Source organism: Rhinolophus sinicus, chromosome 17, assembly GCF_057876585.1.
Source record: "Rhinolophus sinicus isolate RSI-liver-muscle chromosome 17, RSI-T2T, whole genome shotgun sequence".
In the NCBI taxonomy this organism is placed as follows: domain Eukaryota; kingdom Metazoa; phylum Chordata; class Mammalia; order Chiroptera; family Rhinolophidae; genus Rhinolophus; species Rhinolophus sinicus.
In genome coordinates this window covers 63563751-63807543 of record NC_142517.1, presented here as the reverse complement: position 1 = coordinate 63807543, position 243793 = coordinate 63563751, and the positions used below count along the sequence as shown (strand labels likewise).

At 41.1% G+C, this 243793-nt stretch overlaps 4 protein-coding genes and 1 pseudogene across 7 annotated transcripts; 1 reads left to right on the top strand and 4 right to left on the bottom strand.

The window, feature by feature from the left end:
* Window positions 1-356: 356 nt before the first annotated feature.
* GPR156 (G protein-coupled receptor 156) lies at window positions 357-87505 on the bottom strand. 4 transcript variants are annotated; one of them, XM_074331477.2, is made up of 11 exons: window positions 83183-83513; window positions 80001-80169; window positions 58376-58812; window positions 58073-58209; window positions 24867-25002; window positions 24506-24616; window positions 21328-21453; window positions 20249-20344; window positions 17673-17909; window positions 7644-7802; window positions 357-3468 (listed from the first exon to the last, which is right to left on the bottom strand). In XM_074331477.2, the coding sequence occupies exons 3-11, from the start codon at window positions 58469-58471 to the stop codon at window positions 2140-2142; spliced, it is 2427 nt and encodes an 808-aa protein (XP_074187578.2). In that variant the 5' UTR covers window positions 58472-58812; window positions 80001-80169; window positions 83183-83513; the 3' UTR covers window positions 357-2139. The 4 variants fall into 4 exon arrangements, with proteins under 4 accessions (XP_074187578.2, XP_074187570.2, XP_074187560.2 ...); XM_074331469.2 differs by lacking the exons at window positions 80001-80169; window positions 83183-83513 and adding an exon at window positions 87368-87505; XM_074331459.2 differs by lacking the exon at window positions 80001-80169.
* Window positions 83414-89683, top strand: LOC109446331 (uncharacterized). The gene is made up of 3 exons (XM_088794249.1): window positions 83414-83601; window positions 87319-87598; window positions 89485-89683. Exons 2-3 carry the CDS (start codon window positions 87336-87338, stop codon window positions 89681-89683), a joined length of 462 nt encoding a protein of 153 aa, XP_088650375.1. The 5' UTR covers window positions 83414-83601; window positions 87319-87335.
* A 12504-nt stretch (window positions 89684-102187) lies between these two features.
* Window positions 102188-123809, bottom strand: LRRC58 (leucine rich repeat containing 58). The gene is made up of 4 exons (XM_019729649.3): window positions 123013-123809; window positions 114987-115115; window positions 114080-114357; window positions 102188-111245 (listed from the first exon to the last, which is right to left on the bottom strand). The coding sequence occupies exons 1-4, from the start codon at window positions 123510-123512 to the stop codon at window positions 111037-111039; spliced, it is 1116 nt and encodes a 371-aa protein (XP_019585208.2). The 5' UTR covers window positions 123513-123809; the 3' UTR covers window positions 102188-111036.
* A 16480-nt stretch (window positions 123810-140289) lies between these two features.
* On the bottom strand, window positions 140290-197133 carry FSTL1 (follistatin like 1). Its single transcript, XM_019729648.2, has 11 exons — window positions 196994-197133; window positions 196777-196833; window positions 159395-159499; window positions 157057-157186; window positions 156153-156185; window positions 154699-154829; window positions 150427-150545; window positions 149002-149114; window positions 148581-148691; window positions 146115-146191; window positions 140290-142970 (listed from the first exon to the last, which is right to left on the bottom strand). Exons 1-11 carry the CDS (start codon window positions 196994-196996, stop codon window positions 142926-142928), a joined length of 924 nt encoding a protein of 307 aa, XP_019585207.2. The 5' UTR covers window positions 196997-197133; the 3' UTR covers window positions 140290-142925.
* A 36093-nt stretch (window positions 197134-233226) lies between these two features.
* On the bottom strand, window positions 233227-235643 carry LOC109446362 (putative RNA polymerase II subunit B1 CTD phosphatase RPAP2 pseudogene; annotated as a pseudogene).
* Window positions 235644-243793: the final 8150 nt, after the last annotated feature.

Sequence of the window (243793 nt, the reverse complement as noted above, 5' to 3'; positions counted from 1 at the left end):
GAAGATGGCCAGGGTTAGAGCCTGCACATTGCACATTAACAAACAGCAGGCTGCTCGTGGTGACATCCTGGAAGGAAAGGAGCTGAAGGAGGTGAAGCCCAACTACCGGACCCCACGTGAGTGGGAAAAGACCAGGGTCCCCCGAGTTTCCTGTATCCACTGGGACAGGTATTTCTGGGATAGGAGACCACAGCAGAGTCTGTTACAAATGGAAGTTTGGTAGAAGATATTCTTGGAACCCAGGGTAACCCAGCAGCAACACTGATGGCTGCTGTGTGTCCACTCCTCTGGGCGGTTCAGTCTTCTCTACGCTCTTGCTCCCCAGCCTGAGGCCACACTTTTGGAAGAGACTTGCCTTGGGAGCCATTTCTCTTTTATTAAGGTATCACTTGGACAGCAAACAAACAGCACAAGCAGAAACTACAAACCCACACGCAGAATAAATTATGACATTTGTAAGTAAAAGGAGATGATGGAAGAAGCTGTGCTACCAGGACGGCCTTCCAGTCCAGTGTCTGGAGATTCACAAGATGTTGGCAGCCCCCGAGAGTCTGTGATAAATCTTCTGTGAGACATTTAGAGCCAAATTTCACCCCCTCCCCCAGGCATATCTAATGAGGCTCAAACTCCTTCACATGAACATGTACACACACAGGTGCATACACAGGAATGGGGGCAGGGGGTGGCCTCCAAACCAGCAGCTCAGCAATAAGCAAGAGTGAACACAGCTGTGCTTTCCCTGTGGCTCTGGCAGCAGGTGAGTTCCTGGCACTCACCCTTCACCAGCTCCCTGGCTCACTTGGGAGGTGCAGGTGGGCCCCTGAGGCAGTGAGGGCTGCATCCCAAGGCAAGGAACCCAGTTTTGTTATCCTGGGGAAGGTGTCCTGGACTCCAGGGCGAGCACGTGTCAGCTTTCCTACCTTGCCCTTGGTTTATTGCCTGGCCTGCGAAGCCCTGCTTGCCAGTCTCAGAAGAATGAGTGAAGACGTGTCCGCAGGAAAATCTACCAACTGGGAGTCCCATGAGCTGCGGGCAAACCCCACATCAGCCACTCTCCAGCCGTGTGACGTTGGGGAAGTTACTCAAGTTCTCAAAGGCTCATAGTCCCCATATTCCTCATGTTCCCCACCTATAATAGTGGAAGTGACACTGTCTACTTCACAGGGTTACCATACGGAATTACTGACAGTTGACACTGCCAAGTACCAGGTTCAAAACCTGTTTTCTTTCCTGCCTTCTCCCCGATTTCTTCCTTTCTACTTCCCCATTTTCTGTTTCCAGGTTTATGTATCCCTTGGTGGTCATGTAACTACAGTGACGCAAAAAGCACCTCTTGACCAACAGGGCAACACTGACGCCAACAGAGACGGCCAGTGTGTACTTCCCTCGTGCCAAACCGCACCGCTGGCAGAGTCCAAGGGTGGACTACAGGACCAGTAAACAGTCTGGCCTCAGGTGCCACTCACGCCTAGGAGGGAGGTCTGGGTAGACTGCGGCCACGTGGAGACCTGGCTGTGTCAGGGATGATGGTGAGATACCATCATAGTAGAAAAACATGAACCCCAAATTCTGCTGAAGAAGGTGGCTCTGAGCTGAGTCTGGCTGGAAGCTGGAACCCAAGGTTGGTGCTGTTTACAGCCTTCAGCAGAAACAAAACCACCCCCTGCCAAGAGTGGGACACCCAAGGATATAGGAAACTCGTCTTTATAGCAGGTCTGCCACCAAAAGGCAAGTTTGATGGGTCCCAGTCCTCAACTCTGGTTCTGTAGAAATTTTCCTTCCATGTCTCCATCTGTCTGCCCACCAGCCAGCCATCAGGTATGTAGTAAGAGTTTTATAGAATATAAGCTGACCAGGATAGAAAATCCTCCGTGCTCATTGAGCACCTTTTGTCCAAGGAGTATCTGTTATGATCACTCAACTGGAGTCTTTTACAGGAATGCTGTGAGGTAGTAACAAGACAGGCAATACCCCTCTTTTTATAGATCAAGAAGTGCTCAAGGTAACACAGTGCTCACGTGAGCTGCTCAAACCCAGGCCAGGGGTGTTCCCCGAAGGCCAGAACTGGTCTTCCTCCTCTCGGCGCTGTTATGGCGGGTCCTGGCCTGACCGCTACAGCCATTCTTCCTCTGCTGCTTTTCACACCAGCGTGGGTTTCAAGTCATCTTTGAAGTTCACGATGGGCTTGGAACGGGCCCACAGCTTTTCCCAGGAAGCCAGCCCCCGAGCCTCCTCGAGGTCAGTGTCCGATGAGCCACTGTCACTGGAATCAGAGGAACTCTGGAAGCAGATTTCACAGTAGGGCCGGTGACAGCGGCAGAAGAACTCGTCTGAGCTGCTGGACTCAGTGTCAAGGTAGTTGCATGAAGAAAGGGAGGGACAGCCTGCAGATCGTGGGAACTGCCGCTGCTCAGGCAGATCTGGCGAGGCTGGGGCGAGATGTGGGGCAGGGGGACATGGGGCCTGCCCAGCAGCAGAGGGCTGGTGAGGAAAAGCTTCACGGCTCCTCCTGGCGCCCTGGGGCTCTGTCTGGCATCGTTTGCTGTCCTCCAGGGTGCCTGGCTTGCCTTGGGAGTCTGGGAGTAGTGAAGGCTTCTTGGGAAAGGGTACCCTGGAGTCAGCCGTTTGGGGGACCAGGCAGAGGCTGTCTCTGTTCTGCACATTGAGCCCACTCTGTGCCCCCCAAACAGTCCTATTTGCCCGATACCCCACGTAGGAGGGGACAGAGCCCGGAAAGTGTGAGCGAGTCCGCTGCACTGCCCGCCTTCTCCTCACCATGTATGGGCTGAAGCCCAGCTCCCTGGAAAGGGGCGTCCTCTGGGGGCTTTGGGCAGCACTGCTCTTCCAGGGCTGCTGGGGACAAGCTGGGGAAGAGGGGCGGGGCACCTCAGGGCCTAGGCCCAGGTCTTGTAGGACTTCCTGAAGCTTCTCTCTGATCACTGAGTTGACCCTTGATCGCTGCTTTTGGGGCTCCCCTGAGTTCTCCAGCTGCCCCTGTCTCTGGGGAACACAGCCTTCCTCGCCTGGTATGAGACTCCAGTGGGGGGTCGTAGGTACCTGGTCTCTTCTTTCTGCACCCTGGCTTTGCTCAGCCTGAGGCTTCCGGCTACAGCCCAGATCTAAGTGATCGTGAAAGTCTTTCAAGTCAGACATCTCCTGCCCTGGGGAGGGGCCAGTGCCCTTCCCAGACCCCTCGAGGCTTTGTGCACTTGAGGAGGGCACTGAGGTACTTTGTGAGTCCTGGGCAGCTGCACTCGGCTCATTCTGAGAGTCAGAGAGGAATCCTGAATGCCTTTCAGATGCCAGGCCGTGCCCAGGGGCTGCAGCCTGGCCGTCTTTGCTGTGGGAAGAGACAGGCAGGACAGCCCACTCTGGGGGGTCACAGGCGCACTCAGCTGACATCAGCCTCACTAGCTTCTCTTTGGCGTTGTTTACTTGTTCCTGCAGGCTTTCAATCACAGCATTTTTCTGTAAGATAAAAGCAAAACCATCAACAAAAGATGCCACCGAGGGTTTTTACAGTTTCCCACAGTGGAGAAAGTGTGGCGCCAGAAGACATTGGTTGAAGTCCCAGTTCCTCTGTGTATCAGCTGCAGATCTTAGGCTCTGAGGCGCTACCTCCACCAGGTGAAATAAGTTGATGACACAAAGTGCTTAGTACAATAACTGACACTTGGAGCTCAACAAAGGTGAATGCATGATTTATTGTTGTACGACCTTAACCCCCACCTCCCCGCACACTGGGGCATGTCAGCCAGACACCATGTGGGAGGAGGCTCAGCATAGCAGCCGGCTGGCTGCTGCACACCCTCTCGTCTCCTCAGAACGGAGAGGGTCGGGTCGCTCTGCAGGACACCGGTCTGAATAATGTTTGGGATGGCCCAACTCTGGGTTTATCACACTTTTGCAAGCACATCTCAAGGGGACCATCGAAGGGGAAATAAGTATTTTGCCTCTTGCTCAACAGACTAGAAAATGGAAAAACAGAGAGAAAGGTGGTAATTCCTGGGCCAAAGAGGTAAGACTGGAGCCAGGAGGGGCCAATGAGAATCTCAGGTTGGTGTTATCACCTCCCCTGGCTGGACTTCAGGGGTGGGGGTGTGTGTGTGAAAACTACCATGTGGCACTATCAGTTATTATCTCCTAACAAGTGCAGGCACTGGAATTATTGGAGACTTTTTTTTTTTTAAATAAGATTGTTGGGTCTTAGTCTCTGATAGCTTGATTCAGTAGGTCTAGAATGGCGACCAGAGGATGAATGAGGGTGGGTCAGTTCTGCCACTGAGCTGTCTTATCTGCTGCACGGCTATTAGTTTTTAAACAGTCTGTGCCCAGAAGGGCTGGCAGGTACAAGCTGCAGAGGTGTGCCCATTCTAACTCTGACATCATGGGCATGAAGTAGGAGGAAGAGTACTGGTGGGCATGTCCCGAGCGTCCTGCAGGGGTACAGCAGCAGCTTCTGTAACTCTGACCTTGTGTCCACCTTCTGAAAATTCTGCTGCTCAAAGGCAGCAGAGCACGGACGAGATCGTCATGGGAACCTGCTGGGCTTGGGGCAGACCACCAGGGTCGAGGGTTTGGGGAAGGTAATAACAGGCACTGTGATCTAGGCACTGCTGTCGGGATATCCCGATGCTGCCTCTTTGCTGCCATCCTCTTCAGAAGCTGAGGATGGGCATTTGGACATCCATTTATTCTGCCCTACGCGTGAAAGGGTGTTTCCCTTCTTTAGGATCCCTGATACTAGTTGCCTATGGAGCAAACCTGTGGTGTCTTCTCAAGTTGATATGGGAGAGTTGCCCCGAAAGGACCCTTTTGGAAAGTGGTACTTTAAGTAAACTCGTCTTCTGGCAGCAAGGCCAAGGTAAATCTACGGCTCCTATTTATAACAGGAAGGTGAGTTCTCTGTTCATTGACACTCCCAGCTACATCCTGGTGTAGTCTACTTCTTTCATCATCAGGAGAGTCCCAGGCCAGTGAGTAACTGGTGAATAAGCAGAAGGGACTTGCAGAGGAGCCCCTGCCTCTGTTCTCCCTTTTCTTCACCCACAGGGTAAGGTCTGGGTGTCGGTGGGGAAGGGTCGATGACTCAAGGACTCACCAGGAGCAGAGTGGGTGAGTAACTGGGAGCCATTCATTCAGGCTCTTCATGGTACCTGGCTGGTGCCAGATATCTGTCTGAGGATCTCATGACTGTGCTGCTTGCTCAGGAGGGACCCCCATCCTCCTCCTCCTCAGCAGCCCCTCCTCAGGAAGCCTACCCTGTCCATTGTCAGGCTGGATTCAAGAGGCCAGAAGTTTCTGCCTCAGAATTAGGAGGAAGCCACCACTGATGAGAACTACCTCAGCAAGTAAAGTCTGAGTGCCGTCTTTTGGTGCCTAATCCACACATTTCCTTGAGTGTAGGAAAATAGGATAAATACTCTGTTGGAAAGAATACTCTTCTCCCAGCAGAAAAAACATCTGAAGTTGTCTGGTGATGGATTCAGAAAGGTCAGCCTAAACAGTAAATTTCTCTTCTTTCAGAGAAAGAAGTGAGGTTCTGTTTTCACTATGGCTGAACACTAGTTAGAGGCGTGGTGTGAGCCACTGCCATTGTGAGACCAAAATCTGACCTACCATGGCAGCTGCATTTAAATGAGCTTATTAACTATTACTTTTGGCACATCTGGGAAAGCAAACATGCACAGGTGTGTTTTATAAGGTGCAGGTCATAGGATAAATTGAATCACCCTCTTGCTCCTCTGGTTCAAGGAAGAAAAGTCACAGGTGGGTTTGCTCTGCTGCAGAGTGTAGAAGGGAGGTTCTTCTACCTCTGGGAAGGTTCTATCTGCTGGCCTTCACACAGCCTGGGAAGTCAGTGATGGGTGCTGCCCCAACTAGCCTCTGGGGGACCTCTAGCCATTGGGGCAAAGGAGGCAAGAATGAGAAGATGGCCTGCCCAGATCATGGAAAAGTAAGAGGAGGACACCATGGTGGGAGAGGGGACTGCACAGGAGGGAGCTGCAACCAAGGAGCTGGAGTCTGGAGGCCGGAGAGATACTTTGTCCACCAGGCAGGGCCGGAGCTGGGGGTTTAGAACTGCAACCTCTGAGGCCTGCTGCGGCGCTCTAGGATGGCTGCTGGTTCTCAGGCCTCTTCTGGGAAAGATACTCCAGGTGTAGGGTGCTGGGGGGAGGCCAGCCTTTTACTGCACATGCATCTGCTTCCTATTAGAGCCCTTCGTCTGCAAACTCAAGGCATCTTTTTGGATAGAGCAGATTCAGTCACTGCGTGGGAAACAGGGTAGCATGGCAGAAGTACAAAAAGCACGTCACGAATTACCATAAGGCTAAAGAGTCAGGCCACTTGGCTGTTCCAACATTAGCTGATTGTGAATGAAAATCATCCTGGCTGTTCTCGCCAATTTTCTGGCCTTCTGTTGAGCTGGGGAAAAAAGCTCCTTTGAAGACTTCCCAGAGTATCAAAGGCAAGCTACTCCCTTGCCAGGTGGGGAGAAATCTGGCTTTGAAATAAGGTCCTGAATGCTTCATAAATAGTAAAGTAATGGAGAAGTAGTACTCTGATGGATGAAAAAGGTCCAGAACTGAGGCTGTGGTGTGGGAGACTAGAGCGTGAACAGTGGGTGTCTGGGGGAGGTTAATCCCTCCACTGGTTGTATTTCTTAGGTCCCCATCACACCATCCTCTCACACAGGGACTGCTGACACCCAGGTGTCAGTCCAATTACAGAAAAACATAGTTTCCCAAACAGCACCTACTCAGGTAGGGCCTGTACTGAAAAGAACATGGAATATAATTTAGTTAGTGTGAAAATACTGACTAAGTCTTCTGGGCCCCATGCCTCCTTTCTGAGGAAGTGCAGCCTTCAGCTTTTCCATGTGCTTTCTTCAAGCCCACACCACATTGCCCAATTCTGGGAGACGTGCCAACTCTGGCTCAAGTACAGAAGAAGGTTGGGGGCTGCCTTGTTCCTCCCCTGGTGCTACTATGATATTTAGAGGCTCTATTCAGCACTCCTCCCCGTCTTTAGCCACTTCTTGACTCTCTGGGTTGGTGCGATGACTGAGATCCTGGAAAAGACAGTAAGGGGCCCCATATGATCTTATAAATGAGGGCACTACTCTATGTAAAAAAGGAATGTATCACACAGAAGAAGTTAGCATCCACTACAAGTTAGGGCCTTCACAGTGCTGTTCCCCGGCTTGGAATGCTTTTCCTTGCACTCTTTGCCAGGCCAGTTTGTACTTACCCTTCAGCTCTCAGCTCAGAGAGTCTTTTCTGCTGCTTTAAATTAGGTTCCCATTATTCTGTCTTACCACCTTGATTTTTTCCTTCATCATTCTCTTGATCAATATCTATTTCCTCCATTAGACTGAGCTCCATGAGGGTAGGGACTGTATTTGTTTTATTCAGTAGCACTTAGCACAATGCCTGGCACACATCTGTTCAATGAATGAAGGAAGTGAGTGAGGGTCAGCAATGGGGAAATGTCGCGGTGTTGCCTGCTACTAAGGGAGTGGGAATGGCTAGGACGTAGAGGAATGGGAGAAGAAAATGTTAGCAATGTGGCATCTAGGGCCCACCAGTGCATGATTGAAGTTCTTCTTTACAGAGAACCCACCAGGCAGGGGTCTAGCTTACTTCCGTGAGGAGCCTTTCCATGGTGTTTTTGTCTCCTCTAGTGTGGCAATTCTGTTCCTCACCATACTGGGTATGGCAGCTTTTGCTGGGAGTGCTGAAATATTTGGCCATGCATCTGATTGTTTGGTTTTCCTCTTCAAATGCCTTCCATTGCTTCAGCTGTTAGATAAAAGAACACATGTTATTTATTTAATTACTCACGCAGAAACACATTCTCTCATTCTTTCTAGAAAACACCAAGGAATGATAGTGATACACAAATGTGCAAACTATTCTCTCCTCAAAATGTACTTTACTGTGGAAAGCTCATAGGTAGTAGTGACAGAAGGTATAGCAAATCTTAAGGTTATATAGTTTTAAAGATGCCGAAGGGAAAGGAAAATGACAGGTAGATGCAATAAAACAATCTTAGCTTGACCCACCCATTGTCGAACTGGTCAAAGAAAACCAGAGCTGAGGAATACTTCTAGGGACACATTCAAAAATCAGCATTTAGGAGCGATAACAGGGTTAAACAATCTAAACACTGTATGTTTCATATGAAACTGTTTCTGGTTATATGTAGCTGTTCTTAATTATCCTCATTTGTTGAGTAATGGTGTGCTTACTGCGATTGAAAACCCGGTTCCTTGCTGGAGGACTTCTAACCCAACTCAACAGTCAAGGCTCAGATAGAAAAACCACAACTGGTAATAAAAAAATCAATAAAAATGGTAGAACATTAGGTCTGCGATCTGACCATCTTTTTCCCTTAACAAATGAGGAAAGCCTCAGAAGGAACAGGACTGGTCTAGGCCCACGCAGCTAGTTGGCAGCTGTGCTGGGGCACCGTGCCACACCGCATGACCTCACCACAGCTGATGACGAGACAGACTGTTAACGGTGGGGGTCCTGGGGAAAGTTTTTCAGGAGAAACCCGTTATGAGAAACCATCTGTGGGAGCTGGTTTGGAGTAACAGGATGGAACTGAACATAGAGCACTCACACATGGGGGCCTGTTCCTGCGTCGCTGTCTACCTGGTGAATGCGTGACGTGGATGCCAGGGGAGGCCAGAGCTCTGGAGGCTTCTCTTTTCCTCCTAGGAATCCTCATAACTAAATCACTGAGAGTCCCAGTGACGTACACTGGGTGCTCTGGCTCCTTAGCTCCAGAAATGATGCTGAGGGGTGTGTGAGGAGCCAGCCCCACAGGTATCCTGGGGCTTTTTGGCTCACTCATTAAACATATACTCACCCAAACGTGGTACATGTCACTTAAGAGTCTAAGTCTCTCCATCAATTTCAATACCACATTCTCACCCACGTCCTCTTGGGTTCTCTGTTGACTTAGTACGATAGCAAGAGAACCCTCATGCTATAGGGAGCCTGTGTGACCCCTGCTGGGTCAGGCCAGGAACCTCCCCCTCAGAGGCCCTTCTCGAAGGCCCCATCCCTAGGGTGCCATCAGCTTATCACCCTGCTGAGGAGTTAGTTACTAGAGCCTGGTACTGCAGGAGCATGCTGTGGTCTGGAGTGGATGGAGCAGACCGCCAGTGCTGTTCTCCTGGCACTGCCCCTAGCAGTGTCACAGGATCTCTGCTCCCTCTTGGGGTCTCCTCATTTGCTCAGCAGCACAGCTTTTCCTCTTTCTTCCCCATCACCCTCAGCCTGAGCCCTCTCTGCTGGGCTGCTGGAGGAACTGCCCACATTTGTGTAAGGGCTTCCGGTCTGTCTCACCCTAAGCTGGCCAGGTGAAGCCAGGGTGCCCCTTGAGTAAAGCTTACTCCGCCTTAATTCCCCATTTGTTAAGATCCTGGTCCTTAAGGCTTGACCCTTCAGGGTTTTAGAATATGGCAATAAATGACCCTCAGGTCACAATTTCAGGACCTCTCCATTATCCTTCTTTCAGAAGGACAGGCATATTCTCGTTTTCTTAGCCTCCGGGTTATGTGGGTGTGATAGGCTAAATAATGCCCCCCACCCCCCAAAAAAATGTTCCCCTCTTAATTCCTGGAACTTGTGAATATGTTACCTTACACGGCAAAAGGGATTTTACTTCAGTTAAGGATTTTGAGATGGGGAGATTATTCTAGATTATCCAAGTGGGCCCAATGTAATCATGAGTCTTTATAAGAGGGAGGCAGGAGGGTCAGAGTCAGAAAAAGAGATGTGATGATGGAAACAGGCCAGAAAAAGAGAGATTTGAAGATGCTACACGGCTGGCTCTGAAGATAGAGGAAGAAGCCATGAGTCAAAGAATGTAGGTGGCCTCTAGAAGCTGAGAAAGGCGTGGAAATGGATTCTCCCCTAGAGCCTCCAGAAAGAACACAGACTTACTGACACCTTGATTTTAGTCAAATAAGACCCATTTCAGATTTCTGAACTCCAGAACTATAAGATAATACACTGGTATTGTTTTAAGCCATGAAATTTGAGGTAATTTGTTACAGCAGCAATAGGAAACTAATACAGTGGGATTAAATCTCAAGTCTTTAACAGGATACACTAGGGCCTTGAGAAATTCATCTCACATGCCTTTCTTATCTCTTGTCACTCTCCCCTCGTTTCAATTTGTGCTTCAAAAAGTGCAAAGACTTGTGGTGCTCCAAACATACCTTGTTTTCTTTCACACCTCTGCCTCTGGTCATGGTGTTCCCACATGTGAAATGCCACTCACTGCCCTTCCCCGACCTGCTCAGTGAACTCTTACTCCTCCTTTATGAGTGGGCCCAAACACACCATTGTCTGAGAAGGTGTCACCGAGTTCCCAGACAGGCTGGGGCACCCCTCCCTCAGCATCGTGTAACGTGACTTCCTCAAACACTTAACACACGTATTATAATTCCTTTCATGTCTGCCCCAAACTAGACCTAGAGATGGGGCTGTGTGTTGAACTGCATGTTCCTAGCACTTAGTAAGTGGATGGATGAATACATGAAAAAAACGAAGGAACTTTAAAAAGCTCACCTATCTAGTAGGGGCACTGAGACATATACAGATAACTCCAATGCAGAGTAGAAAATCCTAGGTACTTACCTGGAGAAGCAGATGAAACACTTTGGGGGTTTAGAGGAGAAAATAATGTCCTACCTCAGGACCCACCTGCCTCTCAGGCGTGGAGGGAGGGAAGCGGGAGGTGTGTATGGGGATGGCTCACATTCAGGTCACAAAAGCAGAAGATGACCTCAGTGTTAGGCATAAGCACTCAGGCATTTCCGGAGGGCATCTATATAGAATGCTACTTGGTCCACTTGCTTCTTCATCTATTTCACTCAGCTCTCTAGCGCCACCTAGCTGCCCTTGAGGTATCTGCGCCTTTGTTTTCATAAACCCCTCCCACTACAATCCAGTCTGAAGATTCAGCTGCAAGAAGGAAGCCTCACCACCCTCTGCTCCCTCGTGTACCCATGATACTCAGATACTTTCCCAAAGTTGCTCAGCTGTCCGATTCTCCTGGGAATATACAGTGCAGATCTCACAGGGAGAATCTTCTACCAAAGTCCACTGGGCCAGAGGGGAAAATCAATTCAAGGGCACAGAAAAAAACAGACAAACCTTATATGTTACTTTATATGTTGGGAAAAATATTACTTCCTAAACCTAAAATACAATGAACTATAAAATATATATTTTTAAGTTTTAGGTCGTGGTCAGCTCAAGAGGAGAAAAAGCATGAGAGAGAAAACAGAAGAGGAAAGAAAGTAAGAAAAATAAAGCTCGACAGATAGGTTAAGAGGAAAAATGGAAGTCGGAGAAGGAAAGAAAAAGACCAGCACTGTCCATCCATCCAGTTCCTGTATCCCATAATAATTCCGCTTCCACTCTCACTTCAACAAATCAGGTGCCTGTTGCTTAGTTCAAACCTGGAAGTTTTGAAATTCATCCTGCATTTTTATGTCTGTGTATAGATGGGAGTGCACCTAGATATCACTACTGTCCTAGGTGCTGAGGATTCAAACACCAAGGAGAGTGGAAGTGTCGTGTCTGAGGCTTAGGATGCAAGAGGGGCAGAGGCAAGGGTTGAGAGAGGAGACAGAAGTAGGGCCATCTCATGGAGGTTGTGGATTCACTCAATTTTCAGATGGAGATCTAGTTTTAGATCCTCTATTAGTTCCTTGGTGATTACTTCTGCCCCAAATTATTTCGTTATCTTTCAGAGACTCCTATTAGCTCTAAATTGTATCCCTAGATCAGTTCTCTGTATTTTTTAAATGATTTTCTAATTTTTCCATTACATTTGACATACAATATTATATTAGTTTTAGGTGTACAATATAGTGATTAGACATCTATATAACTTACAAGGTGATCACCCTGATAAATCTCGTACCCATCTGACACCCTACATAGTTATTACAATATTATTGACTATATTTCCAATGCTGTACTTTACATCCCCATGACTATTTTGTAACTACCAATTTGTACTATTTAATCCCTTCACCTTTTTCATTCACCCCCCAAAACCCCTCCTCTCTGGCAACCACCAGTTTGCTCTCCGTATCAATGAGTTTGTTTCTATTTTGTTTGTTCATTTATCTTGTTCTTTAGATTCCACACGGAAGTGAAATCATATGGCATTTGTCTTTCTCTGCATGACTTACTTCACTCAGCGTATTACCCTCTAGGTCCATCCATATTGTTGCAGATGGCAAGATTTCATTCTTTTTTATGGCTGAGTAATACCCCACTGTATATATGTACCACTTACTCTTTATCCGTTCATCCATTGATGGACATCCAGATTGCCTCCATGTCTTGGCTATTGTAAATAATGTTGTAATGAACACATGGATACCCATGTTCCTTTGAAGTGGTGTTTTGTGTTTCTTTAGATAAATACTCAGAAGTAGGATTACTGGATCCTTCTTTGTCCCTTGTTAAAGCCTTTGTTTTAAAATTTATTTTGTCTGGTATAAGTATTGTTAATCCAGCTTTTTTCTGTTTTTCATTTCCATTTTCATGAAATGTCTTTTTCCATCCCTTTACTTTCAGTCGGTGTGTCTTTCAATCTGAAGTGATTCTCTTATAGGCAGCATATGTAAGGGTCTTATTTTCTTATCCATTCAGCCCTCCTATGTCTTTTGATTGGAGCATTTAGTCCATTTACATTTAAAGTAATGGTTGACAGATATGTAGTTATTGCCATTTTATTATTCATACTTTTTCTTTTTAAAGAAGTCCCTCTAATATTCCTTGTAATACTGGTTTGGTGGTGATGAACTCCTTTAGCTTTTCCTTGTCTGGGAAGCTCTTTATCTGTCCTTCAATTTTAAATGATAGCTTTGCTGGGTAGAGTAATCTTGGTTGTAGGTCCTTGCTTTTCATCACTCCGAATATTTCATGCCAATCTCTTGTGGCCTGCATAGTTTCTGTTGAGAAATCAGCTTATAGTCTTACAGTTCACTTGTAGGTAACAAACTGCTTTTCTTTTGCTGTTTTTAAGAATCTTTCCTTCTCTTTAACCTTTGGAATTTTAATTACCATGTGTCTTGGTGTTGGCCTCTTTAAGTTCATATTGTTTGGGACTCTGCACTTCCAGGGCTTGTATGTCTACTTCCTTCGCTAGGTTAGGGAAGTTTTCCATCATTATTTCTTAAGTAATTTCTTGCTCGCTCTCTCTTCTCTTGCTCTCTCTCTCTTCTCTTTCTGGTACCCCTATGATGTGAATGTATGATGCGAATGTTGGTATGCTTGATGTTGTCTCATAAGCCCTTTAAACTATGCTCATTTTTTTGGATTCTTTTTTTCTGTTTTGATTATGTGTTTTCTGCTACCTTATCTTCTAAATTGCTCCTTCAATATTCTGCTTCATCTAAGCTACTGTTGATTCTCTTTAAGGTATTCTTCATTTCAGTTATTGTATTCTTCATTTCTGAATGGTTCTTTTTTTTTTTTAATTGGGGAATATTGGGGAACAGTGTTTCTCCAGGGCCCATAAGCTCCAAGTCGTTGTCCTTCAATCTAGTTGTGGAGGGTGCAGCTCAGCTCCAAGTCCAGTTTCTGTTTTCAATCTTTAGTTGCAGGGGGCACAGCTCACCATCCCATGTGGGAATTGAACCGGCAACCTTGTTGTTGAGAGCTCGTTCTCTAACCAACTGAACCATCCGACCACCCCTCTGGAAGCTCAGCGGCAGCTCGTTGTCTTCAATCTAGTTGTGGAGGACGCAGCTCAGTGGCCCATGTGGGAATAGAACCAGCAACCCTGTTGTTCAGAGCTTGCGCCCTAACCAACTGAGCCATCCGGCTGCCCAAGAGTGGTTCTTTTTTATGTTTTCTACCTCTATTTTTGTTTCCTATCTCTTTGTTGAAGTCTCACTGAGATCATTTAGCATCCTTATAACAAGTGTTTGAACTCTGCATCTGGTTTGCAGAGTTCAAACACTTGTTATAAGGATGCTAAATGATCTCAGTGGTCATTGTCTCCAACTTGTTTAGTTCTTTTTCTGGGGCTTTGTTCTGTTTTTTCATTTGGGACATGTTTCTTTGTATCCCCATTTTGTGTGCCTTCCTGTGTTTCTATGTATTAGGTAGGGCTGCTGTGTCTCCTAGTCTTAGTAGAGTGGTCTTATATAGTAGGTGTCCTGTGGGGCCTAGTGGCCCCTGCTCACCTGAGCCAGGTCTTCCATGTGTGTCCCTTGTGTGGGTTGTGTGTGCCCTCCTGTTGTAGTTGAGCCTAGGTTGCTGTTTGCACATCAGTTGGAGGGACTGACCCTTGGGCTGATTGTAAGGACTGGCTGTGATTACAGTGGAGGAAGTGTCGTGCAGGGGCTGACCCTACAAAGCAGGATTTGCTTTATCAGGGCTCTGATGCCTGTCCAGTCTGCCCTTTGGGTATGTCATCCAAGGAAGCTGGCTGGTATTCTGACTCAGTCTGAAGCCTGCCACTGGGTGTGCCAGCCCCGGGCCTCCTGGGAAGGGCCCAGCTGTAGGCCAAGTTCAGCAATAGCTTGTGTCCTGCCTGGGGCCACCTGGAAGGAGCCACAAAGTAACCTGCAGATGGCCACCACCCACACTGGGTTTGGAGGTGACTGGAATAAGCTAAGCTGTGAACCGAGCCTGGTTCCCACTAGTGAAAGGTTTGGGTATGCTTAGGAAGAGGTATGGGGCATGCCAAGGCCAGATGGTGCTTGTTTGAGGTTTGCGAACCTTAGAGAAATTTTAGGGAAGTCTATCTTGGCTTGACCATTTGTACCGGAAAGTCACTGAAAGTGGCTTAGGTGGGCCCACAAGTTGGGTGGGGCAGGAGCTCAAGTAATCACCAGGGCAGGACAAATGATGTCAACCAGGTTGATGGAGACTCAGATATTGTGCCCACCTAAATCTGCATGCTGGGAGGAGGGGGTGCTCAACAAAGGAACAATGCCTTCAGTCACCACTTCTGTCTGGAAGAAAGCTGCCCCTTTAGCCCTTGCCCTGAAGCCAAACAACTTAGTTCCTCCCCATATATACCTGAAGCCTTTCCAGCTACTGCCCCAGTGCTGGAGTTCAGAACAAGTGAGTCTGTCAGCAAGTAAGTCAGTGCATGGGCCCTTTAAGAGGAATTCCTGGGCCTCCAGCAGCCCTCTATCTCACTCAGCTACAATCTATGCTGGTTTTCACAGCTAGAAGTTGTGGGGACTTCTCTTCCTGGCACTGGAACCCTTGGCTAGGGAGCCTGATGTGAGGCTGAGACCCCTCACTCCTCAGGAGAGACCTCCACAGCTGAGATATCCCTCCTGATTTATAACTGCCACATGCGAGTGTGGGACCAGCCTGTCTGGGATCTACACCCCTCCTACCAGTCTTGATGTGGCTTCTTCTGTATATCCTTAGTTGTAGGACTTCTGTTCAGCTGGACTTCAGGCAATTCTCAATGATGGTTGCTCTGTAGTTTAGTTGTAATTTTGATGTGGTTGTGATAGGAGGCAAGCACAATGTTTACTTATTCTGCCATCTTGACTGGAAATTTCATATTTTCTTATCTAGTCTCTCACTTTTTAATCTGTCTCCTTGTGTTCTGTTTCCTTAAATTAATTAACTAATTCAATATTTTGCCATGTCCAATTGCTTATTCAATGCTTTTACTGGGGTTTTAAATTTAACACAATATTTTCATCCTTATTTAATATTTCATGATCTAAGATTATGTTCTCAAGATGGTTTGCTTTAGTTGAAGAGAGGCAATATCCTTTGAATCCTATTGACAAAACAAATCCGATGTCTTCTAAAAACTCTTTATTTTACTTCAGAGGAAGGCAACTTCCCCAAACCTTCAGAAATCTGTGGTCCTCTTCTTATGAACTGCATAATCTCTTCATAGGTCCTTTCCCCCTGAATTTATAGTTTTACATGGGAAGAGGTAGTTTCTTGGTACAGTAAATACATTCTCTTGGCTTTTCCTTTATCATCACAAGATGGCTGCCATAGCTCCAGGCATCACAAATATTCAAGGTAAAAAGATGGCAGAAGTGATGCCAGCCACGCTCATAGCTCTTTCAAGAAAGCAAAAGCTTTTCCAGAAACCTGCCAAAAAACCTTAAGTGTTCAAAACTGTGTCACGTGAGAATCCCTAGCTATAAGAGAGGCTGGGAAAGCAAGTGGTTTAGCTCTTTCAGCCTATATAGTGGAGGTGAGCAAAGAAGAAAGAGTTTGGCAATGGGTGGACGGGTTACCATTCAACAATGTTGCTGTAGGGTTTAAAGGGTGGGCTTCCCAAAAGGTCCGTCCACACTCCGCATTCCCCATCTCCCAAAGAGGAAGAGCCCTTGCTTTTCATAGTCCTTTTCTGTTACATTCCAGACAAATAAGACTCAGCTCTCAATGGCTTCCTTCAATCCACTTCTTACAATATTAAGATTCAGGTTGCACATATCTGTTAACATACTGAAAAACACTGAATTGTACATTTTAAATGGGTAAATTGTATGGTATGTGAATTATATTTCAATAAATCTGTTAAAATTTTTAAAAAGATTCAGCAAAAATTCCTCTCGTTTCTCACATAGAGGCAATACCCATCCTTGGTTTTTAGTGTTGCTGTTACAGATTTTTCCATATTTGTTGATTCTTTTGATTATTTTAATGAGAATTTATGAAAGGGAAAAAGAGTAAAGGGTCTATGCCTGTGCCACACCATCATATCCCAAAGTACATTCTTCACTTTTATAAATACACTATAACCCTTCATCAGCCAATGCTTTATTAGTTAGTGTCCTCATGGAGAAGTCATTCACAGTCAATTAGAAGCTGCAGTGAGAAGCAGGATGGAGTCTTGAGGACGTAGTGGGATGAGGAAAACTTGGGGTTAGAAAAAGAGGACTAGAAGGGAAACAGGAAAAGTACCTAATGCCAAGTTCATTAACTCAGATGTGTGTGGCTCAGTGGTACCCTCAGGTATATCATGAATAATTTCACATCACTTTCCTTTCAGAGCCTATGAATTCCTTCACCTTTCCCTCCAATTCTCTTTTTTCCTCTTTGCTGTCTGGACACTTCTGCTTCTATCTGCCTCCCTCATTTGACTTTCCCCCCTTAATCCCCATAATATAAAACACATTTTAATTTCTCCATATTGTAAAAAGAAGAGGAATGCTCTAGATTTTCCTCTAATAAAAAAGAAAAAACATTTATAATCGCATAAAATTCCAAATGAGTTTTTCCCTGTAAATCTGCAATCACAAATGGGAAGAAAGAAAGGTTCCTCACTCCCAGTCTAGTGAAAGAATGACATTATTAAGAAGAAGAAGGGATTGGGGAAGAGTGAAGCAGAGTGGAGGGTGCGTGGAAAAGCCCGTTTGCAAGGCAGCTCTGCTAGGAGTGGAAACAGGCTGCCGCTATGGCTCAGCCACTCTGGCCTGTCCTCTTGCTGACCGGGAGCTGAGTTATCTTCATTCAGAAAAGCGAGGAGGGAAGAACAGAGGGAGCCAGCTCACTAAGACCCCACCTTCCTTCTGACCCTCCAATAAATAGTACCCAAAAGTCTTAATAGAAAGCACAGTTTATCATGCCCAGCAAAGCCTCTGGAGTGACTAGGAGGGCTGGCCTTGCCAAACTCTCCTGAGAGCATACCTGGGGAATGAAGATGAAGCAGTTGATTGTGGTTGTGCAAACAAAGATTCCTCCAGATGTGAGGCCAAAGACCAGGTTGGGCCAGGAGTGCAAGTATCTGGTGACCACGAAAAGAAGCCCAGCAGCCAGCACCACAAGATTGACGCCAACCATGATGGTTAAAGATTGATTCACAGGAGGAGAGCTGACATGGTCGGTCAGGCCAGCCAGGTAGGCACCATACAGCAGCAGTAGGCCCTGGAGGCAGAGGGGAGAACCAGAGACTCAGGGATGTGGAATAACAGGCTCGGGGTCAAAGAGCAAGAGGGTTGGAACCAATGTCCTTGTTTGTAAAAAAAGGATAATAATATCTACCTTACAGGGTTGCTATGAGCACCGAGGAGGTGCTGACTAAATGCTACCTTTCTCTCTTGCACTGAGAATTCGTTTATCAGAGGCCAGCAAGTCAGCCATCAGACAGGAGTCTGCCAGGACAAGGCACAGGGCAGGATGGTGCAGGTGGGTAGGAACTCTACAGAAAAGGCTGCGGGCACTAGCAGGGTAGTGGGTACATCGTGCTGCTGGGGCTGAGGGCTGCCACGTCCATGGTGTGGTTTTGCGCTGCATGGCCCTGAGGGCCATGTGGAAGCTGAAACAGCCCTGTGGTCTGCTTGTCGAGTCATGTGCCTTAGGAGGGGCAGTGTCCCGAGGAACGGGCTCTTTTTTCTAATTTTCCTAAAGGCACCATCTGCTTGCCGAGCCTTGCACCAGCAAGATTGCATCTGCCTCGAAGGGGTGCCTTTTTCTGATTTACACAAAGGATCTCTATAGGCTAGCAGTGGCTCTGTGCCAGTGGGTGTTTATGGGAGATGGAAAATGGAAACAGGGGAGAACAAAGGTAGGCTGGAACCTAGACTAGACGGTGTGGCAGGCACAGGCAGCAAGGCTCCACCTATACCCCTCACCTTCTTTATGATACTCTCTGCCCCCACCACTGGGAACCCAGGGCCCTATTCTTTCCTCTTTCCCATGAATATAAACTTGCTCTCAGATTTCTCATTTGTACTAAGGAGAAAATGACTCACAGCACCTTTAACTGCTGTCTTTCTTGGAAAGAGCTGCATTTAAACTGAAATCAAAACTTTAATCAACAATACAGAATATATAGATTCAACACATATCCCCCTGACTACATGCAGTGTCATGCTAGGTGGAGGGCAGGAAACGATGCTACAAAGAGAAAGAAGTCATGGTCCTGCCTTTTCAAGGAGCTCAGTCTGGTAGGGAGATGTAAGGCAAGCATACAAATGTTCGTGTTTTATAGCACAGAATGTGAAGACGCCATGGGGGGTGAGGTGGGGTGGGAGCTACGCGGATTCAGAGGGAGAACTAATAATGAAAGTAAGGTCAGTTATCAGCAGGGCATCTGCCAGGGATCCTGAAATCCCACAACGTGACCAACTCGACCTGCAGGGACGGCCCTAAAGATGATTTTGGGAAAGCCTGGTTGTGCCTACAGTGAAGGAGTCAGTGTGGCAGAAATGCCTTCTGGGTGCCCCCAATGCCCACTGTCCCAAATAAGGCCTGAGGACCAAACGTGGCCACCCTGATATCATCAATGACTAGAAGATAAACACACCAGGAGCCCAGTGGGGCCTGACTTTTGGGTAACTGATGCCATCAGGTGGCATTTGGCAGAGTTGGATTAGTAATTTAATCAAATGTGAATGCAATGCTTATCATTTTGAAATGTTCAAATCTGATTCTATTAAAATGTTTTAATTCCATTAAAATTCTTGCCAAAAGGAAATGAGGCCTCTATCCATCCATGACTTGTGTTTGAGTGAATCATATATACTTGGATGTCATTCGCTTTCACTGCTTATAAGTATGGAGTAGGGGCAGTTGACAGGTTCAGGTTGGGGGCTCCTGAACTTAATGCCCTGTTCATTGAAACAGGCCTGCCCTGTGCTCCCCAGAGCCAGGTTTTCTGTCCTTCCAAGCTGAAAACCAGCTAATAGGTAGTTGGTTCTAAGGACCTCCCTTAGTGCACTGTATAGGTATCCTGTACCTCTGGAAATAATATCTTACTTTTGTCTCTAACAGAGACAAATGAGTCTAATGATGGGAGATTCAGGGCAGTATGGGACACACTTTGAGGAAGCCGGAATCACTCAAAGGACACCATGGATGTTGTCACTAGTCTTAGGGCCAACTCTGCTTCCAACCACAGTGAGAAAGGTAGGTGGGTGAATGACAAAAGGATACCTTGATCCAAATCTTCCTTGTAGGGAGCTGGGGAGAAAACTGGTATTGCCAAATCAATGTTAAAAACCAGATCAAGAAATGGGAGAAACAGTAGGTGAATTCCACATGATATGGGGAGGACAAAATGAAGAAGTTCAAAGAGTTGAAAAAGTGACCCGCCCCCCAAAAAAGTAGAGAAATAATAAGGGTCATGACTTTGAGATTGATGTGTCAACAGTGGTCTCCCCTGCTTCCATGAGTCTTTGCAGAAATCACCTCATTAATTCCCTCTTGATATCCGTTTTGTTGGTGACAGACCAGCTGTATCCCCAAGAGGTGTGGTTACCAACCTTGCATCCCACAACAAGAGCAATCCAGACATCGGAGTACCGGGAAGCACAGAAGTGCGTGCTGGTCAGTGAGCAGGACACGTCTCTCCCTGTCACCTAAGAGGGACAGAGAGTCCGGGCTGAGGGCGCCCACAATGACCAGGAACACACAGCAGATCCCTGTGAACATCCTGGCGCATGTAATTACCCCCTTAGAATAGAAAAGCTGTAATATTTAGGTGACTTCGTTGGAATCTTAATGAATGACTATTAATTGGAGGAATAGACAATAAAGTTGGCTGACATGTGGACGCTTGGTGGCAGCATGGCTTACCCCCCGTTATGTGCTTTGCTACCACAATGATTCAAATTACTGCCTCAGCAAAATGACAAATTATAATATTTCACATCATATTCTTGCTATTTGTTAACAGTTGAAACCTTAAATATTAACTGTGCAATGTCAAGACTCCACTGTCTTCGCCAGCTCAGTGTGAGGCTGGAGACATATAATTCCTATCCATTGAACACTATGTACCGGGCACAGTCGAGTTCTTTACCTGCATCGCTTCACTTATTTTTCACCAGAGCCCTAAGAAAAAGGTAGTATTATCATCCCCATTTTACCTATGAGGAAATAGAGACTTAGAGAGGTTAAATGACTTTCCCAAGGTCACATGGGTAGAACGTGGTAGAGCTGGGATTTGAAGCCGGGGTGACTAACTCCAAAGGCCACCTCAAAATTCTACCTTTACCTCTCAACAATTAAGGGAAGGCAACTTCCTGTAGCTACAAGTTCTCATTATTGATACTATGGAAGCAGAGGCCCATTCCAGCATGCAGTCATCTCGGTGGCAGCCTCTGGAAGACAGCTGGGGCCGGAGGCGCAGTGGGAGTGGTCGCATACCTTGCAGACAAGGGGCAAGGCATTCATGGCAGCCACAGCTCCTGACCTGCCCTCCTCTTTGGACCATCTATCTTCTTGTTGGGAGGATGACCCCACAGCGCAAGTAACTAGGAGAATGACCTCCATGTACCCTCAAAGCCCGCCCCCCACCCCAGCTCAGGAATTAAATTCTCCAGGAATTTGGAATCCTCACCGTCATACTGACACTGAGAATCTGGAGGCACTGGATGGGATCAGTCAGCACCCACGTCGTGAGCAGGATCACGTCAGCTATAACCAGGGCTGCCACCAACCCTAGGAGTTGCAGGTCTTTGATTATCTGCAAAAGAGTCAAGGTCATAATTTTCCTTAGCTCACTGGCTCTTTGACAAAGGGGCTAGAGTGTCCTTTGTGTTCTGACTACAGGCTCCAGGGTTAGCCCTCACCCAAAGCTTCAAATCCAATCATTAAAGGTGAAACAGATACTAAATATTTACAAGGAGTTCTTTCTCATTTTTTCTTTTGATTATGGTACGAATTGCCTTTATTGATTGCAACCAGAAGTAAAACAGAAGGAAATACAACAGCTCCAGCTCTTGAGGTGGCTTCATAGACCCTGGCACCACCCTCCAAAAGGTACAAGGATTTCTATGTCCCTATCCTCATTATCACCATTAAATATTTCCATTTGTTTATCTTTTCCATATCCTACCTTTTTCCACAGAAGATTCAAAGGTCTTACAAAATAAATACTCTATTGTTTCTAGATACGTTTATATGAGCACATAGACAGATATGGAAGCTTTCACATAAAACTATTAACCATTAACCTGAAGGGTGGGATTGAGAGCTGAGGGTGGTGGACGAGCATTACTATATATACTGATAGGAATCACTTGACCTAATACAAAGAAGATGTGTTACTTTCGTGACTACAAAAATAAAACTAAGAAAATATATATCCTGCAACAGGATAAAGAATGAAAAATACTAAGGAAAAGAGAAGATAAAGAGAATTACGATGACGGTTCAGGTCAGGAGAGTATATAATATTCATGAATTGGGATAGAAATGTGGATCTGAGTTTTTGTCAACCAGTGAAAAGAAGGAAGTACAACCAGTTACATGATTCATGGTGCTTGTAAGATAAAGATAAATTGGTTGCTTAATCAAACTGCTCAAACCCAGTGATAAAAAGTAAATCTTTAAAGCAATCAGCAAAAAGGATACATTATGTATAGAGAAACAAAGATAAGGAAGACATCAGATTTCTCATCAGATACAGGGCCAGGTGAAAATACAGTGGAGAAAAATCTTCAAAGTACTGAAAGGAAAAAAAGAAAACCTCAACCTAGGATTCTACATCCAGCAAAAAATATCTTTTGAAAACCAAGGTGGAATATAGACTTTTTCAGATAAACAAAAGCTGAAAAATTCAAGGCTAGCACGCCCACATGAGAATGTTAGATATCTTTCAAGCAAAAGGAAAATAATATCAAATTAATACCTATACAAGGAGATTAAGAGCTCTGGAAGTGTTAACTTTATAGGAAAATATGTGATTTATTTTTATATTTTTAAATGTCTTTAAAAGATAACTAATTTTTAAACAAAAATAATTGTGCGGGGTTTATACCATATAAAAGTAAAAAGAATAACACAAAGATTGAGAAGGGAAGAAAAAGAAGGATACTATTTTAAAGTACTTATACTAGGTGAATACCAATTATACACAAACTCTTCCAGAAATTGAAGAGGAGGGAATACTTCCCAATTCATTCTATAAGGCAGGTATTACCCTGATACCAAAGCCAGAAGAAGATTTTACAAGAAAAGAGAATTACAGAGCAATATTCTTCATGAACATTAATACACAAATTATAAACAAAATAAATTCAACAATATAAGAGGATAATACATCATGACCAAGTGGAGTCTGTCTCAGGAACTCAAGGTTGGTTTGAGATCCTAAAATCACTTAATATAATCCAACATATGAACAAACTGAAAAAGAAAAACCATAGGATCAATTCAATAGACACAGAAAAAGTATTTTATAAAATACAACATCAATTCTTTATACAAACTCTCAGCAAAATAGGAATAGAAGGGAACTTCCCTAACTAAATAAAGGAAATCTACAATGAAATTATGGGTAACATCATACTTAGTTTAAAAGACCGAATGCTTCATAAGATCAAGAACAACTCGAGCATGTCTACTCTCAGCATTTCTACCAAACATCTGTACTGTTGTTTCCATTATACAAGAGATGGGACAGGATCTGTCTTTACTTACAGATGTTATGATAATTCATGTAGAAAATCTGATGGAATCTACAAAAAAGCTACTAGAATTAATAAATAGCTTAGCAGAGTTGCAGCAAACAAGATCAGCATACAAAAATCAATCGTGTTTCTATGTACTAGCAACAAAAATTGAAAGTGAAATAGAAAACAATAACATGTGCAGTAGCATAAAAATATAAAATACTTAGGAATAAATCTAATAACAGATGTGAAGGACTTCCACTGAAAACTACAAAAAAAATTGCTGAGAGAAATGAAAGAAGATCTAAAAAATGGATGAACTTCTTGTCCTTTAGGCAATCTTTTTCATATGTATGTGAGTACAACGGAGCTTTTGATAAATATTCACCACGATTCAACAAAATTCTTTAAAAAACAAAAACCACCATTCCAGAGATGTAAACTCCAACTGAGATATATTGGGTCTGGGCAGGGCCCAGAGACAAAGAGTTTGATGATAAGCTTTGAAGTTTGGGCAGCTGTACCAGGGAACGTGATAAAATGGGGGAATGTGGTTAGGATGACAGCTGATATCAGGGACATGTAGGTGATCTGCTGCCACATAGCTTCTAGGGTTGATTCTCTATGCTGAATGGGTGTCCTCTTCCTTGCTCACTGCTCCAGGCCCATCATCCTTCTAATGCCGAGAGTGGCCTTCTACATGGAAAAGAATTGGGCTCCAGTGAGGAAAATAACTACTTATCTGCCAGAGTTTCTTTGTACTCAGTCTCCCTCCTTCCACTGTCAGTTCACAGCTGTGCTAAGCAACAGTCTCTCTGGGCATCTTGCTTTCTCATGCTGGTGCCACCTATGGGTCCGCTCACATACCCGGAGCAGTACCAGGACCTGAGGTACATATGAAGCAGAAGCTATGTTCAAAGGCCTATCTCCCAATAGCACTGACACACATCTTTCCAGTCGTGGGGGCTCATGAGGCCACATGACTCCAAGGTTTGAAATGAGGAGCAGGAACTTCTGTCGTAAAAGGGCCAGACCAGTAATCTGGCACAAGCTTCTCCAGTTTTTCATCAAGAGTGAAGCTGCTGTCTGCAGTTGAGCAATGTGTATTTGCTGCCTACTCACCACTCTCTTGTCCGGGACCCTCTGCGTAAACACCTTGTAGAGTCGCCAGCTCTTCCCCAGAATGGGTCCAAACACGAGAGAGGTCCCGATGCACAGCATAGACAGTCTTACCTACAGGTGGAAAGGGACAGAAACAACAGGCATGAGAGGAACCTTTGTTCTTCTCCACACATTCTGACCTGCAAAGCCTCAGTCCACAGAGGGTGTGGGGCAGAAAGTGGACCCCATGGACTGAGAGTTTCAGGGATCACCTCTGAAAGTACCCACAGCGAGGATAACCACCACCCGCAGAAGCCACTGATTAAAACAATTTTCAAACGTTGGCATTACATTCGAAACAAAAATGTAAGACTTCACCTACCTGAATGAGAGTTTCCATTGAGCCTCCCACTGAAGCATCTCGATCTTGAATCCCAAAGAGGTAAGCGCTACTATAAGTCAGACAACTGCCCAGTAAGGTCACAATGTTCAGATTAGGACTGGACATCTTCACAATCCTAGAGGAGTCGGGAAGAAACACACGTACAGTGGACAGAGCTTCCCCACCAGCACTGCAGCCTCAGAGGGAAGGGCCACTGGGAAGAAACCACCTATCGCCCCATAGAATATTATGATTTATTTAAATTTATTTTCAAAAAGAACTGAATTCTGGCACGTCTTGCTTGTATAACTCCAAGTCTTTTAAAATGAGGCCAGCTTCTAAACACAGATGGTATCAAAGAATTGTTAGTTTTCCATGAAGTTTATGGTTGCTAAGAGACTGCTGTATGCAGCCTAGTGAATAAATAAGTAGCAGGTAGATACCTAAAGAGATACAGTTTGGAGCCCTTGGAAATGAGCTGTAGAGTAAACCCGTTTGGAAAAAGGTTTGGGATTTTTTTTTTCCCCACACGTTATTTGCTTTATTTGAGACATAAATTGTTTTCCTGTCTCTATTTGACCAAGAGAGAAAGAGGAAGCAGGTATTAAAAGCAGGAAATCTGGGAAGGGTCTTTTCTTGAGGAGTTTTAAATAAGGTTACAGAACAATTCAAAGATTAGAGGGAGGTATGGACAGTCAGGGTCTCAGACAAACTCTAGGCGGCGCCAACAGAGGCTCAGGACAAGGTAGAAATGTGTGAATTGGTCAAATTTAGGATAAAACCAGGCTTAAGCTTTGTTGTTATTATGGATAACAATAAGAAGTAAAAGTCACTGGTAACAATTAAGAAGGAATGCAATCGTATTTAAGAGTTTTAATCCAAATAGTGTATTTTACATAAATGCAGTATTTACACTGAGTCATATGATAATTACACTTAGTTATATATTTATTTTGAATAATATCAGAGGAGGAAAGCATTGTTAGCTATGTACCTGGATTACCTGGCTGACCACCTTAAAGTGCAGAGCTAGGGAAAAACCGTCTGCTTGGTGCAGCCTATTTTCATAGCAGGCAAAGCATCTAGGAGGCATTAAAAACTTTGCCAGTGCTGGATTTGCAAGCATCATAACTATCATTGGCCCAGCTTGATGACTGCATGGCTGGCAGCATAACTGCACCCATACACATGAGAACACCAAACCACTGCCCCAGGACTCAGGCTCCAAGCATGGTCAACACAGGCCAAAGAGTCCAGCTGAGATTTCCCTTGTCTTGGAGCAAAAATACTTCCTTTCATTTTCCCCTCTAAAAGTGAAAACAACTTTCATGTATTCCCCTTATAAAATGGGGATACTAATACCCCTGACCCTCAGAGCTGTGAGGATTCAATGAGGCAGTATAGCCAAGCGTGGCACAGGACCTGCCACAGAGTAAGCATGTTTGCCAACAGCAGCTGATGACATTGTTAATCTCACCAGCTCCCAGACTTTAGAAACCTAGGAATTAGCTTTCCTTCCCCTGTTTCTTTATCACCCATACCCAATCAACTGCCAACTTCTTTCATTTGTTCTTTCAAAATCTCTCTTGAGTTGTCCCTCACTCTCCATTCCTGCTACCACATTTATCCAAGACAGTCACATTAGGAGCAATGATACTGGAGTCAGGTGTGAAAAATGGGAATCCTGGCTCTGCCACTCACAGCTGTGTGACTCTGGGCAAGTCTTTTAACTATCCTAGACTCCTGTTTCCTCATGTGTGAACTGAAGATAGTAGCTTTCATATCCACCCCAGAGGTTACTGCAAAGACCAAATGAGGTGTGTGCCTAAACTCTTTGAAAACTCTAAGGTGATGCTAAAACATTAATTTTTGGAGTTTTAGTGTAATACCCATTTTCCCCTGTCCTAAGACAACCTGTACATTACTGTCAGACTTATTTTCTTAAAATACCACCTTCATCACTTAGCAAGAGAGCTACATGTGTAAAGAACATTTTCCTACTGTTTACCTTAAGTCTCCTGTATTCAAATTTAAGATCTAGTTCTATCCTCCTCAGTCACCACGTCTTCAAATTGTGGACTTCTGGAGAGTAATCTTCCCTAGTTTCTTTGTCTCCTTCCATAAGAATGGGGATATGTGGTGAATGTTGACTACTGACATGAGAGCAACGCTAAGCAGCAGCTTCACAAAGCATGTGTTATGAGGAATACGCTTGAGAGACCAGTGCTGCCCTGATTCAGAAAGGAGCACACCGTTGACCTGGGACTGGCCACTTGGTGCAGTCAGAAGGTTGGGCAGAGGTACTGCCAATGACTGGACTCCTGCAAGACCAATAACAGGCCACTTTCCCCCATGGCCACTCACAAGCTCCTGGGCATGAGCCATAAGTATCTGATGGTGACCTACTCACCAAGCAACAGCCCCTGTTTCACAGCCACACATTTGTGTTGTCTAGATCACTGATGGGTAGGTTTCTTTCTTCATTCTTCTCTGGACCCATTTTATTGGAACACCACTGTACAATCAGCTCTCCTTTCATATAATCCAGTACTGGCAGGAAATCCTGATTTAGAATTCCTCCCTCTTCTAATTTAGTTAGGAGGAACTCAATTTAGTTATCTCTGACAAAATATATACTACATAGTCTTCACATCTCAGAAGTTGATGCAAATTCATTTTTCAAACAGACATGTTATGGACTCATATATGTATATTTCCTAGAAAAGCAATTTTACTGAAAACTTGCCTCAGAAAAAAAATGAATGGAAAATGATTTACCTATTTTGTTATGCCAAGTGAACACCTGTGAAGTCACTGAAAGTGAATCACATCCAGTTCAGCTGGATAATTATGCATGTCTGGGGAATATCTGCTACTTTGATAGGAATCCAACCTCTGTCATTTATATTTTTCTATTGAACTAAAAGATGAAACTTACATATGCTGAGTTTTAATCAACCACAAATACATAATTTCCACAAAGCAAGAAGATTTAAATACTATATACTTAATTATAAAGAGCCAGTCATATCTAGATTACTTGTGCTGCATTTATGAAGAGAGAAAAGCTTGGAATAGGTTATTGACAGTCAAAAACAAGGAGGGATTTTTTAAAAAAGAGGATCATGGTCTGGCCCGGTGGCTCAGGCGGTTAGAGCTCCGTGCTCCTAACTCCGAAGGCTGCCGGTTCGATTCCCACATGGGCCAGTGGGCTCTCAACCACAAGGTTGCCAGTTCAATTCCTTGAGTCCCGTAAGGGATGGTGGGCAGTGCCCCCTGCAAGTGAGATTGAACGCGGCACCTTGATCTGAGCTGCCTCCCAAATGGCTCAGTTGGTTGGAGCGCGTCATCTCAACCACAAGGTTGCCAGTTCGACTCCCACAAGGGATGGTGGGCTGCACCCCCTGCAACTAGCAACGGCAACTGGACCTGGAGCTGAGCTGCGCCCTCCACAACTAAGACTGAAAGGACAACAACTTGACTTGGAAAGAAAAAAGGCCTGGAAGTACATACACACTGTTCCCCAATAAAGTCCTGTTCCCCTTCCCCAATTAAAAAAAAGAAATCTAAAAAAAAAAGAAAAAAGCATCACATGACTATTTCATTATCATTTTTTCTGCATTTATTGGTTGGCAATATAAGGCAAGTGCTTTCTTGATTTTTCTATTCTTAAGTAAGGTCTCAATACATATAGAGAAATATATCCATTTACATCTATAGAACCTATATTCTCATCTCAATAGTTTTTATTTTATTGTATTTTATTTGGGAAGGGGAACAGGACTTTATTGGGGAATAGTGTGTACTTCCAGGACTTTTTTTCAAAGTCAAGTTGTTGTCCTTTCAATCTTAGTTGTGGAGGGTGCAGCTCAGCTCCAGTTGCCGTTGCTAGTTGCAGGGGGCACAGCCCACCATCCCTTGTGGGATTCGAGGAATTGAACTGGCAACCTTGTGGTTGAGAGCCCACTGGCCCATGTGGGAATCGAACTGGCAGCCTTCGGAGTTAGGAGCATGGAGCTCTAACCGCCTGAGCCACCGGGCCTGCCCCTCAATAGTTTTTCATGAATTCAGATGCATATGTGACATCTACCAGTTCACAAATATGATGTTTTAAAAATCTTTATCAAATATTGGTTTCTGAACTTGGATGTTTACCATACTTGGAGTTATGGAGGACTGACCGGTTATGTTATTGTTTCTTTTTAATGACGGTTAAGGACTGAGTTAGGAAACATGGACTGCAAACGGGGCTGAGGGTACTTCTTGGCTTGCCATGACTATTAGAAAACTTTCCTAAGATGTCAAAGGGCCATGCTTTCTAAAATGCTACATGAGTTGATATAAATGGTATCATTGAGTTTTAAACATATGAGATGTGATCAATAAATATGGTGAATGCTATTGCTGGGTGCCATCCAATGGAAAGGCAATGATCTCCATTACAGGAAGCAGCACATCGAACCTTAGTAATAGTGTGTGAAAAGTTTCAACCTGTTTGGTGCAGTCAGTAGGGTGTGAGCTACGGTTAAGAGGTGTGTTTTAAAGTGTGCCATAAATCATGTATCACAAACAACGCATTAATATGAAATGGACAAACGGTTTCATCCTCCATCATGACAACATTCCATGTCACAGATCGCTTCTGGTACGGCAATTTCTGTCAAATAAAAACATTATGATGTGTCCTCATCCACCTTATTCGCTGGATCTGGAACCGGGCGACTTCTGGCTTTTCCCTAAAGTCAAAATGATCATGAAAAGTAAACGTTTTGAATCGATTCAGGACATTGAGGCAGCCACAACCATGCAACTAAAGACACTCACGAAAGAGGACTCCCAGAACTGCTTCAGAAAGTGGCAAGAACAATGGGATAAGTGTATTTGAAGGAGAGTATTTTGAGGGGTATTAATGGCAATGTGTCTTACTGTAATAAATTTTTTTATTTAAACCTTCACTGTTGTCTTTGATCACACCTCATAACTAAAATCAAATACGAATGTCTTTTCAAAAGCTTTATAATAAAACAATTAAGATTAAATTGTGAGAATTTGCTGAATTTCTTTTTGAATCCACTGTTTTTGATTCATGCTACAATAAGATTATAAATCTTTCTCATCTGGATATGTTACAAACAGCTTTATTATAATGTTGTCTGGTTTGTTTCAGCGAATGTGATCATTTTTCTATCTTCCTTATTTCTAATGTATTGGGTTCAAAATCTGAATCTAGTTCAAATTCTACATACTTCAAACTCCTATTTCTGTGACCTCCAACCATTTATATTCAAACTTTGTATCATAAGGGCAAGAGGAGCCTGACCCTGCTCCTTCCTCTCCTGACTGGGCCACCATGCTAGTAGACCATCCTAGGAGATTTCATTAACCTTTCAACCTCCAGAGTTCCATATTCTTTAAACGTAATATCTTCACTTTATTCCACTTTCAGATACCCATCCCCAGGGTCATACCCTGGGTCTTATAACCATTCAGAATGGTACCACTTCAGAAGTTTTAAACACTAGTAACTCACTCTCTGATCACAATCCTTCCAAAATTTAATTCCTAATCTTCTCCCTCCTGTTCCTCTCAAATTCTTCCCTAGTTTAGATAATAGCAGCTCCATCTTTCTATTTCCTTGGACCGAAAATCTTGGGGTCATCCTTTACTCTTGCTCATCACCCACCTCCATTCTGTCCTGAAATCCTGTTGGCTCTATCTTTGAAATACATCCAGAATCCAACTTCTTCTCATCACCTCTGCTGCCACCACCGAGATCAAAGTCTTACTTTGCATTTCTGATTTGGATTATTGCAATAGCCTCCTAACAGATCTCCCTGCTTCTACACCGGATCCTCCCTATATCTATTTTCAACATAGCAGTCAGAGTGATCCATTAAAGGTAAATCAGATCATATCACTTCTCTGTTCAAAACCCTGCGATGGTTCTCCATCTTACTCAGAGGAAAAGCCTGTGTCTGCCAGCGTCAACAAGGCTTACACATTTGGTCCCCATTATCTCTCCACCTCATTTGTCTCCTGCCCACTCCACTCCACACAGGCATCCTTGCTGTTTCTGGAAATACCAGGCACTCACACACTTCAAGGTTTTGAAATGGCTATTCTCCCTGCCTGGAATATTTAATTCACACGCCTGCTTGATTTATTCCCTCTCTCCCTTCTTGTCTTTGTTCAAATGTTACCTTCTCAACTAGGGCCATAATCACACCCCATTTAAATCACTCCCCTCCCCCAGAATTCCAAATCCTTCTTGTCTTGCCCTATTATCTCCACCCCCATCCCACCATAGTACTTATTACCTTCTAATGTATTACAGAATTTACATATTTAGTATTATTGTTGTTTATTGTTTTCTCCTTCCAATTAGAATTGTTCATGATGTACTCCCAGCACCAGAGCACTACCTCACATATGGAAGGCACTCAATAAATACTTGAATGAATGAATGAACCTCCAATCTTGCAGCCCCCTCATACGCTTCCCTCTAACACACTTGCTCACTGACAGCATACACACCTCCAGTTCCTCGGTTGTTCGCTTCCTCAGAGTCTACCAGCCTCTCTTCCTTTCTTTACCCAATTTCAAACCTCTGGTTGGTCATCTGGACTGTTTTCTTAGCAACACTCATTCCAAATAAGCCCCTTTGCTGTATCTGCTCCACAAAACTCTCGTAAAATTATAATCCATTGTCCGCTTTTACATCCAGACAGCTGAATGCTTGGGGAAACACTATACAATCTTGGAGATTATTGCCACCAAAATCGATGGTCTCCAATATCAATCAGCCAAGCTCACTGTGTTACCAGTCAATCTTTTTATTTGTTCTATGAGTAATGAACATTTTCTTTGTGAGTGACTCACCTCATTTAATTCAAAGAAATAAGAGCACATATGTGTCTGGATGATGCCCTCTTTTTAGTTTTGGTGTCCTCCTCTATGTCCTTATAACAACCCCAAGGTATATGAGCATCAATAAAATTGTCATGTTATATTACCAGATTTTTATGTTTGTCCCACTACAGTTTCTACTCCTAAAAAGCCCGGCTGTTTCTTATTCATCTGTATCTCAGCCCCTAGCAGTTTTGGAAAATGGCAAGTGTTCCATAACCATAAGTTAGTGAATGAATACATTAGTTAATGGGTATGGAAGACCCATCTTTTCTTCCTTTCTTTGTCCTCTTCCCTAATCTCATTTCCCTTGGAAATACTCTCTGTTAGGTGGCTAATGGCTGTAAAGCAGCAGAGATCGGTGACAGTCAGAGGGAGAGTCAAGAGCTGGTTCAATGCCTGTATATTAAGATAAGAGGGGTACTGGTAGGAGTTTCAGGGGAATCCGTTTGGTTCCTCCTGGAATGGCTGAGAACTCCCTGGCATTACTGAACACAAAAGGGCCAGAGATATATTTGGGGGCTTTGAGTTCCATGGATTTCCACAGACACTGGGTTTTGACCACTTGACAAGTCCTCATACCCTAAACCCTCACTGAAAAGTCTCTTCTTCTGGATGAGCCTCTCTTTTGCCTCCCCTGTCAGCATGGTGCTAAAGGGAGTCTAAAAATAAATGCAAGAAAGGATCATTGTGCTTGTGAAGCTTCTGCTCTCCCATTCTCTTTGTTTCTAGGAAAGTGCAGCCTCTTGGGGGGTGGGTGTAGTCACATATGCACATGCACATATGTATTTACTTGTCTCCAGTGAAATCAGGCCACTTGAAAGATGCCTTTCTATTGGCTGAATTCTTCCTGGAGAATTCCCCCAGGCAATGCTTTTGTCCAATATGTCTCTTACATCATGTGTTGAGGGCCATGCAGGCCCAGTGATATGAGGACAGCTCCTGTCAAGCAGTTGATGGATGAGACCTCATCTTCACGACCACACAGATTAGACTCTCAGCTTACATCTGCTCAGAGGTTAACAACACGCATCCCATTCACTGGCTTCAGAAAATCTGCTGATCGTGGACTGATTTGCTGCATTCAGCCAGGCTAGGATGCATGCTTTCTCTTTATATCCTTGCAGCCAGTAAATGTTGTTTTGTCATGAACTAAAACACTCAGCCCTGCCTCTTGTCCTGGCTGGGCCTGCACTCTCTAAATTTGCCTGCTTTCCCACAGTCATAAGTACTGGCATAGATTTGTTTGAGAGCTAGCTCCCTACCTAGTCTTCTGTCAGTTCAGGCCTACAGCTGCTGAAGCTGGAGAGGAAATGAAAGAACAAAGACATTCTGCCTGCACAATAGCTACTGTGGTTAGCAGTGGCTAGACCTGATGAAATCTAAGGTCCCTTCCAGTTCTTCCTTTAATTTATTCCAGAGACAAGATTCTTTACCCCTGCCACTGGGAAAATAAGCCAGTCATACTGTGCATTTCTGCTTTTCTACCTTGAGCAGGAACAACAGGCTGAGCTGGTTAGCACAGATGCACTAGGATTTAGGTTCCAATCAATCAGTTATCAATCAATCAAAATATTTAGCTATTAAGTGCAAAAGACAACTTGCTAAATATCCTGCCATCAAAATCTTTTAGCAGATGACCTCAGTGTTTCCATGTTTTATAAGTTATTATCTTTTTAATGATCTTCCTGTGTCAAACATTAATTCAACAATTCCTAAATACCTACTTGTTAAGCAAGGTATTAAGAAAAACTGTAAACAGAAAAGCAAATGAGATATAATTTCTGTCCTTAGCCATTAGGATACCACTTTCCTGGTTTCTAACTTTTTCACTGCAAAGACAATTGTCTTACTCTGTGTTTTCATGTTTTAAAATAGAATAAAATTTTAATTTAATATTATCAGTTGTTTTTTCAGTTTTCTCACTGGGCCATGCAACAAAATCTATGTATATGAATGTATGTTTATTATAGATGTTTATATGTGACCATGCATATAAATTTCCAGTGTACAAATTTCAGAATGCATAGCTCTCCTGGATTATGAATAGGCCCAAGGATCTATCTAAAAATGCACCCTTGCAAATATTTTTAAAGCTAAAATGTGGAAATTTAGTTATAACACCAAACTCCATTACTTCATTATACCAGCTCAAGTTTAGGACAGTAGTGAAAAAGCATACTGACAGATTCAAGATAAGCTGGAGATGAGAGGGGAAAAAAACCCCAAAGAATACCCTTAGTAGAAAGGAGCTTGCATGGCTTTAACTAGGACTATTATGGCCACACTCAACATCACTGAAAAAAAATTAGTTTCCAAATGTATTTTTGCCATGTCTCATACAAGTGTAATATATTTTAAATGTGTTTTTAAATGCCAGGGGGGAAACACTAGAAACACAAAAAATCCTCTTCCCTTATATAGACTCCGACCCTAGAGTGTAGGCATGTGTTGTAATTTATAAAGCAGTGATTTCATCTTCCTTTCTCCCTTAGCTACGGGAGAAGGCCTTGGGCAATTCCTAGCAGGAGATTTGTAGCATTTCCCAAAGGGCAGAGCAGATGCCCTGATTTTAAGTAGAGCACAGAACACAAGCACAATTGGCCGCATGAAACACCCAATCACAGGGAGTCTGCTGTGAGCCGGGTTACTGTCTACCAGGCTATGCGTAAATTCCTCTCTTTGAGACATGAAAGATTCGCCTGCCATATTGGGGAGGTTTCCTTTTCCTCTTCTTTTCTTTTTTGTCCTCATATTTGCGGCAGGAGAACTTTGGGCCTTGGTGAATCTGAGAAGAGTCTTGAACAACTATTGCCGCTGGACTTATTCCCCACTGGGCCAGAACCTGGGAATTCATGATGTGGGGACTGAGTTGTGCTCAGCTGTGTCCCTGTCAGCACCTTCTACAGGGCCTTGACCCTGGTGGGAATTTACTAAATGTTTGTTATCCTGGATAAATCAGGAGACTTAGAAGGGCCCTTATAGGTCCAGTTCTTAGAACAGATAGGAGACTGCTAGAAAGGCACAGCCTGCTTGTTCCCCACCCTATGCCCCCACGAATTGCCTACGGCAGGATTTGAGTCAGGGTTCTAAGGAACACGCTTAAACCAGTAATCAGGCCTGACCCTCTCATTTTAAGATGAAAGGACCTGCATCCAGTTTTCCAGCCAGATAGTGACCACATTGGGACAGCTAATTCAGGTGTCCTGACTCCTGGCTCCCTCCAGTGTTCTTTCACTTCCCCCCTCGTTTCCCCAACCACCTGGTCACCCCGCTTCTGATCACCCCGCTTCTGCTAGGGGCCTTTTTCAGCCTGGTTCTAACATCCAGCAGTAGCCCTGGCCAAGGGTTTTCACCAGCCTCTTCAACTGAGGCTCCTCAAAGGCCCCATTTAGCTGGCATTTATCATCAAGAGGAGACAGTCTTGAGTGCCCAGGAGTGCCTTCTGCTGGGCTTTGCCTGTCCTTTGAGTTTGATTGCTGGCCTGGACCTCAACCCTTGTCAGGATTCCCTTTATAACTCCTGACTATACCTACTGGCTAGAACCCCAGACTGAGTACTTGCTACAATCGGCTTTGGGCTCTTGGTTTCCATCATTGTCTAGTGTCTCCAAATCCTGGCCCCAGCAATGGCCTGGACTGTCTGGCCTGGGCTGTGACAGGAGTTGTATATTCTGTCCTGCGATTTGATGTGAAAGGAACAGCTGTTAGATAATCCGTGCACGTGTTTAAGCAGCTTTCATGGATTATACTGAGGTTAATACTAAGGTAACATGATGTAGTGGGAATAGCATGGGCTTTGAAATCAGATTGACTAAATATACTAGCTGTGTATGGCAAGTGACTTGCTTACCCACACTGAGCTGGTTTTTCTCATCAGAAAATGTGGAAAATAATATTTATCCTCTTGAGTGTTGTAACAGTTAGAGATATGTATCTAAAGTGAAAAGCACATAAGAAGCCTGGTATAGAAAGTAACAACTATTAATTTTATGTCAAATTGTCTGTATTTACACATACATATAGGGACTAAGTGCTGATTTTATGAAGAATTCAAAGTACTGAAGGATCCTGAAGTATTTCTGAATCATCAAAAATTACATATTACAGATGATTCTGACTATATGTGTTTTCTACCCTGTTTCCCCGAAAATAAAACCAAGCTGGATAATCAGCTTTAATGAGTCTTTTGGAGCAAAAATTAATATAAGACCTGCTCTTATTTTACTGTAATATAAGACTGGGTCTTATAATATAATTAATATAATATAATATAATATAATATAATATAATATAATATAATACCGGGTCTTATATTAATTTTTGCTCCAAGAGACACATTAGAGCTGATTGTCTGGCTAGGTCTTATTTTCAGGGAAACACGGTATTTCTTAGAATACTGGTAATGATATGGAATAATATTAAAAGCAGCAGCTAACATTGATTATATATGTAACATGTGCTAGGCAGTTGCTAAATGCCTATCTAATGTAGTCTTCACAGCATCCTGAGACAAGTAGTATCATGACCTCCATTTTTAAATAGGGAAATGGGATTCAGTTAAGTTCAATATAGCGGTGAAGTCACATGACTAGTAAGTGCCATGGAGCTGGGATTTGAGGTGGACTTGATTCCAGAGCCTGAGTGCTTATGCCATTTAATATTTCACTGCTCCCATACTTAACCTGCTTGTGAACATTGCTAAGGAGAAGCCTTATCCCCTCTCTCCATTCCCCCCAATTCCGGACCTATTGAGGAAAGGCTTTCACCTCCCTTTTCACTCCAGTATTCACTCCTCCCCATGCAAGCAGGAGTGAACAGTTGAATTGGAGAGAGGCTAACAGGCCTGGGCAAAGTTCTACCAGATGGTCTCCAAGGTAGGAATCTCTACCCCTCTTTCCTCCTTTCCCACCCCCACTGGGCAGTGAGCTCTCCACCATTTCCTGGGCCCTATTTTAGCATAATGGCAAGTAGTGCTTTCTAATTTATTATAGCTCTTACCAGAAATCCCTGTGTTTTCTTTTTCTCAAAACCTTTTTTATTTTGAAATTAATTAAGGCTCACAAGAAGTTGCAAACAGAACAGAGAGTTTCTGGGTACCCTTCACCCAGCTTCCTTTAAAGATAACATCTTACATAACTAGAGTACATGATCAAAAACAGGAAATTGACACTGGCACAAAACTATTAACTAAACTATAGACTCTATTCAAATTTCACCAATTTTTACATTCTCTCTCTCTCTCTCTCTCTCTCTCTCTCTCGTTCTATGAAATTTATCACATGTATAGATTAATGTAACTACCACCATAATAGGGATACTGAACTGTTCCATCATGCAAACAAGACCTCCCTCAAACTACCTCTGTATAGTCACACCCTTCCTCCAATCATAAACCCTGGCAACCTCCGATCTGTTCTTCATCACTATAAATTCGTCTCTTGAGAATGCAATATAAATAGAATCATACAGTGTGTAACCTCTTGAGATTGGCTTTTTTTTCACTCAGCATAATGCCCTTGAGATTAACCCAAGTTGTTGCATGTATTAACAGCTGTTTCTTTTTATTGTTCGGTAGTGTTCCAGTGTATGGGTGCACCATAGTTTGTTATCCATTTACCTGCTGAAGTGTGCTTCAGTTGTTTCCAGTTTTTTTATTATTACAAATAAAGCTGCTGTAAAATTTGTGTATGGTTGTTTTTTTTTCCCCCTAAATGAATGTAAGTGTTCATTTCTCTAGGGTAAATGCCCAGGAGTGCAATTGCTGAATTACACAATGAGTATATTTTTGATTTTGTACTATCTGCCAAACTGTTCTCCATGACAGCAGTAACATTTTACAGACCTAACAGAAATATGTGAAAGATCCAGTTTCTCTGCATCCTTGCTGACTCTTGGTGTTGTATGTGTTCTTTTGGCTTGTGTGGCACATGTCAGCCTCTAGGAGTAGAAACCTTTTGATTAATAGCCCTGTGTGTTTGTATGCACTCTGGACTGAATCCTGGAGTGGTGTGGAGTACATTTTAGGATCTGAATTCTTATCAAGCTTCTCCTATATGTCAGACATTGTAACAGGTGCTAGGAAACACACAAAAATGTTGTGTTTGACTTTGAGGACTCAATATGTAGTTGAGGAGAATAATAAGTGAATACGTAAATATGATTACAAAAGAATGAATAGGTAAATATGTACAAAGTAATATAGGCATATGCAAAGTGCTATGGGCATTGATAAAGGAACTGGGCCTTAGAACAGTGGTTCTTAAATTTCAGAATTGGTAAGAATCATCTGAAGAGCTTGTTCAGCTACGGATCTCCCAAGTTTCGGATTTAGTAGGGTCTAGGGTAGGGCTCCAAGGATTTGTATTTCTAACAAGTTTCCAGACTACACTGACGCTGCTGGTCTAGGGACCATATTTTTGATGAATCAGAGTTTGTCTTAAAGGATGAATGGGTGAAAAACGAGAAAGCTCATTAAACATGGGAGATTGTAAACCAAGGCATGGTGATGACAGCGCATGGTAAGACAAGAGCACAACTTAAAGGGAATAAGCAGAAATTGTTCATTAAGGCCATACTACAAAAGATCTTGTATAGCAATAGACATCTATGTTTGAAAGCCAGGTCTGCATTTGAAAAAAAATGCTGGCAAGAGGACAGTAGCTAAATTGGAAATGGAAAAGACCAGTTAGGGGGCTACTGCAATAATTCAGATAAAAAGTAAATCAGGGGTAAACTTGGGCAATGGAGATGGACAATAGGAGACAGATTTGAGAGATATTTCAGAGGTTTAATATCTAAGACTTGGAGCTAACTGGATGTGTAGGGAGACCAAGGAATCCAGCATGAGGACTGGCTGGATGGAAGTGCTATTAACTGAGATAGGAAAGACATGAAGTAGAGAAAGATTAGGGTAAATTATGGTCACAGAGCCGTATTGACTGAGGAACATCCATCTGACAATATCAATGATGAAGTTAGAAAATGGGCTTTGAAAAGAGGCAGGGCTTGGGGATGTGGTGCAGGAGGGATTCCCTGTGAGGGGAGCAGTGTAAGAAGTGAATCAAGACTGGGGCCCAGGGTGATAGCAGCATTAAATAGGTAGGTGGAGTTCAGCAGCCAGGGAAAGCAGCTGGTAAGAAGCAGAGAGGTAAAATCGGGGCATTCACGTAGGGGAAAGTAAAGAAAAGAGAAGGTTTAAGAAAAGAGGAACATCACCTGAAATCTATGTAATTTTACTAACAATTGTCACCCCAATAAATTTAATAAAATAAAATTAAAAAAAAAAAGAAAAAAAAAAGAGGAACAGAGGAAATGGTTAAGTGTTACATGGCTTGAGACTAAACAAAGGGAATCTAAAAAGATCAGTTGGTTTAATGACCCTGGCAAGGGTCAATTCGGTGGAATCAGGGCATAAGGTGAAGAATGAACTGGAGATGAGGAAGTGGAGGTGACTAGTGCAGGCCACTCTTTTAAGAGGGTTGGTGGTAACGGGAGGCGGAGGGCTGGGGCAATAGGGAGAGGCAAGACCAAGAGAAACATTTCTTTTAGAGGCCAACAGGTTCCAGTGATTCATCAGTATTTATTTGTCTACCTGACTTGAAATATGCAGAGCACAAAAATACTATTTAATTAACTACTACTGATCCATCGATGGGGGCACTTTGAGTGTGGTAATCATTCTGGTATCTTCGTAAATTCCAAGGCACCCAATTTCTTTGGTCTTGTCTGTTGGTCTGTGAACACTCCCTATGCCCCATTATTGGCAGCAAAAGTTCCCACTTATTCTAGCTTCTTCCTTTGAATAGATTTAAACAATCCCTTAATGTGTTTAGAACTCTCTTCAAAGGTGCTTCTCAAAGTCTTTTTTTCATATTTTGTACCTAACCTGACAAACTCTGGGGGCCCCCTGCTCTCCTCTGGGGAGCTTTTTACATTCTTTGAGAGATGTTCTTTTCCCTCCACTGTGTCTCCAATCTTCTAATGACTTTCAAAAGCCTACATTTCATTTTTTTCCTAGTTAATACTCACATGTGGTCATAGTTTCCTTTTGAACATGGAATAATTGAGATCAATTTTCTGGGCTTCTGGATTTAATTGTGTCATGATTACTCACATTTATTGGCTTACCTATGGTTAACTCCTAAGACCAACTCCCAGTCACTAAGTAAGAACCACCTCCAGTCATTTTCTCTAATAGGTGGTTGGAAACTTCCTGTTATAGGAAAGTCCATCCTATCAAAAAAATCCTTATTAAAATGCTCGCCTCTTCTTCTTGACCTGATTAGGCTTTTTATAATTCATATTTAATTCAATTTTTAATACCTGCATAATTTTTAAGTTTCTAAATTTTTAACATTTCTATATTGGTATCATCAGCTTGGTTATCTAGTCTATAGCACTGGTCCTCAAACATTGGAATTACCTGGAGAGTTTTTTTTCATTTCTGCTGGTGTTCTACCCCCAGAGATTCTGATTTAACTGGTGTAGGGGGAATCCTAGGTGTCTGGATTTTTAAAAGCTCCATAGGAAATTCTATGTGAACCAATTTTGAGAAATCACTGGTTTTTAGTATATTCCTGACAAATAATCTACTTTAAAATATTGTCAAAGGATTTGAATAGACATTTCTCCAAAGAAGATATACAAATGGCCAATAAGCATATGAAAATATGCTCAACATTATTAGCTACCAGGGAAATGCAAATCAAAATCACAATGATTTCAGTAAAATCAAAACCACAAAACCACTTTACACCTACTAGGTTGGCTAAAATAAAAAAGAAAGATAGTAACAAGTGTTAGCAATGATGTGGAGAAATTGAAACCCTCATATATTGCTGGTGAGATTATAAAAAGGTACAGTCACTTTGGAAAACAGCTCAGTACTTATGTAAATACAGAGCCACCATATGACCCAACAATTCCACTCTTAGGTATACGAGCTTATGAGTAGGTCAGTGGTGTTAATTATATTCACATTGTTTTCCAACCAATCTCTAGAACTTTTTCTTCTTGCAAAACTGAAACTCTATACCCATTAAACAATAATTAAATGAAGATTCACTGAAACTCTATACTCATTAAACAACAATTCCCCATTTCTCCCTCCCCCCAGTCCCTGGCAACCACCATCCTAGTTTCTATTTCCACAATTGACCATGATAGATACTTCATACAAGTGGATTCATACAGTACTTATCTTTTTGTGACTGGCTTATTTCAGTTAACAAGATGTCCTCAAGGTTCATTTATGTTGTAGGATGTGTCAGAATTTCCTTTCTTTTTAAGGCAGAATAATATTCAATTGTATGTATAGACCACATTTCATTTATCTGTTCTCTTGTCAAGACACTTGGTTTGCTTGTTTCTCTTTTTTGTGGAGATGGGCCCAACCACTAAGGTGACATCCAAAGGATTAACCTGTATTCTCCTAATAAGGTGCTTGGTAAAACTATCACAAAGAGAAAGACTGTCAGAATTGGGGCTCAAATGGTGGCTGAAGAGGTTAGATCAAAAGAGTTTGAATTCAGGAGTCTAGGCAGACTCAAAAAATTAAGACACATAAGGCAGATGCCGGGAGCATTCAAATAAGGACAAGTAGTAGTAATTTAGGGATTGAACATGCAAGGGTGTTTAAAACCAGGAGATCATTCTGAGGGAGAGAAATACAGAAAGAATCAACAAAGGAGTAAACTATGAGTGAGAATCAAGCAGGGTGAGGGAGTGCAGGAAATTAGCCGCGGTCCCAGTGAATGAGAGGTGGTGCCCGAAAGGCCCAGGCTAGCACAGGTTTCTAATGCTGAGCTCTAGGATTGTGGTAGGCAGTGGGCCACCGGAAAAGAATGAACAGATTCCGAATACACTTTAGCCTCTGCCCCAGGACATGCTGACCTGATGAGAGGGTGGTGGTGGGGGGAGGGGGATAAAAAAAGATAAACCAAGTCTGGGAAATTTATACTGGATTTTGGAGCTGACTCCCAACATCCAAAGGGGTATGGCTACTTTGATTTCTACCCAGGCTGGTATCAGTATCTCCAGGGGTTGGATTTGGTGAGGCTGCAGGGACATCTATGTAAGCGGATGCTTGGGGTCCAAAAAGTGTTAGTTATCGTCTGAAGGTTGTAGTGGGGCCTACTATAAAATGAATTTTGTACTAATTAAGAACACTTATTTTCTTGAGTCGAAAACCAAAGTATGCCCAGATTCTGGGGATGGGGACTAAACTGAAAGTTGGGAGTTAATGGGGGCTGGTTGCAAAAAGAAGAAGGGTATAGAGGATAGAAGACAGTTCTTTGCAACCCTAGAACACTGGTTCAATGTGAAATTTCCCAGGATGGGAAATAATTGTTTAGATGTTACATAAACAATTATTACCAGTTTGTTTCTCTTCTCTTTTTCTTCTTCTTTTAAAGAGTTCAGAGTGAATAGGTACAGATGTATAGAACAAAACGACATGTTTCTAGAAAATTATATTCACAAATAGGCTTCTCTAATTTGCCCGTTCCTCAGTGCTGAGGCATGTTTTCTAGCAAACAAAATGCACGAAGAAATCTATCGGGCAGAAAGGCAGTGGGAGACAGCTGCAGCCACAGCATCCAGGAGTGACAATGATTAATTCCTACATCTGCTCAGTCAGATAGAAACAAAGGTCACTGTGCATAGATTAGCATCCTGATCACCACCTCCTCCCAACACACACACACACACACACACACACACACACACACACACACACGAATAGTATCTTTCACCATTGATAATGGCAAAATTCAAAATGCCTGAGAACTGTTTATTATCTGACGCCACCCTCCCAAAAAAGCAAGCTCTTCAGTGGGATGGAGACGGAAGAAGGCATAGAGTAGGATCAAAAACTGATTAATGTAGGATTATTGTCTGATTTTGTTAGCATCCAAATTAAGTGAAATTTGGATGCTCAGTTACATTTATAAAAACAAAGGGAACAGAAAATTTAAGAATAAATCTTGATGCAGTAATTTGATCAAAGAAAGCCTATTGTGGTGAAGCAGTTGAGCACATGTGGACTTTTGATATTATGTAAAGAAGGTATTTGAAAGTTGACTCTGTCCTCATGTTCAATAGTCCCCTGGAGACATTGCCACTTCCTTTTCATGACTTCTGTAATTGTCGATCCCCGACAGGATGACTTTTTTTTTTTTTTTTTTTTTTTTTTTTTAATAATCTTGGGCTAGGAAAGGTATTTTAAAGTACACAAACTATAAATACTTAGCTCAGTGAATTATCACAAAAAAGATATCTATGTAACTGTCAACTGAATCAAGAAAGAACATTGAAAAAAAAGAGAACATGACAGAACCTCAAAATCTCTACTCATAATTATTATCCTTATCTTCCTCCCTAAAGGTAAACCACTATCGTGACTTTTAACACAATACTTTAGTTATGTTTGGTTTTGAATTTTATAGGAGAGGAGGTCATATAGTACATGCTCTTTGGTGGCTGGCTTTTTAAGTTTGACTTTTGTGAGATTCTCCCACGTTGCTGGATGTAGCTGTAACTTCTTCATTTTCGTTGCTGTATAGTATTCCATTGTAAGACTACACCCTGCCTTATTTATTCCTTCTACTACTGGAGGGCATTTGAGGTGATTACAAATAAGGCTATTGTGAATATTCTTTACTCATGGTATAAATGCACATACATTTCTCCCGGGTATAATTTAGAAATGGATTTGCTGGCTCACAAGGTATAGGTGTTATTTTAGAAGATTTGCCAAATTATTTTCCAAAGTGGTTGTGCCAATTTGCTCTCTCACTGTGAGTAGATGAGAATTTCATAACTTTACATCTTTATCTTAAAATTATCTGTAAAAATTTAAGCCATTTGGTATATATCTCTAACAAGAGAAAATGTCTGAGATGCCCTAAATTAAATCACAGCAGGCCAGAGGATGGGAGGAAGAGACAAGGGAAGTTAATCAGTTAATTAGCCATGTGCTGAAACCAACAAGACTGCTGGCATTCCTGAATGTATGTTGAAACTTTGAATAAACTTCCAGGCAGCTATTTCAGTGATTATCTAGAAAGAATAGCACACCACCCGACGCTACCACATCTGTTTATGCATGAACTTTCGAGACTGTTGCCCACACCAATCCAAAGGTACTTCTTCCTTATGGACTATTCACCTAACACATAACTTTTCCCTCTTCACCTTCTGGCCAATGTAAATTATTTCAAAACAAGTCATCTTTCTTCTCCAAACTTATTGTATAAAAGAGCCCGATCAACCCTAGGGCAGGAGACCGTGTTTGTCTTCTCTGTCTAGCCCTGCCCGTGGTTTAGACTGTATGCCCCAGGACATGGTCCTTTTTCTGGCTACCATATGACTCAATAAACCCTGTTTTTCAGGACTTTTCAGCCTCAAAGGTTTTTATTTAACATCTAATAGTTTCATTTGCCTTTCCTGGCCACAGGTAACTGCTAATCTACATTCTGTCTGTATAGACTTGTCTATTCTGGACATTTCATATAATGGAATCATTTTGTGCCTGGCTTCTTTTACTTAAAATAATGTCTTGAAGGTTCATCCACATTGTAGCATGATTCAGGACATCACTCTTTTTTATTGCCGGATACTGTTTCATTGTATGGAAATGGCATTTCATTTATCCATTCATCAGTTGAAGCACATTTGGGTTGTTTCTGCTTTGGGGCTATTATGAACTATGCTGCTATGAACATTCATGTACAAATTTTTGTGTGGGCATGATTTCATTTTCTTGAGTATATACTTAGGCATTTAATTGCTGGGTAATATGGTAACTCTACATTTAACATTTGGAGGAACTGCCAAATTGTTTTCCACAGCAGGTGCACTATTTTACATTCCCACCATCAGTGTACGCAGTTCCAATTTTTCCATATCAGAAAATAACACTTGTGATTTTCTGTCTTTTTTATTCTGGCCATCCTAGGGGATATAAAGTGGTATCTCATTGTGCTTTTGATTTGTATTTCCCTCATGGCTAATGACGTCAAACATCTTTTCATGTGCTTATTGGCCATCTGTGCATCTTCTTTGGAGACATGTCTATTCAGATTCTTTGCTCATTTTAAAATCGGGTTGTTCATCTTTTTGTTATTGAATTGTAAACATTCTTTTTATATTTTAGATACAAGTCCCTTATCAGATGTATGATTTGGAAATATTTTCTCCCATTCTCTGGTTCTTTTAACTTTATTGATGGTGTACTTTGAAGCACAAAAGTTTTTCATTTTGATGACACTGAATAATGTATTTAGTGTGTTTTTTCTGTCATTGCTTGTACTTTTGGTGTCATTTACTGGTGTCCTCTTGATAAACAGAAATTCTTAATTTTTTTACTATTATCAATGGTGTCATAAAAAGTGTTATGCAATTCAGCTTTGCATCAATAGTAAAACTATCCATCCTGTCTTTCGATGCCCATACTATGTTTCCCCAAAAATAAGGCATAGCCGGACAATCAGCTCTAACGCGTCTTTTGGAGCAAAAATTAATATAAGACCCAGTTTTATTGTACTAGAATATAAGACCAGGTCTTTAATATAATGGAATGGAATGGAATGGAATGGAATGGAATGGAATGGAATGGAATGGAATGGAATGGAATGGAATGGAATGGAATGGAATGGAATGGAATGGAATGGAATGGAATGGAATGGAATGGAATGGAATGGAATGGAATGGAATGGAATGGAATATAATATAATATAATATAATATAATATAATATAATATAATATAATATAATATAATATAATATAATACCGGGTCTTATTTTACTACAATATAAGACCAGGTATAATAGAATATAGTATAATATAATATAATATTAATACTGGCTCTTATTTTACTATAAGACTGGTTATAATATAACATAATATAATACCGAGCCTTATATTAATTTTTGCTTCAAAAGACGCATTAGAGCTGATTGTCCGGCTAGGTCTTATTTTTGGGGAAATGCAGTAATATAAAACCTTAAGTGAGAATTTTTTTCAAAAAGTATTTTAAAATGGTTTGGTCTCTACTGAAAAACTGACATGTATCCTCTTTTCAATGTTTCTTTTTTGTTTTTTTAAGAAACTCAAAGGTCATTTTTAAAACTTTTATTGAAGAAAAATGTGCATAAAGTATATTATAAGCACACAACTCAGTGAATTTTTGAAAACTGACACACCTGTGCAACTAGCAAGCAGGTCAAGGACTGAACATCACCACCATTCCAGAGCCTTCCTTTTGATCCCTCTGTCATTAAGCTCCCCTACCTCCCCCCTCAATCTCCAGAGTAACTATTATCCTGACTTATAACATTATAGATTAGATGTACCTGGTTTTGTACTTCATATACGTGCAATCATATGGAGTAAATCTTTGCACCTGGTTTCTTTTGCTCATCATTACTTTTGTGAGACTCATCCATAATGTCGCATGTAGACTGTTTAGTCTCATGATTGTGTAGTAGCCAATCACTGAATGCACTGGGATGTAGTAAGAGATTAAACTGTTGAGGGACAGTTGAGGCGTTTCCAATTTGGGTCTATTATGAATAGTGCTGTTAAGAACATTCTAGTACATCTATTTTGGTGAATACATGTATGCAAGTTTTGCTGGAATTTCTGTGACATAGAGTATGAGTATGTTCAGATTTAGTAGGTCCTGTTGAACAGTTTTCCAAACGGATTGTGACAATGTGTACTCCCACAACAATGCGTAAGAACTCCAGACGCTCCCCATCCTTTCCAACACTTGGTTTTGTCAGTCTTTTTTAATTGCAGACATTCAAGTGAGTATGTAGTGTTATTTCATTGTGGCTTTACTTTGCATTTACCTGGTAACTAATGATGAGCACTTTTTCATTTATTGACTTCCTGGATATGTCCTTCTGTTCATATCTTTGTCCATTAAAAAACTGTGTTCTCTGTGTTATTCTTATCAATTCATAGCCCTTTATTCTGTGTAAATATCTTTTAATGATACAGGCATTATGAATATATTCTCCCATTCTATGGCTTTCTTTTTTCCTTTCTTAGTGGTCTCTTTTAGCGAACGGAAGATGTTCTCAGTATTTACATAGAACAATTTAACAATCTTTTCTTGTATGAATAGTACTTTCTGTCCTATTTAGGACATGTTTTCCTGCCACAAGTTCATGAAGATAAATGATCTTCTTAAAGCTTTGTTGTTTGTCTTTTGCTTTTAGATTTATAGTACAAATGCAAATGATTCTGTTAGGTAGGAGTCAAGTTGCCTTTTTTCCCCATGTGGATAACCAACTGACCCAACACCATTTATTAAAACGTGCCCATACATATTTAGCACTGTTTCTGGATTCTCTATATCTGTTCCTTTGGTCTAGTTATCTATCCTTGTCCCTACAGCATACTTAGCATGTCTTAATTACGAGCTTTATAAGAAGCCTGAATATCCAAAAGAGGAAAGCTTCTCACCTTGTCCATTTTTCCCAGGGTGTTTTTGGCCCTTTGAATTTCCCCATAAATTTGAGAATCAGTTTGATGAGTTCACCAGAAAAAAACTTGTTGGAATTTTTATTGTAATTACACTGAATCCATATATCGATCTGGGGAGAAATTATATCTTTACAATATTGAGTCTTCTAATATATAAATATATAATTTATTTATTTAGAACTTCTTTAACTTCTGTCAAAAATGTTTTATGATTTTCTAGGTAGAGATACTGCATCTCTTTTCCTAGTGTATTAGTCAGGGTTCAATCCGAGAAACAGAACCAATAGGAGATAAATAGATTTGTCACAGGCAATTGGCCTATGCAATTTTGGGGGCTGGTTAAGTAGTCTTAAATTTTACTTTTAGCCATTTCTGTTCTTGAACTAAGGTACCCCAAGGAGCATGACTTTATTTAAGGGAGTGCTATAGGTACCTCTTTTAAACGTTAAAGGTCTATTCTCTATAAAACAACCAGTTTCCCTGTTAAGTGTAAGTCAGGTCATGTCATTCCTCAGTTCCAAACCCTATAATGATTCTTCATGACACTTGCAGTAAATGTCAAAGTCATTACACTGACTTATAAGATCTTACATGATCTGGCCCCCATTACTGACCTACTTCATCTTCTCTTACTCTCTGCCTCATTTGCTCTGCTCCAGCCACACTAGCTACCTTGCTTTTCTTTGAACAGTAGATATGTTCACAGCCTTTGCACATTCTGTTCCCTCTTCCTGGAATGGTTTCCACCTCATGACTTGTTTCTTATACTTTTCAAGTCTATACTCAAATGTTACTTTGTCAGTGAGTCTTTCCCAGGCCAAACTCTAAAACAGCAGCTACCACCCTGATATCCCCCATTCACATTCCCTGTTTTACTTTCTTTTTCTGCACTTATCATTAACATTCCATGTATTTGACAACTTCTTTTATTTATTGTCTGCTCACCCCTCCAGAACAGCAAAATCCACAGGGGAAGGGATTTTTTGGCCTACTTTGTTCTTTGATGTAATCCCAACACTCAGAACAGTATCTGATACATTGCTGACTAAATATTTTTTAAAACAGTAGATAGGCACAGTTGTAAGAAACTCGTAATTTGTAATTACGAGAAAGCCTTTTAAAAAGTACAGAACTCTGTGGTCAAAAGGGTATCAAGAACAGACAGATTTAAATGGAATGAAAAAACTGAAAGGATAGCTTAGAACGAAGGGCCACCAGGAGGACTGAGAATCTGAGACTCTGGACGTCACTCCTGGGGCTCCTGGAGGGAGCAACCACCAGGGGGAGGAGAGAATAGGAAACAATTGCTTACCTTTGGCACAATTTCATGCAGAATTGATACTGTATTAAAGTAAAAGAATGAAAATACCCATCTCCTAAGAACTTAACTTTATCATCATCAGTCTATATTCTAGGCCATTTAATTTGTTCATTCAGGAAACATAGTCCAGGCACGATGGAGATACAAAGGCGAATAAGATGTGGTCCTAAACCCAAGGAGCTCATTATCTGGTAAGGGAGACAGCGCTCCCCCTGCTCCCAATTCAGTAAGCTGTGATGGGGCAATGATATGCCTATAACAACAGGTGCACAAAGAAGGGTGCGTCCACTCCATCTAGGGGTGATACTGGTGTAGGCCTGACTGTAGGATGGACAAACAGCCTCAGAGGGCTGTGTAGAAACTACTCCTATGTATTAATCCTGATCCTGCGTCATTAACTTTCACTGACTCACCCATATTCCACCCTACAGCCATTATCCAAGAAAGACCTCATCTCTGTTCACAATCCTAGACCTTTTCACCTCATTCCTGCTTTTCACCTCTTTTCTGGCACCATTCCTGTGTGCCAAAGGCTTTTGACCTCATGATACACCACCTATTTTTGGCTCTATGCTCAATCCTTTTCAAATGATGATTGATACAGTGTTTTCCAGCTGTGAACCTTAGCTTTCTTTTTGGATAAGACCTTACAGGATCTGCTCCTGGCCACTCTGCCTCATTTAATCCTGGGCCCTGCAACACTATCCCCAAATTGAGCTGTGCGGGTGGTATTTATCCTAGTCCTGACTAGTTCCCTTTCTTCCTTCTTGGCAATCACCATCATACCAGAATTCATAGAGAAGATCCCAGAAATCTTTGTAGGGCACAATATGAGTGCACACTTTCCTGTAGCCAACAAGACCAGTCCTGCTTTCCTTTCTTCTCAGTTACCTTCCCTTCAGCTCCAATTACTCAAACCACAAAGAGGACAGACCTGAAACAATCAATATGAAAGGACAGCTCCCATCCCTGCAGCAAAGCATTACTTTTTGAAAAGCTATTTTTAAAAAACAGAATGTACTTTTTGGACTTGCTCATGTTTTTCCATGCAGGTGATGTGTTTGAAGCTCCCAGGGACCCTTAAATCACATCTTACAGTCTCCTGAACACAGTATGTATTTAGCTGCGTGTGTACTGACTACTGATATTGATCAGCCTCACTCAGGTGGTAATATAAGGCTTTCAGGAACAGAAAGAAAACAGAACAGATGAGGATGCGTCTAATCCTTCTCAAAAGGGTGGCGATCTTGAGGCCTTTCATTATAATGGAAAATAATGTGAAGGCTGGGGAATCAGAGAGAGTCTCAGAAGATACAACAAGAACATGCTTGAGAACCAGGACTCATACAGTGTGTTGGATGTTCAGAGGAGGAGAGAAGTAAGTAACTCAGCTCTGCTGGATGCTGCCAGGAGGCCTACACAAGGACCTGTCCGGGAAGGAAGCTGTGGTGGAGAAAGGAGGCCACAGGAATGCACACATTTCAGCTATTTACCAGGATCTGGGTCTCCAGCTGCCACTCCAGCCCAAGATGCAGGCAGAGTGGCAGGTGCCTCCGTGCACAGTTCCCCGCGTTGGGAGAGGCAATCTGCCACACACCCCGAGCAGCTCTGCACCTTCTTGCTGGCATACCAAGAGGCAAAGCCCTGCCTTCTCTTGACCCAGGCCATTTCTCAGGGTTGTGTTTGCAGTGAGCAACCCTGAGGGATGAGATAATATCTTCCCCCAAACAAAGAACAGGCTTGTTACAACTCACTACAGAAGTGGTGAATTCCCCAGGCTCAAGTTCCTCTCCTTTCATGGCAGCCCACTGTATGGGCAAGCATCACCCATCATGGGCTGCATCTATCCTAATAGGACCTGGGGTCATGGGAGCCAGCATGAAGCCAACACGAAGCTCTGACTACAGCTTTTGCCATGAGTAATGAAGTACTCTGTCTCTAACCTAAGAGTCTCTTGTCTCTTGCTGGCATCCCTAAAACAGTAACAGGTTAATCTGTTAACTTACAAGTAAGGCAAAAGCTCATACCCTACACAATTCTTATTACTCAAACTTCTGGATTTCCCAGATAGTAAAATCCCAGATACTGGGAATTACTGTGGGAATGCCACTTTCAATTCTGAGAAATAACGATATGTAAATAACAACTACGATATACAATCATTATCACAAGTGATAGTGAGTAAGCTCTCAGAATAAAAGCTAGTCCTTAAATTGAACGAGTTGGCTTCACGCAAAAGCATGAAGCTGCCCGTCTGACACTGCCTTTATTTTATATCTTTCAGAGGAAGCACCAGGAAAGATACCTCTTGGTCCTAAAATATCTGCTTTGCTCCAAGAGTTAAGTTATTATGGTCCTTATTACACTACATGAAGAATCTAGAAAAAAAGAACACATTCACCCAAATCTGATATTAATATCTAGCAAAGTTATCAGATGGTTTTAGGTCACCTAGCAGGGCCCTTTGGAAAAGGATAACAGATGTGATACACATTTTTCCCTTATGAGGACCTTTTCAGAAAAATAAGAATGTTTGTAGACTACATTTCCAAATAGCTTTATTGCATATAACTGACATAAAATAAACTGTACATATTTAAAGTCATGATTTGATAAGTTTTAATAAATGTATACACTTGTGAAATACCACAATCAAGGTAATGAATATATCCACCATCCCCAAAGTTTTCACATCCTTTGTAAACCCTCCTTCCTCTCCGGTGCCAGCCCCTCCTATCTGCAGGCAACCGCTGATCTGATTTCTATCACCACAGATTGGTTAACAATAGACTTAAATTTTCTAGAATTTTGTATAATTGGCATGATATAGTATGTCATATTTTTTTCATGGCTTCTTTCACTCAGCGTAATTATTCTGAGATTCATCCATGTTGTTCCAAGTATCAATAATTTATTCTTTTTAATGATGAGTAGTATTCTAGTATATGGATATACTACAATTTGTTTATCCATTCACCTGTTAATGGATATGTGTGCTATTTCCAGTTTAGGGCTATTCAAATAAAGCTGTTATGAACACTGGGTATAAGCCTTTGTATAGACATATAGTTTCATTTTCCTTGGATAAAATCCCAAGAGTAGAATGGTTAGATCATATGGTAGGTGTTTACCAAATTTTTAAAGAAATGGCCAGGCTATTTTCCAAAGAGGTTGGACCATACTACATTCCCACCACCAAACACTTAATTTTGTCAGTCTTTTTAAATTTCAGCCATTCTAATAACTGTGTAGTGTATTTAATTGTTTTTAATTTGCATTCCCTAGTGACTCATGGTGTTGAACCTCTTTTCACATGCTTATTTGCCATCCATATTTCTTCTTTGGTAAAATGTCCAAATCTTGCACTCTTTTTCTTTTTGTTTGTTTTCTTATTATTGAGCTTTTAGTGTTCTTCATGTATTCTGGATATAAGTTCTTTTTTTTTTTAATTTATTTTTTAAATTTATTGGGGTGACAATTGTTAGTAAAATTACATAGATTTCAGGTGTACAATTCTGTATTACATCAATAAATTCTTTATCAGATAGATGATTTGCAAACATTTTCTTCTAGGCTGTGGTTTTCTTTTTATTTTCTTAAGATTCTCTTTGGAAGAGAAGATGTTTTTAATTTTAAGTTCAATTTATCAATACTTTCTTTTATGGTTTGTGCTTTTAGTGTTGTATCTAAGAAATGTTTGCTTATTCCAAGGTTACAAAATTTTTCTCTTATGTTTTCTTTGGGAAATTTTAGTTTTAGGTTTTTACAGTTAGGTCTATGATCCATTTTGAGTTAATAGTGCAAGATGTAGATCAACGTTCATTTTTTCCACGTTAATATCAATGTTCATGTGGATATCCAATTGTGCCAACACCATTTGTTGAAAAGAGTACTGTCCCTTCTCTGCTGAATGTCCTTTGCATCTTTGTTGAAAAGTAGTTTCCCATATATACATAGGTTTATTTCTGTCTTCTATTACGTTTTGTTGATGTATGTGTCTATCGCTACCCAATACCAAACTATCTTCATTACTATAGATTTGTAATAAGTCTTGAAATCAGGTGGTCTTAGTCCTTCAAATTTATTTCTTTTTAAAGTTCTTTTAGCTATTTAGGTCCTTCATATTTCCATATGAATTTTAGAAACAGCTTGTCAATTTATTTCAAAAAAATGCCAGCTGGGCTTATGACTGTGATTAGTCTATATAATTAAGGGAGAATTAACAATACTGAATCTTCCAAACCATGAACACAGTATCTCTCATTTATTTAGAATTTAATTTATCTCAGTAATGTTTTATAGCTTTCAGCATGTAGTTATTTCAAAGTTTGCTAGATTAACAATGTTTTGTACTTTTCAGTGTATAAGTATTTTACATTGTTAGATTTATCCCTAAATATTTCATATTTTTGATGCTATTGTAAATGATATTGTCTTTAATTTTACTTTTCAATTGTCTGTTTTTAGTCTATACTCGTAGAAATGCAGTTGAGTTCTGTACATTTATCTTGTATCATGCAACTTTGCTAAACTCATTTATTAATTCTAGAAGTTTTAAAAGAAATAGATTATTGCATTTTCTACATAGATGATCAGGTCACCTGTGGATAAAGCCATTTCAGTTCTTCCTTTCTAAACTAGGTGCCTTCTACTTCTTTCTTATCTTATTGCACTGGCTAAAATCTCCAGTGTTGAATAAGTGTAGTGAAAGCAGACATCTCATCTTTCTAATCTTAATGGGAAAGCAATCAGTCTTTTACCATTAAAAATGATGTTAGCTATAGGTTTTCCATAGATGTTAGGTTGAGGTAGTTCTCTTCTATTCCTAGTTTGTTGACTTTGTCAGAAATGGATATTGAATCTTGTCAAATGCTTTTTCTCTATTAAGATGATCACATGTTTTTGTCAAGTTGGTAAATACGCTGAATTATACTGATTAATCTTTGGATGTTAAAACCAACCTTGCATTCCTGGAATATACCTCACTCTGTCATGATGCATTATCTTTTTGATATTTGGTTGGACTCAATTTGTTAAAATTTTGTTTAGAATCTTGGAGCTATGCTCATGAGGGATACCATGAGCATAACTTATAGGGTTTTTTGTTAGTTTGTTTTCTTGGAGTTAGGTTTTGATATCAGGGTATTGCTGACCACATAGAATGAGCTAGAAAATGTTCCATTATTTTCAGTGTTTTAGGAGAGTTTGAGTAAAAGAGCAGCAATATAGGCACAGATTAGCTGGGTACCCCTGACTGAGGGTCTCTCACAAGAATGCAGTTAATGGGTCAGCCATGGCTGCAGTCCTCCAAGGCCTGACTGGGGGTTAAATCTGCTTCCAAGCTCATTCACATTGCTGTTAGCAGACCTCAGAAGATCTCTTTTCAGTCTTATTACACGGCCATTAGTTAGCTTCAGATCCTTGCTGGAAACATAACTTCCTTGTCATATGGGCCTCTCCAAAGAGGAGCTCACAACATAGCAGGTGGCTTCCCTCAGAGTGAATGAGTGAAAGAATGAGACAGATCTAAGATGGAAGTCCTAGTGTTTTTGTAATCTTGTCCCAAAAGTGACATCTCCCTTATAAGCAAGTCAGTAAGTCCAGCACATACTCAAGGAGAGGGGATTTCACAGAAGGGTAACTATCAGGAGGCTGGAATCATTGAAGAACATCTTAGAGACTGCCTACCATGGTTGTTCTTAATAGTACCTTATTATCCTTCTAATATCTGAGGAATCTTAGGTGATGCTACCTCTCCTTTCCTTACTTGGATAATTATATCTTCTCTCTTTTTTCATGATCACTTCAGCTAGAGGTTGGTCAATTTTATCATTCTTCATAAAGAGCTTTGGTTTCACTGTTTTACCCTGTGTTTTTTTGTTTTCTATTTTATCAATTTCTACTCTGATCTTTATTATTTCCTTTCTTGCACTTACTTTGGGGACTCATTTGCCCTTTTTTTTTTTTTTTTTTTCCTGTTTTGTAAAGCAGATATTTCTTCTTTTCTAACATGGAGTTCAGTGCTATAATCACCGCCCCCCTCCCACCACCACCAAAGTACTGCTTTAATAGCAGCCAACATTATTTTGATACGCTGTGTTTTCATTTTCATTCCATTGAAAATACTTTGTACTTTTTCTTTTGATTTCTTCCTTGACCATGAGTTATTTTAAAATGTTCTATTTAGTTTCCAAATCTTTCAGGTTTTTCCATAGATCTTTCAGTTACGGATTTCTAATTTAATTCCACTGTGGTCAGAGAACATACTCTGTATCACTTGAATCCTTTTAAATTTAATGATACTTTTCCCATGTCCCAGAATATGTTCTATCTTGGTAAACGTTCCATGTATATTTGAGAAGAATGTGCATTCTACTGGTGTTGGATTATATAAATGTCAATTAGGTCAAGTCGGTTCATGGTCTTATTCAAGTTTTCTATATCTTTACTGATTTTCTCTTGTAGACTACATTGTAAAATTTTACAAAAAAAATGCAGTATCTGCAACTGAACTTGAACATTACTATATTATTTTCTTTCATTAAAATATTTTTCTTTCCTATGGCACACGCATGAGTGTGCATGTGTGCACACACACATAACCACAAGTTTAGAGACCACAGAACTGGAACAAAATGAAGCATCTAATTGTGATGCTTTGCCTTTGAACAAATTTTGTTATTTAAGAAAGCACTTTTGAAACTGGGTTATCTTCTCTTTCCTTGTTTGACCTTGTAAGCTACTTAATTGCAAAATGTGTTTTTTTCACAGTGCCTCTTAATATTTTATTCTTCATGCCTAGTCATGCTGCCACTGCAAGCAAGACAGGCAGCAAATACAGTTGTTCCCACTATAAGACTGTATACAAGTGTTCCTATTTTAACAGGATATATAAATGCTTTCAAAATCTGGCATTCTACAAAACTGTATAAAGAGAATATATTATGGGAAAGACAGTATGAGACCATAACATTTGAAACATATTTAACTTCATAACCAGAATACCAATAAAAATAATAATTAACCCTATTAAAATACTAGCACTCAGTAAATGTCCACTACCATTTATTTGTTCCCAGGATCATACCATGTTTCCCCGAAAATAAGACCTAGCCAGACAATCAGCTCTAACATGTCTTTTGGAGCAAAAATTAATATAAGACCCAGTCTTATTTTACTATAAGACCAGGAATATAATAATATAATATAATATAATATAATATAATATAATATAATATAATATAATATAATATAATATAATACCAGGTCTTATTTTACTACAATATAAGACCAGATATAATGTAATGTAATGTAATGTAATGTAATATAATATTATATTATATTATATTATATTATATTATATTATATTATATTATATTATATTATATTATATTATATTATATTATAATACTGGGTCTTATTTTACTACAAGACTGGGTATAATATAATATAATACCGAGTCTTATATTAATTTTTGCTTCAAAAGATGCATTAGAGCTGATTATCCGGCTAGGTCTTCTTTTCAGGGAAACATGGTAGATGATGGTTGTAGACTTAAATCTGCAGGATGTAGGTCCTCAAGGGTATTCACCTCCAATAAATAACATTGTTATCAAAATCTGCTCTGGGTTTGTGCTTTTTTTAATAATCAATTGTTTTTAAACACAGGAATGTTCTCTGTTTCTTCATTTATTCCTACAGCTTCACCAGATAGCTTCATGTTGTAGGAAGGATACGAGTTCTTGAACGCCATTAAACCAGCCACTACTCGTTGTAAGACAAGGCAGTGCCACAGTATTCTTAGCTTAAGGCTTCCTTCTTTAACTGTAAGAAAGCTTGTCTTTGAATTCTTTAAATCATTGATTTTTCTAGGAAAACATTATACATGAACCAATGATATCGTTTTCTTATTTGCTGATCAGTTATTAGTTTGCATTATAGAAATGTGTTGCAGGTGAAAAGACTGTACTCCATAGTTCTCTAACTTTAATACGTGTGGTTTTCCTAGTCATTTTCTTGGCAGCATCCACCGTTGGGATTAAAATCTCCTTCCTCCCAGGATCACTGAAAAGGTATTTACTAAGCACCTATTATGTTCCTGAGTCTGCTCTAAATGTTGAAGACAATGGTGAGCACGACAGACAAGGTCCCTGTGTTCATAGTCTTTATATTCTGGTGGGGGATACAGATGATCAAAAGGTAAATCAATAAATATGGTAATACCAGAGAGTTATCCTTGCTATGAAGAAAATAAAACAGTGATGGGATATAGAATGAGATGTAGGGGCTGGGTGACCATCGGGTAGAGAGGCTACTTTAGATAAGATGACCAGGGAAGGCTTCTCTGAAGAGGTGACATTTGAGCCAAGACCTATACAATGATAAGGAATTAGGCATGGGAAGATCTGGAGAAGACCATTAGGCGGTGGGAACAGAGGGAGACAATAAGCCAAAGGCCTTGAGATAGGAGTAGGCTTGGTGTATTTGAGGAACAGAACGAAAAGTGGCTGAAGCAGCTTCAGGGGTATACTCAGGACTGAGTGCCACACAGCATCACTGTCCCGTTGCGGCTGACCCAGCAGATCAAGTCACTGCTGCTTACCAATTCCATGTCCTCCGTGACTCAAACGGCCAATAGCACCCCAAAATGCCTGCTAGAGAAATTCAACTGACTGACCCTCATCCTGAGTGACAAACTCAGGTAATGGAGCAAAACACACTTGACCACCACAAAGTGTAAGGCTGGAGTGGGGCCAGAGGAGTGTGGCCTCTCTGCTGGAGCTGTTGAAATCTGCTATAGGCTCTATCCAGAAATACAGCTGTGGGCTAGGGAGCGAGGCCTGGGACTGCTGGAGCAGAGGGAGGGTACAGAGTATTGGAGTGGAAAAGACGGGGTGGTCCGTGAGGGCAGGATCGAATAGCAGTGAAGGCAAGATTCTGCAAGTCCCTTCAGGAAAACGTTATCATTTTGTTTCTTTTGTCATCCCTGGGAGCTGTAGATTCTTACCCTAATGAGCCAGCGGCTTTCCAACCAGGCACGATTGTCCAGCAGAACAGCCAGGTAGTAGGGCTTCACTATTTTTGCAAAAACTTTATCCCACCCAGACTGGTTCCAACTGTGCGGCTATAAACTCTAGTGTTGCTTTGGAATATTTCCCTACATGTTCTCTGTTTTTAATACAAGTACCTCATCTTCTTAGAAGGATCGTACTGTCCTTTTGAGGAGAGATTCTTCACTCTCTGTTTTTTTGGGATCCTTGTAATATTAAATAGTTAGCACAATAGGCTAGATCGTTCTCCTTCTCAAGAGGAAACGATACTGCAAGGCCAGGACCATTTGGGCGGAGGCAGGGAGGGAACTTCTTACATAGCTTAATGCCACAGTAGCAGACAAGCTAGCAGCTCATGGTGCCAAAATGATACTAACACTCAGGGTTTCATGATTCAGGCGATGGGAGATGAAACTCGGCATGGGGCTGCTTACCTGTTCTTCCTGCAGCGAATTGTGAAGCCAAGAAAGAAGACTATCAGAAGAAGTCCACAGCTGAGAAAAGTCCAAACAATACCCAAGAGGACAGGAGATAATGAAGAAATGGTCTTACCGCTGGGATGGGAAGAGGTCTGAGAACAGAATAAAGAGAAGCTGTTAGGAATGAAGGCTCTTCTATAGATCAAACACGAACTGCCCCATCATCACCAAAGCATTTCCTCCTCCCCCTCCCCCCACCTCCTCCACCAACGACATGTATGTCTGAGCAGCCCTGACATCCCATGGCTGCTTACTTACAATTGTTGTCTTGCAGAGATCATGAATTGGTCTCGGATCCAGCTCCTGGCCAGGAAAACTGTCACATAATTCAGAGCAGTTTATTTCAGACTCCATGTCATCACATGTCCCTCTTGGTGAGTGCTTTTGCAGTATCGGTTACCCGCTGGTAGTTAACCAGCAGATCTTTGACTGAAACACAAGAGCAACTCAAATCTTTTCTTCAGAGGCACCATGGCTCTTGGCTCAGAATCTGGGATGAACAACCCATGCAGATGGAAGTGAAGGGTTATTTCACTAAGCTCCTTCATCGGCCACCCTCCAGGCTGTCCTGCTCCCCTGTTGTCAGTCCACACCATGTGAGCCAGGAGTGGGCATCTTAGTAACAGGTTACACAAAGTGATGAATCTGGCTTGCCACCAGATGGCAGTCACTGCTCCAAGTACTCAACACAGGTCCTGAAGGAAAGGAAAGCAATTAATCCTGTTAACAAACAAATTATACATATACAGAAACATATACATATATGTGCAAATGGCTTAGGAGAGGTTTAAAATATTTTCTATATTTTAATTATATAGTTATATTTTTATTATATATAGTTATATACTTTATTATATATAACAAAGGTTTAAAATAGAATATACGAGTATATTTAAATAAATACATTTTAAACCTCTTTAATAAGCAGTACTTTAAAAACAAAGACAAAGCACATCTGAAGCTTTATGTAGATATAAAGCTCTACAGTGTCTCTTCAGATCCTTTTTATGGCCCAGCACTGTAAAAACTTGAGTTTAGACATGTGAGGTACATTGTCCTTTTTTGCCTACTGGGAAATCCCCTGCCTTGCCAAGACCTTTCCATGCAACACATGGCTTAAGCTCCGCCTGACCCTGGTGGTGGCGGGCTCTGGTGCTGCATGAGTCTGCACGTAATATCTACCGGTCTCTCCAGTTCTCGGTCTCTCAGAGAGCGGAGAAACGCTCTATGTCCAGTCAGCTGGGAGCACAGAAAGACAAGCAAGCCCTTTGGCAAGAGGTTTTTGTTTGCTTGTTTTAAAATTCTTAGAAGTGGGATAGGCTACTCAGGTAATAGGGAGAGAAACTGAGGTCTCTAGGAATGAGTGAGTGTCCTGATGATAGCATTATTTCTCTGAGGAGATGCTTGCAATATGAATATCGTGATGTAAAAAAGAAGCTCTACCTTGCAGAACAAAAGTTGAAATGCAAAAAAGCTCCAGTTAGCCCCGGCAGACAAGGTAGATATGTCCCTAACTCTTTAAAGCAATCTATCCCTTAATACAGAAAACAGATTTGAAATTTTGCTGGTGGGAATTTAAAAGAGGCTGCCACTTCTGCTTTGTGTTTTTGAAACAGCTTAGCACAGCTTTCTTTCATTGTGGAGAAAAATTGGAAGAGGAAAAAAAATATCAATGATTATTTCAGTAGCCACAGAATATGGGACTTGTGTTTAAGCCAGAACAATAGTGACAGGTGTAGTATGCCATCTTTGGATTCTGCGTGTTTAGGCACGAACAATATAGCACCAGGTGCTGCCCATTGATTGGACTCTCATATGGTCCTGAATTATTTACTAGATTCATTACAATGAAATCCCAAGAGACCTAAGAGCCACTATACTATCTCTTGTCAAGACATTTAAATTCTTGTGCAGTCTAGTCAGATTACTCAATGAAAAATTAAGAAGGAAATATATTATGAAGTCATAACGATAAACACCATTTATTTTAGCATTTTAAGAAAAGTAAACATAAACACATGACTATTTGCATCCTGATTTAATTGAAATTGCTGAAAATACCTTTTTTTCCTTTCCTTCTACTTAAAATTAGACACCCCCGATTGTGCCTTCTAGAACAGAGCCACATTGTAAGACACAGGGAGGCCTATACTACAGAGTGGATTGGAAGGTATATTTTTCCTCTATATTTCCCTTTTAATCATACTGGCAAATGAATACAGTTATACGAGTATTTGAGTCATTATCAAGTCCATGTTTTTATATCCTTAAATCACATTGAAGTTTACACCAGTGTGTGTGTGTTTGTGTGTGCGCGCACACATACGTGTGTGTAAACACCTCATTTTCTCACTACAACAGCATCATGTGAGGTAAACAATACCAATTCTCATAACATACAAGACGTTGGACAGAATTCTCAGGAAAGTCATATCTTAGTAGGGGAACTAAATTAACCCTAGACTAGAAGCTACTCTGGACCTGTCCTAATAATGCTTAAAAGAAAGCCTCAAAAGGATCAAGTTGATCCACAAAGAAACTCAACTGCATTCTAGAACACAACCCAATGCTCTTTAAAGGACTACGACAAGATCCAGCACTCAACAACATAAAATTCAAAAATGTCCATCATCTAATAAAAAATTACCAGGTATGCAAAGAAACAAAAACATAACCTATAACCATACATTTTTAAAATCAATAAAAAATAAAGAGAAATAACAGAAATGATACAACAAACACATAAGGACATTAAAACAACTATTATAAACATGCTCAAAGATATAAAACACAACATAAACAAAAAGAGAAAAATGAATGATATAAAAAAGACCCAAATAAAATTCTAGAGATAAAATATAATTATGAAATTAAAAATACACTAAATTAGACACTGTAAAAATAAAATATTGGTTACCTTAAAGACAAAACAATAGAAATTATCCATAATGAAGCATAGAGAGAAAAATGATTGATAAAAGTGGACATAGCCTCAGTTACTTATGGAACAAATAGCATGTGGTCTAACATATATGTAACTAGAGTTCTGGGTGTTAAGGGGGGGAATAGAAAAAATATTTGAAAGAAATAATGACCAAAAAAATTTACATTTGATGAAAAGTATAAACCTGTAGATCTAAGAAGCTCAACCAACCCCAAGAAAATTAAGTATTAAAATGCGCACACACACACACACACACACACCAAGTCATATCCTAATGAAATTACTGAACACCAGTAATAAAGATAAAATCTTAGATGCAGCCAAATTATGTACAGAGGAACAACAGTAAGACTTAAAACAGACTTCACATTTGAAATTATATAAGCCAGAGGAGAATGGAATGACACCTTTAAAGTGCTGAAAGAAAAAAAAAAGTCACCCCAGAATACAATACCCAGTGCAAATGTCTTTTAGAAATGAAGGTAAAATAATTTTTAGACAAAGAAAATCTGAGAAATATGCACTGTAAGAAATGTTAGAGGAAGTTCTTCAGGCAGAAGGAAAAGGACACCAGATGCAATCTGTATCTATACAAAGGAATGAGGGGTGCAGTACATGTTAATGTGTGGGTAAATGTAAAAAGATCGTGTTTTTTTATTTTTTTTATTTTTAAAGCTATGCTCATAAGCATATACCTACTGGAAAAATACACATACACTGAATGCTCCTTTAACCCACTTCACCTGTGTCATTTCATTTTTCACACACAGCTGCCTTGGTTCACATTCGCACTGCTCGCTGTGTTGGTGTCTGCATTACCAATAATAAAGATGAATCATACAAGGCTTCCAAAGCCATGATGTGATAAGATGAATGTGTAAGGGGATGATGTATACACATGAATGCAGAACTCCTTGGCCACACATTCCCTTTCCCCCGCAAAACACTGTGGCTGCCAATATTCATTCCGTTTAGTAAATATTTCTTTGAGCTCCAACAGTAGGACAGGCACTGTTCTAGGCACCTGAAATATATTATCTTGAAATAATTTGTATTACATTGAGGGGAGTCAAACAATAATCAGTGGACATAATACCTAAATAAATTAATATTTTGAAGGTGCTGAGGACAATGGAGAAAAAGGTAGATTAGGGCAAGAGCATCTGGGAAGGACCGAGGGGCAGTGAAGCAATTTTAAATCAGGTTTCCAGGTTTGGCCACATAAGCCTAAAAAATTAAAGGCTGATTCTGTAGTGAAAATTATGACAGCTTTCCAAATTAATCTTTCTCCTGTTATTGCAGAAAATGAGAAGTAGTGATGATAAAAAAAAAATGACTATTGCAAACTAAATTCGGGGAGGATCTGCGTCTTCCCTTTTCTTCAGCAATTTCTCACACTTCAGGTGATAAATTCTCATACTTCAGGTGAGAAATTCTCACACTCACACTAAATACTCTTAGAGTATATAGAGCTCTCCATTTAGGACCAGCTCCACCATCTACAGACCCTTCCCATCCTTACCTGAACTTTCCCTCTTTGATCGAGTTCCATTAGATGTTCATACTTCAGTGATTCCTGAGAGTTTTCCTTTGTTGCCCTGGTGTGCAGTTGTGTTTAAAATTGTTTTTTAATTCATAGGTATCTTTAAAACTCAGAAAAGTACAAGGAAGAAAATAACAACACCCAGAATTAAGCATGAATTCTTGGCATATTCATTCCAGGCCACTGCTCCCACCCATCAGAACTGCTCTCCCGAGGGAACTCACTCTATTGTTCTTGTATAAATAATATTTGTTATTTTAAATAAGGAGTATTTCCATTTTACAAAAATAATAAGGAATATCTATATATGCTATGATTTCCAGGATATATTGTTAAAAAAAAAAAAAAAAAAAAAAAGCAAGATGCAAAAAAAACCCCCAAAAACATATATGCTGCCTTTTGTGTAAGAAAGATGAAATTCATACAGGTCATTGGCTTATTTTCAAAACCAAACATTGGAAGAATAAAAGCATTACCTATAAGAGGAGGAAAAGAACAACAGGGGAGGGGCAGGGAGGAAACAGACCTCTCAATGTTTATAGTTTTGACTCTGAAGCCATGTAAATATTGTACTTAAAAACAAAACTAAATCAAAAAGAAGAAAATCGACCTCTAAAAATTAAAAACAAATGGAAATAAGTGAACCTAACTATATCAAGTTGATGGCATGACCACATAGACAAGAATTATTTTAAGTAACAGGAACTTGATTATACATTCTAAGGACAAAAAATACCCACAAAGAAATCTTAAACTGCTTTAAGTGGGCATTGCTCCTATTTTACATATATGGATACACACACATACACATACACACATATAAGTATCTATTAGATAAAGCAAATAAGTAATTATATTCATGTCATTGAGAAGTAAGATTTTCAAAGTGAGAGAGAAGAGATACACATATAAAATAAGTAAAAAATTTTCAATCTTTAATTTAAATGGGAAATATGAGTATGGACTCAGAATTTATTTATTTCTAAAACATTCCTATTTCCTAGTCTGTTAACTGGCTCGGAAGTAATTACACCCCAGTAACAATAAACACTCCAACTGCCCAGATTAGGATCTTTAAAACCACTTTCCACTAAACGGAATCAGTGTTCTTTAGCAAAATGGACAATTTAATTTTTGGTGCTGGAAATAAACATACAACATAAATCTGGGACGTCTTGTCATACCAGAAAATAAAAAAGTATCAGAGGCCACAGTCATGTCAAAAGGATACAGGAATCAAATGGCTCTCCCGCTGGCCAATGAAAGGGTAATTTCATCATCATAAAAGAATAATTGTAATGCACTGCAACATATATGGTACATAACAGATACTCAATTCATGCTTACGGAATGAATGAATATAGCCTTAGAGATATTAATAGGCTATTTTTGAGGGTATGGTCTATGACACTGACTTGGTCCCTCCATGAGAACACATGGTATAATTTCTCTTCCTCTCAAATATCAAGATAAGTTTATCTTCTTCTGGAACATTTTTATGTCACGAATAGTCTGTTTCTCTCTTTGTTGGCTGCTGGGAAGTTCAGAATCAAATACGACTCACTTATAGCAACTGTGCAGTGTTAGGTATCTCTGCCTCGTGTTATCATCCTATGTCTATTTTCCCTTTGTCCTGATTTCCTTACCTCTCTACTTTTCATCCCACTATATGTTTTATACTATTAGGTTGGTGCAAAAGTCATGTGGTTTTTGCAATTATTTTTAACCTTTTAAACTGCAATTACTTTTGCACCAACCTAAGAAAAGCAGGAAAAAGGACAATTGGAGTAATAGGGATGTTTCTATCCAATATGAGCAAATATTGAAGTACCTCAGACTCAGGCTACCCACTAAGAGAGATACGACAGAACCACATGCAAATGCATCAGAAATGTATCTTTTCAAATCACCACCACCAACAGCACTGGCCGAGATGTTCACTAAGGTTCCTTCTGGTACCACTGTTGTTGGAGGTATTAGCTCTCCATTAACTGTGCTAATGTAGGCAGCAGATACATGGAGAATTATAAACAGCAGGGAATGTAAAATGCATTTCTAATTACCTTTGAATGCATGTGTTATGTTCTGGTAGCAGATTTACAAACATCCTGAATATGGATCACTTGTACTAACAGAAAAATTAACTTCCATTCCCTGAACATACATTGCTTTTTGTGGGGGCAGCAGGCAGGTACAAGCAAGGCAGAGGGGATTCAACCTCCCCTAAGACCTCCTGCCACATACTCATAGATCCTCAACATAGAAGATGGCTCACAGTTGCACATACTTTCTAGGAGAACATGGGCATGAGATTAGGGTGGGAAAGTATTGCATATATAGGACGAGATAATTCAGTCAGGGAAAGAAGGTGAAGTCACAGAATGGTGGGGCATAAAGTCCAATCTCTTCATTTTAGGGTCAAGGAAACAGCCCCATAGAGGTTGAGAGGCTCAGGGTCCCATAGGGAGTGTAGGAACAGAAACTAGGTCTCCCAAGTTCAGTGCTCTTTCTATACTACTTTACAGGACCTGTTGAGGAAGTTAAGGTTGGCCTTTCACCCATTTGGGGCAGCTGGGGCAGAGGCCTGGACTTGGGGAGCAGGCAGAGCCATAGAGGTCACAGCTCTAAAGCTTAGAAGTTTGTGGAGGAGGTCCAAGAGAGAAGAAGAACACACCGTGTTTCCCCGAAAATAAGACCTAGCCGGACCATCAGCTCTAATGCATCTTTTGAAGCAAACATTAATATAAGACCTGGTCTTATTTTACTATAAGACAGGGTGTAATATAATATAATACCGGGTCTTATATTAATGTTTGCTTCAAAAGACGCATTAGAGCTGATGGTCTGGCTAGGTCTTATTTTCGGGAAAACACTGCAGTAGAAGGGGAAAGACTATTCTATTGGGAAAGTATAAGTTTTGGATCTTGTACATTTTCTTCCCAACAATATAAAGTGGACTGAATTAATCTGTTTCTCAGTATCTCACATTTGCCTTATAAAATAGGGAGAGATGATAAAAGTTCCCTTTTAAAGCGTCTGAAGTGCCTCCAATTAAGGTTTCCCCATACTTTTATGGTTTCTGAATAACCACCCCCAGGAACCCTGGAGCAGGGATTCTTGATTCACCAGAGGGAAGAGCAGGGGCAGTAGAGATGGCTGCTCCAAACACATCAGTCTCAGGGGATTTTAAAAGCATAGTGAACTCACTGGTGTCCCTTGGCAGGAGTGGGAGGTGGGTGGGGTGGGGTAAGAAGAGCAAACTTGATTCATTCCCTTAGTCTAGTGCGGAACTTAAAGAAAATAAACCTTTGGGATCCTTGGGCTTTGTATGAACTCTTGAACTAGACCACCATTCTTTCCTAATCCCTGTGTTCCAAAGCCTCTCCCCTCCTACGCTTCCCAGCCTGCAGTTAGTGATCTTCCCACAATACGGAGAACATTTTTGCTCAACATTATAGAAAGCTGTACACAACCTTTTAGCTTCATATTACTTGTAACTTTTCTATGCCTAAACCTGATTTCTCCCTTTGTTACACAGCGTTTAAACTTTCCTGGCTACTTGGTAGAATTAAAGTGAATCAGACTGGCTATTGACTTTGGTCGCCCACAGGATTTGGGAAACAGTGCTGTAAATAGTACATTTGCTATGAACAGTTGGTCACTTGAATACAGGGCACGTCCCGGAGCCCCTGGGCCAATTCAGCTCTCCAGCCCAGTACCTGGAGTTGGCCTCACTTCACATATCCAGGACCACTGGGTGTAATGAGTGGCACTGCAGTGGACAGAGCTGAGGCTGAGTTTAAGTCTCAGCTCCAACATTTTCTATCTGGGGCTTTTGTTAGTTAACTTTTTTATTTCTTAGCTGCCTCAAGGAAATGAGGATAATAACTAGCTATATCTTATAAGTTTCATTAGTGATGAGATCATATGATCTATAAGATGTATGTAAGCTAGATCATCAATAAATACGTATTAACTTCTTTCATTTCCATGCAATAGAAGGGTCATCGGTACAGAAGACTTGGGGCACATAACTGAGGTTATCCATCTTGTTTCTCTAAATTTCTTGACAGAATCCCAAGTTCTGAACCATTAATGTATTTCTAACATGAAGAACAATGAACTTTATATGGTACTTAAAATCAGATTTTGTAAGAATAACGAATTACAGATCCCTAATGGTAGAGAACATGTTCATTAATTCAATGAATATTGATTGATCAACTATTATATCCTAGTCACTATGCTAAGAGCTAGGGATGCAGCATGGAACCAGCCAACATGGTTTTGCTCTAGTACCAAGCACAGTGCCTGGTATGTAAGTAGGTAATCGATAACTATTTGCTAAAGTGGACTCAGAGACATTTTCAAAACATTATACAGAATAGGAGTTCCAGACTCCTAGGAACAATCCTCAGGACCATCTAGATACTCCTATAACTCAGGAGAATCGGGAGGTTTGATTCGGAAGGAGGGCTGGAACATCCCTCCCTGATACCGCAGAAATATCTCCTGCTTTTTGAGCCCTGACCCAATATGTTTTGCTGACTCGTTCTGTACTCTCAGGTGTAAGCTGACACAACCACACAAACGGGGCTGTCGGTCACTACTGCCTTATAGACTAGAGACCTGTTATACTCCGCAGTACAACCAGGGACTGTAGTTGGGAATGAAAATAAAACAAAAATCAGCAACATACTAAAACCCTCACCAACTTCCCAGAGCTGTATTGTTACCTAAAAGCACTTAGGTACTATTATGCAAATTATACGTGCTTGATTTCCATAAAAACCAGTCACAAATGTCAATTAGTACTCATTAATATGCAATAAAATTCTCATTCGAAAACTATTAAGAGCCAAGAATGAATTCCACTTGGCTGCCCTCCTTTAATGAGAACTGCTGTGAAGAGCTCAATGCTACGTATTACTCATCAGCGAAACAGTAAGGTGTCTCGACAAATCAAGCTTCAGGCACCAGAAGGACCAGAGAATGATCATTTGAAGGTTTCAGAGGCTGGTTTTGGAAAACTCAAGTTTTATGCTGTTATAGCTGAGACCTCTGTCCTGTTCGGGACTCAGAACGTAGGCTGAGTGGTTTTGTTAACTTCTTACAAATGGAACCACGGTGGTACTGAGCACTCCTTTAAAGGACATTTGTGAGGGTGCCTCACAGTTGGAAAAAGGTAAATAAAACTTGGTTCCTGAGGGTCAGTCTGTTCAGGAGACTGAATATTCCACTCCTCAAAGAAAGCAGAGATCTAAGGCCCTTGGAATTACTGGGGCTCATTTCTGAACGGCCGCCTCGTCATAATTTTTATATGTGAACTTACATGCTGTGTCTCTAAATTCCAATTTCAGTTGGACATAGGATTTCTCTAAACTGTTGTTCACTGTTGCTGCGCAACAAAAGACACTTGGGTGAGAGCAATTCAGGCTCTTTGAGGATAAAGATGAAAAATACAAGCTATCAACATTATTAGACTTCATTCTGCAGCCACTTTCTTAACAAACTGTCCTATCTTAACAAACTGTCCTAAACCTGGCCTGAAAACAGGCGGTAAAGAATAGCTTTTCTAAGCATAGTTTAACCCAGTGGTTATCACACTTTAGTGCACATCAGAATCACTTGGAGGCTTCCTTGCCCACCTCCAGATTTCTGACTCAGTAGTAGGGTCTGAGAATTTGCATTTCTAGTAAGTTCCCAGGTGATGCTACAGCTGCTGACCTGGGAATCATACCATAAGAACCCCAGTCCAGCTAAAGGAAATAAAGGGCTTTCGTCAGAGTTTAAACCACATAAACCCTTGGGATAACCTTTAACTTGTTACTTCAAGCTGCTGTGATGAGGCTCACGTACACATTTATAGACCAAGTCATTTGAATTATTTATTTTAAATTAATTTCAAAGAAGTTCTGTTCAGAAATTCGACACAGACTAGCACTCAATTTTTTCATTCTTTAAACCATGATTCTTAAATTTTTTTGTACATGAGATACTGATGAAAGCTCTAGATCAGGGGTGTCCAAACTTTTTTCAACGTTTTTTACCAAGGGCCATATGCGGTAAAATACACAAACAGCCGGGCCACTCACTTGAGGTGAAGTACGTATTGCCTCACCTGGTTCATTTAAGTAAACTAAATATATTTTTGGGATTTGCTGCGGGCCAATTAAAAATGGATTGTGGGCCGCAGTTGGCTCGCGGGCCACAGTTTGGACACCCCTGCTCTAGACATTCTCCTGAAAAACATACAAATACGTAATATTTTACATACAAAATCAGGATGGGTGATCACAGGCCACGCATCAACCTCTCCCTCTAAACCCCAATCATCTCAAATGAGGAGGCTCACTTCAAACCACAAATCAGCTTAAGCCAGGGATTCAAATGTTTTTAAATTAAGTTTCTTTACATTGTTCTCGTAAATCAAATACTTCTTTGTGGCTACTCACCAAAAAAGCACGTGCACTAAGATGATAAAGGCTATGACAAACTCTGTCATCAATTAAGATATTTTAATAATCATTTTTAATGTTTATTCTTTAGTCTAATAATGTTTATCTTTTAATTGGAATAGTATATTTATTCTTAAGATAATTACTGACATAAGTGAGTTAAAAATCTATTATGTTATTATTTGTTTTATTTTTTCCAACCTGTCCTATGTTCCTTTTCTTGTAGCTTTTACTCTCATTTTCCTATCTATTAGCTTTTTAAAAACAGCTCTATAGAGGTATAAATTACATACAATAAATTGCATATATTTAAAATATTTGAAGTGTCAATTTGGTAACTTTTAACATACTATATATACGCCTGTAAAACCATTCTTTCATTTGAAATAATGAGCAGGTATTGATAGTCCTCTAACTTTGTTCCCTTAAAGGGAAAAAAAAAAAGTTGTTTTGGCTATTTTAGATACTGCACATTTTCCCATGAATTTTAGAATAAGGTTATCCATTTCTACAAAAAGGTCATCTGGGATTTTGATTGAGGATGTACTGAATCTATAGATCACTTAGGGGAGAATTGCCATCTCCCCCATATGGAGTCTTCTAATCCATTGTCTTTGTGAGCTCAGCTGCTATAACAAAATGTCATAGACTGGGTGGCTTATAAACAGCAGACATTTATTTCTCACAGTTCTGGAGATTGGAAGTCAAAGATCAAAGATCATGGTGCCAACATGCTCAAGTTCTGGTGAAAGCCCTCCTCCAGTCTGCAAATGGCTGACTTCTTATATCCTCACATGATGGAAAGAATGCTACCTAGCTCTTTGGCCTCTTCTTATAAGGGCATTAAATCCCATTCATGAGGGGTCTACCCTCATGACTTATTATCTCCCAAAGGCTCCCCCCACCCCCACCCCCACTTCCAAATACCATCACAATGAAGACTAGATTTTAACATATGAATTTGGGGGGGATGCAAACATTTAGTTCATAGCATCCACAAACAAGGTACATCTCTCCATTTATTTAGGTCTTCTTTAATTTCTCTCAGAAAGGTTTTGTAGTTTTACATATATAGGTCTTGCATAATTTTTTATCAAGTTTATCCCTAAGTATTTCATATTTTTGATGCTATTTTAATTTTTTTAATTTCAATTTTGATTGTTCAACAATCAATATGCACAATTGACATTTGTATATTGATATTGTATTTTGCAACCATGTTAAACTCATTCATTAGTTCTAATAGCTCTTTTACAGATTCTGTTGAATAGTCTACATAGATGATTGATCAGGTGACTTGCAAATAAAGACAGTTTTACTTCTTCCTTTCCAAACTGGATGCCTTTCATTTCTTTTTCTTACCTTATTGCACTGGCTAGAACCTCCAGGACAATGTTGAATAGAATTAGTGAGAGTGAACATCCTTGTCTCGTTCTTGATCTTAAGGGGAAAGTATTTGGTTTTTTACCATTAAATATAATGTTAGATGCAGGTTTTCCATAGATTCCTATTAACAGGTTAAGGAAGTTCTCTTTTATTCCTATTTTGCTGAGATGTTCTTCAATATATCTGGGCTTTCACATTCTCTAATATTTCTTGAAAGACTTTGGTAGTTTGTGTCATCCAAGGAATTTTTTCATTTCATCTAATTTGATGGAATTATTGGAATAAAGCTGAGTGATGTCACCTCTTTAACTCATGCAATTAGTAAATTGTATCTGTCCTCTTTACCCTGATCAGTCTGGATAGAAATTTATTGATTTTCTTGATATTCATACTCAATCAGCATTTGCTTTCATTGATTCTCTCTACTGCTTTTTTGTATCTATTTTATTGATTTCTGCTTTGATATTTAGTATTGCTTTTCTTCTGTTTACTTTGGGTCTCATTTTCTCTTTTTTGTTCTAGTTTCTTAGGATAGAAACTGAGGATATTGATTTGAGACTTTTCTTCTTATAAGCCCTTAGCACTATAAATTTCCACCTAAGTACTGCTTTTGATACATAACTTTTAATTTTCATTTAGTACAAAATAATTTCTCATTTCCTCTTTGACTCAGAAGCTATTTTGAAGTGCACTGTTTAGTTTCCAAATAATTGAAGATTTCTATTATTGATTCCTTAGTTTATTCCATAAGCTCAAGAACATATTTTGTATGACTTGAATCCTTTTAAATCTATAAAGAATTGTTCTATGATTCAGAATGCGGTCTATCTTGATAAATGTTCCATGTGCCATGAAAAGGAATGAATATATTATTGCTGATGGTTATAGAGCTATATAAAGATCAATGAGGTCAAGCTGATTGATTGTGTTGATTCCTTCTTTTATAGTTTAAATTATTTTGTCTTCTTATTACATCCATTACTGAAAGCTAATGAAATTTTTCACTAAATTATGGATTTGTCTATTTCTCCTTGAAGTTATAGTATTTCTACTTCATGCATTTTGAAGTTACTAGGTGCATAAATGTTTAATATTGTTATGTATTCCTGATGAATTGACTACTTTATCATCATGATCTTCTTTATCCATGGTAATATTCTTTGCAATCTACTTTATCTAAAATTGCTATTCAGCTACATTTTGATTAGTGTTAGCATAGTAAATCTTTTCCATCCTTTCTTTTAACCTATTTGCCTCTTTATATGTAAAGTGTGTTTCTTGTACCTAGTACACAATTGGCTTTGCTTTTCTATTCTGTCTGGCAATTCTACCTTTTAGTTCAAGTGTTGAGATCATTTACATCTAAAGTAGTTATTGGTTTAAATGTATCATATTGCTATTGTTTTTTGTTTATCTCATCTCTTTAATTGTTCCCTTTTCCCTTCTTATCTGCCTTCTGTTAGGTGAATTTTTGTGATTCCATTTTAACCATTTTTGTTTACCCATTGTGTTGGCTTATTGGCTACACTTATTTGTTTTATTTTGTTTGTGATTATTTTTATGTTTATAGATACATCTTGAACTTATCACAGTCTAGCCCCAAGTGATATCATATCGCTTCACATGTAAGAGAACCTTATAACAATATACTTCCATATCTTCACTCCCAGCCTTTGTGCTGTTATTGTCATATATTTCATTTTACATACGTTATAAACCCCACAATATGTTTTTTTTTTTTTTAAAAAAAACACCCTACCAATTATATTTAAAAGAGGTTTAAATAATGATAAAAACCTTATATATTTTCTCATGTCAAGTGCAGCTCTCTCCTCTCTAATACTCTGTTTTACAATCTCCAGCTGCCTTGATCTCCTTGGACTTGAAACTGTCTTGGCAACTCAGGGAGTCTGAATTCTCTCTTTTTGTACCATATTCTAGAAACTGTATCTTGGTATGCCTGCTTTTGTTTCATTTTGTTTCACTGAATATCAGAAACCATGTATTAAAAATGCAAAGACTCTGCATCATTTTTTCTTCTCTAGTGAATATGCTCTTTAGCTTCTACTAGGGTATTAAAGTAAAAACAGATCACTTTAATCTAATTAATGACTGGTCTCCGGGGATTGGATTTCAATGTTTTTATAAGACGAGGTCTATTTCTGGGCTAACTCCTCAGGCACAGTCCTTCAGGAGTCCCAACTGAAAGCTTAGGGTGTTTGTATTAATCAGAGTCCTCCAGAGAAACAGGACAAATATTTTATATATACATAAAAGAGATTTGTTATAAAGTTTTGGCTCATGGAATTATGGAGGCTAAGACCCAGGATCCGCCATCTGCAAACTGCAGACCCAGGAAAGCAATGGTGTCCTTTGAAGGCCTGAGAGCCAGAGAGTCTGAGTCTGAAGGCCTGAGAACCAAGAGTACCAAGGACAGGAAAAAAATCAATGTCCCAGCTCAAACAGTCACGCACAGAAATTTCAACTTTCCTCTGCCTGTTGTTCTCAGGCCCTTAACAGATTGGAATGCCCACCCACATTGGGGAGGGCCAACTGCTTTACTCAGCTCATGAATTCAAGTACTAATCTCTTCCAGAAACACCCTCATAGATACACCTCAAAATAATGTTTAACCAGATACCTGGCTATCCTGTGGCTCACTCAAGTTGACACGTAAAATTAACCATCACAGTGTTTTTCAGGCCTTTCACTTTGGTGGACCCACACTCCACTTTTTATCTGTAAACATTTAAGACTGCAAGTAGCTTTCATTAGCTTCTTGGCTTTTTAGCACCTGCTTTCTGATTGGCTTTTTTACCTCTTGGTCTGTGCTACTTATAAATTAGTGAAGAAGGGCCGGCCCGGTGGCTCAGGTGGTTGGAGCTCCATGCTCCTAACTCCGAAGGTTGCTGGTTCGATTCCCACATGGGCCAGTGGGCTCTCAACCACAAGGTTGCCAGTTCGATTCCTCGAGTCCCTCAAGAGATGGTGGCCTGTGCCCCCTGCAAACTAGCAACAGCAACTGGACCTGGAGCTGAGCTGCGCCCTCCACAACTAAGACTGAAAGGACAACAACCTGAAGCTGAACGGCACCCTCCACAACTGATTTAAAGGACAACAACTTGACTTGGAAAAAAATCCTGGAAGTACGCACTGTTCCCCAATAAAGTCCTGTTCCCCTTCCCCAATAAAATCTTAAAAATAAATAAATAAGTGAAGAATTTGGAAGGAAAATTGTTCAACTCATTGGCATGATTTCTCTGTTCCTCTTTTCTTTCCATGATCATGGCCTCTCATGTCTTGCCTCATTTAGTATCCTTGAATTCCTTCTTCTTCCCACCCCCCCCCCACCATGCCCCAGCCTTATCAGACTGTAGAATGTTCTACTCAGCTTTTCTGAATCTTAGCAGCTGCTTTTTGCTTAGCTTCTCCTCAGGTGCTACTTAATAAATGGTAACTGTATTAAGGGAAGAAACAACCTGGAATGTGGAATATCCAGTGAGTTTCTGTTCTTTTAAGGTCTTAGCTTGTAAGTCCTAGCTCTCTTCATAGGTCTTTTATGCTTTCAAGTAGTTTTTTTAAACCTACGAGTAGCTTTTGTAGATGTCCTCTATGGGAGCAATGGTCTGCTATTGGGTAATCCAATGTCTTGTGCTATATTTAACCTTAAAATTTTTTTTACCAACAAGACCAAGCTCTTTAAAGATAATCTTTACACTACAGACACAAATGACAGTGCAAACAGTATAAGATATAATTATCCTTACTATTAACTATGACACTAATTAAGATACATTATAGAATCTCTAGGTTATAAAAGACAAACCTATTATAGGGACTGGTTACTATCATTATTACTGGTCAGTGCATATTTGAAAATTAAAAGTTTATGTAAAAGTATGTATTAACACAAAAGTTAATGCTTATTTTGGAGATTTATACATATTGAAACTAAAGTTAAAGTTTCTTTTTAATTCAAATTAATTGCAATGACTTCTATCCTGGTTTTCTTCTCTTCCTTTAATCTTAAATCTAGGACACAGAAACGCATTTCAAAGCTACTGAGTAAAAGCTGCAGCATGTGTTATAGGAGACAGTAGCAAAATGTCTGCCACAGGACATTGTAATTTCTTTTCCTCTGCTTAGCTAATGTTTATATTCTGAACACAGACTCACAATTGGATTTCTAATGTGGATTAGAGACCAAAGATTTCTATAAACTGTCCACCAACTCATATTCATAGGCCCACTGGTCACACAGCAGCCTTCAGCTGAGAATTTTAAAATCTCGTTTACTTCTTGTTATTTTGTCAGCTCACTTTTTACAGTTAACTTATCTGTACTCACCAGCTTCCCTTAATGCTTCTCTGATATTTTCTCCAGCCCTGGTGTGGTGGGGAGTCCCACTCCTCTCTAGTCTGGTGGACCAGACTAGAGAAGTTTAAATCCAAACAAGAGCAACACTAAAAATGAAAGCCATGTACTCCCGGGAAGCTTGCTCTTAAACCTGGTTTGCTGAAATCATTTGTTTAAAAATGTTCGCATCTGTTGCTTGGCACTGATCCTTAAGCTCCAAGACCCCTACCTTCTTAACTAATTATCCTCATGTCAAGTAATCAGTTGTAGTTGCTTGACTATATACTCATAAAAGTCCCCAAATCCCAAATCCCTCCAAATAGAGGGAGAACAAGGGGATAGAATCAAAGAATCCAACTACTAAAGAAAGGGCATAACAAAAACCATAGCAGATCTGGCATTGTGAGAAAGCATTGTAACAGCCTTTTCTCTCTGAAACTTCCCTCCTCCTCCGCCTCCCCCACCCTCCCCAATGACCAAACGGCTCCTGCTACAGATGAAGACCGTGTATAATTCCACAGCATGGAATAAATGAGCAAGGCGGGAACTGTAAACAGTCTGGCCAACCAGAAGCAACAGAGACACAATGCAGCCCAGGGTCTGCAGCCCAGACCCTGTTCCCCACTGAGCTGATCTAATCCACACTTGGCAAGGATGAGCTCACACTGCAGGGCTCGGCTGCCTAAATACCAGGCTCCCCTTGAGGAAGGCACTGGGAGAGGGGAGAGAAGGACAAAGGAGAGAGAGAAACAAGAGTCGTAGGGGAGACCCACAGTGAGCATTAAAATTGTATGTATTCCCTCTGACACAGAAATGCCAATGTGGGGAGTCTTCCTAAGGAAATCAAAACCAAAGTGTAAGAATAATTGGAGACTGTTTATTGTAGTATAATTTGTTGTTGTAAAAAGCTGGAAGAAAAACTGGAATATCTACCAATACAGAAATAGTGGGGAAAATTATGAAACTTCCCACAAAGGAATATTTGGTAGCTATTAAAAATAATAAATTGGATGATTAATTAAATGTATGTATCTAGAATAATGTACATAATAAATCAAATGACACAAATAACAGAGTAACTCCTATTATATGAAATATAATACCACCCATGTAGGAAACAAAAAATAACTCTACATATGTTTGTTTGAACATAGAAAAGGAGTGAATGCATTCACACTGCACTTGTAACAGTGGTTTTGTCAGGAAGACAGAAGGGAGAGGAGGGAGAGGTTAACAACATTTTCTTTACCTACTGCTGTCTTCCTAGACTTGTTATCATGAGTGTTTATTGCTTTTATACTTTAAAAATGTAATAAATTTAAAATATAGAAGGGATTTGAGACTTTAATAATTACAAATAATATTACAAGTAACGCTGAACTCGAGTTGAGCGGGTGTGTAGTTCTCTGGCATTTGCTCTGAATCGATCCTGGTGGGTAGAGGTAAATACATAGGAACTTCTGCTCCGGCAGAGGGGCCTCACCTTGGGTCCCTCAACAGAAGCCAATTAAAGCAAAGACTTCACGGAGCCTCTGGGAAAGGCCGGTGGTTGTGAAATGAAAACTGCATTTGCTTCTCCAAAGCCTCAGCTGCACAACTTCCCAAGTGGCCTCCTGAGCCAGTGAGCAGTGGGCAGAGGCATGGCTGAGGCTGGAACAGGCTTTTGTCTGGGAGAATCCCACCACTCCAACTATTGACAGCCTCTGTTGGCTCCTGTTCCATACTTCAGAGATGAGATGCACAAGGCTGGCCCAGCCGCTGCAGGAATAAATATTAAACTCTGTGGGAAAGACGCGGCCGCCCAGGTTTAAAGGGTTCTGGGTTAGTACTTCGCTGGAAGATTCTTTGAGGACCATTGGGAGCCAGCTGTGGGCCTTCCAGTTGTTGCCCATAGGATGGCATTCAGGCCCTGGAGGTGGGTGTGACACTTGGCTTAGTAGTTGCAATTTGGTTTCAGTCTAATAGAAGCTTCCAGATCTTCTGGTGGGCAATAGGTATATCCTATTCAGTAATAAAGAGAATATACAGAGGCTAGCAGCCTGTGAAGAATTATCTTTTTTGATCATTCATTCATTTTCTAACATCTTTTTTCTCTTTTTGTACAATCCTACTCTCCTCGACCAATGCCTCTTCTTCTATCTTCCTACGTAACTTCTTTAACAGATTTTTTACTTAATGTTTTCTTGATTATCGCAGAAATGCTTGCTATAGCAATCGTGGAAAATATGGGTAAGTTTAATAAATAAAAAGTAATCATTTATAATCCCACTGCTGGCAATAGTTTGGAATAGTTTCTTCTTCTAAAGAAACTAAAGTCTTTACCTTTTTAAGTAGGTCTGCGTTTGTGTAGCTTTGCAAGTGTAGATGAATGTCTCACGTATTATGAATATTATAACAGTATGAATGGATATGAGAAAACGTGTGGAAGTGTGGAAGGGGGTGTAGACAGCGTATGACTGCTGTGGTGTGGCTGTGTGTTCTGGACGGTCAAGCCTGCATTAATATTCCTCAGGCTGATTGTAACAGCAGCCTTCAAGCGTCGGCCTTTCTTTTCTCCTCACAGCTGCCTTGGAAGGCAGCAATATTTGCAGGTAGATTCCCATGGGTGGTTATTTGATCTTCTTTCCTCCAGTTTTTCACCGGCAGATAATTGGGTACCTAGGCTCCCAGCGGGTCACTACTCTCTCTTCCCTTTCCTGTCTCTTGCTATTTATTATGTTTCCCACTCCCTCTTTACTTGATCTTCTGGGTTTATCCTAACAGCAGGCGGCCATCATCAGCCTGGGCACAATCATCATTGAAATGTCCACTTGGAAAAGGTGCTCATTGAGGCATGCATTCTGTTCACTTCTTCGGAGGGAAAACTACAGCTAATGTGGCCCCTGGGAGACTCCACTCCACACAGAAAATCAGGACTATCTTAGATTAGAGCCAAGAAGGACCGCACTGGTCTGGAGTCTAGCCAGACCGACACTTTTGGCCTCACCACCCCTTCCGTCCAGACAAAACCTTTAAACCCTTACCATTTCCCTAGTTAAGACAATTGCTTTTGCCTTCTCTCTCCAGGTCTCCCCAACTACCTGTGGAAAATCAGGATGGAGAGCTGGCAGTGCCAACTGATAGTATGACTTCCCAGGATAGACAGATGGCAACAGGAAGGCCCAGAGTATTCGTTCCTAGGTGTTCCCAATATCACTCTGGACCAAATATCCTCGGCTGCAAGAGAGCAATTCCAACTAGCAAGGCCCTGGGCAGAATCATGGTTTCTCTAAGAGGACTTCCCATGCCCTTTCTTGTCCTCACACCAAGAAATCCCCTCTCCCCATCAGAACTCCAGTGCTTTCTGGCCAATCTATGTACATGTAAAGCTTCTCACTGAAGACGGACTTCCCCAGAGTCATCACTTCTACAGTTATCCCTTAGCACAAACATCATGAAGTATAGATGACCGATAGGCTTAATATCTTTCCTAACCTCCCTTCCTATTTTCATTAGGAGTTAAACATAAATGAATGAATGAATGAATGAATGAATGAATGAATGAATGAATGAATGAATGAATATCCTGGGGGTACTTTTGAATAGAAACCTGTAATCTGAAGGGAGCACATATGTGGAAGGTGGCCTGGGCAGTCCTGTCTATGGGTTATCAATCTGCATGACCTCAACCCTCTCTAGTCACTGCCCAGTAGCCTGGTCAAAGCAGGCCCAAGTTCTGCAGGGATGGTCTGCTGGCCTCATCTCTTAGTCCTCTGTTGCCTAGCAACCCAAGTCTGAAGTACACTGACCCAGATTTGGGTTCAGGTGATAGAGGGGTACTTAGACCCCCTCAACTCCCTCCACTGAGGCAAAGTGGCTATGAAGGAGATCAGAGGATGCAGCATATATCCTATGAATTCAGTTTGACTCAGAGCATTCTGAGTCACATTAATTGTTATGGTGGGCAGGAAGGTGGTTGGTAAGACCTGTTTCTGGTCAGTCCAATGAGTATCCTGAATGAATCTGATCCCCTCTTGTTTACCTACTTTAGACTAGACTGCACAAAGTCTCTAGACTGGACTGGTAACAGGAGAATATTCTGGAAGTGCCTCGGATATAAACAGACCTCAAGGCCTTGCCTGGGCTAGATGCACCTCCCAAGAATTGCTCAAAATCTGACCCAATCTCTGGTAAAAAGTCACGTGGTTCCCCACAACAAACAGACCAAAGTCAACACTGTGGTGTCCTTGACAAGCTGGCCTTTAGGTTTCCTGTTTTATTTTATTGCAAACCTGACCTGACCTGGCCCTCTCCCCTTACTCAAGCCGCAGCAGCACTTTGGCCATGACTCAAATATCAGCTCAAGTTCTTCTCTTCCAGGAATTGCCCACCACACCACAGCTGCCAATCAAAGAGCCACATCTCCGTCAGAACTCCACTCAAAAGGCACTTCTTCCTTAAAGGAGAATAACAATTCCTCTTGAAATAACTAGCTCTGTACCCCACACTTAGAAACCCTGGCTAGCCTCCACCGCTTCGCCCATATTTTCATAGCAGGTGTGATAATTATAGCACTCAACATAGTCGTCTGCAATAGGCCTTGTCTACTCAGTGTCAAAGGAACTGTGTGTGTCTTTTACAAGGCTGATTCCTTCATTCTTCTATTTGGAATGAACACATTCCATCTTAATTAATCTCTCTTCACTCCAACAAGTTCTTTCTCACTATCTCTACTGGATTCGCACCTTTAGGGGTACTATATTAACAGGCCCTTCTTTTTCCAATCCATTTTCATCAGCACATGCAGTATTTCTCCTGATCCAGACACTATTAATGCCCACTCTTCTGTGTGCTCATTTCCCCCCAGCCCTAGAAAGCAGGGTGCTCTGCAAAGTGGGGTTCAATAACATGGGATGTTCTCTGGCCCTATCATCGATCTCTGTCTGGGGAACTCATGATTATGACAAGTGTTCAGAAAAACACCTTGAGAAGTCTAGATGGAAACCAGTGCCCGTGGAAACACATAAATATTTTATCAGGCTATGAACAAGACTCTTGCTCATAAATATTTAAACTCCTTGATAGCATAATGCTCACTGGCTGATAAGAGTCAACTTGTACAGGGGTGGGCAGCTAAGAGGAGGAGGGGAACACAACAGCAAAGGCAGCCGGCATTCTATAGTCTCTTTTAAGGATCTAAAAACACGGAAAGTGTACCTTAGGGCTTTCCAGTGTGCATGGACACTCATTTTCTACGTGTTCTGTCTCTGCAGTGGGAGGCAGTCAGGGCCCAGTGGAGCTGTCTGGAGCAGGTGCTCGCTGGGCTGCAGGCAGGCTGCCACACCAGTCACAACCCTCCCAACCTTGCCATGCCTCTGTCTCAGCACTGGGACACAAAAAAGATTTTTAAATAAAGTACATAGGACTCAAAATGAGGCAGACCCTATAAGAATGTTCATGGAAGGTTTATTGAAAACAGCCCCAAACAGGAAACAATGCAAGTATCCATCAGTAATAGAATCAATAAACACATGGTAGAGATTCACACAGTGGAATACTATCTTAGAATAAAAAGAAATGAACAACTGCTATACTTAATAACATGGATGAATCTCACAGACATTATGTTGAGCAAAAAGAAGCCAGACATAAAAGTACATACCATGTGAATTCATTTATATGATGCTCGGGAAAGTAAAATTAATCTATGATAACAGAAATTATGACAAAAGATGCTTCTGGATGGTGGGGGTGACCAGAAAGGGGCATAAGGAAATTTCTGAGATTGACATTTTTAATATCTTGTTTGGGATGTGAATTTGTCAAAACTGGCCTAGCTTCTAACACAGGATTCAGCTTTGAAGCGCTGTGAGTATAAAAGAGGCCACTGGTCTCCAGGATCATCATTTACCTATAAAATATTGATTGACTTGAATTACCTAAAAGGACTTCTAGTATTTTGCCAAGGGTTCTGCAACCCTTATGGAAGTCAATGCCTTGTTTGTGTCATTTATCTAATTAATTCAACCATTATTTATTAATTGCTTACAATATGCCAAACGGAAACACAGTCATGAATACAACAAAAATTTCTTGTCCTTATGGAGCTTACATTCGAGTGGGGGGTATGTATAGACAATTAACAAAGAAACATATATACTATATATAATGCCAGGTAATGATAAGTGCAATGAAGAAATAAAGCAGAGTCAGAGAACAGGGAGTGACGAAGGGCTGTATTGGCTCTGGTAGTCAGGGGACACCTGATCAAAGAGGTTACATTTGAAAAGAGACCTAAATAAATTGAGGAAAGAAGCAGTGCAAATACCTGAGGGAAGAGTGTTTAGGTAGAGGGAAGAGCAAAGGAGGGGAGCGTGATAGCATATGAGGTCAAACAGGCCAGAACATATAGGGCTTGGATAAGCCCTGGAAGAGAGTAGGATTTTATTCAAAGTGTGAAGGGAAACCAGTGGAGAGTGTTAAAGAGGGGAGTGATATAATCCAACTGAAGTTTTAAGAATGGGAAAAAGGAGGCAATTAAGAGCTTTGCCTAAGATTCTTAGGGAAGCGTCAGAAGAATAGATCCCTATTTTTTCCCCTCAAGAGCTTAATATCCTTTACACATTTAATATTTTTTAACTACCTCCTGATTCAAGCTCTGTCTGGGTCCAGATCACATATGTGTGGATTCCAAACTCTGATATTTTAGTAACAAGTTTATGTCTCAAGGTAGTTATTAGTTTATAAAAAGAGAGGTAGGTAACTTTTCTGTATGTCTGAAATTTTTCATAATAAAATGTTGGAGCAAAATAAGGTGGGGATTGACATATTTATCAAGCAAAAGTCATCAGCAACTAAACATTAATGTTGCAGTTCTCAACAGTTTTCTGCAAAATAAAGGCTCTGATTTTTAACTAAAGGTAGAACATTCCTTTCAACTTTCAAATCCAACTTCTCTGCCCAAGACTGTCCACTGCCCATGGTCTCTATGGCATGTCAGAGCCTCTGTGCTTCTTTACTCTCTCCCCCTGCCCCCAATTACTCTTTGGAAACTTCTAAGGGAATAGAATAAAATGTGAATGGGGGTCAGGGGGACACTTTTCAGAGAAGTCCTCATACTCCCTCCCCCAACCCCATCTGGAAATGCCCTTGTGGTTAAACAACAACAAAATATAAAAACTCTCAGCAAGAAAACTGTTAAGCACCTCTGGTCCTTCCGAGAGAATTTCTTTCCCTCAATCATTATTCTCCCACTCTTTAGAGAGCCTTCTAGGCTGGAAGTCAGTGGCTTCATCCCCCCTACCCCCTGGGTCTCTCCTAGACCACAATTCTGCTTTCACTAGACTTGAAGTTCTCTATCCCCAGGCTACCATAACTCTGCCTCTGACCAGGCTCAACTCTAGACTTTCGGGAGGAACAGAGAGAAGCTAAAGGCTGGTGGCAGAAGAGAGAAGGGACATACAGGCAGCACTCCAGAGACAGTAGTGGCCCTGAAGTGGAATTAGACTGGCAAAATGGGGACCAGAGGTCCATCGCCCCCCTCCCAAGAGATCCCTAATTCAAGCAAAGTCTTCTAAGGCATTTTATGCTTTAGACTCAAACTGCCTTACACTCTATACAATCGCTTCCACAGCCATTTATTTATCTCCACACTCCTTTGCTTCAACTGCAGCCAAGGAAGAAGTGACTGTTTTGCAAGCCTGGCCGCCAATGCACCCTGAAAGGGGACCTTCTATGCTGCATTTCACCATTGGTGGAGAAACATTTGTTTTCCTTTGCAGGCCTTGCTGCCTAATGCAACGATATCAACATTTTTTCCAGCTTTTAATCCCCACCTGAACATCTTTCACTTTCACGTAGGGGTGCAATAATCTAACGTTATCTTCCATATCCTGGTTTAAAGGACTACACCAGGAAATACATTTCAGTACAGGTGAGGACATAATTTGCCTATTACTGGTGCACGCATTTACCTAGAAAACCAACAAAGGGAAGCGTGAGGGCATCGTGTCATGACTTCTCTCCCCACATATTTCTATTCTGAAATGTTAACAACAAAACTCGATTCTAAAGAAAAATCTCAAGGTTGGTATTCTGCAGGAGCGCAAGTAAACCTGCATATGCACCATTCAAACACCGAGTTCTAACAAGTGGCCCCGCGCTTCTGAGAGCTAAGTTGCAAACGGGTGCTTGCCAGGGTACAAGGATGCTGCAGCTCCGGGGCGACTTTCCTCAGCCCAGAACAAGACAGTTCGAGAGCCCGGAGCGCAACGAAACTTTCTGCATTCAGGACTTCACTGTTCCGGTGAGGAGCCAACCCTACCCGCCACCCTTGCACGGTAGGGTGAACTTTCCCCTGAAAGGCAGATAGGGAACAAGTTCAAGGGCGCGCTGCTCACCTCACCAGGTCCCCGACCGCCGAGAATCGCCAAGCCCGCGGCTGTAGGCGGGACGCCCACGACGCCTGGGTCTCTCGCGGGTGCGCGGGACTGGATGGGACGCGGAGGGGCAGGGCCAGGGCCGGGAGCCGCGCCCATCGCCGCGCCGGCAGCGGGGCGTGGAAGCGGCGGGCCGCGGGCGCCGGCCGCTGCGGTCTGCGCGGGCGTGCGGTGCCCGGTGGGGTAGGAAGCCTCTGGCCGGGTCCTGGCGCAGCCTTGCGTGGCGCGCCCGGACCCGGCGCTCGGCTGGGAGACCGCTCCGGGGCCCGCGGACCCACGCGCCGTGCTCTCCTCCCACCGCGCGCGTCTGTCTCCTCGCTCCGCCGCGGAGTCCCCAGGGGCAGCCCCGCCTCCGGGCGCCCTGCTCCGACCCTCCCTCGGTGGGTGCTTCCCTGCGGCGCCCTTTCCCGGGCTTCAGGCCAGCGGCTGCGCCACGAGCTGGACCTGGGGCCGTGGAGGGAGCCTTAGGTTCGGGTCCCCAACAGGCCAGTGGCAGGACTGTAAGGATTCTGTGCAAATGTTCATTTTTTATTTCTGGGGAGAAGTTACCAATTAGTATTCTTATTTCAGACTCTTTGGATTTTCCAAATTCTTTACGTTGAGTTTGTACTTTATTTATAATCAGAAAGACAAGAACGTTACTTTTGCCCCGGAATGCTAAAAGCCACAAACAAGATGCCCACCCATTAAAAATATGTGTGAGCTTTTTGTTTAAGACACCCTGAAGAAGGTACAGGGTGAGAGATCTGGAAAGGGTCTTGGGAATCTATTTAGACTTTTCATATTTTCATTTATTTAAAAATCTCAGACGTATTTATGCTGGTTGGAAAACCCCACATTTTCCCGACTGCCTTGAGGAAACCCTTGGCTGGCGAAGGGGTAAGGGAGGAAAGACAGGTGGGGCCAGCTCCCACTCCCAACAGGACGGTAGTGACATTCTTAGATGTCCTAGGCACGATGTTACCCCCAAAGAATTCTTTTCACAGAGAGGTTCTACTGAGGAGAAAAATGAGAAGTAAGAAGGATAGCCAAGGGTGGCCTCAAGGCAGTGAGCAAAAAGCTGGATTTCCCGAGAGTACGCGTTATGTCTGAGGTTCTACCCAAGACTCTTTCCAGAGCTCTCATGCTGTATAGCGAGACCCTTTAATTTGGTATGTGCGCGAACTGAGGGGGATGGATTTAATCCTCCGCGGGAGTTACTCTAGTTAAGAAGGCTTGTAGGTTCATCTTAGGGCAGCTGACTTCAGAGACCAGAATCAAATCCTCTGTTCTGTCGTTCTAGATTGAGAAGTTAGTTGTTCTTCTGATCTCTGTGATGGTCTGATCCCTCCGCATTTCTCAGTGGGCTCTTTGTTCTCACTATCCCCTCTATATTCTGCAAGCTCTTTCTTTGCATGTGGTTCCCACCTCTAATCCCAGTGTTCTCTCTCAGATTGGAGTATCCCCGTCCATCCCCTCAGTTGCCAGGCACAGAAGGTTTTCCATCTTCTGCCAAGGCCTGCCCTATTTACCTCAGAAACGATTCTGGAGTTTTCCCCCTCCTCTGCATTCCCACGTTGCTGCTCTTGTTATACTTTGATTACCTTGGGCTGAATAATTTTAATAGTTTCCTAACTGGTTTTCTTGCCTCCTGTGTCTCCCCACCCCCAACACAGACCTAAGAATGTCACTCTCCTGGCAAAACAAACAAAACATTGCCCCTACCCCTTACACACATACACCTGCAGAGCTTCCCTCTGCGATTGGAATACCCTCTCGACCACTTACACAATTTGGAAGCAGCTGACCTTTCTTCCCAAGCTTCTGTCCAATCAACACCTGTGTTCCATTTATACTAAGCCAGGCCACTTGCCGTTCTTTGAATACACACCCCTGGTTTTCTAATACCCCTGTTTATTTTGCTCACTCTGGTCCCTGAGCCTGGATTTCTCTTTATCCCCATCTTTACCAGTTGAATATCTCCCAAGCCTTCAAGATCCAACTCAAATACCTTCTCCTTTGACGAATTTCTTCCACATCTTCCTAGTCAGATCTGTGAGATCGATTAATGCTCTTTCCCAACACTCTGTGCTTGTTACTACACTCACTAAATTTGGCTTTAGGTTACAGCTGGCTGTGTCCTCTTGTCTTCCCACTAACTGTCAGGGCCTGCAAGGCAGGCTGTGTTTCTGACTCATCTTCATCCCTCACAGCAATTATTAGCCACACACACATTTTAAAATATGTAACCATTCCTTGGTTGTATTTAAACTGTGTATTTATTGTAAAAATTTAAATACATCAAAGTATAAGGGAGGAAATAACCCCCCACACTCTGAAATAACCACTGTAAATATTTTGGTGATATGTTCACGTATCTCTTCATGCACATATCCATCCATATATGCACTCATGCAATCGTTTCTTGTATGCTGTATTTTCTTCAGATCTCTCTTTTTAGTTTTTTCTTACTCTCCCCCTCACTCTCAACTATTTAAAAAGTTAAGCATGCTGATATAACTTCATATATATATATATATATATATATATATATATACACACACGTATATTTTTGTTCTTATTTATTTTACAAAATGAGGAATCAGTAAATACACTTCTCTGCTTTTTGCGTTTCTCATTAAGTAATAAGTCATAAACATTCTTCCAATTTAACTGATACTGCTCTAATTCATTCTTTTATTTTAGAGGCCGCCTAATGTTTTGGATGTACCAAACTTTATTCAATGTTTCCCCTATTCATGGCATTCAGATTCTTTAAAAAAGTTGCCACTGCCATTAATGTTTCAGTAAATATCCTTATATGTGTATTCAAATGCCCTGGTACTTTAATTACTGAAAGATGGATTCCTAGATATGAGATTGGTCTATTTAAAATGTTAATAGACGCCTTTCTGAAAGGCTGTAACAGTTTGCTCTGCATAATTTTAACCATTCTGATAAGTGAATAGTAGTTTGTTGTTCCTTTAATTTGTATTTCACTGACTACTAGTGAGGCTGCTCATGTTTTCTCTTTTTCTCCTTTAGATGTTCTGTTCTGTTCTGTAAATTGCTTATTCATATACTTAGTTCATTTTTCTTTTTGAATTACTGGTCTTTTCCTTTTGAAAGTGTAAAAATTTCTTTATGTTATAGATAGTAACCCTTGAGTATGCTGTATCTGTTGTAAGTACTTTCCCTAATCTCTCATTTATCTTTCAACTTCGTTTTTTAAACCAATTACAATTTTACTCAGATTGACATCAAGTTAATTTCACATGCCTTATAATGAGAGTCAACATAGCACTTAGGAAACTAAAATAGATTTTGCGGTTTCAAATTTCCTTGGGAAACCTTCTATTTCAGTATTTCACAACTTGTTCTAGAATTTGACATACCATCCTATTCCCTATTAATCTACATTGCCCCATTCTCAAACATACTTGTGTTTATAATATAGTACAAATTTTCTATATATTATTATCTGGCAGAGTCACATTAAATAGATCATTTTGAGGAATCAAAATTCTAGTTAACAAAATGTTAACACATTTAGTGGTCATCATTTTTTTTTTTCTGCCCCATATCTCTTCCTTTGGGAAAATGCCACCTGCTGTCTCTCCCATACAGTTCTAGAGATCTGCCAGTCTTGGAACCCCACTCTTTTAAACACAATAGGGGGCATGACCCACACTAGGACAAATTTCTCTCCCAGGAATTTGAATCTTGAATTTTAGGTTGGCAGTGTCGTAAATGATTGTTTTACTCCCAGCCACTGAAAACTTCAGATCTACCCTGTTGCTTTTAATTTTACATATTTAGTTATTTTCTCAGTGGTTGCTCTGGGCATTGTAATTAACATCTGAACTTACAATAATCTAATTTTAAGTAATACCAATTTAATTTCAATAGCATACAAAAATTTTGCTTCAATATAGAGCTATTTCCTCCTCCCTCTTTTGTGCTATCGTTTTCACATAAATATTACTATTTATACATAATAAGCCCATCAACAGTTTTATAACTAATTACTGCTATATGCAGTCTTTTGAATCACATTGAAAGAAGAGTCACAAATGAAAAATATACTTACACTGTCATATATTTACCTATGTACGAAGGTTGGACAATTAAGTTCATGAACTCATCCCAGAAAAAAATGCCACATACCTCATTGCTGAATATCCCGACGGTCACCTTCGAAGTACTCCTCTTGGGAAGCTATGCACCGATGCCAGCACCTAGTCCACCTTTCAAAGCAGTTTTGGAACTCTTTTTCTGGAATGGCCATCAGAGCTGTCGTCATATTACCCTTGATGTCCTGAATGTCATCAAAATGTCTTCCTTTCGATATTTCCTTTTACTTCCCGTAAAGAAAGAAGTCATTGAGGGTCAGATCAGGTGAGTAGGGAGGGTGTTCCAATACAGTTATTTGTTTACTGGCTAAAAACTCTCTCACAGACAGTGCTGTGTGAGCTGGTGCATTGTCGTGATGCCAGAGCCATGAATTGTTGGGGAAAAGTTCAGGTAGTCTAACTTTTTCACGCAGCATTTTCAGCACTTCTACATAGTAAACTTGGTTAGCTGTTTGTCCAGTTGGTACAAATTCACAATGAATAATCCCTCTGATATAAAAAATGTTAGCAACATCATTGCAACAAGTTTGCGAACTTACTTGTCAGAACTTGTATGCTCTTTATAAACAGTACGTAGAAGAGTCCTTTTGGCTCCTCATCTTGTTCATTTTGTTCCACTTGGAATTTAAAATAAGACTCTAGAATTTTTAATTGGAAATTGCCCTGAAAGCCACTACAATCCCAAGGCCACACCCTCTTTAACCAACTAGTAGCATCAGACATTGAGCCTCAGCACCCACCTTAGATAACTGAGATGCTGCCTCCGTGGCCTCAAATTGACCTCCAAAGACTGGCTCCAACTTCTCCTGGTGCCTAGAAGGCTGCGGGTAGTTTGTGAATGGTACATTCTAACAATGGACTGTTCTCAGAATGGCATTCGTTCTTTTGTTATTATACTTGATCTTAGCCAAAAGGCCGAGAAGCGATGTCTTTTGTTATTATTCAACAAAAATGTATCCAGTACAGGGGGTACCAACCTCTCCCCTGTTTTCTTACTTTGGTCCAAAGCGTAGTGTTTCTGCCTTCTCAGAAATGTTTGGGAGAAAGCTGCAATCCTTTTTACTTTTACCTCCCACTTGTTTCTTGTGGAAGGTAGAATGGTTATATTATTGTTTTAGAAAAAGGATCGTTGCATGCCTTTGGTCGTGTCCCTCCTGGGCTTTCTTTTGGAATGATGCTACCCGCAGGAGATGTGCATTCCTCCCTTCTTCGTATGGTAGACTAGCTGGAGCAGACCCTGCTTCTATAGATGGCCTGTGGTTGTGCATGTTCTGCCTGGGCTTGCACGGTTGCGTTCAATTTGGGAAGAAGGAGTATGAACCTTGGTTTAACCTCTAATACAGGCTGTGTTCTCCAATCTAGTGTTACCGTAAAAAGCTGGTATTTAGATTATTGTCCGATTCCTGGATTGATGTTTCTGTGTTCAGAACTCAGAGGCAATAGGGATATGATTCTCATTCTCAAACTACAGTTTTTTGGTGTTCATTGTGTGCAATATATTGCTAGGAACAGTGAGGAAGTTAAAGAACTATGTACGTGGTCCCTGCCCTCAAGAAATTTGTTTTGTAGTGGAGAGAGGACATTTCCAATAATTCAAATGAGGATATTATCAACTATTTTGAAATCATTTTCTGGCTTAAGGTTTTATGACAGAAGCTGAGAATATGGAAACAAGTGATGGTTTCTGCTCTTAAGGACCATATAGAGAAATGATCACAGAGAAAAGGGAACTTGACCTTGTCCAAGAAGGGGAGGATTTCAAAGGGCAGGGACAGGGAAGATATTCCAGGAAGAGGAAATAGTGTGAGCATAAGCTTGGAGGCAAGGATCAAGGCAAGCCGGTCCATGCTTAGAACTGGAGGGATCTGATAGGAGCGCAATGGGAGATGACACAACAGGTGGGCTGGAACTAGATTGTGTGGTTGCTTGGTTTCTGGCCTAATCGGAGGTAGTAGAGCCTAATGGTTCCACCTCAGTGGCCCTGGGTAGGAAAAAAGAGTCCTTGTAGAGGCTAAACTCCTTAACAGAAGGAAAATGTCCCTTAAATAAATACTTTCCTTTCTAATTTACTCAGTATATAATTACAGAATATCAAAACTGTCAAAGACTTTAGAGATAATCTACTTTAATTTTCTCCTTTTCCAAATGAAGAAAGAAACTCTTAGAGATGAAAGTGAATATTCACTTGAACACGAGGAGCCTGCCTGGAACACTTAAAGGTGCTGTCAATGTGAGGAATCCATCCCAAGAAATAAAAGCAGCAACAGCGTCATCTTTGAATGAGAAGTGGCCTGTGCTCCAGAATTCCAATAACACAATGGGGAAGAACTGTTTCAGGAACACAAATTAAATACTTTCTTATAAAGTGAGTGGGAAGATTTCTGGTCCTTACATGTGTGGACAGTGGTCTTTATGAACCAGAGGGGCTGAGTCACACTAATTAGTAGATTATTGTTTTTCTTTTTCATGTTACAGTCATGCACCTAAATGACTCTAAGGTTACGTTTCCAACCCCCAGCAAGCCTTTAAAAGGTAAGAGACATCTTTTGTTGGTGCTTTCGGGGACGATGGGAGGCCACTGGAAAGTGTTGCCATTATGAGTCTTAGCAGGGAATCTGCCTCCTAGGCCTCTCTTGCCAGACAGCGAGTTCCATGGGACAGGCAGGAACAAGATACAGAGGGGAACACCTGTGGGAAACAGAAGTAAACATTATATTAAGAATAATTAAATTAATAAAATAGACATTCTCCAACCCACTTTCGTCACCAAATGTTTAATGCACTGTGGCCAGAGGGAGAGTTTTAATGAGCACCAGACTCCCCGAAACTAGATGTCCAGAATCCAACACAGTTGACGCAAACTGCCAGTCCTTTGAGGTTGGGAAGCTTGCTGGTCGTCCAGACCTTCTTGGGGATGAAAGTTGAGAAGGGGTCAGCCTGCAGTGCTTTTAGGCAAATGTCTTTCTTTCTTTTTAAAAAACTAGGCTTATTTATGCAAGTAGCATATACAATTCACCCATTTAACCTTTACAGTTCAGTAGTTTTTAGTACATTCACAGATATCTGCAAGCGTCACCACGGTCAATTTTAGAGTGATTTTTATTTCCTCAAAAAGAAACCCCAGCTGGTGAGCATGAAATGTAGAATTATATGTAATCAAACAATTTATATCTTGTATATATACCCTAAAGTATTGAAAGCAGGAGCTCGAACAGGTATTTGTATACTTGTGTTCATATCAGCATAATTCACAACAGGTAAAAGGTGGAAGGAACCAAAGTGTCCATCACTGGATGAATGGATAAACAAAATATGGTTTATACCCACAATGGAATATTATTCAGCCTTAAAAAGGAAAATATGACGCATGCTACAACATGGATCAACCTTGAAAACATTATGCGAAGTAAAATAAGCCAGTCACAAAATGACAAATACTGTATGATTCTACTTATATGAGATACCCAGAGTCAAATTCATAGCGATAGAAGTAGAATGGTGGTGGCCAGGGGTTGGGAGGAGGAGAGGGGAAAATGGGGAGTTATTTTTTAATGACTTGTCACTTTAGGATGATGATGAAAAATTCTGGAGAGGGATGGTGGTGATGGTTGCACAAAAACGTGAATGTGCTTAAAGCTACAGAACTGTGCACTTAATAATGGTTAAATTAGTCAATTGTGTTATGTGTATTTTACCACAATTTATTTTTTAGAAGAGGAAGTATCATAAACAGGCCCCTGGGAGGAAAGATCCTTTCTAGATGGTTTCCGACACAACTAAAGGTGCAGAAAGGGTGTGGACTGTGAAGGCAGACAGGAGTCTTGTCTCTACTTGAGAGCTGCGTGACCAACACTCCCTCCTTGTTCTCTGACTTGTTTCTTCATCTCGAAAATGGGAATAATAAAATAGCATGGCTCTGATAGTTGTGGAGCTTTCTGACATCTAAAAATCTTTTGTAACAGCTATATGCGATGTCAGAGGGGTAGTAGACTGGGGGGGAGGGGTTGGTTATCATTTTGTGAGGGGTGTAAATGTCTATTACATTGCTTTGTACACCTGAAATTAATAAAATAAATACATGCATACATTCATAAATAAATAAATAAATAAATAAATAAATAAATAAATAAATAAATAAATAAAATTCTATTAAACCACTATAGTATCTATTCTCCAACATAGAATGGCATAAAGAAAATATGTAAGTGAAAATAAAAAGGAACCCCCATAGTCCTCATCCCTTTAGCCCTAAGCAACCACTAATTTGCTTTCTCTAGATGTAGATTTCCCTATTCTGGGCTCCCACAGAAATAGAATCATAAAATATGTGGTCTTTTGTGAATGGGCTTCTTTGCCTTTATGCTTTTAACTAAGCTCCACTACCTAGGAGGAACCTAGGAGCTCTGGGCAAGCCCTGGGAGGGCATTTGGGATTATTAGGAATGAAACGAAAGTCTTAAAATTTAAGCAGTTTTAATTTTTCTTATTATAAAATAATATATTTACCATAAGAGTCACAAAGAATATTGAATAACAAAAATAACAATAAAAATCAGCTGTAATCTCGCCACCCAAAAATAACCACTTTTAACATTTTGATAAATATTTTTCCAGACTTTTTGCTATGCATATTATATCCCCACATACACATATATCATACTAAATATGTTTCTTGAAACCTTTTTTCTGTTTATGAAAGTTATAGATGCTTATTGTAAAGCTATTGAAACAATATAGAAATGTAAAATTTAGGATGTATTTTACAATCCCTTCATACAGGTATGTCTTAAGAATATATCATGAAATTTATCATGCTAGCTCATAGGAATTTATTTCTTATTTTTAAACAGTTGCTTAGTAGTCTATATGATTGTGCCATTATTGTTTTGTTTTTTTTTAGCATTCTCCATTGATAACATTAGTGTAGCTTCTAATTTTTCACTGAAATGACACAATCGAGACATTTATACTTGTTTCTTTGTGCTAGTATTTCCTAGAAGTTGAGTTTTTGGATCAAAGGATATTGGAAATACACTGTTTTGTAACCTGCCTTTTATTTTTAAACCTATTAATATATTATGAACCTCTTTTTAGGTTAAATATTTAAAATAGCTACCTAAAATTATAATCTATGAAAGTATTACAATTTATTTTCTCAATCTCCTAACACTAGAAATTGAATTATTTCTATAATTTTACTATTATAAACAACGTTTCAATAAACATTATTTTAGCTAAATCTTTGCATGCATGCTTAAAATTTTAAGATGAATTTCTAGATATAGAATTGCTCATTCAAGGAGTATGCACATTAAACATAATACCTTTCATGGTTTTTTCTTACTACAGAAATAATACATGGTCATCCTAGATCAGAAAATACAGATAGGCAAGAAAATCAAACATGCCTAACCTCCCCACCCAGAGATAACCATTGGTAATGTTGTGGAGGTAACCATTGGTAACTTCTGTCTACATACTTTTTTTTTACATGAATGCAAATACAGAATCCTTACTGCTTTGAACCGGCTATAATAAGCATCTTGTCATTTCTCTCCATTATCATTTTAAATATCTACATATTATTATATCATAGATACACCAAAATTTATTTTCACAATCCTTATTGCTGGGCATTTAGGTTGTTAATGTACACATTTTGAAAACTTTTCAGGTGAATGCAGTACATACAGGGGAAATTATCTCCACTGTCAAGAAGCCCTGAACAAAACGATCTTGCCTCTTTATGGACTTGTGGGCCTGAGGGAGGGAGAGAGAGGGAAGGGTTAGTAGTGGAAACGTACTGAGTGAAAGTAGAGCAGTGCCTCAGCCAATGCCCCCAGTAAGGAGGGATCTGAATGGAGGCATATCTCATACCTAAGAATGTAGGTATGTGTATGAGCATGGCCAGTTGGGGTGGGGAGAAGGGGAGCTAAGTTCTTGACTAACTCCCTCCAGGAAATTGCACTGCGTTGGCAGTACATCAAGTCTGGTATGGAAAGGGTAGCTTTTCCCCATGATGTCTTTGCCAGGCAAAGCTTTGTAATTTCTTATGATTGAGTCTGAGATATTGCACATAGGATTTTGGCCTGGAGCTGGACTCCTCAATAAATAATGACAAATTGTCAAAACTCGTACAGTATCCCTTCCCACCAGAGTATGCGAGAGTGCCAGTAGAAATGGAAGTTTGTTAGGGACCCAATAGGGAAGACTGAAATGATTTCTTTTGAGGTGTATAAACTGACATCTGAGGGCAGGAGAAAGAGTTGCCGCATGACTGGACAGCTGAATGAGCCTGAGTCCTAAGCAGGATCTGATATAATGGGTCTCCCCTTCGCTTTCGGAGGCGAGACTGAGTCATCTCCATTATCCACCCAGCTGAGGGCTCTGCTTTTGGAGTGAAACCTAAGCACGTATTATGTGAACCTTCGGCGCTACCTCGTAAACTCAGAAAGTTATGATAAATCCCCTAAATATTTATTTTTCCTTAAGAAATTATCTATTTTGGTTAGTCCCTCTTGAGTTTTCTCTAAACCCTTTTGATTTTCAACTTGCACTATTTCATTGAATAATAGATTGTCTCAGCCCATTACCGACTGTGTATACTGCCTGTGTTAAAATTTTCTGCTTTATGATTTAAATACTGTACAATTTAATGGAGAGTAAGCACTCTCTGGTTACCTCATCCACACCTTTCAAGATTTCATAAACTTTTCTCACATCTCCTTTCAGCCTTCATTGTTTTGGCCAGGTCTCTTTTAACCCTTAAGATGAATAATTCTCAAGCCCTTTGGCTACCATATGTGGATCTTGCTGAATTTCATTAAATTACTACTACTACTAACTACTACTACTTTGAGTATCTATCATCATAGGGAAACACTGTTGTAGGTTTTCAGAGTGGGACAAAAAGTTGAATATTTATGGTCTCTGATGAACCTACTATTCTCTCCCTTGACCTGTAGAAGTAGCCCATTGGGTCAAGTCTTTAGAGAAAAGATAGGAAAGGACATTTTAGGTGGAAGCCACCTATTTGCTAAGCTGCAAGGCTGTTTGATTATTTAGTAATGAACATAGATGAACATTTTCTTAACTCTTTTTGTCATGGATTCTCTCTAAGGGTAGGGGTGACTACACCTCACAATTCCAACTTCTGCGTAGAGATTCTCCCTCGCTATAATGAGTGTTGATGCCAACTATCCAGAGTTAGGCCACACTTCACAGGTTAAGGGCACAGTTCTCCACAAGACTGCCCTCACTCAGACACCAGCTGCAAGTTCTGGGATTTCCAGGCCACTTTTTAACCCGCTGACTACAAATTCAGGGGTTCCCACTGTTCTCTCAGGTTTGATAATATGATATTCTAGAATGACAGGATTCAAGAAAGTGCTACACTTACAATGACAGTTTTATTATAGCAAAAGGATACAAATCAAAATCAGTAAAGAAGTAGTTTGTGCAACAATGTGAATGTACGTAATGCTACTCAACTGTACACTTAAAAATGGTTAAAATGGTAATTTTTATGCTATGTATATTTTTCCACAATAAACAAGTAAATATGAGGTCGGACAATTAAGTTCACGAGCTCATCCTAGAAAAAGTGCTACATACCTCACTGCTGAATATCACTACGGTCACCTTCAAAGTACTCCCCTTGGGAAGCTGTGCACCGATGACAGCGCCTTGTCCACCCTTCAAAGCAATTTTGGAACTCTTTTTCTGGAATGGCCATCAGAGCTGTCATTATATTACCCTTGAATGTCATCAAAATGTCTTCCTTTCAATATTTCCTTTCACTTCCCGTAAAGAAAGAAGTCACTGGGGGCCAGATCAGGTGAGTAGGGAGGGTGTTCCAATACAGTTATTTGTTTACTGGCTAAAAACTCCCTCACAGACAGTGCTGTGTGAGCTGGTGCATTGTCGTGATGCAAGAGCCATGAATTGTTAACGAAAAGTTCAGGTCGTCTAACTTTTTCACGCAGCCTTTTCAGCACTTCCAAATAGTAAACTTGGTTAACTGTTTGCCTAGTTGGTACAAATTCGTAGTGAATAATCCCTCTGATATGAAAAAAGGTTAACAACATCGTTGCAATGTTTGCAAACTTAATTGTCAGACCTTGTGTATGTAACTTCATTTTAAATAAAAGTATCAAGGGAAGAATAGAGCTGCGGGAAGAATATGGAGTGAGTGTGTGAGAAAGCTCTGTGGTGGCAGTAAAAACAAGTTTAATGCCTTGTCTTGTGACTCTCTCTGAAGGCTACAGCACAGGAGGCCTCCTGGGGCTTTTATGGGGGGGGGGGGAGGTTCAGAAGGGAGCCAAGACATGCATATTTGTCTGGAGTAAGGTGGGGAGGGGAACCTGGTAATTTTAAAATTTCCATTCGAGTTGTGATTAGACTCCACACTGTTGTGTGAAATTAAAGAGCAGACAGATTTATTGGGCAGTGTGACCAGTTTTCTACCTGAGTAACCCAAGGTTTGATTTGTGCAAAGTCCTGTACAAAACCTGGGCTGGATTCTTAGTGGATGAGCCACTGCCATAGACGCATACTAGACCCCAGGATATCAGAGCTGTAAAGGACGTTGTCTATGTCCTCCTTTTCCTTGAGGACACTGAGACGCAGGAGTGACATGTACTGGTCCAAGTCACAGGGTACTAAAAGATTGAACTAGGATTGTAACTCGGGTCTCTGGGCCCCTGGTCAAGTACTGTTTTTCTAAAATAGTGATACCAGCACTATTCTAGTCATGATTTGACTATCTTCACTCAATTTCTCTTCCTGTTAATTGTCCAACTGCTCCTGAGAATTGGTGTTTGGTCATTGTTTTTGATCCATTGCAGGATTCTGGTTGCTAATACCTTACCTAGAATGTTTGCACCTGTATTCCATATGTGAGATTATAGTTTTGTTTTTGTGTTACTATTTTTCACGTTTGGAGATACATATATTTTCATGTTTTAGTAGCTCTGAAGTCAGGATGCAGCTGACAATTGCTGTCGGCCAGGCCTGAGTCCCGACATAGCTGTCGCTGCCTGTATGCACTTGTCTGAAACTGTCCATGGACACCTGTAGCAAGAGTAAGAAAGCTATGGCACCAAAGTTTGCCAAGTGAACGTCAGCAGTTTGGAAAAAGAAATCCCAGAGACCATAATGGGCCCTCCTTCTGGGAAAGGCAGTATTATCAATGCTTTTTTAAAAATTAATTTAAAAAATTTTCAATTACACTTATATTAGTTTCAGGTATAGAGCATAATGCTTTAGACATTTATATACCTCACAAAGTGATCCCACTGATAAGTCTAGTTTCCACCTAACACCATACATAGTTATTACAATATGATTGACTATATTCCTTGTGCTGTACTTTACATCTCTGTGACTATTTTTATAACTGGCAATTTGTACTTATTGCCCTCCCCCCTTTCACCCATCCATCCAATCCCCTTATCTGGTAACCATCAAAATGTTCTCTGTATCTATGAGTCTGTTTTCTGTTTGTTTGTTCATTTATTTTGTTTTTTAGATTCCACATGTAAGTGAAATCACAGAGGACAATATTGTATGGAAAAATACAGACAGCAGCTTTCACTTGAAAAGTGATTCAGAAGCACTTGTGAATGAGTATGAAGATGTTTTCTTTTTTTTTAATGAATGCACAATGGTGACAGAAGATAAGTAATCTTTCAAAATAAGCCTTAAGCAGTGCCTCCGCTAAATTTAAAATAAAAATTCTAAGTGCTAAGGAAGTATTTTTGTAATGTACATAAAATAATGTGAATTTTACAATGATTGGTATCTTAGATGAAATATGTCAACTACATATCAAGCTTTATTAAACCTTAAAATGAAAAGATCCCATTTTTTTCCTCTAGGCTTTGAGCTAGAGATGTTATTTAAAATAACATCGCAATTAACTAAAGCTCAGCTAATGCTCAGCTGTGAACCCATGTCATCTTGGGGGCTTTTCCAATGCAAGGTTTTTAAGTACCATTTCAAGTTTTTTATGCTAATTGGTCTATTTGTATTTTCCTTATTTCAGGATCCATTTGAGTAATTTGTATTTTTACTAGGAAATCACCTATTTTTTTTAGGATTCAAATTTGTTGCCATAGGTTCTTCTTATACTTTTAATTTCTCCTCTACCTGTTGTTTTCTACAGAATTCATAATTTTATCCACGTCTGCTTGTTTTTTTGTTAATCCAGCCAGATTTTAGTACTTTTTTTCAAAGGAGGGCTTTTGTATTTATTTGTACTTTCTACTTCTTTTCTATTACATTCATTTTAGCTTTAATTTTGATGATTCCATTTTCCTAATTTATTTCAGTTTACTTTGTTGCTCTTTTTTTCTAATTTTTTAAGGTAAAAGCTAACTTTATTTTTGATATTATTTTCTTTACTAATGAAAACATGTAAGGTATATATTTCCTTCTGAGTACAGTTTCCACTGTGACATTTGGGTTTTGGTAAAAAGTGTGTTTTTTTCATTGCTTTATAGATATAATTTTGTTTTGATTTCTTCTGTGCATGTTTTTTGGACATCTTTACATTATTTTTAACTTTATTGGATGCAGATCAGAGAATGTGGTTTTTAGAATCTGTTAAGGTTTTCTTGTCATATATGACTAATTTTTGTAAATCTTCTATGGGTACCAAAAAACTGTTTTGTTGTTGTTTGTTTGACAGATATTAGATTCTATACAAAGCTATTACATCAAGTTTATTGACTGTATTATTCAATTCCTCTGTCATCCAATATTTGTTATATACCAGATTTGTCCAATTGTGAAGTTAAGTATTAGTCTTCCCCTATAATAATTACACTTTGTCAAATTATTAGTATAATTTTTACCTTATATATTTAGCAGTTCTGTTGTTTGGTACATATATATACACATTGTCAGTCTATAATTATCTCTATATTTTATCTCTATATCTCTATCTTTATATCGGTCTATTTACTACGACAATTTTTCCTTCATCATCTCGCTCTCTCTGTTACGGTTAATCTGTTGTTTAGCTAGAGCCTCTTCTGAAGTATTTTCTTTAATGGGAATACATAGGTATTAGTCTCTGACTTCTTACATATCTGCAAGTATCTTTCTTTCCTCTGACAGCTGAATGATGCCTTGGCTAGTTACAGAATTGTTGAGTAGAAGTCCTTTTCTATCAGAAGTCTGCAAATATTATTCCAGTAACTTCTAGCTGCTGGTGACACAGATAAGAGGTCTAATTCTGTAGATAGATAGATAGATAGATAGATAGATAGATAGATAGATAGATAGATAGATAGATAGATCTAGATCTATATTTTTTTAATAATAAGGCAATTGTTCTTTCTATGTGGAAGCTTGGAAAAATTTCTTCTTTTCCTTAGAGTTCAGGACTCTTACCAGGATATTCCTAAGTGTGTGTGTGTTCATTGATTCAGCTTGAAACTTGGAGAGCCCATTTGATCTGTAGACTCAGGTATTTCTTGATCCAAGAAAAATTCCTCCTTTTATATGCTTAATGATTGCCTCTCCTTCCTATGTGCCTTTTTCTTTATCCAGAGATCCTAATATTGTGTGCTAGGCCCCTTGGATGTATCCTCACGCCTCGTCTTTTCTTTCATGATTTCAGTTGCTCAATATCTTCGCTCTGTACTTTATTTTCTCCATTTGATCTTCTAGCCCACTAATTTAGGTCTCAACAGCAATCATTCTGTCCTTTCATTCATGCACAGAATTAAATTAGAGAATCTTTTTTCTTCCCGTTTTCTCCCTCCTTCTCTTGCTCCCTCCCTCCATCCTTCCCAACCTTTCTTCCATTCTTTCTTCTTGGCTCTAGAGGTCTTTTTTTCCTGCACTTGTGTCTTCTTGGTGTTTTATCTTTTCTGATTGATCTTCCCCTCTGCTGCTGAGCCCCTTTGGGTAATCCCTTTGTTGACTCAGAGAGGCTCAGGGCTGCCTGTAGAGTGTCCTAAGAGGCTCTGTATACGGCGGAAGGCAAGTGATCTCTTCTCTTTGAGCTCATTGTATGGAGATAGGCTGTCCACAAGATTGCTACTGAAGCAGGGAGGAAGATCCTGCTCCCCGTTTGTAGAGCATTTGTAGATTGCCTCAGCCTCAGAGGCAGGGAGGACATGGCCCACCATTCAGTTCCTTCTTGCCTTCTTGGGACCAGAAAAAAGCCACACATTCATGTAGGGTGGAAATCAGCCTTTACTCTTAGGATCCAGAAGATCTCTGAGAGTCAAGTTTTCCCTGGATTTTTTTTTTGTTTGTTTCCCTGGGCATTTCCAATGATGGTGTCTCTTGTAGTCTTTGGCAGGGGGGGTCCTGGCACACTTTCTTCCTTCTAGGACTCATCCAGAGCCCAGAGCCTCACTTTCATTCATACACCCATAGGCTCTAGCTGCCATTTGAGAAAAGATTGGAGTTGCGAGTTGGTGAGACGGCAACTGTATTGAAATTGCCATCTTCTCAGTGTTCTAGTTCACAACTACCTTACTAAGCCCTTGGAAGAAATGACTGTCTCTGTATCCCCCACGTCTAATTCTGTGACCTACACACATCATTATTATAATAAAGGTGGAGAAGAAGAAAGAGAAAGAAAAGGAAGAAAAGGAGAGCGAGGAGAATAAGAGAATGAAGAGGAATAAAAGGAAGGAAAGCAGGATGTCGGTGCCAGAAGTCTTCAGCGAAACACTTGTCTTTTGGTTTTTAATACCAAGGAATTTCCTTAAATCAGCATCTGCATCTAACATGAACTTCTCACTTTCTTACTAACTGCCTAATTTTATGAGGGTATGCACCCATGGGGCCTGTATTTCTGGTTCTGTTAGTGCATCAATGATTGCCTAATCTTGTCTTGGTGCTTATGGTTGCACAAAGAAAAGAGATTGGATTTGGATACCTGGGGCTAAAGGGCACATATAGGAAAATCACCCTCATCAGGGTTAATAGGCTTATTAGTGATAAGCAGATCCCTCCAAACCTTGATTTGAGAAAAAGAGATATCTGCTTTATGTCAGAACACCTAATATAAGGTGCTCTAAGATGGCTTTGGCTCTGCATCTCTCAAGGGAGAAAAAATCTATCTGGCCACAGTGAGCTCTGCACTTCCTGCAGTGTCACCTAGAAGCTCATTTGTTCCTCTTTGGGCCACATGGTCCAGTGAAGGTAACAGGCACATTCTGCTGTCTATGCCCAATGCTCAAACTTCAGTCTTTGGGGGGCTATGTGTATGTTAGCATGGGTATTGTTGTGTGGATGAATATGTAGGATTGCATAAGGATTTGGGCTTATCTGAATGTAAATACTGATTTGACTCAATTCAAGTTCCTCTCTTTAACAGTACCTTGAAGAGACCATGACCTGAGAGCACATAAGGATAACCAAAAATAAGTAAAAGAGTGAATCTTCCCTTTGGGATTGGTTTACAACAATTAACATGTACATACATGTATATGGCAATTTACAAATAATATGCATATTTAACTTCACTGTGACTCAGGTTTCAATCACCAACCTTCCCCACTGGGGAACCCATGAAACAATCAGCCAAGAATGGCTAAGGAATCAATCACCTTGTCCTTCTTTCCTCCTCCTGGATACATCACCTCCTCTATCTCCACTTGCCTGTCTGCTTCTCAGTGTCAAGGTTGAAAGCTTCACTGTCAAGAATTCTCTTTTCTCTACTTATCACAGCTTGATGTCTAGTTCTTTTGTTATTGGCTTTATGTCTCACATGCATAGAGCTGTTATCCTGTTCTCTCGCTTTTCTCCTCTTAATAGGTGTTGCACAAACACAAGGTAGAAACTGTTGAAGTGTGACTCCTGCGTGCATTGGTTTTTATAGTAGTGGGAGGAGTTTTGGATTGGGAGAAAGGACAGCGCAAGTACTGAGAGGAAGGGAGCAGCAAAACTTTGGAGCCAGACAGAGGTGCCAAAACCACATAATGAGTAACGCACATGTGCATGGGTACATGCACACACAATATACTTTGTTTTCCTGGTGTCATTGTGCCTCTCTGCTGACAAATAATTTAAAGTTGCCTCCATATCTAATCTGGCTTGCACAAATCACAAGAACTTTAAGAAATACTTCCTCTAGTGACAATTGTTGAACTTCAGAATTGCTGAAATAAAATCTGTGAGGATTTTAAAAATAATAGGACAAGTCTCACCCTGATGGTTTTGTCCTCTTGCATGAAGCGATGTGATGGTGACTTCTCAAACTCTGTGTTTCTGAGATCACTTAGAACTAGAGCAAAATTCCTACAGCAGGCCAGGGTTAAAAATGTTCTTACAACTGCACCACAGCTTAATTCATAGGCATCTAGTAATCATCTGATTCATTCTTATCCATTGCTCAATTACACACATGCCTTTCTTTTATGAGATGCTGTCCTCAGCAGAAATAAAAACACAGATTGTTTCAAAGCTGCCCATTCACATGTCATCCACTGCAACAAACCCTGGGAAGTGATAGGAAGAGTAGAATTTTAACTGCAGATTCGGGGGCAAAGTTCTCACTGCTCCATTAACTCTGCCCCTGGCTGCATGTGCATTGGCGTAGGAGGCAAGTTAAAAGACCCACTCAGCGATGACTAAAAAGGTGTGGTGAGTGATGTAAGAACTTACAGATATTTGAGAGCTACAAAAATAGAAAGGAGTTGTGAGCACAGATAATTGTAGACTCTTAAAGTTAAGAAGAGCCTCAGAGGTCATTGTCAAGGTTACAAAGGCTAAAATAAGGACACAATTCTAAAATGGTAGCTTTCTAGCTGTAACATAAGCTTAATTTCCAAGAAGTTAAACTTACTTCACATATCTTTATTTAGTTCAGCTGTTAAAACTCCCAAAGCAACATTTTAAATCCAGTCTTTATTTGTAGGAAGAAATATTCACAGTAACATTTTAAGAATACTTTCTTTCCCATGAATTTCCACAGTATCATGAACAAGTTTATTTTTCCATTAAATCTTCCATATATTTAGAGGTCTTAAGTGATTATTCAGATTTAAGCAGTAAAATAATCATGTAGTCTGAGCTACATCTAAAAGAAACTTGGGTAGACGTTATGCATATTACTCATAAAAATGTGTAGTTGCATTGAACTTTTCTTACTGTTTCTTATCATGGGAATCTGTTTATGGATTAACTATAGTGTTTTCTTCTAGGCAGATTTTTTTATCTATATTTCCTTATTGTCATGCAGGGACTCTGGTCCCGCTCCCCACATAAGAATGCAGGACATGGTGAGGCCAAAAAGGAACACCCATGGAGCCATAGATAGGGGAGTCATACCACTATAGGCTCGCTGGCGGCTGGGTTGGAGACACAGGAAGCAGGAGCCACGGGATCTGCAACCTGCTGTCCGCTTCTCTGCCAACCAACCAACCCCTTGCTAACTGCAATCCGCAATCCGCCTCTGCTAGCTCAGCCACGGCAGTCATATCAGTGGCCAAGGGCTAACCGGTAACAACTGATGGCCAACTAGTCACAACTGATGGCCATCTACTACCTGAGCCAGCACCTTTCCACGTTGAGGTCGAGAGCCTGGAAACTGCTCTCTGGGACTCTGTCCCCACACTTATCTTTCTTGCTAGTGTTAGCCATGTGTTTATCTGTGGTCAAAGAACCAGTGAATGACTTGAAAGTCTTCCTCACCCGTGGAAAGGCTGTCTCCTGCCTTGTGGCTACAGCCTGAAATATTTGACCAAGCTATGCTTTCATGCATGTGTCTGCTCAAGTTGATCTGTTTGCTGCTGTTGCGTTCCATGATTCAACCGATATTCTGACTTAGCTGCAGTTGGTTTCAATACTGCCAATCCACTTGACCATCTTACTTTCCCAAAACACTTTCAGTTCAGAAAAAAAGTGACTGACATGGAGAAGAACATTGGATTAGCCATCAGGGCCTGGTCCTAAGTAGGCATTCAATTAAAAAAAGTCTTTTTTAAATAGATGAATGGATTCTAAACCCAACTCTGTCATTATTTAGGAGAACTTGGGCAAGTTGCTTCATCACTTCAGGCCCATTTCTTCATTTGTTAAAACCCTAGTTCACTGACATCAAGTTACCAACAGGGGACTTTCACTAAAGAATCTCCCTTGCTGGGCAACTGAGTCACATAGGGGAGTTTCTATAACTGTTGATGCCGAGACTCTACTTCTAGAGATCAGGTTTCAATTGGTCTGGGGATGGGACCCAGGTATTTCAATATTTGAAAACTCCCACGGTGATTCTAATGCTCAAGTAGGGTTAATAACAGCTTCCCAGAAGAAACCCTTCTAGCACCTTTCCCCTTCCTATGGCCAAAGTCTAATGATACTTGTTCCAAGTTTCTCTATTGGGCAGCACTGCAGAGTTGAAGATTTGACATGACGTCCTTTGGATCTGTGATGTTCTGGTCAGCCTGTAGAATGCTATCTAGGGGTAGACACGCCTGTAGGGGAGTGTGTGATTTGGTTGGTTACATTCAACTGAAGACTATAAGCTCAATTCTGATTTGATAAAGCTGATATTTAGATCCCTTTCTCAAGTCTATGTCAATTTCTTCATTTCAATCAGAGGGAAAGGGTGTGATAAACGACACCGACAAACGTCACCAAATCTGGTCTTACCTCAGTGTCATGAGGATAAAATAAGGCAGGTTTTTCAATGTGCTTTGTAAATAGTAATGAGCTACCTAGATGTGTACTCAGATTTATCTAAGATTTCCCACCAGATCTGCACACACCGAGATGCAGAGCAGACAGCATCGCTTTGACACCAGGTGACCTGTTACAATGCAGTACCAATACTGTTACTGATTTCCTGTCATAGAATAGAGTATTAAAGAAAGCAGCATACTACAGTGGAAACAGCATTGAAGTGGGAGTCCAGAGGCTGGGATTCAAGATTCAGCCATGTGAAGTCTTGGACAAGTCCCCCAACACTTAAATTTTTTTACCGCTCGAGTGAGTGAGTCAATTTCAGACCTTCAGTTTCTTCTAGCTCTAACATTCTAGGGAAGGCTGGTGGACTTGCTCATGAAGCTGGCCGTGAGGATGTGTGGGGAGACACATCCAAATCACTCATATGCCCTGAACAATTCTGGTGGCCTATTTGGTATCTACAGTTAGACAAGCAGTTGTGGGGACAGAGCCAGGAGTGCAGTTTCCAGGCTCTCGGCCTCACGTGGAAAGGTGCTGGCTCGGGTAGTAAATGACCATCAACTGTGATTGGATGGTCGTCGGCTGTAACCGCTTGGCCAATGGGCCACTGATATAACTGCCATGACTACATTGGTTGGTTGGTTGGTAGGCAGGCAGAAAAGCAGATGGAGGTTTGTGGATGGTGTGGCTCCTGCCTCCTGTGTCTCCAACCCAGCCACCACCGAGACTACAGTGGTATGACTCCCCTATCTAGGGCTCTGTGGGTGTTCCTTTTTGGCCTTACCATATCCTGCGTTCTTATGTGGGGAGTGGGAGCTGAGAGCCCGCATGACACAGTTCAAGAAGAAAATTTTCTGCTGACACTGTTCTGAGGAGAAAATCCCTAACTGGGCAGGTTAGGGAACAGTTTTAACCTCAGGAGAAAAGAAAAAAAAAAAGAGATCAGTTATACCCAATGTTTTTTCTCTTGTGCCCTCAAATTTCTGAGCCTATCTTTACCAAGAAGCCTTCCTAGATAAAAACAGAGAAGTGCTGAACTTTTTCAATCTCAGCAAATTTGAAATATTAGCTGTGTTGGAAACAGTGTATCTTTCCTACCCATTCTGTTTACCTCAGTTTATAACCATCCACAATATTCTCCCACATTCTGGAATATAGAAAAATGTCAGGTTTCTCGAGTCACCAAAATAATGGCGCTAAAGAATACTAAGTACTGTAATATTAATGTTGCTCAGTTGGTACTGTACTACTTTGTGCTAAGATTGATTCTGGACTAAATGCAAGAAGTAACCGACCTTAGAAAATTGTTCTCACCAGTTTCTTACTAGACATGCACTCATAAGTCTGTTAAGACTGTGGAAGCAGAAAGAACTCTAGTAGAAAGGGACCTGGTCTAATTCATCTTTTATCCCTTGCATCTAGCACAGAGTAAATGCTAATATATGTTTAATATGTGTATTCATGTATTAAAAAGTTCAATAAACATGTAAGCAACAGTATAGTAAGTAATCAGGCAAATACCAACATTATAATTTTAGTTTTTGTAAATAAATGTTTATCAAGTAAAACTAAAATACTGTTACTTTTACAGAATAGAATCAATTTCAACTAAACACTTTTAATATTATATGGCACAATGTTTGATACAGCAAAATTCACACAGAGGGTTAGTTAATATAAGATCATATTTTTTTGTGTGTCCTGGGGGAATAAAGGAGATATAGAATCCAAGTGGCTTGAATAGTCTTTTTAGAGCATTTACCATTACAAGGTAATATACAAATTTGATGCAAAAATTATTGAATCGGATTGCTGAATTACATTTATTGGTACCATTAAGTTTTAAATATCTATATATCCACAGATATAGATATTCCTAATCCACAAGACTTCAAATACAGAAAATTTAAAAATCAGATAAAAAGCAATTTGACAAAAGTACATATATTTTCAATACCCTTTGTTGAAACTTTAAAGTCCCAAACTGTAAAAAAAGTTAAAATACTGATTTAAAATATTTCTCCTATTGTTTGTTTCTCATGAATACAAAGTGGGCTCAGAAATGCCACAAACACCAGTCGCAGGTACACAGGTCTCTCCACGATTGTTGTAAAGTGACTGTTGAGTTTAATATTCCTTCCCAGTAACGCATCAATGTTATCTATGTGTTACTGAAAGGATTCTCTTAAAACATCAGTTGTAGACAGAAGAATTAACCAATTTAGTAATGTTTTTGTACTACCAACAATAGTGATGTCAATCTTATCCTAGTTTCTTCCCCAACTGGAATTTTATCCCATTTATTCACAGCCAAAGGAAGAAAATAAGTTCTGGTGAATACAAATGGTTTTTCTAATCATGGCCTTCTGGCATGACTGTATATAAATAACCTTCATTAAACTAATACATTTTAATATTTACTGGATTGAATACTGTCTCTTATGATAAACAGAGACAAATCAATGCTAGGGAAAAGTCTAGTAGCACCTAGTCAATATTACCCTGTGAGTGGTCAATAATGTATAATGTGTTGTTAATGAGCTGTTATTTTCTACATCAATTCTTGGCAATATGGACCAACGAGAGAGAAAAAGAATGAAGATATTTACATGCAGAGATACTAAAACATACCCCCCCTTCAACCTAGTATTACAAAGAAGCCACTCAAAACATGCTAGGCCTCATGGCAGTGTCTTTATAGGTATAATGTTGTTAACAATATGATTAGGAACTGTTGTCATCCTTTAGTGGTAGCAGATGAATTTTCTTTATGAAATAATACAAAAGAGAACATACCCATTCACTGATTTTATTCCAGGGTCCTTTCCTTATGGCTTTGGCCTCCTCTGACAGTATGCATGATTGGGGTTTTCTCTCCAGAAGCCCTAGACTCAAAGACTCATAGACATTAATTCCCTGAAGGATCCCAGTTTTTCTCAAGTCAAATGCAAAGGATGACAACGCTGTCACAACTTGCTAAATGACATAGTTCCCCAAACTTTCGGTCTAGAATGGAGGATTTAAGGTACAACTGAAGACACTACTACGTTTAAAAAGATTATGACTATAAAGATAATACAAAATCGAATGCTATTAAATTCATCACATTAATGTTATAGAGTATAGTGCTTAATGCAGAAACAGTGAAGGTCAAGTACTTTTTTATAGAGGGAATCAGAACTATGTATTACAGATCATGTTGCCTAAAAACCTATACAAATAGCCTTCACTGTGGTTAAATGCCCAGCTTACTATTAAAAGCTCACTACTTTGGACTAAATGGGAGTAATATTTATATTGCCATAATGAAATCTCAATTTTGGGATACGAAGGGGGTGATTTACGTAAAAACTAGGTATTTCTAAATAAATGCAGCTTAACTAATTTTACATACACATACTATAACTGATAGTTTTGCCTACAAAGGATCTTACTATTGAGGAATAACTTTTTATATAAAATGTTTTAAAAGATCAAACTTTATTTGCAGTAATTATGTTTAGTGTTTTTTCTTTTTTAAACAGTGAAAAGGTAAACACTAACCAAGGTTGTACCACAAATTCCAGGTTAATGAGATACTACGTTCTCCCTTTGGAAAGAGCAAGGCTGGCTCTAAGAAAATCCTATTACTTCTTGGCCCTTCATTATGGAGGGAGGTGGACAATCTTCCCAATAGCAGAAACTGAAGAAATTAGTGATAAAGGCTTTCAGATGGTACTTAGTGGGCCACTTAATTCTGAAACAATTCACTACTGCTTTAAAGGACTTTCTTGGCTCAGGGATATTCCTGGTGATTTTTCTTTCCCTGCCCTTTGCTGCTTTAAAAAGACTCCTTTCATTTCACACTCCAGCAATGAGCCTTTGCCTTCTCTTCTTTTGTTTAAAATTAATATTTACAATGTTTGGTCGAACTGGTCTGCAGTATTACAATGCACTAGTATTACAATGCTTTTAACTTTTATTTACATCAGAACAGAAATTTCTCAAATTTGAGGTACAGTTTATAATGCAAGTCTTTACTTTTAAATTTGGTAATTTGAAGTTTCAAACATCAAGAATTTTAGAAAAGTCTCCTCTTGCACACATTTAGAAGTTAAATACGAACAGTAACCCTCAGACCTACCTCCACTATTCAAATACAGGGAATACCGAGAACCCTGACTAGCTTGTCCTTAGGTCAGCCATTCTCTGGCACCATGAAAAGCTTGTAGCGTATCAGCTAATCTTACTATTTTCTAAAACCTAGGATTATTTCACAACTCAGTTTGGTGACAATGAGAACTGCATTCTAGGAATAAAGATTACTAAGAATGTTCGATGTACCCATTTTAGTTTCAAATACTAGCACTGAAGAATTTCATTCTGAACACATTAATGCTTTGGTTAAGTAGTTTTATCCACCTAAGTTTTGGTCACTAAAATTGTCCAAGTATAGCAATATAAAAACTTATTTCACTATGAAAATTAGTGCAGATTCTATAAATCTCAAAAAATACAGTTAATGTTTACTAACTATAGTTTAAACACAAACATGTGACTTAAGAAATAAAGATTATCATTTTATCATTTTAAATAGTCAGCTGTATGACTCAGGAGTTGAGTATCTGATTTCTAGTATATCAAGTCCCTTGATCTCAGCTCTGGTTAATTTCTATTATCATCAGTTATGAAAAAAGGGAAGGTAGGGGAAAAACAGGAAAAATCTTAGAAATTATGAGCAGCTCTTGTAAAAGTTTAGGTCAAAGACTTAAAAAAAAAATAGATAAAACTAACAGCTATAATGTAGATTTCAGTAAAAGTAACCAAAGGCAGTGGACACTTATCTTAGATTTTCAAATGTACATACAGAGAAACATAACAAACATTTTGTTGAAAGGTGTTTTGTTGTATACTATAGTATACATCTACATTATACAGCAAAGGCTAGAAACTATTCCTGGGTAGACCTATTTACATCTGTAAAAGCTCAATCAGTGTATCTTCTGTCTGGGAAGCTGGAAAGAGTTATGTAAGGTTAAATACCATATTTACATACGTACCCATTTATTTTACAAAGACTAACTTTTAGAAGATTACCCAAGCTCTTAGGTCAAGTTGGTAATGAATTAGGAAGTAAACTGAGGCATTTAAGCCAGAAAATTTTGGTCCTATTAATTTGACTATTTTACTATGAATACACTATTTTCTATGAAAATATTTTATGTATCTAAACTAAGTCACTTACTTACAAAACATTTGGGGCTTGCCACTAGACACTGCCTAAGTCACCTTTACCATTCGTAATTTTGTAATATGCAGCTTGCTGTGGCTTAAGTGGAGAAGTATAGACTTCTCAGTACTTCCATGGTATGGTATTATCACTCATATACTACTTTGCTAGGCAGTAGAAACATACTAGATTACTTATATAGTATAGAAAATTTCTGAATCATAAGGAAAAATAATCTTACATTATAACAAGAGGGAAGAAGGAATTCACTCTATAGCAGCGTTTCACACCTGCAGTCATGAAACTCTGTTTCATGAATTAACATATAATAAACAAACCCTGAACTATCCTACAATATATTTTCTTCTAAAATAAAATATATATGACAAAAACCTAATATATGTACGTACATATCATTACTGTACAACAATCTGCTTTTAAGAAATTGTGTGCCCAGTCATGAATGCCAGCAAGTCAGAGGGGAGATCGTCTCGTGTTCCAATGTATTTCTGACATGCATATTACTGTACAGGTAACATTTACCAACAAACCATCATGTTATGGGTTAATGATCTAATGATTGCTAGTATGTGTTTTGTATTTTATTTTATTTTATAATATCAACCTATAATTGGACTATTATTCAATTTTTATTGCATTTAAAATTAGTTAAAAATTTGGTCATTTCTAATAGCAATGAATCTGTGAAATCATTTTTCTGCTATACTTTAAGGATATAATGTAGTTAATACTTTTAAAATATATTATCAATACATTATTTTCAAAAAATATTCCATGACTAAACTGGTTTTGGAAATTGTTCTATTGTGTACAAACACAATGATTGTTGGCCCCAATTTTATTTGGCTTGTAATAGTTTTCTAGTGTTTCTTTAAAATGTAGAAAAAGTTACAGTTCAATACACACAGGCAATGGAGTCATACCTGATTGTTAAAAATTTTTAAATCAGTTTTCCACTCATATATAAAGAAGCTTTACTAGCTTACATCTCTTTTCTGTCAAAAGAAATCGCATTTTTCAATCAAAAACTATTATTCTGTGTTATGATGAACAGAATGATCAACAGAGTGGCCTCCCATTAAGTGTAAAAGTGATTTATAGGGGATTACTTCACGTTTAAACAAAAAATGAAGTTAGGTGGCCATGAGCTCAGATGTTAAACAGTTGTTTCCCTAGTTCTGTTAAAGCATATTTCTTAAGGCACTATCACAGTCATTGCTGGATTACCTAAAGGTAACAACAGTCATATAGAATAAAGCAGCAGAACTGAAGAGTTTTAAAATCCCACATAAGGTTATATCCCCTCCTTTCCAGTTAGTAGGTCAGAAAGGTTTGGGTCCTATGTAACCATCTGTGAGCTTATCTGAATAGCTCTGTAATCTCAACATATGGGCAATACATCACAGGAGGGCTACTTCTATTATGGTATAGTGTTCAACCTAAACCCAACGACAACTCTGGTAATAATTACAGCTTTTATCATTTCTTTCTTAGTCTCAACTGTCACAAGTTACACTACTCATGGTCTATTATAGCAATGCTCTTCAGAATAGTCTGCTATGTGAGTCATGCAAAACTGGAGTGAAAATTGCAAGCAATCAGCCAAATCTGAAACTGCCATTCAGAGTGAATTACATTCAAGGAATCCAAACACGGAACTGGATTCATTCCTGCTGAACGGGTGGATGAAAACAAAATATTTTACATCACGCACGACTCTTTTATGGACATTCAAGATGAAGATATGGTTTCTAGATAACTTCAAAGTCTATTTTCTTTTCTAACCACCTTTGCTCAGTCTTTTAGTGTTTCCCACCACTGTTCTCAGCCCAGAAGGACTTTCTGCATTCTGTGTGCAGCAACGCTAGCTTCGTCCTCCGAGTCCGACTCGCTCTGGGATGTGGAGCTGTGAGAGGCAGAACTGCAAGGGGAAGAGCACTCCGGCGAACACAGGTAGTGCATCAGGGGCAGGCGGTACTTCCCACAGAAGTCCACAAATTTTATTTGTCTGACACAGCAGTCAAAGTAGACTCCTGGAGAGAAGAAGGAATAAGTACAAAGTAATCATTATAAAGCAAAAGCCAATTTCTTTTTCAACCGTTTTTCCTGTATTCTGAAGAAATGTCATATACAGTCTTCTCTTTTGTGAATCTTCAGCAGAACTAGATGTTTCTATAGCTGTTTATAGAAATACTGGAAGGTTTTAGGGGTGGCATTTTGGCTGCTAGGAGAAGGCCAGGAGATTTATCTTAAATGGAACTGGCACTGTTTACTTATTTTGTTTTCTCTGGGTGACTTGGTGGACACCAGCTGATAGAGATTACAGGACACCTAAAGTACCCTTCTTCCGTCAACCAAGCCACTCCTTGATACTACTCTACAGTCAAGAAACTTAAAAAACCCCACAAAGCTTCTTTAATAATAATCTTCAAGAATTAGTTGTTATATACAAAATTTGCAGAAAGGAGACGACTTTTGGTACCCATTCTTATGTATTGGGAAGCAAAATTAAAAGAAAGAAAATGCTATCTTACATTTCCACAGGCTCTAAATCTATAGGCTTCAAAGCTGTTTCACTAATGGCCTCACTTGATTTCCACACAATTATATAATATTACATAGACTGAAACGAGTGATCAGCTCTTCTGATTCCTAATTTAGTGCTCCTGAACTGTGGTCCTCTAAGTAAGTAAAAATATGGCTAGAGCTAAGCGGAAAGCAGAGGTTGCTGTGTCTCAGGGTTCCAGCTGCTCCTTAAAGATACTGCACAGCTCTGACCCTTGAAGGCTCTCACAATAGGTACAGTATAACCGGAACATCTAGAATTCTGGGTCCCATCACCTCTCTGGAGAGGAATCTCAACCTCTACGCCTTACCTGAGTTTCCTCTGACACCAACTACTCTGTGTATAGCACATAAGGGGCAAAATAAAAAGATGGGGTCCAAGCAAAGGAGACATAATGACTTCTATTTATTTTTTTCCTAACACTTCCCCATTAACTTTCTAATTTTCTAATCCTATAAGTTCAGTATAACTCATAGTTTTTAAAAAGGGAAATTCATGGTATGTTACTTTGAACAATTTAGGAAAGTAGATAAATTCAATAAACTGGTCAATCAATATTGATAATAAATCCCCTCCAAAATGTGCCAGCTTCTTGAAGACAGATGAAGTAACAAAATAAAACATTACAGAATTACCATAAGCTAAAATAGTACAATACTGTCATTTGTAAGATCTCAGACTATACAAAGAAAGTATCTCACAAAATATAAAATTACTTTTGTGTAGAGTTCAATAACAGTAATGAGTCTGGCGAAAACGTCAATGGTTCTTTTATATATTATCTCAAATTTTTAATTTTTAATTTATTTTTGTTCGTAGGATAAATGACACATCAGTATATTGAAGAAGAGATTAAGAAACCACTTAAGAGAAAAAAGAGAATTCTTATAGAGGGCCATTTCCGGGAAAGACAGACTTAAAGAAGAGATTAGATACAGCCTATTAAGCCTGAAGGCCTGGTGTGAATCTTGTCCCTTGCCACTGTTAAAGCCAACTTAGGAAAGAAAACCACAGAGAGCAGCTCTGGCACAGCACAGCAACCTCTACTTTTAAGAGTGAGTGGCCGGAAATGGCTGAGAGTATTGTCTTTTTTAAACCAATCATGTCTTTTTTCTAATATTCTTTCAGGAACTTAAATCATTTTTTTCCCTTTTTAACCTTATAACAATTTCAAGACATGATGGGACTTCCAGGGAAAATCTCACATGGCTCTGATCATCATTATGTAGCATTTCCTCAGCACCTACATTTATCATACAACAGTAAAAAATTTCTGTATCCCTGTCAGATTGGATTATTTTAGAAGTAGTCTTTCATGAGACAAAATAGAATGACTTGACATCCATCACCAACTCCCACCCACAGCCCCTGGCACTCCAGGCCCTTTGATAACCTGGCTTCAAGTATCTTTTATTCTTTCATTACTACCCTAACTGTATATTTAAGCAAAATTATTACTCATCCAACATTCTGCCCCATACTGTTTTATCTCCAATTTTACTCTCCATCTGGAAAGTTTCTTATCCTCAATCTTACCCTACGAAAATCCAACTCATACTTCAAGAATCATCTCATCTTTTCCAGATGTAATTAAATGTACTCTCTCCCTCTTTTGATTTCCAATAGTACACTGAATTCCTACTTCTCTGCCTTACATTGTAACATTTGTTTAATTCTCTCCAAATGTCTTAACTCAAGAAATTGTGAACTATGGATTTAAAAGAATACAAAATTCCAGGATACACTCTGAAATCGGCACACATTCAGTCCATTCTCATATATCTTGACTCATACTCTGTAAAGCTGATACTCAGAATGGTGACTCTAAGAACATGTCCTTCAAATAAATATGAAACGTGGCCAAACATTTTAGAAAGACTCTTTTTAAGCTATTAGGACGATTTATGCTTCCTTTGTGTTTCTTCTCAAAGAAAGTGTTTACCATCTTATGACAGTTCTAAGACGGGATGAGACTTTCGAGGTCTTTTCCTTGTGTATGAATCGTAAAGTACTATGAAAAGAATAGAAAAGGAAGGAAGGGGGGAAGGAAGGAAGGGGGGAAGGAAGGAAGGAAGGAAGGAAGGAAGGAAGGAAGGAAGGAAGGAAGGAAGGGACTAAAGAGAAAAAAAGAAAGAAATTCAGACAGGGTGAAATGTCTTTCTGGTAAAAGGGTGAAAGGATGAGGCAACCAGAGACTAACTGCCTTTCTCTGAAATAAGACAGCTAATGAAAACAAAACTTGGATCATCAATTTTAAAAATAGCTAAATGAATGGGAAACAAGGAAACTGATATAACTTACCTCCACACTTTGGGTTTGGGCAATTGCTGGCTAAACTCAAGTATCTAAGAAGATTCCCAGGAAGATCACAAGGAGTGTAGGAAATATTTCGAATTTTAATGGTCCGTGCAGCTAATTCCAGGAGAGTTGGAGGGTCATAGGTTAAATCTCTAACAAAACGAACAACCAATGGATTTCCTCGCAAACTCAGTTCTTCCAAATGAATAAGGTTGAGGATTTCTCGAGGCAGGTATGTCAGCAAGTTATTGTGAAGACTGAGGGAACGAAGCGAATGCAACCTAGAATGAATGCAGCACAAAACCCAATGGCGGTAAGCAAGATTACTACCAAGAAAGTTAAGTGAAGTACTTGATTTCCCCATAAGAATGAGCAATTAAGAGTAAGGTCAATGGAAGTAAAATAAAAAGGTGCTGAAACTAGATCAGAGAGCAGATTTATAAATGTCATGAAGGATTTTTGCCCATGGAATCTTAGAGAGTTTAGAATACTTAGAGTATTCTGATGTGCTACATGAAATATAAATGCTAGCTTTAAAGATTGTTTTTGGACTGTTTTATCATTCAGATACCCAAAAAAGGAATGACTTTAAATGCAACCAGAATCAAGATCCTTTAACGTTATCTCATTAGGACAGGAATGCTTCATGTCAAATATAAAATCCACAAAATCCCATAAAACTTGGGAAATCTATGTCAAAACGACATTCTATTTTTGATTGCAGAAAACAGGCTAAACAAATATTTTGAGGAGTAAACCAGAGTATTTAAAAGTATCATTAAAAATAAACAACCCAATTCACAGCAAACCTCAGAACTGTAATTCTCATGTTATCATTTACTGCGAAAACATGAAGTTCTTTACTACATATAAACCCTACCGTATACATTAACTGCCTGAAACTACTCACTGTGAAAGCTGAGGAGGCACACTTTGGATTTTGTTGTCACATAATACCAAGTAATTTAGAGAAGGCAGATTTGCTAATTCTGGTGGGATTTCTTTGATGAAGTTTCCTCCAAGATATAAACACTCTAAGCTGCAAAGATAAATGAACAACAAAAAAAGAGTAAACAAAAGCTGGACAAGATAACCCATTGTCTTTATTACAGTGAACATATTTCATCTATTCAGCAAATGTTTTACTTGGGATTTGCTATGTGCTGTACAGTCAGTAGAGAAATAATGCAATCCTCAGGGAGCTTATAGATAAGCAGGCAAGACACACCAATATTGGACAATATTATCAATAATGCCTACTGCTTTTATTTTTGTTAGTATTTATTTCATTTAATCCCAGCTCCACCACTTACCAGTGTAACAACTAATCTCGCTATGCCCTAGTTTCCTCTTCTTAAAAATGGAATATTATTATATATCATGTAAAGTGCCCAATCAACAAATGTGAACCAGACAGACACCTACTATGTACTAGGTACCATTCTAGGGAATACAGTGGAAATAAGACCAAGTTCCCCCCCCCCCTTTTTTTTTTTTTTTAAGGAGGGCGCAGCTCACAGTGGCTCATGTGGGGATTGAACCAGCAACCTTGGTGTTATTAGCACCACGCTCTAACCAACTGAGCTAACTGGCCACCCCAAGACCAAGTTTTTCACCTGAAGTAGGTTACATTCTAGTGAGAAACACAGAAAATAAATCAATGAATTTGTATATTTTACCAGATAGCTGTAAGTGCTATAAAGAAAAACGGAGAAAATTAGATGGTGATGGAAGTGACATTCTAGATAGGGTGGTCATAAAAGTATTCTTATAAATGACATTTCAATGGAGATCTGAATGAAATGATTTGAGTACAAATCCAAGGTGGAAAAATGCTTGTGTTGTAAAAAAGCAACACAGCCAGCGTGGGTGAATCAGGGTGACAGAGGCAGGTAAGCAATAGTTAAACAGGTCAGAAAGGTACCCTGGAAGATCAGATCAGAGGGCCCTTTGGACCTTAGTAAGGATTCTGTATTTTATCGAGTTGTGTGCTGTCTACAAGAGTTACACCTAAAACAGAAATAACCCAATACATTAAAAGTAAAGGGACAGAAAAAGATGTACCAAGCAAATCTCTGTGATTTCACATCTGGACTACTACATTAGGCTCCAGTCTGGTCTTCCTGCTCCCACTCTTTCCATCACACTCTCCTCTTCTCCCACTTCAGCAGCTATTTTCCACACAACAGCCAAAATGATCTTTCTAGAGTGTGACTCAAGTATAGCCTTTAGAAGTTCTTTCAGCAAGGACACAACATGGTTGTTAATCTTAAAGTCCTTTGTCTCTGATATTCCCCCCCCCCACTCATGAATAATAAATAGCTTGGCTGGGCATAAAAGTCTAGGTTGACAGTTACTTTTCCTTAGCACTAGGGAGATACTGTTCCATTCATTATCTTATTTCAGCCAGTATTGCGCCTTTGTAGGTAATTTGTTTTGTTTTTTAATTATTATTAGCTTTTAGGATATTTTTTCTTTATTTACACTATTGTTCTGAAGTTTTATTATATGTCAAGATAATCAATTTAGAGTGCTCTCTCTGTGAGAAAGTCTCAGACACTGTTATTCAAACATTGCCTTTCCTACATGTTATTCTTTCTAGAATTCCTACCAAAGAGCAGTTGAACTTCAGAATCAATTCTCCACATCTCTTAATATTTCTTACATACTTTCCATTTATCTTTTTGTGCTACATTCAGGAGAATGCCTGTAAGATCTTTCAGCTTACTGACTCACTCATCAGCTGACTTCAGTCTACCATTCGGCCCCCTGAATTAATAATTACATTTTTTCATTTCTAGGAATTCTATTTGGGGTTTTATAATTGTCAATTTTTAAACTTACTCTTGTTTCATTGATGAAGGTCCCTCCTTTACCTCTCTGAAGTTAGGAAACATACTTATTTTAAAGTCCTTTACAGATTGCCTTATTACATGTATTTTCTGATATAATTTCTCCCATTTGTTGAATTTCTTATCTGTATTTCATAATCTCAGCCTTACTTGAAGTGTGATGATTCAAAAAGTCAACTTAAATCCGAAGTTTCGTCATTTTAAAAATATATTAATGATACCCTTTTTCTATTTCTGATTGTGTAAATCTTTTAGATTTATGATGCTTAGTAAAAGCAGACAACTTTAATTCCAATATGTTATTTTTCTGTCTTTCAAATATTACCTTGTAGCAAAAATCAACTGTCTGGATACAAGACTGAATTCCCCTACATGTAAATGTTTAAGCACTGGTGAAAAAACTTCCTAGGCAGGTCTTTTTTGGTCCCACCAAAAATGGTGTAAGTTAATGCTCAGTTACTCAGAAATGTCTATTTTTCAATGATGAGAGCTACCAGAATAGAACAGAACAGAACAGAATAGAATAGAATAGAATAGAATATTTGGAGCCCCCAAAACAGAAAGTACCCTGGAAAAAGAATTATTTTAATGAGAAAACTACCTGGGGAAAAATATCAGCAACCCTAAAAGTCCTTTTTATAAAAGATTCAATAGTTAAATAACAACTTGCAATAGTGTCTACTGAGGGAGAAAAGACAACAAAGTGAAGAAAGGAAGAGTGAGTCAGAGAGCAAATTTAAGTATTGTCCTTTCTATTTAAGTCAGGAACCAAGAGAAATTAGTGTCTGGTGGTCAGTTACTACTAAATATCTTTTTTTCTCAATGCTCTGGAGTGGGTTGGGAGGCATACAGACAGAAAAGATGCCAAACCTTAGTAGTTACTGTGACTTTGGCAAAGAAGGATCTGACATTCTAAAATATAACCAAGCCCATGATTTCGAAATTATATAAATTCCCTTTTGCAACTGATGAGTATCATTAATCAGATTATACAACCAGCATATTAAATTTACACTGTCAGGCTTATTTCTCCCTTTGAAACAAAGAATTTCCAAAGTTCTAGGGACTTAAAGTCTTTAAATGATTTGTGAGAATTAAATTTCTAAAACACACTCCACTGTTTCCAAAAATGCATTCAACTATTGTTCAATTTAAAGCATAACCGTAGTATTTAAAAGTTCTTAATGTTTGTCAGCATTGCGCCTCTGTTAATCAGGCTTGGAACAATTCTTTCAATGTTTGACAAATACCAGTGGTACCAAAAAAATGTATACAAGGGGACACTTTGGTCAACGTTGCTCAAGCAGTAAGGAGTTCGCTGTAATCAGAAGTGTCTGGATGCTGATGGTAACCACTTTGACTTGTATTCACCTTTTGTTATCGGTATGTATTGAGTATTACAATTTTAACACAGTTTTCCTTTTTAAAAATGTGTATACATTTTTTTTGGCACCCTCTGTATAGAAAGCAAGAAAATCATTCACAAAATTTAGAGAAGAATTCTTCCTTTTTTTCCTGTTTAGTGTTGACAGACCAACATTAAATTTGTTTCTTGGAAAGTTCCACTTCTCCAATATTTAGGAATACTGAAGTAGGTGTCTCTTCTCTAGCAAGGGCCACTGACTCATTGAAAAAATACACTAGGGTCTCTTAGTGCCAATAAACTTTAACCACAGATATAAACAGAAAATGTTTTGCTTCTCTACCCAAATAAAAATGACATTAAATATAACAAAAATATACATGGTTAAAGGGAGATGAAATTAAAGTGAGAGAGGTTTGTATACAAAGAGGCAGAAAACAGAAAAAGAAACACAGAAAGACAAGACCCATCCATTTGTGGATAAAGAGTTTTCTTGAGACAGAATACCCATATTGAATCACTTTCAAATACCATCACTCACCACAGGCTTTTAAAATACATATGTTCAAAAGTAGAAGCAGAAATGGAGAAATCATCATTTGGTACTTGCCCCAAACTAAGGCAATAAAAGAAAGAAGTTGGAGGGAAGAAGCTGAGAACCAGAGGAAAACTCAGTATGTGACTTTAGATGGGGAAAAGTGTTTTTATTTCAACTTTATCACATCCTATTTATTATCTGGTCTAGTCACCTCTCCTATAATATATCAACTTACTGCACACTAGCGTCCAAACATTCCAGGGCATTAATATTTAGCTTTGTTTCTATCACAATCGTGTTTAATTTCTAAAACCACATCAAGCAAACAGTGAGAGGAGAATCATGAGCAGAAAAAGGCATTACTTGAGAAGACTGGGAAATGGTATCAAAGAAACTCACTTGTGCTCAAACCTACTCTTCCAGTATCTAGTATCCTGGGTATCAAACAGCCCCAAAGCTTTCGTTTTCTTAAAGTCTGTTACCCATTGACTGATTAGTTATTAAGTTCTTCCTCAGTTAATGTCTGAGCGAATTGAGAGTAAAAGTTTAAATGTCCTGAAATGAAGGCTGGGGAGAAAGGAAACCTTTACATGGATAATATACTCTGAAGTATTTTAAAAATTGCTATTAAAGAGGGTAGATATCTTCCTAATGTCCAAAAACACCTGATCTGGTTTTAAAAGCAACATGGCACAGTATACAATATACATCACAGTTACCTATGAGGTTTAAGGAGTTCATGTATATTTTAAGAGAAGACTGTTTTCTTGGACAACTGCCTTAGGGTTTAAGTGACTGAATCTCCACCTCTACACTTTTGAATCTTTAATGCATTGTTTTAGCAATGAGCAGTAAGCAGCCTTTGAGGGCTGAACCACACGAATCTCACTGTCACTATCTGGCCTCAAGCAAGTCACGGATGCTAAATCTCAGTTTCCTTATCTGTAAAGAGAAGAGGGTAAATCAGGCCATTGCCTAGGCTGTTTCTACTTCTAAGAGTCAATTTCGACATGACCCTCTTAGCCTACATTCAACCAGTTTATATTTGGAGCATGGCCTAAAACTTTACTAATTCTTATCAGTAAAGAGAAATGTAGCATACAACTAAAATATGACATAAAAGATCCCACACATGATTACAGGCAAAGGCACAACGACCAAAAAACTGTTATTAGCCCAAAAAATCAGGTCAACCAGGCAACGGCTTTGCCCAACCCTCTTGATTACATAAGCAACAGAAGAGAAGTCAGAAAGATTAGATTCTAGCCCTGCTCTGTCACTGTGGAAAATTCGAGTTTGGACTCAGAGATCCCAGAGGTAAAATCCAGTTCCACCACTCACTGGCTTTGTGATCTTATGACAACCTCTTAGAGCCTCAGTTTCTTCCTCTTGTCTCAGAGATACTGTGAGAATTAAAAAGCATATTTAAAACACTACAACAGGGCCTACTGCACTGTAAGTATTCAATAAATGGTATTTTTGCCTACACCTTTCCCCATGTGATGGAAATAATACTGGCTCTGGATTTTTTCTTAGTATATTGAGAAAATTCAAATGAGAAGGTTGGAATTGTGTAACACCAAAATTAGAAGTTAGCAAGGCCTGTCAATTTTGCATCTAAATTTCTCTCAAACCCTTCTATCTCTCCTAGCATCACCCTGGTAGAGCCACCATCACCTCTCATTCTACTAGAATGACCTCCTTCTAACCAACCCTCAAATCTCATCTCTCCACCCTCTCCCCACTCCACTCTTACACATCAACTAGAGAGATGCGCTTAAAACTCAGTGTACTTAGAATAAAATCAAAACTTTACCAGGGCTTTCAAGATCTGACATGACCTGGGGTCTGGTCCAAATAATTATTTGCCACTTTCCCTCCTGCCCATTTTCTCACTATACTCTAGTACAATGTCCTCCTTTCCTCTGGGTTCACATGTGCTGTTCCTTCTACCTGGACTGAGCTCACCCTACCCTCTCATAGTTCATTCTTACTCTTCCTTTAAAAACTCAATTCAAATGTTAGAGAACCAAACGCAAGAACCAAACTAAGTCAGGTCCCTCTGTTATTTCATTTCAAGGCACTCTGTACGTCTGAATAGGACTTACAACAGCTGTAATTAAATAAGGTTTAATGTCTCTTTTGTTATGTTAGCTCCATGAGGGCAGAATCATGTTCACACTGTATCCTCATCACCTGACACATGGTAGGTTCTAAATAAATATCTGTTGATGAGTAAATGAAAAGACATCTTGTCCAAATGCCTTTTTGTAGCTTAGGAGGCTGTAGTCAGAATATGTTCAAGTGACTTGCCTAAGGCTGGGACACCAAGAGTTCTTATTCTCAGTCCCATGTTCTTTTCACCACTCTGAGGTCCCTTCCAGTTCTAACATTCTGTTATCTCAAAAAATTCAGTAAAGGATGTGAAAATATTTCACAGATGGAAGACACTTTTTTTTCACTTTGCACAATACACTTTCTCTTGTGCTTCATTTCACTCCCCTGCAGAGCACCTTTAGGGAACTTTTGCTACCTGTGTCTCTGCTTCTTCCTTCCATTTAAATCAACACACATTTACTGAGTAATCTAGTAGGTGAGGCAGACCTGTAAACAAGGAATTATAATCAATAGGGTGAATTCAATATTGGCATGAATTAAGTACAGAGGAAGTACAGTATAGGTAATAAATTAGTTGTCCAGAAGCAGTAAAGAAAAAAAACAAAGAGATGGCCCTCGAGATGGGTTTTGAAGGATGAATAGGAGTTTTCTAGGTGTAGGCAACACTCCAGGCAAAGGGAACAGGTCATGTACAACACATATTTAGTGAACACCCACACGTGCTGATAAAAACTGCATGGCTCACTGAATTCTACAAATAGTACAGTAGTCCCCTTCTTCTGTGGTTTGTTTTTCACATTTGCACTTACCTGTGATCAACCACAGTCCGAAAATATTAAATGGAAAATTCCAGAAATAAACAATTCATAAGTTTTAAATTGCAAGCCATTCTGAACTACGTGATGAAATCTCATGCCATCCTGTTCCATCCCACCCGGGTTGTGAATCATCTTGTCCAACATATACATGCTACATACTCTACCCACCCATTAGTCACTTAGTAGCCGGCTCAGTTATCAGGTCAACTGTCATGGTATCGCAGTGCTTATGTTCAAGTAAATCTTTATTTTACTTAATAATGGCCCCAACGTGCAAGAGTGGTGATGCTGGCAATTCAGATATGCCAAAGAAAAATCGTAAAATGCTTCCTTTAAGTGAAAAGGTGAAAGTTCTCTATTTAAAAAGAAAGGTAAAAATCATATGCTCAGACTGCTAAGATCTAAGGGAAGAATGAATCTTCCATCTATGAAATTGTGAAGGAAAAATAAATTCATGCCAGTTTTGCAGTCCCACCTCAAACTGCATAAGGTATGGCCACAGTGCTTGGTAAGTGCTTAGTTAAGATGAAAAGGGCATTAAATCTGTGGGTGGAAGACATGAACAGAAAAAGCCCACATTCACATAGCTTATATAACAGTATATTGTGATAATTGTTCTATTTTAATTACTGTTAACTTTTCACTGTGCCTAGTTTATAAATTATACTTTATCACAGTACGTATACATAGAAAAATGCATAGTACACACAGAGTTCAGTACTATCTGAGATTTCAGATATCCACTGGGGGTCTGAAAACGTAGCCCCTTCCATCCCCCATAATGGGGGGCTACGGCATTGCTGGTATTGCTGCAGAGAATAGGGGGCAGTAAATGTAGTGGAAAGCAAGGGTTAGATCTACAGGAGTGGAAAACCACTAAGGACTTTGGAGCAAGGAAGTGACAACTCAGATTTACATTTGTTTATGAAGCTATTCAGCTGGGATCACTCCCTCAGACCCAAGAAAGACAGAAAAATTGCCTCGAAAATCTGCACAGGGCAAACACAACATACCAAACGCCGTCACACAAGATCATATTAGATTCCCCGAAAAGCCCGGGTAGTATTCACTGCCAGACTGTGTTTTTTTTTAGCACTTTTGTGTTTTTCAGTTTAGAAGAATTAAAGAAGAGCCTGGAAGAAGACAACTACGTGACAATTGAACGGCGCCAAGAAACAGGCCTGTCGCCCAGAGGCGGCCAGACACCCGCCCGGGGCCCCCGTCCTCCTTGGCAGAGACTCGCTCACCTCCGCAAGTTCTCGATCTCGGCCGGGATGCTCTGCAGCTGGTTGCCGCCCAGGCTAAGGGTCTGCAGCGCGCGCAGCTCCAGCACGGAGGCAGGCACCACTTGGAAGCAGTTCCCGCTGAGGTTGAGCACCTGAAGGCTGCGAGAGAGAGGCGACTGGGCCAGACCCTTGGGCAGCGAGCCTGGCCCGCCGAGCCTGTTGTTCTTAGCCAGCAGCGTGCGCAGGCCGCGCAGCGCGAGCAGCTCGGGCCCCAACGCGGTCAACGCGTTGCCGCTCACGTCCAACAGCTGGAGGTACTGAAAGCCGTTGCCCAGCGCCCGTGGCAGGGACACCAGACGGTTGTGCGGCAGCAGCAGACGCAGCAGCGCCTCCCGCGCGCCGCGCCGCTCCTCGCCCCGCGACTCCAGCTCCGACTCCAGTGTCTCGGCGGACACGCTGAGGCGGGACAAGTTCAGTTCAGCCTCCCCGGCCGTGGTCACGGCCACTCCGGCCTCCTCCATTCCGGCAGCCGCAGGGCCCGCGGCCCCGGAGCCCGGAGAGCGCCGCCTGCCACTCACAGGCCCGGAGCTCCGCGGCGGCCCGGAGCTCCGCGGCGCCCCGGAACCTGAACCCAGGGCAGCGTCGGAAGTTGCGAGGGCTGACGCTAACCTCGCGCGCGCCCGCCGAGGCACGCGACGTGCTGCGGCGGGTGCGCGCGCCGCTCCAGGGGCGGGCGTTGTCTCACGTGGCGTTTAGCGCGCGGTTCAGTCGCGGGGCTGGGCGGTAGACAGAGGCTGTCAGGTTGCTCTCTGAACCCCACGGGGTTTGGGCTGCCGCGCTTTATAGCCCCTGGAGTTTTGTGACCTGTCGCCCGAGTCCTTGGCCGCCTCGGTCAACAGCCCGAGGATTGCTTGTTTTTCCGGCCATTAGGGTTTTCGCGCGTCACAGTGCAACGGCCGCTTAATCCCTGGTTAGGAGTGTGGCCTCTAGTCTGCAGTAATCAATGAGGACACTGTAAATTGGTGGTGATTCAGCCCCTTACAGCGAGCCCCGGGAATTTAAAGTCTGGAGAGGAATGAAGCTGACTTCGAAGTGCGAAAATATCTGGACTATGAGTTAGAACCCCCTGGCTCTTACCTCGAATTCTGCTGTTAAATAGACTCATGTCCTTGAACAAGGAATTTTTATCCATAAAAACAAGGAATTATTATCCATAAAATACGGATAATACTTGACCCGCTTGCCCTACCGGATTTGTTGTAAGCATGATAAAATAACGTATATTATGAAAGGACGTTTCGCCATTTTAGCTATAGAAGCACTTCTGTGTTTTTCAGTTTAAATTGTGGCTAGAAATGAATTTGGGAGCCATAGAGGAGGTTTGTTAATTTGAGATAGCTCAAACTAATTGATCAGTTTAAGAACTCACAAAGTATTGAGATTTTATTGCAGGTTAAAACTACAATTTAACTGGAAAAATCCTGGCTCTGGTTTTAATTTAGTACTTTCAATTAACATATTTTCTGTTTTGCCCTAAACTCAGTCTTTTCTGAAATTACTTTTTTATAATTTTGAAGTCATGAATAGATATGAGAAAACTATTTAGCTTTTTTAAAAAGATCTTATGCATAAAAATGTTAAGCGATTGTATCTAATCAATGATATTAAATTGCTTTCCTTCTAAAAAGGAGAATGAAATTTTTCTTGTCAGTTTTTTGTGTGAGAAGCTTTATGCCTCTTACCTGCTGCCAAACTTTGATTTCAGGTTGAGTTATAGTTGTGGGAGGATATACTTTGTCAGTTTAAACCAGAGATAAAATATTTTTAAAACTGATAGAGTGTCCTGCTTTTGAAACCTATTTTGAAAGGGTCCTGTTAAAAATTAGGCCTTGTTTTGGATCAAGATCACATTCTGGCATGTGAAAATCACAAATATTTAAAATAATAGTTTTATGGTTTAAAAAATTATCTGTGTGATAAAAAGAAAGTGACAGGAATGTTATGTAAAATGTGAAAAAGAAATAATTCAAATGTGATTCAGAAATATAGTTAAGATTACAAATTATAGAAATTAATGGGGAAAGATGGCAATAGCCTCAATAATGGAAAATGAATTATCTCATAGAACATTTTGAAGAAATGTTTAGATTAATGGGAGAATCCCCTTACTGCTTATTATAATAAAACCCTCTCTATTTCAGCTACCATGGGTACATCTCTCTTTCTTGTGGCCACATGGGTCTAAATTAAGCAGCATCCCCCACCACTAAAGTGGGCCTTGAAACTATCCAGTCAGGCTGGAGAATTCTGAAAACCTTCTGGGAGTTGAAGGAGCTTTGATGGGTTGTGGACCTTCACAGTGATGAGGTCTGTCTTATGGTTAGCAGAAGAAAGTGCCAGAGAGGCAGTGGGGGCCCAGGAGAGTACAAAGGGAAAAGCAAGCAACGTAATGCATTTTCTAAAGGAAGTGATGGATTTCAAGGAACTGGGAAAGGACATGGCATATTTGTCCATTTATCAAAACTTCACCATTAAGCTACTCTTGGGTCACATTGACTGTATTTTAGGATAAGTCTGACTCGAATGTTATTAAAAAAAGAAGGGAGACCAAATGAAGGGTACTTTCTCCTTCAGCCACCCTGTCTAGGTTTCCTTGTAAACACTTTTTTTTGCGGGGAGGGAGCCAACAAATATAGCCATTATGAATGTTAAGTCTCACGGAGCTTCTTGCTGAGCTTTTGCTGCAACAGATTGGTAATAACAATATCACAGAGCCTTCTCCCTGGGGACTGCCACACAACAGTCCCTTCCAAGACATGCTTGACACCACCTCACTTGCTTTTCACCTGGCTGATCAGAGGGACCAGCTGTGATAACAGGTAAACTCTTTCAGTAGAGTCCATTTATTTGGTAGAAACTGTTGGCCATAATTGTGAATTGGAGATCCAAATAACGGATAATGACTGAAGTGGTTAGGTATCTACTCCAAACTTTATCTGGTCCCTTTACACTTACATGTCTACATAGAGCTAGGTCAACTTCTCATAGTTTTTCTGTAAAACAGGGTGGAAAGGGCACAAGCCCTGGAGGCAACACCAGGATACACTGCTGGAATTTTCTGTTTTAGCATAGCTGATACTCATCTTTAGTAATATAGGAATTTCTTTTTTATGTTTTATTTTTTTATTTTTCCTGTTATATAGTGATATGTTGTAAAAATATTCCACTAGATTCAATTTAATTCAGTTAATGCAATAAACACTTATTGGGTGTTTATGACACATGGAATACCATGATGGACATATGAGAAGACAAAGAGGACCTAGCCCTGCCTTTAAGGATCTTACAGTCTAGTAGGGATGATAAGGTTTGCATACAAATGACTATAAAACTCAGTAGACCAGGTTATAAGAATTTTTTTAATGATGGAAAAATGCTTACAAAACAGTATCATGAGGAAAATTAAAATGGACACTAAACTACATGTACAAGTTGAGTTCTCTTAAAAAGTACACATGTAAAGACTGAAAGAGAATACTCCAAAGTGGTAACAGAGGTTGTCAGAGTGATGGACTGAAAAATGATTCTAATATTCTTCTTTTTTCTATTTTTTCAAAAAATTTTTAATAATCAGTCTGTGTTAGAATAAAAATAAGCTTTATTAAATGAATGAGAGTACTATAAAAAAGTACAAACTACAGTGGAAGTACAGAGGAGCAAAGATTATATCTGACGTGTGGGGAATTGGGACGGCTTTAGGATTTCTGTCTTTCATAATGATGCAAAACTTTGTATCTTGGAAGTAGATAATGAAATTTTATTGAGTTGAAAAGGCATATTCCTACAACTTCTTTTCTCTATCACATTTGACTACAGTGTCTCTCTCTCTCTCTCTTTCATTCTCTCTCTCTCAACCATAGCTCTAATAGCTGCTAGCTGGCATATTACCTTTTAAATTTTATATTATTTTAGACACGTTTTTACTACACATACCATTGGAGCTATTTCCTAAATCAATAGCTGTTGTCAATCACTAGTCATATTCCTAGTTAGAGTAGATAGACTTGACAAAGAATCTTTCCACTTGTCCCACTGACCCTAGAAATGCTTTGTTTTATCATTGACTGGCAAGGGCTGCTCTTTATCCTCATATTCTTCTGAAGTCTTCTGTATCTGTTAATGTTCAACCCACTGACACATATTCTCCATTGTCTAAAAGGCCTCTAGGAAAGAGACTTATTATTATATTCCACAAGCCATCTACCTCATTAGCCCATGTGCTTCCTGTTCTCTTACTGGATGCCCTGGGTGATGAAATTTTCCATGTTGTGTGGTGAATCTGCAGAGGTTTGTCAGGACAGACTTTAGATGGCATGCACAGGCTTCAGCTAACCTGAAAGGTGAGAGTCTTGGTTCTGTGTAACGTTGGATGAATCATTTACCCTCTCTATGCCTCAGTTTCCTCACTTATAAAATGGAGATAATAATAGTACCTAGTTCATAGGCTTATTTTGAAGATTAAATTTGGCATTCATAAGCATTTGATATATGAGGTGTGATCAAACAATACGGTGAATGTTTAAATAAAATTTAGTACTGTAAAAGACACATTGCCATTAATCCCCCTCAAAATATTCCCCCTCGCTTTGAACACACTTATCCTATCGTTCTTACCACTTTCTGAAGCAGTTCTGGAAGTCCACTTTTGTGAATGTCTTTAGTTGCGCTGTCATGGCTGCTTCGATGTCCTGAATCATTTTGACTTGGGAAGAGCCAGAAGTCACATGGTGCCAGATCCAGTAAATAAGGTGGATGAGGACACACCATAGTGTTTTATTTAACAGAAATTGCCATATACCAGAAGCGATGTGTGACACGGAGCATTGTCATGATGGAGGATGATTTATGGCACACTAAAACAAACCTTCTCTCAACCATAGCTCACACCCGACTGACTGCACTGAACAAGTTGAAACTTGTCTCACACTGTTACTAAGGTTCAACGTGCTGCTTCCCATATTGAAGATCCCTGCCTTTCCGTTGGGTGGCACTTGGCAGCAGCATTCACCGTATTTTCTGATCACAGTGGAAAAAAGGCTCTGTCACATATCGCTCTAGTACGGCAATTTCTGTCAAATAAAAACATTATGGTGTGTCCTCACCCACCTTATTCACCGGATCTGGTACCATAAGAGTTCTGACTCTTTCCCAAAGTCAAAATGACCACGAAAGGTAAATGTTTTGAATCAATTCAGGACATGGAGGCAGCCACGACAGCACAACTAGAGACACTCACAAAAGAGGACTTCCAGAACTGCTTCAGAACGTGGCAAGAAGGATGGGATATGTACATTCAAAGCAAAGTGAGTATTTTGAGCGGGATTAATGGCAATGTGTCTTTTCTTTTGCTGTAATATGTTTTTTTATTTAAACATTCACCATATTTTGTGATCACACCTCATATAGTTGTTATTATTATGACGTATAATAGGCCAGGAGGATTGTGGTGAATTCTTTTTTCTCTGTAATAGATTATAGGAAGAAGAGGAGGCAGGAAAATATGCTGGAAGATATGATAATCTTACCTTTCTTTCTTTGAAATAATAAGGGACAAAAGAACATGTAAAGAAATAATTGCTATACAATGTGATTCATGCAACGACAAAACTATCTTCAAGATGTAGAAAGGGAAGTGATGAACTGGACATGGAGCAGAGGAGGCTTTGAGAAGAAATGCTACTTGGACAGAGTTTTGAATGATAAGTGAGTAGTGGGTGGCATTGAGGGTAGTGGTGACGGGGGATGTGCCAGTCAAGGAGGGTTTGGACAGCATCATGACTTAGGGATGGTACCTTGGAAACTGAAATGTGGGAGGAGTAGTGACAGATGAGACCAGACAGGGAGAGTGGATCCAGCCCACGAGTAAGATTGCTTTTACCTGTGTATAGATGTACATTTGGATCACAGCTTCTTAAAGGGACTGAGTGTTCCCTGAGCCTTTTCTCCCACCCCCTCCAGGCTTGTTAATGTCATTCCCATTAAAGTGCAGCCCTGGCTGGGCAGACTTGTTTAGTACTGCCTCTCAGTTGGGAGGGAGAGCAGAACTGCCACCCTAAAATATGCCTTTTTTAGGATATTGATTATTTTAAGCTGATTATTTTTAAGAAACAAAAGAGGAATAACCTTTGACCTTACCCCTAACTACCTAAAAAAACTTAGATAGAGGGACCTGTTCCAGGAGAGGAGCTGTCGTCGTAGATGACTATTGTTTCATATGAACTAGTATTCAATAAACAGAGAGGAACCGAGCAAGCTCCTTTGATGAAAGTCCTCTGCATAGGATCTGTGTCCCGTTGTTAAAGATGGCCCAGCAAACATTTATTTATGAAACGTTTGCTTTTCCATCTTCATGTGAATTGCCTTCTTCCCATGTGAAGTCCCAAATCTCTGCTTTCTCCTTAGCTCAAGATGGCAGATAAATGTCAACTGCCTGATTTGTCCTTGGGTCCCATGTTCTTATGGAACCCCCCCATATGTACATATGTAATAAATTCGGTTATTTTCCCTTGTTAATCTGTCTCATGTCAATTTGATTTTTAGAGCAGCCAGAACAAATTAGAAGCGTAGAAGGAAAATGATTTTTCCTTCCCCACAGTTATTTTTATCCATTTGGGAAGCACCACTCCATCACTTCCCAGAGACACCTGTGTATCTACTAGTTATGCCTCCTCCACTGTTGACTTTCCCCCAGCAACATCCAGAAAGGCCAGTGACAGTTGCTTGTGAACTTGTCACTAACCCCTCAAAACTTGTCACTGATCCCTCAAATATCATCTCAGGGCAGACTCTGAGCCAAATGAATTCAAACGTGACTCACCTAAGAGAGACAGGGTTACATATGAGAGAAACAGAGTTCCAGGTTCATATGGCAAGTCGAACGCTCCCGCAGAGGATCAGCCTGAGTGAACTTGATTCAGTAGACATCCCACATGGAATGCTGAGCTGCTGGAAGTCTCTGTCTTCTGAGGGTGCGTCTGGTAGGGGTGGAGTCTGGAGATGGTATCTGTGGGGGTCTTCTCAGAGCCAGCAGGGTCGGGACTGGGTTATGCTGGCCCATACTCTTTCTCGGCCAAGGCAAATGTTCTACCTTTCTCTTTGTTCCTTACAGACTGTCTTTCTTTTTGGTGACTGTCAACATACTTCTTTTTGTTCACGATGCAGGTGAGTCACCTTTCAAAAAAAAAACTTTGTGGGTATTTCTGAAACAGCTTTGGAAATAGTGATGAAAAATAGTGAATTGGAGATTTTAATAAAAATCAAGTGACTTAATCTCTCTGAACCTCAGTCTCTTCATTTGTTTGATGGGAATAACAATGCTGTATTTGTTTCTCAGGAAATGGTGAAAAAGAGATGGGAAAATATAACAGATACAAATTGTAAGCTACTATTGTTGACTCTATTTTTATTTTTTTAATGAGAAAAGCCTCCCCCCACCAATTTGGTTTTTCCATTTGAGGCCCTATCTGGATATACACTTATTCACATCTATAATGTGAACTCCCCTAACAACAACAAAAAAATCTAGACGCCCCCACCCCCCAACTTTAAGTGACTCTGACAAATGCTGATTTAGAGTATAACACCACAGAATATTTGAAATCAGGCCTGTTCTGAAAAATCTGAATGGGCAGTCAACACAGGGTTTTTATAACCCTGTACTCAATTCTTCAAAAATGTTGGCACGAACAGTATATAGATGTTGAAAATGTTAATGTAATTCAGCTAACCCAAAGTATATGCAAACATTTCTTTTAAAAAATATATCCAAAATCTGCAATATAACTACTCTACAAAGTGATCAAATGCATTTATAGTTTCCATGCATATGCCATCTCTCAGGGACCTCCGGCAGCTCTGCTAGTCATTTAAACGTAGCAGCAGCTTGAAGGCAACCTCAGGCTCCGGAGATGTACTCAGGAGTTAGTACAAGGTCCACCCAGATTACATTTACTGGCTTTTTTTGATGCTTGGTTAGTTGTGTGTGTGTGTGTGTGTGTGTGTGTGTGTGTGTGTGTGTAGAGGGGAGCAGTAGGGCAAAGTGAGATGGTAATTCACTCATAGTCAGGAACAACCCAACCAAATAAATTAAAGGAATCAGTGTCCATGTAGCTGAGAAAGAGAAAGGTGTGTTAGTTCCAATATTATCTGACATTTTATGGCAATATTGATAACATAATACTATGTGCTAGGTACTGCAGTAGGTGCTTTAGAGATAGTACCTTTCTACAGTTTTCACAGTGTTTTCCCATATTATTAGCTTTTACTGAATTTTTGCCTTAGCTTCTAAGGTTTGGGAAGCTAAAGACACAAATGGTCTAGAAATAATACAGATTGAGATAAACAAGAGTTATTCAGATTCAAGTAGGACCATCTGCAGATACATTAGTCAGAAGTTGGCTCTTACATTACGAATTACATCATCACTAGATCATGTTTCATGATATGCTGGCTAAAGCCTTTGGATTCCTGAGTCTGAGGCCCTTTCCTTTGGGGCCAGAAAGGGTATAGCTGCAGCAAGACCTCCTGACTATAACCCGAAAAGCTAGAATCAAGGACTCCTCCTCATGAGTAAGCTACATACTATGAGAAATTGGGAAGAGGGGCAGCTTACTAAGTAAGGCTCCACTTATCTGGTCCGCTACTGCTCTCCCTCTGGAAAAATGAACCATGTCATTAGAAAAATAGTCCCTAAGATCCCAAGGTATTTCATAACCCTGGAGCAGGTGTTCTTATCCTAATTACACATAAGGAAACTATAACTCAGAGAGATTAAGTGACTTGCCCCATGTCAAATAACTTGTGGTAGGGACTTAGAACTAGAACTTGGATTTACACATCTTCAGACTAAGATTCGTTTATAACTGTAATCTACTGCTTCTTGATTAAACCACATCAGACAAATGGCAACAATATGAGCAAGACTCGAAATGCAACACAGGCTTTTCTTAGTCTTGAGCCTTCAAATTTAGGCTGGAGCAATACCATCGCATTCCTGGGTCTCCAGCTTGAGCACTGCAGATCTTGGGCCTTCTCTCTTCATAATCACATGATCTCTTTATACAGATTTTGTTTGTTCTGTTTCTCTGGAGAACCCGGACTAATATATCAGGTAACATTTATTAAGTGTTTTCAATGTTCTAGACATAGTCTAAGAGCTTTTCCTGAATTCATTCATTTAATCTTTATATTGAAGTAGGAACTAGGAAACAGCACTGTTCTGAGCCTAGCATAATACAGGAAGGACAGAACACACACACTGCAAGTCTCACCTGCGATGGCCGTTTTTGGGCTCATACCTCCAGCCTTCCAGTGATTTTGTAATGTTGAAGTCCCTGTACTCAATTCCTATCCGCTAAAAACAGCTAGAGTGGTTTCTTTTTATCTGTTACTAAACCCTATCTGATACAGTGTTTACTGATCTTTATAAGTACTTTACTAACTTCATTTCTTTTTTCACTTTCTCAGTGTTGATAGAAGAGTTAGGGGCCCACCCTCTCACTGATGTTACCCTCTCCTGCCATTTCTCCTTTGCGTAGGGCACAGGAAATCTTGACTTTTCTTGGGAAAGAGAAGACATCCAAGAGGAATATGAGGTAGAAAATGATAAAGAATATTACCACTTCTTTAGGCACGATGATTTTTTTGAAGTTTTCTCAAAGTTGGTTTACTAGTTTGGCAATAACACAGACCAACTCGAGGACTAAAATTCCTTGTATGAAGGAAGAGTCTCCATGGATCAGGCTGAAATTTCTGAGGGACCTGTATCACTTTTACTAAGAAACGTGGACTTAATGGATGAAGCCATCTGCAAGTGCTCAGCCATCACACCACATGGAAGAGCCGAAAGTACAGTTAAGCTAATACTAGAAGGTAAGGACATTTATTGGATGAACTTGGTTTAAAGCTCTGTGTCTATTCATAGGGATACTTTGTAAGTTTTCTCTTCTGGTATTCTCACTTTTTCTTATCTACTCAAATTATTATATGCTCTTCTCATTTCCATAATGAGAGTCAGGTATTTGGAATGTCTGTTCATCTTAGCTAAAAATATTGCTCTGAACCAAAGTTGCTATATCTGTACCTATCTTTCCAACAAGCAAACAACACATAAAAAACAACAAAACAAAACGAAAACCCACTGGCCTTGTCCCAAACTCACCAAGTGAATATTAACAGTGAAAAACCAAAATGTTAAATAACAATATCCCTACATGAAAACTCTGAGATATGATGCGTAATTTAGTGAGAAGAGCTCTGCACTGGGATTCAGGAGGCCCAGTGCTAATTGTGGATAATTTTGGACAACTCATTTAGCTTGTCTAGGCTTCGTTTTCTCACTATTAAAATACAGGATTGGACTGCACCAGTGGAGCTCCACAGTGCCCCAGGGATCCTCGCCTTTCTCAGAATTACACGGAGATCTCATGGGGGTGGAGGGAGGCATGGCAGAATTCCTCCAGAGTAAGAATTGGAAGAGATTGGAAGCTGAGGGTGAGAATCATTTGTTATCTTCCATGATTCTCAGCAGGGTATCTGAGGTCATCAGAGAGGTTGAAATGAATCTGCCAAAGGGGAAGATTCCAAAAGTAAACACAGCAGTGGTAGGTGAGACCTGGAGGGCAGGAGCATACATGTCTCCTGATTTTCTCTCATTGCCTGGTTCAAAATTTTAACTACAGTGAACTTCAAGAAGTGTTGCCTACTTAAGAGATAATGTAAAAATTCAGGAGGGCAAGAGTTCTGATAGGCCGATCCTCCTGGGGCTGAAATAAAAAAGGAACCAATTGTTTTGTTATTTTTTTTCAACCAGACTCTGAAATGCCCCAGGTGCAGTTTGGTAAGCTTGATGATGAAGATGTGGCCCCATGCGTCTCGCGTCTCCAAGAGCTGATACCTCATGCCCAATGTGACCTGGTTGGACCCGGCAGAGAGGGGCCTGAGTAACCACAGCACCGTGGGGGTCCTACACGAGCAGATGAATGGCGTCTCTGTCCGAAAATACCCTGTCAAGTTGAATGAGAAATATGTCTGCCGCATAACAGAGACAGACGTGAACTACCAGCCCTTCAGAATCATCCACAAATACCCAAGTGAGTGAATGAAAGCAGGGTGTGTTTCACTGCAGAGAAGTGATCACTCACTAATATTGACTGAATGCCAAAAGTATCAGGCACTTTGGAGATTTGAAGAAACATAGGGGAACATAAGCTTGTAGCCTGAGGCAAGTGAAGTTAGTGAGGTGGAATCTCTTTGGGTTTTAAAACAGACCACACACTTCAGAGACTGATTGATGTGATTGTTACTATTGATGAGGCTTTTGTTTCTTTGTTAAGGACATCAGCTTTATGATGTAACAGGCCCAATAGTTATAGTTGCCATTTATCAGCCTCTCACCGCATGCCTGGCATTCTATGTATTTCATTTTAAGTCCTTGCCTCAACCCTGCAAGGTAATTGTTCTTATTGTCGCCTGCGTATATGAGGAATCCAGGAGGTTAAATACGAGTATGAGATAGTGACACCAAGAAGTATGACAGAAGTAATGTACCGTTTCACAGAGCCAGCAGCTAAAAATCAAAGAATGGTGGCGGGGAGACTAGAAGACTGTTACATAGAAGGGTAGTGGATGGAACAGTTGCATGACGTGAGATTTTAAGCCAGAGGTTTGTAGAAAGGAGGGAAGGAAAATGATCTGGAAGCTGTAATGAGAAGTAAAGAAGTCACCTACCCCAAGTGTAGGAAACATGTTGGAAAGAAAACCTGCACCACAGTGACAGTGCTAGAGGGGAAGTGTCCTCAGAGGAGAGCTAGACTTCCGTCTGAGCAAGAGGCTAAGGGAGGTATTAACAGACGAAGTTGAGACTAGAAGGAGTTTGCTGATGAATGATAGCAAGTTCCAGAGGGAACCGTAGAAGAGTTCAGAAAGTTGGGAATGGGTCGGAAATGCAGTCAGAAAAAGGAAGGTCCAGAGCCTGTGGGGCTCAGAGTCCATGGGATGAATGATACACGGGAGGTCTTAGGCTTCTTGTGGGGTAAAACATGAGTAGGGAAAAAGGCACAATGAGATTAGATGTAGTCTCAAGGCAGGCCCTGATGGCAGAGTCATAAATGTTGTGGGAGGAGAGATGGTGAGGGGGTGGTCGGGAGCACACAGAGTTCTGACATCCTCCCTTCACGCTGCGATGGAGGTGTGAAGGCCAGGGTGGAGCAGACTTACCTGGAGCTCGAGGAACTCTGGGTCTCCCTTCAGATTCTTGTGAGTGATGGTATGAAAGCTGGAGAAAGAAGCAAGACAGCCACGTGCAGTAGCTCAGTTTATGCATATTACAATCCCAGGGCGCTCCTGGAGCTGTACATACATAGACTAATGTGACTGGCACCCCTGGAGGAGTGCAAGGTGACTGCCCTGGATAGCACCTCAAACACACTGTATTTGCAAACTTATTGCATTGCTGAAATTCATTATTATTCATCTTGTCACAAGACTGTGAATCCCTCACAAGCAGAAACCATGCTCCCCTATCTCTCTCTTGACTCCTGACACACAGTAGGATCTTCGAATAGGTATTGTTAGCTCTTAATTCCTGAGTCTTATCATCATGGCCTCAGAGATGCAAAATAACTTGGAACCTTGAAATGGAAACGCAGGACCTCTTTATTCCTTTTCTCAGGATACATCAGGAACATCCTTCTGCATTCTCTCCAGTGGGTGGGTTCCCAAGCTACTAAGCAGACTGCAGTCATCCCTTGGCCTGGGATGAGTTCCTTCCAGAGTGTACTGGAAAGTGGTGCGATTTGCTGACTGAAAACATCAGCTGCACTTACCTGTGTCTCAGCCCCATAAACCTAACAGATTCCAAGGCCTGGGACCTATTTTCTTTCTGTTTCCCTTCTCTCTGACAGTTGATAGGAAATAGCCCATTCACATCCCTTTTCTCTTTTGGCTTCTCTAATTGTTCCCCAAATGGTACTGTTAAATTAATGAATGAGTAAATCAAGATTTTGCCTGGCAACTGGAGGACTGCTAGAGGTGAATGAGTTATTTGAGGGCTGCTACCCTTAGGAGGAGCAGAGCGAATTCATTTTTTCACAACTTTTCTTTCCTGTGTAGTTTTCAGAAATATACTGTAGCTGAATGCAGGGTTTGTCTCTGATATAAACTTCCAGCCTGCTATGTTTTCTTTCTTTTTTGCAGTGAGAAAGTATCCTCCTACATCTGACTACTATTAAGAGATTTAAATCACATCCTCCCAAGAACCACTGTCTTGCCCGGAGCTCCTGGCTTTCTCCTGTGGATGAAATCCTTCTTGTCCTAGGCGCCTATCTGCCATAAACAGAAAAATAGTAAGGGGGTAACAGGACCAGTGTGTTGGATGTCGACTAAAATTATAGGAGCTCTCCTATTTTGTCTGTCTTAAGTCTTATGTTGAAGTCTTGTTTCTTTCTCTCTAATTCTGTTTAATTATACAATTTACTTTTAGTTGACCTATGCCTCTCACATGTTGAGTTCTCTGGTAAACTAAAAACTTCACTGCGGGTGTGGCCGGATGGCTCAGTTGGTTAGAGCGCAAGCTCTTAACAATAAGGTTGCTGGTTGAATTCCCGCATGGGATGGTGGGCTGTGCCCCCTGCAACTAAAGATTGAAAATGGCGACTGGACTTGGAGCTGAGCTGCGCCCTCCACAACTAGACTGAAGGACAACAACTCGGAGCTGATGGGCCCTGGAGACACACAGTTCCCCAATATTCCCCAATAAAAATAAAAATAAATTTTTTCACTGCAAAATGAAAGACAGTTAAAGGGCAGATGAGCTATCTGTGTATATTTCTTGATGTGGTGCTTCAGTGGCAGACAACTTGGAGAGTTCAGAACAGAGCAGGTTTTCTCTAAGCCAGAATTTTTGGGTTTTGGTAACAATGTTCACACGGGCACTTTGCTGACACATAGGAAAACTTGAGAAAGAGACGTCTCTAAAAATGATTATGGGATTATTATGTTTGTAAAAGTCTTCTCTGGGCATTATTGGACAAACGCTTGACATCTTGGAAATATAAAGAAGGTGAGACTAACTTTTGAAATTTTCTGACTTGCCCAGTTGATTTCAGGGTCTTTATTATTCCTAAACTCCACCTTCCAAATCTCTCCTATCTCCATGCTTTTTGTACAGATTCTCCTCCTTTGTTCTATACAAAAAGCAAGGAGATATGGGAGCGGGGCAATGTCTTTCCTGGCGGCTGGGCCTTGTAGGAATCAAACTTAGGTTTTGGGAGAGAGGAGAAAAGGCACGTAAGAGAAAAGACAGAAAACTGCCCAGGAACCAGAGATTTTATTTGGCTCAAAACCAAATTTTTTTGAATCACTGGATTTAAGTGATAAAATAATTTCCATGGAGGTAGGACATACGTCTGCTTCTAAAACTTCCACATAGGATGGCACAGGAAGAAGGCACACCAGGAGATTTTTGCAGTTGTACAGATTTGGCACGTGCATTCCAAAGGTAAGTTTTCACCAGGCTAAACCTTTGAGGTGTATGCTGGAGGTGGCTGGGGGACCCAGACTGACTGGCATGATTCCTGGATGTATCATCTCTGGGGAGAACAAGTTGGACGGGATCACATTTCAGGGAACTTCAGAGGCCTGACATGAACTTCATTCACATATCTACTTAAAAGAAACCCAAGCAAGAGGACATGCAATTTATTATTAGAACTAAATGAAGAAACTTATGAATTATTTATATGTGATCAGCTATTACATAATAGAGAACACTAATTAGGAATTAATAGTTCACACTGATGACCTTTAAGTAAAGGGAAACATTGTGGCAAAGTAGAATGAGTTTGAGAGGGACCCAGGTTTGAATCCTGACTCTGTTCCTTGCTAGTTGTGTGGTTTTAGACAAGTTCCTTAAACTTTATGAACTGTATGTTCCTTATATGTAAAATATCTTTTTACAGGGTTACAAAACTATTACAAACCAATAAGGAAAAGGCTAATAACCAATAGAAAAATGAGCAAAGAGAATGAAAGAAAACGACAAGGACCTTTTCATGGAAAGATGCTCAATCTCACAAAAGGAATGAGATAATTAAAAATAAAGCAATGAATGTTGCTTTATTAAGCCCATATTAAAGTAAAGCCCAGCGTTGCAGGGCAGGGTAAATCTTGGATGGCAACCACTGTCCTAAATGTAACAACCACTGTCCTAAATGTAACTGTCTAATTTTTTCCTCTATCAGAGGCCCCCAAGTTTGAAGACACAGTACTTGTAAAAGATGTAGGAAAATAGACATGCTCAGTTTATGTAGTTTTGGTTCAAATGTAACCGGGTGTAACCTCTTTGAAGGACAATTGGCAATTACAAGCAAATTATAAATGTACAACCCTCTAAGAGGGTAAATTTTTTCATTGTATTTTCTTTGATACGATTGGATGTTTTTACGATGTGCATATATACATTTTTTCCCACTTTTTCCGCCCCCCCCCCCACTCCGTTTCAAGCCGTTGTTTCTCAGTCTAGTTGTGTAGGACGCAGCTCCTGGCCCATGCTGGTGTTATGAGCCTTGTGATTCCGCCTCGCCCCCCATTGAGGCAGTTGGTCGCCGGTCGTTGGTCGGCCGCCCACAGCAGCTCACGGCAGCTCTCACTGGCTGCGGGCCACTCACACTGGCTACTGGCCGCTCCTGGCAGCACAAGGTAGCCCAAGGCAACAGCACTCAGCAGCCCACGGCAGCTCACACCAACCTCATTGCAGCCCACCTCCAAGGAGAGCTGTTGTTCCCAACCTTAGCTGTAGAGGGAATAGCTCACTGGCCCAAGTGGGAATCGCACCAGCGACCTAGGCGTTAGGAGCACAGCGCTCCATCCACCTGAGCCATTGGGCTGGCCCTATTACTTTTCAATAAGAAATAAATGTTAAATAATTTAAAAAATTAACTCCTATTGACAGGAAAACCCTGTCATTCCAGCAGCAACATGATGCTTCCTGTTACATCATGAAACAGCTCTCAGCAGCAGTAGCCCAGGGTTTAGTACTCGCTCGATGTCCCACGTCCATCCAGATGTACTCTCAGGGCTCTGAGAGAATCTGCTTAGATCCATCTACTGATTCATATTCCTATTTCCACTCCCCCTCCGCCCCCGTCCCTCCTTCCCCGTATTTCAGAAATAATTCAAGAAGACTGATGGAAACAATACAGGTGCTCCAAAACTAAAGTTAATTAAAGTGTTTTGTACTAATTTGCACAATTCAAAATATTATATTTTGATTATAGGAAACTTACCTTCTGAATTATGCTTCTTTCAGGCTATTTTAATTTATTTTTACTTCCTAAACACATACACACTGTAATAACAGGAAAAGTGCTCCCAGAGCATGGTAGAAGGTTGGGAGAGACCAACCAGTATTTAAAAGTGGTTGTGGACAAGAGTCCCTTCCGAGAACGAAAATTCGAAGAATCAAACTGTGATTAGTGAGATCAGTAATCTGTAACAATGACATAAACACAGATTGCTTTTAATAGTTGATTAACATTTGAGTAATACCCCAAATCCAATCAAGGTGACCTGGCTATAATTTTAGAGAAGCGACTTCTACACATATGACTGAAATTAAGAAAGCTTAAACCATCAACTGTAATGAGCTCTTTTGGAAGCTAGAATGATTGGGGGTGGGGAGCACATGATACCTATAATAATCACTTGGACAGGGAGGTGGAAAGCCAGTATTGGTCATGTGTCTCCCAGATGGGGCAGAACAGAGGCTCTTAACCCGCCAACATTCAGTCCACTTAGAAATGTTTATCCCTGTAGCTAATACGTGCATATCAGGTAAAGGCCACTAGGGTTATCCAACAAGTCCCTAGCATGCTCCCTGTGCCACCTGCCCAGTTTATTTGGCTTCTCATACAGGTTTAACTGCAGCCAGACTCACCCGCTGCCATTCCAGTCTCATAAGACCCAAGGGGGCTTTAGGAGTCATTTAGTTTGACCTCTTCCCAATACAGAAATGTTCTCTGACTTCTCATCACTTCCTACCCCAGACCCAGCATCTATCATTCTTTTAAATAAGCCTGTTCAATGAGTCCCTGAGTGAACCTTCCCTCCCAGCTGCAGTTAAGATTTTATTAGGAGAAATTCTTTAGGCCTCTTTTAAGGTTCCTGAAACCCAAATCCACTATTATGATGTAAAAGGCTAATGTTCTCACAGCTTTATTTAGAGGACAGAAACAATACAACTGTTACTTTAATTTCTTTATTTATCAATAGTATCCAAAAAAAAAAAAAGAATCAGGAGTTACAAAACAAGTTAAATGCAATATGGAAACCTACTCAATACATTTCCCAAACACATAGGCAACAGAAACCTGTTCAAACTGCTTCTTGAAATTTGACTATTTAAAAACATAAGTGTAAAGGAAAGACATTCAGACTGGTTCACATGGGCATATTAGCAGGTGGAGGAGCCCTGCTTTCCAAAAACAGTCATGGAATCCAGAGTCATGGCATGTGAGGTTTCCATGAACACTGGATCTTAACAGAGGCTGTAATTAATGTTTATAAAAGTGTATACTCACAGAGAAAGCCTAAGGAAGCTTGAAGTCTAATCTCTGTGCTTTTAGAAAGCTGGAGGAACTGAACCCAATTTAATCCTGTTAATTTGCTCTATGCAAAGCTCTATGCAAGACTCCCCAAACGAGGCTATTTAGCAGCTTCCCATGGATGGTCATCAGATCATGTGATTCTATGGTGCAGACAATAGCTTCCCTATTTACAGGAGGAATGCAGATTTGCCCTTGGGAATTCAGTGTTGCAGGGCAGGGTAACTCGTGGATGGCAACCACTGTCCTAAATGTAACTGACAGGGAGACAGTCTGGCTTCTTGCTTTAAACTGGTATTCTTGCCCTTTCTCCCAAAGTGTCCAAGGGCTGGCAAAACTCGATCAAGGGACTTCTCCAAGGCACTTGGACAAAGCGGCACATTTCAGACTGCACAAGTGGGGTTTGAAGAGAGCTTTTAAGTAGGATGACATACAAAATCTCAGAATTCTAAACAAAGTGGAATGTTCTCCTTTCAAAGGAGAACAAGGAAACTTGTTTAGAAGAAATTCCATTTTCAGCACAACTTTCTCAGAGTTGCCTGTGCAGTACAACCTACATAATTTCCCTCCAGTGGTCCGTAATATGCTTTCTGGAAACGAGATCTTATGTTAAGTTTTTAATGTTATTCCAAATGCATCTTAAATATGGCACTGAGTGGAGTTAACAATTACAGAGGCCAAAAGACACAGGACTAAGTGACTTCTCCCCAATCACAATTTTAAGATTCAATTTCCATTCCCCCCACCTCTTGAAATGTTAAACCTCCTTTGATCTCTAAAGGGAAAGCCATTACTGTTTCACAGAAGGTTAAAGAGGAAATGCAAACGTGAAGACAAAGTAGAGTGGTTCTCCTTCCCACTCTCCTCCTGGGCAGGCTCTACCCGAGAGGGCTCTGCATCACAGCACAACCTGAGGGGCCACTCAGACTGAGGCCAAATTTGGTCGTCTCATTTTTGGCTGTCTGACTCTTGTTAGAACAACAAAGTTTCATTTATCCTAAGGAGAAGAAGGAAATCACAGGAACGTGTCTCCTCTGGACCAGTGATCAGAACCACAGAATTCATAATTTATGAAATCGAAAAGTTAATGCATTCCTACCTGTTCACTGAGGAAACTGAGGCCCAGAAATAGGAAGAGAGAGGGACAAAGTCACTGTCCTAGTTAGTGGTGGATCAACGAGCATATTGATAGGCTGGGATATCGAAACCTCGCTTAGCTGCACTTGTCTCCATCCTTTGAAAGACTGATTTGCATGAACTTATCAGAATAAATGAAAACAAATTAGCTTTTTGGATCTTAAAAGCTTTGTATGGAGACACTTCTCTTCCTCACCTTCTGCCTGAGGCACCCGCTGCTCCTTTGGGCAAACTGCGGACCCACTGGAAGCCAGGGGGCCGAATTCTGGGCTGCAGTGAGTATGTGGCAGGATCGGGGAGTCTGGGTTTTAGCGGTCCCTGCACCAGGAAGAACCCCAAACTCTCCCACCTCTGAAATGGTAGGACCACTGAAAAATAATTACAAAAGCTTAATTTCTAGTCAAGAAAATAAAATATTAAAAACAACAATAATATAATGATAATAACTGAAGAATGAAGTCAACTCGCCAAAAGAAGTTTTACAGAAAAATAGCACCTTTGGTAAAAAGTATGTTTAAAATTTGGTTAGGTCTCTAAGGGGCTGAAAGTACACGAGTATCTGCATCATTTGGGGGCACCCTCCCAGAAACTCCATCAAGTCTGAGGGACACTGGGTCACTAGCGGGATGGCTGTGTATCTAGAGGCAATGGTTGGGGCCATGAGGCGAAGCACTGACCCTGGAGTTTGTTATGCTGATGGCAACAGAAAGGGCAGGAAGCAGAATGCATTCTTCCCCCCCTGAGCTTCCCAAACCCCTCCTCTCGGGTCAGCCTGCCAAGTTCTCTCTGGCATTGTCTGCACTTCCCGCAGCGAGCGTGTCTACAGCTGTGGTAGACTCAGAAGTGGCTCAGATCTGGGTTCGCTCCTCTCCCAACCCTGATGCAGTTTCCTTACTTGCCTCCAGCTCCCGAGCCCCATTTAAGGTTCTCTAGTAATGAAGGCTATGGCCCTTCCTCTCCTAGCCAGCCACCCCCATTTCCTTTATTGCAAAACAAATAGACAAAATAAGACTCGTTGCTATACAAGCAAATACTGGTGATTTGGCGATTGTAGCAGACACTTGCGTATACTGGACTCCGTGCTGAAATGGAAGAGAAGGTGCCGGGCTGCGGACACCGTTGCCAGATGTCTCCTCATTAGATGTCTTTGGTGCTCATTCTCTTGGACTTTTCAGCTGTTTCCTTTGAGGAGCAAGAGAAAATACGCATTGTGAAATAGTAAAAAAAAAAATCATTGGCATTTATCTAAACCTCAAAACTTTATATAGCGTTGACAGAATATGCTGAATATGAATATGCTGAATTTTAGTTCTATTTACTTGTCTGTCTCCTCCGAGGGTGGCGAACAACTTGAGGGCAAGGATCATGTCTTATTCAAGGTCGTGTGGGGGCTGTCACTGAATTAAGAGCTGACCTCATTGGCACTCCTACGACACAATCAGGTCAGACAGTATTATCCCCATTTTAAAGATGAAGAAAAGGATACTAAGCAGAAGTACTACAAGATGTCCTGAATCCAAGTCCAGGGAAGCGTTAAGAGCAGTAGGCTCTGGAGGCACAATGCCTGAGCTTGAATCGTGGCTGTGCTACTTTCTGGGGGACTTTGGGCATATTATGAAAACTTCTATAGCTCAATGTCTTCAACTACAAAATGAGGATAATAAAGTATCTCCCTCTTATAACAGCGGTACATTTCTCTAAAGAAGCCTTCTTCTTATGGCCAATAAGCACATGAGGAGATGTTCAACACCATCAGTCATGAGGGAAATGCAAATCAAAACTACAAGGAGATGCCACTTCACACCCACTAGGAAGGCGAAAAGAAAAAATAATGGACAATGACAAACGTTGGCCAGTCAGTGGAGAAATGGAGGATGTAAAATGGTACAGCCCCTTTGGAAAACCATCTGGCAGGTCCTCAAAAGATTAAACACTGAGTTACCATATGATCCAGCAATTCCACTCCTACGTAGGTATATATACTCAAGAGAAATGAAAACAAATGTTCGCACTAAAACTTCTACAAGAATGTTCATAACAGCATTATTCATCACAGCCCAAAAGTGGCAACAACCGATATATCCATCAGCTACTGAACAGATACACGACATGTGGTGTATCCGTACCACGGCAGGTTATTTAACCATAAAAAAGAATGAAGTACTGATTCATGCTCCGACAAGGATAAACCTTGACAACATTATGCTAAATGAAAGAAGTCAGACAGAAAACACTCTATATAGTATAACGCCACGTGTATGTGTCCAGAACAGGCCAATCTGTAGAATTAGAAAACAGATTTGTGGTTGCCAGGCGATGGGGGAGGAGAAAATGTAGAGGGACTTCTAATGGGCACAGGGTTTCTTTTTGGGATGATGAAAAAGTTCTGGAATTAGATAGTGCTGATGGCTGACAATCTTGTGAATATACTTAAAACCGTACACTTTAAAGGGGTGAATTTTATATGTGAATTACACCTCAATACAAAAAGTAAACAGTGCCTAGCGTGTAGCAGACACTGTTGGTGCCCCACGCATAGCCCCTTTTCTTTACCGCTTCAGCACACTGACATGGCTTCGTACTGTCAGTACCTGCATCTCTTTGCCTGAGGCTTTCTCTGGCTGCTGGAGCCTGCTCTGCCCACACATGTTGGCAGGCCAGAAATGCCAGGTAATTCATGTTTGCTGGTGGCAGCCCTCAGCCAATGTTTGACGGGAGTTGCTTCAGGAATACCCAGCTGCCTTCCCCCTCAGGCCTGGTGACTATTCCCAGAGTGCTGCAACACGACCAAGCTTCACTTGCCCATAGGGGTAACTCTCCTAGATACACACTCTTTATTGCTTCCTTCCCTTCCTGGGCTCACTTCCCAACTCCCCTTCTGGTGTTTCCTGGGATTGCCTCCCAAATAAACTATTTGTACTTAAGTCCTTGCCTTAGGGTCTGCTTCTGAGTGAACTCACAGAAGACAGAGACACTTAAAAATGATAGCTATTATAATTCATTCCCCACTGTCTACTCTGATCATACATACACCCTAGATGAAGGGAATTGCTATTAAGTTCTTTTTTCCTTTAATGGAGTTGTACTCATTTGGAGACTCAATGCTGCTGAAGTCTGGACAAACAAAAGGATAAGAGATTCTGCTTTTGCTTAAAAAAAAAATGACATGAGGTTTCTACACTATCAGTGACACTAATGACAAAATGCATGTAAAAATCAATAAATATGAGCAGTTATTATTTTTTTAGCAATTATTATTATTGTTTTAAATTTATTTTGGGGAACAGTGTGTTTTTCCAGGACCCATCATCTCCAAGTCAAGTCATTGTCCTTCAACGTAGTTGTGGAGGGCACAGCTTACAGGCCCATGTGGGAATCGAACTGGCAACCCTGTTGTTAAGAGCTCATGCTCTAACCAACTGAGCCATCCGGCCGCTCCACAATTATTAATATTAACAGTTCTTTATTTTCAACTCAAATATTTCATCTCAGTAGTTTAGCAGTTCTTTTCATGGTTATATTCCTTAAGAATTTCTACATCAGAGGAAACGCTTGTATTAACAGACCCAGTCTACGGAGAGGTGATTTAAAGCACAATATCCTTTGTTAAGACTGTATGGTAAAACCGTGGAAAGATAGGCCCAGGAGTCCAGCATAGCCATGTTTTCTCTCCAGCCTCTTGGCACAATATATCAGTGGATTACTATTCTGCTTCTTTTCCACAAGAAGGCCTTCAACTTAATGACAGAGAACCCGAACAGAATTCTTATTTATTATTACCTTCTCAAGTCTCCAGGAAACAGAACGTCTAAGTTCCCAGTGTTTGTCAATCGCAGGCTGTCTTCTAGCCAGCCTAACATTTAACTTTCATCCTTTTTGCTATAGTCCAAATCCATTCATTTCAAGCTCATTGAGAGCCAGCTATATGCCAGGCCCTGTACTAAATGCAGTGAGCAAGCCATAGCACCTGCCCTCCAGGAGCTCATGGAGTTCAGGTCTGGGCACAGATCATGACAGGAAACAGTAACATTTCATTAGTTCGTGCTCATTTGCAAACCACTTCCAACCCATTTGCAAATCCTCCCCTGGCTGATTCTTACTTATAAAGCAATTTACCAAGTTGCAGCCTACATCTGCTGGGACCTGTGGGACCCTGCAAGGACCCTATCAGGGAGCATGGTTTGACACTATAGATGTATCATTCAGGAGCTATTGTATTGAACAGAGCACATCTCCTTGGTCTCCTGGGACATTAGGCAACATCTGACGGTGGAAGGCCCTGGTAGCCGCAGAGATACCTGAGACAGCATGGAGGCTGCAACTCACCTGGTGCTTTTGGAGCTCCTGGACATATCTGGTCATCTCCTCCTCTCTCTGGGTCTGGGCCCCTTTTTGATTCTTTCCTGCAAGAAGAACCAAGGCTCAGAGCAGTGGTGACTGAAGGAAGCTTGTTAGGGATCCCACCAATCTCTATCTACTGTCTAGGTTCTTAATCTCATCTCCCATTTAACTTGTGGGAGAGGTGCATCCAGCGCAACTGACAACCTCTAAAGTAACTCACTATAAACAAAGCAATCTACCCCCACTCTTCTCTGGCCTCTGTTCCTAGTGCCTTCAACTGCTCCAGCACATACATGCCAGGAGTTGGCTGTGCAGGAAGGGCCACGGAGAAAATATGGATCTTGACTCAGGAAGTTCTTCTGAGACAGTGATTCTCAACTTTTCATATACCCTCAAAACGTCCTGGAGAATGTTTCAAAATACAGTTTCTTAGATTCCACCTTCAGAGACTCTGATTTAATTATTGTGAGGGAGAGCCTGGGCACTAGGGTTTTGTAAAGGTTCTCTGGGTGGTTCTACTGTGCAGCCAGGCTTAATAACCACAGCATATTAGCAGTGTTTTCCAAACTGGAAAAAAAAAAATCATAGAATACTTCTTAAAAACCCAGCTTCCCATGCTGTTCTTTTGCAGATTCTGATTCAGTAGTTTAGGGATGGAGCCTGGGAATCTGCATGTTTATCAAGAATAGTGTTTGTTGTTAGGAAACACTGCTCAGCTAAGTCTTCCTGATTTCAGCATTCAGCTGCCCCTCACGCCAGCTCTGGCTCCAGCTGGCCTCACATCTTGATGCCCCTTCTTTGCATCATTGGGATTTATGATCTCAAACCAGACTTAACTTTCAGTTACTGACCTGAAAATGCCTTGGAATGCCTTCTGTAATGTCTTCTCAGACCCATGGCCCCCACACCAAGACGTGCTTAGGCCCGTGGGGGCACCACCATTGAGAATTCACTTTATACCCACGCAGGGCTCCGAACCTGGGCCATCCAGAGGAAACAGTCTAGTGCAGCATGGAAATGGGCATTGTCCCCTGGGGACAATCATTGGAATTTTGTCTGATGTATGTGATGGGGCTGATTGTCCAGATGATCAGAAATCATCACTTCACCAACTGCCTACATCCTAGAAATACATGGCTACCTTTACAAAGCCAGACCAGGAGCAGTTAGGTGTGGAGGAGCTACTGCAGGGAGTTTTGGGAAGAGAGTAGAGGATGCTTCCTGGCTAAGGCAGGTTGGGCACTGTTTTGAGATGTTCTTTCTTGGTTTCAGTAGCTACTGTGTCCTTGGCTTGGCTACCCTGGCTTAGTGTTGGCCTCTAGCTTCTAGGCATTTCTAGTCTCCTCCTGCTCTTCCACTTGCCTCTAGAGTTAGGTTGGTTTCCTGTCCTCCCACACGGAGAAGAGACTTGGTCCTGGGCAATAGGAGACTAGGGATCCCCTGGATAGTACAGACTTCCACCTGTTGGTACTGCCTTAGCTTCTTATCTAGATGCACCTCTTCCTGGGTCCTTGACCTCTGTCTCCAGTTACCAGCATACCTGACCTTGGACATCTTAGGACTACCCTGCTTTCCTGTCTCAGTTGACTTTAAGGTATAATTTTAGGTTCGGTCCATCTGGCGTAAATTTTGGGCTTGATTTCTTCCAACTGACCTTTTCTCCCAGACTGAGTGTGACCTGGTTACACCCTTCTCTGTCTTGCCTCCACTCTGAATGGTGCCTGTCTGTCCCCCCATCCCCATCCCCACCCCCCGGGCTTGGCTTTGATTCAAGAGTCCCTCTTGATCTTTGACATCATTGTAGCCCAGGACCCCAATGGGACCCTACTGGTCCCAACATACCACTGGGCTTCTGCACTGGCCCCCAAATTCTAACATCTCTATATCCCCAATCCACTCTGACCATGTCTTTATCTCAAATTTCTTTCTTTCCCTTTTTTCTTAGGATTACCCAATTCTGTTAGTTCAAAGAAGTTCTTTTCTTTTCTTTTTTTTTTTTTTTGCTGAGAATGGATGCATAGGAGGAGTCATTTTGTCTTTCAAACACCGGAGTCTTTTAGATACAGGGTTTTCCTAAGCTGTCATAAAGATTAAGTAAAGTGCTTAGAAGAGTGCCTGGTACATAGTTCTCACTAAATGTTTGCTTTCATTATTATTATTATGACTATTCCAATCTCACATCAACATTTGATCTTGTCCTGGGTCTTGAACCTCTTTTGTTCTAAGGCTCTGGAGTGATTTTCAAACTTTAGCACCTGCGACAAGTGATTCACCCTCAGTGCTGCTCCTGGGAGTGCAGACATTACAAGTTTGAGTCTGTCACTTTCTCCATAGGTTCCTTGCTCCCAGCCACCACCATCTTTTCTAGCATCCCCACCCTTCTCTCATGGTGATTTCATGAAGGAAGCTCTCTTCCTGCTGCCCCTTCTCTCTGCCCAATGCATGGCTCACCATCACAGGTCATGGCTGTGCAGACCCAGTTTCCGCAGGCACAGACACAGCGATTACAGTCCACCTCGGTCTCAGCTCCATCTGCATACGTTTCATCCTCCAGGGCACACTCTGTTGGGACCAGAAATAAGGGGCAACAGTTTAGAGTAAAGGTGGAATACAGCATCTTGGCTAGTCTGGGCACCTTACCCTTTTCCCCAGGCAAGATCTACCTTGCCTCAAAGGCACCATATCTGAGCAAATGCTACCATCCACCCAAAGATTTGGGGACCCGAACATCACCATCAAGATGATGGGCTGGGGCCTAATCTAGAATCATGGGAGGTAATTTTCTTAGCATGCTCTGGAGAGTTCCATCAATTTGGGCCCCCTCAAAATGCTCCTACTCCCTACAACTCCCTGTTTCTTAGGTTAAGCATACTCTTCTCCGGAGGGTTGAAGGACGGGTTGAGGCACTTGAGGAACTCTTGGAAGCTGAGTTTCCAGTCAGCATTTTCATCAGACAGTTCAATGAGAGCATCGACACAGAGTCCTCTGAAATAAAACACACGGAAATACGTCAGCCGGACCCCAGCTTCACTGCCAAAGAAAGGAAATAAGCATCAGAATCACACACACCTGGGGCCCTAAGTGAGAAAGTTTCTCTCTACATTGATCCCCCACAACCATCAACCATCCTGACTCCTGTAAGCATCCAACTTTTAGTTGTTATATCAGATGTCAGATCACTCAAGCTGTTCAAATGTTCCTCCCCAAATGACTAAAATTTCCTGAATAGTTTTGTCCACTTTGATTGACAAATGTTACACTCCCTGAGCACCTGCAACCAGGAATTGCCTTTCCCTGTGTATAAGTGTCAAGCCAACCAAACCAGGAAAATCAAAACAGAAGAGAGAGGAATCAATGATATGAAAGGAATATGTGATTAGAAGGAATATGGAATTCAAGGAAGCATCACCACTATCTCCATTCTAGAAAGAGATCTTTCAGAAAAGTTTGGTAGAACCCCAGCTCCCTCACTCTCCCAGAATTTGAGCCCTGGCTCAATCACTTACTACCCAAACGGCCTTGAGCTAGTTATACAACCTTTCTGCACCTGTTTTCTCATCTGTAAAATTGGGACAAAGAGTCCTCCTTCACTCGGATGTTATGAGGATCAAGTGTTGAACTTGTAAAATATTGTCTAATTTTAGGTTATCAAAATATGGAGGATTCCTTAATATGATGGACTATTATTAAGCAAGAATACATCTAGAATCTGGACTTCATGCTTTGTACTTCTTTTGAACAAAGAGGTGCTTAAACTATTTTTAATTCTTACCAATGTACTAGAATCACACCAGATGTTTCTTAGGGGTTCATTTTTTATTCATATTTACTCTGGAATAATACCAGAAAAGGAGAGGGATATGCTCATATTTGTAACAATTAGGGTAGAGACATGAAATAGCACCAATTATCTTAAAAATCAAAATGAAAACTATTTTAGACTTCCAGTTAAATAAAACACTAAAGTATTTCTTTCAGAAAATTAACCATGAGAATATTATCCACAACAGTCAGAGACAACTTTGCTCTGATGTGACCTTGGTAATTTATTTTAAAATTGCATTCTTCTATTTCTTGAAAGTTCTAGGCAAAAACAATAACTATTTGATCAGATACCAGTGGTGCTCAATATATTAGTTCATAATGTTCACAGACTAGGTGAGGACAGAATTCCTATTTGGCTTTTTGACTTCGCACTGGCAATGGTGGCTCCTTTGCAGGCAACAAGGGGTTCCCATTCCCTCTCCTATCCAGCCTCCCCCTCGTGGACCACTCCCTGCCCCCTCACCCCACTTACCTAAGCAGCTTGTTGTTCTCCTGGTCAGCATAGGTGGTGATGTTGATGGCGGTTTCATTCTGCTCCACAAATTTCAGGAATTCGCTGGAGTCCAAGCGAGAGTCACCATTATCAAAGTTCTAGGAAGGCAATGACACGATCTTTCAGGGATATTTTGTAGAACCCAGTTCCATCATTCCCCCACTTGACTGGACCCATCTCTCGTTCATTGTCTTCTTGACACGTTCCAACCCTGCCCTGGCCTGGCTTCCGAGAGCTACAGCAACACAGGCTTGAGGTGCTGGGGCACCCAGAGACGGTGTCTGCACCCAAAGGTGGGCAGAGTCCACCACTGAGGGCCTTTCAAACCCAGACCGTGCTCAGGAGAGCAGCCTGCAAGTAGGCCTGTGCTGCCCGAGAGGTCTGGGCCGGGGAACTTGAGAGCACTCTGCTGCCCCATCCCTGACTGTCCTGCACAGTCTCGAACGCATCCTGGCTTCAGCTCAGCCACCACGCCTCATTCTTAAACCCTAACGAACATATAACAAAGCTAGGAGTCAGAGTCTGCGGTGGAGCCCCCGGTATGTATTTCCACCACAGTGCTCACGAACAGTGACTCACGTGGCCCTCAGAGCTCACTTTGGAAATCACAGGACCATTTCTTGTTGCTTGATTGCCAACGTCCCTAGCTACTCTCATTGCTTAACTTTCACACTGGTACCCCTAATTGAGCACATCAGTGAGGAGTCAAAGGCAAAGGGCCCAAACTGAAAACCTGCAGGCGGAGGTGGTGCAGAGTCCTCACTGCCCCCCGCCCTGTGCTGTGGGCCTCACTATAGACATGCGCACTGGTCCTTGACTTACCCAGTGCAGGATGCCCTCATGACCCAGCTGATACCCCGTGAGTATGAGAGAGGGGGTAGCAAACTCAGGCATTGTCCCCATTTCAGCAAGGCACTAAACTGGAACCTTAGCCAACGGGGACCACTGAAGATGCCCAGGCCCCAGCTGCAGGAGGAGGGTGTCAATTTCATGGCTCTGATCAAATTCCAAATTGGATACTGCTGTTTTCCTAAATAGTTCCAATAGGGGGCGGGGAGGGGGAACTTTTTTTTTCCCTTCAAAATTCTTTCCCTGGGCTGCTTCATACTGCTGTCCTGGGCAGTAACCCCCAATGTTACATCCAGAATTCCAGGTAGAAGGTAAAGAGACAGCTACCATTTCTCCTTCCATAACTGTCACAGTCACCTGGATTCCACTCTAAGGTTGTAAATCATTCCATGGCGTGTGTAAGGACAGGGATGTTTAAGATAACTATGTATGCCCTTGTTTAGTACCTGTGTCTCATTCTAGCCCTAACTCCTAGGGAGGTCTCAGGTGTCAGATGTTCCGTAGTCACTATACATTCACTCTGAGGAAACTTCCCTAAGTGTTCACCTTGTGAGGTCTTGATTAATTAATAGCCAGATGCATTCTTAGTTAGCCGCACAGGACTTTCTGAAGTCCAAATGTTGTAGGTGCTAGACAGACCAGAGCAACTCTCACAGACCCCAATACCACCAGGGCCTGCACACAGAGTGAGTGTGGGCAGAGGCAATGTCTGTAGTCCCAGAGGGCAACCAGGGGTGCCCGGAACCTGCTGACTACAGCCCAGGCCGCAAAGAGCAGTGCCGAGCGCACTCACTTCACATTCAGTGGGATGGGAACCCAGGTCAAAAGCTGAGGGAGGTACCGCCCTCCTTGCACTGATCTCGTGAGGGACCAGTTCAGGCCAGATCTGTATGTGGAATCCACAGAAAAACAGAGGTCTGGCACCTGCCCCAGAAAAGCCTGGAATGCCTAGGGGGCCTGCATGGGTTTTCATGAACTTGGACCGTGAGCCAACTGATTCACTCAGCTCTGTTCAACCAACCAGTTAAAAAGGCATAGTACACCTGCATTTTTCCCAGCTCTATACTTGAGATAACCCTTTTTTTTCTGTGTAACCATAGCATTGTGGAAAAGCAGGAAGATGTGTATGAGACACATTTGGAGCTTACTGCAAGTTTGGGGACTGTTAAGAGGAGATGGGCTGGGCCAGGGGCTCACTATGCACAGCAGCTGTGGCGATGGGGAATGTAATACCAGGGTGAGGGAGATGAGAAGGCCGGCTCCAGTTTCAGCCCTGGCCACCAAGAGTCTGCCACTCGGAATCCAGGGTATGTGTGTGTCATGGCCGTGAGTGACACTTTCTACTGGGTCTTACCGTCTTCATTCTGTTACGCTTTCACCTAAGAAACAGTGACTGAATCACCAGTTGAGGTGATAGTCTGATTTTGGTCATATCCAAATTCTTTTCAACTAATAAGGAATGCCAGCTGGGCTAGAGGTCAATTCACTGGTTCAGAAATAGTCTTTGTAAGATACATCTCAGATCTCTCACCAACAGGCAGCTGTTTGCCTAATGGGAGGGACTCTCTCTTTGAAGATTGCATCACACAGAACTCAGATAATCATCAAAAAGTAGATAGTGAATCCTGTATTTGCTCGGAAGACACTGCCAGAGTGTCTGGGAACAGTGAGTGTCGCGTGTGTCAGTCATGATCAAGCTTCCTTAGTTGGCAGTGAGAATTACCTACTTTCTCAAGTGGCTTTGTAGGTTTCCAATGGAGTCTGTTCTAGTAAGCTACTGTCAGAAGAGGTGGAGCTGTATTGAAGGGGGTGTGGGGTCCAGGTGCTTGGGAATTGAATCAATAGCGGGTGTCAGAGATGCCCCAGGCAGGGTGCCAGCAAGGGGCCACTATGAATTGTTACAAGATCCCAGAGGCCCCTTAGAAAGAGTGTCCTGGGCGCCATAACTCTCATGCCATATGACCATGGCAAAATCACAGCTCGCAACAGACCCTTTTGAAAAATCATTTTCTTTATTTTCTGCTCCTGTCCAATTCTCCTGGTTCAGAAATACGATGTGTTTCTCCGTAGATGAGGAACCACCCCCTACCCCAAGGGCTCTGTAATGTGGGAGTGCTTGAGACAGAGGACAGAGTGGGAAGGGCTGTGCTTTCTCGTCCTGATGTGATCTCAAATACTTGGAATCCAGAGAAATATACTTTCTGCCAGAGAGCAGAGAACTCTATCTAAAGACAGTAACACACACATACACAAAAACTAAAATAAAGACAATAACACAAGTGAATCTTAAATGACTGAATATCCTATTTCAACCCAACCCGATATTTCTCTACCTGTGGGGTTCATAACATCAGTTAGAATGAGGAATTCATAGACTACAATGGCACTGACCACATTTGGTGACCACAGAGCTGCCAAGACGTCTCTCAAGTGTCTGGGGTTGCTCCTGAGTCTGTGCTGGTTAGGCCCTGGGATAGCAGGCCCAGAAGTTACCGAAGGGCGTGTATGTCTAGGGATGAGCATCTGAGAACATCTATCCAGATGTGTGTCTGTAAGTGAAGGGGGCTTTTGTGCTTATGTGGGAATGTGTGTCTGAGTAGGTTGTGTCTCTGTGTGATGTGCACATCTCTGTAAGTGGAGTGTGTTGTGCGTGTGCGCTTTTGCATTTGACCCAGTTATCTCTGAGCGCGAGGTGCATATGTGTGCACGAGTGTTCTTGTCAACCAGCTGGAAGAGCGCCCTTAACTGCTTCTTCCAACAATAGGCTCAAGGTCTCTGACAGAGAGCCCTGCTCACTGCTAAGTACTATTTCCTCCCTTACTTTCCTTTTTGAAAGCAGCATCTCTCCTGTCCCTAAGTGGAACGATTTGTCTCTTCAACTAAATATGAAGGGAGCAGCAATATCTAGGTTCATGAAGGACTGGGCCCATGAAATGCCAGTCCACTGACTCTTCTCAGATGAAAAAGAGCTTTGCAGGCCATGGACAGCCAAGTCATTGACTTAGAGAAATGTCAAACTGGGTGGAAAAGAGGCTGAAGCGGCCTGGTTCTGGATGAAATCAGAAGGTATTTTATATCGGCAGCCAGATCTATGAAGTGTCATACGAGGGTAGGGGATGCAGCCTGGCCATATTTTGCATGGACCGGCTCTCCAAGACCTTGTGGTTTTAACCACCCAAAGGGAACAGCATGTATGTGTTAGATCCCAGAGGGCTCCCACTGATCAAGCTGGTCAGAAGGGAAGTGTCACAGCTCCACAGGATGATCTGTGATGAGGAAACACATCGGGACTCTACGCGGGGTTATAATTTCCTACAGTCTGGGAAGATGTGATCAGGCAACGGGAGAGCAAGTCTCCCTTTCCCTGGAGCTGACCAGTCTTTGACCCCAACTCTGGATTACCTTAAAGTACTTGTCTAGAATTTCACTGTAGTTGCTGCCTTTGGAGAACCAGCCGTCTGGAATGATCTCCGCTTCCAGCCACTGGATGATGCGACGCCGGAGCTCATCACGGTTGGACTGATAGCAAACGACTGCAGGAAAGGGGAGGGAGGTCTGCTGAGTGGTGAGGACCCCAGTGTCACCCAATACCCACTACATGGGTGGCCTGTGCCCGGGGCTCCATGTGTGTTATCTCGTTGAATTTCTACAGCACTCAGGGGAACAGGACAATCACACACATATTACGGAGGAGTCAACCCAGGGTACACACTGGAAAGTGTCTAAGCTCACGTCTCTCAAAAACTTATAAAGAGCAAGAATACTGAAATAGAGAGATTATGTTGTTGAGATGAGAAAAAAGTACAACAGAAAAATAAGGGACATTTTCATTAAGTTTAGGAAGTAGAGGGGGAAAAAGTCAATTAAGCAATAAGACAGCTCTCTTGGCTCAAAGATAAGCTGAAATAACAAATGAATAAACGGGAACATTACAATTCTTTATGCCACTGGATTTATGATTCTTTCTGTATAGCTTTTCCCTTTGTCACCAACTGGGTCTATAAAAACTTCTTCCCACCTAAAATTTTACATTGCCTGCATTATCCTTTATTATAAACAACAGAAAAGGAGGCCAAGGAAGGGCCATGTGGAAGCCAGCTCTGGACAGCTGCTGTAAACCACATGGAAACAACCGGTGGGGCCAAGAGTTGGGTGGATGGGGAAGTAGAGAAGGGAAAGCATTGACAAAAGGGAATTCCTGGAAGACAACATATGTCAGGATGTGAAAAGGGCACTCAGCCAGCGGAATGAAAATCTGGGCACTTCTCCCTACTCAGCCACTTCTTAGCTGTGTGATTCAGGGAAATTCACTTGGCCTGTCTGGGCCTCAACTTCCTCACTTATAAGACAATTATAATAAGATCTACCTCACAAGGTTATTGTGAAGATCTAAGGAAAAATTTATGCCAACAGGGTCAGTAACTATAAACCATGAGGACATTTTACTTTTTATTCATAGAAAATCATAGCAGTCTTAGTGCTATTTTCAATTCCCCTTTCAAAAAAAAGTTGTGCCTTCTGATTCTGCTCGTCCCATGACATTAGCATGTGTTATAAAGCATTGAAGGAAGGACTCAGTGGCTTTCCTGTCCTTGCAGTTCAATCACTACCCAGCAAAAATGGAAAACACAGTCAACATTCTGACTCAACCAGCTGCTTCAAATGGCAAACAAAAAAAAATGCAGGTTTGCAGCTTTTCTGAGCTGTGTTGAGCAATAACCAGTTCTGGGTCACAAGTGCTGGCACATAGAAAATACTGTGACCTTTGGCAGGGAATGTGGAACAAGAAACTTCTGTGAACTATCCATGAAAAGAATTTCTTCCGTAAAATGTACTGTAGAAAAAAAGGCACTCACCTGGGCTGGCAGATGGACTTACAGGTTTCTTCTCTGCAAGACAAAAGGAGAAAATACATAATGCAAAGTGAAGCAAAAATAAATTTCTGTGTATTGCTGGAATTAACACTGTCCCGCATTAAGGGGGCAACTTGTAACCCTTTCATCATTTTGTCTTCAGGCCTTGTCTCCTTTCCTTCTTCCAGGGCCCACATATGGGCATCTTTTCTTTCCTGCTTTGTTTGACATGTTGGGGCCACTGAATTGCCCTCTGTGTCTCACAGCTCATCCCGTTAGGCTGAGGAGTGGAGGGGCCACTGGGTCTTTGGACAGGGAAATGGAGTAGAGACCAACATGTGGGAAACAGCTTCTTGCCTCTCCAGGGAAGTTCAAGGCAGAGAGGGGGTAGGCAGGGTGGTGGCTTGTCAGGGGGCTGGTGTCTAATTAGCAACCAGCTTGGGAACCCTTTCTTGTTACCTTAATGGGAATGAATAGTTTGAGTGCAAAATAGAGGACATATAATACTACCAGAGCTGACAGGTGCCCAAATTTAAAAAGCATGGGGAAAAGTGAAATTTACCTGCTTTTTCAAAAGGTACAGAATTCATTTAACTACTTCCTTATTATTATTGATTACTGATGTGGTCCTCTATCCACTATCCAGCTGCAGACAGAGCTTGAAGCCTCCCTGGTGGGGGGCGGGGGGGTCTAATGCAGGAAACCCTGGACAGAGGCCTGGGGCACCCAGGGCAAACCCAGCAGGCTTATGAGCACTAAGAGGATATGCCTCTAGGACCGTGGCTGGTCTCCACGGCTTTGGGTGCTGTGGTCACGCTGGAAAGCTTTCCAGGAGTCCACGCCACACTGCTTCATTCCCTGGCTCCCATGGCTGGAGTTGGGATGTGGTGGTGAGAGCACGTCTTACCTTTGCAGTGCCCATCGTAATCGACCTGGATTTTGGATCCAGTGAGGCAGGCATCTCGATGCAGCTCACAGTGGTTGAGGTAGGTCTTGCCATTGCTGCCGCACACAGGCCTCTTGTGAGGTTTGCATTGCTGAAACAGACCCGCAGAACATGTCTCAGAGGTCACCTGTGCTGGGACACACACTACTGTGTGCACATAGAGCCATCCTATGAGGGGATGCACACCAGCAGGGATGGGCTCTATCCAATCAGGGCATAGGGAGTCTCAACTCTGACATAAGTGACCCTACCCCACTTAGTGCTGGAGGCACCCCGTCACCTTACAGCCCCACAAGGCCCTCCTAGTTCAGAATCATCTCTTCCATTCAGTGAAGAAATAAGTCCTCCCCTCCCCCTCCTCCCATCCCACATCTACCCCTCCCACCCCATCAAATTAGCAGGAAAGGCATTTTATTAGAAGTCAGGAATTTGGATTCTCTGTCTCTTTGTAGAAAGTCCCTCAGTGTCTTTGGATAATCTAAGATCCCTTAAAATTCCAACGTTCTGTGACACAAGACAACCAGAGCTGAGAGCAAGGAATGTGGAGAGACTGAAAAACAGGCAACCCCACCCCTTATTTCTTCAACTCTTCTGGGGCTGAACTATAAGGATCTTTGCTCTCTTGCTTTGTTTACTATTTGGGGGCCATTGTGTTTTCCTCCTAATGTTACAATGCCTGTTGTGAGGCGGGGTGGGGTGGTGGTAGGAGCGCCTGGGTCTTTGTGAAGTACTACAGAGAATCTTTACGGACCAGGAAATGGACTAAAGTTCACTTGGCAATTCGGTTCTACTTTGGCTATTTAAAGTGCCATGGTCACAGGCAAGCTCAGTTTCTCAAGACTTTTGTGGTTTTTGAAAGGAAGGAGGGGGAAGCAAGGTCAGCTCAGACTGAATAAAGGTACCAAAGCAAGAAAGAGTGGCTGTGGTAGAAAAAAACACAGAACACTGGAGCTGGGAGGTAGCCCAACATCTCCAGTTTACAGGTAAGAATACCAAAGCCAGAAAGATGAACTGCACTTAACCAATACTTCTTACTGAGTTCTTAATATGTAATGGGTGCCGGGCAAAGCCAAACATGGTCTCTGTTGTCATGGCACCCAGTGACAACTAACTTGTTCAAAATCACACAATTGTACATACATGGCCACGCTGAGACTAGACATCAGGTTTCTGGACCCTTAGTCTGGCTCAAGCCATCACACAGTGCCAGGTACACCTCTAGTGAGGCCCTGCCAGGACGCCCAGCACACCTGGTTTTCAGGTGTCAGAGTCGGGAGACTTCCTTTCTAGGGCAGTGGGTCAGGATCCTTCACCTGGGGACTAATCTGGGTGCATTTATTTACAGAAAGACAGATGTATTTCTCGGCGTGGGTTGGTGTGGCAGAAAGAGGGGAATGGCCACACAGTCAGGGTATTTATGCTTGCCTGAGGAGTGAGAACTGATTAGAATCCTGCTTTCAAAAGTATTTCTTGAAAGCTGACTTGGCTTTTTATAGTCCATTAAAAACCAAATCAAACCTGTAAAACCTGCATTCTATTTTTTTAAATTCACAGATCCTTTGACCTAGCCAGCCATAGTGGGAATCAATCTTACAGAAATAAAGGCAGCAGCATGTAAGGCTATTTTTACAAGGATGCTGGTGTTTAGTGGTAAACAACCTAAGTGTCCATCTATAGGAAAATGATTACATAAATCTGGTTCTTTTATATTGCTAAATATTATGCAGTTGATAAAAAACAAGTTAGAACCACACTTGTTGATCTGGAGGGCTGTCCATGGTATATAAATGAATACAAAGGTAAGCACTTTTAATGCAAATACCCATATCTATATCTATCTCTCTATCTCTCTACCTACCTATCATCTAATGATTCCACGTTTCTATAAAATAGGGTGAACCCTATATGTTTATAATAGCAAAGAAAAAAACACGTGGAACAAATATATACCAAACTGTTAACACTGGTTATCTCAGACTAATGGGATTAGGGTTATGGGGAAGATTATTAATTTTATGTTTGTACAAATGTCTGCACTATTTCACTTATATAAAGCAACTGTTAATTTTGTAATATAAAATTTTCTAAAGCTAAATATTTTTTTAAAAAAGAAAAAATATCCCTGCATTCACAATTGATTTTTAACTCCTGGGATGAAAGTTCCACTTCTTTCAGATAGACAGGTGTGTTTTTATAAAGATGATGAAATTGTTGGCAGTGTTGTGCCAACTGGAAGCTCCAGTAAGGTAGGCACACTGACCTTGACCACTGTCCCCTGGCTCCTGACCTCAGGACTTACCTCGATGCAGAGGCAGGTGGGCTCTCCCTTCTCTGTGACTGCACATTCCCGGCCGGCTCCACAAAACACATTGGCACAGATCTTGGATTTGCTCCTTAGTTCTTCCTAAAACACAAAATCATAAAGGAAACCATGTCACTGAGATGAGGCCATCATGGGATGAGCCAACGGTGGTGATTAACTTTCAGTCTCGGGCCTTGGTCTGGAGTCATGGCTCACAGTGTTGAAGGGTCCTGAAGGGCCAGACGCTGTCCCCAGCAGCCAGCACCAGCCTTGCTGCGATTGGTCCATCCTAGGCCAGGTTACCTCTGGGTCCTTAAGATTGTTTCTTGAAGAGCAAGAGCTCCTTTTTTGCATGTTCCCTTTCTCCTAAGAAGTTTATTGTGTAATATAATATTACCCATTATATGCCAATGCTACGCTAAGGAGTGGAGATATAAAAGCACAGTTCCTGTCCTCAAGAAGCTCCATGGCTCTGTGAGGAAACAGAGACTGTTAGAAAGCAATATGGAATTATAACAATGGGAGAACCGGGGAGCTGGAGGGGAGGAGGGTGAGAATCAGATGAGACACTCTGAAGATAGGATGCCTTAACTGATTCCTAAAGGATGAGAAGAGGAAGCCAGGCAGACATGGAAACATTTGAGAGAAATATGGATATTTGAAGGACCAAAATCTTACTGAGTCATGCTTACGGCAATTATCATCTCAAAAGGCAAAAGAAGGATGTCTAAACCATCAAAACATGGATCTACTATTATTTGATATTGTCCTGTTGAGCCCCTGTCCACATCTGCCCCTGGCTTCAAGACCAAGACAGCCAAACCACCTGACAAGCAGTAGAACCATTCTCAATCCACTTACAGTCAGACCTTCCTGTTCAGACATATGCACCAGCACTGACAAGGCCGGGAACAGCCCCAATCTATGCCATTGAAAACGTGGGTGTTTGTAGGCACTAATCTGTCAGGGACACATTCCTTTCCTCACGTTACTTGGTGGCTAAAAGCCAGCCCCACCTCATTTGCCACTCAGGACAGCAGTAGTGGTAGTTGAATGAAGGAGAATATGGTTCCTTCCACCACTCTCCCTGACTGGCCGGGCAGGCAATACCACAGGCCTCCAGCCCTAGTCCACTGAGGTAGTATTGGCTGTGACAAAACCAACCGAGATGGCAGGAGTCGTGATGGGGTCACCGGATTGGCTGTTCCTAAGCTTCTACCCTCAGGCCATTCCTATCATGTCATGTAGAGAACTCACACCCACAAAGCTTCTGACAGTAAATTCTTACAGTCGTCAATGTTTTAGATCCAAGAATATGTCAAAGAAAGCAAAAAACAAAGTAGATATTGAGAGCTGAGGGGCTGTGTCTAACACAGTTGGTCTGCTGCCACATGGAGGCTGCTTTGCAAACTCCAGGTTATTCTTTTCTCTCCTGAGCCAGCTTGCCTGTCATGCAAGGCTCCCATTGGTCTAGAAACCCTTGTCATGTCCACATTTCATTGGTTCCCATGCTGTTGCTAAACCCATTCTTTTTTGGATGTTGCTAAGGCGAATTCAATAAAGCTGGCAAGCAGAGAAGAAAAGAGGAAGTAATTCCCAGAGGGTGAGAGGACTGGAGAGTTGCTGTTTTCTAAACTAGCAATGGAGATAAAATCGAGCATGTTCCCCAGGCAGAGCCCTCTGGAAACTGTGCCTGGGCATGGAAAGCAGCTCTAGAAAGGAAGAGGAAAAGGCTATCGCTGACCAGTGTAAAAAAAAAATCAGATACTTCTCCTTTCCCTTTCATGAAACAACATGATAACCAAGGCATACAGACACATATATAACCGTCTGTGGATGTGTCACACGAGTTACAGACACACAAATGCATAAAAAAGCATGCTCAGACGTATGCTTACATTCAAAGACCCACTAGCACACAGCTCCACGGGCAGACACCCACAACCTTTAGCACTTACTAGCTGCATGTCTGTAAATTCTTTGAGCCTCCGTTTCCTCATCTGTAAAATAGGGGTAAATACCAGCCCTTCTCTGTGAAGATGAAATGAAATAATATATTTGGAAGTACATAATAAATGTAAAGCTACCGGCCTATGAAAAGTGTTGTTAATATTAATGCTTATAGAGTTTCCTGCAGAATAGCCTGTGGCATTTATAGAGCCTCTGTTTATCTTATGTTGTTATTTTTAGTGAGTATTGAAAATAAAAGCTTTTAGTTATAGGTTGAATTCAACCCCATTTTTCAGAAATAGTTCTCAAAAACCCCTTGGAAGACACAGATACTCTTTATTTAAAACATAAAGACTAATATTTGAGTAGCACAATTAAAATTTACAAAGTGTGTTAATACATACGATTTCACCTAATTGTGCGGACAGCCCTGCAAAAACATGTATGTTATTAATCCCATCTTTTAGATAAGAAAATGAAAGATCAGAAAGGTCAAGTAACTTCCTCAAGGTCCCAAAACTGAAAATGAGAGGAGCTAAGATTCCAACCCAGTCTTCAGCCACTAGATGATTAAGCTCCCATTGATAAATACCTGGTACTCTGCTAAGAGATTTTTATTGTACATTATCTTATTCAAGCTCTACAACGCCATAAGTTAAACATCATAATTATCCCCATTTCACGGATGAGGGAACTGAGCCTTATAAGATAAATAACTTAGAAAGGTGGCAGAGCTAGGATTCTACCCAACCAAAAGGAAAAGTTCTTTGACATTTGATTTTTTTCTATCCAGAAGATTTAAGGTTAAGGAAATTATAATGGGGATGTGACTTGCATACTTAGGAAATGTGGGGTGGAAGTGCTTAAGACAGTGTCAGAGAGTTAGATTTGAATCCCCACAGCTCCCCTCTGCTCTTTACTTGCTCTAGTGGTGGGCAAGGCACCATCTTGAAACCTGCTTCCTCCTGTGTACAGTGAGAGCACTGATCCCTGCGAGGGCCCTGTGGGGATTAAATGAGATGTGCCGCATGTGGCACAGTGCCTGCCACACAGCTGAAATTCGCCATGGTTACAGTGGGCACCCGATTTTCAGACAGTTTTCCCACTGAGATGCTGTTACCACCTTGGGCTGTCATGTCCCCACCCATCCTCCTTATACTGAGAGCAGGACAGACTGCATGGAATAAAACACAAAGGGCCTACAACCCGTTACCCTGTTTGAAGACCACAGACAAATGCCGGTTACACAAGCATTCCTCTTTGCAGGTGGCACATCTGTCAATAGGTGGCAATCTCTCTCTTTGTCTCACAGAGCCCAGAGCCGCAATGCAGAAGCGCTGCCCTGGCTCCTGCAGCTCCTCCCAGCTCTGTCCTCCCTGCCTCCCTGGGAGATGTGGTGCGGGAGGTGGGAGATTGGGGCAGGTACCTCACAGGCTTGTACCAAGAACTGGGGATTGGCAGACTTCGGGAAGAATGTCTTACCTGAGCCCTCGTGGTCCTCCCCAGTTCTTCCCATTCACAGGGATGCTTTAATGCAGACATCAACAATGAAAAAAATTTTCTCCAAGAGGTGGCTTCTTTGTGCCATTGAAGCCCTTCCCCAAGCCCTATGTTCTCTGGGGCAGGGATGTCAGGAGCGACCCCAAAGCTCCTGGAAAGTTCCTTAGGGTGGGCAGTGGTCTTACCCTTCTGCTGCATGACTGGTTCTGAGTGGGGGCGAACATCTGGAGAATGGATGCACATGGCAGGAATGTGCTCATGGGACAGGGACATGGCTGCTTGGTAGGGAGGGACATGGTGAGGAAGAGAGAGATGAAGCAGGGAGACAGGTAGTGGGGAGCAGGTCTTGCCAGCTGAGCCGAGGGGCTCTCTGTGGGTCTTGTTGGCAGTGAGGACCTTGGGTAAGTGTGGGATGGGACAGCTGACATGATGAATGTGGTACTTTGGAATATTGTGCCTGGTCCCTTTCAACACAGAAATTCTGACTCTAAGTGTAGGGCAGCCTGGATGGAAAGAGGCTGGAGGCAGGAAAACCTGCCAGGTGTAAGGCAGAGGTCTTGTGAGGGATGACAATGGCCTAGGGTCCAATGCTAATATGAATTAGACCACCTACAGCTGAGGGAGGCTCTTCATGGATATCTGTCCTCACAACATCTGTGCAGGTTTCCATATTTTTAGTCCCATGTAACAGATGGGAAGGAATTTAAGATTCAGGAAAGCTCTGTGGTGTACAGAGGCCACAAAACTAGTGAGAGCTGAGTCAGGATTGGAACATAGGTCAGCCTGAACCCAGGGCCTCGACATTCCTTTACGGGAACAGCCAAGGGAATAAGCTGTGCGGAGAGGGTACAGCTACAGGGGCCCACACAGGGAGAGGTCACAGGGCACAGTGCAGTTCTCACAAATAAAACAGCATTGTTTGCTTTACCACCATGACAATTTTAGGAATTAGGTCCCAAGTCTGTATGAGAATTACATCTACATACAGATAACCATATTGGCATATGAATATTCTCTAGGAGTGTGAGGTCATCGGTATACGAACTGATCCGTCTGAATGTACCTGTGAGTATGATTAACTGGGGAGATGGGGCATGTTGTGCAAGTGTGGTTACTCTGATATAGTGACAAAAATCAACAAAATGCTTGCTTCCAATGGAGAAACATCAGGTTTCTAGCTTTATTCTTCTCCATTATCTCCCTGACTTGCTTCTATGTTTTCATTATCTGTTGCAAGCCGTGCCCCGGAGGTTTGGTCTCATGGTTAATTTTCACAATGAAATTTGTACTGCAATTTCCATTAGCCTGTAATTTTTACTATCATTTCTGATTCTCAAAACCTTTTAGGATAGGCAGGCAGGGGTTATCTCTAAGACTCTTCCAGATATAACATCCTATTCTGAAGAAGAAACTGAGACTCATGGCTACCTGTGACTGGTCTAAGACCTATGGGGCCCAGTGTTAATTACAGCCCTCTTTCCACTAAACCACTTTGCCTCTTTAAACATCAAAGCTAGAAAAGTGTCGTCTTGGATCCAAGGTCGAAAAAAACAGCAATTATTTTTGCAACTGAAAAAGATCCTTTGCAAGCAAAAGGGAAAAACAAGTTATTTGCAAAACCACCGCTAGAGGTGATAGTGTGTCTCTGGGCTAAGCAGCATTAAGTTTGAACATAAATATGCTTTGAATGTTTAAAAAGTCTTCTGAAGTACAATTTCTGAAACAACAATGTAGGGAAGGAAGCTTATAAGCAAAGCCATAAAACTGCATCTTAATATACCATCAATCACTAAAGTGAACTGGGTCAGCTCTGTGCCTTCCATCCTTTTCTTCCTTCCCAACTTTTTTTTTTTTTTTTTTGTGGGGGTGGGCAGGGAAGCCCTTACGTATGCCAAGGTGGAGTTTTGGCTCCACTTACCACTATTCTGTGACAGAGCGGCTTTGTTGACGTGAGAAAGGCTCTCCTTGCTTTGCCAGAATTAGTCACGGAAACTTCACAGGAACACCAGGGCCCCACAGATACACACACCACCATGCAGTTGGGGACAAAGGAGTTCACAGAACTGGGTAAGCAGGAGACCGGGCTGGGATGCTGGTTGCTCCCAGGAGACCATTCTATCATGTAACCCAGTAGTACAGGCCCAAGAAAGCCAAGGAGAGAGCAAAACCACTTCAGAACCCTGAAATCTAGGGGAAGCATCACGTGACCTTGCTCAAGTTTTCTGATGACTCTGCTCTGAAAAGAATATGTTGGTGCATCCTACATATTTTAAGGAATGAGGAGGAAAGAGTGGTGATTTCTAGCAGATGTCCTGATGTGCTTGGCAGTAGGCATACATTTGCAAGGACGGCATCCGTTCCTTGTATGTGTTCACAACCAATCCCTCATCTCAAAGTTAATGCACCAAGGCCAGATCCAGGTTTTGTGGGGCCTGAAGTTTAAATAACGTGAGAGGCCCCCCTTAAGAAAAAGAATACACAACTATGGCTGAAATATTGGGCACAGGGTCTTGTAAGGGACCTTGCAAATAAAAGATCTGAAACTAACGCTTAATTAGCTTCACAGTAAATCTGTCTCCATCTACCCTATTACTTTCTCCGTAAACAAGAAAACTTTAGTCTATACGTCATAGCCCTTTTTAATATTTTATGCTTATATAGCTTATCTCAAGTAGACTAAGCGCTTGCACATTTGGCTTCCCACAGACCCACCACTTTGTCCTGCCTGAGAATATGCTCAATAAACATTTTTTACATTAAGTGTCATTTGTGGTCCATTCAGATTAGTGTCAATGTCAGTGGCCAGTGACAATGGCACTTAGGATGTTTGCGTGGCTGGGCTTCATGACATTAAAATAAGGGATGTATCACCCAAGAGGATTAGCTTTAAGATAAAAAAATCAATTATGGACCTGTCATTTGAGAATTATCCAGTTCTCCTTTGTATTAATTTCTACATTCATCCTCTACCACAGCTTATTCTCGAGATAACATGTTCCTGACATTTTTCACTTATGTGATAAAGTATTGTGTGCCTGGAAATTACTACTTTCAAATTTCAAATGGGACAAGGCTGTTTACCTTAACCATTGTCTATTATTTTACAGGTTCTGTCACATTCTCTAAGTGTCTGCCTTGTCAGACTGAAGGACCTAAACTGCCATCTTCATAGGGAAGCCCTTTCTCTGGAATGCCTCCCCTTCCATCTATTAGGTCTTTCTTTAGGTGGCCCAGCTACAGCACAATAAACTGGATGCTTGGTTTCTCCATAATGGTAAGTTCCATTTTCTGTCATGGTCTTGGCCAGCCTAGAAGAAGTATACAGCAGCACTTAGTAAGCATTTACAGGGTTAGAAATATGCAAGGCACTTTCAAACAGGACTGAAAATAATCTCACAAGGGTCTCTGATGTTGGGTGATACACCCCTGTTGGCAGTGAGGGAACTGTGCCTCTGAGTTGTGCTGTGACTGAGCTTAAGAGTCAAGGTGTCTCTGACTCCAGCACCTGTGGAGGGCATTAGTGCTCTCACGCTTTCAGGTCATGGTCTTCACCGATGAGTTGGGGTGTCTCCCAAGAGAGTGCTATGCTATCTCCTCAACTCAGGCACACCCAGTGAGTCCACTCTGACTGACAGGGTCTACCAGGCTCCCCAATATCGGTTTATGGTCCTCAAAATTATCCCTGGGAGTGTCCAAGATATTCTGTTAGTCTTCCTAGAGAGTGCTTTTGCAAGTCCCCTAGTTTCACAATTTCATCCTTCAGTTTCTTCAGAATATCTGAGTGGAACCTTTTAAGCCAGACGTCTTTCTGCCTGGAATTAGCCTGTTAGGTTTGAACGTGGTATTCGTTTTCCGTTCTCCAACTGTCTGCCTAAGATGTGTCCAAGGACAAAGTAGGGGTAGGAATACTCACCCAGGCTTCTTCAGTAAAGGCCAAGGCAAGTCATTTAAACTTCTCAGAAAGCATATTTGATGAGTGCTTAGAACAACAAAACAAGAATGATAACAGTCTGTGACCAGCCTGGTACAAACTCCATGGCATGAATTCGAAAGGAGGGGCCTCTGCCTTCACTGAAGTTTCTGACCTAGTCCGGGTGCTGAAACCAACACACACAGACCAAGGCTGTCCCGAAGGAAATGGTGCTGACTCCAGATGGGGCTCCATGGATGAAATGGGACTTGAGCCGAGCCCTGAAGAATGGTAGGATCTGGATGGAAACCCTATAGGTTTTTGAGCAGGAAGGTTTTAAGAATAGTTTGGCAGTAGAACACGGGAAGAAATGGTTGAGGAGGAATTGGAGGCACAAGGAAACCAGCTAGACAGAGTCTGTGGTGATGAGTCTCATGAAGATGGTGGCAGGGATACAGAGAAAGGAAGGAATCCAAGAGAAATTTCTAAAGAACAAGGCGATCTGGCAACATATTGGATAAAGGAGAGGAAGGAGAGACTCTGGGGGAGCTGCCAAGATCTTTGCTTTGAGGGCCTGGAAGGTTGCTGGTGTGTCTGCCAGACATGGAGCCCTGGGAAGAGCCGAGCGGGGGAGGGGCAGGCAATGATGAGTCAGTTACAGGCGTAAGGCGAAGGGGATGTAAAACATCCCACTGATAGTTGAAAATAAAGGACTAGAGATGCACATCTGGACATCATCCACATAGCAGTAAGAAATGCAGCCAAAAGAACAAATGAACTCAGGAGGATAGGGTAGGGATGGAGGGCTAAGGGCAGCTGAGGAGAGGAAGGGACAGGATGCGCACAGAGAGGAACAGGAAGGAGAACAGGTTGCCACCAGTTTGCATGGGGTCTTTGTGCAAATCAGAAAAGGTGCCTTTCCCTCTGGGCAGACGCAATACCCAACAGGGCTTGACCAGCAGGGTGCAGGTTGGAATTCAGCCCCCCTCAGCAACACATGCAGTGAACAGCCTGCATAACCATATGAGGGCTCTGAAAGCAGAGCAGCCAAGAAAGCAGAGCAGGCACATTGAGAAAAGTGGGAGCAAAACTAGGAAGTCTAGAGAACTCCAAGAAATGGATGATGAATGCCATTGTCTGAGAAATGATTTGGCAAGCGTTGGGATGAGACAGCAGCCCCCACAACCTAAAAAAAAAAAAGAAAGAAAAAAAAAAGGCTTCAAACCTCTACTAAAACCTGAACAGAAGCAGAGGATTGAGGTCCCATGAAAGAACTAACACAGGAGCCTGGAGACAGGCCCGGGACATATCTCTGCCTCTAATATGCTCTGTGCTTGGGGCAATGTGCTTGACCTCTCTGCGCCTCAGTTTTCCCACCTGTAAAACAAAAGGGTTGTAGATGATGCCGAAGTCCCTTAAACTGTTAGGAGAATCTTAACTAGAAAGCACAGGAATTTACCACCTCAGATGTTCCTGAATGTCAAACTTTATTCTGCCAGGGAAGCTAATCCAAATGACCCAACTAAAGAGACTGGTTATATAGAGAGACTCTTGAGGGAATTTCAGGAGTTTTGCAGGGTTTTGGTGGGGGAATTAAAACTGGCTTTCCTAGTCAAAGAATTTTCATAAGCACTGCCTTTTCATTCTCTCCTGGATCATGACAGAGGAAATCAGGGGAGCAGTAATGGGACCCTAATCAAGTGGCCTGATTTCACTAACCAGTTAACTGGTTGGAACCCTCTACTCCCCTAGAATGCCATTAATAACATTTTTATTCTATTTGTGTTTGCCTTGCAAGAAAAAAAGGAAAGAAAAGAAGGGAGAAAATGGTTAAAGGAAATTCACATGAGATTCACAATTCTTCATTTCTGCCAAGAACCTGTCACTGAAGTATGTCTGGGACTGCCAGGGCTCACATTTACTCAGCATTCATGCTCTAATTATTTCCACATGTAGTTCAAGAAGAATTGATTAAAAGTTAAAAAAAAACACACAAAAAAACCCGTACACCTAAATCCTCATACCCTCATCTAAAGAGGAGGGAAAGCTCTAGGGCAGCTGTGGGAGATTGTCCCCTACGGTGCCTGCCACATCTGGACCAACATTCCTGCACATTCCCAGCACCTCGAGCAAGGCAACCCTCCACCTCTCCAAGCTTCCCAAGCCCGGAACCAAACAGGATTCACATTCATGGGCTTCTGAGTGAAATGTAGGATTTACTCCCCTGCTTTGGTAGAAGGCAGGTGAGATATGGATATAGCCTAAGAGCTATGAGTTCTCACCACCCCTTTTGCTCAGGGGTCTACTGAATTTAGGTAGCCCCTGGGTAGTTCCTGATATATCTACTAGGGAAGGAATCAACTATAGCAGAGAACTTGGGTACCTTCCCTGAACTGGGGAATAGTCCCCGCACCACATATATGGCTTTCCATTATCCCAATTTGCAAACAGCTCCCCCTACAACTGAAGTCTAAGCCACCATTCTCCAAGGTGATTCACATGACCTGGCACTGAGTCAGAGGCCTGACACTGTCACCTACTGGCATCTACTTGGCCACATTTAACAAGGACTTTGACATGTACCTCAGAGTCTTCTTCCTCTCTCATAGATGACTTCATTGTTTCCATGGCCTGAAGATCCTTGGTCTCCTTACCTCTAGTAACCCTCCCTAAGGTCCTCTGGCTACAGGAATCTTCAAATGTGCCTGTAGGTAGAGCAGGTAGCCGCAGCAGATTTAAGGCAGAAGCAGACTAAAATACAGTGTATAAGGCTCCTGAGGTTCTGCATTTTGAAATGAGAACTCATTACCCTTTGAGAATGTCAGCACTGTTAGGTATTGTTAGATGCTTCTTTAACCTTCAGATGGGCAGAGAATGTCCCACAAGACCGGCTAAAAAAAACCTCACCGTCTGGAAGTCTGATTTATTGCCTGGATTGCACGAATTTTTCCTGTCCTTCAAGGCTTACCTCAAGTTATATTACTCCATCCTCAGTGACCTTTTCCTTTTGTTTGCTATGCATTCCTCTTTCCTTCTCGGAACTGTCATTGCTCTTTGCCTAAACTCATTTTGATCACTTTTTAAAAATTTTAATTGATTGTACAGATTTTGTCTTCCTAGCTGAACTGTAAATTCCTAGAGCAAAAGGATCACGTTATAGAGTTCTTTTGTAAGTCTTCGCTTAGTACACTGTGCCACTCAATCAACCTTTGTTGAATCAAGCATAAAAGGGCTATCGAACCACCCCGCCCTGAAGACTTGGAGCAGGGTCAGAAAGAAAGCCCCTGGGCCACCTCCTCTCTTAGGGCTGCCCCATTCCAGGACCAGTTTTTTGGGGGAAATAGACTAAAGGCCCCACCCTTCTCCACCAGGCCAAAAATATTCAGCTTGGAATTTTACTGATTAGAGATTGTCTTAGACCCACAGAAACACCGGTGTGTGTGTGTGTGTGTGTGTGTGTGTGTGTGTGTCGGGCAAGTGCACAGGAGAGCAATGGAGGACTGAATATGGCTCCCAGTCATTTCTTTTGTCCACCATCAATGTATCACCTAACTGACATGCCGAGGGGATGAGAATTTGGTGGAGGGTAACAGGGCAAAAGATGAGGTAATGTGGGAATGTGAGGTACCTTGGAGGAAGGCAAAATTGGGTGGGACTTCAGAGTGTAGGGTGGTGGCCTATAACAAGGGAGACGTGGAAATGAAGAGAAGCAAGTGAGAAGAGGCCAAGAGAAATTGTGAAAATGGGCTCATTATCCAAGGCAGCTGTTTCGTATTAACTCTTCCCAGGAACTCCACCCCTACATTGTCTGTCCTATGAGGTAGAAGGGAAGCCAGTTGGTCAGTTTCTCTAGACCGGAAAAAGCAGCTTCTTGCCTTATTCTACCCCTACCCCAGCCCCAGAATGTTCCAGGGTCTCCAACCACTCCCCTCTGGCTCATCCTTGTAGCAGGCTGGAAAACACTGAAACGTGAGTTGCCAGGGAAGGGTGAGGCTTCAGCTGTGCCCAACTGGTTTATTTTCCCTGGGGTTGGGCACCTTAAAAGGAACTGTGATGTCCAACCAAGAGCTAAGACAATTTGACAGATGAAGGGGCCCAGGGTGGTGGGGGCGGTTAGGGGGGGAAGGGATAGCAAGGAGGTCAAGGTTGACAGGAACAAAGAGCCTCAGAGACCCAGCATATAAGAGCAGCATGAGTCTCCACCTTAAAAACATGGGCAAAGCCCTGGGAATCTTTGGGGACAGTGTGGTTGCAAGGCAGCCATCAAGTTTATAGCATCTTGGCAATTATTCTCCAGCCTAAGGGAATGCAGAAAGGGTTAAAACCCAGCAAGAAACTCCTGGCTAAATGACGTCTCCATATGTGTGTCTCAGTGTGGTTCTAGGAGAAGCAGACAGATGTAATTAGAAGTTCTCAGCCACTGTGTTGCCATGGCAACTCCTGGCTGGGAGAAAAGTGGGGAAAACCAGGAGTCCGAGGGATACAGTCTTCCAAAGAAACACCAAGGGCAGGTGGTGTACCTCACCCTCGGGCTCCACATGCAGGGCTTGTGCCTCCAACTACACTCTCCCAATTCTTGAGGACACTCCCCACCCAATTCCCCCTCATCCTGGATTCTCCCCACATCCTGCCCCAAGATATTGTGACATTGTTCTCTGAGCAGTCTCTGGTCCCAGGGGCTTTCTGGACCAGAGGTTGAGGACCAGTGAGGGAAGCTGCATGTGTCACCATGGGGCCCAGCTCCTCTGTGGGGTAGGATGCTGGATGGGTGCCCCAGGACAAGCAGGGGTATGTGAGCTTGAGTGGGAAAATATCTGAGCTTAACAGGGCAACCTTATATTTTGTCAACCAAACTGGGACTTTTATGAGAGTAAAATGGTACCTTTAAAAGAGATACACTTGAACAACAGGCACAAACAATAACACACGGTCACCTTAATTATTAGGCTGCCTAAGGGAAAAATGATTATTTTTATTTTATGGAGTGACAATTCTAACCTGGTGTCTATTGAGTGCCCAGAAACCCAGCTATAGATTTGAGGACTCAATTTTCCTGGGGCATAACCTCAGAAAGATGAGAGACCCAAAGAAAGTACTGCTCTGGGGATGGACGCCTCTTTCAGTCTTAATCTTCCTTGATTCAACTGCCCCATGGGCTTCTGTTGCTGTGAGGCTGGGGACTTGGACAGATGAGACAACTTTTGTTTTAATATCTAGGTCATTACAAATTCTTCCAATGGCTTCTGTAAAGGGAGAATCATTCATTTCATGCATTGTTGCCAAATGGAGATAGGTCTCTGTGAATTCACAGCAATAATGTGGTCAATAGAGTGGGATCATTCCACAGCAGAGAGACCTACTAAATCTTCCCCAGAAGAGGGGAGGTTTCCGGGTGTACATTCTTACACATTCCTGAACAACTGAACCAAAAACAGTGGCTCAGGGATCCTGTGGTCACAAAACCCAGGGAAAGGTCAGACTCTCCCAGGGAACCAGCAGAAATGACAGTGTTTTCGGCGTAATGTAGCCAGCCTAGAAATTATGAGCATGTGGTTCAGCCACAAGCTCAGTTACAAAACTGTAGGATGTTTAAAGGGTAAGGCCCACCCAGGGTGCATCCCCTAGTATTTTCTCAGGGACTCTGGGAATCACAGCCAGTTGGTAGGAGTTCCTGTCAGTTACGTGGCAACCAAGGCCCCCTTCTTTGAATTGTAGCTTAAGGTTGGGAGTCACTGGTGCCTTCTTTACCTGCACCTAAACCCAGACATGTTCTGGAAAGTGGGGTACAAATTTCTGAGCTTAATGTGGAGCTTTCCCAAGATTTTTGGGGTGGCCATGAGGGCTCCTTACAACCTATAACCATCCACTAACACCACCGCTCTCTGATGGGTATGCGTGTCAGGAAGTGTTGGCACTCACTGCAGGTTCCCTGGATTTTAACAGTCCAGTTTAGAGAAATGTTAACCTTTCTGGACCAAATTAAGGACTACATAAAAATCAGTCCCTTTGGAAAAAGCAACACTACAAACACAAATCAATTTGTATTTCCTTATCATTATCTGAAGTGGAATTGGACAAAACCTTTTTCCAAGCAAGTAAGCAATATATCAATCAAGCAACAAAATTTGAGCCAATCAAGCAACAAAATACCAAATATCATGCTGGATGCTGGAGACTCAGGAAGAATAAACCACTGTGCATGTCCCTAAGCTGTTGGCAGTTTAGATGAGGATATGGGGCATAAATATGTGCAATTTTACACAACAGAAGAAATACAATCTAATAAGAGATAACTCAAGACACTGTGTGGTTAATTGCAATGTATGGTTAAGTGACAAGTATCTAGAGCAGTACATATAATATCAGTCTCATAGATGATTTCATATTTTCTAGTAGCCACATTTTAAGCAGTCAAAAGAAAAAGATTAAAATTATCTTCATAATTTGTTTTGTTTAAGCTAATATAGACAAAATATTACCATTGATTAGCATGTAATCAATATTATTGAGATAGTTTACATTTTTTCCCCATACCACATCTTTGAAATCTGGCATGTATTTTGTACTTATAGCACATCTTAATGGGACTAGCCACATTTCAAGAGCTCAATAGCCCTAACGCGTGGCTAGTAGCTTTTCTTACTGTACAGCACAGCTCTAAACAGTAAGTTGGTGTCGCTCTGACAAGTTGCTGAGGGCTGAATTGAGGAGAGTTTAGGTAGAAACAGTAAGACTTTCTTTACCTTGGAATGTTTTATCATTGAAATCAACAGACATTATCTAAACACATGGGTGAGGCAGCATACGGGGCTACATCTGGGACCAGGATACGGAAGTAATGAACACCCAGGCCTTTGAAAATGGGCAGGCGTCATGGGCACTTAAGCCTGATGCTGGCTCTGCTTGCAGTGCCTATGGACAAGTCACCTCCCCCTTCTGCTCTCCTCTGTAAGGAAGATAAAATGTTTGTCACCTCCTGTGTTTAGGACTTTATATGGCTTCTCTGGTGAAACAATGATAAGGGGCTAATTGAACTACATATTTGGAGCTTTCTCTTAACTATTTAAATATACTTTTTTTTTGTATAAAAGTTCAGAGACAAATTTGGCAATGAAGTGGATATTTCTCAAAACTTATTTTCATTTTCTTGGGTCGGCTGCTACACTCTGTTGCCACCAGCTTTCAATAATATAACACACACACACGCACACACACTCACATTTTAGTGCCTTGAGATTAAAGTCAATGAAAACATGCACATTCTATTTTTCTTGAGACATTCTTGCCTTGCATTCTTTCCTTGGAACAGTTGGGAAGTCACAGCTGGGGGGAAGGAGCTGTAAAACCTACTTGTGCTGGCCAATCAGGCCTTAGCTGACAGGCGGCCCACCAATGAGAGACTGCCAGATATTCTGCTCCATTGTAGCAAACCTCCTTATTTTTGCAGAGATTAAAATCCTGTGAGACCCTCAAACTGTACCAACAATGCACAAAGACCTCCTTTTCTGTTCATTTTGTTTTCCCCCAAAGACTGCATTAGAAACTCTACACAAAAACCTACTAGCTAAGGGGCGAGTAGCCTGTAAGATTATCATTTGCAGTAAAGACACTCCCAAGTATTATGTAGCAGTATAGTTCTCAGGCTCTGTTCTCCTGCACTTTTAACTGACTGAACACTGGAGAAATGCCACATATTTAGCTGGTTTTGGTTACCCTGACTCCGTTGAAAAGTAGAGCAACAGGCTATGGAAATTAGGAAACTTGGTCTATGGGTCAACTGTAAGAGAGTTTAGAGAGTAGGGCTACAGGTAAGTGGGGATATGCCACCTGGGACTCCAGCCACTTCTGATCACTGTCCGTTTGGTGGAACTTTCCCTAGGACAAAGACTTCTCTGAGATTTAATGTATAAATCCAACGATATTGCTTTACCCACCCTGGGGACATCACAGTTGCCATTCAAATGAAACAGGAGAGAGAGAGCAAGAGCAGAAAGGATTCCAAAAAGTAGAAGTCTCAGCAAACGGTGATGTCAGAAGACAACATGACCAGAGACTTTGGGGCAAAGAATCACTGACAACAGCGTATAATGCTTTATTTTATATTCCTTGGGATATTAGCGTACTCTGGGAATAATGCCCAGTTAAATCAGAATTGATGATCATGAAGGAAAGAATAAACATTTTTACTATTCTGCCAGCCTCAGCTTAAATTTCAACTTCACCCACACCTGAGAGAATCAATCCGGGTGTCAGAGTAAGCAAGCCCAGCATTACTGCCATGTCCAAGGTTAAGCAAAGTATTGATGGGCAAGTGCTGTCAACCATCTTCATAGGTGTACAAATACTTGCACAAACTGCCACAAAGATGACTAGGGTACAAAGATTATAGGCAGGATACTATGCATCTTCTTATATCACATAGGAGACATTTGTAGTTATTAATTAATCCATTTGGCCAGTGTATTAATGCAACAAAAATTTACTGAGCACCTATTACCATGTTTCCCCGAAAATAAGACCTAGCTGGGCCATCAGCTCTAATGTATCTTTTGGAGCAAAAATTAATATAAGACCCGGTACTAGATTATATTATATTATAAGACTGGGTCTTATATGATAGTAAAATAAGACCAGGTCTTATATTAATTTTTGCTCCAAAAGACGCATTAGAGCTGATGGTCCGGCGAGGTCTTATTTTCGGGGAAACACGGTATATGCTCAACTCAGTTCTAGGTGTTGGATATTCATTAGTGAATGAGACAGAGAAGGTCTCTGTCATGAAGGAGTACCTATTTTAGAGGGAGGACAATGAATAAGCACAAATAATAAGATCATTTCAGATTAGAAGACATGCTTGACAGAGAAATCTGGGAGGAAGGGCACCACTTAGATCGAGCGGTTAGGGAACACTCTTGAGCTGAAACCTGAAGGATGAATGGAGCAATTCAAACAGAAGAAGAAAAGTGCAAAGGTTCTGAAGCAGGATGGAATTTGTTATTCCTGGAACAGAAAAAAAAGTGTGGCTGCAACACAGGGCCTAGCAGAGAGAGCAGTGAGAGGTAAGCTGGGAAAAGCAGACATGGTCTGGAGCATGTAGGACCTTGTAGGCACTGACAAAAAGTTTGTATTTTATTCTTGGCAACACAGGGGCCACTGGAGGGTTTTACATAGGAGACGGACGTGGTCAGACATGTGTTTTACAAAGATGACTTAGGCTGCTGTGTAGAGACGCAGATGGAGAGAAGCAAGAAGGAAAAAGGAGAGAGCAGCTAGAATACTATTGCAATAGTCCAGGCACAAAATGATGGTGGCTTGGATTAGGGTGATGGCGATGGAGACCAAGAACAGTCAATACAGATGTGATATATGCTGACAGTACAGCCAACAGGTCTTGCGAATGGACTGGGTATGGATAGGGAGAGTAAATAATCAAAAAGAAGTTTCCTGAGTACTTCAAGTTGATAACCAAGAAAACCCAGCCAGTTGTAGTCAGGTATGATCATGGCCAGTGATCCAGTATGTGGTCCAGTATGGAGTCACTCCCAGAGGATTTACCCTTGGACTGGCTCTGGGGTCCAGAGAAGTCTTCTTGATGAAACTAAATTAGTTTAGGTAAGTGAGTTCAGCAAGCCCACTAAGACCTGGGTTCAGATGTAAATAGACGCTGTTTACGGAAATCTATTTAGAACTGACCCATACTTCCAAACTGTTCCATGGAATATTAGCTTTGAAATATTTATGGTATTTTTGGAAATGGTGTTCTGTGGTGAAGTGTCTGGGAACTACTGCTTATAATACTTTCCTCCTGGAGAGGAAAATATATAATGCACGTGAGCATTGTAAGGACTCTGAAAAATCCTGCAACTGAAAACACAACAACAACAACAAAAAAGCAACAGCAACATTTAACCTAGCATATATATTAATACCACTCATACATAGTTTGAGAAATACGGATCTACGCTCTGTATCTGTCTCCCTTTAGTTCTACTACCCCTTGGAATTCAAACAAAAACAAGAAAATTGCAGCTACTGTTTATTGAGCACTTACCTTGTGTAAGATATTTTAGATCATTATCTTCCTGGCTACACACCATATACCGGTGATGTTTTAATTTATAGCTTTTACATTATTGTTTGCTCTTGTGAATTTTGATTATAGACCATACATTCACTTAGCAAAAGTAGACGTATATCTTTTCTGATCACACATATCAGCAGTGTTCACTCACAGCATTTCCCCCTGATGCTGTAAGATAAAGACCAGACATTCTTCACTTTATCACCCCATCTTCATTTATTTATCCCACTATAATTAACAGGGACCGTTTCCTACCCCCATCACTGCCTCCGTCCCTTTCCCCCTGTCCTCCTCATCACATTTTCCTTCTTCGTATTTACTCTCCTCATTTCTAAATCAGACCCATCTTGGGACAGTTCACATGCTTTGAACACCCTGGGGCTTAGAGTCCCTAATTTTTGTCTGTCCCTTAAAGAAAATGTCATGACTTTCTGTATATGGCTTTGTCACATCTAAACCCACAGATTGATAATCTGGAGCATCACAACCCTCAGCTATCTGGGAGACACACACACACACACACACACACGCACGCACGCACGCACACCTCACCAACCTAGGCAGAGCAAAGACATTTTCCTGGAGTTAAACAATAGATCACTGGGGAATGAGGAGGTCTTTACATTTCAGGTCACTGTAACATGAGTAATTATGGTCACTAAATGACAATGCCATTTATACTGGGGAAAATAATGATAGCATTACCTAGAAAAATAACCCAATCACCAACTGAAATATAGCCACTGGGGAGGAACCCAGCTTGCTCTCTAATCCACACAGCAATTCGCTGAAGCAACTTAAGCAGGAAATGAAGGGCTTTCTATTTGATCAAAGGTATAAAGGGAATTTAGAGGGGAAATTCAATGAACTGAGCTGTCAAATGACCAACACAGCAGGGTTAATAATCCACAAGCACTAGTTGTTCTTGCAGCATTTCACATCATCTCACGGGTTCTTTATTTTTGTCTTAAAAAGAGGGAGTATCTAAATAGGGCACGGAACAAACACACACAAAAAACAACTTTTATAGTTTCTTATCATCTGTTATATTATACATGTTCTTCTATAGAAAATAAGGAAAAACACAGACTCTTTTCCAGTTTTGTCTCTGAGATAAAGCTGTTAACTTGGTACCTGTCCTTTAAACAATATGGCCCACAAGTACCTTAGGAAATTTTATTAAGAAACAAGTCCTCAGCGAGTACTGAATTTATCATACCCAACATTTACAAAAGACTGGACTGTCTGGCCTCGACTCAGAATGCTTCCCAATACCCTTCTCCCTTCTAGTCTTGTTCCCCAAGAAAATAAATTGAGAAACCCTAAAAGAACACACCTGAAGTAGGTGTCCATGTGCTGGGGTTTCCTTTGAACATTAGCCAGCCCTTGGTGCCAAATCTGCTGAACATGATGCAGACACCCGTTAATGCATAAAGCGAGAGGCTTTCCCCTAAAATACGTAGCTAAACCAGGAAATCTGCTTCTCTGTGTGTGGCTATTGGCAAGGCCAGTGGCCACACAGGATAAAAAAGGAAAGAAAATAAAAAATGCCAAGGATAGAAGATGAGAGGAGGGGTGGGAGAACAAAGCACAAATGGGCACATGGCTGAAAGATTTTTAGGACTCTAAGGAGAAGCCAGGTGAATTAAATTCCTCTGACGTAGACCTCAGCCTGCCCCCAATTAATTGTAGTATTATAATAATAACATATAGTAAAGACCCAAGGATGGAAATGCCCTTGGAGATGTGAAGTTGAGTGTTCTGAGCACGTGTGAATTCTGCCTCCATCCCAAAGCAGGTTTTTGTGAACTGACCTGGGATGGGCCACCGAGAAATCACACCTGGGCCCTCCTGATAGGGACAATGACAGTGAAAGGAACTCAGGTATATCTGAGTCTGCTCAGTTCAATAGCTTTTAGCTACTTGAATAGAAAGTTCACACATACCAACTTCACGCTGAAGTTTAGATGAGCCACGTAATCCTGGTGACCGTCACGAGAAATTTCTCTGGATTATCTTTGAGTTCTTCATCAATTGTATTTTTCTCTGTTGCAAATGTTACACCACAAACGTAGGTCCTTCTCCATAACTGAAAATCGGCTTAGTTAGCCTAACACTAACAGAGAAACTAGTAAGACCTGCAAGCCACAGGAGTTGAGAGGAAAAACATACCTCTTATTTTGGGAATGAGATAGGGAATGAATGAATGAATGAATGAACATACATTGATTATGTTAATGTCCATTAAGAAGCAAACTTCACAACCACAAAAATAAGCACTCATTATGATTTTCTATGTGCTTAGGCTCAGAAAGGAATCGGCACAGTTTTAACAGAAGTCAAAAACTAAGTTAAGCAAAACAGTCAAATTAAGGGAAAATATAATAACATACATGCTTCCCTTCATTGGTTTCCATAGGAACTTGTTTTGGTGAGGAAAGTATATTTGAACTATAGGTAGATGGTCATGTTTTCCAAGTGGTGAAATTTAAGTCAATTAAGTAGTGCAATTTATGAGTGTATGTGTTTGTGTATATAGCCTGCCCTGGAGCACAGACAAATTTAATTCAATTCTGACACTGTACAACTAGTCCTATTAGGAAAGCCACATGCAACATTGCACTGGCCCCCAACTCACGGCTGAGTCAGCACACTTGAGGATACTGGGATCATCTGGTGGGGTTTGGGAACTGGAGTGAAGGTAAGGTACCAAGCATTTAAGCAGCACTGAACCATACGCATTGGTCTCTGTTTCCTTACTGCATTCACCCTAGCAAGTCACTTAATTTAACCACTGAGGTCAAGGCCAAAGACTAGTTAGTGCCTTCATCTGTAACAAAAACCCTGAACCGATTTAGAGAAAAGGGCATGGGGACCAGGACCGCAACTTCATCAATACCTGCTCAGGAAGCCCAGGATTCTGGTCACGGTCAGGTAACGTGAGGAGAAGGCAAGAAGCGTTCCAGGAAACAAAATGAAGGTCCATGCAACATTTTCAGACAACTGTTTTCATACAGCCATTTCAATACTGCATCGTTTTGTTTAAAAGAAAATATGAACATTCACAAAAGTCAGAAGAGAGTTCTGTTTGTTTTTGTTTTTTTAATAAGTTTGATAAAAGCTCAAGTTGCACGCTTTGGAATTTTGGGTTGCCTTTTTCTTTATTTTCACTTCCTTGCTCAACCCCACGGAGACCCAGCATTCTTCATTTTTTGCCCACTGTTGTTGAGCACTGGCTGGTTTTTGAAGTGGAAAATCAAGCGATTCCTTTCTATAGAGTAAACAGCATTTGGGATTCCTGGGCATGAGGAGTGTTTGGTGCCACAGGCTGTACTGCTCATATTGCGCTCTACACACGCAGGAGGAAGTAAGGGACACAACACGTGTCCCTTTTACTCATTCTCTTTTTCCATTCCTGCACCAGCTTCTCTCTCTTTCAAGATGCTCCTTCCTGGGTGGTCAATTAAGACAGGGGCTAATCAACTATCCGAACTTCATTAAGGAGAATAATTTGTATAATCCAACCTAAAATGTCTGCCTTCTGTTTTATGAATAGGATTTCAGAACTAGGTTTTAGAGCTCACCTACTCTAAGCCCCATATTTTGCAGATGAGGGATCCAGTGACTTGCCCAAGTTCACACTACCAATGGAAGGTATGAGGCTTATTACCTGGGTGCCTGCCTGTCCTGATTATTCGCTCCAGCCCACTTCTGGCCAATCAATGGAGGCTTGTTTGAAGCCAGCTCACTCCAGGGATCTCTGGACACTCAATAACAGCTTCAGGCAGCACTGGTGGTATTTTCTCAACTCTGAACCTCTCAAGACAGTGGAATCCTGACAGTCTCATAAATTCACTCACTTGATTCTTATGTATGAGGTCATACCAGTCCCCCCAAGACAGTGTAAGGTTGACTAAGAAAACTGGGGGAACGAGTGAAGAGAGGAACCAAGTCAGAGCTGCAGAACAGTACAGATTGTGCTTAAAAGGCGCAGTGCCAAGCAGACACTGTCTAGACGTTAACTGGCCTCTCCAGAGGGGGGGTGTGGGGAGGAGGGGGAGCAAGGCCGGAAAGCCTGCTTACTTTTTGTTCAAGCTAATGCAAACACATGACACAACCTGTGACAGGCTCCAGGTTGGGAATTCACAGTCTAAGGCATTTCTTCCTTGGGGTTGGAATTCAGCTGTGGGAAGTTGTGCTAATCCAGCAATTAGAGGGAAGCTAGGAATGCATTTCTTAATTCCTGGGGAATCATAGTTCCCAAACTAGACAGAGTTGGGCAACAGCCAAAAGTAGCACATTAGTGGGTACAAAAAAGCAGATCTTTTAAATTTCTATTTATAGCATCTTAACTAATCCATGAGGAAAATCCACAAAAATACAGAACTGGCTTTTGATGGAGGCCTCTTGTGAAAATTTTATAAGACTGAATGATGTCAATTTATAAAATGTACAGATGGAGAAGTGGACCATTCCAAAAGACATCATATATATGAGAGAAAATGTTGGGTTTGGGAGCTTTGAACATCACTTAGAAAAAAAAGGTGCTCCATCCTCTGGGTGAGCAGACAAACCCTATGCCAGGGCACATAGCCTAGTAAGCAGAATGCAGGATGGAGTCAGCCCCATTTTCCCCCTTGGCCAGCCTCACTGGTGCAGTAGACAACCTGAACAACTATACTGAGCAACTCAGCTGGACTCTTAGACCTGCCTTGAAATTTGGTCTTATTCAATGTGAAACAGTTGTGAGTATGTCTGGAAGACAAAGGAACTGCCTCAAAATATGTGAGCCGCTGACCATTATGCTGCAAGTGCTCTGATGGAACAACTACACGTCAGTGGGAGCCAGAGAAGCAGCTGGACCTGAACCAAGTCGCAACTATGCCCATATCTATGTGGCCAGAATGACCAGGCCTGAAGTGTCGATCCAGGCACTTAACAGCTGACGTAATGTGAAGAGACCTGTACAGTTTTTTTGTTTTGTTTTTTTTTTGAGTCCCTGTTACCTAGAAAAAAATGGTTTGGGGTTTGTTTTCAAAGTCGCTTTCAGAAATAAGACACAGTGGGCCTAGAACACAGAGCATTTGCCTTGACAGTTGAAGTCCTGGCTTTACTATGTATTAGGCGTCTGATTTTGAGTAACTAATTGAAGCCTCTGAGCCACAGTTTCTTCACTGATGAAAATGAAGATTATAATAACTTCATTATCAGGTTGTGAGAATTAAATGACAAGGCTCCTTCTTCTCCAGCCTGTTGCCCGGCTAACTACCAGTCATTTCTCAGGGCTCAGCTTGTGGGGCTCCTCCTTCTTGAAGGCCTTCCTGGACGCCCCCAGGACTGGTTCTCTGCCCTGTCCTAGCACTCACCACCCTGGATCACTCACCCTGTGCCACTGTCTGCCTCTCTCACTGGACTGCAATTGACTTAGGGATGGGGTCTGTGTGTTAGTCACTCAGTGCCTGACGGAGAACAGGTTTATGATACTTCTCACTTTCCTTTCTTCAGTTACTGTGAAAATTTACTTTGTCCCAGACGGGTGAAGCAAAATAACGCATTAAGACTTTGTATAGCTTTCTCTCTGCATAAAATGTGAACCCGGTGGTCTGGGGATATTTTGGCAGCACCTAATGCAGCCCTCCAGGATGACCTCTCTGTAATGGCGGAGGAGGAAGATGATAAAGGAGAGACAAGAAGGCGGAGGGGAAACACAAAGAGGAAAGCAAAGAGCAACACGGGGAGCAACAGAGACCCAGCCACAGGGCCTGGGAATGGGTGGTCACGTGAGGCTGCAGTTGGGGCTGGCCGCCAGACACAGCAGTGCCCAGACTCAAGGTTTGTGTGCAAAACACCCAAAGCGTTGCCGTGGTTCCCAAAGGAACAAATGCAGCCTGCTCCATGAATACTCCCTACTCAGTCTTTCAGAGGAGATATTTATTTTTCAAACAATGAAGGCAAAAGGTTTTATTCTTTTGACTGATCATATTTTTCCAACCCCCAAATTTAGAATTTGTGGCCCAGTAACAGATGTACTATGGGAACTACAGCAAGAATATATGAAAATGAGCATATCAGAAAAAATCCAAGGTAGTCACCTCCTTATTTTTTTAAAGATTTTTATGAAAAATATAGTTCGCATGCAGTATTATATTAGTTTCAGGTATACACGATATTCAACATTTATGTACTTGAAGAAGTGATCACCATGATAAGTCCAGCAACCATCTGACACTGTACCACGCTATCACAATATTATTGACTATATTCCCTATGCTGTACATTACATCCCCATGACTTATTTGTTTTATACCTGGAAATTTGGATCTCTTATTCCCCTTCACCTTTCCCCCCCTTTTTAATTTTCAGTTACAGTTGACATTCAATATTATTTTATATTAATTTCAGGTGTACAGCATATGGATAGACATTTGTATAATTTAATAAGTGATCCTCCTGATTAAGTGTAGTACCCACCTGTCACTATGCATAGTTATTACCATATTGACTATATTCCCTATGCTTTACTTTACATCCCATGATTATTTTGTAATTACCAATTTGTACTTCTTAATCTCTTCCCCCTCTTCACTCTGCCCCCAGCTCCCCTCCCATCTATCACCCCAATAAATCTAGTACCCACCTGACACTATACGTAATTACAGTATTGCTGACTACAATCCTTATGCTATACCCTACATCCCCTATATCCTCAATCCTTGTAATAACCAATTTGTTCTTCTTCATCCCTTCCCCTTTTTCAGCCACCACACCAACCCTCTCCCATCTGGCAACCATAAGTATTTATGAGCCTGTTTCTGTTCTGTTGGTTTATTTTGTTCTTTAGATTCCACATATAAGCGAAATCACATTGCATCTGTCTTTCTCTGTGTCACACGCCACTCAGCACAATACCCTCCAGGTCCATCCATACTTCTGCAGATGGCAAGAACCCACTCTCTTCTATGGCTGAGCAATATTCCATCGTATATATGTACCACCTCCTCTTTATCCATTCTTCCATCGATGGACACCCAGGCTGCCTCCACATCTTGGCCATTGTAAACAATGTTGCAATGAACATATGGAGGCACACGACCCTTCGAAGTAGCGTTTTGGGTTTCTTCAGATAAATACCAGGAAGTGGAATTACTGGTTCCTTCTTTGTCTCTTGCTATATAGTCTTCGTTTTAAAGTCTATTTTGTCTGGCATAAGTGTTGCTACCCCAGTTTTTTTCTTTCTTTTCATTTCCATTTTCATGAAATAATCTTTTCCATCTGCTTTACTTTCTGTTTGTGTGTGTCTTTTGATCTGAAGTGAATATCTTGTAGGCAGCGATATAACGGTTTTGTTTTCTTATATATTCAGCCACCCTATGTTTTTGATTGGATCATTTAATGCACTTACATTGCAAGCAATTGTTGATAGATTGGCAGTTATTGCCATTTTATTATTCATACTTTTATCTTTTTTCCCCCCATCTTAAAGTTGTCCCTCTAACATTCCTTGTAATACTGGTTTGGTGTGGACGAACACCTTTAGCTTTTCTTTTCTGGGAAGCTCTTTATCTGTCCTTCGATTTTAAATATCCTTGCTGGGTAGAGTACCCATGATTGTGGATCCTTGTTTTTCATCAGGTTGACTATTTTGTGTCAATAACTTCTGGCCTGCAAAGTTTCTGTTGAGAAATCAGCTGACTATCTTATGGGATCACCCTTATACGTAATTAACTGCTTTCCTCTTGCTGCTTTTAGGATTCTCTTTATTTTTAACTTTCCCATTTTAATTATAATGTGTCCTGGTGTGGGCCTGTTTAGGTTCATTGTTTTTGGAACCCTCTGTGCTTCCTGGGCTTGTGTTTATTTCCTTCGCCAGGTTAGGAAAGTTTTCAGTCATTATTTCTTCAAATAAATTCTCAATCCCTTGCTTTCTCTCTTCTCCTTCTGGTACCCCTATAATGCGAAAGCTGTTACACTTGATGTTGTCCCAGAGGTCTCTTAAACTATCCTCATTTTTTGAGGTGGGGGGGGATTCTTTTTTCTTTTTGCTGTTCTAACTGGGTGTTTTATGCTACCGTGTCTTCCAAATCACTGATTTGATCCTTTACTTCATCAGGTCGCTTGGTGATTCCTTTTAGTGCATTCTTCATTTCAGTTATTATATTCTTCACTTCTGACTGATTCTTTTTTATGGTTTCTATGTCCTTTTTAATGCTTGCTATCTCTTTGTTGAAGTTCTCACTAAGTTCCTTGAGCATCCTTATAACCATTGTTTTGAACTCTGTCTCTGGTAGGTTGCTTGCCTTCATTTTATTTAATTCTTTTTCAGGAGTTTTCTCCTGTTCTTTCATTTGGGACATAGTTCTTTGTTTCCTCATTTTGGCTGTCTCCCTGTGTTTGTTTCTATTTATTAAGTAGAGCTGCTATGCCTCCCAGTCTTGCCAGGCGGCCTTATGTAGTAGGTGTCTTGTGGGGGTGAGGGGCACAGTCTCCCTGGTCACCTGAGCCTGGTGCTCCAGGAATGTCCCTTGTGTCGGTTGTGTGTGCCCTCCTGTTATAGTTGAGCCTTGCTTGTTGTTGGCATGTCAGTGGGTGGTATTAACCCTCAGGCTGACTGGCTGTGAGGTTTAACCATGTCCACAGATTATGGGCTGCTGTGTGGGACGCTAACCCCATGGAGCAGTATTCGTCCCAGTGGGCTCTGGTGCCTGTTGAGACCACCCTTTGTGTGTGCTGCTTGTGAAGTTAATTGGGTGGTGCTCTGCTGTGGTTTGAAAGCCAGTCTTCAAGTATGTTGGTTCTGGAGCCCCTTGAAAGGGGCTCTGGTGCAGGCCCAGGTCACCCACTGCCTATGACTGGCCAGGGACTACCTGGTAGGAGCTACAAAGCAATCCACAGTTGGTCACTGCCTATGCTGTACCTAGAGGCACATGAGAGAGTCCATGCTATGAACCAAGAACAGTTGCCACCAGTACCAGGGCCTGGAGTAGCTCCACAAAAAGCCAGGACACCCTGAGACCTGCTGCCACCTGCTGGCTCCCTTAAGGTTCTGTCATTGATAAAGTCTCATGCGGTATGCAAGTTGGGTGAGGCAGTGTTTCAGAGAGTCACTTCAGTGGGAAGAGTTGTGGTCACCAGGTTAATGTAAATTCTGGTTTGGTGCCAGTACGGAGCCTGCAGCTACTCAGCAAAAGTCTCAGAGCACACCGAGGCCAGTTGCTGCCTGCCAGAGGCTTGCCAGATTCTGATAGTGTTCCAAGAAAGAGTGTAATGTGGGTGGGGCTGGCTGGTCAAGAAGAAAGTGCCTCTGGAGTTGGGGTAGTTGGGTAGGGTGGGGTCCCAGTGAATCAGCAGAGCAGAGCAGAGCAGTTGAGCTCACCAGGACAATCAGATTCAGATTTGGCTGTGCTGGGGGCGGGTTCAACACAGGAAAGATGGCACCTGCCTACTGGCTGCAGGGAAGAAGGACCTTACACAGGGAAAATGCCGACTGTCCCTTCACTCCTCCCCTCAAAGCCACATACCTCAGTTGGCCCCTGTATGTCTCCGATGCATCCAGAGTAACTGTCCCTCCACCAGAGCCCAAGGTGAGTGCCTTTCAGGGAGTCTGTGAACGGGCTGTTTAAGAGGACATCTGGGTTTCCCGCAGCTTTCCATCTGGGACGGTCAGAATCCCCACTGTTTTTCACAGCCAGATGTTGTGGGGGGATCCTCTTCCCAGCACCAGTACTCCGGGCTGGGGAGCTTGGTGTAGGCGGCTGGGGTCCTTCTCTCTTTCATGGGAAACATCTGTGGCTGAGATATCTCTCTTGATTTTCAACCGCTACATGTGGGTATGGGACCAGCTCATTTTGCACTCTGCCCCTCCTACCAGTCTCGATGTGACTTCTTTATATCTTTAGTTATAAAACTTCTGTTCAGCTAGATATCTGAACAGATTCATCTGACATCAGCTAGATGTCAGATGGTTCTCCAGGTTGATTGTTCTATAATTTAGTTGTAAATTTGATGTGTTCACGGGATAAGGCAAACACAGCATTTATATACTGCTCCATCTTGGATCTCCTCATCACCTCCTTCTTCTAAGGAGGGATTTAAGAGAGTGAAAAACTGAATGTGGAAAAATTTCAGAGGGGTTTGATCACCTCTCTTTGCCTTTTTTCACTCGCCTTCCCTTTCCAGTTCTCTCTCTCGTTCACTCCATTTCAAAGGAGGTGCTCAATGAGTATGTATTTAATTCTTTTCCTGGAGGAATGATAGGGTTGTGGCTTCACAGAAGAAACACTATCTAGAAGTCTGAACGCAAGATTGGCTCAACAGAAGAAGGGTTCTGATATGAATTTTGGGCACCCACTGAAATAAATATCCCAGTTGTCTTTTAAAAAGAAGGTAATCTTTAATCTCTGGAGACAGTAAAAGGGGCAAGGGGGTTTCTGCAAGCCATGAGCACACACACACACACACACACACACACACACACACATACACGTACACACACACACACACACACTATGGCTTTTGGAAGTCTTCCAATAAATAGAGACGCCACAAGAATGATAATAATAGCTAACACTTACTGCACTCAATGTTCTGAACCACTTTTCTAATTGCTTTACATGTAATAGCTTGTTTGATTCTTACAATTAACCTATGGGGTAAATACTCTTTAGTAGGCCCAGTTTTTAGATGAGGAAATAGGCCCAGAGAGGTTAAGTAACTTCCCCAAGGTCCTAGGGCTATAAGGGCAGTACTAGATTTTCAGTAATCTAGCTTCAAGGCCTGAGTGCCAAACCATTATCCTATACTTCCTTTCAAGGATAAATCAGTAAACAGAGTAACCACCTGAGCCAGCACCGCAGGTTGTACAAATACAGACAATGCCAAGAGGATGTTAATGTGTAAATTGAGAATTCTGTTGTTGAAATCATAACACACTAAAAACATTGCCAGTGCCTAGTAAGGACTGGTGAGAGGGACTTCATCTTTTGCGGATGTTTGGTGTTGATTATGAGCCATAAGTAGAGGAAATCGTTTCCATAATTGAATTGGATAGACAGGCAGAGAGATAGCCATTATTCCCATTTTACAGATGAGGGACGTGAGCTCAGGGAGGTTAAGTAACTTGCACAAGGTCTCACAGCCAGACGACACCAGAATTCAAACCCACTCCACTACCCCAATGCCCTCGCTCTTAACTGAATCTGTAGTCACAGACATTAGATGGCTTTTAAAAAGCAAGAAAGGGGCAGAGCAGGAATTCTAAGTCAAGGACTCTTTCATTGTTTTATAAGGTCCTTCTTAAAAAATGAGAAAGTTCTGTAAGAAGGTCCATGTAAAAGAAAAGAGTTGGAAACACCCAGATATGAGAATGAGAGAAGAGAAGGAAGAAAGGAACAGAGTGGGAGGCTCGAGTGACACAAAAATGGGAAATCAGAGAAAAGCACCAGCACTCCAGGAACAGACACAATTTTAGATAAATTCCACACACAAAAAAACTAACCCCTACTGGACAGACTGGTCAAGTGGTCAAGGTGGACAGGCTTAAATGGCCCCAGCAACTCTAGTGGAGCCTCTCAAATTCTGAGAAGCCATTCATCCCACTGTCGCATTACAGGGTTTTCTGAACCAGTGGCAAGAGGTGGGGAAGGGGGTGGTAACTTCTGCGAAAGCCATAGATTTGGCCTACTGTACAGGTGCATTTGAGCTGTACAGTACCTATGGTGGTAGCAGCTCCTGCAGAATAGGGACGGACCTATATGGTGTGCCTTTTATTTTTATTATTTAATTATTTGTTGGCAGAAAACTTTTCCATAGTATCAGTAGCAGACCAACAGTCTAACAGTCTTACTTAGCAGAAAGGGAAAACGTAACTCTAATCTTGCACCAGCTTACTTTTGATATTCAGATTTACTTAATTAATCATATTTCGCTTAACCATATGTGAACTCTCTGAAGATTTTTTTCACAAACCTTTTACAACCTCCCCTGTCCCTCTTAGTTTGTCTGCTCCTTTTCTTTTTTTTTTTTAAGAGTAATTTTAAGTTTTCAGTGGGTGCACAAGTCCATGCAGACTCGCTGGACTTGGGGTTTCCTCTGCAGGAGCTTACTTCACTCGAGTGTGGTGAATCCGAGGCGTCAGTCAACAAGCTTTAGAGTGCTGTGTGACTAGCAGCAGACCATAGGAACCGGTCCATTTTTCAGCACGCTAGTGTTCAGGTCCCTAGTCTTTCCACGTATGGTATGCATTTTAATTCCAAATGATTCATTTGCATTTGTGCAAAATGACTAGCGTAATGTCTGACACTTTTGTAGATTAATAATTTACACTCATTTACTACCATTGAAGGATAGAAGGAACGACTGTGGGGGAGTAAGACAAATTTTGCCTCAGACACAAGGATTTTAAATCTTGAACACAAAGAAAAGGAAAGACAAAAAGACATTCTTCCCTACATCAATTCAAGCCAAGATCCCGTGAAATACACATGTATAAATTGAGCCCTGCAACATGTCATGGCTTTTACCATGTGTCACATGACTTGTTTTTGCAACAGCTTAATTGGTCACAAATAGTGTCGAGGAGTATTCAGGGGACATTTTAAGGGTCATAAATTCAGACTTAATCCTGGGAATAGCTTATTGGTGATGGCTTCCAAATGAGCATATAAAAAGTCAGTGAAGAGATTACATGGAAATCCTCCAACCACAGCAGAAAATGTAGATTTATAGGATATATTTGGAATTCCAACTACCCAAAGAGCTTTCTATTAGCAGGTTATTGCCTGATGGCTGCTAAGGCAGAAGCTGTTATCTATGATAGCAGCAGCTCTTAGAGCCTTAACAAGAGCGACTGTTGACTCCATCAGAACAGCCACGAAAATTCTCATTATCGTATTTTTGTTGATGGCCTTACTTCAAGGTGTTCAAATTCATTAAAAGAACTTAGAAGCCTGGGCTAGGAATGAAGTGCTGTTTTCATCCATTTTCTACTCTGGTCCTATCACCTATAACCCCATGTCACAGTCCCAAACTCTGCCTTCTAATCACCTTAATTTTGGCTAAAGGTACACCAATGTTTGTCAAATTGTATTGACTTTTCTAGTAGTAATGGAAAATATCTCTGTATTGATATAGATATGAACAAAACCAACTCCTCTGTGTCCCAAATTTCATTTCATTTTTAAGTTTCATACTGTGACCTTTGACCAGCCTCACTGTCCGTGGCAAGCCTATCAAAGATTTCTAGTTGATGATTATGTGTTTCTTAAAATGTAGCCATAAATAATTTTGTTAGTCATATCTGGAATGGCATAACAACTGAGATAAACATCAAAGGGGCAATAGTATCGATTATAAGTAATCATCTATCACACCACCACCAGGAGGTATGGCCCCTGGTGCTACTACATTATTTGTCCCTTTGTTTTGTCAATCATTAATACCTGAGTTATACTATAAAAAAAAGTACTGTAACAGGCGTCTATTAGTGGAGAATAATCGGCATAGATTACTGGGTCTTTTCTGCTCCAACCCAATCTTCCCATAAGTAAATCACCTTAAAATAAATTCTGTTGTACTCTGTGGAGTTGCCTAATTCGTTCTTTTGGTCTGAAGATACCTTCTCATTATGGTGGCCATTCTACCTTCGCTCCACCATCAGACAAACTTTCATCTCATGTACAGACCAATTGATTGCTAGTGGCTACCTAGAACATTGCGGAGAAGGATTTTCAAACCTCCCCCAGGCTCATAAGGAAAGAATTCTATGGTTGATTAGCAATGTCTGTCATGGGTAAGGGAGAGGGTGGTGGTGACATGCGTGCCATGTTTGTGCTATCTCGGCAGGTTATTTATTGCATTGTGTTGGAAGGTACTTATTTTTATTGTCTACAGTGTTAGTAGGCTCATCACACACATCTGTTGACTGATTTCTCTGAAAGGACAGATGAAGGGCTGTTTTATCTTTAGGTTGTGGGATTATTGGTAATTTAATTATTTGCTCTAGTCTTTTCTATATTCTATAATCTTTTTATGAGCATATTTTCATATTTTATCAGAAAATAACATATTAACTTTATTTAACTAAAATAGCATATATGAAGAGGGTAAATTACTCTTGAAAAAGGAGAGGGGTCAGAAGAATCCTCATGATGGATTTCAAGACATTTTGTTATACTTTTGTATAAATTTTCACACAGTTGTGAAGATAAAACATTAGAGTGAGGGATATTCTGCTTTTTAAATTAGATCATAATAATTTGCCAGAGCTTTACAAATTTTTGTAAACATAACTGTTAGTAGCACATATTGCTGTTAACTCTTAACTCTTCTATTTTTGGATATGTATTAATAATAGGTTTTAAGTTCTTACCTATTATAAATAATTTTATAGTCATCTTACGTAGAGTCCCTTTAAAAGTAAAAATGACCAGGGCAAAGTGGTCAAATAGAATTATTTGAGTTTCTTTCCTTGATTTCATTTTTCAGTATAGATTATATTGAGCTTTGGAATATCCAACTGCAAAGTAGTCAAGTCAGCTTCCCCAAAGCTGATCCAAAATTTGCTGAAATGGAGTCATGTCAATGAAGAATATATTTAACTGTTTGCTATATGTCCTTGTAGCTAAAAAAGAAAACAGTTTTCTACTGCAGGCACTGTTAAGTAGAAGATAAAATGCTTACAATAATATTCAACTTGCAAATCTCATATTGATAGGGTTAATTTACCTTTTCATTAATTATTAAAGGTTTACAATAGTTAAAAATGAATTAAACACTATTACTAGGTCACACATCAAGAGATTGAACTAATTACACCATAATGATTGTTGACTAATGAAATGTAACCTTAATCATAACTACTCTTCCCTTTTTCCATTTTAACCCTGAGTTCTTAGCCTCTTTTCTGCAACGACTCCCTCAGCTTTGGTTGGGTGGTGGCTACCTGGGTGTATCCATATGTAAAAGTTCATCAAGCTAGACATTACATTTACTAATGTAAAAGAACTTTAAAAATCAAGAGAAGCCCTATGTTAATATTTTAAAAAGCAATAACAATAATTGGAAAGATACTTGTTTCACCATCTAGTTATAAAAATATACATTATAGCTGCCACAGTTGAAAACGCCTGGCCCCCATTAGATTGCAAACAACCTGAAGGCAGAGACGATGTCTTGTACTTCATGCATGACTCTGCCCTGTGTGTAGGGTGTGCTCAGCCTGTAGAAAGAATACTGCCTGACGGGCACCATGAAAGGAAGGCCGTGCCCTTAATCCTGGAGAAAGGACCCTGCACCAAAGTCACAGGCGTCAGAAGATAGCACTTTAGAGGAAAGTATGCACTTAACCTACAGGACATTAATCACCTGGCTTACAAAATGAACCCATCTAAATGTAAGTACTTTTTCAATCCTATAATATCTGGTATCATTAAACTAATACTATTTGTGGCTGCTGGAAATTTTATGTCTGGATGTCCAGTTATTTGAAGAAGAGTAGGAAAAAGCTACTGTGACATTTCCAATTCTCCATTCATGACCACTGGTATTTACAGCTCATCCTTTACTTTCTCCACTCTCCTGGAAACACGCCTTCATGCCTCACTGTCTTTATTTTCTTCTTTGGGACATTACATCCACTGCAGCCCACGCACTCGATCTTCTCCACCTCACAGCTCCTCCCCAACTAGCTCCTCTGAGCCTGGGAACTGACTCCTGCTTTCCATCACCCAATCCAGAGACTTCTATGGGAATTGTAACATGTCCTCCTTCTAAAGACATTTTCAATGGTCAGGGCCTCAATTTGCAGGACACTTATCCATCTGTTTTGGCTATTCAGCAGAGTCCTACTATGTTTTAACATCCTAATTTCCAACAATAGTCTTTATAATCACAGCAAGTAGTTTATTTGCCAAAGGATAAACAAACAAGAGATTATTTTAGTGGTTAATGTACAAGATGGATATTAAAACCCTAGTTTTCCTATAGTTCCAAGAAGTCAGATGTGGGCCAGACTCTAGGCCTGCCTGAATCCACCATTTGAGTAATTCTAAAGAATATGGAAGAGACCCTACATTGGCCAACAAAATTGATAATAGGGTATAAGTCAGGTTAAGAAATCTGGCTTTAGAGGGACAATGCCTGTGGGGACAGAGCCCCAGAGAGCAGTTTCCAGGCTCTCGGCCTCATGTGGAGGGGTGCTGGCTCAGGTAGTAGATGGCCGTCAGCTGTGGCTAGTTGGCCGTCAGCTGTAACCAGTGAGCCACTGGCCACTAATATAACTGCTGTGGCTACGCTAGCAGCAAATGGGGGCTAGCAAGAAGATGGTGGCTGAGCTAGCAAGAGCGGATTGCAGAGAGGCGGATGCTGCCAGTGAGAATATAATGGTATGACTCCCCTATCTATGGCTCCATGGGTGTTCCTGTTTGGCCTCACCATGTTCTGAGTTGTTATGTGGGGAGCGGGAGCTGAGACCCTGCAGGCCGCCCTGCATGACAATGCCCTAATAATCTTCTTGTCTGTCTGTAAAATTGTTCCTGTCCTTGTTACTATTATGTTAAATAATGAATGCACTTACAGTTCGTGGGTCAAGTATTCCCTGGCTGGAATGAGTGTTCTGATCTGTGAATCAGTTCCCTGTACTTACGTGACTTATCATGATGACTATATAGACCTGGAATGCTGGGAATCAGAGTTCCAGCAGAATCAACCACCAAGGGAGAGTGGGAATGTGCCCGGGCACTTGTCAAAGCTGTCTTTCAAAACCAGGCGGTTGGGCCACAGGGTCCCCACCAGTCTGCCATGCTGGAGTGAACTCAAACGCATCTACTGAGATTCAAGGGCACATGCACTAATGCCAGGGTTCTCAACGTGTGAGCCACTGGCCACATGTCAATGGCTCTCATGTCGACTACAGTAATTCTCAGTGGGAGGGGGATGGGTGAGGGAGAGTGAGGAGACCCACACAACCCCCTCCCAACAGAATCTAGAAAAGGGTAGCTGTGCAATTGTTAGTTGAAGCACTCCCTCTGCTGCTGTGACCCCCAATCCTCATCCATACCAGATGCTAATATATGCTCATCAAGAGATGCCTTTCAAGCAGAGTCTAAATAGAGTGCATGGGTGTGAGCTCAGGTGGTGATGGAGAATTAAAAGAGAAAGTGATAAAGAGAAGAAGCAATCAAAAAAGCAACCAGGAGGTGCCAAGTAAGTAAGAGACCATGGGAAACATTCAACCTATAACACCTTCCTTAATGAGGTTTGTTGCTAGATTCTTGAATCTAACCAAACAGGATTTATAGACCGGCATTAATAATGATGACAACCACCTTTTCCCAAGTTTGGGACACCTCTGATGCTGAGGGTCTAATATTCCAAAGGCTTGGTTTCTTCAAATAGCAATGTGATTTGTCAGGCAACACACTTTAAAGAAATATGCTGAGTTGAGTCCTTGTGTTTGTATTCAACCACAAAGCACCAAGAAAATTCAGTTTATTTTCTAAATTTCATTTTTAAAAAGTTCAACAATATTTGTACAATTTTAGCCCTGAAGTCCACGAAAGTGAATTCACGTCAATAAACCCTGTAAATATCATTATGTGGCTTTGTTTGCTATATGTTGCTATAACTAACAAGGGGAAAAAATTCTACCGCAAGCACTGTTAACTGCATGATAAAATGCTTAAAAGAATATCTAAATTGTTACGGTTAATTCACCTTTTAATTAATAATTGAAGGTATATTATTAAAACATGGGTTAAAAACTTGCTGAATGTTACTAGGGCCAGACACCAAGAGACTGGATTGATTAAAAGATAATCCTTAATAATCTGGAGTCATGAAACATAACCTAGATCATACCTAGTCCTCACTCCTCACATACCCTGAGCTGACAGCCTTCTTTCTACACCAACTTCCTCAGTTTTCATTCATATCTCAGCACTTCTTGATTTTGCCTCTTTCCCCATGGATTTTGCCTGGGAATTCCGTGAGAGTACTCTCTGTTCCACCTGAAGCAGGAAATTACTGCTGAGGGAACTTCCTTGAAAGCTAAGCTTTTCCCAGCAATGCACCAGGGAGGGAGTGTGGCATAGGCTGCCTAGAAAAGATCCAGGACCTTGGGCCAGCCACACAGCCTTGTGAAGACAGAACCCATAGCCTCCTCTCACCTCACATTTGCATTCCAGTTCATAGAGAGATTTCACACACTAGAGGGCAATTCCTAAACCTGCCATAAAACCAACCAGGAATTCCCTCATCCATCACTGGACTGCAGCTGCCTTTTGAGGGCCACAGCAGGGAAGGAAGAGCGTTCCTTAGCCAGGGCTTAATCAGCCAGTGAAGAGGGATACTCCCGCAAATTCAAATCTTGGCAAACAAAATGCTTGAGAAGCTGATCTGGGTTTCAAGATGGGCTCCAAAGGCAGAGGGAGCTGGGTTCAGATCTTTCTTCAGAATTAACTAGCTATATGACCTGGGGCAAGTTACCTAATCTCCCTAAATCTGTTTCTTCCTCTGTAAAATGGGGATAACAAAACAAACCTTGCAAAATTGGAGAAGCTTTAAAAGAAATGATGCATGCAGCCCAATATCTGCTATACAATAAGTACATAGCAATTATGTGAGGTCCTTCGCAGGCTAAGAGCCTGGGGTGTGATGCTAGACTGGGTTCAAATCCTACCCCTACCATCTAGCAGTTTAGGGCACTGGACAAATTATGTAACCTCTATGACTCAGTTTCCTCATCATTAAAATGGAGTTTTATTATAATGCAAAGTAGATATCCAATAAATTTTGGCTATTTTTTATTTCATTTTAAAACAGCCCATGTTTCCAGTTCAATCAACACTGTAATAGTAAATTAAATGAGAGTTCAGTATAATGTGTATATTTTTTCAATCTTTAAGACCTTGCATGCTTTTATGATTTTTCTGGGCAGAGTCAAACTGCGTGGTGCTAAGGGTGGGGCTAAACTGTAATATGAAGAAAAAAAATTCAAAGTGGGAGAATAACCACCCACTAGGGAACTATTTCTTTTGTAATGTACATTCCATTTCTTCTCCCTCATGCTTTTTAATTCCTTCCACATTTCCTGCCATAATTATCAAATGTTTGGTTTCTGACCTCACTTTTCTGGAGACTAGTGCCCAGGGAATTTAGAATTGTTTATTTTCTGTCCATAAACCTTTGAGTTAATGGAGGGGCTTGTGAGTGAACGGGTTTGTTGGTTTGTTTGTAGTGTCTCAGGAAGGTCACTGGAGTTGAAAAGAAAAACATTACCAAAAAAAAGCACTGATATACTGCGACTGAAAACGCCAAGCCCTCCAGGAGCAGAGCAATGGACGGCTCAGACTTGCGCAATGCTAGTTTAAGGGAAATTTGGAGATTTTACAAGGCCGTTATATGGCCCTGATAACACAAAATCCGGGGCACTTTACAAAGGAAGAAGACAATTCAGGGAATTATAATCTCACTTTACAAAAGAGAAAAAACTTTATTCCGCCTTAAAAGAAAACTCTTAGTATTTTGTGGGGAGTGTCCCGCCCCCACCCCCAACCCGAGGAGACAGACTCGGAAAGGAAAAGTCCCTAATTCTTCTCGATTTCCTCTTAAGTAAAAGAAAAAACTCAAGGCGCCTTTTTGAACTCAGCTGCTGCTCTTGTCGCCGCCTCCGTCCCAAACGGCCCAGCTAGTCCGCTCTCCCCCTCCCCACTCTCCCTCCATATTAGCCACGGTGGGGCTCCCGCTTACGGCCCAAACTTCTTTTCGTGATTTTGAGGTTCAAGTTTCGTAAGTAGCATTCCTTCTCGGAGCGCCCCCTCACCCCACGTTCAGAAACTCCTAGTCTCACGGGAGAGCATCCCTGGGACGCACCACCGCCCGCCCCACCCGCACACCCCAGTGGCCCGCGAGCCCGAGTTCGGACCTCCTCAGCCGCTCACCTACCTCGGCGTGGACCCAGGCGACCACCACCAGCACGAGCGCGAGCCAGCGTGTCCACATCTGCGAAGAGACAAGAGCGAGACTGAAGGCACCCGGCCCCGCGCCGACCCCGGAAACTTCCTCGGGTCCTGCAGGCTCGCCCCCTCGGCCCAGCCACCCTCGGCCGCCCCGAGGGGCCCGGCCACCACGCTCAGCTCCGCGTCCCGCACGGAGATCTCACCATGGCCCCTTCCCGGTCTCCGGAGGGCGCGGGGCAGGGTGGCTACAGCAAGCTCTAAGGTGGGAGGTTCGCCGATCGCCTGCCTGCCTAGAAGGAAATCTGACCTGGGCTCGCCGCCCCTTAAGACCCCTCCTTCCCGGACAGCCTGCCCCCCCAGCTCCTCCCCATTCTCCTCCCCCTTCTGCAGCAGCAGCCCCGCGGCTCCCGGCTCCGCTCCCTCCTCCCTATCCCTGGCTCTCGGGAGCCCGCGTGCGTCCTGGCGCCGCCCGAACCCCGCTGCCGGCCCAGCCCCCAGGACATGGAGGCACAGGCAGAGAGGGGGTATTATGGGGGACATTGCAACAAAGGCAGAGGATGTGTGTGTTGGGGGGGAGCTGAAACCCCACCCCCGGGAGAGGCTGCTGGCTTGCGCAGCTCCAGCGGGCTGCGGCGGTGCCCTACACCCCCACCGCAGCCTGGGGAGCCGAGCCGCCCCCCACGGCAGATAGATGGCTGGAGGTGCAGAGGGATCCCCACAACCCGAGGTCACTGTAGCCAGAACTCGAGAAAGTGGGCGCAGGGCCCGGAAGACCAGCCAGCGTGGGGAAGGCTACTTTGGGTTCAACTGTGGATTTCCTAGAGGAAAGGTGGCTGCAGCTCAGCTTTGCTGGAAAGGTCTTGACTCCAGCGTTTGCTAGCAGCCTCACCCTGTCCTTCCCTCCCTCCAGGAGAAGTACCCCTCTTCTTTCTTCCTCCCACCCCCCACCTGTGTTCCTGCTCCCACCCCTGTCATCCTAGCTACTCCCCAAGTTCATGTTTCCCATCTCCACCAACTTCTTCCTAGCGGCCTTCAAATGTGTGCTGTCTCTGACTGTATTGACTCCCCAAACTGCCAACCGGGGCCTCTTTCTTACCTTGCATCTGGTGTCCCTGGTATGGAGAACAAATCCACTGGACTGCTCAGTTTTAACATGCCCAAGTCTGAGCCCTACTTCCCAGCAGCTTCCAGGCCTGCGCATCTGCCTCTTTCAGAGTAGTGCAGCGAAAATGGTTCTCCACTTCCCAGACCCCAGTTGTCACCATATCCCGGCAGTTTTCCCTTTGAAATCTCCTGTGTATCCTTTACTGCCATTCACATTTCCATGTCCCTAGCCCAGACCTTCATCCGCCCTCACTGGAGAATTCTGGAAACCACAACTGGTTGCCCTCCAGGTCCAGGCTCTCTGCCTGGAGTCTCCAGCACAACTCACTGCCATATTCTTACCACCTAATTGAAGCACTGCCTTCCTCATGCTCTTCCACTGCTCAGAAACTTTCAGCCTTCTCCCCACATCAGTTCCAAACTCTGCCATTCTTGTATGTCTTCCATTGCTGGGGCCACCCCATCCGTCTAACCTTATTTCAGCTACTTAATATACTCCTGCTGCTCAGATCAAGCCAGTCTTTCCATTGTCCTCTGAGCCTGTCACATTCATTCTCCTACCATGGTTTGTTGAGTGCCTACTGTTGTGGTTTTAGGGGCTTCAAATAACACCCATATTCCCCATGCTTGTTCACAATCCATTGAAATAGCTGCCAGAGTCAGACTGACGAGAGAGCAAAATGTCAGCTTTGTTCCTGGTAAAAGCTTGATGGGTGGCTGTGGCTTCTTATCTACGGGGACAATGGACCTGCTAATACTTTACCCCAGAAATAAATAAAATAAGACATGATGAATGGCTGTCTTAGTACCTGGCAGTTACAAGTAGAGTTGGAAAATCTGTATAAATTGGGGATCTATACAGATGCCCCTCACAGCGGATGGGGGCAGGGGAGGTGCAGAGGGACCACTCTTGTGAAAGTTGACTGCAGTTTTACCGTTTCTGGAAAAGTAGAAAACATATGCTTGGTGGGGCACGCCTGCTCCCCAAACTTGAGGGGTCCGAGCCACACATACACGTATTTATATAGTTTCTCTTTCAAGCTCACCAGCCAGACAACTCACTCCTACTTCTTGAATGTGGAAATATGGAAAGTAGGGAACAGATGTCCCTCACCAGCTACTCTATCCCAGGGTCTTTGCTAGGACTGAAGGGAAATGTGATGCACAAGATTTTGCTTCTGTCTTCTAATAATTTACAATACTTTTCATCCCTTTCACATGCACTGCACCCCCTCAGAATCTGTCATGATCTCCTTTCCTCTCTTACTTGTTCTGTGTATTCAAATTCTGTCTCCTTTTTTTTCATGACCTAAGTAAAGTTTCATTGCTTCTCTAGCACCTTTTCTGATAGTGACTTAGTAGAAAGCACATGAGGTTTGAGGTCAAAGAAATCGGGCTTTTAATTCTGTCACTACCATTTACTTAGCTTGCTGTGTGACATTCATCAAATTTCATAAGCTTTCTGAACATAGGTTTCTGCACCTGACAATTAGCAGAGATAATGCCTTGCAGGGGGATGTGAAATTTAAATATGGTACACTATAGAAAGTACCTGGCAGGTAATAGACCTCCATAAATAGTACTTATTATTATTTCATGAATCTGCTTTGCATCTGAATGGCAGTTGGTACTATGTGCCAGTGCTGTAGAGCCAGTCAACGTGTTTTCTTATTACAACACACTGAAATGTATTTTTTTATTGTTTCCATTTTCCAAATAAGGAAACTGAAACTCAGAAAAAATATGGATACTTTTCTAAGGTTAACAGTTAGTAATACAGCTTTACAACTTGGCATTTTTATTGCATAGTGTTATAGTATAATCTTTAACACTTGTTCACATAGTTGTTGTTTTTGATTCTCCAGCTAGATTTTAAGTTGCTTAGGGCATAAACAATGTTTTCATATCTTTATTTTCTCTATATCTAGGGCATAATTGGTGGATTTGACCACATCAAAATTAAAGATTACTGCTCGATCAAGAGCACCTTAAGAAAAAATGATAGAAAGAGATATTCAGTATCTACAACTAACATGGAACTCATAACTGCAATATGTATATGACCCTTGCAAATCAATAATAAAAAGGCAAGAAACCCGATAGAAAAAGTGGGCAAGGATATGAACAGGTAATTCCCCAAAAAGCCATTCCAAATGCCCAACAAGTAGAAAAAAGATGCTCAAGGTCATTGGTATTATTTAAATTACACAACAACCCTATGAAATATTATTTTATTACCTACATTTTACCAAAAAGGTAACTGTGACAGAGATTTTAAGTAATTTGTCCAAGGTTACACAATAAGTAGTAAATACTATTTTACACTTATCACATTGGCAAAAATTAGACAGTTGGACAATGCCAAATGTTAGTATGTGAGTACTACAGTCTTTCTGGTGTGCTGTAGTGAGTAAGAACGTGGGTTTAAGAGCCAAATTGCCTTGCTTCACATGTGCCTTGGTAGTAAATCTTGCCTTTTACTCTTACTGTGTAACCTTGGGCAGTTATCCTCTCTGTGTCTCAGTTTTCTCGTTTGTAAAATGAGGATAATAATAGTACTATTCCATAGGGTTATTATGCAGATTAAATGTGTTAAAATATGTAAATTACTTATAAGTGCCTGGTATATAAGCTTATAATTAATGTATGCTATTAAGGAAATCATTTAATAGAAAGACCTTGCAGGTACTGAGGATAATTCTGTGGTACAGAGTATGGTTAACTTAACTCTCTACAATAAACAAAAAACAAAACAAACAAAAAAGGATATCAATAAAACAAACTGCATGAGGGAGTTGACAGTTATATCAGTGAAGAATTTTTTGTTCCAAGTGATAGAGAAGCTAAATTAAATAAGTGGCTTATGCAGTTAAATGGAATTTATTGGCCCGTATAGCCGAGAGATCCAGGGGTAAGTCTGGGTTTAGGAAAGACCATCCAGGAGCTCAGTAAGGTCACCAAGCATCCAGTTTTTTGCCATTTCTTCCCTTTACCTTCAGCAGTCTTATTTCATCCCTGGGTTCCACAGTGTGGCTCCTGGGAGTTCCGGTCTGTGCGCTCAAAGCGGTAAACAGGTTGCAGTGCCAGCCTCATCATGCCCTTGAACTACATCATCCAGGTGAAGGAAAGAGCCTTGGCAGCTGCTACAAAAGTCTTAGGACTAACTTTTTTTAAAGCCTAAATTAAATGTCTTGATACCCCCATATCCCCATGGCAGTCACTGGGTTGGAGATAGGGCTGAGGACCTACCTCCCAGAAAATCAGGCTAATGCTGGCAGGAAAAGCTGGTAATGAATGATGGGACTAGCCAAACAGTGTCTACTGCAGCAACAAATAACCAACCTACACTGTGAAACCAGGGCTCTCCAAAGTGGGGTGCAGGGTCCCCAGAGGGCATGGGAAAAGAATATTACATATTTTTACTTATATCCAACCTAAAAATAGAAATTGATTATACAAATATATAGGTAGACTCTGCCCCCTATATTTGGTCCCCGTGTCAGACAGTCATGAATTACACCCCCATTGCCAAGTACTGTGAGGAGAATGGGTGCTCTCCCACACAGAGGGACTGAGAGCAGCTAGTTCCCTTCACCATATTGTGATATACTGCACTGTGCCCACTGAACTGGATTTACTTATTATATGATGTAGCGTAAACTAAACTAGATTAAAACCATTTCAGCTACAAAACCAAAAATTGAGGATAAAACTTTTTCCTATTAATAAGAAAAGGGCAGAGCTGACATATTTCCTACTTCTGTAAAGAGCTGGCTATCTGCCACTTGAGCAAAGTAGAAACAATGACTCAAGGTCAGTCAAAAAATTCAAAAGTAGGGTGGTTAGAACCAAGGCCGCCTGTTTGCTCCCCACATGGGCTGCTGTGAGCTGCACCCTCCTCAAAAAAAAAAAAAAAAAAAATCAAAAGTAACAATAAGGCTATTTGAAATACAGATTTACGTTCAATATTATTAGTGATACATAATCCTCATCCTAAATATACTTTGAGACATCAGTTAAAAATACTTAGGATTAGCAAGAACATTAAAAACCAGGTATCCAGAACACAAAGACAAATAACTACTTTTTTTTTTTGGTGATGCTTGGAAATACGCAATATTTAATTTAGTACTTTACAAAATTTCACTCAATTTAATATTAAATGTTTAGAGACTTTCTTTTAGCTTTCTTACTTTATGGCAAAAGACATACCTTTAAGGGAAACAATTGTCTTCCTGCTCTAATCAGGAATAGTTGAAGCAGTACATGGAAAACAATATAATGTCAAGCTAAAATGCATCTGTAGTCAGCCTACATCATTGAAATTGGCAAAAAAAATTTATATCTATATATCTATATATATCTATATCTGAAGATTAGCGGGAAAAACAAGTATTAAAGCAAATTACACCATGGCTATATAGGGAATGAAATTACAGATGTTTCAAATGTTTCTTGGCTTATTATATTGGCTAGATTCTGTTTCCATAATGAAGTAAACAAAGAACTGCTTTGTTTGTGAGCAACTAAGGAAAGCTATACTGGAAAAGATACATTCTTAATATTAAATTACTTCTTTAAAGAAAGTAACATTTTCTGGAAGAACTGTGAAGCCACAGAGGAGTGGCTGCTTTGAGTGGATTGCGAGGAGGATTCAGGGCAAGGTGCCACAGCCACCTTCATGGAATCCTTGGCTGCCATTCACACTTGAGCTACTGCAGCAAAGACACTGAGGCCAGAACCAGTTGTAGAAAGTCACGGGTGTGGTTCCTCTTATAAATTAACATATAGCAGAATATTTGTAATACTTAGTAATGATATGGGAAGTGACTGAAAATGTTTGTTCATCACTGAGGCTCACAGATGATCTTGGGGCAGAGGCCGTAAATGTCAAACTTGGAAACACAAATCTTTGTTTGACATAAAGACAGTTATCTTTTTATGCGATAACAAGTAGAATGCTACCTATCAATTAAAAACAATTCACACACAATCTACCACTTTGAGGAAAATTTGTGATGCTAATAATGCGTGAGAAAGTATTTGCTTTTAAAAACCTGTGCCATGGAGAAAATATTTTGAAATTGGATACTTGGAAATATTCATCATTGGGTGAATTTCTTGTCCCAAACAATAAAGGTGTGGCACCCATAAAAACTCTTATATACAGAAGGTGCCAAAAAAATGTATACACATTTTTAGAAAGGAAAACTGTATTAAAATTGTAGTAATATGTACCAATTACAAAAGATGAATACAAGTCACATTTGGCTTCTGCAATTACAAAACATGCTCAAAGTGGTTACCATCAGCGTCCTGACACTTCTGATTATGGCAAACTACTGTTTGAGCAATGCTGACCAAAGTGTCAACTTGTATACATATTTTTGGTACCCCCGATATGTACATTTTAAGAACTTCAACAAGATTTTCTAATCTGTTTAAAAAAATCTTCCAACAAAGAGTTCTAGTGGTTTATGTACTTATTTGTGAAAAATACAAAAATGTAACAACTTTCAGTTAATTTGAAGAACAAATAATTTCTAGAGCAGATGAAAAATTGCTAGCCAAATTCTAACCAAAACTTTTGCATGATTGGTTTACGGGACTCAAAAATGAATGTTGTAATTTTTTGAGTGAACCAATGCTGCACATTTTCCATCTAGAGCTACATGTGTTTGGAGTGCGTTAGTCTGCTGGGGCTGCCATGAAAGAATACCACAGACTGGGTGGCTTACACACCAGCAGTCTATTTTCTCACAGTTCTGGAGCTGGAAGTCCAAGATCAAGTTGCTGGCAGGATGGGTTTCCCGTGAGGCCCCTCTCCTTGGCTTGCAGATGGCCACCTCCTCACTGTGTCCTCACATGGCCTTTCCTCTGTGTGTGTACATCCCAGGTAACTCTTCCTCTTCTTTTAGGCAGACAAGTCCAACAGTATCAGGACTACACTCTCCTGTCTTTATTAAGCTTAATTACCCTCTTACAGGCTCTATTTCCAAATACAGCCATATTAGGGATTAGGGCTTCATCATGAATTTTGGAGAAATACAATTTAGTCTGTAACAGTGAGTTATCTTTTTCACGTCGGACAGTTACAAAACCAAATATCAAAATAAACTGGTCTTAGACCCAGATCTTCAACTCTCCCTGTCACAAAATGTTAAGCAAATATTTTCTAGATGAAATGCAAGCATCACTCTCACTAAATTTATTTTTTCAGTGAGAGCAGAAGAGGTTTTTTGACCATTAACAAGTAAAATGAAGTATTTGTAAATGTTGCTTATTTTATCTTTAATTCATCTTGTTACTTTATATTTTATGTATATTTCACATATGCATAATATATCAGCCCCTTGTTATTGGTAGAGGTATGTCACCATAAAGTCTGAAGACTACCACTACAGAACAGCTAATCTCATATTAAGCCAAAAGAACACTTCTAGAATTGAGAACACTATTTATTATTGTTAATCATATTATTGTGACATTAATCACACTCATTGTGACATTTTGTTTAATCACTGAGAGCACCTGTGACAAGAAGCTTTCATCAGCAACTTGGGGAAAAAAAGTATTTATTAAATATTCATGTGTTTATTGATCTACACAGAGCAATATATAATTTAAATGTATGCCTCTTCTGCCCTGTCTAAAGATGCTAACTCCACACAATCTCCTCAGTTAATTTCTGAAAATTCTGTAAATTAGTAGTATAAATTTTCATATTATATTCACAGAGCTCTGATTTATGATAATCAATCTACTTATCACAAGGTTGGCAGACCTATTAATTTGGATAAATAAAGGAATTTTATATCATGAAATCCTCATGGTATTCCATACACATTATTTCCTTTTGCAGCCAGCACGCTTTCACCTTGTTTCCGGTACCCATAGCCACCTTCCCTCTAGAATACGATTCTTCTTTCACTCTTCATCTGTGTATTCTGCTCCTCTCTACAGGTGAAGCTTTGATCTAGGGTAAGCCAATCAGTACATTTCATTCCCCTGGCCACAGCTCAGGGGTAGGCATCTGACAGAAGTCAGGCCAGTAGGGCCAATGAGATCCAATTCCAAGATTTTTGTTCTACCCACCAGGGAAACTGGCCGTCTTTTCCACTGGCCTGGGTACAAGATAATGTCAGTCTGAAGCTATAGGGGTACCTCCTGGGGCCTGAGATACTGCCAAATCTAAAGAGGCTGAGCCAAGAGGTGGAGCCCAGTAATACCATCATTGTGTCAAATTGAGCTGGACTTGATTAGCCCCATACTTTTTAGCTTTGTTGCTCAAGCATCCTAGGTTGGGTATTTGGTCACAATTGAAAAAACTCCCAACTGATCATCAGGCCATAAATATAATTACAGAGTGTTTAAAACAATAAAACAGCATAAATAAATGCAACAGTCCTTTAAGCCTAATATTTGTAAGAGCTTTGAAACATCAAAGCTGGGAAAAGGAAATGATTTTCTCAAACACTTACAGAAGAGCAGATGTTCTGTCCACCGCACCAGGCTGCCTTCTCCATTTCCCAGCCTGCTGCAGACATGGGGATGTGTGTTATTTAAGTGACTAAACTCAACTCATACCAGCCTAAGCCAAAAGGGAACTTATTGGCTGGTGAGGGTACATGGGGCTGAAGTGAGAGCTGCAGGACTAAGGTCTCAGGGACTTGAATGGGACTGTGGTAGGCTAAAAAGCATGCTCCTTCCATCCACACCAAGATATAGGCACCTCCTAATCTCTGGAGCCTGCAAATGTTACCTTATATGCAAAAGGGTGAGTACTGTCTTGTATGGCAAAGATGTGATTAAGTTAAGGCTCTCGAGAGGAGGAGCTTTGCTGGATTATCCAGATGAGCCACACATGCAATTACATGCATCCTTGTAAGAGAGAGGCAGAGGGATATTAGACATAGACAGAGGAGAAGAGACACACACAGAGAAACCAACATGAAGATGGCGGCAGAGACTGCAGTATTGTGGCCACAAACCCAGGAATACCAGGGAAGGCTGGCAGCCACCAGAAGCTGGAAGAGGCAAGGCACAGATCCTCCCCAGAGCCTTCAGAGGAAGCACTGCCCTGCCGACACTTTCATTTCAGTCTTCTAGCCTCCAGAACAGGGAGAGAAGAAATTTCTGTTGTTGTAAACTACCAAGGCTGTGGTAATTTTTTATGGCAGTCCCAGGAAATGATGAATCCAGGACTCAATGCTGTAAGTGCTCTCCCTCTCTCTCATTAGACTCTCAGTTTATTCTGCAGCTTTAATTTTTCCATATGGCTGAGAAGATGGCTAGTGCAAATCCCAGAATTGCATTCTCCCAGCTTTAGAACCCTAGCAAGAAGAGAGCATTTGTTTTCCCAAGGTCCATATTTCCAACTCAGGGAAGGATTCTGATTGGTCCTGTTTGTGTTATGTGTCTCCTCCCCCACCTAGAACAAAGCACATTGCCAAGGGGGAGGTGCTGTAGTTGGCTGGGTCATGACATCATACCTATAACAGGCAGCACACTGATTGACAGCTTCACAAACCACATTATTCGAGGGAGGAGGTTTTTCCAAGGAAGGGATACTGGGCAGACTAAAACAACAAATGTCCACCGAAAGGGAGTTGGCCAGATTCCTGGGCTCTTTCCCACCTTGACACAGACACCAGAAGGACATGCAGGAGTGTGGGCAGAAGAACAACAGACATCTTGGGGACGTGGGACGTTGTATATTCCCCACTTTAATCTAGATGTAGGAGTAAACAACTGCCTTTGGAATTTATGTGGAGACCAGAAAAGCTGCGTGTTTGATCAAAATGATGGGTCCACCCCTTTATAGGTACCAGTCCTAGTGGGACTGGTCTAGGTGAGATGAGAGGATGTCCTCAGTGGCACCATGAAGTGAATTGGCTGCATCAGGTTCTGGAAACATTGGGGATCCCCTGAGAAGACCCCTGGGGATAGGGGTTTTCATGGCCAGAGCCCAGTGCTAAAGAGAACCTTTCCTCATTCTCTGGCCACTTCCTTTCCCTATTTCTGCCCCTCCCCCTTTCTCTCCCAATTCCTACCCTTGGGGGAAGAAGCAGGATGCTAGCACACTAGCGTGGGCTTTGTAGAAAGCAGGTGATGCTTTTTTCCCCACTGAAAAGAAAAAATGTCTTTCCCTGCCTAGATTTGCAGGAACACTCTGTTATCAACATAATCACTGATATTTATCATAAAACCTCACTGACAGAGATTCTCCCAGGGCCTGGGCTACTCCCCAAGAGTAAATCAGGCTCTTTGGAACAATGAGGCTCTTTGGAACAGTGCTACTTTCAGACCTTTGGTTATTATTTTTAATGCACCAGCAAAACCTAAAAATGGAAGATAATAAATACAGCTGGTTAAAGGAACTGACCTGCATAGGAAGGTCGTGCGGTAGAAGAATTTGGCTCATTAAGAATGTGTGAACGTGGCAGAATATACTCATTTTTACTGACTTTTCATGGTAAAGTAGAAATGCTGCCATTAACCTGCTGAATATCACTCAGAGTGGGCCTGCCTTGAAGCCCCGCTCCAGCTGAGTCTGCCCCCTTGATGTCTCCTCTTTGCTCTCATTAAATTTTTAGTCACTTATGGCTACTTCCAAAGAAAACTGACTCTTTCAAGTTACTGCTTTAAATAGCTGTAATGGATGTATGAGAGAGGGGGATGTAATATCTCTGCAAGGAAGAGACATATAGTTTCTTTTTCCAGTGTGATGAAATGGTGCTACTCCAATATGAATGAAAATGTGTGGCCCCAACTGGCTGTGTATTGGGAATCCCCCAGACCACTCCCCGGTTCCACAATGTGATAGAAGGATTAACAGGACTGGGAACATAGTTGCGCTCATGACAATGATTTATTACAGTGAGATGTTACAAAGTAAAATCAGCAAAGGGAAAAGGCACATAGGACAAAGACCAGAGGAAACCAGGTGCAAGCTTCCAGGAGACCTCTCCCAGTAGAATCACACAGGACGCACTTAACTCCTGCAGCCACAAACTGAGACAGCATTTGTGAAATGTTGTCCACCATGGAAGCTCATTACAGACTCAGTGTCCAGGACTTTTACTGGGGACTGGTCACGTTGGCACTCTTTGCCTAGTGCATACCAGAATTCTGGACTTGTAGAAGGAAAGAAAGTGTTCAGCATAAACCATAATATTGTTTGCACAGTTTAGGCATAATGAGCCACTCTCATTGCTAGGAATGCTGGGAACCCTCCTGAAATTCAAGTTTCCTGATGCCAGTCACGGACCAACCTTGTATCAGGGCATTCTAAGGACAGCAGCCTCAGGCCTGCTATGTTAACTATTTGATCTCCACCATTTACCAGTGACCATAGCATTTCCTGCGTTAAGGAAAACTTCAAGTTATGAAACAGACCTTAGTAAATATAAATTAGGAGATGCACCATGAAGTTATAAATGTCTGTCATGTCTCCAGCTTTCTTTCAAATAGTACTTATATGCTGTGTGTTCATCCTGCTCTCCTGGCCCTTACTGACAGAACAAGGGATTTCTCCTTGAGTCAACAGCTAAGAGGTACGGTTGGGCATGATTAAGACCAAGAGTCACAGAGTCTGATCAATAAGGGAGCACTATAGTGGGGGGGTGACAAACTGATCCAGTCCACTGTCTGTGGAAGAAGAAATGCTAGGTGAAGAAAGGGCAAGTGGGTGACTAGAGTTTAGACTGACTGCGAACAATGCTGAGTTATGGTTCCAGGTCTCTTGCAGCCTGGTGTGCTCCTCAGTGTTGGAAGTCTGTGGCGAAGGTAGAGATGCTGCCTCCTGCCTCACATTGGGTAGCCTTGCAGTGAGCACATTTCTTTCACTAATAGGGGTGTGTCTTTTCTAAGCAGCCTGAAAAAACCTCGCTAACCACAGGGACATGTTCCCTTTAGAAAGGGATTTGGCGACTAAAATGGGAATAGTTGTATTAGAGGGCATCGAAGGAAACTTGAAAAAGTATAGTTTAGGTCAATAACAGGAAGCAATACATTACACTGCAAAAAGGAAATTTCAGAACACATGCCACTCCCTCAATAAATAAATAAATAAATAAATAAATAAATAAATAAATAAATAGGTTTAAGAAAAACTTTCAAAATTATCAGCATGGTTGAGTCATAAGAAGTTATTGGGAAAAGGTTAGAATGGTGGAAGTATTTCCTCTCCTATGAGATGGATGTCAGAAAAGAGTGATCTCCTATGACATAACTATGTGTCCTTAACACATAAGTCCCAGGCAGGACGAACCCAGGATGGTCTGGAGCAAGGTTCCTCTCGATGAGGCAGCCAGAAGAGGCTGTGATGTTGAGAATCGCCCCTGAGGACTTAAGCCCCAGAAGCCCCAAACCTGACATGAACAGTGAGCTGAAGCATCCTGATGGGCTCCGTGGAAGGCAGTATTTAACCCCTCCATCCAAGTCAGGCTCAGAGGCAGCAGTATAGTGCATTTGTCAACTTGTCTGTGGATTACATGTATTGCAGGAGTCAAATTTTGGGAGTCTGCAAGGAGGAGGGTAATTAGAAGTGTCCTTGTGAAAGGCCCCTCAGAACACGCGGTTCGTGGGGGGGAACACACCATCTGCCATCTGGCTAAGCACTTCAGAGACTCCCATTGACATGTTGTTGGCAAAGGCAGGACTGCGATTAGAAAGAATGGTTTTCATTCCAACACCTTCACCTTCTTAAGGAAAGGATAACCTCTCTTTATCTGGCATGTGACCTTTTAGTTGAACCTGAAGTATTTGGGGCTGTTCAGAGATATCGCTAAATGGCACTGGAATACTTACTCTGTGATGATTGTTCCCGAGTGAGCTTCCTGCAGTGAAAGTGATAAGATTGTCTAAAACTATCCGATTTTACTAGTATTGGGGCCATTTCCATCCTTTGCTATTAAAAATGTGTTCACGTTTTGTTTCTCTATGGGGTGAGGGTGGGAAATGAATAGCTTCCTTAAGCATTCAGGGCATGGTTATGCTTTTGAATACAGACTAGTGGTTAAGACCACAGGTTCTGGAGTGTAACTTACCAGCTGCTTGGGCCTGTTACCTAAGCTCTTTGCTCCTTTGTTTCTTCTCTAAATGTGAATAATAATAATATCGCACAGCGTTTTTGTGAGGATGAAATTGGGTGATGTATGCAAAACACTTAGCACACTGCCTAGCACAGGGAGCACTCAATTACTACTAGCTATTTACTTAACTCTTTTGTGTTTTCATAGGTACCGAGTCCTGCATATGATTACTTTATTCCTGAACCTTCCAGTATCAGAATTCCATCACTGGAAGTGGTCAAGAGCAGAACATTTTATAGACATTTAGCAAGGGTAGATTGACTGTAAAATGTAGTAGACCTTTGGCAGTTGTGGATTTCAGTTTTACAGTTTCAGATATTCTTAGACAACCTCAAGGGTTCATGACATGGTATATTTTATTTATATATATCTCACCTTAATCTAAAAGTGATATAAAGCAGTCAAGATACAGGAGAATCATTTTAAGTACCACCCCCCAGCCATGTCCTTCCCTGAGAACTGGTCCCCTGTCCAGAGAGATGGCTCCCAGAGCTGACATTGTGCCTCACGTCCCCTCGTCACAGCTGGTTTGACACCTGACCCAGGGAGAGCCAGTTTGGGAAGTGAGCCAACCCAATTTTCTCTCCTGGATTATTCTTGTTTTCAGGGCATATATGAAGAAGAAATTGGGAATCACATCTCGTGGTAGTTTCAAATGGTTCCGGAAACAAAGAGAGAGAGAGAGAAAGAGAGAGAGAGAGAGAGAGAGAGAGAGAGAGAGAGCACACGCAAACATCACAGAGTTGTAACAACTGGTAAATCTAACTAAAAAGTACACAAGTGATCATTGTACTATTCTTTCCATTTTTCTTTGGTTTAAAATTTTAAAAGTTAGAAAGAGTTTTTAATGGAAAATTTAAAGTCTCTTTATAAAGATTAAACAAAACAAAAGGTAACAAAACTCCTTGAGTTAGAAATTAGCTCCAGAAGCTCCAGCCATCTCTCTTAGGCTTTGACCTGAGAAACGGCGAGTTAATCCTAGGTGGAGGGGCCAAGCACAGACAGAAGAGAAAGCTACACTTCAGGGAGAGACGAGAGAAGCAGAGGTGCAGAAACACACAGAGGGGAATGAACCTGAGATCCCTGGGTAATGGGGAATGGAGGCTGGGTTCCTGCTCTCCTGGCTCTGGCTCCAGAGACCTTGTTCCAGTGCAAGGCCTGGCTCTTCTTTCTGACTCTGGGGTCCATGAGATACCCAGGTATCCCTCTAATAAATTCTTTAAAAATGTTTTGCTTATGATAGCTTGAGTGGTTCTGGTCCTTGTAAACAAGTGGGCTCCCATCAAGCCCCCTGGCAGGCCTGTGGTAACAGGTGCACTGAGGCATGTATGGGACACTTCCTCTGAGTTGGTGCATGAAATGAGTTGCTCGGCTAGAGACTGTGCCTGGCAGACTGCTAGACCTGCATCTCAATGGAGTGTGTAGGACATGAAATGCAAGTGTTAACTGGAAGCATAACTTTCAATTATACTTACAGCTTTTGAGGGGGCAAATCATATGTGTAGTGGGAACATTTCTTCAGGACACAAACTCAAGTGTGGGGTTGGGGCAGGGGGAGTAACATTCTTTCCCGTTTTGTGCTGAGCTCTATCTATTGTCTCCTTCTACCCAGTAGCAGAATCTGAGTTTGCTCAATGGGTTCAATGTTTTCCCTCTTTTCCCGTGGGGGCGTGTGTTGAGGAGGATGGGTTATAACCCTGGGTCATCACCACTTTCGCAGGCCTGGCTTCTCCAGAAATGTCCCTCTCACCCTCTGGTTCTCCCAGTTCTCACTGTGGGGCTTCTCCTGGCCCACCAGCTTTTGGGGTCCAGACCCGATGACTGGGTGCACAGGGACTCTTTGAGGGAGCTTCCGTCCTATCCACTCACACCCTTTCTAGGGCCCTTTGCACACCCTTTCTAGGGCGAGACCATCTACCTGCCCCCCTGCCCCACAGGGTTGGAGTCTTACCACTTCCTGGTCTTAAATTTCCCCAACAGATTCTGAAAGTTCTGTTTATTTTCCTCCCTAACTTGTGGAAGGGTACAAGGGTCTTTCTCAAGTCACCTAGGTGACACTCTCTTCTCTCCCGTGCAACCCTGGGATGGGGGATTGGATCATAGACCGCCCCCCCCCCCCCCGAATTCTTCTCAGTCTACTGTTTATGGCACATTTTCTTTTAAAACAGTGTTTTATTCTTACTCGAGTAGCTGTCCAGAAATAGCATATTTTGTTGTTTTCTTTAATTACAAAATAACCAGAATTAATAAAGAGAGACTTTCTAGGTTGCTTTTTTAGAAACATGGGAATAAAAATGCAGTAATATATAATCCGGCATAATTTTATGCCCTGAATTATTTTGGGTATTAGCTTTTGATATCCAAAAATCAAGCTTTTGGATCTCGAAACCCTTTTTTTCTTGCAAAGCTTATTTTGAAACTTAAATGCTAAGAACTGACTTCTTTGTTATTTGCATTTTGTTGTAACAAAACTACCCTGAGGCAATGACAACTTCAGGTCTAGGTCAAATGGAGACTGGTCAAGAGCTATAAGAAACCTTGGGGGTGGGTAGGAGAACATTCAGGTTATATTAACCACTCTATATGCCAATGCAGTATTCATGAATTTGGGGATTTAAGTAGATCCCAGAGTTTCCCTTGCCAATGTCAAGGTTTTCCTCTATTGAAAGATATAAGGTTTTGCCTTGCCAAGATTCTACTATATGGGAACATCTCATGGACCTGAAACTTGGGTTGGATGGGGCAACCTCAACAATCTAAACACAGCTGGGGGTAGGAAATAGCAAGCAAAGACTCTAGATCACTAAAACAAGTTTCATAGAAGCCACACACCAAATAGTTCATTCATAGGCAATCCCCTTAAACCCTCAAATAAAGCTGATTTGTTTTTATTTACATATTCAAACATATTCAGTTATCAAGTTTCTAGGCTAGCTTGGGGTTGGTAAGTGACAGACGGATCATGTTATATATTGCAAACAGTGAGAATAACTGTTGATAGCAGGATACTAATGGAGGAGTCAGAAGTACAACAAAAATCAGGTATAAACATTTAAAACATCAATGCCATCGAGGGACTTTAATGTAAAGATAACGTGTCTTAAATTTCTCATTTGATCCTATAACCAGTACTGTAATTGATCAGTGTCTTAGAGCTTAGTTGAAATTCAGAGGAATCTAAGCCAAGTATAAAATATGGGATTTATAATTTAATAATATGACATCATAATAATAGTGTGACATGATTTTATGCCCTGAGTCTTGTGGGGGCATTGGCTTTTGATAAGTAAAAGCCAGTATGTTAAATCTCAAAATTCTTTCTTTTTCCCAAAGACTGTTATGAGCTGAATTGTGCCCCCCAAAACTCATATGTTGAAGCACTAACCCTCGGTACCTCACAATGTAATTGTATTTGGAGAGACAGGGCCTGTGAAGAGGTGATTGAGTTTAAAGGAGGCTATAAAGGTGGGTGCTAATCCAATCTGACTGGTGTTCTTATAAGAAGAGATTAGGACACCTAAATGTATCCAGGGATGTATCCGCAGAGAAAAGACCAAGTGAGGACACAGTGACAAGAGGGCCATCTGGAAGCCAAGTAGATAGACCACAGAAGAAACCAAATCTGCCAGCACCTTGATCTTGGACTTCCAGCCTCCCGACTGTGAGAAAACAACTGTCTTGTTTACGCCCAGCCTGTGGTTTTCTGTTATGGCAACCCTAGCAAACTAATACAAAGACTATTTAAACGCAAATGCTAAGAACCTACTTCTTTGTTATCTTCATTCTACTGAAAAAAAGTCCACTTGAGGCTTTATAATTTAGTCTTAGAGCAATCCAGTGGTTTTTCCAAAGTCTCTAGGAAGACACAGAATTTCCCAGTGCTCTCCCTTCTGGGCATGTAGCTTGGGGTGGCAGAAAGGACCTAAGGTTTCAGGTTCAAATCCAGGCCCTGCCTCTTAGAAGATGGGCTGCAGTTTAGAATCTCCTTCCATTCTCTGAGCCTCGGTTTGCTTCTTTATAAAACACAGATGAGCTGTGAAAACTACATGAGGTGACATTCAGGTTGCATATGTCAAATACCTAGCATAGGCCTGGCACATAATAGGCAGGTCACAAATATAGTTCTAGTATTATTTCTCCTCACCTTATCATGGCCTTAAGCCATCAATAAAAGAGTAAATTGTGTTTTGTATTCTCTGGTGAAGAAGGGGAGGGAGTATGTTATTTTTAAAACAGATTTTTAGCCTTGTGTGAATATTCAAATATCTTAGTGGTTAAGGGGATGAGCAATAGATATTCAGAATGCTGAATTATCCAGAACTATTCTCCAAAGATTTGGCTGTAAACACCTTGTGTCCTCTAAACTGTTTTCAATTTCTATTCTCCTTTTTCAGGTCTATACTCCAAGGACACCAATGATGTCATATGTGTTCGTGGTTTCTCAGAACCCCTCAGAACTTTTTAAAAATGTATTTTATTCTTTTCAGATTTTCCAAAATATCTATGATGACTGTGTGTTAATTTTAAACCCAGAAAAAAAAAACCCATCATAAAATCTACCAAGAGGTTGGGTAAGAGAAGCACACGATGAATTCAGTCATTTTGTCATTTGACCTCAATGGAAGGTGTTTAAGTAAGTGATAATGACAGATGCCAGAGTGCTGTCTGAAAAGTGAGGAAGCAAAGATTCATGTGGATGAGAGTGTGGAAATGGAGCTGGGTTGGGGGAAGCATTTTTTTTTTGGATGGGAGAATACTTGGCTGTATTTATAGGTGGGGAGGAAGGAGCACTTGGAGAGGGAGAGATTATAAAAATACAGACAAAAGAGCAAGGCCTATGGGGGAGGCAGGAGGAACTGGGTTTGAGGCCCACACAAGTGAGGAGGTGGCCTGGGGAGGAGGACTGAAAGCTCTTTCTCTGGGACAGGAGGAAGGAAGAAAGTTAGGGCCGTGATAGTTAAGGTTAGAGGAAGAAGGAAGAGAAGTTGTGGGTTTCCTATCAGCTAGCCTATTTTCTTTGTGATAAATGATCTCAACTGCTAAGATTGAGGGGTATAGGTGGAAAAAGGACGTATGAAAAGTACTATGTGGAATGGAGTTGTCAACCTGGAAAAAGAGAAAGGGAATTTAACAGGGACAAGTGAAATCATTGCTGGTCAGGGCTGATGAGGGCCTGGTCAAGTTGAGAGAAAATAGGGTTATGGACAACTGTGAGTTATTGAAGGAGAAGAGTGATGTGGTAGCAAACATATTTCAGGAAAATTTTAAAGGTCTGGTATACCAGTTGGTGCAGGTGAGCTTTGCCAAACTCTAGGGTGACCAGTAATGGGGCAGATGGAGGGACAGTGAGCAGGGCCCCTTGAAGGAAGATCATCTAGACTTTTATAATAAGGGAGATATCATCAAATCACATTTCTCATTGACCAGCTGGCGCCTTGTGACACTCTGGCAATTGGGGATGCTATAGAGAGACTGGAAGCCTGGAAGAGATTCTTGGGTCTATTTTGCTTTCTGTTCCTGTCAGTGTCACCTCACGAAAGGTTCTTCATCCTGTTGATGACAATAGATTCTGGTTTCCCTACTTCTAAGTCAACCTCCTAGCATCCTCTTGGACATACCAGCCCCAGGCAGCTGGCCCCTCTCCTCAGACATTTGAGTTCAAGTTTGGTGGGTCCCTCCTTTGAGCTCCTGGAGATACCAACACTGGCAGGCAGCCTCCAAGTCTGGGCCCCAGCTCAGCAGGGTCTCTTCTTTATGCTTCTGGATTCTGAGAACCCTTCTCTTTTTCCTCTAGCCCTAGGTTCGTAGCTGCTTCCTCAATTCTATGTTACCTCAGTCCTCCCCTTTTATCTTTTAGCCCCCAATACCTGCTGAACTAGTTTCTTCAGTTAAATTCTTGCTGTAAAAACTAACTAGTGTAGTTTTTTTGTTTTCTTGATTAAATCCTTGCTATAGAGTCACTTGATTAGTTTGCTAGGGTTACTATAATGAATTCCCCAAACTGGGTGGATTAAACAACAACAATTTGTTTCATAGTTCTGCAAAAGGCTAAAGTCTGAGACCAAGGTGTTGGCAGGGTTGGTTCCTTCTGAGGGCCACGAGGGATGGTTGTAAATGGCCATCTTTTCCTTATGTCTCTTTACACTGTCTTCCCTCTATGTGTATCTGTCTCCAAATTTCCTCTTTGTGTAAGGACACCAGTAATATTGGGTTAGAGCTCACCCTAATGACCTCACTTTAACTTGATTACTTCTATAAAGATCCTCTCTCCAAGGAAGGTCTCATTTTGAGGTACTGTGGGTTAGGACTTCAACGTACAAACATTGCAGAGGTGTGGGAACACACAATTCAATCTCTAGTGGTCACCTTCAGCATAATGAACTGCAATTTGAGAACACTGAGTATTGAAGTTTTGGTGAGGTCACTTTGAGCTCTGTGTCCTTGGGCAAGTAGCTTAATCTCTCAAAGTCTCAAGGTTTATTCTTTATGAAGTATGTATAGTAATTCCTATTTCATAGATTATATTAGATAATATAGTTTTTTTAAAGAGCCTTAATTCTCTCTTTTCCTCTTTCTTTCTTGTTTTATTTTATTTTTTGTATTTTTCTAGGATAAGATAAATGTGTTGCTCCTTCTTCCCCTGCTCACTCTATTATTCTTACCCTATTTACTTGAAGAGATGGAGTTTGGTTGCTCAGAACTGACTCTGAGACTTGACTGCCAAGGGCTGGACCACTGGAAATTCACTTTCCATTAACAGCTCTCTGCAAACCTTCATTCTTACTCAAGTGGTGTCACTAGGGCTTCCTCCTAGCCTCCCTTTGCTCTGTAACTCATTTCTCTGCTTCCTTTGGCAGGACCTGGGTGTGTCTCTGTTGGAGACCCCACTTTCCTAAACAAGTCTTGGCCAAGTTTCTTGCTGCTAACCACACCCCTGCCTCTCAGGGGAGCGTGCTTTTCCACACACAACTTTGTTTAAAAATCCTTGTTCCTGGAAGCTAACAAGCTGTGAGTTGCTTTAAATGTAATGGTTACCTATGAGCAGCACAGCTAACTATAGTCATGCAAAATGCAGTATTTTGAAACAGAAGAGCATTGTTTAAACAAGATTTTGAATAGTTTTCTTCCATGTGGGATACAGTGAGAGATCTCAGGGAAGCCTGTATTAAATAATATTTTGAAAAGACAGGGAATTTTTAGAGTGGTGTGATGGTTAATATTATGTATCAACTTGACTGTGTCATGAGGTACCCAGATATTTGGTCTAACATTATTCTGGGTGTTTCTGTGAGGGTGCTACTGGCATGTAGTGTGCAGAGTTTAGGAATGCTGCATTATTAAACATTCTACAGTGTACAGAACAGCCTGCACAACAAAGAATTATCCAGCCCCAAATGCTGATCACGCCTTGCTCTAGACACTGACGTAGTGACCTCAGTCCTGTCCATGGTGTCAGCTACCTTCCCCAACTCCAGCCTGAAACAATTGCCTGAGCTTCTGCCTTACACAATCAATGGCAGGTATCTTTACTTGGAGGTCTCAAAGGCTTCTCAAATTCAACAAGTCCAAACTTCTCTTCATTCTCAACCATTCAACAAATGTAAATAACCACTTAGTGTTATAGGCACTATACTGGTGATGAAAATATAGGAGTAAAGAAGATAACATCTCTGCCATCTTAAAAATTCTGATCTGGTGGAGAGTCTTAGCAGCCAAACAGGCAATTATACTATTGAATGGTAAGTGGTCATTACTGCAACAGAAGATGGGTTTTAGAATTTGTGACCGCACATATGTCATAGGAACTTAACTCTTGTTTGCATCAATTAGTGTACACTAAAACTGATTTTATTATATGTCGTTTCACTTAAAGTTGACCTTTCCAAGAACTTATTGATGATGTTAAGTGAGGGCTTACTGTACAAGTGTATGGTTGTCACACTGTAGTGTCAGCGCCACACTGAGCTTTCATCCAGGGCTAGTAGGATATGCTCTGAGGGAATACAGATGTAGAGTGGATAGTATGGCTCATTTCCATGACAAAAAAAAAGGTATCTTCTTACCAAAAAAATAGAAGGAATTCATACATAGTTGATGCTATTTAGAAGTAAGCAATACTCTAGCTGGTTCTGTTGCCCATCAGGGCATAAGTGGAGAGTGCCAGCCTAAAGGTGTAGTGTCAGGGTGAACCCTCCTCCATGCCACCTGTCAAAATTTCTTCTCCAGTTGGCCACGCCCATGATCTCATCAGGCCCATAAAGAGATTCCAACTCAGTCCTCTGAGCCTCACACTGTAGCTGCCTTCCTGTAGCATCTCTGCTCCCTCACACCTACCGGAGTCGGCTCTCCACTCCTCAGAATCCCCCCACCACACGGGACTTGTAATAGAATTTCCATCAAATTTCAGAGCCAGAGGGAGCTTACAGAGCATAATATCCAACTTCTTCATTTTACCGCTGAGGAAACACAATTTACAGCTGAGAGCTGTAGGAGAAAGCCATTATCTGCTATTCAGGCTGAGTAACAGAGAAAACCTGGCTGCAGCATCAGAGGCCGTGAAGCAGAGCTGCTTAGAAAGCAGCAGGGATGAGAGACTGTGAAAGAGGAGTCCCAGGTTGCCTGGTTCTGTCTGTCCTGGAGGTCCGGCTGCATTCCCCCCTTCATGCTCCATGAGACTCCCCTGGACCCTAATTACAAGTTCCCTTTTCTGTTTATGGTATCTAAAGTCAGTTTCTGTTACATGTAGGGCTGTTACTTCGTATACATAATAAATCGGAATTCAGGCACAAGAAGTCATGGTGTTGGAGGAGAGCTCTGTGGATATCTTGGACCCCCAAAAAGATAAACGCGTGAGTCCTAGAGCAAATTAAACCTGAAACCTTGCCTAAGGCAAAAATGTCAAACCTGAAGATTTCCTACTTCGGGCACATCATGAGAAGTCAGGGTTCTTTGGCAAAGATAATAATGCTGGGAAAAACAGAAGGCAGCGGGAAAAGAGGAAGACCAAATATGAGATGGGTTGACTCCATAAAAAAAGCCATAGGTGTGAGTCTACAGGAGAAGGGCAGGGTTGTTGAGGACAGGACACTGTGGACAATCACTCATTCACAGAGTCACCAGGAGTTGGAATCAACTCAGTGGCAACACACAAAGCCACCTGGAATAGAAAGGGCGACTCTCCAGCTGAAACTGTAAGTATTGCTGGATTAGTTTCTTATGGCTGCTATAAAAAATGACCACAATCCTGGTGGCTTCAAACAACAGAAGTTTATTTTCTCCTTGTTCCGAAGACTAGAACTCCAAAATCAGTATCACTGGGCTGAAATCAAGGTGTCCCCAGGGCCATGCTCACTCCAGAGCCATTCCCCTTCCACAGGCTTTAGGAGAGAATCTGTTTCTTTCCTCTTCCTGCTTCTAGTGGCTGCCATCATTCCTTGCCTTGTGGTCACTGCAATCTCTGCCTTTGGAGTCATGTTGACTTCTCATCTTCTGTCTGTGTATCAAATCTCCCTAGTCTCATAAAAACACTTGCAATTACATTTAAAACTTTCCCAGATAATCCAGGATAATAGCCATCTCAAGATATCTAATGTAAAGACCCCTTTTGCCATGTAAGGTAACATTCACAGATTCCAGGGATTAGGATGTGGGTGTCTTTTGGAAGGCCATTATTCAGCCTACCACATTCGGGGTATTTAAAAAACAAAATCCCAATTTAAAAGGGAGTTAGCTGTCAATGGAATGGTAAAGAAAATTAGAGCCAACGAAGGTTTTCAGCACTAGGTTGAATAAAAGACATCTAGACCCAAAGAACACAAGAGCTGGCTCTCAAGGTGGCATATCCCCTGAAGGAGATGATACATCATGTTGTCATGGTCCAGGCACCGGCTATTATGATCGCTCAGCTAGCATCACTTGTTCTGGATGCTAGCCGAGTGATCATAAGGAAGCTTCTGATAATTTGGATTCTTGCGTAAATTAACCTACAGTAACAGAATAAGTTGATTTGTAGACCAAAGTATTTGGTTTGTTGGATCATTACATTTCTCATTGTAAATGTAAGAATCAGAATTCTGTTTTATTGTTCATTAGGTTCTATGAGTTTGGGTAACACACATCAGGCTCTGAAATGGGGTCTGTCCATTTTACAAGCTCAGAAATATAATTTGCCAGCATAGTAAAAATGAATCCATCCACGAAGGGAAAGTCAAACTGAGCTGTAATCTCTTGATCCTAACTCCAAACTCTTAAGGAAGGAGAATACTTAGTCAAATTCGAATCAATTTCCTCCCCTGGAACAATCAACTGTGGCCAGGGAATGAGACCCCTTTGAATGTACTGTTCTTGTTTTATATTCATTTGGAAGGGATAGGCCAGTCTCCTCAAAAGCTGGAGAATATGGCAAACAAGGACATCCACTGCAGTCTGTGTTGTACGTTAACTCTCAAAAGGCATTTTATTTCCTAATGTCCCCTGTGCCATCTGCTGGGTCTTCATAATTATGTGTTTGTGTGTATTTTCAGGATTCATAGTAAAACTATAGTTTCTCCCTTCTCCGATGTATTCTTCTCACTTCTACCAAATTAATCTCTATAAAATACCTTTGATTTATAATCTATGATGACTATTACTCATATATTATCTCTGTGTTTTTAGCCTTCCCAATGTATCTCCTATATTTTAGTAGTTAATATTTTAAAAATCAACTCACTCTATAATTAAATACATTAATTTAAAAAATTAAACTCCTTCTACCATAAACAAAAAATTGATATCTCTTTCCTTAAATAGAAGATAATCATACAAATAAATATAGCAGGACGTTAGAATGTGGTTTTCACTGCAGCTCCAATGCAATATACAATGTACAATATACAATCGGTAACTGATATGTTACCAAATTTAGTGTAAAACAGACTCCTCACATGCAAGTTTACAAAGGGAATTCAGGAGAACTGGTTCCATGCTGTTTGCACCCCTTAGCCGGATCAATGATATTTAAAATGAGTCAGAATGTGGATGGAGAGGAGGATTTGTGGAAAATCTCTTAGGAAGAATCTGGTGCTATGCCAGAGAGCCAAGGGAGGGGTGCTGCCTTCTCCTCAGACCTGTGTGACAAGCTTCCTTGAGACCACAAGGAGAGCTAAGGAAGGTATTCCCTTCATTAGGGAATATAGAGCAATGGCAACTGGCTCCCACCTAAGAAGGGGTGGAAGTGGCTGTGTTAGGATTAGATTGTGTACCCAGCGTTTTGGGGACCAGGGAAGTGTGACTGTTTCCTGTGGACCAGATGTGAGCCCTTGGGAGAAGGGGAACTGGAGTCTGTCTGGTCAAGTCATCTTGGGTCCTTTCAATTGAGTGGCCTGGAGGAACTCTAGCAGAAAGCTACAGGGGAATGCTGGCTTCTTAGGGGCTGTGAAAGGAGTCAGCAGTAACCACTCAGACTAGAAATACTTGAGTTAAGTGCCACAGGGAGTAATAGAAATTGCCATGAAAATGACCAGGCAAGAAGGAGTAAAGTTTGACCAACTTGGCTACGGGACTCAGCCACCAGCCAGGAAATCCTGTCCTAGCACCTTTATTTCTCCTTCCTCGACTCCATTATTAATAAGTGAAACAGTAGCTAACAGGTGAAGGAGGAAGTGAATGAACAGAGCAGAAGCCAACCACATTCCCTTTCTGGAAGGCAGGCAGCTGTCAGATAGAGGCCTTGCCTAGGGGAGGGGGTGGAAATTGGAGGATTGACTAATATCTAGGACTTGACATTCAAATTAAGACTGAGTTAGAACATAAAAAATCATAAGACTCTTTTACCTTAAAGCTAGCAAAAAAACCCCAACCAAACAAAAAAAAACCACTAGGCTTGCTGGGTAGTAAAAAGTAAGTGGGAGTAAAAAAGCTTTCCCACTGGATCAAGGTTAGAGGCGTCCTGGGGAAAAAAAAGGGGAAGTTGGATTTTGATAGTGTCACAGTCACACTTATTCCACATACTACCGACAAACATTGCGAAACCAAAAAGTTATACTTTTAAAAGTTAAATTAAAAAAACCGATGACAATCACAGAATAAATGCAATTTATTTTTTACATGCATACAAGAAAATAGCTGCTTCATTTATACAAGCGAAGAACTCCTTGATCCAGGTTCAGTATTGGCCAGTTGGGTGACTGATGTTGACACTAAGCCTGGATGTTTCCTTGGTTTAGAGTGGGTGTTGCCCTTGTTTGGTTGTTTGGTGGTGTGGCATAGTTTGGGCTCCTTTATAACCCACTGCTTTGGATGTCATCTTTACGTAATAGCCTACTGAGACCACCATGGGAGAGACGTTGGGAACAGTCATTCTTACTACGCCTACTTCCAAAATCTCATGGTGACATGTGTAGTATATGAAGGTCTGAAACATTCAGGCAGAGTCTATTAATTTAGGTGGTCTGTGTAATCATGTTTCTACCTACTGTGCCCAGTGCATTTTTTCCCTAATAACATTAAAATAAACACTGAATTATATAAAAAAAAGTTTAGTGGTATGCCTCCTGAAATCATCTTGCATGCCACATTCTGACAAAAATCTTACCTAGCAGAATCTATTTCTCACTGGATCCAGCCCAGCCCGTCTGTACAGGGCAAAGTCTCTCTTTACTGTTCTCCATTTCTGTTATGTTCTCTGGGTTCTAATCCTCTAGTGATTCAAATCTACTCTTCCTGCAAAATTCCTGTATTTCTTCTTTCAGTCTGTCAGTTTTTGCAGCTCTGTTGTTTGGCATAAGCACATTTAAGATTTTTATATCTTCCTGGTAGATTGACTCATTATGCAACGTCCCTCTCTATCTCTGGTAAGTTGCTTTGCTCTGACATCTACTTTATTTGTTATTAATATAGCCATTCCTGCTTTCCTTTGATTAATGTTTGCATGAGACATCGTTTCCCATACTTTTACTTTCAACCTGCCAATATCATCATATTTGAAGTGTGTGTCTTGTCTTACAGACAGCCTATATAGTTGGGTCACGCTTTTCAATCCAATCCGCTAATTTCTTTTTTTTTAATTGATGTATTTAGACCATTTGCATTTTATGTAGTTAGCAATATGATAGGGCCTAAGTATTTCATTTAATTAATTAATTAATTAATTTTGTTAATAAAATTAAGGTTTATTTCATCAAGTAATATATATAGAGATGAATACAGTTTTAGTCATTTTTTTCCCAGATGTTTTGATCAACTTACAGTTAGCACAGAACTGAAATCTATACACAGTCTTAGAACAAAAATTATTTGATTGGTTGCGCTTTCCTCTGTATTTATAACTTGTGCATTTTAAATTGACTTCAAAGCACTAATAGTCATGAAAATACTTAAGCAAAAAGTAAGTTACATGATGCAGGATCTATAATGTTTGGCAAACAAAAACTGGCAACTAAATAAAGTGTGCTGACAGTATTCATTAAAAACAAAATCCCTAGAATTGTGCTGGTTTGTGAAAAGGAACAAGGAACAATCTGGATTATATAAATGTATTCAGCAGAAAAGATTATAGTGAGATGCTGGTATCTTGGAGGCCAGCTACAGTTTGCTATAAGTTAGATAACTTTTATGTCCATTTTTGTAATCAACACTTAAAAGAAGCCTGGCTAGTTCCTACTGACTTAAAATGCAAATCCTAATCAACTGCAAAATCTTTTCTCTAGGTTCAGAGCCTACTGAAAACCATGAGAGGGAAAAGGGGAATAAAAACCAACTGTTACCGTTTTGAATACATGTTTCATCTAAACAGAGGAGATGAATTGTAACTTATCTTGTTAAAAAGCGGAAAACCTTTGAAAGCTAACAAAGTGGCTAGGATCTGGTATTCGGTTCTGTTTCAGTCAAATGCTCGCTAACCAGTCCTCTAGCACGCATGATGCCTCAGTGCCGGGGAGCTGATCACTTTTCCCAACCCTTCTATGATGGTCAGCAGCTCGGCATGAAAGTTAACAGGTTCAAAAATATATGTGCACAGATTGGTAGTGTGAATTGGGGAACTGTGGTATGTTCCAGAGGCCTTCAGAGTGGAAACCTTGGGGGAAGAAGCTGATAGTTTACTAAGGACACAAAACCATGGGCAGAATAGAGTAAAATGTTCCCTATTCTGCACACAGGCAGTGAATCTGAGTACTTTGGCTTGTGGCTTCTTAATGCACATATTCTCATCCAACTGTCCTCCTGGACACATAGCAGACAGACACATGGGGATAAACTAGGCTAGTAGAAAAGTGACTGAAATGGTCTGAGTATAGGAAAAAGTCTACATGAACAATTGATTAGGAGGCATGATGTGGGATAAAACTAGCAATTGTTGATCACCCACTATGTATCAGATACTCTATAAACATGATCCCATTTGATTCTTAAAGGTTGGTATTATTACTCCCTTTTAAGTTAGTAAACTGAGGTCTAAGGAGGTTATATAACTTCCCTAAGATCACACATAGTAATTGCAGAACCCAAATTCAAACCCTAGTTTGTCAGATTTGAAAATCTTCTGCTTTCTGCCTGTCTCTCAGAGAAGGTACGGCTTGGGGGAAGGGCAAAAGGTAGCATTAGGAGATCAGATAATAGAGATGGCCGGTGAGTCCATGACGTGGCCACAGGGGATTGATAGATGTGACTGGAATTCACTGCCTTCCTCAGTCCCTCCTATTCTCAATTATGCTGTGCATTGGCCCAGAGTCTGCAGCCTTCTCTTCCGAGGATGAACTTTTATTTTAAGGGAAAAGTCTGGGCTGGATTCTGCTCTACTTTCAAATCTGAAGGGAGTTGGCCAAGTCTCCTTCCTGAGTGTACATGACTAAGAGAGATGGGAGGGGGCCCACCGCACAGAGACCCATTGCCAAGAACATCTCAGGGTGGAGAGACCTTTGGAACATTTTTTCCACTCGGCACCAGACAGGGTAACATTGATTAGCATTTAATTGGTTTCAGCTGTTCTTAGCATATTGCATAGAAAACTTTGATGTACTTTGCTAAATTCAATATTGCTATGGTTAACAGATTGAAAGCCAAAAACACCCTTGAAGAAACACCAGAGATCAGTGCTTTGGATCACACTCAGTTCTTTGCTATTGTTTACCCATTTGGAATGCTCTGGGAATGGAATGCTGAATACTTTGGATTGGGTATGAGAAAAGAAACAAATCTATGTCTGGTAAGACTCTTGGGTAGGTAGCTTCCTAGAAACCAAGATATCTGGATTGTAGCTCCAGCTTTCCCTAGGCAGCCATGTGATTTTCGTAAACCTCTTTACCTCTCTGGACTGCACCGAGGCTCCTAATCTAGAAAATGAGGAGATTGAGTTCAGTGATCTCAAAAGTGGCTTCCACTTCTCAGATTCTGTAATTCATTTTCATTATTCCGATACTTTAGTACAATTCTGAGAAGACAACAATACATCGCTCTCTCATCAAGAAGTGTGCAGAACAGCAGTGGCCAATTGCGTCTTAGAACCCAGTGAGGGCGAGGTATCAAAGAACACAGTTTAAGGCTTAGTCAATATGCATTTTAGCCTCCAAAGGTCAGAGGACAAATGAGGGGCTGGGGACATTGCTGTTTCACTGCATGTTCTTGGATGAGGACACTTCAGTCTCCAACCTTCCTGTCTCCATCTGTGAAATGCAAATAAGGACACTTAGGTATTAATGCAAAAAATCTTTGGTCAAAAGGTGGGCTGCAAATAGTGTGTATCAGACCCTGGGGGCCACAGAGTGGGTGCGGCTGCAGTAACTGCTCTTTCTCAATTCCCCTTCTTGCTCTTCTCTTAAATTGCTCATTCTCCAACTTTCTCTGCCTTTATTTCTTCTCCCTTGCTATTTCTCTCTTTCGGGGTCACCTTCACTGAGTCTTCTCTTTACTAATGCTTATGGATGACCGAGGTGGCCCCTAGAACAGTGAAAAACTTAGAAGGACCTTACGGGGAGCCTTCTGGAGCCCTGCTGGCCTCGTACTTGGCTTTATAGGGTGCCCAGGACTTGTTGCTCTATTACCACAAAACCTTAAGTTAGCATTTAATTGACTAACTTGCAGGTCTAACCCCAAGGCTTGGAGAACTCCTGACCCATCGCCAGCAAACCCGGGACTTCTTCACTTACCCCTAGGGCCGTGAGGATGAATGTGGACTTACTTAAGCTTGAGAAGAGGGATATGTGAGACACCTCCACTGAATGACTTCCCCATCCCCTAAAACCAAGGATTCCCCTATGCTTCCATGAATCCATAAATGCTTGAAACAGCTCAGACTGCTGGACTCATCGCTGGTGTTGCTATATCCATGGTCCAGGACTCTTTAGGGTCACAGGGTTTTACAATGGGGACAAAGCCAAAGCTAGCTGTAGCAAATGCTAGTGCCTTGCTGCAGATGGTAACATTGAAGAGCTGTTGGCTTTGGCTGAGGTGGTTCTCCATGAGTTAATTCCCCTCACAGATGAAGTAGGTTTATGTTAGCAACACACAGAGCTATGCTATTGAAGGCAAGACTACCTATTGGAAGTTGCAGTCTGCTTGTAAAACTTCTTGCAGTCTGCTGTGTTAGTGTGGAACCCTCTTTCCCAGAACCAAGTCATGCTCTGGGAACCTAAAACATGGGAGACAGTTCGGTCTCAGCCATTGACTCACCAGGGGATCGATGAGCCTCACTAGATTGGAAAAAGGATGAGTAGTGTTCTCTCCCTCTGGAAATGTCATGTGTCCACCTGGGAGGAAAATGAAGGCTTGTAGGCAGCAAGGTCTCCCCCGTCCCATCTGGTGACTCTTCACCAGTCTGGGTAGGAGTGGCCTACACATGCTTTTCTCCATAAGTAGTGGAACATTCTATCTCTCTGAACACCCTAAGGGAGCAGAACAAAATCCAGCTTGTTGAATGAGCCCACCAGCTCAGCAAGTCCACAGTGCTTCACACTGCTGTATGCGAAGGACTCCCTCAGAACCTGGTTCTCTCATGATTTTATTTAGAACCACTTGCCAAATCTTTCCCTGGCAACTTGGGAATTACACACTGTTTCAGGCATTATTTCTCTTAAGAGTTTCCCCATGGTTGCAAATGCGAGGAGTCCATAGAATAGAAATGAGAAACAGAAGATGAAAATGCTTTTAAATACTAAAGTGCTAGTGTTGTTTATTATTGTTGTTCGAACCCCATGCACACTCCCACCGTGGTTCCTATTTTCTATGTGCTGAGTCAGACAATGGGGCCCTGTCATCTGGTGACACACATGCTCCTATACCTCAGGGAGAAGCCCAAGCCCATCTTTCTAGCCTTGGCAGCTCAGCAATAAGCCCAGACCCATCTTATTAGGCCCTTAATCTGCTCTTCCTACCCATAGTCATAGCAACACTCATACTCATTGACCCCAGGCATTTTCCCTGATTTCCCAACTCTAATTTACCTTGAGTCACAAGGATGATGGAAAATCACAGAATTGTCTTCATTTTGATTAGAAAGAGGGAACATGAGGGAGCTTTTATTCTTGCAGTCACTCTGTGCTCCCCACATGTTGCTCTGGCTCAGGAGTGGGAGAGGGGGTTGTAGTTGGAATCGTGCCCCCAAGTCCCCCCACGCTTTCAGCACAGCCCCTGCTTCTCCTCTGGATTCCTCTCCCAGCCCTTCTGAAGGCATCTCTCTCTTTCTCTGGCATCCTTTTGGTCTGAATTAATGTAAGCTATGAATGAGCCAGGCAGTGCTTTCTGAGTTTTGTAAATTGAACGTTAGAGTTTTATAAGAAGAAAACAAGCCATGATTATGAACGGTGCCATGAACATGAAGTTCTGCACTGTTGCTTTTGAATTGGCCTTTATTACAAACTGATTAAACTTCTTTGGGCTCAGGACTGCTAAAAATATTAGGAACTGACTTGGAAATTCTGTGTTTTCATTATGCCCGTTTCCCCTAGTTATTTGTTTTCAGCCAGAAAAATCTGACATATCTTAATATATACTGCTTTTGCCATAAGCTGTAAAGTTAATTTTCAGCCGTTGCACATTGGAAACCCAAGAGACTCAGAACGTTGTTGTTTATATTCAGAAAATATGATTTTATTTTAATTGATCAGGTTTACTTTACCAGTAATTAGGTCAGCTGGGATAAACCTGCATTTCCTCACTTCTTCTTTAATGGTGATGAAATTATGAGAATTACTGCATCTCATGGCCATGTATTTAGATATTGTGCTATCAAAAAACACCATTAATGAGGAAAAACAATAAAATAAACAGATACATGTAGAAAACCCTCTCTCTCTCTTCCCCTCCCCCATCTTTTTTGCCATTTGAAAATAAACAGTGTCACCAATATCCAGGGAAGTTTAAATTCAACTTCTTGTTAGAATGACTATTACGAACTCCTCCCTAAGTGAACATTTTGTGTTCTGAAGTCATTGTGTGCTTAGGCTTTGGTCCAAAGTGACTTCATTTTCTGCTGCTGGGATTGAAGAGAGATTGCTAATGTAAGGACAGCAGTTTTGTGAGCCAAAGATGTCTTTTTTTTTTTCTGACTCATGCTAAATTGGACTGAAATGTGTGTTAAGATGGCCATCAAGTTTCTCCAAAATTTCGATTAAGTTTTGTAGAATTCTACTGGCTCAACTGTGGCGTTAATTAAAATGTACATCACAGATCTGATACACTTAACAAAAAAATGGCATTGGGAAGGCATATGAACAGCTACTAAAACTCTAAAAATAACAGTTCTCAGAGAATAGTTCTCAATCTCATATTAAACACATCAAAATTAATTTCAGCTGCATCAAAACATTGGCATGCTAGACAGTCCAGGATTTGTTTGTGTGTTTTCAGTTGGTTTGAACAGAATCACAAAAACAATTCTAGGGTTTCAAGATGGAAATGAAGAGTTCACAAATCATGAGCCCATCCATTATGAATGATGCCGCCATCTTAGCTACGAACATCGAGACTTCCAGGAACTGGCACCTCTGTGAACCAGAAAGTCAACACTCCTGGGAAAGCCTGGTCTAGAAAAAAACTGGCACTTAAAAGTTATCTCTCAAATCAGTTACTCCAGCCTTAAGGAAGAAAAAAGGTTTCAGAAGTCACTTTAAAAGATAATCCAAGATGTGCAAAACAGATTTTTGTAGAAGGGTGTTTACTGCAACATTATTTATCACAGTGAGAAATTGGAAACCGCCGTATAGCCAAAAAGATTTGGTTAAAGAAATTGTGATGTATTCATACAATGGGTACTATGCAATCATAAAATAATGTCATATAATAGTGATATTAAAGTTCATAAGAAAATTTTCTAATACATTAAGGTAATTATTATATATAATAAGAGAACAAAAGCCAGTTTAAAAATGGTAGACTCCAAAAGTTAATCATGGCTTTCTCCAGGGTAGTGACAAAAATCTGGATTTTTTCCTCTCTGCCCTTTTCTATATTTTCTTTGTAATCAAAGAAAGAGAAATGAATGCTAGAAAAAGACACTTTGTTTGCAAAAATCTGCTTGAGAGATGATGAATATTTTAATCTGTTATTTTTAAACTAGAACTCTCAAATTACTTGGCTTTTTAGAGATGCATCTACTGCTTATGTTTCTCATCAGTTTTGAAAAAAATATCTGCCACTTCCTATCATATTTGGAAGTTTTCTGCTCTCTACTTATGCAATGCTTTGGGGAAATTAAATTTGATTGTGCCAAAGTCATCAGAAATGGCCTTAACTTTATTTCTGTGAAGCCTCTTTAAAAGTTGTTAGATGGTGTTAATAAACGGTTAAATTGGTCAAGAGGTCACCAGGCCTGAAATAAAATTGTTCTTTATTACTGCAAAAATCTCTATGGACAAACTCTATCCTCAAAGCAACATGCAAATCCCAGAAATGGAAGACAGATATGCTAAGCCAGTGTGCTCCTGATCAATTGAAGGGGGAGAACTGAGGCTTTGACCAGGAAGGCTGTGTAGTAGGGAAAGATCAGGCCTTAGGTCAATACATTCTTGTGTGGGAGAATCCCTGTTCACTGCATTTCACAGCACAAATGAGAATGACTCTTGGTTAAATGGGAAATTCCATTAAACCCTATTACCTAAGATTTTCAATAAACTAAACTGTTATTGTATTTGCTGCTCCTGATTTGAGACATGTGTTAAAAAACTACAAAATTTCAGTCTCACACCTCTCTCTCTCTCTCTCTCTCTCTCTCTCTCTCTCTCTCTCTCTCTCTCTCACACACACACACACACACACACAGTAGTGGAAAGAGAGAGATATTTTAAGATTGTGATAGAGATATTTTAAGAGAGAGATATTTTTAGACTCATAGCAATAGTTGGAATAGTTGGAATTCTCAGTGTTTCCTCCTGTCACGGCTCTCTTCCCTTGACCTGAAGCTCCTCCTTTTCTCCCTGGCACTCGTATTTCTTCCACCTCTTGCACACACCCAATGCATGAAGTATAATGGGGCAGCATTTCTCTGTGCTTCTAGTTGTAGGTTGCCCAGGTTGCACATTGTAGGGAAGGAGGAGATAGCAGGAAACCTAGGCCGTAAGAGGTGTGGCTAGCTAGCTTAATGTGGTAAGATAGTACAGGAGAATGCAACTGATTGGTGCTCATGCTACGGAGGTAAGGAGATGCAGGTCAGAGAAGAAGAGTAGACTGAGGCAGAGTAGGTAGAGAAAGGGTGAATAATGTGGGCAAGATCAGGGCACTGAGCATGGCATAGGCAGGGAAGAGAGTGAGGTAGGGGTGGTCTGGCAGTGGAGAACTGCTGAAAAAGGGGCGGCTAGGAAGCCTGGTTGGCAAAGCGGTTTCTTTCCATGGAGGTCTGTAGATTATAGTTTCAGTTTTGTGTGTCTGAAAATATATTTTCTCTATCACTCAAATTGTGGTCTAGCTGGATGTAATAGTCTAAGTTGAGAGTTTCATTCATTCAGCACTTTGAAAACTGCTTTTTCCATTGTTTGTAGCATTCAATGTTGCTGCTGAGAAGTCCGATAGTATTATTCATATATATGTATTACATATTCTGGGTTTTCTTTCTGCTACATTTAAGATTTACTTTTATTCTTTATGTTCTAAGTTTTATTACAATGCTCCTAGATAAGGATTTATTTTTATTTATCCTTTTGTTACCAAGGGTGAACTTTCAATCTGAGAACTTAGGTTTTTCTTTTGCTCTAGAGGATTCTCAGCCATTGTTTTTATGTCAGGCAACTTATGTTGCTTCTCTGTCATTCTTTTTATTCTCTTTTTCTGGGACTCATGTTATACGCATGTAACTACTCTTGGATTGTTAAACTCTTTGTCTTTCTGTGTTGAATTTGGGGTGAACTCCTCAGTTTGATCTTCCCAGAGTCACTACTTTCCTCAGTCTAGAGTTCATTCCATCTATTAAATATCTTTAACATTTCAAGGGATACCTTTCCATTTCCAAAAATTCTATTTTCTTATGTTACGTAGGTATCCATCTGTTCTTGCCTCATTTATACCTGCTTTTGTTTCACCACGGCTAGTTCTTTTAATAACTGTTGTTCTCTTATTTATCTCTTGGTACTTCTTTGTTTTAACCAGTTTGTTATATTGCTCATTAAAATTAATTTCTTTCTGGAGTGAATTCATGTCCTGATTTCTTATTTTATTGACTGTATTTCTTCAGGATTAAATTTCATGGATCTTGGAATTTTTATTTGCAAGCTTACTTTGAATTGAATTGTTTTAGCTCTTTGTTTTCAGTCTGCTTCTATCCTCTCTTTCCCTGTGTCTATTTCTCTCAGTCGGTTGGTTTTGTGGTTGCCTCTTTACTTGGCCCCCTGGAATTCCATTTCAGAACCAGATGTTATAACGGCCGTTCATGGTCTCAGCCATGGTCATGTCAGAGATGTCTCAGGTCTAGTCATCAGGCCAAGATGTGGATTGGTTGTTGTCTTGATTTCAAGGCTGGATCTGTGTCCTCTCCTAAGTCATAGCTCAGGAAACCTCTGGGTAAGGCAGTCCTCCTAATTCAGGTGCCTTGTCTCAAGTGGAGTAGGCTGTGGAGCAAACCCCCCCACCTAATTCTGGACCAACAGGTCCATAGTTTCAGACCAACTCACGTTTTGGCATTGTGTGTTTTTTCTTGTCCATGGAGATAGCAATCTTTTTTCCCCCTTGAACACTACAATGTCATTTTTTATAGTTTATCTATCTTTGCCATGTGTTTGGGGGAAGAACAGCAATGTCAAAGTGTGAGCTTCTTATTCCATCTTATTAGAAGTCCAGCAGCTGTTATTAAAACCTGCCTTGCCATACTTTCACTTTTCTGTGACAGACGAGTGACCATTCATTAGTACACATGCTGTGGGTTGTACATTTAAAGACTAAATGGGAATTCTGTATTTAGGAAAGTTAGAATGACTTGCTGGTTATAAAAATAATAGGGCATGATTTTCCCTGTCAACAGTTAAATTGTTCTCACTGCATCATGAGCTGTATCTGAACTGATAAGCAAATTCTATGGTCCCTCAAGAACTGAAATCCAGAAAAAGCTAAATATATTCTCTAAAGATTTTTTAAAAGACATATAATCATAGAATTTTAGAGCTCAAAGAAACATCAAAGGTCATATATTGTGGACCCCTCACTTGTGGATCTGGAAAAGAAGACCTAGAGAAATTAAAGGTCTTGCTCAAGGTTACATGGTATACTGGTAGCAAAGCTAGAGCTTGAATAATTGGGTTCTCCTAGGTTTGTATTTCTCCAACAATGTTGTCTGTAGCATATATCAGAAGTGAAAGAACTAGGATGCTGATAAATAATTTCTACTGTAATGCTTAATTATTTAAAAAGTGGAGGCCTTTCACAGAATAAATCACATCCAGGTTTCTTAAGGTCTCAATTTCAATCTACTGTGTGTTTTTCAAATGCACATATGTGCATACCATCATTTCTTGCTCCAGATAGAAAGCTGAGTTAGCCAGGATGTTCCTTATTCTGTCTCTCACATGGCTATGTCCTATTAAGTGTCTACGTTAGATAAATGTAAGAGAATAAAAAATAAGAATAGATACAAAAATGGAAGTACAGTGTTTCAGGGTCCACGGTTACAAGAAACTGACTCAGGCTGCTTCAGCAGGAAAGTAGTTTATTACAAGGGTTTTGTGTAGCTCACAAAATTGTTGGGAAGGCTGGAATCAGGCCTGAGGATAAGCTTCCAGAAACAGGCCCCAAACTGGAGAACTAGCCTCCTGAGAAACCACTACTGCTGCAAGCACAGGGCACTAGATGCTATAGTGAACTAGACGCTCATAGGAACTTGGCTTTACTGAAACTACAGTTGCCATCAGCATCAATGCCCTTTCTGTTTCAGTTTCTTCTTTCAAGTTCTCATAACTTGGCAGTGGTTTAATGGCTGTATCTGAGGCCCTAAAAGGCAAAAGCTTCATACAAGCTGTCCTGAGATTCCTGCAAGGCAGGAGAATGACTACCTGGGTCAGAGTTGATGTCATGTCATCAAGTTCTTTTTGTTTAATGAGAGGGGCTGAAGAGGGTTTCTGACACACAGAAGCAGAATTCTGGCCATACAAAAACCTCACAGTTTCTTCTGTTTTCCACAGAAGTTTCTTCTGTCTTCCAAAGTCTCCTTCAGAACTTTAAATAAGTTTACCTTTGCGACTTCAGGACACACCTGCACTGAACTAGAAGATGACCTAGAAACTTGGTCTGATTTGGCAAATTTCCTCTTAAAATGCTCAGCACTTTTCTTACTTATGCCTACTAGAGTTATTTCTGTACTATTGTATTTATTTTCACAAATTTCTGAAGCTTCTTATTTCTCTCACAAAGAACTGTTTGAAGAAGTGCAAGTATTTACTTTCGGTAAAGGAAGTTCATAAGCAGCAGTTTTCTCCTGATGATCTACTCTGCCTGACTGCTCAGTGACATCTATTACTGTGTGTCTTCTTGCTTGAAGTTAGCTTTCTGACCAGCTTTTTTTTTTTCCATTATGCTTTCTTTGTGCAGCTGTGACCTATATGAGTCACATTTGGTCTGTTTCCTGGTAGAATGGAGGAAACAAATTCTTGCTCATTATCACTGCTCCTATCATTATGAGAGCTGGAAGAACTAGACTCATACTGCTTCTTAAAATTGCCAGGGTTGTCAATATTTAATGTTTTAATGGTCTTACTGCATAATTGTGCTTCTCCAGAATGGGCACTTTCTTCTTCTTGAACCCACACTGGAGTGTTAGGAAATTGTGCTTCCAAAAACTTAGATGCTTTATAACAAAAATTGCTGCAAAAACACTATCTTTCAGTAACATCACAGACTTTATTGGTTTTGTTAGAAATTTTATATTTTTGTTTTAGTACAAGTCCTATCTTCTTCTGACCTAAGGGACAACCACAGAGCTTGATAATAGAACGCTCACCCACATATCACTGTAGTAAGCAGGTGTGATAAACTTCCCTCCCTGAAAAATTCTTCAGTAATATTCTTTCCTGAAAGTTGCTCAACAATATGGAGAGCTTTTCTCTCAAACTCAATCTTCCTTTTCACAGTCTCTTCTAGTTCTGCTGTCCTTTTAGAAGCCTCCTGTTGTTTCAAGGCACTTGTCTGTGCAGCACCTACAGCATTTCAGGGGTGCGGTGGTCTGGGCCTTGTGGTGGGCTGAGGGCAGCTGGGCTGACTCAATCATCCAAAGCTCCCTTCTTAAAGCGGGAATCTGCTGTGCTTGGATATGCCTAATTGATGTACTCTGGCTCACACGCTAGCAAGATAGCTGCAATCGAGGGGCTGGGGAAGCATGTTTTCTGTTTTCTGTCTTAGAGAGGAAGGCTCTGAATATAGAAACATACCCAAATATAACAATAATGTTCAGGTACCAGGCAACTAGAAAGGCATTTCGTAAATATTGAACATAATAAAACATTTTTTTTAAGGCTGAAGATAATATAGTTCCCACATCTATCATTCTGAAGATCAATGATGAACATATATGATTCCAAGAGTAGATATGGGGAGTGGGTTGAACCTATACTGTCAGTTGATTTTTTAAAATTTGTTACCTTTATATGACCTTGTTTTCTTGAGATGTTCTGTTGTTTTTCAAATGTGTTTTCCACATCTATTGAAATGACCATAATTTTTTAATTTTTTTAAAGCAGAGTGCAATGGAAGTTTCAATTGATTCATTACTGGATCATATTAGTAAAGGGGATACATACAGAAGATTTTATGTTACAGGTGGCAGAAATGTCTGCCAATATTGTCTACATTTAATAAATTAAAATTGGCAAACCAACAAAGGAGCTGAAGAACCCATGGGGTTGCGTATGGGGCAAGAACATCCATTGTGCTGTGTAGTCTCCACTTACCCCTCCAAATCCATGCTCTACCCTCCTCCTCCCTGCACCACGCCCCTGGAGGCTGACCTAAATGCATTGCATCAACCAGTTCCCTTGCCCTCTGCCTCCAGTTGGGTTTGGCCAGTGGGAGGGGCTGGTGAGGTGGGTAGGTAGCCGAAGGGCATTTAGTTTCCCAAATCCCTCCTGGCTGGGTTGCAGGTTGTTTTTCTCCTGAAGGCCCCTGTTGGATGGAACTCTCCTACAGCTGGGGTGCTGGCTACCACTCCTTTCTCCTGCTCCTTCAGGCCTTGTGGTTTCCACTATTGCTAGCCCAGGGGACACTTACCCATACCTTGTGGCTTTCCTTACCCCTCTTCCACACCTTCAAAATAGCTTCTTTTAAATAAACTCTCCTCAATTATCCGTTTGCATGTTCTATGAGTTCCCTGCTAGGAGCCTGAATAATACTGCCATCTCCTCTGTGACATATGCCTGCATCTTATTTTCTCATCTCACCAATCAAAGTACTGTAACACATTTCCTTTTGTTTTCTTCTCTAACTCAAATTACCAATTGAGTTAAATGAGTACAATATATTAAAATATGACAGTAGGAGAAACTTGTCATTATGGTTTCAAAATTTATCTATAGCTGTAGCCAAGTTCTTTTCAGGCCTACCAATGCATCATAAAAAGTTCTTAAAATCATTAATTTGGGGCTCCATTTAAAAAAAAAGTATTGGCTGGTTCTGAGGCAAATCACAGATAAAAATTAAGGAGAAAAGTTCACAGAAACAACACAAAGTGATAGATACCACTCCCACCTTTCCACATGCGCGTATTCTAATGGACAGTTTGCCTCCTCCAAGGTACTACAACTCTGAGAAGGCTAAAATTAATACCCTGAGTGAACTTTTTTTAACAGAGAGAAAAATTTTATGTGTCTGAATTCTCATAAAACTCTACAAAGGGCTTCCTTGCTTAAATAGCTGTTTTTCCCAGTTGTTTCTGATTGATGGATAATTTCTTACATTCTAACAGATGTCAGCCATTTCTGCCACCTGTAACATAAAATCTTCTGCACATATCACTAATATGATACAGTAATGAATCAATTGAAACTTCCATTGCACTCTGCTTTTAAAAAAAAGAACATCCCAAGAAAACAAGGTCATATAAAGGTAACAAATTTTAAAAAATCAACTGACAGTATAGGTTCAACCCTCTCTACTCTTGGAATCATGTATGTTCATCATTGATCTTCAGAATGATAGATGTGGGAACTACATTATCTTCTGTCTTAAAAAAGTGTTTTATTGTGTTCAATATTTACTAAATGCCTTTTATGTGCCTAACTCTCCTCCAAATTTTATAGGGAATGAAGAAATACAATATGCAGTGCTTGCCCTCAAGGAGTTTCCAATCTAATGGGAACAACAGTGAAAATTATTGAAATTATATTAAATGCTTATTGTATGGCATTCAACGGAGAGAAGTTCAGATAAATTTGGTATATTTCTGTATGATACATATTTCAGTGTTTCTAACTGGTCAACCAGCTTAGACCAGTCAATTTTGGTAGATGATCCAGTTGGCAACTGTGACCACATCTCTGTTCCCAAGCCTTCTCTTAATATGAATTAAAATTGTGTTCCATTTTAAGCATCCATATCATATAACTACTTCTAAAATGGTTTCACAATAATGATTCTAACAGTGAATTTCTTGCACTCGTGCAATATATATTGTGCAATATGTCTTGCATTTGTGCAATATATATATTTTTGAACCTATAAATAAAAACTTTATACTCATCCTTCTGCAATTATTCTGGTAGTCTGAGTCCATTGTTCTAATTCGTTAAAATAATATGGACCTTGTTTTGATCATTCAATTTGTTAGCTATCCATCCCAACTTTGGTCACCTAAAACTTCAACTTATACATATCTTAGTTATAAGGAATTTTGGAACATTGTGAAGTTCATGAAAACTTGTTTATATCATCTCATTTTACCATCAATTTCTTACAGGTGGGGCCACTGAAGTGAGGTAGTCTGCTAGAAAGCATAGAACCAGGACAAAAATACGTGTCTTCAGACTACTGCCTTGGTGCCCTTTTTTTCTTTAAAACATTATCTTTTTAAAAAACACTCTTTTCTTTTATTCTTAATTTTGCAAGTAATATGGTAAATAACATTAACATTGCATTGAAAAAAACACCATAGATTAAGTGAACATCTTCCTTGGTCCTTCCTGCAATCCCATGTCTCCCAAAGGTATTCATCCAACTTGGCTTGGAATATATTCCCTCCCGGGAAAAGTTCATTTTATGAGGTATCAGATTGTATTTGTTTTTCTGAAATTTGCCCTTTCACTTCAAAATACATTTTAGAGACCTTTCCATGTCAGCATTTACATATAGTACTCATATTTTTATCTGATACACAGTGTTCCACTGTAGGGATGTGTATTACTTAACTTTCCCCTCATTGATAGATATGAAGATTGTTTTCAGTTTGTTGCTTAAAAAATACTGTAATAAATATCTTATATATGACTCTTTGGGTACATGTGTGAGAATTTTTATAGGCTAGATATTTGGAAGTGGACTTGCTGTTTGAAAGGTATGTGCACTTAAAATTTTGTTAACAAATGCCAAAATTGTCCTCCAAAAAGGCCTACTAATGTATATTCCTGACAATGTGTAGGAGAATAGAAGCATTTCCCCACACTTTTAGTAATATTGATTAAAACTAATATCTTTAGTTTTTACTAATCTGAATTGTTATAATTACTGAGTTCTAGCATCTTATATTTCTTCTTCTATGAATTGCTTAGTCTTATCCTTTTAATAATATTCTCTCTACTATGCTTTATGTTATCTTCATAAGCACTCCCTCAAAAAAAAGTGTTAAAAAAGACAGAAACATGTACAGAGCTATAAACAGTCTTAGAGGGCTTCCTCTATGATGAACATGGATCCGTGAACAGATATATGAATATAATTGTCCAGCCGGGAGTGGGTCCCTCAAACTAGTTTACAAACTGGGCAATATTCCATCATCTTGTTCAAAATAATATTATGAACATCTTTGCAAAATACCATGCTGGAAAAAAAAAGATTAACTGTGCCCGTTATTCTCATAATCTATCTTTTAGTTCTATCAGAAAATAATATGAAATTAGTTTAGTCTGTCTTAATGATTGGTTCACAAATGTTTATGTAATATACATTCTAGAATGTTGCAGAAAGTAATGCTAAGCTCACTCACTGTATAGATTCCATAATCCATTTTTTTCCTTTTTAGAAAAGGCAAAATTTCCCTGTATTTTTGCCTGGCTTAGATTTCTGGCACCTGTCCTATTTTCAATTTCCCTGAGATAAGAGGCAGTGGTTCTGAGACCTATAATCTTTTGTTCAGTCTGCAAAGCCTGTATACCGGGTTCTCTCTGACTCTCTCCTCATTTAGGTTGTGCTTCAATTTATTCTCTGTGATATCTGTTATACCCTTCTCAGTTTGAAGATCATGTTCCTTGCTGGAGAAGAAAGAGGCAATTGAGTAGCTCTGCCTTTTCTCTGTTATCATTCAACAGAATCTTCTCTAAGCAGTCAGTTTATCCTTTCCTTCATCTCCTTGCTTCAAACGGTGTGTGTGTGTGTGTGTGTGTTTGTGTGTGTGTGTGCGCGCGCGCGCGCGTGTGTGTATTTAAAGCCCTTTCTGAGGTTCTCATCATTTAGCACTCCTCAGTTTATTCTGGAATTTTGCTTTCTGTCACTTTCTTACAGGGTCTGTATGACTTTCTTATTCATCTTTGTTTGTATCCTTTCTCTTATCTTTTGTATGTGTCATTTCAAAATACAGACTCATCAGAGAACACCATGTTGGGTCATATTGGCTTCTGCAGGTAGTCATTACTACAAAGTTTAATTTCCCAGTTACACAATTTAAAAAACCCAACATATTCTTTTTTATTGCCTTGGTGTTATATTTATATAAACTTATGAGGTTTGTTTTCCTAAAGCCTCAAATACGTGTCTATTATGACCAAAGTTTCTTTTTTTTATTATTATTACAGATTCTAGGATGACATGATCTTTTTCTTTCATCTTCAGGAAGCAAGGGCTGCATTTTATTTCAAGTTTGTTGAAAGATTTGTATCATATAAACATCACCAAGAAATCCTTTCTTGCTGGTCAGAATTGATTCTAGTGTAACAGTTCCCTGAATTTCTTCTTGTACTTTTTGAAAGATGAAGTTATTTGGAAGACGTGTCAAGAACATATTAAATTCTAAGATTATTGTAGAGATTTTGAACAGATGTCTAAGAAGTTGAAGTAACATCAATATTACATCTTGCCTCGGTGACATTTTTATCATTTGATTTAGGAAAGCATCCTTCCGCTCTTCCATTTAGTCTGGCAGTCTTAGCATGCTCCCACAAATAACAGTACTCTCTTATTCTCATTTAATCCTCTCCATATGCTGTATGCCGTACTTGTGGGTTCATATATTTGCAGCTTTGACACATGGTGGTACTGTATATCCATTTTTATCAGATTTGTTTATATTGAAAAACATATACCATTTCATTGCCTAAACCAGTTTCATTTCCTCAAGTCTCAGGAACATCTAAGAAATTGTGTTTGTCTGTGTGGTGGATGCTATGATGCGCCACCCGTTCTCCTTTGGAAATAAAGGAATTATTACTCCAGCTACTGGGAGCATCATCCAAGCTGGTCTTCACTGGTCAGTCTCTTCGGGGACTGCCTCAGCTGAAGAGAGATGCCTCCCAAGGCCATGCCCCTTCCAGAGTGGCCTGCATCCAATGATTAATAGATGTGGGGATAAAATGCCGGGCCCTCTTGCCCCAATTCAGGGTAATTCTGAAGGGTCATCGCAGAAATCCTCATCAGGGCTGCCTGAGGCGTTCCATTGAGATAGCCTTGGAACTCCACTTCTCCCTCAGCTCAGTTCTACTTCTTCCCTTCCTGCACACAGGCGTTAATGCTAAGAGCACTCCCTAATAAACTTCCTGCAAACGAATCTCCATCTCAGGGTCTGCTTCCCGAGAAACCCAACCTGGGACAATTTGCTTGTCTTAAAATTTCAGTTATGTTGTATTATCTTGTACGTTGAAATATGAATAATTGAGCCTTCATATTAGTCCCAGTACTGGTTCTCTGTTATTTTCTTAGAATTAATGGGCTTCTGTTACTCTCACTATAAATCTTTCTATGCCATTCATGTTAACTTCCATTTATGTGATTTAAAAGTTCCTTCTGAGCTTTTTTATTCATTCCCTTCAAACTTCATGCGAAGTCCTTTGACTAGTAAGTAAACTTTTTCCCTGAAATATTTTTTCTAATCTTTCTAACATGCATTTCTTGCTTTGCCAGGGATCTGTCAGTTTGGTGTTATAAATCATAATTCAAAAGAAAATATTGACACCATCTTTTTTCTTTTTTTAAAGATTTTTTATTAAAATATATCTAACATACAATATTATATTAGATTCAAGCGTACACCACAGTTATTCACCATTTATATAACTAAAGAAGTGATCACCATGATAGGTCCAGCAACCAAGTCTGGCTCCAAGTCTTCCTAGGAAACTCCTGGACTACACTGCCCATTGAAAGACTCATCAAGCCTCTCGGTGGTGCCTCTAGAAATTTTATAGGAAGATTCAAAAATAGATGGTTACTTGATAAAATTTCAACCAAAGAAAGGTCCTGTTCTGGGTGGGATCTTCTACTTGTTTCTTCCAGTGGGAACCAATAGTGCCATTCGCCCAGCATCTTCACTAGGGTTGCTGATTCTGCGGCTTCTGAGAAGGCTCTTTTAAGTGTGAAGCTTGGTCTCCCTCTAAATTTTTACTCTCAGCTCCCCCTTTCTAAGCAGTCTTGGCCTATCAGCAAAAGAATTAACACCTGGAAAGGGGTTCACTTCCACAGTGGCATGCTACAATAATTTATTTATTTCTTCCCACCTGTTTGCTAGAACTAGTCAGTGAGCCTCTTGGCTAGGAACCTGTGAGAAGCCTCTTAAATTCACTTTGGTCTTTTCTGAATTATTATTTCCTACCCTTAGGAAATAAGCAAAGCAATGAATGCTTAGTAGTAAGTTAATGTGAAAAGTACACTAATTAATTTAAAAAAGATTTTTCTATGGAAGGGCTTTCCAGTTAACCTTCAATCTCCCATTACCTAGAAAATTAAATTAACAAGATTGTACAATTCCCTGAGCAAGTTGGCCAATCTATATTTCAATGTAAAGTTAATGTTTACAGTCATTAATCTAATTTTTCTCTAGAGAATATATTTGTTTGATTAATGGTTTTCCTTATAACTCTCACTTACATTGTGAATCTGTCCAATCTAGTTTTTCCTTGTTTGAGAATGGTTTAAGCATTCTTCCCCAAGTATCAGAAAGGGTGTAATGAATTGGCCCATGGGATAAATATCACAGAGGATCTACTCAAGGAATATAGAAATCCATAACATTTTTCTCATCGCTTAAAGCAGAGTAATTAGACATCTATGAGGTTTTGGTTTGTGTTTCAGCACTGGCTAGACAATACTGATTAGCCAAAATATAGTATGATGTATGTTATCAGCTGTTGGATTTAACTGTAAACCCAATGCTGTGTCCTTTCCCAGAGTTTGTAGTGTAATGTTTATAAGATTCTTCAAAGCCTGTGGAGCATTTCCTAGGCTCCAGGGAAGCTAGGACATTTCTTAAATCTTTGTCCATAACCTTGTAGATCAGTTCACCTTAGGGAAAGTGTTAAAATGCAAATGCCTAGGCTCCTGACAGAGTTACTGAATGAGAATATTCAGAGTCAGACCTAGGTACAAGAGTTTTTATAATTCACATTGAAGTTTGAGAACCTCAGGCTAGCCAAAGTAAATAGTGTAAGTTAAGAATGTACTGAGGGTAGAATGTTTTGTGGATATTCACAATCTAGTCTAAAGTTTATATGGAAAGGCAAAGGAATTAGAATAGTCTAAACAATTTGCAAAAGAACAAGGTTGGAAGAGTCATACTTCCTGGTTTTAAGACTTCCTAAAAAAGTATAGTAATCAAAACTATGTGGTATTGCTTCCCTGCCCCCCCAAATAGTACGGCATAGAGACTCCAGACATAGACTCATACAAATATGTCAATTAGGTTTTGACAAAAGTTCAAGTACAATTAAATGGAGAAAGGACAGTCTTTTCAACAAAAGGCATAGGAACAGTTGGATGCCCATATGCATCAAAGGGAACCTCAAACTATTCTCCAAAGTTTATGCAAAAATTAATCCAAAATGGGTTATGGACCTAAATATAAAATGTAAAACTATAGAACTTTTCAAAGAAAACATAGTAGAAAAATCTTTGTGAGCTTAAGTTAGGCAATGTGTTCATAGAATATCAAAGTGTAGATCTCTAAAAGAAAAATATTGATAAATAGGACTTGATCGAAATTAAAAATTTGCTTTACACAGACATCGCTAAAAGAACGAAAGAAAAGTTACCAACTGGGCAAAAATATTTGCACATCACATGTCTGACAAAGACTTTTATGCAAAATATATGAAGAACTCTCAACTCAACAGTAAGAAAACGAATAATTCAATTAAAAAGTAGGCAAAAGATTTGAACAGCTGTTTCATCAAAGACAATAATACATGGATGGCAAATAAAAACATGGAAAGATGCTCAATATTATGATTTATTAGGGAAATACAGGTTAACACCACAATGAGATAATGCTATTCTAGTACATCTGTTAGAATGTCTAAAACAAAACAAACTGACAAGTTCAAGAACTGATGAGGATATGGAGCAACTTGAACTCAGATATTGCTGATAAGAATATAAAATGATACAACTTTTTTATTAGAAATGTTGGCACTTTCTTATAAAGTTAAACATAGATTTATCACATTACCTTGCAATCCCATTCTTAGGTATTTATCCAAGCGATATGAAAATTTATGTTTGCTCAAAAATATGTATGCAAATATTTACAACAGCTTTATTTATAATTGCTGAAGACTGGAAATAACCCAAATTGTCCTTCAGCTGGTGAATGGGTAAACAAACTGTGGTATATCGATACACTGGAACACTACTCGGCAATAAAGAATGAACTATTGATACAGTCACCAAAATGGATGACGCTCAAATGCATTTTTCTAAATGAAACAAACCATATCCCAAGGCTAAACACTACATGATCCCCTTCATATGACAGTCAGGGAGGGTCAAAACTATAGGGACACAGAACTGCTCAGTGGTTTACGGGGACTAAGGGAAAGGGGAGTTTTTCACTACAGAGGGGCAGCATGTATGAGGAAATTTTTTAGGGTAATGGAACTGTTCTCTATCTTAATTTTGGTGGTGGTTTTATGGCTCTATGTGTTTCTCATGACTCAGAACTATATGCCAGAATGTATAAATTTTACTTATGTGAATTAAAAAATAATCAGTTAAGTCATATCTGATTTAAAA

What these genes read in the sequence shown, in the direction of transcription:
- LOC109446331 (XM_088794249.1), top strand. Translation starts at nt 87,336, where the DNA reads ATGAACTCATCCCAGAAAAAAATGCCACATACCTCATTGCTGAATATC. An exon ending in GTCATTGAGGGTCAGATCAG is followed by an intron (nt 87,599 to 89,484) that starts GTGAGTAGGGAG and finishes TTCCAAATGAAG; the next exon opens with AAAGAAACTCTTAGAGATGA.
- LRRC58 (XM_019729649.3), bottom strand. Translation starts at nt 123,512, where the DNA reads ATGGAGGAGGCCGGAGTGGCCGTGACCACGGCCGGGGAGGCTGAACTG. An exon ending in GTGCCTCCTCAGCTTTCACA is followed by an intron (nt 114,358 to 114,986) that starts GTGAGTAGTTTC and finishes CATTCATTCTAG; the next exon opens with GTTGCATTCGCTTCGTTCCC. An exon ending in CCCAAACCCAAAGTGTGGAG is followed by an intron (nt 111,246 to 114,079) that starts GTAAGTTATATC and finishes TCTTCTCTCCAG; the next exon opens with GAGTCTACTTTGACTGCTGT.
- FSTL1 (XM_019729648.2), bottom strand. An exon ending in TCGCCTGGGTCCACGCCGAG is followed by an intron (nt 159,500 to 196,776) that starts GTAGGTGAGCGG and finishes TTTGTGTTTTAG; the next exon opens with GAAGAACTAAGGAGCAAATC. An exon ending in GAGAACAACAAGCTGCTTAG is followed by an intron (nt 149,115 to 150,426) that starts GTAAGTGGGGTG and finishes GTTTTATTTCAG; the next exon opens with AGGACTCTGTGTCGATGCTC.
- GPR156 (XM_074331469.2), bottom strand. Translation starts at nt 58,471, where the DNA reads ATGGAGTCTGAAATAAACTGCTCTGAATTATGTGACAGTTTTCCTGGC. An exon ending in CAATGGAAACTCTCATTCAG is followed by an intron (nt 24,617 to 24,866) that starts GTAGGTGAAGTC and finishes TTCCACCTGTAG; the next exon opens with GTAAGACTGTCTATGCTGTG. An exon ending in TTCTCAGTGTCAGTATGACG is followed by an intron (nt 20,345 to 21,327) that starts GTGAGGATTCCA and finishes TGTCCCTCTTAG; the next exon opens with GTGACAGGGAGAGACGTGTC.